This window comes from Gallinula chloropus (genome assembly GCF_964237585.1).
Source record: "Gallinula chloropus genome assembly, chromosome: 27".
NCBI lineage: Eukaryota > Metazoa > Chordata > Aves > Gruiformes > Rallidae > Gallinula > Gallinula chloropus.
In genome coordinates, this window is record NC_140112.1 from 1,691,295 (window position 1) to 1,971,052 (window position 279,758).

The 279,758-nt window shown below is 56.0% G+C and overlaps 7 protein-coding genes across 12 annotated transcripts in view; 2 read left to right on the top strand and 5 right to left on the bottom strand.

Moving 5' to 3' along the window:
* Window positions 1-147: 147 nt before the first annotated feature.
* Window positions 148-1,041, bottom strand: PHLDA3 (pleckstrin homology like domain family A member 3; the record flags this gene model as incomplete). The annotated part of the gene is made up of 2 exons (XM_084275969.1): window positions 148-269; window positions 690-1,041. The coding sequence occupies 2 exons, from the start codon at window positions 1,039-1,041 to the stop codon at window positions 148-150; spliced, it is 474 nt and encodes a 157-aa protein (XP_084132095.1).
* Window positions 1,042-6,036: 4,995 nt separating this feature from the next.
* On the bottom strand, window positions 6,037-21,302 carry CSRP1 (cysteine and glycine rich protein 1). The gene is made up of 6 exons (XM_084275866.1): window positions 21,199-21,302; window positions 14,830-14,942; window positions 9,613-9,781; window positions 8,593-8,719; window positions 6,749-6,842; window positions 6,037-6,453 (listed from the first exon to the last, which is right to left on the bottom strand). The coding sequence occupies exons 2-6, from the start codon at window positions 14,939-14,941 to the stop codon at window positions 6,377-6,379; spliced, it is 579 nt and encodes a 192-aa protein (XP_084131992.1). The 5' UTR covers window position 14,942; window positions 21,199-21,302; the 3' UTR covers window positions 6,037-6,376.
* Window positions 21,303-28,134: 6,832 nt separating this feature from the next.
* On the top strand, window positions 28,135-152,345 carry PPP1R12B (protein phosphatase 1 regulatory subunit 12B; the record flags this gene model as incomplete). Of its 5 annotated transcripts, XM_084275854.1 has the most annotated exons (24): window positions 28,135-28,422; window positions 61,159-61,289; window positions 63,989-64,107; window positions 67,132-67,291; window positions 70,432-70,576; window positions 71,673-71,747; window positions 75,126-75,205; window positions 75,769-75,914; window positions 80,674-80,783; window positions 83,996-84,190; window positions 84,990-85,072; window positions 86,320-86,442; window positions 103,111-103,201; window positions 104,072-104,245; window positions 104,921-105,104; window positions 105,651-105,763; window positions 107,618-107,662; window positions 136,958-136,974; window positions 137,413-137,557; window positions 138,188-138,292; window positions 138,900-138,953; window positions 139,498-139,548; window positions 144,611-144,791; window positions 148,930-152,345. In XM_084275854.1, the coding sequence occupies 23 exons, from the start codon at window positions 28,135-28,137 to the stop codon at window positions 144,743-144,745; spliced, it is 2,769 nt and encodes a 922-aa protein (XP_084131980.1). In that variant the 3' UTR covers window positions 144,746-144,791; window positions 148,930-152,345. The 5 variants fall into 5 exon arrangements, with proteins under 5 accessions (XP_084131980.1, XP_084131981.1, XP_084131982.1 ...); XM_084275855.1 differs by lacking the exon at window positions 144,611-144,791; XM_084275856.1 differs by lacking the exon at window positions 83,996-84,190.
* Window positions 152,346-157,137: 4,792 nt separating this feature from the next.
* On the bottom strand, window positions 157,138-162,570 carry SYT2 (synaptotagmin 2; the record flags this gene model as incomplete). Its single annotated transcript, XM_084275995.1, has 8 exons — window positions 157,138-157,344; window positions 158,046-158,179; window positions 158,893-159,010; window positions 159,858-160,025; window positions 160,184-160,351; window positions 160,587-160,703; window positions 162,103-162,272; window positions 162,405-162,570. 8 exons carry the CDS (start codon window positions 162,568-162,570, stop codon window positions 157,138-157,140), a joined length of 1,248 nt encoding a protein of 415 aa, XP_084132121.1.
* A 19,603-nt stretch (window positions 162,571-182,173) lies between these two features.
* NAV1 (neuron navigator 1) lies at window positions 182,174-255,041 on the bottom strand. The gene is made up of 34 exons (XM_084275808.1): window positions 255,018-255,041; window positions 241,387-241,986; window positions 240,932-241,029; window positions 238,719-238,739; window positions 237,780-238,535; window positions 210,370-210,472; window positions 205,470-205,835; window positions 194,593-194,731; window positions 194,108-194,405; window positions 193,021-193,714; window positions 192,471-192,923; window positions 192,236-192,277; window positions 191,897-192,048; window positions 191,092-191,262; window positions 190,475-190,527; window positions 190,267-190,290; window positions 190,094-190,171; window positions 189,831-189,914; window positions 189,540-189,651; window positions 188,780-188,901; window positions 188,366-188,374; window positions 186,728-186,966; window positions 186,499-186,661; window positions 186,184-186,358; window positions 185,862-185,959; window positions 185,642-185,737; window positions 185,353-185,512; window positions 185,018-185,253; window positions 184,766-184,920; window positions 184,503-184,574; window positions 184,053-184,249; window positions 183,396-183,514; window positions 182,952-183,149; window positions 182,174-182,363 (listed from the first exon to the last, which is right to left on the bottom strand). The coding sequence occupies exons 2-34, from the start codon at window positions 241,956-241,958 to the stop codon at window positions 182,268-182,270; spliced, it is 6,351 nt and encodes a 2,116-aa protein (XP_084131934.1). The 5' UTR covers window positions 241,959-241,986; window positions 255,018-255,041; the 3' UTR covers window positions 182,174-182,267.
* Window positions 255,042-255,994: 953 nt separating this feature from the next.
* Window positions 255,995-262,547, top strand: RNPEP (arginyl aminopeptidase). Of its 2 annotated transcripts, none has more exons than XM_084275786.1 (11): window positions 255,995-256,033; window positions 256,239-256,379; window positions 257,399-257,547; window positions 258,036-258,152; window positions 258,273-258,508; window positions 259,028-259,141; window positions 259,359-259,471; window positions 259,745-259,853; window positions 260,379-260,603; window positions 261,162-261,304; window positions 262,296-262,547. In XM_084275786.1, the coding sequence occupies exons 2-11, from the start codon at window positions 256,287-256,289 to the stop codon at window positions 262,452-262,454; spliced, it is 1,458 nt and encodes a 485-aa protein (XP_084131912.1). In that variant the 5' UTR covers window positions 255,995-256,033; window positions 256,239-256,286; the 3' UTR covers window positions 262,455-262,547. The 2 variants fall into 2 exon arrangements, with proteins under 2 accessions (XP_084131912.1, XP_084131913.1); XM_084275787.1 differs by having other exon boundaries at window positions 259,034-259,141.
* Window positions 262,548-263,288: 741 nt separating this feature from the next.
* The window catches only part of LZTR1 (leucine zipper like post translational regulator 1), a 26,503-nt gene continuing 10,033 nt past the window's right edge, over window positions 263,289-279,758 (bottom strand). Inside the window, exons 11-20 of the mRNA XM_084275947.1 lie at window positions 278,954-279,046; window positions 277,563-277,658; window positions 275,819-276,002; window positions 273,332-273,501; window positions 272,574-272,730; window positions 270,478-270,604; window positions 268,647-268,796; window positions 267,684-267,789; window positions 266,423-266,503; window positions 263,289-264,079 (exon numbers count right to left, since the gene is read on the bottom strand). Coding sequence (XP_084132073.1) covers window positions 263,963-264,079; window positions 266,423-266,503; window positions 267,684-267,789; window positions 268,647-268,796; window positions 270,478-270,604; window positions 272,574-272,730; window positions 273,332-273,501; window positions 275,819-276,002; window positions 277,563-277,658; window positions 278,954-279,046 — 1,281 coding nt within the window. The 3' untranslated portion in view covers window positions 263,289-263,962. The remainder of the gene's footprint in view (window positions 264,080-266,422; window positions 266,504-267,683; window positions 267,790-268,646; window positions 268,797-270,477; window positions 270,605-272,573; window positions 272,731-273,331; window positions 273,502-275,818; window positions 276,003-277,562; window positions 277,659-278,953; window positions 279,047-279,758) is intronic.

Consider the following 279,758-nt stretch of genomic DNA (forward strand, 5'->3'; position numbering starts at 1 on the left):
GGGAATGAGGCTTGACTGGTATCCACAGCTGTGCCATCCCAGCTCCTGGGGTACCTCTGTCCTTCCCCAGGATGGGGGGGAGCCAACGCCCGCACTGGCCTCCCCAGGGCCACCATCCCCATCCCAAGGCCACAGACAATGGTGTCATCACTTGCCTGCTGGGATCCCATTCTCTCCACCACCCACTGAGCCGAGGGCCATCTCCATCCTGCTCTTCGGATGCTGCACGTCCAGGGGCTGTGCCACTGGGGCTGTGTCGAACTGAACCACTGTGGAGAGAAGGTGTGTGTTACTCACCTGGTCAGTGCCAGAACGTGGCAGGATCCAGCCCTGAGGGCAGCTGGGGAGCAGAGCCAGCCACAGTCCTCAGCATCATCCCACGTGCAAGATGTCAAAGAGCCCTGTGTCCCTCAGGGCCACCACAGACAGAGGGAGGGTACTCCAAAGTCCCTCGCCAGGGATGCAGGGAGGTAAAATCAAGCGGGGGATGCAACGGGCAGAGCCCAGCCAGTGTGTAGGGGGGGGACACGGGATTGCAGCCATGCAGACCCATCCCCATCCGTGGGCCCCCCCTCTGTGATTCCCATGGGGGAAGCCGAATTACTCGGGAGGCAGAACCTAGCAGCCAGTGACCTCATCCTCCAGCGAGGCCCGCACCCCGACCCGTGGCACAACGGGGGGTCTGGTACCTGCTCGGCAGCTGTGCCGGGCGCGGACGACCTGGATGGCCTGCTGGTTCTTGAAGCGGACGAGGCCCATGGTGATCTCAGCATTCCAGCCCGGGTCCTCCTGGGCGCAGCGGAAGTCGATCTCGTGGCTGTCATCCATCACCACCGTGAAGTAGATGTGCCGCTCCTTCCACTCCACGCACTCCACCGCCTTCATGCGGGCGAAGCTCAGCTCCTTGCGCCGCGAGCCCTTGGGCTCAAAGAGCTGCAGCCCTTTCTCCGTCAGCAGGCACCGCTTCTTCTTCCAAAGCTGCAGCAGCCCCCCGCTCCGCTTCTCCAGCACCCCTTCTCTCAGCACCTTCTCAGGGGTCATAGCGGCTCCTCAGCACCCCCCAGACCCTCAGCACTTCGTGTCAGCACAGCCGGGCATCCCCCGCCGGGGGATTTCCAGCCCCTCCACGTTAGAGCCGAGCTCCCCAGGGCCAGGACCCCCACCACAGCCGTGCCCCCCGCCCCGGCAGGACTCACCGCTTTCCGCTCCCTGGCTCTCAGAGGGGGCGAGCGATGGGGTGCCCCATGCCGGCCTCCAGCCCTGTTGCTGGGGCTCTGCTCCCCGCCCCGTGCAGCGTGTGGGATCCCCGGCGCCGCGCGCCCCAGGAGCTGTTGCTACATGCCCGGCCGCTCTCCCACTCGCATTCCTCCCCGCCTCGCCTGGCCCCTCCTGCTGCACAGGCACCCTTCACGCCCAGGCGAAGCCTGTCCAGGCCTGGCACAGCCCCGCTTCACCCGGGAGGTGCTTTCGAGGTGCCCGCAGGCAGGCGCTGCCCCCAGGGTGCTCGTGTGAACAGGCAGGGTGTGGGCATGGGCCGGCATGGCAGCGGTGCTGGGGCAGAGGGGGAGGTTTCTGCAGGGCAGCCCGGGCATGGGGGGTAGTGCCAGATGTCTGGAGGTGCAGAGGCAGATCTTTGGGGGAAGCAATGCCAGCTGTCACAGGGCTTATAGGGTGCAGTGCTGGTGGGGACAGGGGGCTGCAGGGTGCAGCAAAAGCCAGGCATAGGCTTATGGGGCACAGTCTTACTTGCAGATAGGGTTGTGGGGTGCAGTGCCAGCTGGGGAGGGGGGGCTATGGGGGCGGGGGGCTGTGGGGGCAGCATCAGCCAAGGCAGAGGCAGTGAGGACCTGGGTGAGGGGTCAGGAGGGGGTGACACATGCAGCCAGATGTCTGGTGTCACCCCTCCAAGATGGCTATGCAGGGCTGCCCTGCAACTGGGACAGCCCTGGACACCCACCACCCCCCAGCCCCACACCCAAGGGTGCTGGCCCAGCCCTCAGAGTTCCCATCCCCTGAATCTCCTGGGACAGGGACTTGAAGTCCCCAGCCTGTCCACAATGAGGACCAGCAACCCCAGCCTTGTGTGACCTGTGCAGGGGACACACACACCCCCCAGAGCGGGGCCAGGGCAGCACTGCACAGCCTGGTCCCACCTGAGTCCACCCTCCCCTGTGTGAAACATCCATCTCCACTCCAGCCCCTTGTTCCCAGCCCCTCATTCCCAGCCCCTCGTTCCCAGCCACTGCAGCCTCCCGTGCACAGATGGGTTCACTGTGCTGTGCTGTTCCAGTGGGACACCTGGGGGCTTTGTGCTGGCTGTGGGCTGCTAAAGAGGAGATGGTCACAGCCTGCTGAGTGGCTGGATGTGGCCCCGGGGATGCTGAGGGTGCAAGTCCTTTCACCCAGGTGAGGTGTAGGAGCATGAAATGTCCCCCAGGATGTGATGGGGTTGCTGTCGTGGGCTGGAGCCCCAGGTTGGCCTGCACAGCACTCACCTCCCTAAACCACCCTGTTTATGCCTCTGCAGACCCCAGCCTCTCCCCCCAATGCACCCCCAGGTGCAGCCCTGCTGGCCCCAGCCCTTCCATCATCCCCAGTCCCTGCCATGGGCATCCCCTGCAGCGGGCATGGCCGGGGGGCAAGTCTGCAGTGCTGATGAGATGCACCTAATTATCCCTCATTAAGAGGGCAGGGCAGCGGCTGCGGGAGCCAGGAACTGGTTCGTGCTCCCCGGGGCCAACCTCGGCACTGGCAGCGATCCCGGGTGTCCCAGCAGACCCGGTTTGGTGACGTCAGGCGGCCCCGTCTCTCTCCCCTGTGGCCTTTGCCACCCCCGCAGCCAAAGGGCTGGGCACAGCCACGGGGAGCAGCGCGGTGCCGCGGGTCACCCCCAGCACCCCAGCGCTTTCGGGAGGAGCAGAGCAGCTGTGTGGGTTCTCCCCTCAAAGGAGCATCCGAGGCTGTTTTCCCACACACAGGTAAAGCTCAGCTCCCGGGGGTGCTCAGCCCTGGAGATTTTGGGGGAGTAGTTTCGGGACTGTCGCTCCCAGCTCGGCTCCAGCCAGCTCAGCTGTCTGTGGGTGCTGCTGGTTCACCAGCCAGGCCAACCTCCTTCCTTGCCACCCTGGGGAGAGTCAAGGGCTGGCAACCCCCACTCCTCCAAGGCCCCAGCTCTGATGCTCGCTGCCTTTCCAGGCTCCAGCTGCCACAGGACGGTCATTTTCCCCTCACTGTGGGTGGAAAGGAGCTCTGACAATGCCTTTCATCGCTCCCCTCTCCCCAGTGTCCGTTCCCAGACACGCAGGGCAGGAGGCTTGTCCTGCCAGGCTGCCCAGGGGTCCGATGCCACAGCTCCTGCCTTCCAGCAAACCCAGCAGGACTCACTGCATCAGGCTGCTGGCAAGCAAAGGGCTTTGCTCTGTGGGCTGCTGTGACCCCAACACATCATCCACACAGAGCCCTCACAGCCAGGAAGATGGGCTGCCGGGGCTCAGTGGGGAGGGGTCCTGCCCTGGGCTGGCTCAGCAGCCGCGGGGTGACATTCCCACAGAGCTTTCCCTGCTGCAAGACCCCCCAGCACCACTGGCTATGGGGCTGGCAGAGCTCTGGCTCCACACCGGAGCGGTACCATCACCAGCAGCCTCTGGGCTGCAGGCTGCTTGGCCAAGAGCCAAGCCTCTTGTTTGTCTCTTCGGAGGCAGGTCGGGGTCCCACATCCCTTTTCCAGGGCTGGGTGCTGCTGGGTGCAGCGCTGCTGCCTCTGAAGGGACCTGGACAACACTTGGGTGCAGCCTGTTCCGTGTCCCGGCCCGGCTGTGCCTGAGCAGCCGGAGCAGTAACCAGCAGAGGGAAGCAGATGGTCACTGCTGTCCTGCTCCACTTCGGGCAGGGGATGCCCTAAAAGCACCAAAATCCCACCCTGTCTTCCCTGGGCCCTGCCACCTGGCCCACCTCAGGACCCGCAGCCCCAGCGATGCTGTGATGGTCTGTGATGCTGTGGGTGGGGGGCTCTGTCCCTCCTCCCGTCGCTCAGGTGCACTCCAGAGAGTGTGGGACACCAACTGCAAACCCTCAGGGCAAAGTCCCTGTCCCAGGCGCTGCCCATCCTGTCCCCTGGGGCCCTCAGGACTGAAAGCTCAGCAGAGACCCACCAGCTTGGAGAAGGACAAGGCTCTGAGAGACAGAAGTTTAGTTTTCCACTCCCCTGAGAGGGTCAGGGGACACGTCAGCTCATGGCAAAAGGATGAGAGACAACGGGCACAGGAGCCACGAGGGAAACCCTGATGTGGGTAAGGAGAGGAGTGACCACAGCAGCAGGACCTCAAGCCTTGGAGGGCTTCCAGACCTGCCTGGGCACCAGAGGCTCTGGCCACCCTGACCTGGGACACTGGGACTGAAGACCTCAGTGGGGCCCTTCCATCCTCCATCTCCCTGCCACCCTGTGAAGCCCAAACCCAGCATTTCCTTCTGGCTCTGACCAGCTCTCCAGGAGCAAACGGCCTTTGTGGGGCCCATCACACTTACTGTGTGTTGGTACCTCCCCTCTCTCCAACACATCTGTGGGGTGGAAGAGCCTGACTCTGGCTCTGGCTCTGGCTCTGGCTCTGCAGACCAAACGGCGCTGCTGGGGTGCAGCCCCTGCCTGTTGCATCCACCCCATGCTCACAGAGAGCAGGCAGCTCCCCCCATGCCAAACCAGAGATCCAGGTGTCGGTCCCCCAACAAGGGTGGGATGTGAGCCTGCCATGCTTCAGCCCCTGCTCCACTGCTGCAGCCCAGAGCCTGAGCCACCTGCTCCTCACACCAAGGAGCATCTGCCACCTCACCAAACCCCCACCATGCACCCCAGGGCAGTGGGAGCAGCGATTATTTGGGTACCTGGCTGGGAAACCTGGAGGAGGGGGGTGATTTTTTGGAGATGTTTAAAGTCCTTACTCCCCATCTCAGCTTCAAAAACCTTGTGTAAAAGCTGAGGGTGTGATGAACTGAGGGAGAAAGTGCTTAAGCTGATAAAGAAACCCGAGTCCTGCCCCACTAAAGGATTTCTGCTGTGCTTCTCAAAACACTGCCTATCTCATGCGCTCACCCACAACGTTTATAACTCTTAAAAAGCCCCGTGGAGTTCCCAAACTCCAGGCTGCAGCAAGGCCAAGGTACGTCCCACCGGTCCAACAGGAGAATCGCAGAAAGCAAGCACAGTGCTGAGATGAAAAGGAATTAAAGCTGGGAAGCAGCCAAGCTGCCGGCTTAATGATCCCCAGAGCTGGTCCCAACCCAGGGAGTAGGTGAAAAGCTGCGAATTATCCAGCGCTGCTGGGCACGCCTGTTTGGAGAGGCTCCACAGGAGACCTGATGGAATCACAGAATCACAAAATCCCAGGGGTTGGAAGGGACCTGAAGAGCTCCTGGGGTCCAACCCCCCTGCCAAAGCAGCTCCCCAGCTCATATTGCACAGGGCGGCGTCCAGACGGGGCTGGAATCTCTCCAGAGAAGGAGACTCCACACCCCCTGGGCAGCCTGTCCCAGGGCTCCCTCACCCTCACTGGGGAAAAGTTCTTCCCCAGCTTGGTGTGGAACTCCCTGTGCTCCAACTTGCAGCCATTGCCCCTTGTCCTGTCCCCACAGACACTGAAAAGGGGCTGCCCATTCCCCCTGCATCCCATACTGAAGATATTGATAACCATTAATAAGGTCCCCCCTTAGTCTTCTTCTCTCCAGGCTGAGCAGCCCCAGCTCCCTCAGCCTTTCCTCACAGGGGAGATGCTCCAGGCAAATAGGGGTTTCTATAGGGTGTGTGGTGCTACCCAAGAAGGTCAGTGCTGGGCCTCCCACCCTTCAGACAGTGCACCACAGGCACAGGGAGAGAGCCAGGCCTGCCTGATGCACAGAGCACAGCTGGACACAGCTGGTCCAGGGCAAAGCACACCAAGTCACGCTGGCAAACATCTCCCCATCCTCCCACTTACCTCCCGACCCAGCGCACCTCCTCACCCCCAGAACGGGAATAAAACTCTCTGGGAAGGCCAGGCACCGTGGGTTGGCTTTGATGTTTATTGCTGGCTCGGTGGCAGGGCAGGGCAGGGCATGGCTGAGTCGGCATCCCGGCAAGGTCGGGCGACGCGGAGCAGACGGTTTCGAGTGCACTGGGCCTCGCTGCAGGGGGGGTGCGAGCTGCCTCCCCCACCAGCACTCACACCCCCTCCCCGATGGGGACGATGCTGGGACTGCCCCCTGCTCTCGGGATGTGCTGGGTCAGGGCAGGGAAACGGGGCTCGTGCTGCAAAGCAGCGGGTGGTTATCGGTGGCGGCGAGGATGGTCGCTGCGGGAAGGGTCTGGACAAGCCCTGAGCGAGCGGAGAGCCCGGCTCCTGGTGCCTCACTGCGAGTGGATGAGCGCCCCGGCACCCTGCCCGAAGCCAAAGCCTTTGGGACCGAAGTTCTTGGCGTAGCAACCTGCAGAGGATGGGAAGGGAGAGGCAGGTGAGGCTGGGAGCTGAACACGAGCAGGGGCTCCCCTCCAAGCCAGCGCTGCCTGGACAGGACAGGGTTTGCTGTATTTGTTGGGCAAACAGGGTGGCCCCAGGCAGGGATTCCCCAGCTCAGCCAGCCCCCCCCCCCCACAGCATGTGGCTGCCAGGGCCACCACCTCCCCAAACTGCAGTCCCACCCCGCTCCCTGCACGGGGGTTTTCACCCCCTGCCCGCACCCTCCAGAGTCCAGGGGAAGGCAGGGGGGAGGCAGCACTCACCCTTGCAGTAGATCTCCCCATCTTTGTCTGCCAGGGTAGTGGACTCCAGGCTTTTGCCACACTTGGCACAGCGGAAGCAGGACTTGTGCCAGGACTGTGGGACAAGGAGCAGAGCCTGGTCAGACAATGCCCAGGGCCAGGACAGCAACGCTCTGGCTACCAAACAGGGTCAATGCTCTGTTTCTGACCCAAAACAGTTGGCAAAGAGGTCTGAACGGGATGACAGCTTTGCTCTGGGAAGACCCAGCAATCCTCCCAGCCCCAGGAGCTGGGGGATAAAGAAGAAACATCAGGTGTGGTCACTGCTCCCATGCTGGTCTGCTTTGAGGGGGTTTCTCCCACATTCACACAATAAAACTGTGTGAGGAGCCATCACCCCCCTCTTTGGAGACTGTCCTGTCTGAAGCAGCATGATCAATCCACCAAGCTCTCCAGCTGAGATCCACCACTGCTGTAGGTTGGTTCAGGGGTGACAGCAGGCTTGGGACACCTGCCCCCACACGACTACAGCTCCAAGGAAGGCAGCAAGCAGATAGTAAGAATGCAGAAATCAGCCAGTGTTTAAAAATAACACCCCCCCCTGCGACGGACGGCTCTGGTCCCCTGGGGATAGATGAGCTCACAGCCTGTGAGCAGACCTAGGGTAGCCAGAGCTGCTCAGGGAGGAATTTAAATAAACACTTTTGAAAACATGAAACCTTTTTTGGAAGAAAATGTGAAATTAGGGGGCTGGAGGAGGAGGAGGAGGTAGCAGATGGAGTCATCAAGTAAACATTAGCACATGAAATACATGCTCTGGAATCCTCTCTGGGTTTGTTTGAGTGGAATTGTTTTGCCAGCTTTGATTCCCAGTAAACATCCACCCCAGAAGCCTACCAGGAAGCTCAGATCATGATTTTAAGGGTACGTTTGGCTTCTGACCCTGGTCTGACCTTCTCCATGTCCATCAGAAATCCCTGCACCTCCAACTAGGGTTTGGTAATGTTAGGAGGCTCTTTCTGTTGACCAGATGCCTCCTTGCCTTGTCTGGGGACAGAGAACAGACACAGAAACCCCAGGGAGGATGGAGCACCACAGGGGTGACCCAACGTCACCGGCGAGGCAGTGAGGCTCTCCCAGGACAGCCATCCCATCCCCTGCAGCACAGAGCCAAGCAGCCTGACCCAGGTCCCAGGGCTGGCAGAGCAGAAGATGTCCCCAGCCTTACTGTGGGTTTCCCAGAGCTGGGCTAGGATAAGGACACAGCTCAGGACACGAAGGACCCTGGTGAAGGGGTTGAACTTGACATCAGAAGTGCCACGACTGCCCCAGAGTGTCCTTGACATCCAACCCTGAGCAGCCCACCCACAGAACAGCCCAAGAGAGATGCACCAAGCCCACACCTCCAGCAACCCTGCCCTGCCTGTGGCCAGTGCTGAACACTGGGATTCATTCCCTGCCTGGAACGTGGGCTGCAGCATCCCCATCTGCCACAGAGGGTAGAGAGGGCTCCCAGGATGGTGCTCTTGTTCAGTAGGCAGTGGCCATGGTGCACATCACTGCTCATCCTTCCAGTGTGTCTAGGAGCAGGGAAACCCACTGGGACCTCTGCTGAGCAGTGTATTTCTCTCCCACCTACAAGGGATGCAGCCTGGAGAACCTGGTTTCCAGGCTTGCCCAGCTCTCCTGTCAGCGTCAGGCTTCCAGGGAAGCATGGCCACTGCACCCCAAGCCCATCCTGGTCTGGAAGTGCTGGCAGCCCAGCCTGTGGCAGCCCTGGGGGGGGGGGGTCAGGTCAAGACCTTCCTGAAGCCACAGCACCTCTTGGATGTGTGTGCTCCAATCCACTCCACCCCCCTGCTTACCTTTCCAGCTCCGATCACCTTCTCGGCTGCGTACACGGCTTGGCCACAGCGAGGGCACCCATCAGACCCTCCCACCTTCTGGGCCATTCTGGATGCGTTGGGGTTGGTGGGTCGGTGGGGCTGGCTCCTGAGGATGGGAAGGAGTTCATGGTCAGATCTGCACTAGCAAGGTAGGAGGAGGAAAAAGCTTTGTGCTCTGGGGGGTCCCCAAGATAAGAAGGACATGGAGCTGTTGGAGGGAGCCCAGAGGAGGCCATGGAGATGATCTGAGGGCTGGAGACCCCCTGCTCTGGAGCCAGGCTGGGAGAGCTGGGCTGGTTCAGGGGAGAAGGCTGCTTCTGGGGAGAGCTCAGAGCCCCTTCCCATCCCTTGAGGGCCTCCAGGAGAGCTGAAGAGGGGCTGGTGCCCAGGGCAGGGAGGGCCAGGCTCAGGGGAATGGCCTTCAGCTGCAGGAGGGGGATGGAGAGGGGCTGGGAGGCAGAAATCCTTCCCAGGGAGGGGAGAAACCCTGGCACAGGGTGCCCAGAGAAGCTGGGGCTGCCTTGGGATCCCTGGCAGGGTTCAATGCCAGATTGGATGGGGCTTGGGGCACCCTGGGCCGGTGGGGAAGGTGTCCCTGCCCATGGCAGGAGGACACTGGGGGGGAATCTGAGGTCCTTTCCAGTGCAAACCAGTTAGTGGTTCTATAATTGTCTGATAAATCCCAGCCTAGTTTTGAAGTGCCCGGAGCTTCAGGCACAACAGGTTGATGCCTATGGAAACTCCAGCCTCTCGTGGCTGCATGCTAGCAGGGGCTGGGCAGCATGCTCAGGCAATGGCGACTTGTCCCATCAAGTCCCATCCCACCCTGAAAACAGGGTTCAGTGGGTTTCCCTTGAAGACCAGAAGAGCAGGACGACCCACACAGCACTGCTGGAGGTTCAGTGTGGGCTACACAGCCAAAGCATCACAAGCAGGGGCAGGTGTGGGGGAGAAGGTGCCCACAACAGTCCCAGCTTTGACAACAAGACTTCAACTCACTCTTCATATCTGATTCCCAGGGATTCGCCCTTGTCAGTGCTCAGGGTTCCTGCTCCCTGCCCGAAGCCGTAGCCCTTGGGGCCGTACTTCTTGCCATAGCAGGACTTGCAGTAGATCTCCTCTCCATGCACAGCAATAGTGGTGCTGTCCAAGTTCTTCTTGCACACCACTGGAAAAGAGGGAGGGCCATGCCATGAGCCTGCACATCCAGAGCTTGCTAATTAGCTGGGGAAAACAAGTCCTCACAAGGGGTAGCACAGCTCAGCTTTCAAGGAGCAAGGAAACCTCAGGGAAGATCCTGGTTCATGCAAACCAGCAGGAGATAAGGATCACAACAAGAACTTTGTCTGGCTTTAAAAGGAAGCAACCACCAAACCTACAAGGTTGATAGCAAGAAGAAGCTCTGTTAACCCCCTGGATGCTGGTGTCCTGCAGATGCACTTAAATCAGGGAGGGCTGAATTCTCCCTAGGATTCATGGCAGGATGAATGTCCCTGCCCCACTGCAGCTGCAGCTCTGCCACTCTCCTCATCTGCTGCAAATACATGCTCAGGGGGAATAACATAAGGAAATCTGTTCTTCCTGGTGTTCAGACAGACTAAAAGCTGACCTGCAGCTGCTTCCTCAGCTGACACACTGGGAATTCTTTGGCACGTCACACTGTTGTGCACGGTTGGCTCTCTGTGTCCTGAGACCACCAGAGAAGGTGATCATAGTGTGTCCCCCTGATCCGTGCCATAGTGAGGGTGTGAAAAGGGTGATCTCAGGTGAGGAACTCAGCTGGGTGCTCAAGCCTTGGGGATCCTTATAGGACATACGATGGGACAAAAGGAGACAGCAACCAGGCTTGGGGTCCCAGCGGAGCCCATCCAGAGCTCGAGCTTGTTGCTGGGCTCAGGCCATAGAATCATAGACTGGTCTGGGTTGGGAGGGACCCCAAGGATCACAGAGCTCCAACCCCCTGCCACAGGCAGGGACACCAACCTCCAGGCCTGGAGCTACACAAGGTTGCCCAGGGCCCCATCCAACCTGGCCTTGAACACCCCCAGGGATGGGGCACCCACCCCCTCTCTGGGCAGCCTGTTCCAGCCCCTCACCACTCTCTCTGCAAAGAACTTCCCCCTAATATCTAATTTAAACCTTCCCTCCTTCAGCTTCCCTCCACCCCCCTTGTCCTGCCATTGTCTACCCTTTAACAAGCTGATTCCCCTCCTGTTAGTAGGGGACTGGTTTTCCTGACTCCTGTCCCAGCTCTGATCTCAGCCTCCATATCAGCTTCCAAACCCTTCCTGGAACATGCGCCCAGGAAGCTGGCACAGGAGGTGAGCAGCACCCAAAGGCACTTGCAGTAATCTCCAGTGTTTACCTGCCCTAGTGCAGGACCCAGACGCCTGGGGGAGAGTCCACGGGGCTGGCAGAGAGCCCTGAAACAGCTCCTGTTACAGCTGCACACAGCCTCCCTCATCCTGCTTACATGCCTTAAATGTCGCGGCTTCCAGCAGCCTCTCCACCAGCAGAGAAGTTCCTTGGCCTTTCCCAGCGTGGCAGGAATGCAAACAGAGCAGAGCTGCCCTGGCTGAGCACTGCAAACCACAGCCTGGGGGAGAGAGGCAGCTTCCCTCAGCCCAATTACTAAATATGGTGCAGAGAGCCCCGTGTGCTGCTGCTGGGAGGAGGAGGTGGACAGGGGAATGTCTCCTGCCATCTAAGGAGGCTCTGGCAGGGTCCCCTGGCCCACCACAGCAGGAGCTGGGATGGAGCACGCATCCCTGTTGAGGAAGAGAAGCTCTGGTCCCATAGCTGCCAGGCTGGTGTTTGGAGGGGTCTCTGCATTGCCCTGGAGCTCATGGGGAGCAACACTGGTTCAGACTCGCAGGAGGCAGATCAGGTCCCTCTTACTTAAAGAGTTTTTTTCTCAGGGGTTTGAGTGAACAATCCCAATGGGATCTGCCTGTCTCTCCCAAGGGAAGGCTCTGACCTGAGATGGGTCAAGCTCTGACCTGAGAGTCCCTCACTTGCACTACCCACGGTCCCTCCGAGAAGCAGCAGAAAAATCCCTTCCCAGTCCACTTCCTAGAACTCACCCTCCAGCACCCAGCTTTCTGCATCCCTGAAATCCCAGCCTGCCACACTCCTCCAGTTCAGGACCCTTTGTTTTCCTCAAAGAGCAGCAGAGCTGCTCCCCAAAACAGTTAGAGAAGAGCTGCTGCCACTTTCAGAGGGACAACAGCCTCTCCCAGCCCATTCCTGCTGCACACTATTGACTCAGCTGGAGCTGACCCACCCAGTCAATCACCCAGTCACTCCCTGTGCCGGCCCCTCGCCCAGGGCACTCTGGGAACTTTGGCTCCTTCCTGAGTATTTTTCTTTTACTGCAGATCAGGTCAAAGTGTTTGTTTTTCAGCCCTAAAGATAATGAGTTCCTCACTGAGGCCCAAAGGCAGCGCTGGGGAACAGCCTGGGGAAGGCAGGGGTTTGGTGCAGCTCAGCATCACCCGCAGCCAGTGGCACAGCACAGGCACTGGGAACCACAGGCAGCACAGTGGGGCTGGCAGGCAAATCCTGGCCTGAATGGGGAGGGGGATGGCAGAACTGTTGGGGTACACATGCAGCATGATCATGTATGTCTGCAAAGCCCAGGGACAGGAGCGCTGGCTGTACTTGGCGCTGGACCACTCCCTGGTGCCTTGTTTCCACCAGCAGCCATGGAAAACCAAGTGTAGAGCCTTGCTCCTGGGAAGGGATAACTGCTTGTATCAGTACAGGCTGGGGGTGACCTGCTGGAGAGGAGCTCTGCAGAGAAGGACCTGTGGATCCTGGTGGGTGACAGGGTGGCCATGAGCCAGCAGTGTGCCCTGGGGCTGAGAGAGACAATGGGATCCTGGGGGCATCAGGAGGAGTGTGGGCAGCAGGTCACAGGAGGGGATCCTCCCCCTCTGCTCTGCCCTGCTCAGGCCCCACCTGGAGTGTTGTGTCCAGTTCTGGGCTCCCTGGGATCAAACAGACAGGGATCTCCTGGAGAGAGTCCAGAGGAGGGATATGGAGGTGATGAAGGGCCTGGAGCATCTCCCCTGTGAGGAAAGGCTGAGGGAGCTGGGGCTGTTCAGCCTGGAGAGAAGCAACCTGAGAGGGGATCTGATCAATGGTTATCAATATCTGAAGGGTGGGACACAGGGGACATGGGCAGCCCCTTTTCAGTGTCTGTGGGGACAGGACAAGGGGCAATGGCTGCCAGTTGGAGCACAGGGAGTTCCACACCAAGATGGGGAAGAACTTTTCCCCAGTGAGGCTGAGGGAGCCCTGGGACAGGCTGCCCAGGGGGTGTGGAGTCTCCATCTCTGGAGAGATTCCAGCCCCATCTGGACGCCGCCCTGTGCAATATGAGCTGGGGAGCTGCTTTGGCAGGGGGGTTGGACCCCAGGAGCTCTCCAGGTCCCTTCCAACCCCTATGATTCTGTGAGTCTGTGAATGACCTTCATCCCCACTTTGGTTCCACAACCCCTTCCCAAAGCAATGCCTTGTGCCTGCTTCCATGGCTCCTGGAGTCTTGCTTCGGGCTCTGGGTGCCAGTGTGGCAGGGCAGCAGCTCTCCCTTGCAATGCCACCAGTGGATGCAGTACAATGGGACCACAGTCCCTGGACTCAGGTCCTCCACAGATGGCCAAAGCCAGTGGTGAGAAAGAAGGGAGGGAGCATTCTCCACCCTCCTTATCTGAGGCCACAGAAGAACCAGGACTTCCTGCTGCAGAGCGGGTGCAGTAAGGACACAGCCGGCCACCCGCCCTGGGCAGAGCCATTCTGCACCTCCCCAAATCCTCTAGAGCCAAAGCAAGGTTTCCAGCCTGGACACTCCCATCCATGAGAGCTACTCTTCACGCTGTGCAGGGAGCAGAGCTGTGGCAACAGACCCTCTCCCCCACATCTGCACCCCTCTGTGCATGCCACAACCCAACCCAAGTATCCAGTATCCATATGGGTGGATGCAGGAGCGCAGCAGGGATCAGCTCAGTGAGGACACTGGTATTTCCCCTTGCAATAGGTCTACTGAGCTCAGTTCTCACTGTGTGGCCTGCTCACAGCCCCCAGCTCTGCTTGCTGCCCCTACAGAACACAGCATGTCTGTGCTCCCTGCTGCAATGGGATGGTGAGACTGGGAACGGGTACAGGAACCAGCTGAGGAAACGTTAAACCTCAGTGGGGCCCTGTGGCAAGGACAGCCCTGATGATGCACTCCTGCATCAGCCCAGAGCTGCAGTAGTGAGCTGAGGAGCCCTCAGTGGGCACCAGCCACATGCAGACTCCTGTTAAGGCAAGAGGGGGTCACTGGCTCTGCCTCCAAGGGCAGGGGACAGAAACCTGGGACCACACAGGCTGAGGACTCTCATTTTTTTGCTCACAGGTCCTGCAGCCCCTGGATGTGGATGCCCCAGGTTGAAGAAGCCGCTCTCAGCACCCTAACTTCTCACCTGTCCCTGCCCTGGTGTCCCCAAGGGGATGGGAAGGGTGTCTGGGGACCCGCAGCGTGAAGCCAAGGGGATCTGCAGGTTCCTGCAGAGCAGAGGAAGGGACCTCCACACTGTGTTACTCCACAGCCAGATCCCGTCCTGCTGCCTTTCCTGGAGGTGACCTTGGGTCCAGATGTACAACAGGGACACCCTGTTGCACCCTGTGCAACAGTGGATATGCAGGCAGGCTGGAAGTGATGCTTTAGCAGGACCACACCTTCTTCCCACCACTGATGGGGCAGAAGGGCAGATCCTATGCCAGCTCCTGAGGCTCAACCACCTTTCTAGTGTGGCAAAGCCACTAAGAAGACTAAAGCATCACCTCAGAGCTTTGCAGGGGATGTGCCACCTCCTGCCACCACTGTTTGGAGAGTCCCCGTCTCGCTCTCCAATTGTGAACATCTGGAGACAGTCTAGAAAACTCAGCCCAGCCTTTCCCCAGGGTAGGGACAGACTCAGCCTTTGCGTGGGTGCTGGCTGAGGTCAGCCCTGACAGCCTGGATGGCCCCTGGTGTCCTGGGATGATCTCTATTCCCGTAGCAGAGCTAACTGCTCAGTCTGGAGGCCGGCAGAGAGCCTGCCACACAGCCTCCAGCACGGGGCTGTTTGCAGGGGAGTGTTTCCAAGCCCCCAAACAGGACATGACGGGGCACCCAGGCGGTGGAGAGGCAGGAAGCCAGGCAGGAAGGGTCCAGGAAGGGCTGGTACTCACTGCACAAGAAGCAGGACTTGTGGAAGCTGCTGCCTTCACATTGCACCTCCTCAGCGAAGTACACTGCCTTCTGGCACACACCACACTTCTTTCCTCCTCCCCAGTTTGGCATCCTGCAGGAAAAGCACAGGGAGAAGTTAGGGACAGAGGGCAGGCAGGGTGCTGGCCAGGGGGGAGGCAGCAGCCACTCCACAACCCCACATCCAGACACCACCCATGCTGGCTGCTGGCTGCAGGGATTCAGGGGCTGCTGGTGAGTGGAATCAGCAGCACACCAGGGGCCCCATCATTACAGCACCCAGCAGCCACTGCCTTCTCAGCACCACTGGTCCTGCCAGCCAGGAGCAGCAGGAATCCCACTCTCCTGGAAGCCGTGGGGCCTCTCAGCTCCTTTCTGCACCAGGGAAAGGAAGGAAGTGGGACAATGGTGGGAGACTGCACTCACAGAGCCACCCAGCCCTCCTTAAGCCACAGCCCTGCCCTTACCCCTCCACAGGGCAGCCACGGCCAGGGTGACTGGTCCTTGGTGCTGGAGAGCATGTAGGAAACAATTCCAGCTTCTCCTCCCTGAACAGCTCTTCCATTTCTGACACTACAGGGTCAGGGTTCTCCAAAGGCAGGACCTGACTCCTGATACCACCAAATGCAGCAGGCTCTGGCATCATGTCCCCCACAGCATCATTAGCTCGTGCCATGCCTGGCCAACCACTCACACCCTCCCTCTGTACTCAGGTATCTGAGTCTCCCCCAGGACTGGAGGTACCATCACCAAGGGTGGGAAACCAGCAGCCCCAAGGACACAGGTGCACGTGCAGGGCAAACACCCGAGCACCAGCCTCACCTACCATGCAGGACAGAAATGCTTCTACTTCTCTCTCCTCTTTCCTGAAAAGCATCTGATGGGGCACAATCAAGAGGCCCCTTGATCTGGAAATTTGCAGATAGCCCCAAAATACCATGAGGGGGTAACACAAACAGCAGAGCTCCAACACAGAGGGACCTTGATGCTTCTGAAGCCACAGGGATGACACTAACCTCAAGACATGCAAACCACAAAGTCCTACAAGGAGATTCTGAGGGAGGCAGGCTGGTCAAGTGTGGTTAAGAGAAGGCTAAGGAGGATCTGACAGCAACTGAGGGTTGCTACAAAGACAACAGAACGCTTTTTTGGTGGTGCCCAATGATACAAGACAGGTATCTGCAGTTTGGGAGGTCTCCAGAGACCTCTCAACATCAACACTTCTGTAATTCTCTATCCTCCACCCACTTGGGAACATCAACAGAAGCCACCCCCCCCCCCTCCCTGCTTCACAGGCACAGCCACAGCCACGTGCTTCCCAAATCCTGGACAGCTAAAGCAGCAGGACCAGGTCCCAAAACCCAAACATCCTTTTCACCCCACCCCACGTGCCACCCCACAGCACACACAGGATCTCATCCCCCACCTCAGCTGCGTGGCGATGGACAGGGGGGTCTGGATCTGCCAGGACACACCTGGGGTGCAGCCCCCAAGCCCACTCCTTGAGCTGCTCTGGGTCACTGTGAGCTGCTGAAAGAAGCCCCATCTCTGGGTCTCTGCCTGCCAGGCAGTGGGGGGATGGATGCTGAACACAACAGCACCGGGGCTGTGGGTGTGAAGGGATGAGGGATGCCGAAGCACCGCAGACCAGCTGCTCTCAGGCACTGTGAGACCTCCAGCCCCTCCGGTGATGGGAAAGCTGAGCTGGGCCCTGTATGAGAGTGTTTTGTCTGGCAACAGAAGAGGGAAAGTGATGCCAGCCGGGCACAGACCGGGCAGGGCGTGGGGCAGGGCGGGGGTGCAGCTCCCGGATGCCAGGAGGATCTCAGCACAGGACAGACAGACAGAGGGTGCTGGCGAGGAGGCTGTGCTGGCTGCAGGACCACGGAGCTGTGTTCGGGGTGCGACTGCAGCAGCCGGAAAGCCCTTTTCCCAATGCCCACGGGCTGGGCTTCCTACCGCTGCGCAGCTGGTGCCAAATCCCGCCCTTCCCGCTGGGTCGTTCCAGTCCCAGCCTTTGGATTGCCTTAAAAGGACACAAACCGTTTCTCTCCAGAGCCTGTTTTTCCCCCCCTGCACCAGGAGGAGGGACCGACCTGGGTCAGGAGTTTCCTTGGAGGGCAGAAACATCCCGCAGCATCCCCCGGCCAGCCCAGGCAGCATCCCCACCCCCACCCCGGCCAGCCCAGGCAGCATCCCCCACCCTGGCCAGCCCAGGCAGCATCCCCCCCCCGCAGCATCCCCCCCCACACACACACACACCCCGGCCAGCCCAGGCAGCAGAGGTGCCCAGAGGTGCCTGTGCCTGGATGATGTGGGATCCCTTTTGCCCCCCATGCCCATCTGTGCTGGACCCGTTGTCAGGAATAACATGGCACAGGCTATGTGTTCCCTGGGCCCCCCATCCCTTTCCACACCCTACAGCTGGCAGACCCCATCTCTGGGACTCACCAGCCCTAAGTTTTTGGGGTGGCCTCATGCAGGCAGCCCCCACATCAGCCTGGCTTGGAGCTGGCTGCTCCCCTGTGCCTCCACCACACAATTTATTCTGCTTTACAGCAGCAGAGAAGGAGGAGAAGACTCGGTCTGTCCCAGCAGCACAGTTGATCTGCCCAAACAAAGTGGTGACACCTTCCTCTGAGCTGTCTGTAACTCCACAGGAGGAGAAAAGCTGCTTCTGGGTGAAGTTCTTCTGATGTTTTTCCACAAGAGAAGATCAAAGGTTTTGCTGCTGGTTTTACTCCATCCCCCTTGGGAAGGCTGCAGGTGCCTCCACATAGTTTAAACAACTTGACTGGGATTTCAGCAGGTGACCTCTGCCACAAAGCACCCAGCAAAGCCCCAAACCAGCAAGACCTCCTGGCACAGCCCAGGATGGATGCTTTTGTGGGGAGGGACCATAAAAATGACACTGTCCTGGGGATACACGGGCTCATGATAGCGAGTGTCTGGGAGCAGACAAAGCCTGAGATAAGATTAAAGCTCATGGAATCCCCTCTTAGTCCATGGGCACACGCTGGGAGCCTGGCAGGCCACAGTGAACAGCAAGAAGCAGTTTATGCTACAGGTCAGTGTCAGCAGGAGAAAACCCCTCAGAGCTTCCTGCTGGCAGAGCTGGGGCCCTGCACCCGCTGTCTAAGCAGCAAAATCACTGCAGGAGCCATCCAGACAGACCCATCATCCCAGCTCCCTAATTAATGACTACTTTAGGGCACGTTGGAGAGTTTGCAATCCTTTCACCATCTGCAGCAATTAGTGACCACAGCCACACTTCTCCTGATCACTATCAGACCCACCCAGGAGGAGGAACAGGAGGTGACTGTCCTCCAGCCAGAGACCTCACTGAGCTTCAACAGGAGAGACACCCAGGGCTGCTTTCCTCCTTCCTGCAGCTCCACATCCCAAGTACCACAAGTCCTGGAGATGAATCTCAGTGTCTGGTGTTGGGCTTTTCAGCTGGTGAGCTGCACTGCAGCACTGTGAGCTACAGACTCACCCATGTTCCACACAGGCTTGTGTGGCACCAGCTCAGGAGGCACTCTGAGCTACACTAAACAACCAGACATAAACCAGTATGGAACCAGTCTGTCCTGGTGCTTTGGGATGCCATCTAAGCTGAGCTTTAAGGGAAAGCAGTGAGCAGATGAAGCCAAGCCAGCAGGAACACAGGGTCACCCTCTGAGAGGTCAGCATGCTCAGGTCACTCTCACCAAAGCAGACAGTCACCAGTTTACCTGCTGGAGAGTAACTGGTTTGTCACTGGAGCTAAAGCAGCACCCGCAGTGGTGGGAGCACCAATTCACCACCAATGCAGCACTGGGAGCAGTGCCAGTTCCCCCCTTCACCCTCTCATGGATGTTACCTGTCAGCTCAACCATTTGAGCCTCTGCAAGAGCTGGAAAACCTGTCCCAGGGGTTCTCCTGACACCCTGCACCAATTAACTGCAGAGTGATCACTTGGTGCTCGAGGAGCTCACTGAGGAGCTCACTGAGGAGCAGGAGGCTCACACTGGCCAACGTAAAACACCCCTTGTTTCCATCTTAATACTAAGTGGGTGGCAGGGAAACACCATCAATGCTCCACAAAGGTCACTCAATGATGTTCACACAGGATCATTACACTGGCAAGGGGATGAGTCAGAGGGGAGGAAACCACAGGAACCCCAAGCCCTGGGGTCTGGCTGCTGTCCCCCAGCTGCATGGCCAGGAAATGAGGCAGCTGTGGGATAGATGGGGTGTGCAGGCAGAGCCCAAAGGAGGAGCATGAGGATAACACAGTAACGCACCCGCAACAGCCACTGTGCCCATGGGGGATTCTCTGTCCCCAAGAAATGGCATCTGCCACAGAGCAGCTTTCGCATCACCTGGGCACAGCTGGAATGGCAGAGGCAAGGTCAGACTGTGTCCCCTGTCCCCCTGCCATGTAACCAGCTGGGTGGAGCAGCAACATGAGGACAGACTGGGCTGGCAAGGGCGTAAATGAGGATTAAAGGTATTTGTGATGGGGTCCTGATGCTGGTGAGCACTGAGATGTGATCAAACACTGAGCATCACCATGAAGAAGTCAAAGAACTGGCCATGGGATGTAGGTGCAATGAACCAAACATCTCAAGAGGCTTTGTCTGGCATGGGAGGAGAAAGTCAGGAGGGTCCTAGTGACCTTCACACATGGCTCAAATACTCCACAGTTCCCAAAGCAACCCAATCAGCATTTGTTTCTGCTGCTGCTGCTAAGGCAGCCTTCAGGTTTGCTGTGCCAGGGAAGGGGCCAGCGTGAGGCCAGCACCACACTGAGCTGCCCACCTGGCACAGCTATCAGGTAGCACCCCCAGCTGCGACGTGCCTGGGGTCACACTGCTCTCCAGCTGCGGCTACAAAGCTACTCAAAAGTTTTGGAACACAACCAGGTCTCTCAAAGAAAAGCCCAATTCTATCCAGAACCAAAGCCAAAAGCATTTCCAGGTATGCTGAGGAAAGCTGGACTGACTCTGACTACTGACTCTGCAGGAACCCAAATCCATAACCTGACCGAGGGCTTCTGCAATGCCCCTTTCACTGTTTGGTCACATCTGTGTCATTTTGTGGGGCCCCACAAGAGTGAAGAGACGGGTTCAGCCACTCCAGAGGTTCACATCCCAGTCCAGGAGGCAACAGAGGCTGGCTGCAAGCTGGACAGGCAGTGCCCACTGACCCACCAGAGGTACGGCACTGGGACAAGCACCCAGCCACTTGCCAAGCAGCATGTCCTCTCCAGGGCAAGGAGTGGTGACAGCGACCACAACACCTCTCCAGCCTTGCCACCAGAAGAGCCAGGAGGTGCAGCAAACCAAGCTGATCTCACACTTGGTGATATTCTTGCACCTGCACTGTCTCACCCAGGCCATCCCCCCCTGTATCTAATGCTGGGACTTGGCAGCATCCAGTACTTTTGCCAAGTGCTAATTAACACCCCTCCTACGCGCTGGCCCTGCTACCTGCTCTGAGGTTTGGAAGGCAGCACCTGAAGCTGTGCTGGAGTGAGCAGCCAGCCAGGTCCTTAGCAGCACAAATCTCCTCTGTAAAGCAACATCAGTGCACACCAGCTGAGAGGATCAAGCCAGCTGGGTCTCCCTGGGTCTGAGCTTTAGTCAGGCTGCAAACTGAAGCGACAGCAAAGCCCATGTTTAGGTGAGGGGATGGGGCACAGGGGCTCCACTCACAGCCCAGCCCAAGACCACAACCCCGAGATTTCCCTTTGCAAGAGGGAGCAGGAACGCTGAGCAGAGGGTTAACGTAACCGCCAGCAGAAAGTCTGGCATCCCAGCGGGAAGTGACCACACGTTGATGCCCACTCGCTGCCGGGTTAGGGAAGTTCACCCCATCTGATGCAACAGCTTTGGCTTCCGCATCTGGTGTCATGTGCGCAGATGCTCACGCTGTTTCATGCCTCAGCGGGTCCCCCTGCACCCCCAACCACCCCACGGGTGCACGGCCGGCTCCAGCCACCAGCCCCGAACCTCATCCCGGCTGAGGTGCCCGGGGGAGGGCTGGGCATCGGGGCCAGCGGGGATGCGGCGGGATGGGGAGAGCCTGACCCGGGATGGAGAGAGAGAGAACCGGCCCCGGGATGGAGAGAGAGAGAGAACCGGCCCCGGGATGGAGAGACAGAGAGAACCGGCCCCGGGATGGAGAGAGAGAGAAAACCGGCCCCGGGATGGAGAGAGAGAGAAAACCGGCCCCGGGATGGAGAGAGCCTGCCCGGGGATGGAGATGGAGATGGAGACAGCCTGCCCCGGGCCGGGAGCAGCAGCAGCCCCGGGGGCTCCGCTCCGCGGGGCCCGGCGACCTTCCCCTCCCCGCCCCGCACCTACCTGCAGCTGGACTGGGCCGGGCCGGGGGTCGGGGTCGGTGTCGGGAGCGGCGCTGGGGCCGGCGGTCGCTCGGGGGCTTTTGTTGGCGGCGGGAGAAGGCGTGTCCCGGAGAGGCGGCGGCGGCGGCGGCTTGTGCTCAGCCCGGCCTGATGTCACGGCGGAGGAGGAGGGCACCGGGCGGGCCGGCCCCGCCACCGGCTCGGGGAACCCCCCCGCCCGCAGCCCCGGCACTGCCGGGCAGCCAGAGCATCGCTGCTCTGGAGACAGAAGCACGGGGAAGCTGCGGGGGGACCGCTCCGAGCAGCGGAGGAGTCCAAGCCCGACGCGGGGCAGCCGCGGCGTCCCCCGGGGCAGGGGGGCTGTCCCTGCCGCCCTGGGGTCCCACTGACCGGCCGCTCCCCCTGTCAGTGTCACCAGACACGGCAGCGCCCAGACAGCCCGGGAGCAGCCCACAGAAAGCGCGGCTGGAGGGCTGGGGGCTGCGGCTGCCTTCTCTTTCTGCCTGTGTGGCTGTGCCAGGGGAACACGGGAGCCCAGAAGGACCCAGGACCTTGGGAGAGCCACACCAAGGCTCCCGGTAACGCTGCTTCCCCCAGAGCTGTCACACGTGGGTTGCCACTGCGTGCTCAGGACACCCAGCAGGACTCTGCAGTCCTGGCTTGTGTTTGGGTGTTCCCTCGTGTGCTCATCCCTGCCCGACCCTCAGCTCTATGGAGTACAACGTCCACTCCCCTGGGACACATCCATCTGGATCTGGACCCACCAGCACCCCCTCTACCCCCAGAAATTGGCAGGGCCCAGCAAACTCGAGACAGGGACAGGAACCACGTGTCACCAGTCAGAGAAAGGACATTCCCTTAGGCATTTCTGGTGTCCTGGAAGACTCCAAGAGGATTCAGTCTATCAACACTCCATCACCTGGACTTGGAGGCCAGCAAAAGGCAGCCCCTTCCAAGAGCAGCTCCACAGGGAGCTCTGGGTGGGAAAGCCAGGAGAAGGGAACAGTTGTGCCAGTATCTGTAGCTGCTTCTGACCCTGGAGGTCCTGAGGCATCTGTGCTCCATGAGGACCTTCCAGCTCCATGAGGACCTTCCAGCCCCTGTAGTAGGTGAGGATGGAGAGAAGCTGGGTGCTGTGGCCACGCACAGGATTGTCAAGCCAGGCCAAGATGCTGTTAGCATCTCTCACCTGGGCTGGCCTTTTTCTACTCCAAACACGCAAGCAGGCATTGAAGCAGAAAAGCAGCCAGCACAAAGAGGCTGAGTGCTGCTCTCTGGGTTCACAGCACCCTTCCCACTTGTTCTCCCCTGAGCATTTTGCCTAGGGCATGCAGCCTGTTTGCTGGACAGCTGAGGAGCCCAGACTGCTCTGGCTACTGGGAGTGCATTCCTGAAACTGGGAGGAAGGGAGAAGGGCTGGGAGGACAGCAGCAGGGACATGCTTCCTTTGGCACTAGGTTTGATAGCCATTTTGCCCTGAGGTCTGGGAAAACAAATCCTGGTCCTGAACCAAGGCCTGGAACACAGGAAGGGGACAAGGAGCACGAGGTGACCGTGCTATTCATGTCCTGTGTGTGGGGAAGGCTTCTGTCACAGAGGACCAGGTGCCTTTTGTCCGGGTGTGGACAATGTGCACGAAAGGCCATCGCTCCCTGGGGGATCCCAGCCCCTGAGCAGCACAGGCCCGCAGCGCAGAGGTGACCTGAAGGATCCAGCCTTACTGGGCACGGCCCATCCAGCAGCTTGGAGCACAGCAGGTCACCGCATCAGTCAGGGACATTGGGTGGCATCATGAACATATCAGCTGGGTGTTCAGGGCCCCACTGAAGGGAGCTTGTGGGTCTCAGTTAACAGCGTCCATCTGTATCACTTAGGGGGCACTACCAGTGCCAGGATGCACTCTGTGACACAAGCACCCTGACATCACCCACCACAGCTGCTCACGATGGTCACGGTCCTTCCACAGGGTTCCCTGAGGCCTTGTAAACAGTTAGACATACCGCAGGGCTGATGTCACTGGAGCATGTGGGGATGAGCATCCTTTTCCCTGGGAGCTGGGAAACCTCTGCCAGATGACATGACTCAGAGGACTTGTCCAACACACAGTGCTGGAGGTGGTGGGAGATGCCAGCCTCCAGCAGGCTGGGACAGACCTGCCCCCTCCAGCTGGTGCCAGTCAGGGGCTGCCAGGTTTTGGAGACTCACATCCCCCTGTTTCTGTTCTCCAGAGGAGCTGGAGTGGGTGTATTAAAAGCTGGCTGTCAGCTTCACAGAGGGTCCCCGCATCCCAAAATTCAGGATCCACTGCTGCAAATCCTGGCTCTGGCCATACCTCTGAGGCTGTTTGCTCTGGAGGGGGCAGCAGGAGATCAGGGGGTGAAGGACAAAACCTCAGCCGCAGGGAGTCAGCGTGGGCCAGGCCTGTCCCCTCCTCAGCACCCATGGCAGGATGATGTTGTCTGAGGGAGGGACGTGCCTCCCTTTCTGGGAGGGCAGAGGTCTCCCAGCCAGCAGACACGCCTCTCTCGGATCATGCATCACGGGGCTGGCCACCTTTCACTGTGGCTTGCTGCAGCCTCTCCATCTACCCCCCAGCACCCTCCAGCCCCAGAGAAAGCAGGGCACAATAGGTTTTCGCTCCAGGGATTCCTCTGGCGTGCAGGAACAGAGGTGCCGGGAGCTGGGCGGCTGCCGTGGGTCCCCACGCCATCTAGTGTTCCAGCGGCGCTGGGACGTGGGAGTGGGACAGGCTGCGAGGCACAGTCCCGGAATCCAGGGCTGCTCGGGGTTGGAAGAGGCCTCTGGAGATCATCTAGCCCAACCTCCCTGCCACAGCAGGATCACCTCGAGCAGGCTGCACAGGACAGTGTCCAGGTGGGTTTGGGATCTCTCTGGAGAAGGAGACTCCCCGACCTCACTGAGCAGCCTGTCCCAGAGCTCAGGCACCCACAGAGTGACGTTTTCCCTCCTGTTGGGATGAAACTACCTGTGTTCCAGTTTGTGCCCATCACTCCTTGTCCCATCACTGAGAAAAGTCTATTCCCTTCCTCTTGACACCCACCCTTTAGATATTTATACATGTTGATCAGAGCCCCTCTCAGCCTTTACTTCTCCAGGCTAAACAGCCCCAGCCCTCTCAGCCTTTCCTCATACAAGAGATGTTCCAGGCTCCTCATCATCCTCATACCCTCCACTGGACTCTCTCCAGTAGCTCCCTGTCTGTCCTGAACTGGGACCCCAGCACTGGACACAATATTCCAGCTGTAGCCTCAGCAGGGCCGAGCAGAAGGGGAAGAGAACAGAACCTCCCTCAACCTGTTTGCCACACTCTGCCCAATGCCCCCAGGTCCCATTGGCCTCCTGGCCAGAAGGACACAGAGCTTGTGTCTTCCAGGACTCCCAGGTCCTTCTCCACAGCACTGCTTCCCAGCAGGTCACCCCTAACCTGTACTGGTGCCTGGGGTTACTCCTCCCTGGGGGCCTGACCCTACACTTGCCCTTGTTGTACTTCATTTGGCTCCTTTCCACCCAATTCTCTCACTATAGGGCAGCGCAGCCTTCTGGTGTGTCAGCCACTCCTCCCAGGTTGGTATTGTCACCAAACCTGCTAAGGGTACAGCCTGGCCCCTCACCCAGGTCGTTGATGATGTTGAGTAAGTGACCCTGAGGCTCACCACCGACAACAGGCACCTGCACCCCTCCCAGCTTCCCAAGCCAGTCAGTGTGCAAGCTGGGAATTTTACCCACTCCAGATCTAGTTCCAAAACCACCAAAGCACCTACTTGGGCCTCAAACTCGCTGCTGGCAGCACAAATCCAGCCTGTTCCAGAAAGGTGCTTTGATGTTATAAATCAAGCAGTGATTTGTAACACAGCAGTTAAGGGAAACTCTGAGAGAAACTGAAGGGAAGGAAACTGCTATTTGAAAATAGTAAGCCAGGGGAAGCACAGAGACACAGATTCTGGTGAGGATCTGAGAGCTGAGACACTCTCATGGTTATCATCTTGGAAGCAGACCTGGGATAGGGAATTTCTGTTCCAAAACTCCCTGCTGAAACAGGATGAAGGCCAGAGCTGGGCTGGGTTTGAAGCAATAGATTGTAGGAAAGCAGTGGTGGGACTGTAGTCACACGTGTAAGGGACATAAGAAGGACATGGAGGTCCTGGAGCGAGTGCAGAGAAGGGCAACCAGGCTGGGGAAGGGGCGGGAGGGCAAATCCTCTGAGGAGCAGCTGAGGGAGCTGGGGGTGTTCAGCCTGGAGAAGAGGAGGCTGAGGGGAGACCTTCTCACCCCTCCACTGCCCTGCCAGGAGGGTGCAGAGAGGTGGGCGATGGTCTCTTCAGCCAGGGGACAGGAGATGGGACAAGGGGCAATGGGCTCAAGCTGCCCCAGGGCAGGGTCAGAGCAGATGGGAGGGAAAAGTTCTTCCCTGGCAGAGTTGTCAGGGCCTGGCACAGGCTGCCCAGGGAGGGGGCTGAGTCCCCACCCCTGGGGGTGTTTAACAGGCGGGTAGATGAGGTACTGAGGGATCTGGTTTAGCATGGGATGGGAATGGTTGGACTTGATGATCTTAAAGGTCTTTTTTCAACCTTGTGATTCTGTGATCCAGGCCCATATTCCATTTCCAAGACAAGTCTGACCTGGCATTGGGCTGCTGTCCCCTGGCTGTGACTGTTAGAGCATAAAGCACACGGCAGCCGATGTTCAGACCCACCAGTGTGCAGAGGGGATCCCATGGGATAGGAACACACACAAACCCCTGCACGTGCAGAGCAGCTCTGCATCCCAGAAACAACAGTGCATAATTCCAGAAGTTTTGGGATCGCTGTTGGTGTGATTTGCAGCCAGTTCTAATGAGATGTGGCTGTGTAGGACTTCTCAGTACCCAGCAGCTCAGTCAGACATCTGGGAATCCCAAAGAAAAGCAGAAAACTCTCCACATATGCCTGGGTAAAATTCCTGTCAGGAAAATAGAAGGTATATTTTAAAAACATAAGTGGCTGATAGTCAAAATCAGGCAATTTTCAGTGGGGCACAGGGGCTGGGGGGAGAGGGGGAAGAGGATGGCCTCCAGCACTGTCCCTGCCTTGCAGATGGGGAAGGTGCTCACAAAACCTTAGCTGAACCACTAGCATGGCTGTGCCATCGCTCAGTGCAAGAGTGATGCCTCCTGTCTGCCTGGCATGTAGCCAGAAGTAATTAAATTCTCAAAGCAATAGATGCAAAATTAAGGAGCTCCAGGTCTGGTCCAGCACGGACCCAACACACTCATCACCATGAATAAGCAATCCTGCTGGGAAGAATGCAATATAAAGTGCAGGAAGGTGGTAGCTGGTCATGCTGGATGTCAGCCCATCTCCTGCAGGTGCCAGGTGTGCTGAGGGATCCCAGCCTCCAGCAACCTGCAGCCAGTGGCCTTTCTGAACCAAGGACAGCAGCTTTGCATTTATGCCCCTGGATTGATTTACTGCCCTTAGTACGTCCTTGCTGCTTTTAAAGCCACCTCCACAGCCAGCACCCTTACTGCCCTGCTCTCAGGAGCTCCATACTAAAACGTGTGAAGCCTTTTTCCCCTGTTGCCCACCTCCAAACCATGTCCTAACTCCAGTTTTGCAACTTTAGATTGCTAATGAACCACAATCTGGCATTCGAACAGCCCTTGATGTGTCCCCTAACTCTGTTCCTTAGAGCTGTTCCCAGTGCCCTGCGTGCTGGGGGTATCAGACACGCTGCCCTGCAGTTCCTGAGGCTTCCCCTGAACTCCGTTGAACGCTCTCGTGGCTTTTTTTAAGGACTAAGGAGCAAACGCCATCTGGCCTGGGGGATTTGTCACCGGTCATTTAGCAGCGTGCTCGTTCTGCAGCTCCTCTCACAAACGATATGAGGCAAATCCTCTGTTTGGCAGCTTGGCACGGCAAAAGAAGCTGAAGAAGACGGACAGCCTCTCCACAGGGAAGGAAAAACGCGCCCTGATGGCTGCCAGGAGACCGGCCAGCAGCACCTTCCCCAGGCCGAGCCTGGCGGGCGCCACAGGCCGCCGAGAGCCGGGCGGTCCAGCCACGAGAGGGGGCTCGGAGAAGGCGCAACGGAGCCAAAGCAAAAACCCCTCCCGGCAACTCCAGCCTCGCACCGCCCGGTCTGGCTGCCGCAGCTCGGCAGCCTGCGGGCCGGGAGCCTGCGGGGCCGGAGACCCGCGGGAACTACGTGTCCCGGGGTCCCGGTGGGCCTCCGCTCCGCGCCTGGCGGCTCCCCGCCTCTGCCGCCTCAACGCCAGCTTGGGAACAGCCGGGCTGTGGGTTTAAGCAGGGGAAGGACTGGAAACGGGCCGGCTGGAAGCGCCGCATCCTCCCGGCCGCCTCAGGGGCACCTGCGCGGGTGGGGAGGGGAGAAGAGGCGGCTGGACCTGGCTGAGCCGGCCTGGCTTCCCTGACAGACGGGGCTCCTTCCTGCGCCAGGCACTGCCCCTCGCCACCCCGGCCCCTCCTTCCCCCATCCACCTCAGCCCCGTACGGGCACCCTGAGCTGCACCGGCCCGGCCCAGCCCAGCCCGGCCCGCCCCGGCCCCTCCCGCTGCACAGGGTAGCCCCGCCGGGCCGAGGCGCGGGGAAGCTGAGGCGGCGCAACGGGCAGAGCGCTGCAATGGCGGCCGGGCGGGAAGGCGGGCGGGGCCGCCCTGCGCGCAAGGGCCGCCGGGAATCGTAGTCCGGATCGCGCCCAGGTGCGGCGGAGCGCGGGGGCCGCCGGGAGCCGCGTTCCTCCCCGCGGGCAGGTGCGGCCCAGCCCGCGGAACTACATGTCCCGGGGTGCCGCGGGGCGCGGGAGGCACGGGTGTGGCGGCGGCGGCGGCGGGGGCGTAGCGAAGATGGCGGCGGGGGCGCTGCGCCCCGCTCCCGGCTGAGGCGCGGCGCGCTCCCTGCGCCTCAGTGCGGCGGCGGCGATGTCGGAGCCGGAGCACCTGGGCGGGAAGCGGGCCGAGTCGGCGCGGCTGCGGCGGGCCGAGCAGCTGAGGCGCTGGAAGGGCTCCCTGACCGAGCAGGAACCGGTGGCGGCGGGGGGCGGCCGGGGCCGGTACCGCGGCGCCGGGGGGTCCCGCGTCCGCTTCGAGGAGGGAGCCGTCTTCCTAGCCGCCTGCTCCAGCGGGGACACCGAGGAGGTGAAGCGACTGCTGGGCCGCGGCGCCCGCATCAACACCACCAACGTGGACGGGCTGACAGCCCTGCACCAGGTACCGGCAGCTCGGGCGGGGAGGGGGGAGCCGGGCCCGGGGCGGGGAGGGGAGGGGGGTGGGGAGCAGCCGGGCCCCGGGGTTGGGGTAGAGGGGGGGGGTAGCGGCCCGGCGGTCCCTTCCCTTCCCCTTCCCAGGCGCCGGGCGGGGAGCGGGGCAGGGGGCTGCTGCTCTGCCCGCGGCTCTCGGCCCCGGGGCGGGCGGAGCGGTACCTGCGGCGCCGGTAGCGGGTGTTTATAAACAAAGCGGTGACAGAAGCTTTGATCTGAGCCTCGTCTTACGGGCAGCTCGGCGGGGACCCGCTCTGTGGGGCTGGGAGGGGGGTGGGGGGTAGGGGGGGGCTGTAGCGGGGCAGCGTGTTCCAGCCGAGCAGCTCCGTGTACCGGCTTCTCTCAGGGATAACAAGGAGTTTAATTAGCCGAGTAAAGCGTTGGGCTGGCGGAGCTGTGAACCTGGCTGAAGTGGCCGGTCTGTTAATGTTTGTGGAACTGGCTTTCTGCTCGGGAGTCCGCTGGAAACAGCAGCCGGACTGGGGGAAACCTCCCGTGGGGGTGCAGCTTTTGCAAGGTCAGAAGCGTCTCCTCGGCTCCCGTGTTTGTGCTGTATCAGAGTTGCCTTGAAACTTCCCAAGCTGTTCTTTTGTTGGTAACCTTTGCGGAGACCAGAGAGTGCCCACACCTCTGATAAGCGGCGTAGATTCCCTTCCTATTCACCCAAACGTGCTGAAGACCATTCCACAGTGGTAGATTGTACCAGAGGGGTTGCAGGAGTTCCTCCGGAGGGGTAAAGCCTTGCTGGTCCAGAGACGTGCAGTGTTTCATCTGTAGCTTTTGCTGTCGTTACAGAAACGGAAGGGAGCATGTGAAATAGCTGCCCTTTAATATTGGGAAACCTGTTGCTGTCTAAAGACTGATTCAGAATTCAGCAGGGCATGTGAAATCGGCATCCCAGATTGTTGCATCTGGTCGGTGAAATGAATCCGCTCTGAATCCCAGCCAGCCCCAGGAAGAAAATTTTCTTAGCTTGAGATCTTGTAGATTGAGCATGTAGTGTAGAGATGGGACTGGGAAGAGAGGCACAGTCCAGGAATAACATCTGGAAATAATGTGTTTGTAAAGAATAATGCTTTAATAGCACAAATAGCAGGACAGTAATTGAGTTGATTAGACTGTCTTCTTTGCTGGGCTGGTATTATTGCACTGAAGCATCAGGGGCATTGGAAAGCTTGGTTCACAAGCTTGCTTACTCGTGGCTGTCAGTGACGTGGGGCAATGATAGTTGCTCATTTTGTTCTGCAGTTCCAAAAATAAGTTATGAAGCAAAGAGCACAGGACCTTGTGGACCGTCAGGTTGACTAAGACTTCAGCTGGCAAAGCAGCGACCTTTGCAATGGCTTGGGTTTGGGTTTGGTTTTTTCATATAGCAGTAACAAATAAATTGTGCTGCTTAAGAAATGTATACAAGCTGTACTGTACATTAATTAGCAGATAAACAGGTAAAGGTATTGACACCAGTAAGAGCTAGTTACAGAAGGGCTGGTTATTGAATCATAGAATCCCAGACTGGTCTGGGTTGGGAGGGACCCCAAGGGTCACAGAGCTCCAACCCCCTGACACAGGCAGGGCCACCAACCTCCAGCCCTGGAGCTACACAAGGTTGCCCAGGGCCCCATCCAACCTGGCCTTGAACACCCCCCGGGATGGGGCACCCACCCCCTCTCTGGGCAGCCTGTTCCAGCCCCTCACCACTCTCTCTGCAAAGAACTTCCCCCTAATATCTAATTTAACCCTTCCCTCCTTCAGCTGTAATCCATTCCCCCTTGTCCTGCCATTGTCTACCCTTTTAAAAAGTTGATTCCCCTAATAACAAATAAATTGTGCTGCTTAAGTAATCTCCAGTACAGCTTGAATACATTTATCAGCAGATAAACAGGTAAAGGTATTGACACCAGTAAGAGCAAGTTACAGAAGAGCTGGTTATTGAAAGCATTTTGTCAAGCAAGAAGGGTGAATCCAAGGTGGACGGGAGTACGGTGGAGTTGGGATGGCTTTGTGAGGGCTTTCCAGCCAGGATTGATTATCAGGCTCTTCAGAAGTATCTGGGTATCTTGCTGATGCAGGTAATGTGATGCTTGGCCAGAAGTGTATGGTGAAGTGCACTGGATTCATGAGACAATGGGCGAGTGTTTCTGGAAGGTCAAAGTTCTTGTATGTATGACAAACCCTATAGTGACAGGCAGGCTGCAGATACAGCTCTGTGTGCGTAAACAATCGTGTCTCAGGTCCAAGTATTGGGTAATGAACTGCAACACCTAGAGCTTGATGCTTGGAAGAGGTTTTTAGATGAGTGAGTAGCCAGGCAGATGTTAGCTGTATGAGCAAGCCTCTTGCATGAAGTGTTTCTTCAGAAACTTTACAGGAAGGGAGGTTGCCCTTGCTTTGAATTTAATAAAAGCTGTTCCAGTGTCCCCCTGATGTGGTACCATTTTCTTCTCTGCATATCTTGGACGGCTCTGGAGAGTGCTGAGATGTTCTTGCACACTCCTGTGGGGTAAATGCTGATGTGTTGGTGCTTTTTTGGTACACGTGTATATTAAGTCTATAACTCTGTAGCAGATTAAAATCTTTCTTATTGTGAAGAGGTGATTGTGAGTTCCTTGACACTAAAGATTAGTTTTCAAACAAAATATGTTTGTTTTCATATTGCTTGGGGGATGATACTGTCTAAGGTGAAGTGTCAGCTGAGGTCCAGCTAGCTCGGGGGTCTTGGGAGTGGTGATTCACACATGAAATGAATGTAGTACAGGTGAGAATTCTTAAAATAACTTCCCTTCATATCAGAACCACAAGGTGTAGATTGAGGTGCTGGAACAGGCTGCCCAGAGAGGGGGTGGGTGCCCCATCCCTGGGGGTGTTCAAGGCCAGGTTGGCTGGGGCCCTGGGCAACCTTGTGTAGCTCCAGGCCTGGAGGTTGGTGTCCCTGCCTGTGGCAGGGGGTTGGAGCTCTGTGACCCTTGGGGTCCCTTCCAACCCAGACCAGTCTGGGATTCTATGTAGGGCAGATGGTGGTGACCAGCTCCATTTGTTTAATACTTGTAGAACTAAACAGCTGTGCAGTGAGGAAGGAAATCCTACACTTTGAATTTGCTTTGTTGAAGGAAAGAGTGGGTGACATCTTTTCCTTTGGTTAAAGAACTTGGTGTAAGGTGAGACTTGCTCCCTACAAGCAAATGTCTTTAGGTAATGGAAGGGTTAACAGTCAATTGACTTAAATTCTCAGAGCTGGCATCTGCTTCTACAGAACCTAAGACCCATCTGACAAATGGAGTTGGTCTGTTTGCAGTGCACCCTGGCCCAGTGCTGTGGTGCTCAGCAGAGCTACAATCACCCTCTTGCTCCTACCCGGCCCGCGATGACTAAGAACCATTGAGTACTTTCTTGCTGGGTGAGGAGCTGTCTTTGCTATTTATAACTATGAAGCTGTATTTCAAAAATAACCTTTTAAATTACAGGTGGTGTTTCTGAGCCTCCAGCTTGTGTCGTCCTCTTCTTTGGAGGCATCAGGTGCAGCATAAGCCAACACCGCAGGCCAGTGACTGATATCTGTCTTGTGGCCTCAGTTGTACATGTATCTCTACCTCAGAGCCTGCTGAATGCTTCTGAATGAACACCAGTCCCATATTTTCAGTGACAGATTCACTGAGTGTGGTATATTTATTTGGCAATGGTTTTATATCTAATGCAGAACGGAAAGGGAGATGTTAGCTAAATGTGAGTGGGCGTTTAGAAATCATCAAGGAAAGAGCTCCCAGTAGGTGAAACCATGTCCTGGTTGCAGTTGGACGACTTTGGTGTTTACAGATGGTGGGAGTGGGTCTGAAAAGCTCTGTCTTCACCCTGAGTGACAGGTGGAATTGAAGAATAAAGGTTTATGAAAATCAAGTCTTGAGGGGAAAAAAAGTCTGGTGCTTCTAGTTGGGAAGGCATCTCCAAATGTAACAGGCAATGCTTGTTTGCCCTTAAGGACTGGGTCCCAAAGGATGGCAAGAGAAAAGATTGTGCTTGTCCTTTTTCTGCCCTTTGATTTACCTGCTGTCTCCCTTTTGCCTGTTCCATGGAGAAGCGAGTTGCTGGTGGAGTAACCCCTGAGTTTCAGTCATTTACAGGACTCAGCACTTGCTTTTGGTGTAGTTTCAGGTGCTGGGCTCCTGGGGTAATTCAGATGCTGCTTCATGAGAACTCAGGTCCCTTGCAGAGTGATTCCAGCTTAGATAGCAGAAGCTGTCACCTCTCTGGCAGTCCCAGTTTAAGTTTTTCCTGTTTCTGAGCCAGAACTGGGAAGCTGCAGACATGGATAGTTACTCTTCAGAGCTTTATATACTGGCATCCACGTCAAACTAAGCCTGGACAATTCTTGGTTGCTGCTCAGCAAATTTGGCCCTATACTCACCTTCAGATGTTGAATGTGGTCCTAGGTCCTTCACCTCCCCTACGGAGAGAGGCTGGGGGAGCTGGGCTGGTTCAGCCTGGAGAAGAGAAGGCTGTGGGGGGACCTCATTGCAGCCTCCCAGTCCCTGAAGGGAGCAGAGGAACAGGAGGGGAATGAGCTTGTTAAAGGGTAGAGACTGGCAGGACAAGGGGGATGGAGTGAAGCTGAAGGAGGGAAGGTTTAAGTTGGATATTAGGGGGAAGTTCTTTGCAGAGAGAGTGGTGAGGGGCTGGAAGGGGCTGCCCAGAGAGGGGGTGGGTGCCCCATCCCTGGAGTTGTTCAAGGCCAGGTTGGATGGGGCCCTGAGCAACCTTGTGTAGCTCCAGGCCTGGATGTTGGTGGCCCTGCCTGTGGCAGGGGGTTGGAAGGGACCCCAAAGATCACAGAGTTGCAACTCAGACCAGTCTATGATTCTATGAAAGCAGAAGGCAGCAGAGTTTTGGGATGGTCTGAAAACACATTTGGGGGTTAACGTGTGCAGACCACTTCCCCCAGTCCCAGCAGCCTGGAGGCTGTTGGAAAAATCATTGAGGTGCTAAACAAGATTCAGGAGAGTGAGGGGAAGGAAGAGAGGATTCCTTTGTGGGTTGTTGTTTTGAAGACATGACACAATGTACAGTGCCATAAAAACTGTTGAATGACATATTCAGGTACTACATACACACGTGTTTGAGGCATCACACCTTTACTTTGAGGTAGCTTAGCTTCTGATCTTTTAATCAGTGATGATAGTGGCATACATCAGGCTGCATTGCCTAAAAATACATTCATCCTAGGAAGAGAAGGTTATCTAGGGAGACTCATACCTTTTCCACCGTGCTCTGCAAAGTTTCTTTCCAAAGGTATGCCTCTGCCAGTGAAAATAGAACTTGCAGGCTGCCTGTACTGTGTGTAACACCGCTCATCACACTGAAATATGATGCTGTAGAAAGGAGGGTTTATCACTAGGGTAACTGGAATGCTTTTTTGGGGGCTTCACTTAAAAATTGAATGCAGTGGTGTGTACTCTTGAAAGCTGCCTACAGCACACTAGGATTTTATTAGACAAAGCTCATTAAGATCTAAAGTGCTGTTTTACCCACCTCATGCTTTTGGTTTAGTCCCTTTTCTGGCTTGATGTCTTGTCCCTGTGGGTTAGTTCAATTGTCTGTCCCTGGCATCTCTGTTTCTAAACGATCTCCTAAGTGGGCAGAATTAACTCTAGACTAAACAGACTAACCTTGAACCGAAATGAGTTAGAGCCTTGGAGAAATGCTGCTCCTCACAGCCCTTGGAGGAAGCCTTCCTTTGTTTTGGTTAGGGGCAGCTTCTCAACTGGTTAGTTAGTCCTCTGGAAAGTGAAGCCAACCACAGCATCCAGTCAAGCTACTGGGTGCTGGGAGGAAACGTGCTCTGGTTTAGTAAGGAGATGGATACTTGTGATGGGAAATGCACATCTTCATTGTTTCCTTCCTCAGCCTCTGTTTATCCTATCTAGTGATTAGATGAGTCAACCTCTGTTTGCTCCCCATAAACAGTGAGCAAGGGAACTGATAGGATTTTCAGCTACTGCTTCCTGCATGGCAGCAGCTGGAAGTGATGACCCTGGTCCCTTGGTGCCACCTCTACCATGGTGCTGCTGGGCAGTCCAGAGCTCTGGCCCCCATGGAAATCTCTGGAAAGTGAAGGTATTTTAGGGAAAACTTGTATTATTTGATACACACTGAAAGCTTTCTGACTTCTGCAGCCTGCACTGGAGTTGGAGAGAAGTCTTTACTGCTGCACACTTGTCTGAACCCACTGTGGCAGAGTGGGGCCTTGCAGCTCCTGTGGGCATGGCTGGAACCTGCTGAGACACTGAAGGGGACACGTTTATGTGCAGAACTCTCTCAGCTGTAACCCATATGAAACTTCTCTTGGCCTGGTATTATTTTTTGCAACTTCTAATGCTTCTTACTGCTTTTAACAGCGAGCTCTAAGGGCTGGGAGCTGTTGCTGTGGCAAACAGGTTCAGAGACTTAGAATTCAGATTAGGCACTGTGGGGCTTGTGAGACATCTTAAGCGACGTGTGTTGTAATATAGGGAGATAATAACTGACTAATATTAAAATACAGACTTTTGAGTTGGTATGCTAGCTCTCAATTGAGGATTATTATACACCATAACTCAGAGGCCTGTCAGACTGCATATTAGACCATTAAGAAGGTTGGAAGAAGGGAGTGTTATGTAAGTGGTTGTATACATTGAGAGGTTTTTCTTACAGTTCAGTGCAAATGAGGGCTGGGGGGGCATGAAATACTCTGAAAAGTCTGCTCTGCTTTTTAAAAAATTGTGGGATAAAAACAGAACCAAGGAGAACCCCAGACCCTGCCAGGGGAGAAGCAGCCCCCACCTTCCCTCCAGTTGCAAGCTCTCTGAAGGAGTGAACTGTTTGACCTAGTGATAATGGTATGGCCCCAGCACTGTGAAGGTGCCCAGTATAAATCCCAGGATCTGAGTCTGCAGTTTATTTTCAGCCGTCCTTCTGAAGGGAGGGAGGTACAACAGCTGTCCCTGCAATGCCCTTTATTGGGCTGCAGCAAGCTGATCTGTGTGGGGCTGGAAGGTGCAGGAGGAGGCACTCACTGTGCCTCAGAGGGAAAATTGCAGTTTCTAAGAATTTTGAGGGGTGATCCCGTGGGGCTTCAGGCACCTGTTTTTATTTGGGCTCACTTCAGTGGGAATGGATTTAGGAACGACTCGATGGAGAGTGTAGTCTGTGCAGACCTGTGCAGAGGGGTGTTTAAAGCTGCTGTTGGCTTAGTGAAAATGGGGAGCAATGTGATCTGCCTGTGCTGCTGGAGCTTTTCAGAGCATGACTGTGTGATGGGGCTCCAACCCACACAGCTTACAGTGCCAGCTTCTATTGCCTCCCTTCACTCCAGAGATGCATCTCTTGCTGTGGTGGAACAGGCCTCTTGGAGAGCTGTAGAACAGGACTGTTCTTAAATACTTCATTCAGAAAAGATGTTTTTCAGAGGAAATTTGCTTTTCTAGATTCCCTGGCTAATGAGAATGATCCCACACTGCTCACAGCCAGATCCTGAGGCTCAGGCCTCTCTTTCCTCATCAAGCTGTTGAAAAATGATGAGCATCAAAATTCCCAATTCAGGCACCTACAGGATTTCTCACAACAGCCTTCATTCACAACAGTTACAGCGTGCAGTACTTACAGGTGACTGGTGGTTTAGAAAATAGACCTGTGTGCACTCTCCTTAAATATTTTCCAGCTAAAATTTTTTTGAAAGATCAGTCTCCTTCCAACTTTAGGCTCTCGGCTTAAATATAGCCTTTCCTGATCTGAAAACAGCTGAGAATAACTGAAAATTCACTCTTAAAAGAGTAAATGTGTGAATTTTTAAATGTTTTTAATTTTTTTTTTGTCAGTACCTGAAAAAAAAAATAAATAGAAGAGTTTTAACTTGTCTGGTCTCACTAGAAATGTTTCCATAATACAACAAGCTGACCTTGCAGAGGGACACAAGCAGTTTCAGCATTGCTTTTCCAGCATTCAGCCTCGCTCATAAATCTTTGTGAAATGTACAGAATGCAGGATGACCACCTGCCATTAGCCTTTTATGTGTCACTGCCTTTTCAGGGTAAAACTAAACCTGGCCCCTCTCTGGTCCTCAGCCGGAGCATTGATTTGCCACAGTGATTGCTCACCATCCATTTCTGGAATCTGTCTGAAGCCACCTCCTATTTATAATTTGCCATTCCTCTCTGTCTTAGGCAGTTCGTGCTCTTTCACTGCAAAGCTCTGGGTGCCTTTTTTACACCTGAAATCGTGCGGCAGCAGCGGACGCGGCGTCTCGGGCCGTGTCTAGACGCAACCTCTGGCTTGGGGAGCGCTGGCTCTGGTGTGATTTAGGGAACCGATGTGACTCTGTGTGTGGGCTCAGCTGGCCTAACCTGGCTGATGTCTCTTTAGTCTGGATTTATAAATATAACACCGTAACCCAAACAGATGTCAGCCAGCTTGAAGCTGGTAAGGGCCCTGCAGACTGGGCTGCGCCCAATTAACCATACTGGTTTTGCGCTTGAATTGGTACGCCCTGCGGTACCGCTGCAATGGTTTCCTTCTGAAGTCAGAGTACAAAGCAGGGCTTCACTTCCCCTTCCAGGATTTGAATTGAGCCTTACCCAAAGCAAGTATTAATTATGGACTGATCTCGAGTGACAATTTGATGCTTAGTGGGAGCCGTGTTAATGGGGATTTCTCCCTTGGAAGATCGCCGGGGGGTGAACTCTGACCCTGGGCTTGCTTTAATTGGGTTGGTATAGCCAGGATGCTGCTCTGACATACATCATTAACAGAGACCCTGCCTCTGCCAACAGAAATCATTGGAATATTTACCTTTAAGTACTGTTGTGGTTTTGGAGGATGAGTTTTTTTCATTCACCAAGCCGTTTTTCTAGCCCTTTTGCAGGGGCTTGGCTGGCACAGCAGCAGCTTGCCCCCACTTGGGTCTCTGAATGCCCATGGCAGGCAGTGTTTGCACTGTTGGCATAACTACAGGCTGCTTTAACATAACAATTGCAGTTACCAGAGGTGACCACACTGGCAAAGGTGCTTTCAGAGCAACATGGTGGCACATGCAAAATGCTCCATTCTAGCCTATTACCATAACATCTTCCTCCTTTGATGCATGGGGTGGTTTTTAAGCAGTCTCCAGCAAGTGTTTCAAGCAGAATTATGAATACTGAGCTGAAATAGCTCTCTCTAGAGAAGGTTAGAAAGTGCTGCAGACTTGCTTCTGAAAAGGGTAGCATCTAGGTTTAACCTTCAAAGCTGGTTTCCTCACTTGTTGCTGGCTTTCAGTTCTTGTCCTGCTTTGTGCTGCTTGACTGTGTCCTCAGGAAGCTGAACTACTCCGTGCTCCAGCCAGCTCAGCTTGCTGCGAGCTGCTACTCCCATCAGCCATGTTGGCTTTTAGGGGGAATCTGTATAACACACAGAGGCTTTGAAAGGTAGAGGTTGAACTCAAAAGTACTGTTTCAAAGACTGTTGAGAAGCAGAAGGTCAGTGTTGCGTGTCGGAGCCCCTTCCAGACAGGTATATTGATAGTCCATAGGAACAGTTGTCCTCACTGCCTCTCCTCTGCCTGCTCTGCCTCCCCCAGAACTTGGCAGCTCTTTCTCTGCAGAGCTGCTTTATAGCCAGTTGCCCCAGTCTGTGTCGTTGCAAGTAGTTGTTCTGTCCTGGGGCAGGACTTTTCATTTGCCTTGGTTGAACTTCACAAGCTCTCTGTCAGGCTGCTTCTCCAGCCTGTGGAGGTGCCTGTGAGGAGGATTTCCTGCCCCAGCCACGCCAACCAGTTTGTTATCATCTGCAAACTGCAGAGTGCTCTCAGACCTATAGTTGATATTAATCAAGTTTGTTAATAAAGACATTGAATTGTACTGGCACCAGTATCAATCCTAAGGGATCCCACAGGTAGTCAGCTGCCAACTGGACTTAGTATGGCTGATCACCACCTGAGCCAGATATTCCAGACAGTTTTCCATCACTTTATCATTTGTTTCTCTAGTCCAGGTCTCACCAGTCTGCCTGTTAAGGATACTCTCAGAGGTGGTGTCCAAGGTATACCACACTCACTCTCCCATCATCCACCCAGCCAGCTGCTAGTTGTGGAGGGCAAGCAAGTTAGGCAAGATTTGCCACTGGTAAATCCATGCTGGCTGTCCCCAGTCACCACCACCTCCTGAATGTGGCTGGAAATACCTTCCAGGAGGATTTGCTGCACAGCCTTTCCAGGGACTGTGGTGGGACTGACAGGCCCATAGTTGCCTGGGTCCTTCTTACCTGACGGGTGGTGTTTGCCTGTCATCAGGAGCCTCCCTTTGTCACCACGACCTTTGAAAGATGATGATGACTGCAGTGACATCAGCTGGCTCCCTCCTCAGCCCTGTCTGCATCCCACTTGGTCCCAGAGAGATCCACGTCCATTCCTTCCCACGTAGTCCCTGGATTGGAGTGCTGGCACTGCACAATGTAACCAGCAGGTCCAGTCTGCTTTTCCTGGGAGCCATCCTAGCCTGTTTCCTCTGGCCAGTCTTGTACCAGACTCCTCAGCTTGTGTAGTGTGCACTGCATGGAACTTCACTCTTACTGGCTTGCAGCTCTTTGTAGCACAGCAAACTAAACATTTCTAGGGCATTTTCCTGGTCACTTACCTCCCTGATTTATTTTTGTTTAATCCTTCTAAAAAAGTAAATTAAGGCTTTAAGGTGAGGTCCCCATTGGGAGGGACAGAGGAGGAGGAGGATGTCCTTCTGGTTGACTTGTCTCTTCTTCAGAGTTCGGTCTTGCAGGGACATGGCTGGTGAGCAGTCTCTGTCTCCTCATACCTGCCATGCCTTCCCTACCTTTTGGTGCAAACTTGCACAGTGACTTAAACAATGATTCCAAACTGCTTATCTGTTGGTGCCAGGTCAGATTTAAGGCATGTCCTGACCTTTTCTTCAGGAGTAGACTTGCAGTTAAGAAACACTCCCAAGAGAGGTGATGGTTGTGGATTTCTCTTTGTTGCCACCACTTTGGTAAGTGCTTCTTAGTGAGCTTGCCTAATGGCTCTTACAGCTAGGGGTATTGTCTTATCTTTCTTGGCTGCCTTCATTTCATTAATGGGCCTAGTGATTGTTTTCTAGTTGCTGAGGAATGCTTCCTGCAGCTGACCCTGTAGGACATGCTATAAAGCAAGATGGACTGTCAGCTTTGGCTTTGTGAGTCCACTTTAGTGGACCCCTCTTCCCTTTCAGTCCAGCTACAAATTTACTTGCTGTAGCACTTCAAATATTAACTGTTGCTCAGTGCCAGCTGAGCAAGGAAATGGGTGAGGAGGTTCTGGGGTACAGATTTGGCTCGGGGAGTGGGGGGTGAGCAGCTGTAGCTGTAGCAGCCAGCCCATGTGTGGTGGCTGTTCCATCCCTGTGGATCACAGGGAGGGCTTGGCTTGTGTCCTTGCACAAGGTTTGTCTGGGGGTCCAGCTCTGCTTAACCTTGGCACCCACGTGGACTTGGGAAGCTAATCAGGGCTGTGTCCCCTGCACCCAGCCTGCACCCAGCAGATGGATATGCTGCCCTGGGCAGCTGGGTTTAAGAAGTAGCTGTGAGTGCCAAACCCTCTCACGGGCAAAGCACCGCTCCTGCCAGCGTGTGAGGGAGCTGCAGGGGTGCATGTAGGACCAAGCAGCTTCCACCACTTGTAAAGCAGCCTTTCTGTAAGGAGGGCAGTGAGGGGAGAGGGAGTTTTGGCAGCTGAGGTCCCTCCTTGGACCATGCTGAATAGTCTCTGGCTGGGAGGAACCGGTGAGGAAAATTGCACTGTTTGACAGCTTGTTGCTCTGGATTCCCCTCGGTAGCTCTGGGTGGGATCAGACTTCTGTTTGTTTGCTGTTTCTGGGCAGTTCCACCATGTGCTGGCTGCTCCTGCATCCCCAAAGGTGTGTGTGTGTGCTGCTCCGGGGCAGCCCAGGCACTTTCTGGACTGAAGTGCTGCTCCCAGGGCTCACACTGCCATGGAGCTACTGAGCTTGTCTCCAGTCCCCATGCCACTTGCCTACCCACTGCCATTTGATTCCCATCCCCTCTGTCACCTGGCTTCTCCCAGTCTGATGAACGTGGGGGCAAAGCTGGCAGCAGTGGGGACCCTGTCCCCTGCAGCTGCTCCCAGTCTGGGCTTCTCATCCAAGTACCATCCCCCGTGTGAGGGGACCTGTGTCTGAGATACTGGGTGTGTTACACCTCTGTGCAGAGGCTCAGACCATGCACCTTCCAGCTTCAGGTGAGACTATCCACCCCTTCCTCCTGGAGTTTGCATCCCTTCCCAGTTCACACACGAGTTCCCCAGTCTCTCGTTTTCCTCATGGACCTGGATGGTGAATCTGTTTGGAGAGGTGGGTGCACAAGGGTGAGTGGACTTAGGAAAGCTTCTGCATACTGTATCTATGGAACAGGGGCCTTTCACTAAAGAAAATTGAATAGTGATGATTTAGGAGAATTTAAATCCTAATTATTTCAAAAGTGAAAGAATGATACATTGTTCCTTGTGAACTGTCTCTTACATGGGGTGGCCTGTGTGATTCCTCCTCTGTACCATAAATCACCGTAACTGATATATGAACAGATTTGGGGGTTGGGTTTGATGTTTTTCTTCTCTTTTTTCCCCCTTTTTTTTGGGGGGTGGGGGGAGTGTTGGGAGAGTCTGTCTTGGATACAGCTCAACTAAATAGTTTCAAATGACAGATCTGTCCCAGTTTTGCCATTGTGTGCTGAACAGTTTTGTACTGCTGCTCAGTGATCCTGTGTCTGCATGCCTTCAGTCTTCCCTGTAGAAAGATCTCTTAAAACATAACAATTCAGGTCTCTGAACTTTACCAAGCTGCAGTATCGACAGGAGAGGCACCAGAGCTGCTCAGACAAATGAAAAGTGTCCAGTCTTCAGCAGCAGCTGGGATTTGTTCAGGAGGAATTGGTATGTGAGGTCCCTAAGCTGTTATCCCTTGTGTATAACATCTCACTTAAACCAACTACCAGAGGACCATCCCTGCAGCAGGACCATGTCACTGGAAGGTCTCTGCACAGTGCTGGTTTCTAAGAAAGCCTCCAAGAAGAACCAGGGAAATAATGAACCCAAAGGAGTTAACAAGCAAGTCTGGCTGAGATGCTACGTGTGGGTTTCCAAAATGCTTTTGACAGGGTTCATCTATGGAAGCCCTAACAAACAAAGCTGTTGTGAGATTAAAACACGGTCTTATCATTGAGGAAAGAGATAAAACAAAGGCTAGGAATAGAAGATCAGTTTACAGGAGGAAGGGGAGTTACCCTGTGCATGCCCCCTAGGGTCTGTGCTGCTGTGTGCACCCAGATGTCAGATGGAACAGGGAGGAAAGAGCCAGGTAACATTTCCTTGATGGTGCTGGGTATTCAGGACAAGATAATGAAAGCTGGCAATGAAGCTGTCACAGCACTGCCTGATTTGCTGATGAAACATCTTGGCAAAATTTGGTGAGTGGTCTTTATGGGGGAACAGTGGGTTCTAATCCAGCTGTTACAGACTGGCAAAGGTTTCCTGGGGATCTGATGTACTAGTGTGGACATACAGCAGTGGCTAAAAAGCAAATCAAGCTCTAGGAGCTAAGAATGGCAAAAATAATATAAAAGCCATAAAGCCAGTGTAAGTTCATGTTGTGCCCATCTGTAGGTTAATTTCTGGAGTCCTTTCTGCCCTGTAAAATAAAATGTAGTTAATGGAAAGATATGGGAAAAACGAGCGAGGTGATGGAAGTCATGGGGTGCTTTCAGCCCAGGACTGATCAGAAATATCATTCAAAGTTGTAGAAAGCCTCAAGCACAGGGTTACCCAGAACTGTGTGGCAGACATGATTAGGAATGTTTGCTTTTTCACACAAGGAAGAATTAAAAGGCATCAGAATTTTAAACAAGTCATTTTCATCCAGTGGAGCTAATTGCCTCAGGATGTAGCTCGTGCCAAAAGCTGAGGTATGTTCAGAAACTCCCTGATGGGCAAATTCTAACTCAGTAAGTTAAGCTACAGACTGCCAGGCTCTAGGATGGTGTGACAGGAAGATTCCCTCTATAATATAAAGAATAATTAAAAAGGCATTATTTATTACAGATTAGAGCCAAGAAGAGTAATAAGATAGGAGAGAATTAACAAGGCCAAATACCTTCTCAGCAATAGCATTAAAATTAAAACCCAGTGATTTTTAGAAGGCTGAGTAACACAATATTGAATATGTGATGACCAATTATCCAATTTTCTTTATATTTAATAGGACATTTTATTGAATTTTTGAGTAATTTGCTGCAGTGGCACAAAGATTGTATTTCATAGCATCCTCTAACCTCAAAGAAGGAATATATCTATGGAGGGGAGATCACCTTGCTAATCCATGAGGTTTTTTAGGCTGTTTTTCTATTCCTGGCTTGCAGTAGCCTAAACGAATCTGTCTGAACACAGTACCTAGGTATTCTTGCAAAGGATGGATTTCAGCTGTACTTTCTGATTTGCACTAGCTTTTCATTTCTTTCTTGGAAGGCTGACAACCACAATTTGACCTTTACAGCCTTAAATGGTTTGTCTTTTTAAATTGATATCACTCGAGTTATTCTGAACAAGCATTCCCTCATGCTGAGAAACCTAAGTGGGGAAATTTGTCTGTCTCTTGATGAGAGACTTCAGGGCTGTGCCAACCTGTGTGCCAGCAGAGCCAAGGTTTCAACTTCAGAGCATATTGCATGAGTTACAGAATCCCAGGGGTTGGAAGGGACCTGGAGAGCTCCTGGGGTCCAACCCCCCTGCCAAAGCAGCTCCCCAGCTCATCTTGCACAGGGCGGCGTCCAGACGGGGCTGGAATCTCTCCAGAGATGGAGACTCCACACCCCCTGGGCAGCCTGTCCCAGGGCTCCCTCACCCTCACTGGGGAAAAGTTCTTCCCCAGCTTGGTGTGGAACTCCCTGTGCTCCAACTTGCAGCCATTGCCCCTTGTCCTGTCCCCACAGACACTGAAAAGGGGCTGCCCATTTCCCCTGCATCCCATACTGAAGATATTGATAACCATTAATAAGGTCCCCCCTTAGTCTTTTTCTCTCTAGGCTGAACAGCCCCAGCTCCCTCAGCCTTTCCTCACAGGGGAGATGCTCCAGGCCCTTCAGCATCCCCGTAGCCTCCTCTGGACTCTCTCCAGGAGATCCCTGTCTGTTTTATCCCAGGGAGCCCAGAACTGGACACAACACTCCAGATGGGGCCTGACCAGGGCAGAGCAGAGGGGGAGGATCCCCTCCTGTGACCTGCTGCCCACACTCCTCTTGCTGCACCCCGGAGTTCTTGATCCTGTATTAATAACGGTGGCAGAAGATGTCCTGTGCTTATGGCCAAATATTGTCTTATCTTATTTGGAGTATTGGCTTGTCTTCAGCTTACAACTTGCTCCACAAAATCCATTCTTTGCCATTTAGCTGAGGTGCTGTTAATCTCTAAGAAAATTATTCAGCGCTGCAGAAAGCGAACAAGGAACAAAGAATTGATTGTGGTGGCTGGGAGGGGATCTGGGTGCTGACATTCTGCCCAGCTGCCTGCAAATTGTGCTAGTGAGTTACAAATTCAAGCCCTGTCCAAAACCAGAACTGCTGCACTAGGGGAAATAAGGCATTTTAATGTCATCTGAGTCCAGGGTTATCTCTTGAAATACAGTGTTAGGGTGCTGAAACTATCAGAGTCCTGGAGATTTGGGGATACCTCTTGTTGATGAAGCTGCCAGTTCTTTTTGTGTAATTAATTCTATGAGATGCTGTGGCCTGCTCTCACTTTAACCACTCATCCTGTCTGTCTAAGCTGCTTTCCCAACTGTTTGGCTGCTCTGAGCACTGGTTTGATGCTTCTCCTGTCATAGGATGCTGTAAGCTGCATCCTTTCCTCTTCTGTTGGTTTGGCTCTTTGTCCCTCGCTGGTTCTTACATGGGCTTGAGAGGGACCAGCCTGTGCTGTCTCTAGGTGAGAACATTCTTCTCCAGCCCTGGTGTTACAGCTGGAGGAGATCACAGAAGACCTTCTGCTCCAGGAGTCCTCTGCACTGAGGCACAACCAGGTTTATCAGAGCTTTTCCCAAGACAATTAATTAGTCTGTACCTAAACATCCTTGGGAAGGGCCGCTCTGTGTCTCCCTGGAAGCTGCTGGGGTGCCTGGCGAGCTGAGCAGTGGGGAAGCTGTGCTCACTGTTTGACCCAATTCTGCTTTCTTCCAAATTCAACTGAATTCTTTGTTCTCTGCTGGTTGCAAGTGCTTTCCCTTTCCTCTAATAGCCTTCCCACTACTGGAAGGCTCTGTTCACCTAATTTTTTTTTTCCTTTCACCTAGATAGAATAAAGCTGCTTTTATTTCACCTTTCCAACCAGTGGATATCTTCTGAACTTGCTGTGAGCTGTGCTGTTCTCCTCTGAGCTGCTCTAGGAGTATGTTGCTTTCAAACTGTATGTGATACTGAAGTGCAGATCTCTCCAGCCCAGGAAGAATTTTCTTCAGGGTCTGACTACCAGCAGTTGTCTGTGATGTATTGCAGAATGAGCTCTGCTTTCTTCTTCAGCAGCACCCCGCTGAGTCATTAGCCAAGCCTTAATTACCCAGTGGGGACGGGGATGAGGGGATGGTAAAGCAAAATTAGAAGTAATGGTATAAATCATTAATGCTATAACAATATCTTCAGTAAATGTTGCTCTGAAAGGCTCTGAGCTGCTCTCTGCAGCACGGAGCCTCCCGAGCCAGCGTGGTGCCTGGGCCATGGCAGCCCAGATCTGGCAGGAGCCCAGTTGCCCTCACAGGAATGAGACCTGTCGTACAGCAGCCCAGCCTGCCTGGAGCAGATATTTAGGCAGATGCTGTGTCCTTTTTGTCCTTGTTTTGCCTTTAGATGTCTCCCACCTGAGTGGAGGAAACTTCCTGCTTTGCTTTGTTTTGGAAACTTTGAGTCTGGGTTCTCTTCCCTGGAGCTCTCCACCTTTTCCCCTTTGGTTTCATCTCTCACCCTGGCAAAACGTGATCTCTGTGTCTATGGTTTTATCAAGCAGAAGGAGCTGAGCTGGGCTTTATTAGTCTGTGCTGATGAGACTTTCAGACTCCTGTTTATGTAGGCTCAAGGCTTCACAGCCTCTGCTGAATCCTGTACCTGCTGAGACAGCTACAGCGAGCTGAGGTCACAGCAGATGCCAAGCAGATTTGGAGCCAGTGTCCTGTTTTTCCCCAAACCTTTGAGAACTTGTTCTCTTCTTATATTTCTGAATTCTTCTTTAGCCAGGTTTGTTGGGGTTTCTTTTCTTTTCCCCCAAAGCATTGTTTGCTTCTGTCATGCCCTACAAATAGTCTAAACCATAGCTGTGATGCCACAGAAAGGCGTAAGAAATGCTTTGGGAAATTAGGGAGAGTTTTTGGGGGGTTGAGGTGGTTTGGTTTTTAAGTTAAGCTTTTTCTAATTCATCTCCCACTTGTGTCTGCCACATCTTTTTTGCTTGTGGAAACCAGACTTATTTATGATACTGAAAATCTAATGCACTGTTACGTAGGGGCCTAATGATATTTTCTGTTTTGTTCCATTCCAAATAATTTCTAGAATTTGCTTTGATTTCTGAGCTTGGAGCTGGTATTTTCCTACAGCTATTTGCTCTAATCCTAAGAGCTTTTTCTTGAATGGCAGTAATAAGCTCAGGGCCTTTCATTTTGTTGCATGACGTTAGGTGTATTTTTTGCCTGTGATTCACTTTACAGCTATCTGCATTGAATTTCACCTGCTATTTTATCACCAGTTGCTCAGTATTTTAAGATTCCTCAAGTTTCTTTCTCTTTATCCTCTTGAATAGCTTAATGGGGCAAACTTTATCACCTCACTAATGACCTCCTCTTCCAGATCTTCTATTTAATACATTTAGCAGCACAGACCTCAGGAAAGATTTCTGCAGAGATCTCCAGGGGAAAAAAATAAATCTATTGTGTATTCTGGTCTTCCCATCATGAAAACACATTTAATTGTGCCAGGATCTTCCCTCTTACCCATACAATTCAGCACCTTTGGTGAGGGTCCTGGTGGGAAGCCTTTAGGAAGTCTCTGGGGAGTTATCTCCTGGCTCACCTTTGCCTTCTTGCTTAGTTACCCCACGAAGGACTCCAGTGGCTTTCTGTTAACTGCCTTCCCCCTGTGAAAGACTCGATGCTTCTCTTCCAGAGCATTACATTTTCTCATGTGTCCTCAATTCTGTGTTGTATCATCTGCCTGTGTGAGCAGCAACAGCAGCTTGTTCTTTCTGGGTTTGGTAAGATCTCCCCCTTGTCTGTTCCAGGACTTTCCACCCTTCCCAGCAGCTCTTCCTTTCCAACCTCCCAGCCGTGTGTTGAAACACTTGCTGCTTGTCCATTTGTCCTACACAGAGCTGTGATGTGATTTGCAGGAGTGAGACCCAAGAAGTGCTGCTGTCCAGCTTTCCAACACGTGCTGTTTTGTTTGAAGAGCCTCTCCCAGCTGTGTGCCTGTCGTGCCTCTGGCAGGGCAGTCACCATGCAGTCCATGGGTATCAGCACCCTGTGTGTACCTGTCTGTACCCCTCATCACAAAATCACTTCAAGCTGGGATCCTGCAGCCAAGTGCACATCCATGTTCTAGGGAACATGTGAGCACATTCCCAGTGGGTCAGACCCATCTGCAGGATTGTTCTCCCAGCCACCAACTTGCTGTTTCCTCCTGTGAGCTCTTTTTGCAGCTGGCATGGGGATGGGACTGCACTGTGGTACCTCTGTAAGTTCTCTTTGCTTCTCTTCCCTCCTCAGCAGAAATGGGGCAATCCATTCAGAAGTGCTTCATGCCTCTGGCAGCTGGGCTTTGTCAACAAACTTTGCCCTCTCCAAAACTTCTTCCTTTCACCATCCAGGTTATGGTCCCTTGTTTTGGAGGGTTGCCTGGCCACTCAGCTGCAAGGTGACACAGTGCAGTGAACATGGAAATAACTGTCCTCTGACTGGACTTGCACTAGGGTTTGCTTTACTTGAAGGCTGAGGACTTGCTGTAGGTCAGCTGTGAGCCTGCTTGGTCTGCCTGGCTGCTGCCTCTGTCAGTGGTAGTTAGAGGTGGAGATCTTGCTCTCCCCCACTGCTCCTCCCTTTGCTGTGTGTGTTCATCGCTCTGTCCATTCCCAGCTATGTCCCCCTTTTGGCATCTGCCAGCCAGGGCTGCGTGACACTTCAGAAGTCCTGACAGAGCACTCCTCAGGAGTTCACACTGGGCTGCCAGTATCCAAACCATGCTGGGCATGTGTGTGGCACTGGAGCACATAACTGGCTTTACATTATTTTTATGAAGACATAAAAGCTTGTATCAGGCCTGTCTCTCTTTGATTGCAGACACCAAGGATCTTGATTAGGCTCAAAACATAATGTCATTGGGGAAAGTTGATAGCTTAGTCGTGTCCATCTTTCAAACTGCCAAGGTGTCTGGTGTCACGCTCTGAGAAGAGTTCAGCACGTGGCAGCATCCTCCACAGGCTCAGTGAGCTCAGTTACTCCATCAGGGTGTCCATGCAAGGGCCTAGCAAAGAGCTGTCAGTCAAGCAGCACTTGTCCCTCTTCAGTGACCTTACATTTTCTTTAATAGATCACTTGTTCCCAGTAATGATCTGCCACCACCTCTCTCTTTCCATGGGTGTCACCAGAACAGAGCCCCTGAGCTCTCCTGGGGCAGCTGATCACAGCAGGAGGGGGATGTGCTCAGAAGCCATCACTGAATGGTTTTGTTACTGGTGGCCATGCTGGGATTTCACTTTGTTTCCCTCAGATTTAAAACCAGAAGAGCAAAGACACCTTCCCGTGGATTGAGCAGCCCTAACAGTGTCAACTGATCTCTTCTTTTTTTTCTTTGCCTGGGAATAAAGGCACAGGCAGGTGAACTCTGCCTGGAAGTGTAGTTGACACTTGAAAACTGCCACTCAAGCGTGGGTCTTCTGCCAGTGTTGGGAGTTCTTGAAAAGCTCGTTACTAAAGACAGTGGCAGGCTCTGTTGTTGGGCTGGGACCTCCTGTATTCTCCTTTGTCTACCACTCTAAAAGTGCCAGCAACAGTCCAGACATTCACTTGCTAGGTTTTTTTGCTTTGTTTTAAGAAAAAAGCTTATCTAAACATATCTAAGCTTTTTAAAACAAAGAAAAAAAACCCTAGATAGGATTTTTTTGCTTTGTTTTAATAAAAAGTTTCACTTCTTCTGTAGCAGCAAACGATACCAGGGTTTCACAGCCCTGTAAAAGCAAATATCTCCCTCAAGCTGCACTGTGTGAAGTGATGCAAATCCAAGGGACTGGAAATGGAGGTGCTTGTGACATCTTCACCAGCATCCTGTAAGGATGGAGTCCCTCTTTAAAAACATCTCTTTATCCAGCACCTTCTTTTTTTTGTGTCTGCTGACTAACATGGTGCCTTTTCCTGCTGGGAGTAATGACCCTTGGTGGTGGTGGAGCCGTGCTGGAGCTCAGGTAGTGGGCAGGAAGAATGGGAACACTCAGAGAAGCCACTTGTTCACTTGAGTGTGAAGGGGCTGTGTTGTACAGGACTGGAAGGGGACTGAGCAAGCCTAGTGAGGAGTTTTACTGAGCCCCTGGGAGCACACAGGACTGATCCTTGGAGTGTATTTAGCCACCTGAGTCTTTAACTGTAAAGAAGAAAATTGAGCTTTTCCCAGACACTGCAGGGTTGGCAGTGAGAATGAATCAGTAGAGTTCCTGAGTGTATGGGTTGGGGTTTTTGGGGGGGTTGGTTGGTTGGGTTTTAATGGCCCCAAAGGTGAAATTCGGATCTTGAACCGAAGCCTGATGGGGCTGCAAGACAGTGATGTGCATGCCAAGGGAGGGCCTGATACCCTGCTCCTGCTTACGCTGCCTGTGGATCTGCCAAAGGAATTTCCTCTTTCTGTCACTTGCAGTCGTGGTGTTTCTGCATGGAGCTGCTCTTTGCATCGTCTTCACCCTTACTTAGTGCTAATTAAGCACTACTTGGTGTTTGCAAGAGCTCATGGGACTTCCCCTACACGAGCTGTGGCATCTCTGAGGAAGAGCTGGTTTCTGTGAAAGCCATAGTACTCCTGGAGTGACTTTGTTGATTTCTCTCTTGACTAAAACAGTTCTTCCCTGGGCTGTATGCAGTGTGAGCTGTCTGTCTGTCTGTCTGGACATCTGCACGACGTCCAAGTGGGTGGTTATGTTGCAGCTTAAGGCTTTCTCAGGCCCATCCTTCCTGAGGGAGCTGGGCTGGTTCAGCCTGGAGAAGAGAAGGCTGTGGGGGGACCTCATTGCAGCCTCCCAGTCCCTGAAGGGAGCAGAGGAACAGGAGGGGAATCAGCTTGTTAAAGGGCAGAGACTGGCAGGAGAAGGGGGATGGAGTGAAGCTGAAGGAGGGAAGGGGGAGAGGAGATATTAGGGGGAAGTTCTTTCCAGAGAGAGTAGTGAGGGGCTGGAAGAGGCTGCCCAGAGAGGGGGGTGGGTGCCCCATCCCTGGGGGTGTTCAAGGCCAGGTTGGCTGGGGCCCTGGGCAACCTTGTGTAGCTCCAGGCCTGGAGGTTGGTGTCCCTGCCTGTGGCAGGGGGTTGGAGCTCTGTGATCCTTGGGGTCCCTTCCAACCCAGACCAGTCTGGGATTCTGATTCCTGCTGCTCTTGTCTTGTGCTTTTCATACCAGTGTAGGTGCTGCTCTGGTGGCACTGTGAGCCGGTCTGTCTCCTGGATTTGTGTAGTAGGATATGGAATGGGTATCAGTGCCCCTTGCTGCAGGTGAGGGTCTGTTGGCCTGGCTGTAAGGTGGGGTAGAACAAAGGCAGCTGCAAAATTCTACCATGGGAGACCCTGAAGCTACCAGCAGAGATTTTAGGTAGCTCACATCTCATCTTTAGCTTGCTGAGTTGGAGATAAAATCACTTTCAACTGTTTTTTTCCTTGTCTGTTACTGATTAGGAGAAAACCTAGAGAGACTCTTCCTGTAGAGGAGTGTTTGCTGGAGCTCAGGGTGCCTCTGCCATCCCTTCCTACTCCAGCTCACCTTCTAGCAAGTACTGTGTGAGTGGAGTCACCTTGCTAAGCTGGCTGAGAAGTGTTGGGTTGTTGGGTTTTTTACCCCCATGATTGATAAGTTAGTCTTCATATGGCACTGGCCCCACCACACTGCTCTGCAACCTCCAGCAGCTGTTCAGGACAACAGGGCATCAGCCCTGGGCTGCAGGAGACCACGTTCCTTTGGCTGAAGCTGATCTAAGGCTGCATCCTGGAAATTGAGAAGATGTTTATGTAATATAGCTGGTGGCAGAAGCTTCATTGTAGAAGTGCCTTTAGGAACTGCTGTAAAGAGGTACTGGTGCAGCATCTGTAGAGCTGAAGAGCAAGGGGGGTGTTGGAATGTTTCTTTGCTAAGCAAACCTGCAGGAGCTGAATTTCCATTTCCCACACATTAATGAAATGCTTGCGAGCTTTCTAATTATGAAATGTAGAGTTATTTCAGGCAAGAACTAACATTTCAGTAATTTAAGGGCAGGATTTTATATATACTGTCTTGATCCAGTGCCAGAGAGCACTGGCTGAGGGGGAGAGAAGTGACATACTGGTCAGAATGACTAAACTGGTAAGACTCGAAAAGCTAATGCTGCTCTACACCATCAGAAAACTGGCAGTCCCTGCTTTTTAGTGACAGAAAGACTTTATTTTTAGCATTGGCAGTTGATCAAGTACTGGACTCCTTTCAGGCTCTTCTCAGATGGTACGAAGAATTAGTCTCTGACTGCTGTTGAAATATTGGGTCTTAAAAGTCATGTTGGAATTAGAGGGCTGAAGATGATGAAAAGGAGGGGACCAAAACGCTGATCTAGGTTGGATATTGAAGTCAGTCCCATGTGGCCTGTCTGATTTGGAGCTATGTGTTCTGTGAATGCAAATGGCAAACCTGTCTGAGCAAAAGCCCTGTGAAAGTGGAAAATCACTGGCTGGGGTCCTGTGTTCAGGAGAGCTGAGCTGAGCGTAGGTCGCCGGACACAAAGGAGCACAAATAGTCCGAGCCTGGAGGGGTGGCACAGTGAAATGCTTCTCTCTGTCCTCCTGGCTGGTCTTCCCAGATTTGCCAAAGTGCTATTTGATTAAAGAAGTTAAACAAGGGGGAAGAAGCTGGCAGTCCTGTGTGCCTGTGCCTATCCTCCTAGCAGCAGTGAAGCAGGACAATTTAAAGTGTTTATCCATTTTCTTCCCATGTTGGTGACACAGAGCATGTGAGTGTCCAGCTGACCTTATCATAGAATCATAGAATCACAGACTCACAGGGGTTGGAAGGGACCTGGAGAGCTCCTGGGGTCCAACCCCCCTGCCAAAGCAGCTCCCCAGCTCATATTGCACAGGGCGGCGTCCAGACAGGGCTGGAATCTCTCCAGGGATGGAGACTCCACACCCCCTGGGCAGCCTGTCCCAGGGCTCCCTCACCCTCACTGGGGAAAAGTTCTTCCCCAGCTTGGTGTGGAACTCCCTGTGCTCCAACTTGCAGCCATTGCCCCTTGTCCTGTCCCCACCGACACTGAAAAGGGGCTGCCCATTTCCCCCTGCATCCCATACTGAAGATATTTATAAACATTAATAAGGTCCCCCATTAGTCTTCTTCTCTCCAGGCTGAACAGCCCCAGCTCCCTCAGCCTTTCCTCACAGGGGAGATGCTCCAGGCCCTTCAGCATCTTTGTAGCCTCCTCTGGACTCTGTCCAGGAGATCCCTGTCTGTTTGATCCCAGGGAGCCCAGAACTGGACACAACACTCCAGGTGGGGCCTGACCAGGGCAGAGTAGAAGGGGAGGATCACGTCATGTGGCTTCTATTCAAAGCAATCCTCCACCTGACCTTTCCTGCTGCTATTCCATCTTGGAAATGCTACCTTTGTGAAATAATTATGCCTTTGCATGTATTCCTCTCTTCCCTTGTGCTCTACTGGGGTTTTTTTGTTGTGCTAATCATCCTAAGGGATTGTTGTTGGTTTCTTTTGATGACTGGCATGGGTACTCCTGAGTACTTCTAGTTGTTGTGGCAAAACCTGACATAATCCATATCTCTTTTCCTGCTTGCATGAGAAGTATGACTCAACTGCTGTTAAAAAAAAATGAAGCAGCCTAGCTAATTAATCAGAGAGAAAATGAATAATACCCTTTTTATCTCATTTCCCTTGCTCTCCCCTGCTCTCTTTAATGTAGAAGTTACCTCTTTCTGTTAAATCTCAGATTTGCACTAGGAATTTGAAGCATTAAGATTTTAAATGGAGTTCCTGGCATGTAGGTGCCTGTGCAGGATGTTGTAGCCATAAGGACACCCTAAAGCCAGGGCTGAGAAGAGAGAAGGGAAGGTCCAGAAGCTCCATGTTTTTGCAGGAGCAACAGTAAGAGCTGTTTGCTGTTCCCAGAATCACTGGTGAGTGCAATCTGTATGGCTGGAGATACAGCATCACTTGGAAGTGGAATTTTTGGTAGTGTGGGCTCTGAGAAATGCCCCCTTAGGAGTAGAGCTGTGTGCATGAGACACAATGGCAAGGTCATACCTTGCCGTGCTGACAGGCGCTGGTGGTGACAGTTGCAGGGCTATTTTGGGAGTGCTTTTCTCTTTGTTTTCTGAACTCCTCTCTCTGTGTTCCCAGATTTAACCCTGATGCTGTTCAGCTGTCCTCAGGCTTTGCCTTCGTTTGCGGAGCACTGCCTGCTTTGCATCATATCTGTTGACATCGTATATTTACTCTTACTTTGCATTCAGTGGAAGATAGACTCCATCTCCCAGCTAACCTTGTTCCATATACTTTAGACTTAGGACAGGAGAACAGTAGAGGAGTAAGTCTTATCACTTAATCCCTTTGGCTGTGACCCACGTGTTATGACAGCAGGACTTAACTGGCCTGCTGATGCTTCCAGCCCAGTGTGTTAACAGTTAATGTTGCTGCTGGGATCAGTGTCACCCACTTGTGTTTGCAGTAACTTTTTAACTACTTCTTTAACTCCTCAGAAAGCTCTGGTAGCACTAATCATATAGCATAAGGTTGTGGTAAAGAAAACCATCTCAAGCCACAGGTTAATCACAGAATCATAGGGGTTGGAAGGGACCTGCAGAGATCATCAGGTCCAACCCCCCTGCCAAAGCAGCTCCCTAGGACAGGTCACACAGCTCAGTGTCCATCTTCAACTAAAGAGTTACTGACATTATGATCTGTAATGGAACGGAGGGAGACAAAGCATGTTGGGAGAGGGCTGGATGAGGTTGGTATTAACACTTCATTTCTGGACTGGAGGAAAATGTGGTAAAAGAATTAATTATGGAGCTTTCATGAGCAGTCCAACTTAGCAGCAGCATTCTGCACAGGCTGAGATGTACTGTACCTCTCAAGGGTCAAGAGGTGAATACTGGAGTAATTAAAAAGAAATTAAACATGGCCTGACATCTCTAACAATTAAAAAGGCAGCATTGGTCATAACAGTTTACATGTTCTATTTGCATGTGACAGGAGTGATTTCTATGTGGGAGCCAGGAGGAATTGCTACCTAAGAATCCCAGGCAGTAGGGTTATTATGTTCTTCATTTTTCTGCACAGAGTAGTCACTGAGATTGGGTTCTATCCCAGGGCTGTTGTACTCACAGTAGAAACACTTAAGGCAGAAAGGGCTGCTGGCTTGGCACAGGTCTTCTCTCTCGATTCCTGACCAACCAAGGAGGGAGCACCAAGGAATTAAATATCACCAAAATCCAGCCCACAGCAGTTACTGCAGCTTTCCTGGCTGACTGATCCTGAGCTCTGGTGTGCACAGAGCTGCTATTTCATTCTGTGATCAGATGACACTGGGGGATGTGCCATACTGTTTGTAAACTAAATGTTGACTCAATAGGGCTGCATTTGGGAATGCTGCGTGTTCCCAGCCCAGTTCACCCTTGGGAGATGCATTCCTCTATGTTCTAGAGGTAGACATCAGCTGAAGTGCCCATGCCACCGTGGAGTGGTGATGCTGAAATGCTGATCAGAAGTGTTCTGTCCAAAACCAGTTGCACTGAGTGGTGTTTATGCCTTTATTTGTGTGGAACAACTGGAATACTGGGTGAGCTGGGGAGGAAGCAGCTGCCTTAAGGTGGGTGCATGGGACAGCACTGCTGGTGTGCAGTTATTGCCACGGCTCTGTGGTGTTCTGGGTTTGTAACCGTCCCCCTCTCTCTGTGTAGAGGCAAAAGGTGGGGTTTTCTTACTGGGCTGATGCCAAGGAATTTCTCAGGAATTTGTCCAGTGGTTTAGTTGCTCTCCTCCCTGCCATCCTGCATGTAGTGGGAATGTAACACCAGTCATAGGCTGGGGGTTTGCTAGATGTGATGCACCCCTAGCAAGTGCTGTTTACACCTTGCTGGAGCTTGGTGCTTGTTTGGTCTGGTTTCTATTACTCCCTGATCTCCCTATCTCTGTCCTGAGGGGGATGCCCAGCAGATATGCAAACCAAAAGCCTTGGCAGGCAGCAGGCTCTGCCATGTTGCTGATACTCATCACAAGTTTGATGATGCTTGCATGTTCTGCACTGAGGAAGGAGCAAACACTAACAATACTATTATAATACCCAGGCTTCATTCAAGATAAAGATCAGGTTCTGTCTGGTGGCTGAACAAGCCTTGCCAGATGAGCAGAGCTCTGCGGGGTTGTTCTGTGACATTTCCTGCTGTCCCTCGTCGTGTTATTGTAATGTAAACTTCATGCTTGAGAGGAGAATGCCTTGGCAATAGCTACTGGCAAAAGCAAAAATAAATGCAGTGAGCGTCCCTGGCTGGGCAGAGCTACACCTGTTCCAGAGGAGGGGGGAGCTCATAGCCCCCCAATCTGCAAATTTTAGAAACTGAGCGCTTCCTCCCCATGGAAAAACTGCGAAATGCTGGTCCCCTGCCAGGAGCCCAAGGAACACAGTGAGCTGGGGATGGAGACTTCCCCAGTGATGCCCAGGATTTCAGTTGTATGAGCCAGCTTTCAGCGAGCGGTTAGCGGGCGATTCTGGGCACTGGATGTGGTTTGTGGTGAAGGCTGTTAGAACTATAACACGAGCCCTGTTCCAGAACCACTTGGAGCTGACCAACTGCCAAGACAAATCCAAGGGCAGCAGGAGATTAGTCTGCTGAAGATCTCTGGTCAGAGGGAAGGATGGTCACTACCCAGTGCCGCCCCATAGTGTTGGTTTGGAAGTTGGCATGTCTTTGACACAGAAAGAAGATGAAAGAAGGGATTAAACATCCAGAGACAGAAACGATGTGCTCTGCAGTGCCCCTTGCCTTCAGCCTCTTCTGTGTGTGCAACCAGGCAGCCCAGGGTTAAGCAGTGCCTAAGACTGCAAGAGCTGAACCTGTGTGTTTTCCTTTATGCAAAGCAAATTTCAAGGGTGGTTTAGGGGAGGGAGTGTTTCCTCACCCTCAATAACTACCCACCAAGAAGACAATGTTACTTCTCAACCAACTTTTTCTCTTTTTGACTTTCCTGCCCTGCTGTGGGGCTTGGAGGGGGGTCAGGTCTCTGCTTTGTCCCGTTGCCCTCCGAGGTTGGTATTCCCACAATGTTCCCAAGGAACGCTGCATCAAATAAAAGAGGAGAACTTTGCATAGCGATAGTTCCTCTTGGGTTACTAAACTTATCCACTCTCCTAAATTTAAGGGTGGAGGATTAATAGTACTTAAAGGAGGACACATCTACCCCTTTTACTTCCTCTGTCCTCTTCTTCCTCCAGTAACCTCAGGTAACCTGTTTGGCTTAGTTGTGCTTTGCAGTGCTTCGTTTTGGCAGATGTACATGGCAGCTGAGGGCTTCTGGAGGGGGTGAGCAGGCAGGGCTCTGTCAGGGTTGGGTGGCAAATGGGTGCCCCATGAGCTATGGAACAGAGAATTTCTGTTCTGTAATTTAGAGCTTGATCAAAATGCTGTAGATGTGTATGATGCTGAATATGAAGCATTCATATATGAACCTCTGAATCCTATCAGTGTCTATGCAAATCTGAATTCTGTCCCAGCCTCCAATTGTTAATCACAGAATCCCCAGGTTGGAAAAAACCTTTAAAGACCATCGAGTCCAACCGTCCCTGTCCTGTGCTGACCCAGATCCCTCAGCACCTCATCTACCCGCCTGTTAAACACCCCCAGGGGTGGGGACTCAGCCCCTCCCTGGGCAGCCTGTGCCAGGCCCTGACAACTCTGCCAGGGAAGAACTTTTCCCTCCCATCTGCTCTGACCCTGCCCTGGGGCAGCTTGAGCCCATTGCCCCTTGTCCCATCTCCTGTCCCCTGGCTGAAGAGACCATCGCCCACCTCTCTGCACCCTCCTGGCAGGGCAGGGGAGGGGTGAGAAGGTCTCCCCTCAGCCTCCTCTTCTCCAGGCTGAACACCCCCAGCTCCCTCAGCTGCTCCTCAGAGGATTTGCCCTCCAGCCCCTTCCCCAGCCTGGTTGCCCTTCTCTGGACTCGCTCCAGGACCTCCATGTCCTTCTGATGGTGAGGAGCCCAGAACTGGACTGAACTGGCTGCCCAGGGAGGGGGCTGAGTCCCCAACCCTGGGTGTGTTTAACAGGTGTGTAGATGAGGTACTGAGGGATCTGGTTTACCATGGGATGGGAATGGTTGGACTTGATCTTGAAGGTCTTTTCCAACCTGGGGATTCTCTTCAGAAGCCAGGCGAGTCAAATTACTGCCAATTCCTCTGGAGGGACAGGTGGGATTTGATCCCATTATCCTTTTGGTTTCTAACACATGTTCCATAGGAACCACACAGGATGGGGATGAGCAGAATGAGCAGAAATTGAGCCAGGATGCAGGGGGCTCCTGTGCATCTAAACAGATCCTTCATTTTAGAGTGGGTATAGCCAGCGTCTTGAGCAAGAACTTGTCTGGTCTCTTGGCCAATGCCCAGTATGTGCAGATGTGGTGGGTGTATTTGGCTGGTTTAAATGATAAACAATGTAAACATAATTTTTTATCAAGTACACACAAAGCTCAGGCTATAGAGATATTCTTGAGTCTAAATATAGATTTACACTCAAAGCGCAGGCAGTTCTCAAACAAATACAGTAAGTGGGCACAGGCATGAAATCTCTGCCTCACTGCTTTGGCAGAGCCACGCTGATAACATTCTTCTTGGAGGCTACAGTTCTTTAGTCAGCCAGAAATCACAGAATCACAGAATCCCAGGGGTTGGAAGGGACCTGGAGAGCTCCTGGGGTCCAACCCCCCTGCCAAAGCAGCTCCCCAGCTCATATTGCACAGGGCGGCGTCCAGACGGGGCTGGAATCTCTCCAGAGATGGAGACTCCACACCCCCTGGGCAGCCTGTCCCAGGGCTCCCTCACCCTCACTGGGGAAAAGTTCTTCCCCATCTTGGTGTGGAACTCCCTGTGCTCCAACTTGCAGCCATTGCCCCTTGTCCTGTCCCCACAGACACTGAAAAGGGGCTGCCCATTTCCCCTGCATCCCATACTGAAGATATTGATAACCATTAATAAGGTCCCCCCTTAGTCTTCTTCTCTCCAGGCTGAACAGCCCCAGCTCCCTCAGCCTTTCCTCACAGGGGAGATGCTCCAGGCCCTTCAGCATCTCTGTCCCTCCTCTGGACTCTCTGCAGGAGATCCCTGTCTGTTTTATCCCAGGGAGCCCAGAACTGGACACAACACTCCAGGTGGGGCCTGAGCAGGGCAGAGCAGAGGGGGAGGGAGGATCCCCTCCTGTGACCTGCTGCCCACACTCCTCCTGATGCCCCCAGGATCCCATTGTCTCTCTCAGCCCCAGGGCACACTGCTGGCTCATGGCCACCCTGTCACCCACCAGGACCCCCAGTTCCTTCTCCACAGAGCTCCTCTCCAGCACCTCATCCCCCAGCCTGTACTGATTCAAGCAGTTATCCCTTCCCATGATGGTGCTCAGAAGCAACCCCTGTGTGGGCAAACTTGTCTCAGCTATTCTGGGATCAATACACTTTGGGATGAAGGCAGTTAGATTTAAGTAGTGATATATAATGATTGTGTTCCCAGGTCAAAAATGTAAATCACCCATCAATTAGATTATAATTTATTTGATGTATGTTGGGGGAAAACTTGAACTATCTCACCATAAATATGGGTGGCAGAAAAATACAGATTAGCACTGAATTTTGCAGGCTCAGACTCAGATTCCCAAGAAATTGCTCCTCGAACTGAAAAGGGATTATTCTGTTCTCCTGTGTATCCACATCCATCTCTGTGTTCCTGCTGCATTTGGATGTGGTGTTATGGATGGAAGTCACTCACAGGTTTATTTGTGTAGTTGCAGGATTATGGAACTGGGGGCTGGATCTGTTCTGGAATACATCTTCTAATTCCTACTGGGCACATGTTAATTCCCCTGTAGGAACATTTTGGCTTGTGTTCCCTGCTCTCATCTTCTGCTGAGACTCAGGCTATGTCTGGACTACTGCAGTGGGAGGCGTAAGTCATGAGGAAAATCCCTATTAGATGGTAAGGAAAATTCCTCAATAAAAGGATGACAAAGCACTGGGACAAAGAGCCAGACCGGCCATGGGGTCTCCATCCTTGCAGAGTAAAACTGGGCTGGAGCAGGCCTTGAGCAACCTAATCCAACATCAGATTTATCCCTGCTTTGAGCAGGGGGTTGCACCAGAGGACTGAGGAGCAAACCTTGCTCCTGAGGCTGGTGGTAGAACCTGGTTTGAACTGCTTTGCATCCACATTTCTCAGACCTAACCTTGTCTTGCCCCATCCTGCTTGGACCTGGGGCTCCTTCAACCTGTGGTGCTCTTCAGTCTCCAGTATTTTTGTTTTGGGTGGTTGGGTTTTTCCCCAAGTTCTGTTGCCTGTAATAATCTAAGGGAATTCCTCCAGAGTTGGGTTTACAGGATGAAGCTGTTTCCTGCCTGAGGGTGGGGAAGTGTGGATGGACTGAGCAGGGAGGACGGAGCCGACCCAAGGAGCAGTCTCATCCACTCTGGGTTTGGAGCAGTCCCTGAAGTAAAGTTTTTCTAGCCTTATGCTTGTGCTTTTCTGACAAAGGTTAGGGTAAAGCAGCCTAAAATGGGCCAGGAAACATTAATGAATGCTTCAGCACAGGCTCAGTCAGGACTTGAGTGCTTGTGTCTGCTCCTGGGGCATCCCTTCCTGGTCCAGTAGAGAGGTGCCCTGTGACTTCTCAGGCTTGCCAAGTACTAGGAGTTAGTTTTCTAGGGTGTTCTTCCTTAGAAACAAGAGATTTAACAGCCAGCCTTTCTCATGGCTGCTTGTGAGCTAACTGAATGTAGGAATAGCCCGTGTTTGTGGGATAAAAGGCTTTTTTTGGGATTTGCACTTGCAGTAGGAATAACAAGAGTTGGCTGTGCTGGTGTAGGGCATGGCTGTCCTGTGGGATAAGCAGTGCAGCGCAGATTGGCTGGTTGGGTGATGCAGGATGGGCTCTTCTGGGGGAGCACTGGTTAGAGACAGTTCCCTCAGCCACATTCCTTGCTGGGATGGGAATGGATAAGGTTGCTCTTTTTAGGAGAACGATCACCTGGAAGTCATCTGACAGCTGTAACTGCTGGATGTGCCTACACCAAACTATGCTGAGTGCTGGGATTTTGGAGGAATTTCATCCAAACTGATTCCCTCTCTAGGAATGAGGTTTCTGCTGTGGATGGACACACAGTAAAGGCCAGTCCTTTCACCTCCTGGTCACACTTCGTGCCTCTGAGCTGAGGCTCCTGCGGTTGGATGTGTGTATTAAGTTGCCAGCTCATCCTTATATAGCAGCCTCCAGCGAGCTGTAAATGCGATGCAGAACGTGCTGCAGCCAGGGATTTGAGGAAGGAGGGCTTGCACCCAACAGAACTGCTGAGGCTGGAAAACCTAGCTAGATTTTCTTCTGGCAACTTCAAAGCCAGCAGGTCCCTGTAAGTGCTGGCTCTGGAATTAATGCAGCAGCTAATGAGTAGTTGTCCTTCTCTTCAATAGCTCAGGGAGACTGTAGAGCTAACAGGGAAAGCTGTACTTTGTTATGCTGAGGAAAATGAATGGATGCTGCTGAATAAAGTGGTTACTTCTCTCAAGTTCTGCTTTTGATGTGGTTGCATCTGTTAAGGGCAACATCCAGTGTATGGATACCCTGCTTCAGCCAGGCTTGCCGAGCTCCTGCTTTCCCTGCTCATCCCTGCCCCGAGTGGGATCTCATTTCATTCATTGTCATGATGTGATTTCATTGACTTTCTGAGGCAACAGTATCATCTAAATAAATACATAGTGTGCTGTGCTTGGAGGAATTTGATGCCATACCTAAAACTAATACTCATAATACCTAAAACTAATACTAATAATCATTGTACAGCGCATCCTCGCTGCTGGGAGATGGCAGTGTGGGTGAGGGGAAGGGAATGGATCAATTGGTGAGAAGTAAAGCAGATTTAGAGGTTGTCCACCTGGGGACTCTTGAGTTACAGTTAAATTTTGGAAATTACTTTAGTTCACAAATCCATGCTACCTTACATTTGAGGGTGTGCTAGCTCACAGCATGGGATGGCCAGCTCAGCAATTACCTCTTGCCAATAAACTGCAAATGGATGTTGTGCTCTTGATTTAACACCAACACCTTTATTTCTTTTCTCTTCCTTGTCTCTTCAATCCCTCCCTCCCCTGGATGTGTCCCCCACCCCACCCCTCTTCTCCCTCAGGCCTGTATAGATGAGAACCTGGACATGGTGAAGTTCCTTGTAGAAAACGGAGCCAATGTGAACCAGCAAGATAACGAGGGCTGGACCCCTCTTCATGCCGTGGCATCGTGTGGCTATCTGAACATAGCAGAGTGAGTGAGTTTCAGTTTGTTCTGGGTATTTCTAACACTTCATGGACCTTCTTTGGAGCTGGCACACAGGTGACCCTGGCTCTGAGACTTACACAGTGTCTTGGGAAGCAGTATAGGTGCATTTCTTCTGTTAGGGAGTTCTTGGTTTGTGAGGGTTAAGGTGGAGCCTGCAACTGGTTGGCTTTTGTTGATCCCATTACAGTGATTTAATGATTCATTAGGTACTTCAGCTAAAAAGCCAAGCCGTAGGGAACTGTGAGGGCTGACAGGCTGGCAGAACAGGGACGTGTAGTGAAGCACAGCTCTGCTCCTGTCTCTGTCTGCTGTGTGCTTCCATCACTGGGGAGCCTGGGTACAACCCCAAGCCTTACCTAGGAATGAATTGGGATTTTTTTTTCCTCTAAGGGAAAAGAATTCTGTCTCTCCACAAAATGTGAGTGTAATTACCTGCCTGTAGCTATTCTGGTGTAAACCTCAAATAGTTCATGGCACACTGTGAAGCAGTTCAGAGGGGCACTGTGCCAGCACTCACCCCTGTTCTGAGGCTTTGGATGTGACTACATTTTGCCATAGACTGGCCTATGGGGAGCAATACTGCTGTTACATGGAGACATTTGAGAGAGAAATGTCATGTTCTGGGCTCTACAGTCACCAATAAGCCAACAGCATCATTTCTTTTTCTTCACATTCACATCCTCTGCTTCTGGTTCTTGCCTAATGTCTGCCAAAAGATGAAGAGCTAGGTGAAAGTAACTGCTTGTTCCTTAACCCACTCACAGCTGGAGTATTATCTTCTTCTACTTCTTGGGTTTGTTTATAACACAAGTTACTGGGCTCAGTTTGGACGTAACCAGGTGAACTTCCTGGGCCTGCCATGGAGAGATGAGATAATCTGGCAAGTGCAAACATAAAATGCATGTGAAAGCAGAGACAGGAAATAACAGCAGGTTTTACCCAGGAGATGTTTAAAGCAAAGCAGGGACCTGCTGTAAGTGACTCCCAAGAAAGATCTGACTCTTCTTGGCACAGCTTCTGATTCCAAGGTTTGAAATAACATTCTGAATCTGATCTGAGTGCTCATGATATTCACAGAGGACTAAGAGGCTGTCCCAGAGAACATCCTGACACCAGACTACTTGTTGTGCAAGTTGGAGTGTTGCTCACATACATGACCTGGAGTGCTAGAATAACTGGAATTTGAAGAATTTACAAACACAAATGGTAGTTTCCCAACTGAAATACATTTTCTGAGATAAAGGCTGCATTATAGGTTAGAAGAACAATGGGAAACAATAGTATTTCACAGAATCACAGAATCACCAGGTTGGAAAAGACCTTTAAGATCATCAAGTCCAACTGTTCCCATCCTAAGCTAAACCAGATCCCTCAGCACCTCATCTGCCCGCCTGTTAAACACCCCCAGGGGTGGGGACTCAGCCCCTCCCTGGGCAGCCTGTGCCAGGCCCTGACAACTCTGCCAGGGAAGAACTTTTCCCTCCCATCTGCTCTGACCCTGCCCTGGAGCAGCTTGAGCCCATTGCCCCTTGTCCCATCTCCTGTCCCCTGGCTGAAGAGACCATCGCCCACCTCTCTGCACCCTCCTGGCAGGGCAGGGGAGGGGTGAGAAGGTCTCCCCTCAGCCTCCTCTTCTCCAGGCTGAACACCCCCATCTCCCTCAGCTGCTCCTCAGAGGATTTGCCCTCCAGCCCCTTCCCCAGCCTGGTTGCCCTTCTCTGGACTCACTCCAGGACCTCCATGTCCTGCTGATGGTGAGGAGCCCAGAACTGGACCCAGCACTTGAGGTGCAGCCTCCCCAGTGCCCAGTCCAGGGGCACAATCCCCTCCCCAGACCTACTGGCCACACTGGTTTTGATACAAGCCAGGATGCCATTGGCCTCCCTGGCTGCCTGGGCACACTGCTGAGGTAGTCTCAAGGTGTGGTCCTCTACAATATATTCTTCCCCAAAATAAAATATCAGTGGGTCATTTATTTCTGTGTCTGGTGCTCCTCCAGGAACAATTCTCAGCTCTTTAGAGGATGATTCTTTTTGGTCTTACCACATACTAGTTGCTCAAGTTAAAGATACTGGTATTCTTTTCCAGTTGTACCATGGGTGTATCTTCCACCACAGCTACCAGAAAGTTACCAATACAAATACTGATAACTGTTTCTCAAAGGCATTGAAACTAAATTTTAAACCCAAGCAACCTCATTCTCCTAGATTGGTGTGTTCAAACACATACTGCTTTTACTTCCCCAAATTACACTGGTTACAAGATGTATAAACCAAAGCTGTCACTAATTAATTATTCTTGGATGAGGTTTTGGTGTCGTTATAAAAAGGCAAATTAAAAAAAAAATTGATGGTGGCTTGACATATGGTATTGTTAATCATTATTTTATTAAAAAAAAAACCATAATTGATCCAATTAGCATTAAGAACTCAGGGTATTTGAATAACTAGAGAAAAGCAAAACCTGTGAGCCCCTGGCCAGGGACCTTGCATTCAGCAGTGAACTTTTTTTAGTCTAGAAATGTGGCAAGAATAAGGCACTCATTTGGTATTTGAACTTGAATGAGGAAGCCAGATATTTTGTTCTGCTACTTGATTTGCTGTCTGAGTTGCACTGAAGCCTGCACACGGGGTCTAATAGGTTGGTTGGGGTCTAATAGGTTGGTTTGGGTCTCATTCATGTAGGTACTTAATTAGCCATGGAGCCAACGTGGCTGCTGTGAACAGTGAAGGTGAAGTCCCGTCTGACATCGCAGAAGAAGCAGCCATGAAGGACCTGCTTCTGGAACAAGTCAAGAAACAAGGTAACCCAGTAGCAGGACTGAGTATGCAAGAGGGAGATCTCTGAGAGTGTCCATAGGAAAGTTCTGCTCTTTACAGGGGAAGAGATCTGAAATCTGGCCCAAGAGGCAGCAAGCAAATTTTGCTTTGGTAGCAGAGCAGTGGAAGAGATGCAGAAGGGTTGTGTGGTCTGTGTCCGTAGGACTCTTCAAACCAGGACACCACAGCACTGAAATCCAATCATTAGATCTGTTTGCTTTTAAAGCAAGATTTCATTCCAACCTCTGGTGTCAGTGAAAGGCCTCATTTCCCCAAGACTTGAGAATACAGTGGTGAGATTTACAGCCCTGCCAGGAGGAGGGACCAGGAGATGAGTTTGCCTGGCTTGGAGTGACATGCTTTATCCCCATCCTTCCCTAGACTTCTCCTGCTACCTGCTCTGCTGTGTCCCCTTTCCTCATTGAGTATGGGGGCTGCTCTCTGTTCTGTCCCAGCAAAATCATCACTGGTAAAAGAACATCTTGGACAGAGGAACTGGTGTTAGAATTAAGAAATGCTTCATGGGTGTAAAGTTTTTTCCATACTCATGAAATTCCTCTGTGAGTGGTTAGGTGTCTGCACACAGGCACAGGACGTGTAGATCCAATCTATGAAGTTCATCAAGAGCGTTTTTGAAGGATACATTCATCCCAACTATATGGGAAGTGATGAACTGAGACAAATTGAGCTTATATGGGCCAAACTATCCACCCTGGAGCTACACAGACTGCTTACTTAGCCTTGACAAGAGAAGGCTGATGGGAAGGTCTAGGTGCCATTCTCCACTGCCTTGAGGGAGCCTGTTGAGGTGATGCAGCCAGGCTCTTCTCAGAGCTGCAAAGAGAAAAGTGTCACAGGTTTGAACAAGGGACATTCTGACTGCAGATATATAGATGGAAAAACTGTTTCCCAGGAAAGTGGTAGAGCAGCAACCCAAGAAATCTGTGGAATCTCCCCCATTGGAGGTAGTCAAGACTCAGCTGCGTTCAGCTCTGAGCAGTTTGAAGTTACCTGCCTTTGAGCAAGAGGCTGAGCTTCAGACCCCCCCCCCAAAGATTCTTTCCAGTCTAGATTATTTTATGACTGCAGGTTGGTGTTGGGGTTGTTTCCATGCTGGATTGAATCCAGTCCTCTCTAGCAGGTGTTTTCTGCTTGGCACAGGGTGGTTACTTTATTTTTGAAGCTATTTTCAGGTATCACTAGGAAGAGATCAGTCCCTTGCTACTTTGTCAGCCCTGTTACTGTTCCAGTGGTGTAGCTGTCCAGCTGAGAGCAACTTGTTATTTGTGTTCCTATTCCTCTTGTAAAATTGATGCAGGATCATGTTCCTTCTGGAAAACAGAAACTTTTCACTTTCTAGTCTAATATTTGCCACAAGGTTATTCCTATTCAGTTACTTTTTTTCCCTCCCCTTTGAATAAGTTAAATAGCCCTTCTCCTATTTAGTCTGCTCACATCTTTAAGAAGAAGAATTGTGTCTACAAGTCCATGTTTGTTTTACTGGGCTGTCAAGCCATCCCAGTCTGCTCTCTGCAGTCAGGCTTCCTTGGATGCCCTGGGAAGAGAGAGCTCCTTTCCTTACATCCATGTGAGGTGTCTCTCTGTACAGGGGGTACATGTGCACGGTCATAACCTGGCTGAAACCCAACAGGATGCTAAGGCAATCACTCTGCCTGGGCTGCAGAGATCTTGCCTGACACTTCTTGGGATTCTGTTTGGCTTTTTCATGCTTCACCACATTAGCAGCATCCTGCTAAGAAGCCCTCAAACAACCATCTGTCTCCACCCAGAAGCTTCCCATCGACACGGTTTAAAAGGATCATAACTGCTGTGGTGAATGTGGCATGAGCTTTAAATAACCATCCGTCCAGCTCAGTAGCTGCTCTTCAACAGTAGCTGTAAGCAGACGCCTTCTGCAGACTATTCCAGCAGGACAAGCATGTGGGATTCCCTTCCCAAACATTTTCCCAGCCTCCAGCACTGTGCCTCAAGGAATTCCTGAGCCAGATGGGCTCTCTGCACTCGTGAATCCCCCCTGGCTTTCTGTTTCATGAACTTGGGCGGTCCTTCTTGGGACCTCCTGGCATCTATAGCAGTAAGTTTAATAACAACAGGTTTGTGTAATCCTTGTTCTGTAGCCAGTTGTGTTTCTAACCTTTGCAGTGTCCCATGGTTGTGGGGTTCACAGTTCAGACACTGAGTTGATAAGTGTTTCCTTTTGTTCTATTTTAAACCTAATGCCCAGTAATTTAAGTGGGAATCATGCCATTCTTATCCTGAAAGAACTAATCCCTGGAGACAGTTGCTCTTCAACACCCTTCTTGATTTTTGAGATTTGTCATCTTCTCCTTCATACTTTTCCCAGTCAACAGCCTCTAGTCTGATGAATCTGAATGGAGCTGTGTTGTACTTCTGATTGATAGAGCATCCTCACATGACCTCATTAGCATGAAAGCTCCACTTATGAAAACAAGTCAAGGATAGTTTTGCCTCTTGGTTTAGTGACAGTTGACACAACCCCTCAGCCAGACCCCTCCTGGGCCTCTCCATGTCATAGCAGTGGTTTCCCAGGGTTGGAGCATACAGTTGGAATCATGCTGCTCTTTAGGATCATCCCTTCAGAGCTCCACTGTAGGTTTTACACTCACTGAAGCTCAGGTCAGTTTGTAAGCTGCTGTTCATGACTTTCTTTCAATCCAGGACCCTGCAGATTTAGAGTGCAATGAGCAGTTGGGCTGGTTACTTGGGCTGGTTTGCAACCAGAGGCTCAACTCTCTGGTTTCAGTGAGCCAGCCAGAAACATTCAGACTCTTTCAGTCTCCATCAGTGATACAGGAGCTTTCTCCAACTCCTGGAAGATACATGTGTATCTTTGTGTTTGGGGGGTGTGTGTATGGAAGATTACAGATAGCTTACTAATATTGTACAGCAAATTAAACATACAGTAACTTTAACAACTACATGAGAGCCTTCACTTGATAATCTCTTCTTCTGTGCTTCACCCTCAGGTGTAGACCTAGACCTGGCAAGAAAAGAAGAGGAACAACAGATGCTACAGGATGCCAGACAGTGGCTGAACAGTGGGAGAATTGAAGACATCAAGCAGCCTCGCACCGGTGCCACGGCTCTTCATGTTGCTGCAGCAAAGGGCTACTCTGAAGTCATGAGGTAGGAGCTCCTTTCCAGGGCTGGTCATTGAATTCAGGCTGTTTTTTGTGAGGGACATGGCTGGCTTTGTCATTCAGAGGAGTTTCTTTCATACTGACACTTTCAGGCTGCTGTTTCTCAAAAGGCTTGTAGAGTTACGTGCTCAACCATTCTGGTCCATCTTGAAAGACATAGGGACTGGAAGATTCCCTTTCATACCTCTAGGCCAACAGAGTGATGAAAATGTTTGAGTGAAACATAAATTAGAAGCTTTAATTTTCACTGTTGTCACAGTTTTAGGACTAGTGAGCAAAATAACTTCAGCTTATAAAGGGACAGTACTAGCTGCATGACAGTCCCAAAAAATGCAATGTCCACCCCTCTCTCACTGTCCCTGCCCCTTCCTGCTCCTGCAGCTGTCAGCAGTGACAGAGGAATTCCAACACGTCCTGCTTCTGCTGCTGTGGCACTAACAGGCTTATTATGAACAGAGACTTGGCTGATAGAGTGTTTCCTGGCAATAAAGCATTAATATTATTACAGGTAAGGTCAAATTGAGGTTCCCAACAATAAAACTTCTTTCTCTACTGTTTGTGCATTGATGGAGCTGCCTGTAAACATCAGCAAGGTTACTCTGTTGCTCAGGTTAAAATCCCTTCTGGAAGTCATTATCCATCTTGATCCTAGATCTCATAGTTGGAAGTGACAGGACTTGGTGTGGTAGAGCTGTTTCTTACCAAGCTCTGCTAATTTTGCCCTTCTCCACATTAATGATTTGTATTCATTCATTAGAGCTTATAATTGAATTAGAAGCTGTTTACACCTGTACTGCACCCAAGAACACTGATCTAACAGCTCACAGGGAATAGGAATGTACTATCTCCTGAGCTTGAGGTGTTGGTCCTGTGGACTTTCAGATGTTTGCATATCCAGCACTCATCAATGAAAGCTGCATTTGCTGTGGGTAGGGTGACTGGTTCTCAGCTGCTAAACCTTGGCATGATTGTTATAAACAGATCTCACAGAGAGCTGACATTGTTTCACTCTTGTATATTTTATGGCCACCCTGTAAGTTCAAATACAAAGCTTCAGTGACTTAACCCAAAGGGCTGAAAGCCAGGAGCTCCCAAACTCTCAAATGAGATGTGGAATTTGTCTGTGACCTGGAGTCTCTCAGCATTTATATTCCTCTCTTCTGCCAGCTGGAAAAATCAACATAAAGTCAGCACCTAATTTAAAATCTCTTTCCCAGAGAACCACGTGGCTGCTATAGGGTGACTGTGTTTCATGTAGCACAGTAACACATCGGTGTAAAGCTGCAGGAATTCCTAAAGTGGTGGTGCCAGTCTGGGGTCGTGCTGGGTTTCCCTTATCCTGCATGAAGGTGGAACGGATGGTGGAGTTTCCCAGGGTGAAAATTCTCAGTAGCAGTTTTACCAGTCGTGCAGAATTCCCCTGGGATGTTCTTCAATATTTAAGCAGCTTGGATAATAGTTTTGATACATGAGCCGCTCGGTACTTTGGTCTGATCACTGCCAGGCCGTTGTGCATATGGCTCTGGTGCCTCAGGCTGCAGCTGACCCTCTTCACTTTGTTTTGGTTTAAAATATTCAGGCTCCAGATGCTGTGAAACATTGCTGCCCTGTTCTGATAGGGAACAGGATGGGTGGAAGAGGGAACAGCAGTAAATGTGATGTGAGGCTGTTCCCAGGCAGGCTACGTGGGTAGGATTTGCTTTAACTCTGCAGGGGCCAGTGTGTGAAAACACAATTTGGGTTGTTTAATCCAAATGTGGGTTATTTAACTCAGGAAATTCCCATCTGTCAGAGAATCACAAGGTTGGAAAAGCCCTTTAAGATCATCAAGTCCAACTGTCCCTGTCCTGTGCTGACCCAGATCCCTCAGTACCTCATCTACCCGCCTGTTAAACACCCCCAGGGGTGGGGACTCAGCCCCCTCCCTGGGCAGCCTGTGCCAGGCCCTGACAACTCTGCCAGGGAAGAACTTTTCCCTCCCATCTGCTCTGACCCTGCCCTGGGGCAGCTTGAGCCCATTGCCCCTTGTCCCATCTCCTGTCCCCTGGCTGAAGAGACCATCACCCACCTCTCTGCACCCTCCTGGCAGGGCAGTGGAGGGGTGAGAAGGTCTCCCCTCAGCCTCCTCTTCTCCAGGCTGAACACCCGCAGCTCCCTCAGCTGCTCCTCAGAGGATTTGCCCTCCAGCCCCTTCCCCAGCCTGGTTGCCCTTCTCTGGACTCGCTCCAGGACCTCAGTGTCCTTCTGATGGTGAGGAGCCCAGAACTGGACCCAGCACTCGAGGTGCAGCCTCCTCAGGAGTTCAGGGGCATTGTGAAACACTGCCACTGGGGTCTGTTTGATAACAGGATGGGTGGAAAGTGGACAGTGGTGATCACTGTCAAGCACAGTGATGTCACTGCTTCTTACCTGGCAGTCCTGCTGGCATCATCTCCTTATGGACCATTCCTGTGGTGCAGCCTTGTTCTCCAGCAGGACTGATGCTGAGCTCCAGCCACCAAATGTCCTTTTCAGACCAGGTGCTGTGCTCAGCCCCTCGTGAAGGAGGTGGCAGTCCCCAGAGGTGTCTGAGCAAGTCTGGTGTCTTTTGGCCATTGGGGTAGGAGTTCAGACTGGGTCACCTATGCCAGATGAGAAGTCAAAGTGTGCTTCCAGCTTAGGACATGCTAGAAGGGACCTTATCAATTACACATGTTCCAGCAGGTTTTACAGTGAAGTTCACTTTTCCTGTACTGCCCTGTTCTCTGTCAGTTGCAGACCCATCAAGTGGGATGTTGCCTGTAGGTGAATAAACAAGTTAGGATTCTACTGGCTTGTTATGAACCATGTTATATATACATGTACCATATGCAGAGAGAGTGGTGAGGGGCTGGAACAGGCTGCCCAGAGAGGGGGTGGGTGCCCCATCCCTGGGGGTGTTCAAGGCCAGGTTGGCTGGGGCCCTGGGCAACCTTGTGTAGCTCCAGGCCTGGAGGTTGGTGTCCCTGCCTGTGGCAGGGGGTTGGAGCTCTGTGACCCTTGGGGTCCCTTCCAACTCATGCCATTCTATGATTCTGTGGTGGGAACTCCTGGGTGCCAAGCAGCCATTCTCTGTTGGGCAGAGATCAATACTGATTCTTTCCACAGGCTCTTGATCCAGGCTGGGTTTAATTTGAATGTCCAAGACAACGATGGCTGGACTCCGCTGCATGCTGCTGCGCACTGGGGAGTGAAGGAAGCTTGCTCCATCCTGGCTGAGGCTCTGTGTGATATGGACATCAGGAACAAGCTGGTTAGTATGCAGGGATGTTGGCACAACTTCTGCCCTGTGTTTCATAGCCGGGTGAATATTGACTTTATCACTTACCACTTGATCCAATGTCATGGTGAGCAGTTCTCCTAGCATGTGCACCAGAGCATTTAAAAGCATCAGAGAACAAATAAACTTGACTGGAGGAAGGTAGGAAAGATTTCAAGTGTTAGTGGAAGAGATCAGCAGTTAAACTTCAGGACCAAGATTGTGAGAAAGCACGAGGGCTAATCTGTGTCATCCTGTTTTAGTGTAATCCCGATGAATTAAACGGTTTTTGAGTGCAAAATAATATGCTAATATTAAGGTATAAGGACCTGAAAACTGGTGAACCCATGAGGAGCTGGCAGCTCTAAGTCTTTCCTGTTCTACTATATTGGTCATGAAAAGGGAAATTGAGAAACTGACTCAGGTTTGTGTGAAACGAGGGAAGAAAAATAAGATGGAAGAAAAAAAGGAGGGAAAAAAATTCCTCTTCCATCCTAACAGTTCGAAGTTTTTCCTTATAGAGCCCCTGGATTTTCAAGAGCTGATGTGAGTCTGCCCAGGGTTGTTCTTTGTGTTCCCTCCACCAACCCCAGGCACCTGAGGTGCAGCCTCCCCAGTGCCCAGTCCAGGGGCACAATCCCTTCCCCAGACCTACTGGCCACACTGTTTCTGGTACAAGCCAGGATGCCGTTGGCCTTCCTGGGCTCACTGCTGGCTCATGGTCAGTCGCAGTCACCCAGCACCCCCAGGTCCTTCTCTGCCTGACAGCTCTCCAGCCAGTCTCCCCCAGCCTGTAGTGCTGCAGGGGGTTGTTGTGTCCCATGTGCAGCACTCTGCCCTTGGCCTTGTTAAACCTCATCCCACTGGTCTCAGCCCATCAGCCCAGACATCACAGATTGAACCAAACTACCGTTCCTGTCACATGGCTTTCCCTGCTCCAGAGTGAAACAGAAGTGTGTTAGTCAGCATTTGGGGAGGAAGGATGTGGAGCATGTTCACTTTTGTTCTTCCCAGGTAAATAAATAATCCTTCTGTGAGTATTAGCAGGCTGCCATATCGGATATCCTCTTGTCTCCTCTCCTTGCACCAGGGCCAGACGCCGTTCGACGTGGCTGACGAGGGACTAGTGGAGCATTTAGAAACGCTGCAGAAGAAACAGACTGTGGTGAGTTTCTGGCTGATCCTTTTCCACCTCTCCAATTACTTCTTCACTCATGGGTGTTCTCTAGGACATATGGTGCCAACAGGCACACGAAACTGAGGCCCAGCTGGTTTTTTAGGTGAGTTATTTGAAATCATTGAATTACACCAGTATTTGGAACAGCAAGGAACCTAATGAGGTTCAACACTGCCAAGTGTCAGGTGTTGAACTGGAGCTGCAAGAATCCCAGACATAGATACAGCCTGGGAGAAGAGCTCTTGGAGAGCAGCCCTGCTGAGAAGGACCTGGGTGTCACAGGGGATGAGAAACTTCCCCTGAGCCAGCAGTGGCTCTGGCAGCTGGGAAGGGCGATGGGATCCTGGGCTCCATCAGCAGAGGGGTGGCAGCAGGGACAGGGAGGGGATTGTCCCTCTCTGCTCTGCCCTCGGGAGGCCCCAGCTGGAGTCCTGTGTCCAGAGCTGGGGCCCCAGGACAAGAAAGATGTGGGACTGGTGGAGAGGGGTCAGAGGAGCCACGGAGATGCTCAGAGAGCTGGAGCAGCTCCCCTACAGAGAGAAGCTGAGGGAGCTGGGCTGGTTCAGCCTGGAGAAGAGAAGGCTGTGGGGGGACCTCATTGCAGCCTCCCAGTCCCTGAAGGGAGCAGTGAAACAGGAGGTGAATCAGCTTGTTAAAGGGCAGAGACTGGCAGGACAAGGGGGATGGAGTGAAGCTGAAGGAGGGAAGGGTTAGATGAGAGGTTAGGGGGAAGTTCTTTGCAGAGAGAGTGGTGAGGGTCTGGAAGAGGCTGCCCAGAGAGGGGGTGGGTGCCCCATCCCTGGGGGTGTTCAAGGCCAGGTTGGCTGGGGCCCTGGGCAACCTTGTGCAGCTCCAGGCCTGGAGGTTGGTGTCCCTGCCTGTGGCAGGGGGTTGGAGCTCTGTGACCCTTGGGGTCCCTCCCAACCCAGACCAGTCTGGGATTCTATGAGCACTGGATGACTGCATCAAGAAGGTCAGTAGAATTATAGAATGTAGAATTATATAAACTGGGAAGGAATTCCTAGTTTATCTTTGGAATTGTTGTCATTCTCCTCTTGCAGATTCTGCAGCATCAAACTGCACTTTTCCTAATGAGTGATTACCCAAGTCAGCTTTGTGTTTGCAGCCAAGGAAATCCACTGTCAGTGCTGAGAAAGAAACGTGTTACTGTGTCGGCCTTTCTCACAAGAGGGAGACTCTTGATTGAGTGAGAAAAAGGTCTGAACTCAGGGAATTCTGGACTGAAACAATTGGTGCTGTTAACCATAATAAACCATACTGAATAGCAGTTCATAATTCCATGAGATATCAGAAGGGGTTATAAGCAGGAGGTTGGCATAAAAAAGGAAAGCAAAAATGTTATCTAGCTCAGAGGAAAGGCAGTCTTCAAGCCAGAAGGTTGGGTTTGAATTGCATTTTTCAATCAGAATTCAATTTTTTGAATTACCTTTTCAATCTGTTCTACCCAGTTCTCTCCTTTGGGTGCTTCCAAAACCCACCCTTTGTTTTTAAAAAAAATAATTCAGTTAAGTATCATTTAAAATGTTGGATTCAGAAACAGACATAATGAGAACACTGCTGATAAAACCCAGGGAAGTATTTTGAGGAACTGACAATGTGGGTGGCAGAAGTAAGGCTCTGATCATAACACAGCTGCTGTCATCCTTAAATAGCATCCTTAGTGTTCACAGAAAGGGTTTAAAAATTAATCAGCCTCTCCCTAAATGAGGTGTTGATAAATACTATCAGGGTTGTATTCTGTATTCTATCCTATCTGAGCACCCCAGGACTCTGCAGGTAACTGCACTCCCCAGAAAAGAAAAAGGCAAACAATTACAAGAATTCCTTGGGATGGGTGCTAGCCCATTTTTAGGCTGGCTTCACAGGGGCTTAGCAACCTCTCTGCTCTGTATAGTAGGCACTATATAAAGGCCTTCTCCATGTATTAAATCAGTGTAGCAAGCTATACTTAAACTAGGAAGAAGAGAAGAATTCAGATTTTATCACACCTTTATTTATTTTCAGTGCATGTGAGCTTTTTAAGAGCAATGCCATTTTTAGCACCCAGAGGAGAAAATGTACATTTGTTAAGGCTGAAACAGCTGCTTCCACAACACTGTCCCAAGTACATCAGCTCACTTCCCAAACAGCTCTTAAATCAGATTATTCTTAATCTAAAGCCTGTAGCAGAACAACAGGCCATCCTTGCTGAAAGGTTTGCTGCTGGTATTGGAGATAAGAAGGGATTTTAATTCCTTCCAGCAAATAATTTGATTTGGGGTTGGATTTCTTTCCCCCCCCCCAATCTCTGAAGTGCCTGGGAATGGAGTGGGCTGTTCCCTGCCCTGCCCTTTGCTGTGCTCCAGCAGTCTGGGCTATTTAAAGGCAAGCTGTACCCCATGGGTTGGCTCTTCACTGGGCTCCACGTGGCTTCTCCTACATTCACAATTCACAGAGCTTTTGCTGCTTGTGCCTGCTGTCAGCTCCAGTGGAAAGAGAAGGATTAACTAAGCTAGGCATGACCCAAAGAGGCAGCCTTAGTGAGCCTTCAATTGCCATCCCTTTTTCTGCCTCAGCTCTCTTTGTGCATCTAGAAGGTACCCAGACAATTCTTTTGCTTACTGATTTATACATCAGTGGTGACAAAATTAATAAAGACTGCTCTCTAGGCTAAATGTTTGGTTGTTGCAGTGATCACAGGTATCCTTGTGCCATGACTTACGGTGGAGTTTGAGGGATTTACAAGGTGACCCATCCTATTTGTGGGTGCCCCATCCCTGGGGGTGTTCCAGGCCAGGTTGGATGGGGCCCTGGGCAACCTTGTGTAGCTCCAGGCCTGGAGGTTGGTGGCCCTGCCTGTGGCAGGGGATTAGAGCTCTGTGATCCTTGGGGTCCCTTCCAACTCAACCCAGTCTATGATTCTCTGATCAGTTGCATATTTGAATGCTTTCCTCTGTCAACAAGTAAATAACAGGTACAGAGGAGCGATTTGGAGTCCAGCCTGATTTCCTTGGCGTACAAACGCACGTGGACAGACCTCCTGTGCTGTGCCTGTGTGGGCAGAGGCAGGGCAGCACGGTGCAAGTCAGGATTTGGCTCTGGCTCTCACCAGGACTGCTGTGGACTTCTCTGAAGGCTTCATTAAATTGCAGCTTGAGCCCAAGGACATGCTGAGTGCGTAGCTGTGCCCTCACGGAGCTCTAGTTCGCTGCTCTTGCAGATGGGTGTCCGTTGAATTGGCTCGTTAAGCAAATCCACAGCATTCCTCATCTGAGAGGTTTGGGTCACCTTACCAGGTTGTGTCCAGGAGGCTTGTTAAGATGTTTCTTTTCATTCTTTCTCCACCCTACTTGGACTTTCTGACAGTTGCGAAGTGAGAAGGAGACGAGGAACAAGCTGATAGAAGCAGACATGAACGGCAAGCCTCAGACTGGACTCTTCACCAAGTATGTTTCTTTCCTCTTTGTTGCAAGAAGCTGTGAGAGTGCAGAGGGAGGCCAGCTCTGCCTGTTAGCCATCAGTTGGCCTCAGCTGCTTTCATAGTTTGCTGCTGTGCTTCTTCATTTCATGGTTACTGTTAAATTTGAGCTCGCTTAGATATGATTTTAGCTGTTTTTTAACAGACCCCTGAGTGGTACAACAAGGGGTTGGGGCCAGGGCTTGGTCCCCCCAGCTCCTGCTCCTGCTGACTCTCAGTTTTGGGCTGATAACTGCATCTTTACAGATGCACAGAGCTGTAGAGCCCAGTGACAGGTTGTGGTGCACCAGGGAAAGAGACAGTTGGGGGTTTTTTTGGACTGAGAAATGCTTGCAAATTCCAGCAATGTGAGATGTGTTGGAATCCGTGGCTAATGGGCACTGCAGGAAGTGCTGGGACGCTGAGTCTCTAGATGGATTTTGTCCTTTTACTTGTTCTATATGTAGCAAATCACAGCTCTGTGTTCCTGAGAAGTGGAACTCAGAAATAACATTCTCGCCTGGTAGTCCTGGAAATGTCTCTGTCTTGCAGCAAGGAGAAGATTCTTTATGAGGAAGACACGCTGAAGTCCACGGAAATGGAGGAAGAGAACAAGGACTCTAGCAGTTCCAGTTCTGAAGAAGAGGAAGAAGCTGAAGAAGATGAAGTTTCAGAATCAGATGCTGAAAAGGAGTCAGGTAAAACTCAGTACAGTACTTAGCAGAGTCTCAATTTAATCATTAGCCTAACAATTTTTAGAGCTGCTTTTTTCTTTTTGCTTAGTTGTTAAAGACATCCTGAAAGTCTTACTTCTGGTGTGTACATATAGAATATGGAGAACTCTGTAGGCAGTGAACTGAAAAAGCTGATCAAAATACTGAATCCAAAGCCAGCATAATTTAAAAAGAAAAGAAACAGAATAAAAAGCTGCAGTTAATATTTTAATTTCTACTTCCAGCTCACTTGAATTGAAGATGACACGTTGTTTGCAGGTTGCTCAGGGCTTTTCTCATTGGCCACTTTCAGGCTGAACACTTCAGTTACTGCAAGATGGTAGAAATGCAGTTGAAGAGGGAGGAAGGTAATAGCCAGTTGTGTTTGGATCAGAGAAATGAAGTGAAAGGCTGAAGTTGTTCTCTGTAATTATTGGGATGAGGAACATTTTTCTGACTGTGATGTGCACTAAGTGCAGAACACAGTGGAGAGTAAGGATTCCATGTATGGAGTCACATGAGCCTTTACATTATAGCATAGAGCTGCCAGCCTACTTACCTTCTTTCCATCTCATTCTTTTTCCATAATTTCTAAAGGCTTCATTAATTAGCTTAAAGTTGAAATAAAGATACTTAATTTTACAGTAAGCCAAGAGTTATTTGTACTTCTTATTTCTGCAGAGATGGATCTTGGACTATCATCCATGAAGTGGTTAAACTACTTTAAACATCAGCTTCCTCTTACATGGCCTACATCCCAAAATACTAATAATGTCTTACAGAGAAGTGTATTTTAAAGTTTTGTCCTGCTTCTCATGCCAGTAAAATAGTCACCTGTATCTAATTCTAATTCTGTCTGTTACCTGTTGTAATTGTATCAGGGATGATATTTATGGTGTTAAGAATCCTGGCTGGTCTTTGGGAAGCTGGTACTTACAGAAGCTGTTTGGGTACGATGGTATTGTGGGGAAAGAAGCTTTTGGCCTTTAAATCGAGCAAATGTAATGGAGTGAAGCTGAAGGAGGGAAGGGTTAGGTGAGATATTAGGGGGAAGTTCTTTGCAGAGAGAGTGGTGAGGGGCTGGAACAGGCTGCCCAGAGAGGGGCGGATGCCCCATCCCTGGGGGTGTTCAAGGCCAGGTTGGCTGGGGCCCTGGGCAACCTTGTGTAGCTCCAGGCCTGGAGGTTGGTGTCCCTGCCTGTGGCAGGGGGTTGGAGCTCTGTGATCCTTGGGGTCCCTTCCAACCCAGACCAGTCTGGGATTCTATGATTCTATGAATGGTCTGTGCAGACAGGACAAGGGGCAATGGCTGCAAGTTGGAGCACAGGGAGTTCCACACCTACATGGGGAAGAACTTTTACCCAGTGAGGGTGAGGGAGCCCTGGGACAGGCTGCCCAGGGGGTGTGGAGTCTCCATCTCTGGAGAGATTCCAGCCCCGTCTGGACACCACCCTGTGCAATATGAGCTGGGGAGCTGCTTTGGCAGGGGGGTTGGACCCCAGGAGCTCCCCAGGTCCCTTCCAATCCCTCTGATTCTGTGATTCTGTAGTGGCAAATTCAGTGGCAGCAACAGGCCTACAGCAGAAGTCACTTTAATAGCTCCATGAGTTGAGGTTTTACTGGACAGCAGCCCTGGATAGCTACGTGCCAACACTTGTACATCCTACCACGTAGGATCTTGACCAAAGCTCCTCTCACATATGTGTAGCTGTCAGAGGTGGAGCTCCACAGTGGTTAACGATTGGGGAACAGCAAGGAGAGCTCTGCACCACTCAGCATTCCATTTCCTGTAGAGTCAGAGCAGGTCCTGTTATTGAGTTAACTCACTGAACAAAGCACACCATACAAAGCTGTGTCAAACTGCTGAAGCTAAAACAGATCAAAGACAAAAAGCATTCCGGTAATAATTAAGCATCAAGCTTCAGGCTGATTCCTCTGCTCTCCATTCCTAGAGAGGTTACTAGCTCCTTTGAGGAATTTCAGTAGGGATTTAAACCATACTTTGTGAACTCCTCAAATCTCTAATGACATGAACATGAATTTGTCCAGCTGGCTGTAGAAATAGTTGTCAGTTGCTGTGAAGGGAGTGCAGGTTTTCAGTACTCTTCTTAAAACAAGAGTCATGAGATAACAACATCAGCCCACGTGATATAGGAGGACTCCAAAGAGGAGGGATGAAAATGGCTTTTCATGGAAAATAAGAAGTGTCACAGCATTACAGCATGGCCAGCAGGTCACAGGAGGGGATTCTCCCTTCTGCTCTGCCCTGGTCAGGCCCTGCCTGGAGTGTTGTGTCCAGTTCTGGGCTCCCTGGGATCAAACAGACAGGGATCTCCTGGAGAGAGTCCAGAGGAGGCTACGGAGATGCTGAAGGGCCTGGAGCATCTCCCCTGTGAGGAAAGGCTGAGTGAGCTGGGGCTGTTCAGCCTGGAGAGAAGAGTCTGAGAGGGGATCTGATCGATGAATTCCCTAGACCTACTGGCCACACTATTTTTGAAACAAGCAAGTGTGACCAGTAGGATAATACAGATGTTTATCTGGAGGTATGTTTTGAAGGCTTTGAGTTTGAGATAAATTTGTGGGATTTGTAGAGACTGTGAGAAGAGAGGAAGTTTGCAGAGGTGAGCAGGGAAGTTCTTTGGAGTGTCAGAGTACCATGCTTGGTAGAATCTGTAAGAAGTTTGTGTTCTTTGCCCAAAAGCAGTGCATTGCAACAATGCCTTTTATCCAGCCTGAGGACAATTCAGCATCAGGTTGTGTATAAGCAAGAAAGATCAGTATGAAATTTCCTGGGCATTGTCTGTGCTGGTAACTGTTACAGGAGTGAATTACTGTGAACTAAAGCAGGCCAGGGAAGTGTGCAGTGTTCAAAAAAACCCACAACAGAACAACCCACACACACCCAAAAAAAAAAAAAACCCTCTAAGAAAAAAGACATTTATGCCAATTTAGTGAAGTAACTTTTCAGTCTCACTGAATTTGTTTTGGGGAGATTGAGCCAATCCTGACCTGTTTTCCCTGGCTGGAATTTATAATGTAAAATAAAATGTGTGATCCTCCCCTGAGGCCAGTGATACCTGTGGTCCTGCAGTCCCTCACACTGCCAGTACAAGGTCCCATTGCCTGTCCTCCTTCCATGGCTCCTTTTGGTCACACTGCTCATGGTTAGAGCTCTTTCCAGCCTGTCATTACCACTTAAACTTGTGCCCTTCTAATTAGGCTTGACCTTAAAAGTTGACCTCTCTAGTATAAACTTCCTGAATGGGCTCCCAATCACCACCTAGCTCAGCTTGTAAATCCTGGTGGCTTTTTCCAGTTGGGTCTCTGCAATGTTGAGGCTTCTCCTGTGCTTTGCAGGCTTCACCTTCAGGAAATCAGCACGGACAAGCGTGTTGGGTTTTGTCTGTGGGCATTTCCATGGGCTGCTGGGTGCTGAGTCAGGCCAGCCAGGAGCAGTGGGGAATCTGCTGCCCCTTCCCAGAAGGGCTCTTTGGAAGTGGACGTGTCCATGGGTTTGGCTCAGGATGTGAAACGCTCTGTTGAGGTGACTTTAGAGGTTCTGAGACAGCACAAAGAGAGGGAAAGGTGGCTGAGCCTTCAGTGTCACACAGACCTTCCGAGGGGAGATGCATCTTTGTCTCTCTAACCCTGGGTCTGTCGGTCCTGCTAACTGCTGTTGGTTTTAAATGTTTCTCTTGGCTTGCTCTCTTCTATTTTCCATGTCCTTCAAATCCTGTATTCTAGTAGAACATTAGTTTCTGAAGGACTCATCTTCATGCTCCAAGGTGCCGTCCTCGCGTGTGCTCCGTACTGTTTGTGTTTAACAGAAGGTCTTTGTTCCCTGCACCACCTCATTTCCTAGTGCTGTTTGGGTGGTTACTCTTTAAATGCCTTTTTTTCAACCCTCTGTCTGGGTGAGGCACACAGAGCTGCAAGAGGAAGATGTTTAGTTGGTGTTTCTCTGACATCTTGCATGCGGCTGTGGTTGGTAAAGGGGCTGTTGCAGAGCCCTGTGCCTCCCTGCCAACTGAACCTATTGCCTCAAGACAGTTTCCACTTGCTCTCCCCCTGGTAATTTCTGGGGGATGTTCTTATGTCAAGCATGAGGCATAGATATAGTAGAAATAAAGTGAAATAGTGGATGATTGCACAGGTCTCACAAGCAGGGAGCCAGCTGTAGCTGTGATGATGTTTCCTTAGCTTGCTTTGAGACCTGTCCAAGATGTTTTTGTTGGGAATCTATCCTAGCTTTGTGTAGAAAAGTGAATTTTGTGATAGAAGACCAGAAATTTTGCCCACTGACATAAGGAACTGCAGCAGAACCGTGCAATGAAATCCACCACCAGGCCTGCCCAGGTCTTGTGCTCTCACACATCCTCCTGTCCCATGCAAGAATGGCCTGTCCTGCCTTCCTTGAGTGGCACGAGGGGAGAACAATCCCTGGGAGGAAACTAAATTATCTGTCTGTCCTCCTTAAGGTGCTTTCTGCAAAGGTTTTGCTTGTTTGTGTGGGTGAAGCTCTGAAGCTTTGCCTGGCAATTGTCTCCATCATTTTTTTACTACCTGTGAAGCCTCCTTGCAGAAAGCCCTGTCCAGCCTTGGCACTGATGTCATCGGTACAATCTAAGGCATACTGAGGTCACAGCAGCTCTGAACTTGAGTTTTAGTGCACACTGCTTGTAAGGAGGGGCCTTGGAAGTGCAATACTGAAACACTTGGTTTCTCTTCTTGTTTAAAATTGTAGAGAGGAAGGAAGAGTCCTTTGCCAACCACTCCAGCCATGAAACCAGGCCTAGCATCACTGAGCAAATCCCACCACCCGAGCCCAACTCCTTCACTGCATCTGCCAGAAGAGTAAGTGAATTTGGAATCAATGGGGACTCCAGCAGAGTTGAAAGCAGCAGGTTTTTCTGGGAATGGGTGCTCAGAACTCCATTTTCAGAGGAGTCACAAGGCGTGAACGAAGGGAAGCGTGATAGCATATGGAGGTGCTGTGCTGACAACAGCACTGGACTGGCACATGGGGGATGTTTGGACAGTCAAGTTCCTCTTGGATCTCCTTCCCTCTGAAGCAAATTGTGCTGCTCACAGGAGAAGCCCTGCAGCACGCAGGGCACTGTCAGTACTGAGGGGGACAATGCCAATCTCTCATCAGCAGGGCATCTCCCCCCAAAGCTGGTTCCTGCTTTAGTTCCTGCACTGGTCCCAGTGGGTTTGGCTGATTGTCTGAAGTGCCTCAGACTTGCTAAACTCAGTTGATGGGGTGGCACAATGTTACAGCCCAGTAAGCAGGGAGAATAAAGTTTGCATCTGACTAGATAGCTTGGCTCTGAAAGCTTTTTAAAGGTGAAGCCCAGTTACTGAAATCTTCTCTGACTTCTCCAGCTCTCACATCACTCAGCTAGATGGCACCAGGAGACTCTGTGTTCTGGTGAGGACCAGCACCTTACACTTCTGGTTTCTTTTTGCACCAGAATATAGAGGACAGCTCTACAGTGCAGGCTCCTTGCCAGGGTCTGATGCACTAGGTAGATGTTAGAGGGAAAATGGTTCTTCTTAACACAGTTTTTTTTTGGTTTTGACATGCTGCTAAGTTGAACTTCTCAGCCAGATCATGTGAAATAGAGCCCTTGTGGGTGTTCAACTCAGGCTGACTTAGCAGGAGAAGCATTAAAAGTAGAAGGATACTGGGAAATGTGAGCACTCAGCTCCCCTTTTCCCAGCTGCAGAGTGGTGTTCTCACTCATTTGAGCTGTTGAACCCAGAACAAGGCTGGTAGGGTATGGAAAAGGGTCTCTCTGCAAAGCAGTTATTTATTTGAACTCAATTCCTTCACATCTGCTACTTTACCTCTTCTTACATGTTGGATCCTTCTGTAACTGCTCATCAGATTGGGTTTTCTGGGGGAAAATCAGAGTCCTCATGTTGCCCTCCGTGTGTTCAGCAGTGACAGGAGGGAGCTTTTCCTGTGGGTCTGAGCTTTCTCTGAGGAAAAAAGCATCAAAACTGCATTTGAGTGTTAAAACTCAGTGGACTGGAAGTGCTAGAATTAGTGGAGTGCAGCAGATTAACTCTCTGCATCTGCATTAAATGAACATTTGCTAAAATACTGCAGTGATAATTTGATCTTTGCAGTCTTGAGTCAATGGGTTTGAGGACAGACCTCCCCAGGAGCTTACTTTGTTCTGGGTAATGTCAGATGCTTTGTGTTTTGTAGAGTATGGTGTAATAATGCTTGTATTCAACTGTGACCCAAAGCCACGTCTACCCAGTGTCCTGCCCTTGACAGTGACCATCAGAAGGTACTAGAGAAGCCAGAATTGAGCTGGACTGCTCTCCTGCTTCCTAGCAATCTGCATTTCAGGGACTTGCTGAACAGTGGTATTTTTGGTATTCAGTACCTCCCACTAGATTTTTCCTCCTCTTGGAATTTATGAGTACCCATAATGTTTGGGATCCTCTAATGTTCTTCAGCTTCATCACGTATTGTACAGAGCTTCCCATGCCTGGCCTGCCAGACTCCAGCTTTGTTTGCTGTTCCTGTAGGGAAAGGAGCAAGGAACCACTCATCCTTATTCACCCTTCTGTGTGCCACTGAGGGTTTTGCATATCTTGGTCATATCTCAGCCTTGGAGACTCCTGATACACTGAGTAACTCCTCACACAAAAGCTCTCTTGCTTTACCCCTCCCGTTTGCCTTTCTCCGAGTCTCCTCTTCCCCTTCCTCCATACAGCTTTGGAGCTCTGGAGCTGAGCTGTGCCTGACAGCAAAGGCATGATCATACCCTGCAGTAACACAGAGGTGTAATGCTGTTGTGTTTCATGTTCTGATCTTTCCAGTTGTTCCTAATGTGTTGTTTGCTTTATTCCCAGTGAGACTCAGCGTTGAGCCCTTGTAGTGTTCCCTCTGGCAGTGCCCAGGCTCTGTCCTGGAATAGCAGTGGCATCTTCTTTGTAAGGTTTGGTAACTCGAGCTGATGATGCCCATTTCAGCAGTTACATCTTTGAGGGATAATATGTGTTTGTCAGAAGTGCCCCACGTAGTAAAAAGCACAAAGGTCCATTGTGTAGTAGGCACAGAGCGTGCAGTTGCCTGACCACGGAAAGGTTTAAGCCAGAACAGACCTCTGGGAACCTGTAGTCCAACCTCTTGCTTGAAGCAGGACCAACTTCCAGTCTATGTCATGTTGCTTTGAACTACCTGAGCTCAGGTGAGTGTTGAGAAGTCTGAGGATGGAGGTGCCCTACTCTCTTGCTCCCTGTCCCAGCGCAGCATCACTCCTACCAGGAGGTATGTCTTCCTTCGTGTCACGATTCCCCATGTTGGAACTTGTGTCTGTTCCTCCTCCTCCTTTTGCTGTAGACTCTTGAGAAGAAGTCTAGTTCCACATCCTCCCAAGTAGTAGAGCAATTACATCTTTTCTTTCCCTTCCCTTTCCCATGCTGAAGAAGCCAGGTTTCCTGTCTCTTCCTTTGTGTTGTGTGCTCCAGCTCCCAGATGATCTCAATGGCTTCACCTTTCCCTCTCTCCAGTGTGACCTGTGTAAGGGTTTTACTCGTAGCTTGTCTCAAAAAAGTCAATTAATTTTTCTTTTTTTCTGCCTTTATTGAATAATTCCCTCTTCCTAAAGAGGTGCAAGTAAAAGCTTCATTGCTCCTTCTATCCTTTCTGGAAGGAGAGCCTTGTGTAGGCAACGATTTCTTCTGTCCTGTGTCTGTGGGGATGAGGGCACACAACAGTTGGCATCCCTCTGAGTTCACCTTGAACTATGTCCTGGAATTAAAACTAAGGCCAGGTTGGATGGGGCCCTGGGCAACCTTGTGTAGCTCCAGGCCTGGAGGTTGGTGTCCCTGCCTGTGGCAGGGGGTTGGAGCTCTGTGACCCTTGGGGTCCCTTCCAACCCAGCCCAGTCTGGGATTCTATGATACTAAGCAGGAGCTCAGAGTCACTCCATGGTACAAGTGTAGCCCAGCAAAACCCAGGCCTTGCTGAAACACCTTCAGGACTTAAATCATGTCTTGCAGTGCTCTTACTTCTTCCAAATGTCCCTTCTTCTCTTCTCCAGTTCAGTTGGCTCAGCAAGTCGGATGAGCAGAAGGACGAGTCACCTTCATCGTGGCGACTGGGGCTCCGGAAGACGGGCAGCCACAACATGCTGAGTGAAGTTGCTGCGACTCGCGAGGGGCAGAGAGATAAAGCTTCTATCTATCGCTCCTCCTCAAGCCCTCGGATATCTGCCTTATTAGACAACAAAGACAAGGTTTGCCTTCCAGCAAAGGTGTTTAAGTGCAACCCAGCTGAGCAGACTTTGCCTCAGGGGGTTAAGACCTGTTCTCCTTTTCACTTTGAGCTGTTGCTGGGGTTTGGATCCGTAATTTAGGTGTGTCTCTCTTGAAAATTATTCCAATCCTATCATTTGTCTTTGCAAAACTGAAGTTTGGTGCCCCTTTGGCCTAAATCCTGCTCAGTTTGGAGCAAGCTGCCTGTGAACAAGGGCTGCCAGTCTGGCATGGCCTGTTCTTTACTATAAAATGTCTAATTCAGACAGTAGCAAGTACTTGCAACAGCAGTTCTCCTTCACTGGCATCTCTATGGATTCCTTCTGTATCCATCAGCTGTTGTGAATCCCATCCCACATATTCACTAGCTGTGATATTGCTGCCCAGGGTTAGATGCCCCATCCCTGGAAACAATCATGGTTAGGTTGGATGGGGCTCTGAGCAGCCTGATCTAGTTGAAGATGTCTCTGCTTCTTGTGGGGGGTTGGACAAGATGACCTTTAAAGGTCCCTTCCAGTCCCAAATATTCTGAGACTCTGTGATTTATCAGTACTTCTAGCTAGGAGCTGCTTGTATTCACTAGCATGCTTGTCAGGAAATCCTTCTCAGAACTGATGCTTTTATGTTGTGGTATGTGTTAGCCAAGAAAATGCCTTAAACCAGTTGTCCTTAGACAGGAGAATGCTTTCTTGAAGGCATTTGAACATGAATTTAGTTGTCACTGAACGTGCTGGGAGTGTAACAAGATACACAGCTGAAGTGCTTGTTTTGCTTCACCAGGACAAAGACAACAAGAGTTATCTTGCCACAATAGCCCCCAGAAGACTAAGCAGCACGAGTGATATAGAAGAAAAAGAAAACAGGTGAGACTGACCTTAATGCTCAGCTTCTGGTTGGGACAGTTGGACTCAATGGTCTTAAAGGGATTTTCCAACCTGGGGACTCTGTGAAAGATTCTGTGAAAGATGCTCTGTGAGAGTAACCTCTGAGCTCAGCCACATTTCCAGCCACTTCCACGGCTGTGGTGGAAAGGTGCACACAGAGAAGTCACTGGGAGCTGTACATTGTAAGGAAGTCACAGCCAGTGACCACCCTGACTGAATTTTAGCCCAGTTGGAGATTCCACACTGATCTCTCACTGGATCCTCCCCCCTGTGTTCCTGCTTAATCTCAGCCAGTCGCTGGGACTGGGAGCTGAGCAGAGGGTTTGTGTCTGATAAGCTGGAGCGCTTTGACAGGGGCTCAGATCGAGTGGCACATCCAGCTGCCTGCTGCTGTGTGTCCTTTGCTGGCTAAAGCAGGTGATGAGAACTGCCCTGTGTGAACAGATGGGGCCCAGATGTGCTGCCTGGTACCAATTTCCCCAATATTCCCTTCTCTGATAACAGCTGAGTTTCACTTTGCAGAGCCCATGGGTGTCTGGAGGGGTGTCAGCATGGACATGGACATGGACAAATAATTGCAGACCAGTGAGGGAATGGATTTGTGTTGCATGACAAGCTCAAGCTCTTGCCCAGGAGAATAGGATGTCCTGCCAGGCATGTCATAGGAAAAGCAGCCCTGACTTCAGATAACTATTGCAAATACAACTACTAGTAACTTACTCACAACTTGTCAAAGAGCTTAGATATGGCCAAATCTTCTGTTGCTTGTTCTCTGCTGTTCAGCACAGCAAAGGATTTGCCATGCTGAATTGCTTTACCCTCCTTGCCTGCACCCCTCAGAGAACAAACCCTGCCCTGCAGCTAAATTTTCTGCCCATTTATGCAACGTTGTTTGATGCAAGATGGCAGAGAGCACATCAAATGATGTTATTTATTTACTATGTTAAGTTACTTTTATGGACAACCTACACTTCAATTGCGAGTTTTCAGACTAAAAAAGGATCTTGTTTCTCTTTATGCAAAGTATTATGTCATCTAGTGAGCTTTAAGTAAGGCAGCAGGCGATAGCACAACCTGATGCTGAGGCCAGAAGGATGTTCAGTGAGTTGTGTTACCCCTGAGCAATGTAGGTCTCAGGGAATGATTGGGGCTGTGGAACCCCAAAGGAGCAAGAGCAGAGCCCAGCTGTTTCTTCCCAGCAAACCTTGTGCTCTCTCCTGCTTTAGAGAATCAGCTGTTAACCTGGTGCGGAGCGGCTCCTACACCCGGCCGTGGAGGGATGAGCCGAAGGGAAACGAAGCTCCCCATTCGGGTGCACCAACTACCTACGTATCTACCTACTTGAAAAGGTATGTCCTGTTTGTCTGGCCACATTCCTGGGCAGTCAGACCGACTCCTAATGCTTCACACACCTCCCACACTCCAACCTTCTGCTTGCTGCTTACTGCATCCTTGTATGCCTGGAGCATCTCCCCTATGAGGAGAGGCTGAATAAGCTGGGGCTGTTCAGTCTTGAGAAGAGAAGACTAAGGGGGGATCTAATTAATGTCTATAAGTATCTTAAGCATGGGATGCAGGGGGAATTAGCCAGCCCCTTTTCAGTGTCTGTGGGGACAGGACAAGGGGCAATGGCTGCAAGTTGGAGCACAGGGAGTTCCACACCAACATGGGGAAGGACTTTTCCCCAGTGAGGGTGAGGGAGCCCTGGGACAGGCTGCCCAGGGGGTGTGGAGTCTCCATCTCTGGAGAGATTCCAGCCCCGTCTGGACGCCACCCTGTGCAAGATGAGCTGGGGAGCTGCTTTGGCAGGGGGGTTGGACCCCATGAGCTCCCCAGGTCCCTTCCAACCCCTCTGATTCTGTGATCTGGCCTGGGGACCCCCTTCTGCTGAGAGCAGGACATAAAACCAGAAGATTTGCTGGCTTTTGTCATGCTAAAGAGTATTTTTAAAGGCTGTAATTTTTGTTGATTTGTAAATTGCTGAACTGAATTTCAACACTCTTGTTCACATCATTCAAATGCCAAGTGTTTTCTCAGTTTTATGCTGGTGTTGTGGTTAGATAATAAACCAACAACTGCTCATAAAAAGAGAAGAAAGTAATCACAGTCTGAAGGCAAGTTTCAAATAGCTATTGACAGGTAAGTTGTAGGTCACCCCTAATTTTGGTGGCAGAGTTTCTGTGTGTGACAGCGCTCGTTACAGAGCGAGACTGAGGTCTCCAACCATCTTCTTGCAGCAGGAAGGAAGCAGTTCCTGCACAGTGTGTGTGACGTTTTCAAGGCTGATTTGCAGGTAAACCAGGAAAGCAGGATCAAGCAAGCAATCTAATGCTTAACATCCATAATTGGCAGGATCTTGTACCCCTTGGGAAGGCAGAGGCTCAGTTTCCTTGAAGCACCAGCTAACTGTCTCTGAGGTGAAGGAATGCCCAGCTCTGTGAAGGCCAATAACACGTGGCTGAGTTTTCAGCTCAGCAGTGAGGAGATGAGCTGTTTGTGCAGAGTACAATTCCATCACCTCACCTTTATTTTAGCTGGAAACCATCAAAGCAGCACATCCCTATATCAAGCTGCAAAGCCATTTATCTGTGTGTAAGATAAATGTAAGGAGAAGGGCAGAAACACTCCAAGCTTTTAGACTGTGTTTCACCAAACTCTACACCCCCAAACCAAAGCCATGCTCTGAAGATGGAACTGTTGCTTGAGATACATGGGGAGAGGTGGGGTTTTTGTGGTCTGGCCCTTGCATTGGTAGCAGCACTTTATGCTCCAGGATGTGTCTGTCCAATTGCTGAGCACACACAGTCCCGTTCCCACAAAAGGTGAAACGGCCACTTCCAGCAGCAGAGTTCTGGTCTGCTGATCCCTTCCAGTGACTTCACATCTATCCTGGGACATGATGACAGGTCGCCCTCCATAGCTTGTCCCTCTGAAGGCAGCCCAGCAAGCTGCAGCTGATTGCATTGGAAACATTTTACCTCTTGCAGCTGGTGTTCCCGACTGTTCCCGAGGCGGAGAGACAGTCGGTCATCTGTGTGGCTGGCTGTTCAACTGCTACAAACATTGGCTGTTTATCTCAGCTGATACAGAACAACTCAGTGTTCCGTTCACATGTACTGTATTTCCCTGGCTGAACTGCACAGAGAATAGCAGAGGCTTGGGCTGGCAGTGGGATGGCACTAATACCCATCTCTTGTCACAGAGGCCGGTTTCTGGCTGTTGGTAGGAGAGTGTTGGTGTACTGGCACTTACAGGAAATAGCATTGCCAGGTGGGAACAAGGTGTATACATAAAATGTAAAGAAAACAGTAAATCCTGATCAATTTGCCCTCTGTCCTGTATGGGTTTCTGTAGGAGAGAACAGAGACATTTAAATATAGGTTCATTATCGGATGGTTTGGGTGGGAAGTGCCCTCAGACCCTCCCAGTGTCCCCCTGCCACAGCCAGGGACACCCCCTCCCAGCCCAGGGTGCCACATCAACTATGCTCCCCCCAGGGTTGCTACCACCTATTTCTCTGCTGCTCCCCTTGTTCCTTTCCCTGTGCCCACTCCACTGCCCTCATCTCAGTGCACTCATGTTTGCAACTTCACGGCTGCCACCCCATGGCTGCTCGCTCTGCATGCCCGCACCAGCCAGGCTGAGCTCCCTGCTCTCACCCTCCTCCCAGCCCATCTCCAGGGCTTGGCCTTTTTGTCTGGCCCAGAGAGACAGGAGGGGAGGCACCTGCTTCCAACAGCACTTCCTGCTCCCCAGGGCTCTGAGCAGGGGCTGCCTTTCCAGGGGAAGCTTGGCTTGGGGTCTAGTGAAAGTTGCTGCCTCCTGACAAATTGCTACCTTGTTCCTTTGTGACCTGGATATGGCAAGCAGCCATGGACCAAAGAGCCCAGTGTAAGGTTCCTCCCTATGGAGCCCTCCAGGATGCCCCCTTCTCTCCTTTGGCTGTCTGGGGACCAGCTGCTTGTCCCAGGCTGGCTGGGAGCCTTGGCATCTCAAACTGGTTTAGTAGGACTGGATCCTTCCTCCTGTCCTTGGCTGTTGTCCTGCCCCTTTCAAGTTTCATTTCGGCCTTGGGCTGCTCTCTCTGACTCTTGCTCCAGTATGACTTCCAGTTCCAGTCTGTTGGCCTTGGCTTTCCCATAAACCCACAGCTCTTTGTCCCAGTCTGTTTTTCCTCTGAGTCAGCTTTTCTTCCCAGTGCAACCACTTTCCTCCATGTGCGCTGGCATGGGAGTCACTGGGATGCAGGAGGTGAGAAGAAGCCTTCCAGCCTCACTAGCCTTTGATCATGCAGACAGCCCAGTCTGACCAGTAGCAACCAGGAGTACCGGTTGCTGGGAAAGGTGTGTCAGGATCCTCCTTCCTGTGTGAGTGCTGATTTGGTCTGTGCAGACAGCGAGCAGCCGGGACGCAGGGCTCTGGCACATGCCATATGGGATCAGCTCTGGGTTTAGGGGTGTGCAGCATCCCCCACTTAGGGGAGATTTTCTCTACCCCAAAAGCACAAGCTGCATCCTTGTATGTGAGCCCTTCTCCTCTTCACCCATCTCTTCTCCAGAGTATGAGTGCTCCAACACTTGGCTTTCCTGTAACAATGGTTTTAAGGGGGTTGATTTAAACTGGCAAAATAAGTGTTTCCTCTGCTCATTCTTGAACACTTTCTGGACAGTTTTGCTTGCTGTTCTCCAGAAATACAGTGTTTGTGCCAAACATGCCTTAAAGAAAATTAAAGTCTGAATTGATCATCTTTGGCAAAGCTTTAAGCCCCTGAAAACAAGTTGAGAAAACTGGAAAATCCCAGGCATCCTTAGGAGGTGATGCAGCCAGATCTGCTTATGGCACTCTCTCCTTCCCTGCTTTAAGCAGCCTGATCTTTGCTCATCGTTTCTCCCTCTCCCCAGCACACAGGGGTGCTCTGTGGGTGCCACTTTCACTGCCACCAGGTTTTTCCCTTCCCTGGTCTTCACTGGCTCACCTCCACGCTGTTCCTCTCTCGCCAGCACTCAGCAGGGCTTAGCTAGGAGGGATGTGCTGCACCAGCCTGCCTGAGCCACCCACAGCACCCGGGGCCAGCTCTGATCTCCTTGCACGTGTCTTGCTGAGGCATCATCCTTGCTCCCTTCCCACTGGGAGCCTGGCTGGGGGATGTTCTGTGGAATGTGACTGTACTCTGAAGGACGTGATTTTGTGCTGTTTTACAGTGCTTCATTTGGTAGAAGTAGTGACCTCAGCAGCCCCCCCATTTCAGCCACTCGCAGTACATCACTAGCTACCTCACCCACTACCACTGGGTCATCTACCTCACTGGGCACCCCATGGCAACCTGTCTCTTCCTGCCCCACATCTCTGGGTGCGAACACCGCTACGTCAGCCCGCCAGTATACCAGGTAACAGCTCCCACTGAGATAACACTGCAGAAAAGCTGCTTTGGGGTTGAATTCTGATTTCCAGAGTGGATTATTGCCTGGCAGGCAATATCCAGGCCTGGAGGTCGGTGGCCCTGCCTGTGGCAGGGTGGGTTGGAGCTCTGTGATCCTTGGGGTGCCTTCCAACCCAGACCAGTCTGGGATTCTATGATTCTATGACGTGTGCTTCCACACAGGAAGCACTGAGATCCTGGAGTGGTTCTGAGTGGTTATGTTGGACAGTGTCAGTAGTGTGTGTAACCCATACGCGGCTGTAGCATCTTTGTGTGCTGGAGAGGTCGGTTGTGCCTTCTTGCTGCCCCCTTAGAGACACGAGGTGTTGCTCAGGCTGCTCTTGGTGTACCTGCGCTGGGAGTTCCTTCCTTCTGCTTATTCACCAGGTACATTTTCTAATCCTTTTTTGCTACGAACAGGGATGTGAAGACAGAGTTCCTCCTGCCTATCCTTCTACAAGTTTTTAAAAGCTCATTTGAATGTGCTGTTCTCCACAAGAACACGAGTTGAGACCGAGGAGAGCCAACCGTGGCTGCTCCCTCGAGGTGGCTGCTCTCGGTCGGCCGTTGAGTTCACTTGCTTTGCTTTCCATTATGTCTTCTCTATTTCAGAGCCCCTTTCAGGCAACAAACTGATTCTGCTGTAGAGAAAAATACAGAGGGCATCTCTACTAGCACCCCCCTAGGTGTAATCACAAATCGTGCTGTACTCGGCTCTGCTAAGGGTCCTGCGAATGCCGGGGCCGCCTCAACCACAGGAAAGGACCTCTCAGCTGAGAAAGCCAGGGAGCGCAGAAGGTTAGTGAGCAGAGTGCCGGTGCCTGTCGGTCCTCCTCCGTGCTCAGCTCGCACCTGGTGGTGATGGTGGGGGTGTGAGAACTGTTTCTTAGGTGCTGTGTGGAGTTACAGGGCTGCTGCCCCTGCTCCATCTTTAGGTTGTGAACTGGGTCGTCACTGGCTTGTAGGTTAAGTTTAGTTTCGTCGTTTTCTACTTGTCTTTTCAGTGTCTCAGCCTCTTCTGTCAGTTGCCATCAGCTACCGAGCTCCATCCCCACAGCCTCATGTGCTCAGGCAGCCCCGGAGCTGCTTGCAGTAGGTTCAGTAACATGAGTCCCATCCTAAAAACAGCATCAGACTGAGACACATGCAGATAAAACCCATCCCTCTGACCCTGCTCAGCTGAGCTTACCTATGCCCAGGTGTGCTGCCAAGTCCCTGAGACTCCCTCTGCAGTTAGTGGGGGCAAAGAGCCATCCCTGAGGCTGTAGGTGTGCGGTACAGGAGCAGATGGCTGCGCTCCAGCAGCACACAGTCTTTTTGATGGACTAGAAAGGAAGGCTTAGCTCAGAGATGGAAGTGCAGGCAAGGCTATTCCAGCAGTAGCAGCACTGTGAGTCACTCAGAATCTCACTGGTGGGGACTCTTCTTCTCATATGGTGTTATTTTAAGACAGGAAATACAAACCTGGGGTAGCCAGTGCTCTTTTCAAAGGGAATTTACAGGGTGCATTTAAGAATATCAAATGAGCCATATTTATTCCTACAAACAAGTTAACCTCTGCAAAATCTGGCTCTCCTCATGGCATCAATGAAAGTAAAGGGCGATAAGTAAAACACAGCCATGAACTGCTATCTTTCTGACTAGTAACCAGCTCATGGAGTGTTTTCAGTGATTAGATTCTTCCAAACTGAAGTAATAACTTGTTAAAATACAGACTGTCCTGGGTGGGGATCCTACTCTGTCATGTTTTAAGTGGCCTGAAGCCAGAGGATGTGAAAAGCAAGAATGGGAATTATCAGTTTGCGAAGGTGGAGCTGGGCAGTGCAGTGACTGCACAGCCTCTCACTGGGCTGTGGGCTTCTCCTTGCTTCTGTGGCAGCAGATCCAAGAAAGAAGGTGCTCTGTGCTCCTTGGAAATTACTCAGACTTTTAGTGTTGTTTGGGCTTTTTGTCCTTTTTTTCCCAGACCTGGCACAGGGGGATTTTGCTCAGACAGGGCTGTGCCGTTCAGATGAGCCCCGTTTGTAAAGTCTCTATGCAGGGACGTGATTTGAAATAGCTGCTGCAGAGCCCATTTGTTGGTAGGAGCCCTCCTGTGTGATGCTGGGACTGCTTCTGTGAGCCCCTTGTCATTTTGCTAGGGGTCAGTTGGTTTGGTGTCATTTGCAAATGAATTGAGAGGAGCTGCCATAAGATCCCCCCCGGGTGCAAAGGGAGATGGTGCACAAGAGGACAGAGGGAGCATTGTACTGTCAGTTCACACTTCAGACCCTTTCACAACAGCAGCTCCAGTTTGGCAAGCCCAGAGTCAAGTTGCAGAAGCTTGAGATTCTTCCCTGGAGAAGTGGGCTGCACAAAACCCACCAGCTTTTGGCACTGGCTGCAGACAGGAGACTTGACTGGGACAGTACTTGGAGATGTCCAAAAGAGCATCTATTAATATTACAGCATTGGCATTTATTGCCCAATCAATTGCTATAAATAATACAGAAGATCTGTGTAAGTCTCCTGCATTTTTATTAAAGAACCATCTCCTGTGGGTTACAATTAAAGAGAAACACCAGAAAATTCCTCTCACCTTTAATTGATGCTTTGAAACTACTGAGAAGGGGGGGAAAAGCACAGTAATGATGCGTCGTGCTTGTGGGTGGAGGAAACCTTCTTTATGAATGTATGTTCTAACAGCAGGATATGTTGTCTGGGGAGCTGCCTGCAGGGATTGAACAGGGAAACATGGACCTGGAGAAAACAGGAGCGGTCACTTACATGGGAAAAGCTTATTTTGGAAGGAGACCAATTCCAGTAAAACAAAATAAAGAAGGAAAATGGCAAACAGTTGTCAGGGAAGCGCTGTATGGATTTCAGTTCCCACTGGCAGCTGTTGCAGTAGCATTTGCTCTGCTTCAGTGTTTCCAAAGCTCCAGCTCTCTTAGCAACAAAAACATAAACAAGCTTATCATCTAATATTAGATCACAGGGATGTCTCCTAACTTGTGGCCTTAGATTATCTGCTATAGCCAAAAGGTTAAAGTAGAAGAGGCTGCTGGGGCTGGGGAGGAACAACGAGCCTGGTGCTCTGGTTTCCATCCCTTGGTGATCAACAAGCCTTACCCTGGCCCCTGAGCGTTTCATCCCTGCTGCTTGTTTGCTGGCTAAACTGGTCAGCGAACGCTCCAGTAGCTGGAAAATAGTGTGAATTGGGTCTCATGTCATTACACAGAGCAGGAAGGAAAAACCAGGAAAGGTGGAGGCACAGAAGAACTCTGTCTGGAGGATTGCAGTGCCAGCTGTGTGCCTGCACGGGCAGAGGGCTCCCAGCAGTGTGTCCTGGGTGCTCCTGGCCATGTGTCCTGGGTGCTCTGTGTCCTGGGCGCTCCCAGCAGTGTGTCCTGGATGCTCCAGGCTGTGTGTCCTGGACACTTGGCCAAGCTGCTGCTGTGGGTATTTACATGTACCCAGCTGCAGGTTGGCCTCCCTCAGCTCCGCTGCAGCACTGCGGTGTGCTGATGCTCAGCGCCTGGACATGTGCCATCTTCCAGAGTCAATATTTTGGCCAGGCAGGTTCTTTTTCTTTCTATTTGATGGGAATTTTGGAGCTGCTGCTGAACGTTGCTGTTTGGCCGTCCTGATGATCTCCTGCCAGCATCTAAATTGTCTCGCATTGCAGAGGTATTTATCCAGCTGAACTCAGAGCAGCACTGGCTCTGCCACAGGGAATGAGGAGCGTGTGGATGCTGTGCCTGCTTCCCTCGTGGAGACCCTCTTTGTCCTGGTGCAAAACTTAAATGTCCTTTTGGTTTCCACTTGGTGCAAGCAGGTGATGGGGACTGGGGGGGTCCTTGTTGGCTGCAGCCCACTGCTGGATTATCCACCTTCATCCGGGGTGACAGCGGCCTCTAGTGCCACCAAGAGCTCCTTCACCGAGTTCATCGGCCACCTTGTCCGTGTCGTTTCAGTGCAGGGCTCTGTGCCAGGTGATCACAGGTATCCTTGTGCCGTGACTTATGCTGGTGTTTGAGGGATTTACAAAGTGACCCATCCTCGTGGGATATTTGTGGGTGCCCCATCCCTGGGGGTGTTCAAGGCCAGGTTGGATGGGGCCCTGGGCAACCTTGTGTAGCTGCAGGCCTGGAGGTTGGTGACCCTGCCTGTGGCAGGGGTTGGAGCTCTGTGATCCTTGGGGTCCCTTCCAACCCAGACCAGTCTGGGATTCTGTGATTCTCTCAGGAATCCTTTCTTCTCCCGGGTATCCTGTCTTCTCCCAGTAATCCTGTGCTGCAGCTCCTCTACATAAGGCTCCCCTCATTGCAGCTCGGCTCCCTGAGCATGGAGAGGGCTCTGCAGGAGATCTTCCCAAGCTGGACCATGATTTGTGCCATGAGACATCTGAAAGGAAGGTGGGGAGGTCCAGGGTCCGGGTCTTGCTGAAGACTTTTGTGTTCTTTGGACACCTTGGTTCCCAGGACAGACCGAAGGGCTCGTGGGCAGCTGTCGGGGTAGGACACACTTTACACCTGCAAAGCTGATCCCAGCCTGTGTTGTCACTTGTGTGACCTGTTTAAATGGACATTCCTGAACCTGATAGCTGGTTGGTTTTGTTAAAATCAGGATTTTAATGTGTCCTTCCTCTTTCTCCTGGCCCCAGGTGCTGTCTTTACAGAGGTGCCTCTGCGGTTGTTTCAGTTCTTCCTGGTTCTGGGAAGGTTCCAGCAAGGTGTTGGCACTTTGTCAGGAGAGCTCTTAGTTAGAGACAGGAAACAAGTGTCTCCTCCTTAGATTTTTATGTGCTCTGACCAGAATTTCAGACAAGTCATGACTGGAAGTAAAGGTGGGCTGCTTGTCCTTGGAGCTCTAGGCTGGAGCAGAGCTCAGCCCAGCTTCTTGCCCCTTAAGTATCCCCTGGAGATTGTTTTCAGATGAAGAACAGCCACTGGCATGCGAAGTAAATGTGTCCAGCAAACATTTCTCTGCTTCATTCCCAAGGGGAATTTATTTTTCATCCTTCAGCCCTTCATTCTGAGGGATCCAGCTGCTAATTATAGTAGTAGATATTAATAACATATTAATAACTGAATCCTCCTCCACTAGTACTGTTAGATGAACAATTTTTGGCAAGTCCTTTTACCTCGTGATTCCTGTCCTGTCCAAATTCAGAACATGACTCCTCTGGGGTGAGTGTGGGTGCCCGATGTGCCTGTTCACCTTTATTATCTGGCACCAAAAATAAAGAAACCCTGATCTCTGTATGAGTTAAACTTGGGGAATTTGCAGTCAAGGGATATTGATATGGCACAGGAGTGAGGGGGACCAGTCAGAGATGCTGTGAGCATTGACTCACTATGACCTTGGGGTTTGTCAGTGCTGTTTGACTCTCTATCCCTATCACTCTCACAAAGCTGAGTGGCCTCAATCCTCCTGGGAAAGATCCCTGGGCAGTGGTGGGGGGAAAACTTGTGCAAGGTGCTGCTGCATGGCGAGGGACACATTCCCACCCACGCTGCGCAGCGGGCGAGAAGTTAAGAGATCCCTCTCCTGTGAAGAACCAAGCAATCATCTGGCACCTGCTGCTGAAGGCATTTATCTGCTGTGCTCCTGCAGCTAATCTCTTTCAGATAAAGTTGTCCCTTTTTTAAAGGCTGCTGGCACAGATGACGTGGGAGGGCAGGAATTCCACCGGCCATCGGATTGTCCATGTTGGGAAGAAGTGAGGTTGCTCCTGCTGTATCAGAAATCAGGCTGCATTTTTATTTGGAAAAAAGGTCGAGGTGTGGGATGGGGTCACTGCTGCTGAGCCCCAGTTCCTGTCAGGAAGGCTGCTGCATGCTCAGCTGCCCAGGGCTTTATCCAGTGTTTGGGAGGAGGGGGGGGGGCATATTTTGGCATTTGCTTTGGGCGGAGGAGCCCAGGCTGTAGGTTGGCCTGCTAACTCAAAGCAGGAATATATGTGGGATCCTCCAGGAATGGCCAAGGAAGCAAAGCAGGGACCAGTTGAGCTAAGCACTGTAAAAGAACCGCAGCTTGACAGCGTGGAGCGAGCCCAAGGTAAAACTGCCTCTCCCCATCCCTGTCTACATGCGGATCTCGGGTGCGATTCCTCTTCCCCTACTAATCCTGACCGCTGACGTGCTTCACAGTGTCATCCTTGTGTCTAACAGCCCGTTTACTGGTGAGATGTGTGGCCAGGGCTCCTCTTCCATCTGTGCACGTCGCCTGCTGGGATGGGGTCTGGGCACGTACTGACACCGACATGTTCCCTGTGCCCGAAAGCAGCAGTTAAACCAAAGAACATACCCAAAAGCTTGGTGGGGATACCGTGTGACAGTATAGCTGGGAGCCTAATTTAGCACAAAATCAGCTATTCTGCTAAATCCTTTGCTCCACAGCACCGACCCGTGGATGCTGCAGGTGAAGAAGCCAGGTAGGCAGCCGGGGATTTCCCTAGGCAAAGTTTTTTTGAGCAGAGTTAATCGTGTCCCGGAGAACAGCGGACACTTGGAATCGAACCAAAGCCACTGCCCCATGCCAAGAAATGGCACTCTTGGCTCGGTAGGAAATGGGACTTTTCATAGACATTATTAATGGTCGGCGACGTTTTCGGGAACTCGGCGGGGCTGGTCCATGCTCAGCATCTTCTGTGGCCGCTTCCACGAGGTGGCGGCCCCGGGCTGCCAGGAGACACTGGCAAGAGAGCATTTCACCCACGGTTTGTCTAGTGCAACCCCTGAATCTTCTGTGTCACCATCAAGTTTTGATGATTAATATTCTTTTTTCTAGCTGTAAAAGGTGATTTCCCACTTTACTGAGTGAATGCAGCAGGTTTTCCCCCTGGGATTTCCTGCCTTGTTTCAGCTCTTGGGAAAGCTGGGATGGGTCTGCCAGAGGGGGTTTAAAACAGCAAATCCTGTGGTCTGACTTGCTGCTCGCTCAGAAATAAGAGAGGGAAATACCCTGGTGTCTCTGCATTCATCTCATCCATCAGCTGGCAGGAGATGGAGTTTCCTCCCGCTCCCTTTCATGCAGCAGGGGTTTGTAATGGGAAGATGCAGCCTCTGAGCACTGCAGTGCGCGTCGGCCCGTGGCGCAGCGACAGGCTGCTCAGCAGTTTATATTGACACTGATGGCCAACGCTGAACACAAGCTGATTTCAGAATATTCCAGCCTGGAAAGCGCTGCACTCGTGGCAGTTGCACTGCTAGGGAGGTTTGGGAGGGAGAGGGACTTGCCAGCTCGTTTTGGGGTGTGTTTGCAGCAGGCTGTGCTTTTTTCCTGCAGAAACGTTTCCTTTTTTTGCTGGTTTATTTTTAAACAAAAATAATCTTCCCTTTTTGAGGAAGAACTTGAAAGGTCTAGTGCCCAGCAAGCCACCTCCAGGTGAGGTGGCCAGTTTGAGGTGTGTGATCACTATGATGTTTCTTGCCCTTTCCCCCTTGCCCGTGATACTGAGTGACATTAATTACTGCAGAGGGGTAACACCGAGCATTTGAAAGCTTCCAACCCCCACACTGTCTTTCCCAGCCCCAGACTGAATTCTCAGCAGGTACCAGTCCTGTTTTTCTCCTCTGGCAGAGGAAATATGAGTCTGAATATGCTGACTGACCATGAGCCAGCAGGGTGCCCGGGGCCAAGGAGTCCAATGGCATCCTGGCTTGTGTCAGACCCAGTGTGGCCATAGGTCTGGGGAGGGGATTATGCCCCTGGACTGGACACTGGGGAGGCTGCACCTCGAGTGCTGGGTCCAGTTCTGGGCTTCTCACCATCAGAAGGACTTTGAGGTCCTGGAGTGAGTCCAGAGAAGGGCAACCAGGCTGGGGAAGGGGCTGGAGGGCAAATCCTCTGAGGAGCAGCTGAGGGAGCTGGGGGTGTTGATAACCTTATTCATGTTTATCAATATCTTCAGTATGGGATGCAGGGGGAATGGGCAGCCCCTTTTCAGTGTCTGTGGGGACAGGACAAGGGGCAGTGGCTGCAAGTTGGAGCACAGGGAGTTCCACACCAAGCTGGGGAAGAACTTTTCCCCAGTGAGGGTGAGGGAGCCCTGGGACAGGCTGCCCAGGGGGTGTGGAGTCTCCATCTCTGGAGAGATTCCAGCCCCGTCTGGACGCCGCCCTGTGCAATATGAGCTGGGGAGCTGCTTTGGCAGGGGGGTTGGACCCCAGGAGCTCTCCAGGTCCCTTCCAACCCCTGGGATTCTATGATCCTTCTCTCGTGCCTGTTGAATCCTCATCTCCAGTTGGAGTCAGCCGAGTTCCTGGGGCAGTTTCACTGATGAATGTTTTCAGTCCCAGGGGGCTGATGCATCGAACGTGTCAGCACAGAGACAGACATAGTGAAGAACTGAGACCTGTTGCTTGGATGAGAGAGCAGGAAAGTTTCTTTTCCTAACTGATTCCCTGTAATTGTCGACAACTGACGTGCTGCTGGGTACATGCTTTGCTGTCTGACTTAAGGAATTATATTTTGGGAAGTGCTGTCAGCATTGTTGCCTGTAAAACTTGTGCTGGCTTCTCTTTCCTCCCCCAGCTTATAGATAGTTTCTTAGCCCATGGCAGATTTCCAGCTTGTGGGAATGCATTGCTAGGATGCTGTACTTTTCCAGTTGTTTCCAGGGGAACATCATCGATTCCAGGCTTTTCCTGGGTTGTTTGGGGTGTTTTATGTCTTTTTTTGGGGGGGAAAGGGGAAGCATGGGGAGGTGTTTGTGTATATATATATATTTTTAAAAACCCCATTTACATACAGATGTATGAGAGACATACAGAGATACATAGGTGCATGATAAAGGTTTTCTAAATTACCACAGGATTTTGGAATAATGATGATGTACTCTTAAAAACAGGTAGTTTGGTCAGCATTTGGTCAAGAATTGGGAGAGGTGGTGGAGTCACCATCCTGGAGGTGTTCAAAAGACATGTAGACATGGCACTCCAGGACATGGGTTAGTTGGCATGGTGATGTTGGACAGACAGTTGGACTTGATAATCTCAGAGGTGTTTTCCAAACTTAAAGAAGCTCTGATTCTATTTCACATATTTTAGAGCCTGAATATCTGTACAGGTTACCTTATGGTGAACCAGGCTGGGGAAGGGGCTGGAGGGCAAATCCTCTGAGGAGCAGCTGAGGGAGCTGGGGGTGTTGAGCCTGGAGAAGAGGAGGCTGAGGGGAGACCTTCTCACCCCTCCCCTGCCCTGCCAGGAGGGTGCAGAGAGGTGGGCGATGGTCTCTTCAGCCAGGGGACAGGAGATGGGACAAGGGGCAATGGGCTCAAGCTGCCCCAGGGCAGGGTCAGAGCAGATGGGAGGGAAAAGTTCTTCCCTGGCAGAGTTGTCAGGGCCTGGCACAGGCTGCCCAGGGAGGGGGCTGAGTCCCCACCCCTGGGGGTGTTTAACAGGCAGGTAGATGAGGTACTGAGGGATCTGGGTCAGCACAGGACAGGGACAGTTGGACTTGATGGTCTTAAAGGGCTTTTCCAACCTGGGGCCCCGTGTTCTTTCCTCCTTTCTCCCATCCCATTTAGCACACTCAAGTCTCTTAAAATCCAGCCTGTAAGCAAAGTGCAGCATCACCTAAAACTGTCAGATCACCCTTTATCCTCCCTTCCCCCCAAAGGAAAAAAAATAAAATTCAAAAAAACCCTCTGAAGTAGCAGAAAAATATGACTGAATTGCCAGCAGGTACAGCCAGTGCTGCTGCTGTTTGTATCTGAAATATTTACAGTGCAACTCGTGCCTTTCATCACCAGGAAAAGGCTGTAGCTGCTTCCTGGGAGAAACCGGCTGTGTCACTGTGCGGCGGCTCTGCTGCCTTGCTTGAGGAAATTCAGTTCTCTCAGGCTTCTGAAACGGCTTTGGGTGAGCTCCAGGAGGTGGGGGAGTGGTGGAAATGGAAAGAAACCAAAAGTTAGCGATCGATAAGTCTGCAGCTCACACTGAGCCGCTCTGACTGGCACAATGTGCTTCTCCCAGCACTGAGTCACCGGCACGGGTCAGACACCCCAAATTGCTGATGCTGTTTTAACATATTCCTATTTTGAGATCAATTCTGGGACACCAGAGGAAAAATGTGGGGGGATGGTGGGGTGAGACACACAAAGAGGTCATTCTCCTGCTGGATCTGCAATGCTGTGGAGGGAAAACCCCTCAGCAGCTCTGTGCTCTTGCAGCCCTGCCACAAACCCTCCTCACGCACAGCAGCAGCACGCTCAGCCTCCGGCTCAGTAGCTGATGCTGACCTGTTCTCCAAGGAGTTGTCCAAGCTTTTTAGAGGCTGCTTTGAAAATCTCTTTTGTCCTCTCTGGCATCCCGAGGCAGGCAGGCAGCTCAGGATCCTGTTCTGGTGCGTGCGGATGAACCTCAGCTGCCGTAAGCGCAACCTCGTGTTGCTCACACGTACCAGGAGCGTTGCTGAAACAGGCACAGCGTGACCCTCTGCCCTTCCAGCTGGATTCCTCCTCGGGCAGAATCAGGTCTCATCTTTCCTCCTATCCCCATCACGTGGATGTAGCTCCTACACACCTCTGTCCTCCTTGCAGAATAGGAGATGTAAATTCCACTGCTACAGAGCTGTTGCCATCAACTGCCTGCTTTACCCAGCTACAGATTTACTTGGTTTATGCGTTTCAGGAACTTATGCTTTGGGTTTTTACTACTGCTCTGAACTTAATTTGCAGTGTATTTTGCAAATGCCTACTTCAGTAGGTGGCTTATTGCTTCTGGATGCTGTGCAAATAGCAGCTATTCTGCTAGTGTCAAAAGCAGCCCAGAATGCTTATTGTTCCCTTAATGTGCCATTACCTGGGTAGCACATACATGCTGAGTAAAGGAACTACTCCTCTGCAAAATGAGGAGTTACCCAGCTTTCACTCACCCAACAGCAGCTGGTTTTGTTGGTGAAACAGCACGTTTTTGGAGGCAATCATCCCTCTGAGTTTTAGGAGCTTCCTGTGTTGGCGTATCCATCACCGCGAGCGTGTCTGGCTGGCTAATCAAGGGGAAGAAATGAGCTGCTCTGCGCTGCATTCACATGAGCTGTGCTGGAGGCTCTTTCTGAAGGTGACAGATTGCACCCTGGCAGTGTGGTTCAGCGGGCCCGGCCCGTGCCCAACGTCACCATCTCCCTCATAGCCACCTCCAGAGCATCATTCATCTCCTCCAAAGGCTGCAGTGCAGGCATCCCCGGCACAGCCATCGGTCCTCATACTTGTTGGACATCAGGGAAGTTCAGGGCATGGTTTATCAGGTTGAATACTTGAGAGGACTTGCATATGTGTCCCCCACCAATCTGAACAAGTGCAGGGTGCCAAGCTCCCATAATTTGGGAACACCCAAGGAACCCCCCGTTGAGTGACCCCTCTCCACTGGGTGCTGGAGCTTGGTCTGCGTCTGGCTGCATGGCCAAATCGGCGCTGAGCCCATGAGGGTGATAAAAGTTGCTGTGCTGGATGGTTTTGGAATGATCCAGATTTTCTGGCTCTTTGAGGATTTGTCATAATGCAGGAAAGTAAATAATCTAATCAAAGTCCTAATTAACGGGCTTGCTGGATCTGTTCAGGCTGTTAACTGTTGTGTGTTGGACTAGATGATGTTTCGAGGTCCCTTCCAACCCCTAACGTTCTGTGATTCTGGGAAAGGGGTCTGTTGTGGAGAACCAGGAGAAGAATCCAAGGACAGAGGAGTCTGTTCCTTGGTGGCCCTTCATCCCTCACCAGGCACATATTCTGTGAACATACCTCGATCTCAGATACTCTGATAACAGTGACAGACCTTCAAAGGAACATTTCAGGCACCTCTGTACAGTGAGACAGTGTTAGCAGTAATTCCCCATTAACCAGGCTGATGAGTCCAATTAATCTTCCCTAAGTTGGAAGCCACTCCACCAATGTGGAAATCAGGCATTCTGCCATGCATCCCTGGCTTGGTGAGAGCACTGCCCAGTTCATCCCCAGTGAATACCAGGACAGAGAGTTCACTTTATATATGTTGATGTGAGTAACTCTTGAAAACCTCCCAGGTTTAATGAAACCTGGTGGTGACCAGCTCAGTCCTTCAAGTGTGCGTTTTCCAGGGTCACTCCGGTGTGTGAAGGTCGTTTCTTTAATTCCAGAGCTTTCTTCATGGCTTTGTCTCCATAAGATGCCTGCAGTTCCACCAGTTCCTAGCAGGATGGGTTTGGGATTGATGAAGACAGCAGATTGCAGGAATATAAAGCCAGGAAGGAGGGTCTGAGGGATGTGCCAACGCAGGATTTCTGTTCTTGAGATCTTTATCTAAGCAAGAGGTGACTTGTGGGGCTTTTTTGTCTAATGATGCAATGACATGGAAAGGAGGAAATGATACACTGAGTGGCTGCACCTTGTTTAACAGCACACATGCAACACTGAAGAGTTTTCTTAAGAGTCTCCCAGGAGAACCTAAGGTGTGTATTTGTCCATCATACAGAAGTTGTCCCAAGGCAGAAGATGGTGGTCTTGGTAGATGGAGCTTCAATTATTTGTTGTGTATATGAAAGAGAATAACAACTCAGCTCTGGAGCTTGCAGGGACAGGAAGGCAGAGCTTCTGGTTTTATTTTAACCTCTTCTGCCCTCTTTTTTTTTTCCTCAGGTCGTATTTGACTCCGGTGCGGGATGAGGAGGCGGAATCCCTGAGGAAGGCACGATCCAGGCAGGCCCGGCAGACTCGCAGGTCTACACAGGTAAAGAGCAGAAACACTCACCTTTGTGTGTAGGAGGGATGTATAGAGACAGGATTTTCACAGATTCACAGAATCACAGAGGTTGGAAGGGACCTGGAGAGCTCCTGGGGTCCAACCCCCCTGCCAAAGCAGCTCCCCAGCTCATATTGCACAGGGCGGCGTCCAGACGGGGCTGGAATCTCTCCAGAGATGAGACTCCACACCCCCTGGGCAGCCTGTCCCAGGGCTCCCTCACCCTCACTGGGGAAAAGTTCTTCCCCATCTTGGTGTGGAACTCCCTGTGCTCCAACTTGCAGCTATCGGCCCTTGTCCTGTCCCCACAGACACTGAGAAGAGGCTGGTCATTTCCCCCTGTGTCCCACCCTTCAGATATTGATAACCATTGATCAGATCCCCTCTCAGTCTCTTCTCTCAAGGCTGAACAGCCCCAGCTCACTCAGCCTTTCCTCATAGGGGAGATGCTCCAGGCCTTTAATCACCTTCATAGCTCTCTGGTTTTGTTTTGTTCTGTTTTACTCGTCAGGACAAGGGGCTTGCTTACTCTCACACCACGTTGGAGAGGTTCTGGCAAAGGTTCCTCCCAACAGGGAGTACAGAGTACTCACAGCCCCCAGTGATGCACCTGTGAGGTTTCAAAGGTCTCCTTTCTGCAGTTATTCCTGCCTTTGAGTTTGTAGGTTCCACACATGTTTTTGGGTTGCTGTGAGCCTGTGATTAGGCTGATACACTGAGAAATGTGTTAAAGGCAACCGAATTCTCTTTGTTCTGTGAGCACAAAGATTGGAGCATCAGCCTGGCCAGGTATAACCTTGCTGACCTGGAAGAATTGAAATCCAATTGGATAAATGTAAAATTGTGCTTTCCTCCCAGGGTGTGACACTGACAGACCTTCAGGAGGCAGAGCGAACCTTCAGCCGGTCCCGGGCAGAGCGACAAGCTCAGGAGCAGCAAGGGGAGAAAGCCGAGAGCACCGAGCCTGCCGAGGACAACAGCAGCGAGAGGCAGGAGCCCCGGTCCCGGTGGAGCAGGAGCACAGATGAGGAGGTGATCCTCCCAGCCCCAGTTCTCCTTGTGGCAGAGTTAATGAAACCCTTTAGGATGGCTGAGATCAGGAGATCAAGATCTTTTGGGGATGTCTGGATTTCAAGGGGGGAGACTTGCTGGAGGGAAGCACCTCACCTATGTGTTCGAGGTTAGCTCTTCCTTCGTTCTCTGCTGGGAACTCCACTTCTCATCTCTTGCCAGAGAATAAAGCTGTAAATCACAGGAAGTGGAGTGAGAAGCTAATGACACAGATGTGGCCTGGATCCATCCTCGCTGTGCAGACTGGGCTGAGGGTTTGTGTTCACATTTTCCCACAGATGTTCTCTGTGTAATGGAAAGCTAGAGACCAGCTTTCTCCCCCTGCCATTGCTTCTGGGTTTTTTAATCTAAATCATTTGTTTCTATTTGATAATTAGTTTGTCCCACTACTGGCAGCAGGGACAGAGAGGTGGATCCCAGACTTCCCAGCGATGGGAAGGGGCTCTCACACCAGAGCTGTGCGGTACTTTTATTCCAGTCTGATGGAATGAAGCTGACCTGGCAGGGGAGGGGACCACTTCCAGCAACAGGGAAGAAAACACTGCACTCTAAAAGATCCCCCCCACTCCCTGAAATCCCATATCCACTAGTTCCTCTTCCTTTTCCTAACTTTTTGTCATGGTTCTGTGTTTATAGAGTGTCTATCGGCGATTAAGGTGCCCAGTGCAACCAGACAAGCCTACGACACCTGTATCTCCTTCCACATCAGCACCTCTCCTTTACACAAGTTCATACCTGACTCGAACAAACAAGTACCTAGGTCTTGACTCTGTGAATCCAGCAGACTTCAGAGGCGCAGCCACAGAGATGGACAAAAACGGTATGTACCCAGGAGACTGAAGAACAGTCAAAGCTCAAGGATTTCCATGAGTTGGAGAGCTTCCAGGGTGTACAGATAGAGAGAAGTTGACTTGTTATCTGAGAGGAGCCGTCATCTCATCAAACAAGTGTTATTTCTTTAAATGGAAATCCTCATGTAGGATCCAGCTTTTTGCTTGTAACAGAGAGGGGGAAAGGGATGTTTCCTGTTTTGCAAGTAAATGAGATCATAATCCATGGAGTGCTTAGATCTTCGAGCTGAGGGGAGTGATTCTACTGTACAGTTTGTCCTCAGAACAGGAGTAAATGGGGATGATCTGGGGGGGAGCTGATGGTTGTGGCAACCTTGCTGGGCTCTGATAAAGGGAGTGCAAGTAACCAGCTATAGGTAGGGCACTTGAGATTCCATTTCATTTGGCTTAATAACCCCTCTGTAATATAACACAAGCCAAGGTGACCTTGATCAGCTCGGAAAGTACCCCAGTACCTTAGGAAAAGCAGAGATGTGAATCACTGAAACCAAAGCAGTCTGTCTTTGCTTGGCCAGAATGTGAAGATCAGGATGCAGACGACAGATCTCTAAACAAACAATCGATCCGAGAGAGGCGGCGGCCAAAAGAGAGGCGAAGAGGCACTGGCATCATTTTCTCAACAAAAGATGTAAGTTTGAATTCCTTAGAGAAGAAAAACTCATTCAGGGAGAATTTCCTCCTGATTCTTCTTTTTTCTTGTGGAGTCTCCAACTCTGGAGATATTCCAGCCCCGTCTGGATGCTGCCCTGTGCAATATGAGCAGGGGAGCTGCTTTGGCAGGGGGTTGGACCCCAGGAGCTCTCCAGGTCCCTTCCAAACCCTCTGACTCTGTGATTCTTAATTTTAATCAGTTGATTTTCCCATTAGTCTCCAGCTATTTTAGACTGCCACTTTCAAAGGACTCACATCACTGTTCAGCTCATGTAAAACCCAAGCAGCAAGCTCTGGGAAGACTTTTCTGGAGCCATAAATGGGTGAGATCCTTGCAGATCTCTGAAACAGCCCACATGGGAGGAGATAGATTAGAAGTCTGGTTGCTTTGGAGGGAGGATGACTCGAGCCGCTGGAAGTATTTTCACATTCCTCTGAGCCCAAATTTGGCTGCACTTTAGGCCCCCTAAAAGGAAGGCAGTGAGGAATAAAACCTGTGCCTGGATCCCTGACAAGCACCAGAGCACACACAGCGCCGGCGCAGAGGAGCTGTCTGTGTTGTGGTCGTTTCTCTTAGTCCTGGGTTCAAAAGGATTTCTTCAGTCTGAGGGACTGGATAGGAACTTCTCATGGTGAGAAGCCCAGAACTGGACCCAGCACTCGAGGTGCAGCCTCCCCAGTGCCCAGTCCAGGGACACAATCCCCTCCCCAGACCTATGGCCACGCTGGGTCTGACACAAGCCAGGGTGCCATTGGCCTCCCTGGCCCCCCAGGCACCCTGCTGGCTCATGGTCAGTCACAGTCACCCAGCACCCCCAGGTCCTTCTCCGGGCACCTTTCCAGCTGCTCTGCCCCAGCCTGGAGCAGCACTGCTCAGGGTTGTTGTATCCCATGTGCAGCGCTCTGCACCTCATATTATTAAACCTCATCCTATTGGTCTCAGCCCATCAGTCCAGTGTAGAAAATTTCCCCATTTTCTAGTTCATTTCCCTACGCAGAACAGCAGCTACAACTCCAGGAAGAGCTTGAGTTCAGTACGTTGTCAGAGGTGATGCCGTCATATGTCACCGTTGCTCCACAAAATTCTGGAGATGCTACAAGGCAGCAGTGGGTTACAGAGAGGCTGTGGAAGTGCAGCCTGTCTGGGATGACTCGTCTGTCCTCCTGGAGTCTGACTGGAGTGGAGGATGCTCTCTGCAAATCAATAGCATGTTATATTACGCCATCACTTCAGATATAGCAGGACAAGGGGGAATGGATTAAAGCTAAAGGAGGGAAGGTTTAAACTGGATATTAGGGGGAAGTTTTTTACAGAGAGAGTGGTGAGGGGCTGGAACAGGCTGCCCAGAGAGGGGGTGGGTGCCCCATCCCTGGGGGTGTTCAAGGCCAGGTTGGCTGGGGCCCTGGGCAACCTTGTGTAGCTCCAGGCCTGGAGGTTGGTGTCCCTGCCTGTGGCAGGGGGTTGGAGCTCTGTGATCCTTCGGGTCCCTTCCAACCCAGACCAGCCTATGATTCTATGATTCTATGATAGGCAGTCCTCCCAAGGGCCATGTTCCCATAGTACGTTAAGGAGCGTTACTCCCGCTGACTTCAGTACCAATCAGACTGCAGGAGCCATCTCAAGAGTAACTCTGTCCCCAGTACTGTGGTCTTCTAACTGGTCACTGGGGTCCCAAACCTTATCTGATATCCAGCCTAAAGCACCTGGCCAGGCATTTCTTTCAACAGAAATGTTCTTGGCTTTAACATCAACAGCCATAGGTGATCTTCCTGTGATAAAAATTGTCATTTCCATGGCCACCTAATTGCATTGTTTGTTTTTGCATCCTAGGATGATGATGAAGTGGATGGAAACGAGGAGGTGAAGGAAACTCGGGTAAGTGAGAACATCCATCTGAACAGCTGGTGTTTCAGTCCTGAGTGTTGGTGGGAAGGAGTTGTCTGTGGCTTTCCTTGACATGAGTGGTTCGGGCTCTGTTCAGGAGCTGAGGATGAACTTGGGAGGTAGCTCTGCATAGCGAATTGCTTAGTGATTTCACATCTGAAAGATCAAGACTGGCCACACAGGTCTTGAGTTGAAAGGTTGCCTCTCAGTGAGCTGCACTGGCAGCTCTCAAACCTGGAGGGACTGCAGTAGAAGTCAGGGTGAGTGCCTTGCTGTCAGAAGCCACCACAGCTAGGGAGTGTGGCTGTCCAGTGTCCCAAGGAAGGCGTGTGACCTTGTATCTCAGAATCGCCCTGACGCTGTTATTTCAGATGGTGTGGTTTGTATTCCCAAAATCTGTGCTCTTGTCTCCTCCTGGATTTGTTTTCTTGCTGGAAATTGCCTTGGCAAGCAGCACATCAGAGATTGTTTGTTGTTCCCTGTTCTTGCAATAGCCTCATTATCCTTTGAGGCCCTTTCATTCCTTTTATAATAATTACTGAGTCCTTCCAAATTGCCTTGCTTTCTTCTGGGTCTGCCTGTCTTTGTCTGGAAAGCTCAATACATTTCCAAATTATTAAAGCCTGACATGCAAGACCTGGGGAAAACAGCAAGCTGAAGGCTGCTGAGGGGGCAGCCTGCTTGGGTGACGTTCCCTCTTTGCCAGAAAATGCTGAGTTCATGGTAGGCTTTCCACAGGCTTTGCAATTTCAGAGCGTAACTGAAGCATCATTTTACTGAGAAGTTAACTGGTTCTTTGCTGAGAACCTTCAGTCACTGTGAAACACCGCTGAGGATTCAGCCATGGTGGGGCTGGTGGTATGAAAAGAGTCCCATCAGTGCAGGTCCACCTCAGGAGCTTTGGTTTGGAGTGCAGTGTTTGATGGCTAATGGTGAAGATTAAAGGGGTGTTACATTTTGGAGAGGGTTTTCCATACTCCCAGCTCTTCTGGCTTTGACTTACACTCAACTTCCACCTTGGCTATCACATAGCAGGAGAAATTGGGAACGAATTGGGAAGAAAAGCATATTTTAAGTGACACACAATGCATAAAAGTAATGGGGAAATGTTTGGGATCACCTGAAGAGTTTTATCTCTGTGTATTTCCATTCAGTGGCCTAAGAAATGAGCCCACATGATAGGAACTTCACTGAGGGAGAGCTTTAAAGAGGATGCCCTGAGTGTCACATTGGCAGAGTAGCATTTCCCAGGCAGTAACCGTGTCACAGCAAACATCTGGTGTCACAAACACCCCCTGGCACAGTCTGTACAGCGCCGTGTAAAGCTCAGAGGTGTTAATGGAATTAACTTTTCTGCAGGAAACCTGGGGTTATGGAGGGTGACCTCAGTGAGGGTGCTTGATGGGCTCTGCTCCTCTCTCCCTGGGCTTTGATTTACAAACCATGAGTATCTTAAATTCTGCAGCTGGCTGGTGAGCCCCGTTCTGCTCTGTAAACACTGCGTGTGCTGCCTCGTTGTGCTGTTAACGGGAAATCACCAGCTCCAACGGGATACTAATAAAAACCAAAGCTCTGTCTGAGGAGGACTGACTTTCTGAGCTTCATTCCCTGAATTCTAAGGGAAGACCAATGAACTGGAAAATTCCTTATGCAAACTGAATGTCTTCATGCTGTAGCCACGTGAGAGTTACGACCCTGATTTGGGTGCGTTCCTATTTCTCACCTACATTTTGGCTTTTAGTGGCATTTTACCTTCCCCTGAGACTTCCAATCCAGCTGTTGTGATTGTGCTGTTTGCCCTTTTCTTTATTAAAACGATGGAGTTGCTAAACAAATAGTTCAGTCAGTGTTTTGTGACTTGCCAGTCGTAGGCAGGCGGTGAGTTGGGAGCCCCACGGGCCCTACCAACAGCTCCCAGATCCCACTGCCGGCTTTCCCCACGGCAGCGCAGGGAAGCAGCACAGGGAAGTGTGGGGCTGTGCAGGATGAGGACATGCCTGGGGACTGTCTTTTTAAGCTAAGGAAGGCTCAGAGTCCTCTGCTTTCTGGCCTGAGATTGCCTAATATGGTAAGGTATGTCTGCCCGGGCTGCGCTGTTTCGCTGGGATACGAGGGAAAGTTGACTGGAAAAAGGGAACAAAATAGGTGAACTTCTTGCTGGCTGATAAGAAAGTACAATCATTTAACCCAGATGTGGTGCTGCTCATCCTGTGCCACACTGCTCCAGGCCCAGGGACCCTCCTGGGCACGAAGGACACAAGTGTTTCCCCCAGGTTTTTCCCCAGAATAGTTACAGATGGGGTGGGAGGTGGGAGCCGTCTGGCCCATGCCTGAGGTACCCTGGTGGTACCCCACATCACTTGGTGACTGTAGTTCAATGGTAGAGTGTTTCATTATGTGCAAAGTGAGGTGGTGGGAGATGAGCCCTGTTTGTAAGCAAAGGGCTGTGTGTGCTGTAAGGAAAGGAGATGCCAGTCAGGCTGCAACCGGCTGGATGAAGCAGAGTCTGGAAATTGCTGCGAGAGCACGAGCCAGTTAGTGTTTGGCCTTAGAGCTTTAAATATGATGAAGACTGGTATTATCATGCCCAGAATGCCCTGGGGAAGGGGCTATAGAAACTTAAATTCATGATTTTCATGTCTGCTGAGATGATCATAGAATTATAGAGTGTGTAAGGTTGGAAGGGACCTTTAGAGGCCATCTAGTCCCAGCCCCCTGCAATGAGCAGGGACATCTTCATTAGATCAGATTGCTCAGAGCCCCATCAAGCCTGACCTTGAATATCTCCAGGGATGGGGACTCCACCACAGAATCACCAGGTTGGACAAGCCCTTCAAGATCGTGGAGTCCAACCATCCCTGTCCTTTGCTGACCCATATCCCTCAATACCTCATCTACCCTTTTTTTAAACACATCCAAGGATGGTGACACAACCCCCTCCCTGGGCAAATGGATGACTGGCCTCATGAGTTCTCCAGCCCAACACACTTGTGCCACTGCTTCTTAACCTTAGTGTTTTGAGAAGGGTGTCAGACTTGCTGTCTACTCTCCCTGTTGACAGATCATTTAACCATCATCTGGGCTGCCCAATCCCTATTTACAGCTCTGGGAAAACATACTATTGATGCCCAATGCCAGGCAATCCACGTTGGTGGTGCAGACTGCAAGCTTCAGGTTCATTCCTGTAATGCACCAAGCTGCTGAATTGAGAAGGTGTCATGTGAAGCCCATGATGGAGGTGGAGATGAGTAACACAAAACCAGCTCAAATCCCATCTGCAGGGCCCGGGAAGGTGAAGCGAAGTAGCGAGTCCTCCAGGAATGATGCACAGGGTTGTAACTATTAAGGTAACTTTACGGTTCAACTTGGTGGTTAGTAAATGACTCTGGGACTCGTTGCCCCAGGTGACTGATCTCTCTCAGTTGTCAGCAAGTACTTTCTGGTGAAGCAATGGAGCTGAGAGCAGCAGTGCATCGGATACCCACCAGATACCTCGGCTGGCTGGCGTTGCTGGGAAGCCTGTGCAGCCAGTTGGGAGTGATCCCGTTCCACACTGGGGTCCTGTCCCTTTGCCTACATGGCAGCTCTCCCACAGATGTCCCAGGATCCTTTTGCTTTCTTCCCAGAAGGAACTGAGAACAGTGAGATGGAGAGCAGGATCAGAGTGTACGCATCTCCCCATAGAATCATAGAATCCCAGGGGTTGGAAGGGACCTGGAGAGCTCCTGGGGTCCAACCCCCCTGCCAAAGCAGCTCCCCAGCTCATATTGCACAGGGCGGCGTCCAGACGGGGCTGGAATCTCTCCAGAGATGGAGACTCCACACCCCCTGGGCAGCCTGTCCCAGGGCTCCCTCACTGGGGAAAAGTTCTTCCCCATCTTGGTGTGGAACTCCCTGTGCTCCAACTTGCAGCCCCTTGTCCTGTCCCCACAGACACTGAAAAGGGGCTGCCCATTTCCCCTGCATCCCATACTGAAGATATTGATAAACTTTAACAAGGTCCCCCCTTAGTCTTCTTTTCTCCAGGCTGAACAGCCCCAGCTCCCTCAGCCTTTCCTCACAGGGGAGATGCTCCAGACCCTTCATCATCTCTGTAGCCTCCTCTGGACTCTCTCCAGGAGGTCCCTGTCTTTTTTATACCCATCTCCAGTGTGGTGTGGATACAACTCAGCCACTCTGGGACCAGTCGGGTTGGTGTGGCTGTTGGCACAGTCTCCCAAAGACAGACTAGATGTAACCCTTGCTTTATGCCTTCATCGTGTTTATAACTTTGATTTTTAAAGGTCAGCAGTCTATGTTTGTGCTTATAATGGAGCATTGTGTCAATTCTGGTTGGAAACTGTCAAACTCTATCTTTTCATGACATGCTCTAAATTAGGGAAAGGAAAAATCCTTCTTGGTGCCTAGCTGCTTATAGCAGGTTCTCTGCTCCCCTGGGAGCTGCCGCTCACATTCCACTGTCAGTCATCCAGCTGCTGTACAGAGGATGCCTCTCCTCATGTGGATGAAGTCATCCTCCAAACAGAATCTGATCCACTGGCTTACAGTCCCAGGGTACAGCCATGGGCATCTGGGTAGCCCTCAGTGGCTGTGCCTGCCTTAAGAGCACATGAATTGTGAAGGAGGAAGCAAGAGGAGATGGCTTCAGCAGGTGAACTCAAGTGTGCTGTACCCAGAGCTTGCTTGCTGGCCCTTCCCAGCAGTGTGCTGGTGCTGCTGCCCTGTGAAGCTGACAGTCCTGCTTGCCTGGCTGAGCTGTGCAGGATGGTGCAGTCCCGTGTTTAGGTAGAAAATGATTTATCTCCCAGATATTTCCAGAAGGAGCAAAAAGCAGAAGCTGCATCACCAGATGGCTATCAAGGAATTGAAAGGTAATCAGAACTTGTTTGGAAAACTGAAGTTAAATACCCTGGCAATAAAAAAATCCTTTGGAAATTACCACTGTAGGAAAAATTGATGTTCCAGTGATTCAAGGGTGGTGATGCTGTTTGTCCCCCTTGTCTTTAAAAGGTCACTTTTTGTTCTGAGTTTATATCCTCCCACATTCTTCTCTTCAGCAAAAAACCCTCAGATTTGGAAAGTTTCTGTTTTTTTTTTTACTTTGGGACGTGGAGTTTCCCTGCTCTAGAAGAAACATCATTTGGCAGAAGCTACTGCATTGTTTGGTAGGTCAAGATGGAGAATCCTTAAGCTGCAAAACTCCTTCCTGGCAGAAATTTCCCACCAGCTTTGGTTCAGTTCATACCTTGTCTTGTTTGTGTTACTCATTATAGTAGGTACTATAGCGTGTAGCTAATGCTGGGCGCTGTTCTGGGTTGGTTTTTATATCCGTGTGTGTGTGTTTGTGTATAGAATCCCAGACTGGGCTGGGTTGGAAGGAACCCCAAGGATCACAGAGCTCCAACCCCCTGCCACAGGCAGGGACACCAACCTCCACGCCTGGAGCTACACAAGGTTGCCCAGGGCCCCATCCAACCTGGCCTGGAACACCCCCAGGGATGGGGCACCCACCCCCTCTCTGGGCAGCCTGTTCCAGCCCCTCATCACTCTCTCTGCAAAGAACTTCCCCCTCATATCTCATCTAACCCTTCCCTCCTCCAGCTTCACTCCATCCCCCTTGTCCTGCCAGTCTCTGCCCTTTAACAAGCCCATTCCCCTCCTGTTCCTCTGCTCTCTTCAGGGACTGGAAGGCTGCAATGAGGTCCCCCCACAGCCTTCTCTTCTCCAGGCTGACCCAGCCCAGCTCCCTCAGCCTCTCTCCACAGGGGAGCTGCTCCAGCCCTCTGAGCATCTCCGTGGCTCCTCTGACCCCTCTCCAACAGTCCCACATCTTTCTTGTCCTGGGGCCCCAGCTCTGGACACAGGACTCCAGCTGGGGCCTCCCGAGGGCAGAGCAGAGAGGGACAATCCCCTCCCTGTCCCTGCTGCCACCCCTCTGCTGATGGAGCCCAGGATCCCATCGCCCTTCCCAGCTGCCAGAGCCACTGCTGGCTCAGGGGAAGTTTCTCATCCCCCGTGACACCCAGGTCCTTCTCAGCAGGGCTGCTTTCCAGGAGCTCTTCTCCCAGGCTGTGTATGTATCTGAGACGTGTTTGTGTGTGTGTGTGTGTGTGTGTGTTTGTGTGTGTCTGGGATGTGTGTGTGTTTGTGTGTGTGTGCTTTTCTCACTGCTCCTACATTCCATCCTCAGGAGGGAACACAACCTGCTACCCTACAGTCTGCTGCTGTGGGAGGGGAGCCAGCAGCAGCCCCCAGGCACAGACAGCAATGCACTGAAGTTACAGCTCTGGCTGGCCACTGAATGTTGGTTTGTGTCAGCTCATTGCTTCCACACAGGAGCTAAGAGAAAAGTTTTAGAGCCATGGAGTGGCTGGGGCTGTGGGAATGCAGAATGGGAGGGTTTAGATAAGGAGCAGAAGGTACAACAACTCTATTGTGAATGTCCTGAGATTTCTGTTCCTCTGTGTCATAGTCTGGAAAGTCCCTTAGCTTGAAATAGCTGGGTTTTACCCCTGGCTCTTGTACTCCCATTTGCTTTCTCAGTTTCCCTGCCATAGCCTGGTAACAGCTTTGCAAATTTAGGCTCCATTCCTCCTTGGTAACCCCATATTTGTGCTGCTCCATCCCTTGCCAGAACCTGGGTGGGGAGAGGGAACCCCTCAGCCAACCACTTTGGCAGATGCTGTGTTCTGAATGGCTGTATCCTGACTGGGAGGGACTGGAAGAAGCCACTTGATTTTTGGCACAAGTGGGCAGTGGGAAGCGTCTCTCTGGATTTTATTGTGCTGCTGGTTTTGGGATGTACCACGGTGTTGAGCTTGGGAGAAAAGACAGAGCTGGGTTTTGGGTGGGCAAGAAGCACATTATCCTCAGAGATCCATCTTCCTGCTGCTGTGTAGGCAGGAGGATTATGGCACGAAACTGAGGGGTGCTGAAGTTGCTCCAGGCCTTTTGGGTTGTAACCGTGGTGGAGTCAGATCCGTGGTCTGGTGTTGGCACAGCAGAGACTGGCACATCTGTCTCCTCTAACCAGAGTCTGTCCCTGCAGCGCTGCTGTATCCCTGCAGTTACTGCTGCCACTGCCCTTCCCTTCTGTAACCTCTCACTGTCACCCCTTCTGGAGATGATGCACTTCAGATAATTGAATCCCTCTCCCTCTTCTGCAAACTTGTCAGCATCTGAAGGTAGGGAGATCCCCTGAGATGCTGATGAAACACCACCAACCAACCCCATCTTCCAGGGGACAGGAGATGGGACAAGGGGCAATGGGCTCAAGCTGCCCCAGGGCAGGGTCAGAGCAGATGGGAGGGGAAAGTTCTTCCCTGGCAGAGTTGTCAGGGCCTGGCACAGGCTGCCCAGGGAGGGGGCTGAGTCCCCACCCCTGGGGGTGTTTAACAGGTGGGTAGATGAGGTGCTGAGGGATCTGGGTCAGCACAGGACAGGGATGGTTGGACTGGAGGATCTCAAAGGGCTTTTCCAACCTGCTGATTCTGTGAAAGATTCTCTGTGAAAGAGTAATGTGTGATTCTGTGATCTTGTCCCATAACAAATGCTGGATTTGAGTATCCAAGGTGCCTTGTCCATCTTCCAGGACCCCCATCCTCCTCCACAGAACTGCTGGAGTAGTTTTCTCTTGGATCCGTAGTAAACTTGACACAGGTACCGAAATGATGTCTCTGTGCAGAGCATGGTGCTTTTTAAGCTCTCCTCACTGCTGCTTGCTATTTTCTCTAGAAGAAAGCAAAGAGAAATGAATTCTGAAGGTTGGTATTTACAGTGTGCTGTTCTCAGCCCCCACTAAATGATCTCCTTCTGCTTAGTGCAGTCCAGGTGTGCCTGACGGGTGGAGCCTCCAGCCTTTTGTGAGAAATCCAGTGATGGGAGTAAGAAGCAGGGGGAAGGATGATGTTCTACATACAGTTACAGACTGTTGTCTGCTCTCGGGGTGTGTTTGAGGGGAGAGGAAGATCCTTTCCTTCTGCTTCCTAACCGTGAGACATGCTGCCAGGTCTGCTCTTGGGAATCCTGCTCGGAGCGCTGCCTGTTCACTTCGACGGGTTGGATTCCATTTATGGCAAAGTGCTGCAGTGCCTTCACGTCACGTTTACACACAGCTTACTGCCTGCCCAATAATTCCTTTCCTACAGCCCTTCAGCCTTCTGTTACCAAACAGAACCATTACTGCCTTTTTCAGCTCTAAATAAACCCGGGGAAGCTATAATTGAACCTGTTCAAGCTTGCAGATCATTTTAAAGAGATTTATTTACAGGGTTTTTAAGTGGGTTTTATATAGCACGTATTTTCAATCAACTTTTTATTATCCAAAATAACGGTGGGTTGGGCATTGAGGAAAGCTGTTCAGCCTTGAGAGGAAAACAAAACAGACAGGGATCTCCTAGAGAGAGCACAGCAGAGGGATACAGGGGTGATTAAAGGCCTGGAGCATCTCCCCTAGGAGGAAAGGCTGAGTGAGCTGGGGCTGTTCAGCCTGAAGAAAAGAAGCCTGAGAGGGGATCTGATCAATGGTTATCAATAGCTGAAGTGTGAGACAGAGGGGGAAATGGCCAGCCTCTTCTCAGTGTCTGTGGGGACAGGACAAGGGGCGATGGCCTCAAGCTGGAGCACAGGACTTTCTGCACCAATCTGGGGAAGAACTTCTTCCCAGTGACAGAGCCCTGGGACAGGCTGCCCAGGGGGTGTGGAGTCTCCATCTCTGGAGAGATTCCAGCCCTGTCTGGATGCTGACCTGTGTGACCTGTCCTAGGGAGCTGCTTTGGCAGGGGGGTTGGACCTGATGAGCTCTGGGGGTCCCATCCTGGGATGTATTAAACCTTTCCCAGGGTATGAATGTTTTTACAAAGGGAGGTACAGTGCTCCTACACTGAGGATTTCCAGTTCGTGTGCCCATCCAGTAGCACACCAGCAATAGGGAATCCAGCCCTGCCTCTGCTCTCCATACCCCATGTCAGTCGTTCAGTAGTTATCGGGGTTTTCATGTTTAAACTGAATTACTCTGGATGTTTTGCAGAGCTACTTCAGACCCAGCAGAATCATTTTATGGATGTGTAGTGGCTTTACAGCCTGGCTCTTGGAAACAACTGCCAGGACACTTTATTCTTCCCTGTTTCTCCAGAGAAGCATCATGACTATAATCAGAGCTTCACAACTGCTTTAAGGGTTCCATACAATCTGAATTGCAGATCCTGGTGTTTCCCCAGGTGGGAACGTGACTCCACAGGCGCTGAACGTGCTGTGCTCTCCTCCAGCAGGTGGGAGATGTGCAAGTGAGGGGTGGCAGGTGATGTTCCTGGGTAGGAGACAGCCAGGTGCTGGCTGGGGAAGGGGGTGCCAGCAGGGCTGGGGTATGTCAGCAGCTCAGAACAGGGAGCAAAACGGTCTCAGCAAAAGGAGACCACAAGGTGTGGTGCCTCTGCATCCTGCTGCTCATCCAGCTGGGTTATACTTCTCATCCTGTGTCCCTGTGGTACAGCCCACCTTGTTCTTCCACTGCTTGGCCCAGTAAAGGCTTTGCCACTGGTGAGAAAACACAGCTGGTTAGTCCCAGTGTTCCTAACTCCAGCTGTTCCCTAGTGCAGAGGCCAGCTGCCAAGGAAGGCTCACCCATGCCATCAGACCCTCCTGCTCTCCAGATCTCAAAGGTTTGTGCCAAGGTGCCTGTCCTCAGGTTGTATGTGGAAGACTGTTGGTCATCCAAGGACAAGGCAGCTCCGTGCTCCGCAGGATTGGGGGCTGGTGAGCAGGGATAGTCGCTGGCTGTGTTTAATTTTGGGGCTGTACACGATGTGGAGAGCATGGTGGGTTCAGGTCTTCGGCTCAAGCCCTCCATCAGCTGAGCTCTGTGTAGCTAGAGATGCCAGCGTGCCTGTCCAGCACCTGCCTGCGCTGGGGAGATAGGGAGGGAGCTTTGGCTGCCAGCAAAAGAAGTCAGCTGGATGGGAAGTGATGTGCAAGAGAGTGTGGTAAACCTGGTGTGGGAAATGACAGCTCTGACTTTGAGGACATAGTTTTGGGATCATTTGTTCCAAAAATACCAAGTGCTCTCCCTCATCCTTCAAGTTTTATTATAATTCTGCTCTCCCAGGAGGGCTTCTCCTCTCCTTCGCTGCGCTGCTGGAGAACATGCCGTGGGCTCCTATCACCGGTGAGCATCTCTCTGCAGCTCTGGCTTTAATTCCCAGCCTTCTTTCCCAGTTTTGCCTGCTGCAGGCTGGGAAGTGGCAGTGCTGCTTAAATGTATTTTATCAGTGTCACAGTCTGCAGGGAAAGATTTTCAACACAGGGAAAAAAGAAGAGTGACATTTTCCCCTCAAATATTTAGCTCAGGGCTTCATCCCTCTGCTCTGCCCTGGTCAGGCCCCACCTGGAGTGTTGTGTCCAGTGCTGGGCTCCCTGGGATCAAACAGACAGGGATCTCCTGGAGAGAGTCCAGAGGAGGGATATGGAGGTGATGAAGGGCCTGGAGCATCTCCCCTGTGAGGAAAGGCTGAGTGAGCTGGGACTGCTCAGACTGGAGAGACTGAGAGGCGATCTGATCAATGTTTAGCAATATCTCAAGTGTGGGACACAGCAGGACATGGGCAGCCTCTTCTCAGTGTCTGTGGGGACAGGACAAGGGGTTATGGCCTCAAGCTGGAGAACAGGAAGTTCCACACCAACATGGGGAAGAACTTCTTCCCAGTGAGGGTGAGGGAGCCCTGGGACAGGCTGCCCAGGGGGTGTGGAGTCTCCTTCTCTGGAGAGATTCCAGCTGCGTCTGGATGCCGACCTGTGGCACCTATCCTAGGGACACTGCTTTGGCAGGGGGGTTGGACCCCAGGAGCTCTCCAGGTCCCTTCCAACCCCTGTGGTTCTGTGATCCCCTTTCTGGTACATCATTTGCTTGGATAGGGATCTTCCTGCATAATTAATTTAAAAACCTGCATGAAGTTACAGCCTGGGCAGCTTGGGGGGCAGTTTGTGCTCAGTGCTGGTAGAAGATGGGTTTCTGCAAGTCCTCCTGCTGCCTGAGTAGATACTCCTGAGCAGACAAGTGGCTCCCCAGCCATGGTCACAGCAGGCTGCCACTTGTACAGAGCCATGTCCTTAACAGACAGACACAGCTCCCAGCCAGGACCTTGGCTGTTACAAACATCAGTACAACAGTGCTGCTAAGGAAGAGTCGGGTTTCGGACTCACATGGGGGCAGAGCTGGGAAGGGACCGGTAGGTTGGGTGCCTGGGTTGGAGGAGTGACAGACCCGGTACGTTTTGCTTTATTGCATCTCATCTGATAAGGGCAGTAATTAAACCTGGTGCCACCCCTTCTCCTTCAAATGAGCTCTTATCCAGCAAGATTTGGTCAATCTGGGAAGCATCTGCACTGGATGAGTAACTAACTTTGAATCGGTGGGGAATAGAAGGCTCAGGTTTTGGTTTGGTTTGAGGCTGGGGCTGTGAGTTTTTTACCAAAATGATGGTTTTGGAGCTTTCCTGCCCCTCCCCAGCAGAAACGTGACCGTGGCAATGGTTCCCTTGGGACTGGATGGGAGGGGAAGCTAACCCTGCAATTTAGGGCTGTTTAACTCCACCTTGGTGACTCAGCTGGGCTGTGTCAGCCCTGTAACTGTGGTTGAGACACTGGTCCGTTGGTGGCCATGCGGGTTAGCCCAGTTCCAGTTCCTCCTCCTGTTTTGAAACCCCAGAGACTCGTGTGAAAGGACAAATCCTGTAGCATTTAAAGTGTCTGAATTACCTCCTTAGCCCTGTACAGCAGAGGGGCTCCAGCCTGCCTGGAGAGCTGGATGTCAGGGTCAAGGGCAGTAGATGGAGGATGGAAAGCTCCAGGTTCTGCTGCGGTCTCTCTGGAGCAGCAGGGTGCCTGTCACCACCACCTTCTATGTCTGGACCTGACCTCCATGCCTTTAAAAGGGAGTACAGAAGCATTGCCAAGCAGAATTAGACCCTTCCACACTCTTTTTCTTTCCCCTTCCTGCAGTCAGGGAATAGTGAACCCCCCTCCTTCCTCATCAGGAGGGATCAAGTAGAAACCTGATCTCAGCGTGACTTTCCTAGAGAAGGAGGATCCAGCAGCCCCTCTGTGCTCACCCAGCGATGCTGCCTTGCCCCTAAGCAGTGAAGATGCTGGGTGGCAGAGAGCTGGGTGCTGCTGCTCTGCCCAGCACCTTCCATCTCCGCGTGTCAGTAACGTTACGTGGTCGTCCCGCAGCGAACAGGAAAGGGGCAGATACCCAAGTGTGGCTACGCTCTTAAACTGTGTAGTACAGCTACTCCTGGGTGCTTGCTGGGAGGTGTTTGTGATGGGCAGGCTGTGGGGCGGGAGCAGAGCCCGTGCTGCACCCAGGGTAACTCCAGCCACCGCTCCCATGGGTCAGCACCTGCTTTGGGTGGGTACAAATGAATCTGGGTGAGGACACATTCCTTAGTGGTGCTGGTCCAGTAACACCACCTTACTGGAGCTGGCCCAGCGCGGACACCTGGGCTGGTGCCTTTCCAGCAAGGGAAAATGTGGATTTGCAGCCTTAGGCTTGCAGGACTGCACTGAGTGAGAGCTGTGGCATCGGCGCACCCACCCTGTGTTCGAGTGTGTTTCTCAGATGGGTGTCTGGGATGGGACACTGGGGACATGGGGGACACCCCCCTGCCTTCACAGCGAGCCACCCAGACTGTCCTGAGTTCAGCTTGGACATGGCAGAGCAGCGGGGGGCTGGTTTGTGCAGCAGCAGCAGCACAGCTCAGCAAGGAGCCAGCTGGAAACTTCTTGAGAGGTACAAGCTCTCCCCAGCCTTCCTCCTTTCCTCCAAGCTCCTCTCCCCTCCTCCTCCTCAATCCCAAACGAGTCAGAAGGAGGGTACACAACAACTTCTCACAGTTCTGAGCAGCCTGTCCTCCTGTTAGGGGTACAGACCGTGTCCTTCAGAACATCCCAGCCACACAACTTGTGCTGGCATTTAAGCTTTGCAAAGCACCATGGGTTCCCCTCCCACCCCCACTCGCAGCCCCCCAGGCCTCAGGAGCTGGGAAGTTCTTTCCTTTTCTTTTCTTTCCCCCCTCCTCTTTCTCTTTCTTTCCCCCCTTTTTTCCCCTACAAGTGGCAGCCCAAATCCCAAGCTGAAAGCGAATCGCTGCTCCTGGCCGCCCTCCAGCATTCCTGGCGGAGCGAGTCAGGATCTGGAATGTCAGGAGGCAGCGGGAGGGGAACGAAGGAGAAGCCCAAGCGTGGGCAACGTAGCGGCGCCGGGAGGAGGAGGAGGAGGAGAAGGAGGAGGAGGACGGAACAAAACACAACTTCATCTGGACTGCCCCTTTCCAAACCAGTGTTTGTTCCTGATTTATGCTCTTGCTTCTCACTTGGAGCATGCAGCTCTGCACAGCCACGGCGCAGAGCTCGCGGCGGCGCTCCGGACTGAGACAGGGCTCAGTGGTTTCTTTACTTCTTCCCTTTTTTTGTGGCAAAACCTTCGTGTCTGGCTAAACCCAGGGGGCTTTCTAGCTCGCTCTCTTGAGCCAGGAGTTTTTGCCTCTTGAAGTTTCGGGAGAAATCGGTTCAGCCCCTGTGCACACGCTCCAGGAGAGGGGAAATGTCCTTTTGTGGAGAAGTCGGGACGGGGCTCGGCCGGTGAGGCTGGCACAGAGCAGCGCCCGGCGCTGGAGCGCAGCGAATCCTTGACACTTTTCTACTTGGACAAGAAACATTGTGGAGCCTCAGCTCTCCCTGCAGCAGATTAATGCCTAAAATTACACACCCTAAACAGCAGGGTTTAATTACCAGAGCTGTGAAAAGTTTAATTAGTTTGTTCTGACCTTGGAAGAAGGACCTGCCCGGCGCCGTAGAGCAACAGGAGAGCAAGACTCGCTCCAAGACGCGCGGTTCAAGAGGCCATGTCGTCCTTGTACACCAGGAGCAAGGATTACACTCGCAGCAGGAAGGCTCAGTCAGACTCTCCCCCGTCCTCTCCTTCCCCGATCGCAAAGACACTCAGAGTAAGCTGCTTTTTCCTTTCTGTGTTTCATGGAGACCTACTGGGCACGTGCCCCGGGCAGAGCCCATGGTGGTGGTTCATTGTCTTGCCCTCAGAGCCCCGTGGTGGTGGTTTGTTTTGGCAAGAGGATGGTTTAAATACAACTTGGGAAGGTGCCTGTGCAGCAACGGGCTTTGAGCAAGGTGCTGGAGCGCCGGCACGCTGTGCACTGGTGGCTGTAGGGAGTTACTGATGGCACTTATCCCCTGCCCTGCTTGTCCCAGAAACGCTGCTCTGCAGGCAGACAATGGCAGGAAGAAAACCTCACCAATGAAATGAGACAAAACCTGGCCAGCTTGTTAAACTGTGCTGTGTGTGCTGCTGGTGGGACGAGGTTTGCTTGTTGGCTTCCACCCTCAGGGCTGTGCTTGACCCGTGGTGTAATTTAATAATCCCAACAACAAAAGCGCAGAAAACCACCTGTAGCAGGAGGCAAGTCAAGCTGGTCCTCCCCAAACCCTGGTGTCCCCGTGCCCCAGGTACTGGGAAGTTGGGAACATTTCATAATGTCCTTACTGATACCTCCTGAGCCATGGGCAGGGCTGTCACCAAACCTGCCTGCTCCATGTCATGGTATGGGCATTCTCCATCCAGAATTGTTATCATGCCAGAGTCAAAGCCTGGAGGAATTAGTTTTTGCAAGGCAGGCTAATTTTAGATGGAAGCATTAAATTGATCTGAGCGCTGGTGTTTGCTCAAACCAGCTATGCATTGTCTGCTCCTCCTGAAGTGACAGAGCCTGGGCTGGGAAAAGCACTGCCCCAGATATGTAAAAGGGGTTTGAACCCGCTGCTGTGGTGTGGGTGGGAGCAGTCCCTGCCCTCCATCTGGGACTTCAGCCTCTATGGCTTCCAGGGCTGCTGATTGTCCCCTGGCTGGGGCTGTTTAAGCCAGGAGCCCGGCCAGGTCTGTGCTTCCTTCTGTCTGCAGCCAGAGCACCTCTGGGGAGTCTTTAGACAACGTGAAGCTCTCCCCGTGTGCTCAGGAGGCTTCGCTGTGTCGGTTTGTACAGCTGGGCTCACCTTGCCCCGTGAGAGGCCGTGGTATTGATCACCAAACATGCTCTTAGTCGGATATTTATGCTGAAACCTTTTCCAGAACCTGAGTTTTTACAGATCAGTCGTGTTCTGCATCCACAGACTGCCTCCATCCCCCCTCATGCATATCAACAAGCGACAAACATCTCGCAGGAGCTGCTTACTTTTGGGCAGGGAGAAACCAAATGAGGGTCAGTAAAAGCAAGTGTAGAGTCTGGCATCTGGGAAGAAATAACCACTTGAATCAGTACAGGCTGGGGGATGAGCTGCTGGAGAAGGACTTGGGGGTCCTGGTGGGTGACAGGTTGGCCATGAGCCAGCAGTGTGCCCTGGGGCTGAGAGAGACAATGGGATCCTGGGGGGATCAAGAGGAGTGTGGCCAGCAGGTCACTGGAGGGGATCCTCCCCCTCTGCTCTGCCCTGGTCGGGCCCCACCTGTGTGGGATGCAGGGGGAAATGGCCAGCCCCTTTTCAGCTTTGCACCGAGCTGTTTTACTTTGAGGTTTTTCTTCCTAAAAAGACAGTACTCTGGAGCTGCATGGGTGCAGTAGGGCAATAACCCACGGTGTCAAAACTATTGCACGGGATCAAGCAAATAAACAGCAGGACAGACAGGATGAGGCTGGAAACAAGGGCTGGATTTTCTTATTTTTATCTTTCTTTAATCCTGTTTATGCTGGGCAGGTGTTTTCTTTGTAGGAAATACCCTGCAGTTTGTGTTTGGGCTCAGCCAGCTGTTCACTGCAGCACTACGCAGCCCTTGTGTTTCTCCATGGGGTATTGGTTGGGCAGGAAGATGAAGACTAAGGAGAATGTCCCTTTTTGCTGTAAAAAAGACCATCAAAGCATAAACCCCCAGTCAGCATCCGCATGTGCTGTTGGTTCAGCAGCACCTGCATCCCCCTGGCTGGTACTCGCTCCTTGAGACACTTCTTGTTCTGGCCAAGAGGGAAAAGCCTCTGAGGTTTTGTCTGTGGGGACAGGACAGGGGGTGATGACCTCAAGCTGGAGCACAGGAAGTTCTGCACCAATATGGGGAAGAACTTCTTCCTGGTGAGGGTGAGGGAGCCCTGGGACAGGCTGCCCAGGGGGTTTGGAGTCTCCTTCTTTGGAGATATTCCAGCCCCATCTGGACCTGTGTGGTCTGTCCTAGGGAGCTGCTTTGGCAGGGGGGCTGGACCCGATGGGCTTGGGGTCCCTTCCAACCCCTGTGATTCTGTGAATCTGTGATTTTAGACCACTCCTGCATTAAGCCACCCTCACTGCTTGCTGCTTGAGTTTTCCAGCTGCATCTTTGTCAGTAAGGACTTGGCAATAAAGATTTAAGTCCTCTCCATGGTCTGAACTGCGGGGTTTTATCATAGAATCACAGACTGGTCTGGAAGGGACCCCCAGAGCTCATTGGGTCCAACCCCCTGCCCCAGGCAGGGCCACCAACCTCCAGGCCTGGAGCTACACAAGGTTGCCCAGGGCCCCATCCAACCTGGCCCTGAACACCCCCAGGGATGGGGCACCCACCCCCTCTCTGGGCAGCCTGTTTTATCCTGTCTTTCAGGCTCTGAAGGAGCCACTCAGTGGAACATGGGATGCAAGAGCATCCCCTCATTACAAGCCATACACTTTCCTCCCCTCACTCCATAGTGACACTGGAGTAACAAAGCAACTGCAGCGATTGCCACAGCAGCAAACCCAGTGGTTCCTGGTGTGGACGTGTAAATGTCACGTAAATGTCAGCTGCTGGAGCTGCTGAGGCTCAGCCTGCAAATAAACCATCGTGGTTTGGATATTCATACTTAAATTTGGGGGATAAAACCAAACCTGACTTCTCTGAACCAGCGAGAGGTGTCCAGGGGTGCTGAGAATTTGGTGGGAATGCCCTTGGATTCACAGAGTTTTGTCTAGGAATGAGCCTGAGGATCAGTTTTCACTCCCTGAGTGCTTTTACACTTTAATCCTGTTTCAGGCATTGATGGTAACTGGTTTATTCTCAGGTTAGTTGAGACCTTCCTGAGTCATTTGGCTTGCTGGGGTGCTGCTGTGAGCGTGTTGGAGAATAGTGTTAGACCAGTGGGATGAGGTTTAACAAGGCCAAGGGCAGAGTGCTGCACATGGGACAGAACAACCCCCTGCAGCACTACAGGCTGGGGGAGACTGGCTGGAAAGGTGCCTGGAGAAGGACCTGGGGGTGCTGGGTGACTGCGACTGACCATGAGCCAGCAGGGTGCCCTGGGGACCAGGGAGGCCAGTGGCACCCTGGCTTGTGTCAGACCCAGCGTGGCCATAGGTCTGGGGAGGGGATTGTACCCCTGGACTGGGCACTGGGGAGGCTGCACCTCGAGTGCTGGGTCCAGTTCTGGGCTCCTCACCATCAGAAGGACATGGAGGAGCGAGTCCAAAGAAGGGCAACCAGGCTGGGGAAGGGGCTGGAGGGCAAATCCTCTGAGGAGCGGCTGAGGGAGCTGGGGGTGTTGAGCCTGGAGAAGAGGAGGCTGAGGGGAGACCTTCTCACCCCTCCCCTGCCCTGCCAGGAGGGTGCAGAGAGGTGGGCGATGGTCTCTTCAGCCAGGGGGCAGGAGATGGGACAAGGGGCAATGGGCTCAAGCTGCCCCAGGGCAGGGTCAGAGCAGATGGGAGGGAAAAGTTCTTCCCTGGCAGAGTTGTCAGGGCCTGGCACAGGCTGCCCAGGGAGGGGGCTGAGTCCCCACCCCTGGGGGTGTTTAACAGGCGGGTAGATGAGGTGCTGAGGGATCTGGTTTAGCATGGGATGCGATCAGTTGGACTTGATGATCTTAAAGGTCTTTTCCAACCTGGGGATTCTGTGATTCTGTGAAAATGTTTCTCCAGGAAACCTTCTCTTCCTGGGTTTCCATTTAGTAGCTCGAACTTGTTCCAGTTGTGATAGAAACGATGCTGCGTCAATTGAAAGGGAGTCAAACAACTTGTCTCATGACATTTGCTATCTGCTTTCTGGATTGCTGGCTGGGTGCAAAGTATTTGCAGAACCCATTGTCTCCCTTCCCATTAGCCCACAAAAAATGTGGGCTACCAAAACCTGAACTTTAAAGCAATTAACCTTAGGCTGTTCCTCAGCACCCGGGTTTGTTTATTGCTGGTGATTTCTCAAGCTTCACGTCCCTTCAGTGGGAATGAGTACAAAATCCTCCTGGTTTCTGTTTGTTTGCTGGGTTTTGAGTTTTCTCTGGTAAACATCCATTCCTGGAAGTGCATCAGGAGCTGCTTGTCGTTCTGAGGACACCAGCCGTTGGATGCTCCTGCTGTGACTCAGTTGCTGGACGATGCTCCTGCCGCTGGGTGCATCTGGGTGTCCAAATGAAATGGGTCAGTGCACATGCTGTGACCCATGGGCTTAGTGGCTTGTGTCCCAGCAGCACAGTGGAACACTGGCACAGGGTGCCCAGAGAAGCTGTGGCTGCTCCTGGATCCCTGGCAGGGTTCAAGACCAGGTTGGATGGGGCTTTAGGCACCCTGGGCTAGGGGAGGGTGTCCCTGCCCATGGCAGGGGCTTGGAACAAGATGATCTCTAAGGTCCCTTCCAACCCAAACCATTCTGTGACTCTGTGAACTTTCTTCAGCTCTCCTCCCTCCCAAGGAGCTGAGTGAATTGGCACAGCCAAAGCCACAGCATGGAGCCTGTTAACTCTGGAAAGGTCCAAGTGCTCATGGACCATCAGAAGGAAGTACACGATGTAATGCTGCCACCTCATTTAAAAACTCCCAGTCTGACCTTGTACAGCCTGGTCAGTCATTTGTGCCTTTGAAGAAGCCAGTCAAGCACCACTGGTGATGGCTCAGCTTTTGAACCCATTGCCTGTCGCCAGGAGAGGAGGCCAGAAGGTCAGAGGGCAACTTGAGGCTGCACCAGACCAGAGAATCAGTCTGGACAGGAGAGAAGGAGAAAGAGGGTATCTTTAATTTGGGTCAGCTTGTGGTGCAGCCACAAAACCCAAGCATGTTGGCACAGCTGAGACAGGGAGGTGCTGTGAGATGGGAACCAGGATGCGATGGGGGGAGCGGGTGGGAACTCTGTAGGCAGCAAACCACTTCAAGCTGCCCGACAGGAAACCAGTGTTGGCTTCTGTGGCAGGAGCCTGGTTTAGCTTTGTTTTTCATAAAATGAATATAACCCCATAGGAAGTAGGGCTGGAAGAGACACTGAGCTCTGTCCATCCAATACCCCAGGGCACCAGGGGTTGCACCTACGCTGTTGCCAGCAGCTGTGTCTCATGCTTGTGGGCTGGACAGGGAGATGGTGCCTCCTGCCCTGGAGCTGCCACTGCTGGTCCAACGTGGACCTTGGGGAATTGGTTGGGTCTGGTTTGGGTCCTGTTTTGTTTTTCTTGTTACAAGGAACCGTGAATTCTTTTCATTGAGCCCATATTGCTGGGTGGGTGCTGCAGTTCAGCAGGAGGAACAGGAGCAGAGGTCCTCCAGCAGATGAGAGCAGCTCTGGGTTCAGGTCACTGACCGCCAGCTGCTCTGGAGCTGGGTCAGATGACACAATATAAACTGTCTCCATGCTAACAGCACGAGATGCTTCGTGTGATCCAGATGGGTCAGCAAACCTACCCCAGCCCCAACCGCTGCCCTGCGCAGGCGCCGGCTGCGGTGGCCCTTCTGGGGATGCCCTGGGGCTGCTGGCTGGAGGAGATGTTCACCAGAGCTGGGCACATGCTTTGTGCCAAAAAAATGGGTGGGTTGGCTCTGGGCAGCTTGAATCCCAACTGGTGGCCAAAGAGGTGTTTAAACACCCGAGGGTCACGCTTGAAAAGGTCCCACCAGAGCGTTTGTGCAGGTGATGGAGAGGCCATGGCCTGCAGACCTGTGGCATTCTACCAGAGAGATTTAGGAGCGAGTATCTTCTCTTCACTGAATCATAGACTGGTCTGGATTGGGAGGGACCCCAAGGATCACAGAGCTCCAACCCCCTGCCACAGGCAGGGACACCAACCTCCAGGCCTGGAGCTACACAAGGTTGCCCAGGGCCCCATCCAACCTGGCCTTGAACACCCCCAGGGATGAGGCACCCACCCCCTCTCTGGGCAGCCTCTTCCAGACCCTCACCACTCTCTCTGGAAAGAACTTCCCCCTAATATCTCATCTAACCCTTCCCTCCTCCAGCTTCCCTCCATCCCCCTTGTCCTGCCAGTCTCTGCCCTTTAACAAGCCCATTCCCCTCCTGTTCCTCTGCTCCCTTCAGGGACTGGAAGGCTGCAATGAGGTCCCCCCACAGCCTTCTCTTCTCCAGGCTGACCCAGCCCAGCTCCCTCAGCCTCTCTCCGTAGGGGAGCTGCTCCAGCCCTCTAATCATCTCTGTGGCTCCTCTGAACCCTCTCCAACAGTTCTCTTCTTAGCCATCCAGCTTTTGTGTCCTCGTGTCTGGAGAGTTTGGGCTCAGGCCATGGGCCTTTGCAAAACAAAGTTGATCCCCGATAAAATTTGATCCCTTAGAAAAGAAGGAAGAAAATAACAGCCCCAAACCTGGGTTTCTGAACCGTGGCCTTTGATAAATTAAACTACTCGATGTTGTAACGTGGGGAATTTAATCCCCAGGAGACAGTGGGAATTAAGTGCAGGCTCTGCCCAGCCAGCAGGCCTTGCGAGAGACAGGGGAAACTGAGGCACAGGCTGGCTGTCACACAGACCAATGTACAGAACAGGCAGATGTGTCAGGGATGGTGGGAGATGCAGTTGTCAGACCCTCACAGCTGTAGGTGTTTCTGATGCTGGCTGCACCGAAAGCGCTGTGACCTGCTGAGGAGCTGCCTTTCCATCACCCAGAGCCTCTTAATGTTATGCATCAGTAATGGCAGTTTTTATTAAGTAAAGTTTATTGATTTATAGCTTGTGAAAACATATTTTGCCTGAGCCTTTTGGGAGCTGGAGGTTAGATGGAGGTGGTTTGGCTGTGCTGGGTTATTAATCATATCGGTGGGATTTTGGAGCCTTTGCATTGCACAAAGGCAAACCTGAGCTGGGAGCAGCACTGTGCATCACAACAGCAGCAGCTCACACACCACAGCACCACAGCTTGCAGGGCAGCAGAGCTGCTTTCTGAGGGAGGCAGCAGCCCCTAAGAACTGCACCAAAAGTGGAGTTCAACCAGACCTTCTGAGTATTGACCCCAACCGTTACCTGCCTGGCAAGAGGAATGTGCTGGAGGAGAACATCAGCCTGAGGTTTAATAATGCCAAGGGCAGAGTCCTGCCCATGGGATGTAACAACCCCGAGCAGTGCTGCTCCAGGTTGGGGCAGAGCAGCTGGAAAGGTGCCTGGAGAAGGACCTGGGGGTGTTGGGTGACTGTGACTGACCATGAGCCAGCAGGGTGCCCGGGGGGGCAGGGAGGCCAACGGCATCCTGGCTTGTGTCAGACCCAGTGTGGCCATAGGGCTGGGGAGGGGATTGTGCCCCTGGACTGGGCACTGGGGAGGCTGCACCTTGAGTGCTGGGTCCAGTTCTGGGCTCCTCACCATGAGAAGGACGTGGAGGTCCTGGAGCGAGTCCAGAGAAGGGCAACCAGGCTGGGGAAGGGGCTGGAGGGCAAATCCTCTGAGGAGCAGCTGAGGGAGCTGGGGGTGTTGAGCCTGGAGAAGAGGAGGCTGAGGGGAGACCTTCTCACCCCTCCCCTGCCCTGCCAGGAGGTTGCAGAGAGGTGGGCGATGGTCTCTTCAGCCAGGGGACAGGAGATGGGACAAGGGGCAATGGGCTCAAGCTGCTCCAGGGCAGGGTCAGAGCAGATGGGAGGGAAAAGTTCTTCCCTGGCAGAGTTGTCAGGGCCTGGCACAGGCTGCCCAGGGAGGGGGCTGAGACCCCACCCCTGGGGGTGTTTAGCAGGTGGGTAGATGAGGTACTGAGGGATCTGGGTCAGCACAGGACAGGGACAGTTGGACTTGATGGTCTTAAAGGGCTTTTCCAACCTGCTGATTCTGTGATTCTGTGAGCTGGCCCCGATGGGGATGTCTCTGATGTTATCCCAGGCAGCCTTCCTCATTGCTTTTCCTCCTTCCTCATCCTCCTCTGGCTCCAGGAAATCTTCTGCATGTCCAGCAGTGAGGCCACCCTCACACAGGGAAGGGTAGGAGCAGCAGAGCGATGTCACTGCAGGGACAGGGTGGCTTTGGTGTGGAAGGTGAAGAACTGACCCTGAAAGCAGCTGCCTTTTAATTTCCAAAACAAACAGGACCCGCAGGGAGGATATTTACTAACACAAGAATAAAATTCAAGAGGCTCCTAAAACTTCCCCTCTTGATTAGGAAACAGGAGGGTGGCAGGGCTGGAGCTGTGCTCCAGGCCCTCTTTAAACAGTGGTTATTTAGTCAGGAGCATCGGTCAGATCTCTGGGACAACACACACAAGAATAGACTCCTTGAGAACTCTCCTTACATAGTCCACATTTGCCTGAGGTTTCCAGGCAGGGATAAAGCAGCAGAAAATGTTCCCAAAACATCTATTTTTTCTTTCTTTTCTTTTTTTTATGAAACCAATGTAAATAGACATTATGTAAATAGACCTTTTCTGCCTCTGCTGGGTCAGATCCCAGCCGCAGCAGAAGGCGAGTGGAAGCAATTAGACCAGTTTCTGACTTGGCCAGAGCAGAGACCGATCCCCCTTCTTGGCACCGTGTTTCAGGGCTGAGTTTGAGCGAAACCTTCCACCAGGAATTTGGTTTTAATGGTTCTTTCCTGAGCTCCCAACAGCTGCAGAAGTTTCTGAGATTTTCAGGGAAGGCTCCAGCCCTTCCACGGTCCCAGAATGTTTCTTGGATGGAAAGCATGTGGTGTTCCTGGCACAGCACTGATGTGTCCAGTTCTGGGCTCCCTGGGATACAAAAGATAGGGATCTCCTGGAGAGAGTCCAGAGGAGGCTACAAAGATGATGAAGGGCCTGGAGCATCTCCCCTGTGAGGAAAGGCTGAGTGAGCTGGGGCTGTTCAGCCTGGAGAGAAGAAGACTAAGGGGGGGACCTTATTAATGGTTATCAATATCTTCAGTATGGGATGCAGGGGGAATGGGCAGCCCCTTTTCAGTGCCTGTGGAGACAGGACAAGGGGCAATGGCTGCAAGTTGGAGCACAGGGGGTTCCACACCAACATGGGGAAGGACTTTTCCCCAGTGAGGGTGAGGGAGCCCTGGGACAGGCTGCCCAGGGGGTGTGGAGTCTCCATCTCTGGAGAGATTCCAGCCCCATCTGGATGCTGCCCTGTGCAATATGAGCTGGGGAGCTGCTTTGGCAGGGGGGTTGGACCCCAGGAGCTCTCCAGGTCCCTTCCAACCCCTGTGAGTCTGTGATTTTGTGATCCCGTGGCTGGTACCTACCTCTGGCCTTTCCTTGGGACCCACCCCCATCAGTCCAGTAAGAATTGGGCAGCTCAGAAGGATGATCAGCCCAGTCTGATGCCCTTGGCAGTTCCTCAGGTCCCATCTCAGATGTGCTGTGTTTTCCCAGCCTGGCTGGGTTGGATCATCACCAACTCTGGGAGGGCTGGCAAAAGTAGCTGGAGGCCACTGGCACCCCCAGCAAGTCAGACAGGAGGAAGGATGGTGAGAGCTCAAAGAGCTGAGCTCTACCAACAGCCTGCAAGTGCTCTGTGCTTTTAGGTTCTCCATTAAACACCATCTCCTTGGGTGGCTGCATGCTCATGGCAGGGGTGCCGGGGTCTCGGCTCCGCTCTGGCTGCCGTGCCGGTTTCCAAATGAGGACAGCCGCCTCCCGCGCCTCGCTTGTCCCTGGGGTCCTCCCCTGCCCCAGACCCTGCAGCGATGTGACCCTGTTCAGGCTGCAGGAAGGATAATTTCACAGCCCTCAGTGCTTCCCTGTTAATGTTTCAAGTCAAACTCTTCCTCCCAAGGGAAATGAAGGAGCTGGTGCAGAGCTGGCACTGCTGTTCCAGATCTGCCAGGGCAAGAGAGAAATCCCAACGCGTTCGTATAGTCGGTGGAGCAGGTTCTTGGCATCCCCTTTGGAACCAGAGCACATCGTGCAGGGTTTAATTCAGAAGAAATCCTGAAGGAAAGCCTCTCCTTGCACCAGTGTAGCCAGTGAGTGCACAGCTGGTGCCTCAGCTTTTGTGTCCCTCTGTTTACTTCCCTTTCCAGAAGTTGGGGGGTTGGACTTTATGATCTCTGGAGGTCCCTGTGAATCCATGAAGAGAATCACAGGATCCCCAGGTTGAAAAAGCCCTTTAAGACCATCAAGTCCAACTGTCCCTTGTCCTGTGCTGACCCAGATCCCTCAGCACCTCATCTACCCACCTGTTAAACACCCCCAGGGGTGGGGACTCAGCCCCCTCCCTGGGCAGCCTGTGCCAGGCCCTGACAACTCTGCCAGGGAAGAACTTTTCCCTCCCATCAGCTCTGACCCTGCCCTGGGGCAGCTTGAGCCCATTGCCCCTTGTCCCATCTGCTGTCCCCTGGCTGAAGAGACCATCGCCCACCTCTCTGCACCCTCCTGGCAGGGCAGTGGAGGGGTGAGAAGGTCTCCCCTCAGCCTCCTCTTCTCCAGGCTCAACACCCCCAGCTCCCTCAGCTGCTCCTCAGAGGATTTGCATATCAGGAGGGGGAGCTTTGTCCTTCTGGCTCTGACCTCAGAGTTTGCAGCTCCAGGACAGTGTCTCTGAGCGCAACTGACTTCCCTCACTCCTGGCATATGCAGTGCCATGAGCCAGCTGATGCTGCTGAGGTTTCAGTGAGTATCTCCCCTGCTCTCTCTGCCCTTTAACAAGCCCATTCCCCTCCTGTTCCTCTGCTCCCTTCAGGGATGGGAAGGCTGCAATGAGGTCCCCCCACAGCCTTCTCTTCTCCAGGCTGAACCAGCCCAGCTCCCTCAGCCTCTCTCCATAGGGGAACTGCTCCAGCCCTCTGAGCATCCTCGTGGCTCCTCTGACCCCTCTCCACCAGTCCCACATCTTTCTTGTACTGGGGCCCCAGCTCTGGCCACAGGACTCCAGCTGGGGCCTCATGAGGGCAGAGTAGAGAGAGCTGCTGAGAGCTGCTCCTTTTCATCCACCTCTTCTAGTTGAAGCCTTTTTCAGAAGGTACAAAAGGGAAATATATTTTTTTTCACTAATTTTTCCCCTCCTCCATTGTTACTGAAGAACAAACCAAAATCGACTGACTAAGCTGCTCCTGCAGCTGCCAGCAGGAACACTGGCCTGTGGTGCAAAACCCAGGAAAATATTGAGCCAGAAATTGATTTCAGACAAATTAAATGAACCTTCCCTGCTTCTCTGAAGGCAGCAGCAAGTAGAAGACTGGATCCACCGATGAAACCTGCTCTTCAGCTTTCATTATGGCAGGGACACCTCCCGTAGCTGCTGAACATCTCGTTGAGGCTCCACTCTCCAGACCTCAGCCTTGATCCAGTTCCTCTCAACATTAATCATCTTTGTCTTGAAAATGCCACTTGTATCTGAAAGAACGTGAATAGGACACCCAAAAAATTGAAGGGTGAGGGAAAGAGGCCAGCTCTCCCAAAACCTGCAAACATGGGGACTTCCTGTAGCTCTGTCCTGTTCCTGCAAGACACTGGAGTCCTTCTATTGAATCTCAGAATCTTTAAGGTTGGAAAAGACCTCTAAGATCATCAAGGTCAAACATCTGTCCAACACCTCCAAGTCAAATAACCCATGTCCTGGAGTGCCAGATCTAGCCATGTTTTGAACCCCTCCAGGGACCCCAGCACCTCTCTGGGCAGCCTGGTCCAATGCCTGGCCACTCTTTTGGTGAAGAAATGTTTCCTGTTATCCCATGTAAACCTCCCCTGATGCAACTTGAGACCATCTCCTCTCCTATTCCTTGTTACTGGGAGAAGAGACCAGTCTCACCACTACACCCTCCTTCCAGGTAGCTGTAGAGAGCCATCAGGTCTCCCCTCAGCCTGCTCCAGGCTGAACAACTCCAGGTCCCTCAGCTGCTGCCCATCAATCAGACTTGTGCTCCAGCCCCTTCCCCACTCCACTGCCCTCTGGACCCGCTCCATCCCCTCAACACCCTTCTGGTAGAGAGGGGCCCAAACCCAGCACTCGAGGGGCAGCCCCACCAGTGCCCAGGCCAGGGGACAGTCCCTGCCCTGGTCCTGCTGGCCACACCACTGCTGACACCAGCCAGGATGCCTTTGGCCACCCAGGCATGCTGCTGGCTCGTGTTCAGCTGGCTGCTGACCAACACCCCCAGGTCTCTGCCAGGCAGCTCTCCAGCCCCTCTGCACCAGCCTGTAGTGCTACTGGGGCTGTTTTGGGCCAAGTGCAGGACCTGGCCTGTGGCTTTGTTAAACCTCATCCAGTTGGCCTCAGCCCATCAATCCAGCCTGTCCAGATCCCTCTGCAGGGATCTGCTTTCCTACCCTCGAGCAGATCCATACTCCTGCCTGACCATGTTGCCTGCAGACTCGCTGAGGGCACGCTCGATCCCCTAATCCAGGGCATCCATAAGGCATTAAACAAGACTTGTGACCAGCCACACCCCAGTTTTAACTCCTTTCACCACAACTCTCAGGGTTCAGCCATCCAGCCAGTTTCTCACCCAGCAAAGAACCCACCGGTCCCTGCCACGAGCTTCTCCAGGAAAGTGATGCAGAGTTGCCAGCACAGGCTTTTCTCATCCCTCCCTTCCTTTGCAGCAGCACCCCCAGTTCTCTACCTATGGAAGTTGAGTTTCTTTGGAGGAAAAAGAAAAAAAACATTTAGAAATGAAAGGATTTTCCCCTCCTGGGCGAGTGCCCAGGCTGGTCAGGAACCTGCCCAGCTCCTGTTGCTTGGTTCCCACGTTGCCTTGCCCAGCCACGGGTGGACTTTCTCAGCACTGTTTAAACACATCAGCAGGTGTGTTTGTTGAAAGAAACCCAAGCTTGATATTAAGTGGATTAGTGGCCTGGCCGTTTGTCCTGGGAAGAAAAGCCCTTGCTGAAGGGGATTAGCATGAAGTGCACGAATCACTTTCACTGAGAGGCTCGTTAATCACTTGGTAATTCCCCTCTCCCACTCAGCACGGGAGGTTGGGTCATTGGCCAAAATTAAAAGGGAGCTGTAAGGCAGCTGAGCGTTTTAAGAGGTAAATGTTGGGTCTGGCTAACACCAGACCATGAAGACATCAGCCAGCATGTTTGTGGGTGAAGATGGGAAATTGTCCTAATGATAGCCTGTGCCAGGGACCAGGCGTATGGAAACTGCTTCCCAACCACTGGCTTTGAGCTCCCTACAGAGAGTGGTCCAAGCCACAGGTGTGTGGACAAGCTGGGTGTTTGGCCCCATCAGAAGCTTTCCAGCAGCACCTGACATGACTTGTGGAAGCACAGCAGGGCTTAGCTTGGTGGAAAGCTGTCTGCTGTCTCCCTGGGGTGATTTATTACTCATAGGGTGCAAAGCAAGCGGCTGGTGTGTGGAGAGGGGGGTTCCGGAGCTTTGGTGACCATCCCTGCAGCAGGGCTGGCACCTGGACCTGCTGTGGGAGCCCAGCTGCAGGTGGTCCTGCCAGCAGGAGCATGTTCTAGGGAACATGTGTGACACTCATCCATCTGAGCTTTGTGGTCTGCAGCTCTGGCTGAATGTGCTGCCCATCCGTGAGGCTGCAGATGTCCTGGGATTCTTCAGGCTGTGTCTTGGTTACTGGTGGAATCCCAGCGTCTCGCATCGCAGAGCAGAGCTGGGTTGCAGCACTAGCACAGGTCACAGGTTCCTCAGGGAGGCTCCTGCCCTTAATCTGGGCTCAAGGCACAGGTTACACCAGGGTGGGCTGAGTTTAAGCCTTAAGGAGGAGGTAACATCCTACGTGTTCAGGTCCTGTGTCCTGCCGAGCTGAGGGCAGCGTTGCAGCCAGGCTGGGCACAGTCTGTGCTGCTCTGGGCCCCATCCCTCTGCGCCTCTGGCTTTGAGTGGTGAGATTGTGGGGTCACTCAGCTACCCCCATTCTCCACACCGTGGGCTGACCTAGTTCAGCTGCTGACAGGTACCTGCCCAGTAACCAGAGGCATCCCCTGGGTGCCAGGCAGGAGAAGGAGCTTGAGGCCTTCCATCATGGGGTGCCAGATGGTCAGCCAGGGGCCCCCAGCAAGGTGTGTGGTACTGCATGTACTGGTGTGTCCAGCCAGCACGAGCTCCAGCAGGAGTGAGTCTGAGCACCAAAAGCCAACCCCTCATCTTCTCTGTTGCATCCCTGCTGCATTGGCTCTCACACTCGCTCAGAAGGATTTAGGGGAATAACTGGAAGCGCCTGTGGGTGCTGTGTGTCCCCTTAGAGAAGTGACACTGCCAGTAAAAGTGGCAGGGGAATATCTGGCTCAGTTTCCAGTTCCAGGGACTGAAGAAGTGTTTGGCTGCACCTCGAATCTGAGTCAGCATTTGCCAGACAAAGAGAAGCCTCACAGGAGAGGTGGTGGGGCAGGAAGGAGCATCCCATGGGCACTGCGCTGTTACCACTTCACTCCAGCAGCTGTAGGAAAGCACTTTCCAGTCCAGAGAACTGCGTTCCAGCCATGGTTTGCCACAGCCACAGCCCCTCAGGGTGTTACAAGGCCAAGCAAAACTTCTCTGCTGCCTCCTCTATGTGTTGGTTGTCCCACATCATCTTTGGTCTATAGGCACCGATGGCTGCGGCGTTGAGGATGGCAGCACAGAGGTTGGGTGTTGATGGGGAAAGAGGAACCTAATGTGTGGTTCAGCTAAGCCAGCTTTTGGGCCGGTGTGAAGGGTGTCCCTCCCTTCCTCAGGCACCTTCCTGAGCTTTCCCTACTTGGCCATGGAGAAGAAGTGCCAGTTGAAGTTCCATGGGGCTCAGCGCAGGCAGTGAGCTCTGCATGCCATCCTCCCTTAATCCCTCCCCCCCCACACCATGCACAGCATGGTGATCAAAGTCAGGAAGAACAATTTGCTTTAAAGCAGGAAGCAATACATCAGTCTGGACTCAAAGGAGTGGATTTCAGCTCTTGAGACTGGGGTTTGAGAAACAAGGTGCAGCAGGGCTTGGGTCAGCAAAAGAAAAGAAATCTAAAATGCTCTGGAGAATCTGAAGGGATTCAGGCAGGGAGCTGGGATTCCCAGTTTGAGCATGGGGGGTAATAAAGCTGCTCACATCTTGAGAGCCGAGCACTGCTGTGGAAGGTGGGAGATTGCTGCTGCCCAGTAGCTCTGCAGTGCTTGAATGGAACCTTGACATCTCCTCCTTATTAATTCCCTTTTTCTTTTTTTTTTCCCCCTTCAGCATGAAAGACTTTCCAGGTAAGAATTTCATATTTTTTGTTGTTGTTTTTCTATTTAATTTTTAGTGACAGCCTGGTTTTGTATGGCTTTGGGGTTCCTTGGTCCTTCCCTTCAACACCATGAGCTGACTTGACTCAGCTCCTGGGCCAGTTTGCATTCACCTTTCCCTCCCCTAATTATTTAACAGCACCTCCTGTGCCCTATTGGAAGCAGAGCCCGTTCCCACCATGAAGCCAAGGACTTCTTGGGAAATTACATCCCATTTGGGCTGATGCCTGCTGGATTTTATCCCAGTTTAAAAGCTGGGGGGTGGCCGCTTGTGTGGTGACACCGTCCTGCGGGGTGGATGGAGGGTGCTCTCGGCCGTGCCAGCGCCTGTGCTCGGGTGGACAGGCTCCTGCTCCCTGTCCCCAAGAAACAGCAGCTCCACAGTGCTACATCTTCATCACGTTTCAGGTTGGAAGCAGCTACAAACCCCACTGGCAGCGAGTCCTACAGCGATCGAGCTTCCAGCCGCTCCAGTGCCTACACGCGGAGGGAGAACCGGCTAGCTGCCCTCAGCAGCAGAGCAGAAGAGGAGAGCAACAGGGACTATAAGAAGGTAGGGGGGGGGGTTAATGTAGTATTGTCACCTCACACACCAAGGAGGCTGCAGAAACCTGCACAGGGAGTCTTGGGGGAGAAAGAGTAAGAGTTTTATTTTCCACATGATGTTCTACAAAAGCAAGTGGAGAGTCTGGCACCTGGGAAGAAATAACCACTTGAATCAGTACAGGCTGGGGGATGAGCTGCTGGAGAGGAGCTCTGCAGAGAAGGACCTGGGGGTCCTGGTGAGTGACAAGGTGGCCATGAGCCAGCAGTGTGTCCTGGGGGCTGAGAGAGACAACGGGATCCTGCGGTGTATCAGGAGGACAGTGGCCAGCAGGTCACAGGAGGGGATCCTCCCCCTCTGCTCTGCCCTGCTCAGGCCCCACCTGGAGTGTTGTGTCCAGTTCTGGGCTCCCTGGGATAAAACAGGCAGGGATCTCCTGGAGAGAGTCCAGAGGAGGCTACGGAGATGATGAAGGCTGAGTGAGCTGGGGCTGTTCAGCCTGGAGAGGGGAAGACTAAGGGAGAACTTATTCATGTTTATAAATATCTTAAGTATGGGATGCATGGGGAAATGGGCAGCCCCTTTTCAGTGTCTGTGGGGCCTCGTGGTTTAACCCAGACCTTCTGCTCTGTATTTCAGTTGTATGAGAGTGCCCTGTCTGAGAACCAAAAGCTAAAGTCGAAACTGCAGGAAGCCCAGCTCGAGTTGGCCGACATCAAATCCAAGTTGGAGAAAGCAGCCCAGGTAAGGGACAGACCCTCCCCTAGGCTGGGGGCAGCTGAGCACCAGCCCACAACAAGCCAGGGAATGTCCCAACAAGGGAAAGGATTTAGCTCATTGGAGGGAAGGGGCTCCAGAGGAGGTGGTTATTTTGTGCCAAAATAAGCATGTGTGATTTGTTGTGGAGTCTCCTTCTTTGGAGAGATTCCAGCCCCGTCTGGATGCTGATCTGTGTGACCTGTCCTAGGGACCCTGCTTTGGCAGGGGAGGAGAGAGTGGTGAGGGGCTGGAACAGGCTGCCCAGACAGGGGGTGGGTGCCCCATCCCTGGGGGTGTTCAAGGCCAGATTGGATGGGGCCCTGGGCAACCTTGTGTAGCTCCAGGCCTGGAGGTTGGTGGCCCTGCCTGTGGCAGGGGGTTGGAGCTCTGTGATCCTTGGGGTCTCTTCCAACCCAGACCAGTCTGGGATTCTGTTCTTCTCTGACCTCTGGAGGTCCCTCCAACCCTTACGATTCTGTGATTCTTTAAAGCCCACTGCTTCTCCAGGCACCTGTAGGCTATCTAAGGCCTTTTTGCAGCACCCTGTGAATGCCCCTCAGTTTTAATTGCTTTCTATTTTTAATTTACATAGCAGAAACAGGAGAAAACTTCTGACCGGTCCAGCATGCTGGAGATGGAGAAAAGGGTACGTGTCTCTGCTTTCTTCTGAGTTGCAATCTTTGCCTTGTGTCACTCTGCAAGGCATAGTCATTTCTTAATTAAGAGATAAGTTACACTCTAGCCTTGTGGAGCAGACCTCAGTGATAATTGTGTTCTGACCTTTGCAGTGCCTGAGACTCTTCTCATCCCATTGCAGCTCAGCTCAGTTCCAGTTCCTTTTGCTATAGAAGCTGCAGACCAGTGGGTTGGGTTGTGTCATGCTTAGAGACTGTGGGTCTGTTCACACATTAAAATATCCTTGATCCTTATAAACTAAAGCTGCTTTGGGTGGTTTGATGGAAAGGGGCATGAAGAGAGCTCAGGATCTGCTGAAACAGGCAAAGTGCATATCACCTGTGGGTTTACCTCTCCCATTGTGAGCAGCTCCTGGTTGTAACCCTTGTGTTGCTTTGAGATGCTTTTCAGTGAATGCTCCTACAAGCCTGGTTTTTCTTTAAAAGCAAATGTTCTCTTGAAGTTTTTCCTCTCAACCCTTGTGACCGTGTTTGTTATGACTACCTTGCAAACAGGAGAAGCGAGCCCTGGAGAGGAAACTCTCAGAGATGGAAGAGGAGATGAAGGTAGGGAATAATCTCTTCACTCTATTCTGCTTGTTATGCTTTGTTTTAACACCGTGGGGGTCTGTCACCCAGCAGCAGGATGTTCAAGGTGTACGTGGGAAGGGACCTGTGCTACCTCTGTTCCTTTACACAGTCAGAACGGCGACGTCCACGTCCCTCTGGAGAGGAAATACTAATAAATCTGTCCTGTTAGCACTCATCTGGTTGCACCCATGTCTAATTCGTTGTGCTGTTTGGTCAGAGAAGTGTGAAAGCCGTTCTCCTTAACCCCTTTCCCAAACTAACCTTTTGTGGCATCGATGAGTTTCAGTGTGCTGACCCTCTGTGCTCTGAATAGCCTGCAGCCCGAGCCAAGCCCCGCCGGTTCCCTCCAGATGGGTAAGAAGACAAAGCTGGCTTTGGGACCTCTCACACGCTCTGAGGCAGGACAAACCACAGCGGGATTGTATTTCTGTGCTGCTCCCTTCCTAAAGCATGTTCTGGAAGGTTCTGTCACTAAAAGCCAGCCTGGAATAGATGGCAGCAAAGAGGAATCTGCTTCCCAGGGAAATGGTGCGGCATGGCTTGCTGTCACGAGGTGTCTGTCATGAGACAGCTGCCACCAGCTGCTCCTTCACAGCCCTGTGCTGGTGGCTGTGCTTCGATGGACAGCTCGCCCACCACGGCTTGGATGCCCTGCGAGCATGGGGCGAGCGGGGAGCACTGTGGAGTGGGGAGCACTGTGGAGTGGGGAGCACTGTGGAGTGGGGAGCACTGCGCAGCGGGGAGCAGCGTGTTTGGCCCCCTAAGTACACCTAAAACTTGGTGGGTTTGGCAGCATTACATCATCTCACACTACTGCAACACACATATTCACAGAATGCCCAATGCCCCCTTTGCCCTGTGCCCTGCACTTTCATTCCCTTTGAGCCTGGCCTGGGTGGGACCAAGCCCCTTGAAGAAGGAAGGATCACCCTGTCTGAGAGCTGTCCCAGCAGGGTGCATGGACCCCAACGATTTCCTGACACCCTGGAAGAGGTTCCAGCTTTTATGTGTCTATTTGAAGCTTCACATATGTGCCGAGCATCCATCTTTGAAAGGACCACAGGCTTGGGCTGCATCTTCTGCTGCAGTCTGTAGCTGGTGGAGTTTTACTGTAAGGGCTTGCTTGTTCTTCCACAGGGGAGAAAATAAGTGTGGATGTGCTAGGCAGAAAGGGGAGGAAAAAGGGCTGGATGTGGCTAAATTCCAAGCTCCTTGTTCACTGAACAGATCACGACCTTTACATCCAGAGCATCACAGGCCTATGTCCTTCAGGAGAAAGAGCAGACAGCAGCAGTTTGTGCTGGTTCTTCAGCTGGGCAGATCACTCCACACACCATCCGTGGAGTAAAAAGACAAATTGGTGTCCTCTAGTGTCGGTCCTGAAACGTTACATTGCAGCTGATGGGAGAAGGTGTCTGGAGGAGCTGTTGCACACAGCCTCTGGTTGGGGTGGTCCGGAGCTGCAGGCTGATGGAAGCCAAGGTGTGCAAAAGGAGAAGCACTGCTGGAGGTTTGACATGCTCTTACATCGTCCCAGGTGACATCCTGGAGACACATGCTAAAGGAGCCTGTGCACCAGCTGGAAATGAGCTTTTAGATCCTCGAGGCCTCTTCACTCCCTGCTGTGTTCCTGCTGCACTGAACCAAAGTGGCCTTCAGTGAATAGAATAAATAAGTGGTGCAATGAGAAAGTATCTCTACTACCGTGTTTCCAGTGGCTTTTGCAAAAACCCAAGGATGTGGTAAGTACCTGAGCCCACTGTGATGTGCCCTTCCAACAGCCACGCAATAAAAAGGATTATAACATCTCTGAAGAACTGGACAAGCACTTTTCATGTCCACTGTCATTGTGCCTTGAAGCTGGAGAGTCATCCCAGTTGTGTTTGCCTCCAACAAGAGAACTTCTGCAGAGCATCCGAGTTAATTCCCTGACCCAGGAAAACAGGTCTATTCATTCTGGTTAGACTTTCATCCCTGCTTCTTGTGCCAGTGGAAGAGCTGTCAAGCAGAGGCAGGAGGAATAAGCAACTTCAGCACATCCACCAGTTTCCTTCAGCATGGAGAGCAGCAAGGGGACACAACCAGACATGCCAGGTTATGAGGTCTTGGGCGATGCTGCTGGCTTGGGATTCTTCCCACTGGTCTTTGAAGTGACCCTGTCCAGCATGGCTCCCATCCAGCTTTTTGATCCTGGGATGTCTGTGTCCAGTTCTGAGCTTTGGGGGGTTCCTGGCCAGGGCAGCTGAGGGAGCACAGCAGAGGGCACAGGATGGTCCTGGATGGCCCAGGGTTTCTGTGACAGAAGCGCTTTGTACTTTAGGTAACGAGCTTGGCTCCTTTCTTGAGTTTAACCCTGCTAACAAGGCATTGGAGTGATGGAGAGGAGTGGGACAAACCCAGGAATCTCAAGAACTCGGTGCCAGAGCCGCTGCCACGGATCAGCAAAGGAGAAGGAGTGGGGCAGCGTTCTCCCCAGCGACTGCAGCCTTGGACTGGAGACACAGCGACTTGGCTGAGGAAGGAGAGAGAAAATGAGCATTTGGGCTGAGTGGAATTCAGTGCCAAGTGCCTGAGGTCCCAACTTAACACAGCAATTTCTCTTGAAGGTCACAGAAGCCTCTTTTGCTGCACCTCCTGGTTTGTCCAGGCACAGAATCCTTTCATGGAAGGTAGGTACAGCTGAACAGAGAGGCCAGCTCTCAGCAAGCCAGGCATCAAGCCGAGCGATAAGCAATCGCAGCAGTCAGCAATCAGCCAGATTCTGGTCTTCACCATTGGCTTCAGTCCCAGCTTCCCGGCCTTTGCTAGGTTTCTTGGCTCAGTAGAAGGCTGTCCTACCTGCAGCACACACAGGTTTTTACATAAACCCTCCTTTTGGTCATCTGTGGCAGCGTGCTGAGGCTGAGCCGTGTCCGAGCGTGCCGCGCCGAGGCTCCATGCTGCATCGCTGTGGCAGAGTAAAGGTGGGCTCTAAGTGGCAGTGCTCTCCATCCCGTGTAGCGTGGCACCTCATGTTCCCTATGTTGGATGTTTTTCTGCCAGCCAGCTGCTCAGCTGTGTACCCAGGGATAAAACAGGACATTGACTATCCATGGGACCACCAACAGAAGCAACTCTTCAATATGAACCCTCTCCCAGGGGCTCCTGGGTGGGATTTGGCTCAGGACAGACTCCTGATGTCCAGCTGTATCATCACTGGGCACAGGAGGGACCGGCACAGCTCAGGGGGGTTCAGTGATGGGTTTGTCAAGAGGGGATCTTGGTGCCAAGCATCCCTGAGGCTCCTGTGAGGTTTGTTGGCTGTAGCTCTGTCTCGGGGCCTGTTGCTCTGTCCAGTGTCAAAATGGCCTTGATGTGGTCTAAGGAGCAGGAGCTGCTTTGTCAGTCTGATGCCCTCAGAGGCTCAAACCCATCATTCGCTGGCTCCCTGCACTACCTGCCTTGGGTCTGTTGGTTCTGCAAGGCTTTTGGGTGAGATAGCTGGATTCCAGAGCAGAGGCAGTGCTTTCAGGTAGCTGAGGATCGAGCCGATGGATGGGGCTACATGAAGTTACTTCTCCTTTGTGCAGGAACGAGCCCTTGGGCAAAGCATCCTGCCATGCAGCCACTTCCAACTGCAGCCAGCTCCACATCAGGGAAGTTGGGTGCAAGTTCCTGCAGGTCCCGTGTACCGCGGTAGATCTGCCCATGTGAAGGGCAGAGAGTGACCTCCCTTTGAGAGCATCCTGCTAATCAAATGGCAGAGAGGAATCTCCTTCCCTCTGTCTCCTCCCTGCTGGTGCAAGCTCACAAGTAAGAGGATGCAGAGAGAAGCACCTTGGTTTGGGAAGCTGCTTGGGTTCTGGGCTGGGAGTTTTTCACTGGAACTTCAACCCGCTCTTCTCCCAGGGCAGTTGGTTCCCTTCCTGCCCAATGCCTGTGGTCCCTCCACCACAGAGGAAGGTTTTGTGGCTGTGGGGCCTCACTGCCCAAGGAAGGAGGGACAGGATGCTGCTCACAAGCAGCTCCTCAGTCCTCAGCGTGTCCTGGCAGCCGCACTTGGTACAAACGTCCCGCCTGTGGTCTGGCTGTAGCATCACTGGGAAGAGCGTCGTCCCTGTCACAGTGGTGATGTCCACACAGCTTCCACCCTTCCTCCTTTGCCTCGTTGCTTTTCTGATCAGTGTCCCCCTGTTGCTGCTACACCCCTGCTAGCATTGGGGCTCGATTCCTACACCCTTCTTTGTTCTCTCCCCCTGCCCCCCTGTCTCTTTTGTAGCCATGAATGCTGTGTTCCCACCTGCCTTGTCAGCCACTGTTGTTCAAACTCCTCTGATTAAAAGGAGCTGCTCAAGGTTCTGAGTTCCCACCTCCAGAGATCAGAGAGAAATTAAGCCCCGTGGCAGAGCCCCCCTTGAATCTGGGCAGGGATGAAAAACCCCCTCATGCCCCAGACCTTTAGGCAGGGCTGAAGCCTGAGCAGACCCAAGAGCTGTCACTCAGGGGATGAGGGATGTGAGCAAGCACAGCACATGTCTCAGTGGTGTGCTGTCCACCAGAGCTTGGATCTGAGCTTGGATCGCTCTTTGCCACGCAGGGCTGCTTTAGCTTTTAGAGGCAGGGAAGAAAAAGAGCTTTAAAGACATTCTCTGTCGCCAACCATGTGTTTAAAGCCTGTGTAGGTGGTAAGTCAGAGGTGGTAGAGTTCTCCCAGTAACTCCTGAGCCCAAGGGCTGTGTGCTGCTGGAGCTCGCTGGGTACACCAGAGTGTAACCTGCAAGAGATGGTCCTGCTTCGCGGTGGGAAATCGCTTTATCTGACCTTCCTAAAGGCTTTGGGAGCACTGCAGAAAGGGATGGTGCCCAGAGCACCCTGTGAGCTGTAAGGCTTCCCCCATGCACAGCCGGGCTGCCGCCCATCCAGCAGTCACTGCCAGTGGTGTTTCTTGTATTCTCTCTCCTTCTTTTACTGCTCGTGGACTCAACTCACCTTTCTGTGCCCTTGTGTCTCCCTGGTGTTTTCTCTGTATTTCTCTGTCCACTCCTCTCGCTCTCCGCAGAATCTCCACCAGCTCAAACAGATTCACACTCTGAGGCAGATGAATGAGCAACTGCTGGCTGAAAACAGGGCTCTGACCCGGGTGGTAGCCAGACTTTCTCTGCCTGCCAAGCCCTCCGAATCAGAGGAGCTGTAGCTGCTTTCCCTCCGGCTCATCTCGCCTCCCTCTTCCACTCTTCCAGGCAGGTCTCCGCTCCCTCAGCCGGGCTGTTCCCCCTTGCCTCGTTGCTTTTTGAGGGTGTCAGTGGCTCAGCTTGTGGCTCAGAAGCAGCATGTGGCAGAGGGTCCCCCCCCCAAAAGCCAGAAGCATGGTGGCACTGCCCGGCCACAGGCAGGGTCTCGCTGCGACTCTGGTCGGTGCCGCTGAGCTCCGCTCTGCTTGGCAGATGATGCTGACCTCGCCGTTGCACTAACCGGCCGCATTGGGGGGTGTGGGGGGGTGTCCCTTGGCTGCCTGTGACCCACCATCTGGGAGAGCTGGGAGGATGTGCTCCCTGCCCTGATGCCAGCGTAGGGCTGGGTGGGTGGCTGCTGAGGGCTGATGGATTAGCTGCTTACCTATGGCTGAATGCAGATGGCTTTGCGGGGGGCTTCTCCCTCAGCCAGCAGCCCCTTCCCCAGCGCCTTACCCTGAAATAGGTGGTTTATGCCACGTGTCTGCTCACAACTTCATCCCTTTTTAGTGGCCTTAGTTCAGTGGGAAGCTGGATCCCAGGAAATAAGGTTATCCCGAGGCAGACGAGGGCCTGAGACATTCCCAGGGGTGGTACAGAAAGAAGGGGCAGGGAAGGGATTTTTGAGAACACCCACAGCCAGGCACCCTCAGCAGGTTTTCTTGGTCACTTGAGCGACCAGAACAAGCTTCACCCCTCGCTTTAAAGAGTCCAAATTCAGTTTTTGGGCCCAAGCTCCCAGGCTGCAGCATCCCCTCTGCCTCCAGCAGGTGAAGCCATCAGAGGCTGACCAGCTGCTTCTTCCATTTTCATCTTCTGAGCAAGCTGTGTGTTGGCAGTCCAAGGCTGAGCCTTCCCTAAGCTTTGCCTTCGCACGTCATGCAGTTAAATTACATCTTTTCTTGCTACTTCATTGGTTTGGGGCTAAAATAAAGCTGTAATCTCTCCTTTCCTTGGGCCCTACCTGTCTTTTGCAGGTTAGTAGGGATGCTCAGGTCCCTGCAGACATGGCTGTTTGGTTTTTAGAAAGGAGCAAGCCCGCTCTCACAGGCTGGAGGTGGCACTGAGGTACAAAAGAAAGCTATTCTTAGCACACAAATTATATCAAAGATGATTAACTGTAGGAACAAACTCACCAGGGGAACTGTGGCTTCCCCTTTCTGGGAGTCTGAGCTCCAAACCACATGTGTAGCAGAGGGGCTGCTTTGCATTACGCTGCCTGAACGGTGCTGGTGGGCAGACTGGGTGATGTCCCCACTTTCTGGTGATGTCACTATCTCTGATGGTGTTCTCCAGCCCAGCACTGACTCGATTCTTCTCACTGTGCTTTGAGATCCAAGCAAAGCTAGTTACAGGCTCAGAGAAATAACGTTTCACAGGCTGTAAGTCACCAGTCCCACTTCTCCTAGGAAATGGTGGCATTATGGCTTCCCCCTGCTGACACCCGTCTGCTCCGGTGGTGCCTGCTCTGTGGTGCAGGCTGGCTGAGACATGGGGGGGCTGGTCCTTCCCAGCTTGCTTGGAGGTTTGCAGTTCCCTGCTGCTGTCTGTCTGCGAGCTCTGCTGATGATTTCCTCAGCTCTTTCAGTAAGTCTGACACAGGGTGTTGCTGGTACCCGTAAATATTGTCTCACAGTTGACTGTTACCAGTCACATCGCTGTACCCTCAGACAGATTTACCATGTTTCACAGCAGGGGTGCTTTCCAAATACTCATTTCCCCAAATCCATGTCATTTCTGAAGTGCCATCTGCCCAGGTGACACACAGCACTGCTGCTTAAACTGACTGCTGCCCCAGAAGTCACTACACAGACTCACAGGGGTTGGAAGGGACCTGGAGAGCTCCTGGGGTCCAACCCCCCTGCCAAAGCAGCTCCCCAGCTCATCTTGCACAGGGCGGCGTCCAGACAGGGCTGGAATCTCTCCAGAGATGGAGACTCCACACCCCCTGGGCAGCCTGTCCCAGGGCTCCCTCACCCTCACTGGGGAAAAGTTCTTCCCCAGGCTGGTGTGGAACTCCCTGTGCTCCAACTTGCAGCCATTGCCCCTTGTCCTGTCCCCACAGACACTGAAAAGGGGCTGCCCATTCCCCCTGCATCCCATACTGAAGATATTGATAACCATTAATCAGGTCCCCCCTTAGTCTTCTTCTCTCCAGGCTGAACAGCCCCAGCTCCCTCAGCCTTTCCTCACAGGGGAGATGCTCCAGGCCCTTCAGCATCTCCGTAGCCTCCTCTGGACTCTCTCCAGGAGATCCCTGTCTGTTTTATCAGATCCCTGCTGATTGATGCTCTCTGATGTTGCCTCTGGGACCGTCTGACAGTTTGTCTCTACCAGAGCAGGTGTCAGAGCTCCATATCCCCCCTCACTGCAGCGATGGACGCGGTCAAGGCTGTGAGGCCGCCCCGGGCAGTGCCGGAGATGACAGGGGTGGTCTGGCCACAGACCACACAGGCAGCTGAAGTGTCTCAGAGTGCTGGACTGGGAGGCACCCAGCTCTGCTCTGGGTGTCAGGTGAAGCTCAGGAGGAGGCGCAGGGGTGCAGGGTGAGGCAGCAAGTGCTCCCAGTTCTGCTGGGCTCCGAGCACATCAGTGATGGGTGATGCCTCTCCTTTGGCTGGGAGGAATTGCATAAGGGGTTGTGACTTCTCTTGTGGTAACAGCACTGTGATGGGGATGTCCCAGCAACCACCACGGGGTCCATGAGACGCTTTGAGCATCACTAGTGAAGCTCCAGCCAGCCCAGCAGTTCTACCCTTTCCCCCATGTCCCACCACACCACACTTTCCCCTCCTCTCTCTCACAAAACCTCTTGCCTGGAGCATCCAGCACCAGCAAGGATGGGACTGGGGGCCCTGGGTCTGGGCATGCTGGGGCCAAGCTGTGGAAGGAGGGGAATGGTCCAGCTGGAGCGGTGGGAGCTGCTGCCAGCCCAGCAGCTGCCGGCACACAGTGGTGGTGGCCCTGGGGGGCCACAGGCGAGAGGACCGGGCAGCAGTGTGGGGTCAGAGCTGAAACTCTGGTGTAGGAGGCAGGAGAAGGTTTAGCAGGGATTATGAATTCAGAGGAATTCCTCAAAGATGCCCCTCAGCAGGTCCCTGAGCTCATCCTGGTGCCGGTCATGCCTGCGTGTGCCGCACCCTGGCTTGCTGCAGCAGGCTCTGGGGCCAGTGGCTCTCGGGGTGGCTGGCAGCCCTGCTGTGAGCGTTGGTCCTGTGGGACACCCAGAGACAGGCAGCACAGGGTCTCCTTCCAGTCTCCTGGGGACAGTCCACTGAGGTCACCCGCCTGTGGCCAAGGGGAGTCGGGGGGGCTTTTGCCAGTGAGAGGTGCTGGGAAGGTCTCGCCGAAGCTGTTTCTTCCTCGGTTTCCATCTGTGATGTGACTCTTGGTTGAGCTCCAGCATTCAAAGCTGAGACTGAGGAGGTGTCTCCAGTGTCAGTGGCACTCTGGCCATGGCACAGATGTTTGCCTGAAGTACCTGAGATCCCAGAGAGATTTGGGTTTATTCTGAAGAGTTTTTGCAAGCCAGGCACGGCGCAGTCTGGAGTTAGAACCTCACACCTTTGGTTCCCCCTCAAAACTGGAGGAAACCAATCAGAAAAACCCCAAACAGCTTTATCAAATCTGGGTTGGATGGGGCCCTGGGCAACCTTGTGTAGCTCCAGGCCTGGAGGTTGGTGTCCCTGCCTGTGGCAGGGGGGTTGGAACTCTGTGGTCCTTGGGGTCCCTTCCAACCCAGACCAGTCTGGGATTCTATGACTTCTGCAGAGCCCTGTTGTAGCCTCCAGGAACAGGTTTGGGATGAACCAGCTCAGAAACAGTCCCTGCCCTCCTGGCTTGGCCCTGACCTTGTGCTGGGGCCATGGTATCGCTTCTCACCACGGCTTTCCCAGCTCCAGGGGTTCCCTGGCTCCCTCAAACCCTCCACACCTGACGCCCAGAGATGTTACAGAGAAACTGCCGGCGGTGGCAGCACGCTGGGTGGAGGGTGCAGTGAGGGAAGCTCTGCTCTGCACGCTGCTGGGGCACCCAAACCGTGAGGACACGAGCCCAGCATCCCGCTGCCGCCCTGGCCGGGGGGTTGCCGCATCCCTGCGGGTCCCTCCGGGCTGAACTCTAATCCCACCTTTGTCTCTCCCCGCAGATTTTGACGGAGCTGAAGTCGGACAACCAAAGGCTGAAGGACGAGAACGGAGCCCTCATTCGTGTCATCAGCAAGCTCTCCAAGTAGGAAGGCTGAGCAAAGGCAGGACGACGAGGGGTGCCCTCCACCAGCTGCCAACCCCACCACTGAGCCCTACCCCCTCCGCTCCTCCTGTCACCAGTACAGCAAGCGTTCCAGCCGTGGGATCAACGTCACGCCCGCCTTGCCCTGCCCTTTGCTGTACATTCCCTCTCTGCCCCTGCATCCCCCCACAACACCACCACCCCCCCCTCCTCCTCTCCCATTTTAGTCTTTTTAATTTAAGCATGTCGTGGTGTCTCAGACATTTTATTCAAGGGAGAAGAGAAACACGAGGACTGGGTTTGAGCTGCCAAAACTTCTTCTGGAAGCCCAGTATTTGGTGTTGGACTCTGAGCTGGATGGAGTAGGTGGCTCCTACTTTAAAACAGGACGCCTAAAGAACTCAATCTGGCACATCCAGGCCCTTTGCAGGTGGGAAACCTGAGCACGGGCTGGGACTCTGCACATCAGCCCACCCGAGCTGCGGGGCTCTGGTTACAACGTGATGCTGTGAACGCCACCAGCGCTGCTTTCTGCAACAGGCTGCCCACGGCCGCTTTGCACAGACCCCTTCTCCTTCCACCACAGGAGATCAAGTCTCTTATTTAATAGATTTCCAACCCGCTCAGCAACATCAGCACCGACTCTGGGTGACAGCCCCTTGCCCTCACCCTGCCTCTCCTCGCAGGCTGGGTGACTTGGTACCACGTTGTGTCCTGCCGGGGCTCCTGTCTTGGTAGTCAGTAGCATCTGCTAATTGCACCTGGACTTTTGCTCCTCTGTGTAGGATGTATCCCAGGTACTTGCCAAGCTTTCTCAAGGATGAGCTTGAACCCCTGGAGATCCTCCACTGCGTTCCCAGGCGTACGAGTGTGAATCACCTTGCAGGGAGCCGTTCCCACACCACAAACCAACCTCCCCATCCTGACAGCCCTGTGAGCCGTTTCCCTGCTCTCTCTGTGAAGGCAGAGCTCTGTAGAGGAGCCTGTTCTGGTGTTTCTGGTGCCCTGCTGTGATTCACAGTGGGAGGCTGGCAAACCCCAGGCAGCGCTGGTTTGTGGTGGAGGGGGTGCCCAAATCCAGCCCCACCTGCCCATCTGTTGGAGAAGAAGCATGGCATAGATGGGTTTCAAGGTGGAGGAGCCTGAAGCCATGATGGCTTGTCCTCCTTGGAAAGGGGTGGATGTGTTGGTGTCAGAGGGACAAGGCGCTACCCTTGGGTGTGCTGGTGACTAATGGGAGGAGGAAAGTCTTTGAGTCTGTCAGAAGCTTGCAGTAAACCTTGACCTTGAAGGAAACCTCAAAAAAACCCAAAACCCAACAAAAAAAAAAAAAAACCAACCCTCTTTAATGTTCTGTGTACTGGGAACAGTTTGAAATTGTTCTCTCTATGGGCATTTAGACAGTGGCTTCTGTATGTGCTGTGTGGGTTTGATGATAGCAGCAGTAACCTGTCATCAGATCTGTTCCCCTGAACAGACTCCTCTCCAATACCTTCCCTCTCACAGACTTCTGCCCATGTCCTCCCCACTTCCCCACCCCCGTCCTTCCATACTCATCCTTTCATTCCCTGTGTCCCTTGATCTCCCTCCGCCGCTGGCTCAGCATCGCGGGCTCGGTCACTGAGCTTGGAGGTTGCCATGAAGGAGTCAGACCTGCCTTCCTGGGCTCCTCTGCTGACTGTGGGCTTGTGGCTGCTGCTGGGCTGTGGGACACAGCGATACGAGAGTGATAGAGGAGATACTTGAACCTGAGCTAATTCTTGAACTTGCTCAAGAGGGTGAAGTTTCTGTCCGTCAGCCCTGGGCTTTTTGGAACCTTTGGCTGGTTGTGGCTCCAGGAGGTGTGTTTATTTTCCTCTCCCTTGGGCTTTTTTTCTTTGCTTTGAGGTTTGTTTTTTCCCCTGGTTCCCCATTGTTCCCTTCCCCTCCCCATCCTGCCTGTTTCCACCTCTCTGGCTCTTAGAGCTGCCGGTTTTCCCCCCGGGCAGCTCTGGGCAGAGGCTCCTCTTCCACCACCACCAGGCAGCAGCAGAGTAACTTGGTGCAGCACAAGATGCTGCTTCTTCTGGTACACTGAGGCTCTTCCTCTGCTGCTGTGCTTCGGGGAGGAAGAGACCAAAGCCAGGACGGCATCAGGGTTTCTGCAGAGCACTGCCTAAGATGGGCATCTTTTTATATTCCTTCATTTTAACCCTTCTGTATTTAACAGCTTTAAGCCCTGAGATCCAGTCCATGGCTTTTCCACACGCTGTTCCCACTTGGTGCACTCTTTATGTGAGTACTTCTGCAGTTCTTGGTGGGTTTTTTCCCCCCTTGGTGACCCCCTCCTCACTTTGGGCTGGAGTTCCCTCAGCTCTGAGCTGAGCCCAGTCCCTGCTGCTCCCCGCCAAGGGGCTGCTGCTGGTTGGCATGGTGCTGGTGTGCCAACAGGCACCTCAGCTCGTGCAGCACAGCAGGACAAGGGATGAGATTTCGGATCCTGGTGGCCTCGTGAGGCGGGTTCCTGACGGTGTGAAGCAGCCTGGGGTCTGTCCTGGGGAGAGGGTCCCACCCAGACGGACACATCCCGCCCGCACGGACGTTTCGCCCCATCCTACCAGCACCCTCGTTGTGTTTTACCCTGCGGGACCGTTTGTGAAGGGTGCAGAAGGTTTTAACCCCTCTGGGGGGCACCTCACGAAGCCAAACCACTTCCCATGACGTCTGCTGAGCACTGGATTATCCACCTGAGCCCTGGCTGGGGTGAGGACCCACCGGCGCTCCAGCCGAAGCTGCGAGTGTTCCGCGTGACGCTGCCATCGCCACCCGAATCCCTGAGGATGAAGTGATGGAATATTTGATTTGTTTGGTCTCACTCACTGCCTGCCCTGAGCAGTGCACTGAGGAGGGGACGAGCAGGACACCTGCACTTGGGACAGAGTGCAGAGCAGCTTTTAAAACCCATCCCTGTTGGAAGCGGAGCGTTTGCCAGCCGTGGTCTCCTTTGGGGACCACAAAGAGCTTCTTTTTTTCTAAGCAATTGCTTGGGGTGAATTGATTTTTATTGCTTGGGGTGAAGCCAACGATTGTGGCTGCGAGTTTGACGATGGCTCTTTGTAAATAAACTCCTTGAGAAGCAGGACTAGCTTAGGAGATGGGGAGAGAATGTATTTTTATGCAACTTTTGAGTGGCCTTTCAAAACCCCCCTGAGATGAATGATTTGTTTTACTGGTGGTTGTTAAATAGTATTATAAGTATTATGTGTTTGAAAGTTTGGGAAAACTCTTCACATCTATTGATGCTTGTAAACACAACAGTATTTATAAATGAATAAAATAAGAGTTGATAAAGTAGATGCTCTGACTGGAGCCTGCGAAGCTGCTCAAGTTCTTCAACACCCCCCACGCTCCCTAAATGTCCCATTTCTCCCCAAACTTTGGTATCACAAGGGTATAGATCACCTGTAGAGCCAGGAGAGCTTGAGAGCTGCATTACAGCATGAGGAATCATAGAATCCCAGCCTGGTCTGGGTTGGAAGGGACCCCAAGGATCACAAAGCTCCAACCCCCTGCCACAGGCAGGGACACCAACCTCCAGGCCTGGAGCTACACAAGGTTGCCCAGGGCCCCAGCCAACCTGGCCTTGAACACCCCCAGGGATGGGGCACCCACCCCCTCTCTGGGCAGCCTGTTCCAGCCCCTCACCACTCTCTCTCTGAAAACCAGAGGGTGGTAAGGTGCTGGACCTGTGCTGGTGCCAGCTCAGGGGAAGCTCTGATGGAGGAACTGTGGATGCACATCCCAGAAAGCCTCCAGCCGCCGGCAAGGCAGACGGGTCAGGGGGTTATGGGAACACCTCCCACGTGGGGCCAATCCCTGTGTTTGCTCTGCTCAGGAGCTTGGTGTGGGTGAGCCCCCCGCAAAGACTGGGGCACTAGTGCCTTTATCCCACGTGAGGTGGCTGGACCCCTCCTGTATGTTTCGGGCTTCAGAGGCAGTTCCTGCAGCTTGAGCTCTTCCCCCCCCGGGTCAGGGGTGTACAGCACCTCTGCAAAGCAGGGCTGGACCTAAACAGCCAGTGGGTGCTGGGGGTGGAGAGTATGGTGGGGACCTGTGCTGGCTTCCCGCCCGCACCTGCCCCTGGGCCAGCCACGCTCAGCTGGGGAAACCAGGGCTTGAGGCTGCCCAGAGATGACCCCACCACATGTGTGAGCACACTTGTGTTTTGGGGTGGGGGGAGAAGGTCCAGGGCCCTCACTGGCACCCCTTGCACCCCCATCCCTCCATCATCCCTGGACTCACAGCCCCGGGCTCTGCCTCCCACCACAGATGCCCCATTCATCCCCCTATAGCAAGACCAGAACTGGGGGTCCTTTCAGCTCGTTTCTTTAATAAGGAGACGGATATCGTTACAAAATAACCATTTAACGATCAGAGACAGGAACAACAACAGTCCACACGAGAGGAAGGGGCGTTAAAAGCAGCTTCCCGCCAGAGCCGAGCGCTGCGGGGGCCGGGACAGGGCAGAGCGGGGCTGGCGCAGGGGGTCCCTCGCTCCAGGATCCCCCCCCTCCCCTCCAAGCCTGGGACTCCCAAAGGAGCTGCTCCTCCATCCCAGGGTTGGGGGGGATTGTGGGGGAATGCAGGCCAAGCTCTTTGCCAAACCTCTTGGATTTGCTTCCTTTTAATTCCAGGAGGCTGAAGCCAAGTGTCTACATGGCCTGGCCGGGTTCCACCGCAGCGCCATCGGGAGGGGGACGAGCCAGACCCCAGCCCCAAAACATGAACCATATGGCCAGACACAGCAGGAAAAACCCCAAATTGCTCAGAAAACCCTTTTCCCCACCACCGGATCTTCGCTGCATCCCAGCCTTTCCATCAGCAGGTCCCCCTCACCAAGCCATGGCAGCAGCATCCACGGCCACTGCAGCTCCCCCTGGCAGCCCAGCCCCACCGCTGAGCCCCAAGAAACCAGGGCGGACGGTGGACACATGGAAAAAGGGGAAGGGGAGGCAGCGGGGGAGGGGGGGGGGTCACGACTTGCCTGCGGGCCCATCCCCAGGGCTCCCCAGCACGCCGTAGTCTAATATGGCTTCTAAAGTTGCTCTGAGGGTGAAATGCACCAACGCCACACGGGGACACGGAAGCCACGACGTTGCCGCTACCCGGCCGTGGTATTAAACGCGACAAGATACAGGGACAAGACACACAGGGGAGAGTCACCCTCCGCTGGCGGGACTGGCTGGGCATGCTTTGCTTCTCGGCGCTAGTGTCTTCTCTTACACGATGTCATTGGGGGGGTTGAATTGGGGGGGGGGGGAATCATCAGGGTGGTGGGGAGCACTTGGGCGATGAGTTCTGTCCGTCGCCGGCGCTGGAGAAGCGTGGTCGGGGCGGAGGGTGCCGGTGGCGGCAGCGGTGGCGGGTGGGGGGGCCGAGCGTGCAGCTTCAACCATGCTGCTGCGGCGACACGCGGCTGCGTCTCATGCACTGCTCACAGGACATACACCTAGGTGTCCGTACGTTTTAACTACACACAGCTAAGCTGAGGGGTGGGGGGAAAAGGGGAGGGGGGGGAGGGGGGGGTCAGAGGCAGCACAGATGGCTTTAATGTTTGTTAGTTTTCCCGTTTCTTTAATTAGAAAACAAAAAACTTACTGATGTGTTAAAGTCACAGTTTCCCCTCCCAAGGCTTGAGGAGTCCAAATGGAACCAGCTGCGGTGGGATCTCTGCTCCCGGTGAGAGCCTGGGTGATGGGGGGGGGTTATGGGGGGTGGGCATGGGGGCTGTGCATGTGTATGTGGGTGCAGGGTGGGGGCACAGCTCAGCCTGCTTCCCAAGGGAAGCTGGGGGGCTGTGTGCACCCACAGCCCGGCAACAGGAGGGTTCCTCTGCTCCTTCTGTGTCCTTTTTTAACCTGTTTCCATGTAAGGTGAATCCCCCCACCCTGAGGGCCTGGATGGGATCTGGAATGGGACTGATCCCAGACCAAATCCTTCCAGTGCCCCCGGCTGAGGGACAGCAGCTGCCCTGGCTCCCCGTTAATTAAAAGCACCCCAAGATTTCTTCTCCCTTCAGCTCAGCTATGGGAGCAGGACCTCGTTTGCCATCATGGATACACCCACTGGGAAGGGACTAATCAAAGCCAGAGGTGGCCCTGTGGGACCACTCGCTCACTGGCCTCCAAAGCCCCCGTAGCCCTGTGTGACCCCAGTGCCACCACCACGCTGCAGCTCCAGCAGACAGGTTGGTCCCTGGAGCATGGGCCAAGGTGCTGGTGGCAGCAGTTTCTGGAGGTCCCCAGTCCAACCTCCCACCACCACTGCAGGTTGGGACTTACCAAGCCCTAACCCCCCCCTTCCTCCCAAAGACAGAGACGTCCCTCGCTGGGTACCTATCCCAGGGCTGCAAGGAGGGATGAGGAGCTCATCCCTGTGTCCAACCTGAACCCCCTGAGCTACAGCTGCCACCAAGTTTCCCATTGTTTCCCCACCTTCAGCCAGCATTGAGGTGCCCTCCAGGAAACAGGAGCCATGGGGTGCTGCCGAAGACCTCGTGGCACTGGAGCGAGCCCAGCTTTGGCCCTTTACCCCACACAGCTTTGCCCTGCGCCTCCACAGCAGCATCCCTGATGCCTAGGGCATCCCTGGCTGAAGCCCAGAGCTCAGCACCACTGCAGGATGCACTCCCTGAAGACACAACGCCCTTCACTGCTTAACCCTGCCGAAACCTCGTGCAGCCAAGTCCAGGGAAGCAAAGGGAGCTGGGAGCACGAGGCTACTGGGGAGCTGGAGCCAGGACAGCTCAGACTGGTGCTCCAGTAAAGACTGGGCTGAACTGGGCAGGGCTGCTGGCCCCTCTCCCCATAGCAGAGAATGACGTTGGCTTTCAAGCTCTGAGGCTTGGTCTTGGCTCATCCCAGAGCAGGAGAGGTGGCCTGGAGAAGCTCTTACCCACTGTCAGCAACATGGATATGGCTTATAGCCCCGCAGGGAGCGGGACAGGCTGGATTCAGCAGGCAAAGGCCCAGTGAGGAGCAGCAGATTGGGCGCTTTGGTCCCTTGTTGGCTGTGGGTGGCTCACACTGTGTCACAGCAGCAGGATGCAGTGGTGGGGCTGGAGCTCTCCATAGTCCCCCAGCTGCCCTGGGGCCGCTCTGGAGTGCCAACCACAGGATTGAGCTCTGGGGACATGCAATGGCCTTTGGGGAGGCATATGGCACTGCACAGGGGGTGTGCCCCCCTCACATTTGGAGACCTCTCAGCATAAACCTGCCTTGTGGAAGCATCTAGATCTACAGGCTTCAACCAAGCATGGTGGGACACACAGGCAAATCATCCAGCGCTGTCCTCTCCCAGCCTCCTTGGACGTTACACCCACCCAGCAGAGGGGGTGGTGGTCCGCGCTGCACCGCCGTCGCATATGGATCCCACCATGTGTCTCCTCAGAGCAGACCCCCTGGGGTCTCGGACCCCCCTGCAGCTCCAGCAGCAACACCAAGGGCTCATCACCCCACTGCCAGGCTGGCTGCACCGGGGCCCCTCCATCTCTGCACACCTCTCCCCAGGAGGAGCCAAACCCAGCTCTGGCTGGGGCCACTTGGCTGCCCTCAGCCCAAAACCGTGGCTCTTGCCCTTCCTGGGTGGAGGGAGGCAGAGAGGGAGCAGGAAGCACCTGGGGCTCCTGCAGAAGGTCTTCTCCATCATTCTGCCCTCCATGCTGCTGCTCACCCCCCAAGCAAGCACCACCAGGCTCCGGCAGCGCCTCCACACACCGTGCAGCAGTTCCCCACGTGAAGCCAAGGGCAGGACGGCGGCAGCAGCGCTGGGGGCTGGTGACGGGGCCGCCGGGGAGGGGTCCAGGCGTGGTGGTGGCTCTGCGCCTGGGAGGGGTTGCGGGCGGAGGCGACGGGCCATGCAGCAGGAGGGAGCGATGCTGGAGAACGGAAAAAAGAACCATCCGTGTCGTTAACCTCTTCCCCTTGGAAGCGCTTGGGACCGTCCGGAAACCCTCCCGCAGCCACCAGAGGGTCTCCCAGCTGCAGACAGAACGAAAGGAACGAAACCAAAGGTGGCCTAACTGAGGTATCCGTAGCTCCGGGTGGCTCCGAGTGTCCGCGGGGGGCCTCTGGCTGGCCAGGGCCTCCTATTTGTTCTTCCCAAGAGCTGCATCGACTTCTTCCTCTGGCTTCAGCGAGTGCCACTGGGCGATGGGCCGCCGGGGGTTGGCCAGCATGTCGGACCAGTGCCGCAGCTCCGTGCCGGTGGAGTTGCAGCCCGTGAAGATCTTGCCGATGGCCTCGTTCTTCCCCAGCTTGTCATAGTCCAGCACCGTGATGACCACCTGCACTTTCTAAAGGAGGAAACCTTCCTCAGAGAGGGTGGAAAGGTGCAGAGGCTGTGACTCCATCTGTGGTGCCCCCAGCCCCAGGGACCCCCCACCCTCAAGGCTGAGATCTGCCCATTTCGCCGCAGGGTCCCCTCCGTGCCCAAAGCTTCTCCCACTTCCTTCCCCAAGGAGACAAAGGGTGCAGAGCCATGGTGGGGACACAGGTCATCCTGCCATGGCCACCTGGGAAAGGGTGCTGAAGGGTGATGCGAGACTGGGCAAGAGCCACAGGGCTTGATGGGGCTGGGCTGGGGCAGGAGACCCATGCAGAGGCTCGGGCAGGGCATGGAGGGGCAGAAGGCCCCTAACAGTGATCCAAAACACCCCCAGGCCACTGAGGGGGATGAGGGGTCCCTCCTATGCCTGAGGTGAGCACTGTAGGGCCAGGAGCAGAGAAAAGCCCCTTTCTAGCCATGATCTGGATGGGGGTTGCATCTCCCATGGGCACTGCAAAGCCTCCCACCACATCTGTCCCTGCCCCAGCTGCCCTCAGCATCAGCCCAGACCCAGGTTGGGACTGGATGTATTTTATGGATGACCAGACCAGAAGCTCAGTGGGAGTTTCTCAGGCTGGTGGGAAGACTGGGACATGGGCTTGAGCAGCTGCAGGACTTCTCCCATCGCCCCCACCCTGCCTGGCCTCCCAGGGAAATCATCATACAAACCTGTATCTGCTCAAAGGGGATCTCAAAGCTGAAGGACTCATTGAAATAGGGGTTCAGGGTCTTCTTCTTGACTGTGGTTTTCTTCTTCTTCAACCTCTTGCCGTTCTGCAGCAGGTGGATCTTCACGTAGGGATCTGAGGAAGGGGACAGGAGGGTGCATCATCTGGGGCTGAGATGCCCAGGAGAAGTCTCAGCCCAGGATGAGGTGCAGAGGCCTCCACAGGTAAATGTGCTCTGAGGGTGCTACTGGGGCCAGGGGGGATTTGTGGGAGCAACTGGCCAGGGGATGGAGCTCTTCTGCATCCTGTGGGCCTCCTTGTAGGAGGGCTGGGGACAGTGTAGTGACACTTGCAGTCCTGTCACTCCCATTTCTGGAGCTGAACCCTTCCAGCCATGCAGATACTGCTCTTCTGTTTAAAGCAGGTCTGGAAAGAGCTGAGGGGCCCTGAGCAGAGAGCTCAGCCCTGGGGTAGAGATGAGAAGACTCTTCTACCATAAAACATGCCATTGGCTGAGGTCCTCAGCTCCAAGTCGAGGAGGAGCAGAACCAGGAGCAAATGGCAGAGGAGCATTTTCATCACCCAGGTCCTACAGCATCTTGGCCCTGGACACATTGGTGAACCAAATCCAGTATGTCTTTCCTCTGGGTCAGGAGGCTCACCCCATCCCCATCTCCCCTCCCCCCCCAGCCAGACCGTTGGCTGCCTCTGATGCAGGAGGTCCCAGGCACTGGAGGGGGCATCCACAAGCCCTGCCAGCCTGATGACCCCAGGGTCCTCCCTCAACCAAAGATGTCAAGAGCCCCAAAAGGGTCAGGAGAAGGACACCCACGAGGTTGACAACCCACCTGAGAGACCCCCAACGTCCATCTTCTTCAGGTTCTTGGCCTCCAGGATACAGACAGTGAGCTTCCCAGCCGTGGGCACGTACCGGAGGGAGATGCAGATATCTCCCAGCTTCTCTGGCTGCCAAGTGGAGTAGGGAGCAGATATCAAGGTCTTGCCAATGCATCACACCACAGTGTTGGGACATCATCCTGCGTGCAGGTCCCCTTAAACCCTGCCCAACCTTCAGTACAGGCCTGAGCTGGTACCCTGGCCTTGAACACCCCCAGGGATGGGGCACCCACCCCCTCTCTGGGCAGCCTGTTCCAGCCCCTCACCACTCTCTCTGTAAAAAACTTCCCCCAATATCTAATCCAACCCTTCCCTCCTTTAGTTTTAATCCATCCCCCTTGTCCTGCCATTGTCTATCCTTTTAAAAAGTTGAATCCCCTCCTGCTTATAAGCTCCCTTCAGGGACTGGGAGGCTGCAATGAGGTTCCCCCCACAGCCTTCTCTTCTCCAGGCTGACCCAGCCCAGCTCCCTCAGCCTCTCTCCATAGGGGAGCTGCTCCAGCCCTCTGATCATCTCCGTGGCTCCTCTGACCCCTCTCCACCAGTCCCACATCTTTCTTGTCCTGGGGCCCCAGCTCTGGCCACAGGACTCCAGCTGGGGCCTCCTGAGGGCAGAGCAGAGAGGGACAATCCCCTCCCTGTCCCTGCTGCCACCCCTCTGCTGATGGAGCCCAGGATCCCATCGCCCTTCCCAGCTGCCAGAGCCACTGCTGGCTCAGGGGAAGTTTCTCATCCCCCATGACACCCAGGTCCTTCTCAGCAGGGCTGCTCTCCAGGAGCTCTTCTCCCAGCCTGTATCTATATCTGGGAATACAGCACTCATGCTCAGGACATTCAGGTGGGATCCTACTGCCATCAGCAGCCCAGAGAGCAGAGCACATCTCCCCCCAGCTGAGGGCTCTGTGCCCTCCCTCACCTCCTCCTTCTCGCCGCTCTGCAGGTCCCGCCACTCCTCGATGGGCTGGCCCAGGTCCACCGTGTTCATGGGCACCTTCACCTCCCCGATGATGTCGTGCTTGGAGAAGCGGTCGAAGTCGTAGATGGCCATCACCAGCGTCTTCCCACCCAGCTCCTGGTAAGGGACCTGCACAAAGAGGCCCATTGGGCTGGCAGGGTGCTCAGAGGAGCCCAGGCCAGCACCACCTGCTTCCAGCAGCGAGGGACAAATATGGGTCTGGGACACAGGGGGAAAGGCAGGAGTGGGAGATTAGGTCCCTGCTGTGTGGACAGGAAGGGGCTCACCTTGAAGGTGAAGGTCTCGTTGAAGGCAGGGTTGAGTGTCTTCTTCTGCACTTTGGTCTCGTACTTTTTCTTCTTGTCAGGCAGCAGGAACACCTTGACATATGGGTCTGAAGTGCCACCCATGTCCAAAGCTGGCAGTTCAGCTGCTTGGAGGATCCCCACTGTCAGCTGAGGAGGAGAGAGGGGTGTCTTCTGTGAGATGGCCCAGCTATGCTCAGCAGATGGCTCATCTCCAACCCAGCGTGGGGCAGGACTCCTCATGGCACAGCACCCAGCTCCCCCCCCCCACCTCCCCTGCCACTCAGATCCAATGGGGAGCTGCCTCCTCAAAAATACCCTCCCTGGGAAAACCTAACCCCCCCCTCCCCCCACCTCCTCAGCCCAGCCCTGGCCCCTCCATCACCTGGTTTGCCTGGAAATCGTAGTCCAGTGAGAACTGCAGCTTGCCCAGGTTCTCTGGCTCCTTCTCCTCCTCCTCACCTTCCCCCTCTGTCAAACCCATCTCTGCATCATCATCATCCTGTCGATCCTGCAAACGCAGCCAAGGTGCCCAGCTCAGCAGCAGGGTCCCAGCCCAGCTTCCCCATCCCCACAGCCCTGGAGACCTCCAGAACCCCAGCCCCTACCAGCATCTCAAGCCTTGGGCTCTCCCCATGGGCAGCAAGGAGAACCCTTGCAAATCTGGGGACATAAAGCACCCGTAGAGCAGCCCTCAGGTGGCACCAGCTCTGCCTGCAAGCACCCAGCTTCCAGGGAGCCCTCAGTGCTGGTCCAACCCTGATGATGTTGGAGGCTGCCTCAAGGTGCAGGGACACAGGGTCAGCTCCAGTTGAGGTAGGAGTGGTTCTTGCAGTGTTTGGGGGAGCTCTATGGCCTCTGCCAGGCTCTGTTAGCCGAGTAATAGAGATGTAATCTCATTCTCCTGAGGCAAAAGCACTCCTCACCAAGCCTCTCCAAGCCATTGTCTGTGGGGTGGGCACCTCAGCTCCTCATCACCTCTCTGAGGTGCCCCTAGGCTCCTGTCCCATCCTGTAAGCAGGTGATAGAAAAGAGAGGCTCATGGTGGCACCTACCGTGGAGGGTGTCCCAGGGTGGAGAGAGACCACGTGGACAGGGCAGCACAGAGGGAGGATGGTGAGAGCAGCAGGAGGGAAGAGAGGGATGTTACACAGAGCATCCACAAAGGACTGGTGGGGAGTTGGGTTTTGTACAGCCCCAGGGGACAGCAGCCCCCACCCTCCATCAGGGAGTCCCACCCCACACATCCCACCACCGTGGGGGCATGCAGACAGGGGGGGCACGTTGGAGCATCTCCACTCAGCACTCAACTCTCCAGCCCTACCTGCACCCCTGTGGTACCCATGTGGTTCTGAAGAGGAGGAATGGACACCCCAAACTCTCCCACACCCTCCAGATGTCCCTGGGTTGGGCCAATGAACTGAAAGAGCCAGGATCACCCCAAAATCCCTGGTACCAAAGCTCCTCCCCACTGGCCCCTCCTGGCCCCCCACAATAGGGAGATGGAGCCAGCTCCACTCCATGAACCAGCACCTGCCTCTTGAGGCTTTCTGGGGACCCCCAAATCTGTGGGGGGGTCTCCCCAATGGCCCCTCCCTCTCAGCTAAAGGCACAGAGAAATGAGAGGGGGACCCAGAGGAGTCCAGGAGACACAAGGGGTTCAATGGACACGTGCTGGTTCGGTTGAAGCAGCAGTCAGCCCAGGGCAGCTGTGCCTGGTCTCATCCAGGCCACCAGCCACTGGAAGAGGACACTGCTGTTTCCCCAGCCCAGGCTCCTGGTGGCTCCATCCCCCTCTGCTCCCTGAGAGATGATTGTCCCAACAGTCTGTAACTCAACTGGAGGGACCATCCTACAAAACCAAGCCCCAGACACAGCCAAGCACTCCAGAAGGATGGCACCTGGTTGCCTGACTTCATGTCCTTCATGTTCATGGCATTCTTCATGCCTTTGCCCTTCTCCTTTTTGTTCTTCTTCTTCTTGCAGCAGCATTTCTTGCAGATGCAGAAGCAGCAGGTGAGGATAAGGAGTCCAGCCACCACCGCAATGGCGATGAGGGCCCAGGGTGGCACTGTGGGCAAAAGCCAGTGTCATGGTCACCCCATCCTCACCCCACAGCCTCATCCCTTGCTCTGCACTGCGACTGGGGCTGTGGTGGGGGTCATAGGGAAGGGGCTACCTGCCAAAGGAGACAGCTACTCACGGGGGATCTTGTTGAGCTCGTTCATGAACTTGTCCCTCAGCTTGGTGAACATGTCCTCCTTGCTCTCCCCTGGCCCTGTGGCCTCAGTGGAGTTCTCCATGGAGGCCATGGGCATGGTGGTGGCTGTGGCTTCTGGGGCCATCATGGATGCTTGCTTGAACGTCATGGTGGGCCAGGGGCTCCCTGAAACACAAAGTTGCCTTGGTGGTCACCCAGATCCCTGCTGTCCCCCACCCTTCCCCATGCCCAGGTTGCGTCCCTGAGCAGATGTCTGCACCAAGGACAGCACCTGCATTGACAGCACGGCTGTCACAGGGAGCGTGGCCTGTTAGAGGAATGGAGAGCCCGATGGTTATGAAGGCCATGAGAGGCTAGATTCCCTCACAAGCCATGGAAACCCCAGCTTATCCCCACACTTCCTGGACCTTGACATCTCCAAGACAGTTGGATGAGACCAGCCAAGACACCATCCTCTCGGCATCTCCCTCCCAGGCTTCTCTTGCTGTCACCTCCATGCCTCAACCCCAAAGGCTGATGTGGAGCCCCCTTTGTAGGGGGGGGGGTGACAGGGGTGTGGCCAGGCTGCTTTCCCCTGCTTGCCCCAGGGCCGGCAGCTCCCAACAGCTTCTTGCCCCACAAACCCACCCCTCCTATGGGGTTGTTCCCCTCATGGGGCAGCCAGAGCGTTTCCAAGCAGGACCTTCCCCCATCTCAGCCTGGAGCTGGCTCAGCTGAGAGCAGAGCTGCCAGCGGAGCCGCGGGCGCCGAGCAGCCGCTGCCAGGGCAGGCTGGATGCTCCCAGCGTGCTGCAGCGCTCACTCCCTGACCTGACCTGTATTTCTCTGTGCTGAAGCTGGGTTTGGGAAGAAGAAGAAGAAACCCCAGGCAGGGCTGAGCAACCACGGTGTGGGGATGCTGCCCAAGCCGCAGTACATGGCCCCCAGAGCTGCCAGGCAGCAGCTTGGCAGGACCCCTGCACAGGGCAATGCCCCTCTCCTGTCCCCTTCTCCCTGATCCTGCACTGAGTCCTGGCTCTGCCCTGCACCCACAGACATAGGGCAGGGGTGGGGTGTCCAAGCCCCTAACACCATGCAAGCACCTAGAGGTGCACAGCAAGGACAGAGGGTGCAAAGGAAGGGTGCCAGCAGGGTCAGGGGGGGACCACACACACACACCCCCTCAAGGGAGCACCCTGTCCTGACACAGCCCGTGGTATCCTCTCCACACGCAAACGCGCAGCACAAGGGTGGGCAGCACCCAGTGTGGGGCACCCCAACAAGGCAACTTCCCCCCACCTCCAGCACCCACATCCTGGGCGCCCAGCACAGCCCTGACACCAGCACGCTGGGCTCCCCGTGCTGCAGGCCCGGGGCTGCGGCAGCCCCTCCGCAGCGCTCCGCAGCGTGGGCTGCGATTGCCATGCCGCTCACATCCCGCTGCTCACACGGCCCCAGCCCCCAGAGCTGCGGGTCCCAGGGCTGGGGCAGGGGCACAGCGTGTGGCACGGGGGGTGCTGAGCACCTACAGAGTGGGTCTGCGGCCTATGGGCACGTGTGCAAGTGTGTGTGTGCGTGGGGAGGGGTGGGGATGTGTGGGCATGTGTCTGTGAACACATGCAAGTTTGGGTGGGGGGGTGTGTGTGTGCAAATGCTTGTGCATGAGGGGTGTGTGCAGGTCTGTGTGTGCACACAAGAGCTTGTGCACAGGATGGACTTAGGTGTGGGTCAAAGTGCTTGTGCACAGGCTGTGCACACACGTGTGCACACGTGCCAGTGCTGCCAGAGTGCACATGGCTGTGCCTGGCGTGCAAGGAAGTGTGCACACCTGCAGCTCTTGTGCTCTCTGAGCACCCCAGCACACACAGGGTGGGGGTGGCTGTGCCCACATGGGTGTGTGTGTGTGTGCCAGTGCCTGCTTGCACGCTGCTCACGCTTGCACACGTGTGTGTGGCTGCTTGTGTGTGTGTCTGTGTCTGTGTCTGTGTCTGTGTGTGTCTGTGTGTGTGTCTGTGTGTCTGTGTGTGTGCACACGCTGCTGGAAGGTGACAGAGCACCCCCAACACCACATCTGTGCACCAGCACACGCGTGTTCCCCGTGCAAACCCCTGCGTGCCGGGGAGGCCCCGGGGCTGCCCGTCCCCTCCCCGTGCTGCCCTGAGCAGCTGCTGAGTGATTTCTGGAAATCATTTCAGTATGGAAAACCCCTCCCAGGGGGCGGGGTGGGGGGGGTAGGCAAGCTGCTGTGCAGACACTGCTTGGGGGGGGCTTTAGGGGGCTTTGGAGGGCTGCCTGGAGCTGGAGGGGGGAGGGGGGGTTGCAAGTAGCATCAGACCTCTCACTGCTGTGGCTGGTTTTGAACAGAGCAAGATAATTAGCAGCATTAATTGCTCCAGCATCTGCCCCAGCAGGCCACATCTCACCCGATGCTGGGGGAGCTGAGGGCTGGGTGGAAACTGAGGCACAGGAGGGACCTGGACCAGGGTGGGGAGGGGGCAGAGGCTCACAGGGACTCTGCTGCTGCCCCCTGCCCAGGGCCCCTGCGGGACGCTGCAGCCCCTGCCATGGGGACAGGGGTCTGATCCTGAACCTGCCGTGAGGGGCCAGGACTGGGCAGTGTGGGGCAGGGCCCTAGGGGCAGCCTGGCAGCATCCAGGGTGCAGAGCATGGGGTGTGGGGGGCCAGGCAGTGGGGCAGGGGACCCTTGCGCATGTCCCCTCACCCGCCTGCCCCACTCTGCCACCGCCTCACCGGGTGTCCTTGGTCACATCCCCTGCCCCACACACTGCAGATACAGGCATGGCGGGGAGGGCAGCAGGGGGGAGAAGGGAAGAACCCCTCACCTGGGGGTGCAAAGCTGCTCCCAGCCCCACCAAGCAGATTCCCAGGCACAAGGTCCCAGCCCAGCACCCTGCCCCAGCCCAGCCCCAGGCCCCAGGCTGGGCCCGGCTCCCCGGTGCTGCCAGGAGGGGCCCGGTGCGGCGCAGCGGCGCAGGCCCTGGCCCAGCAGCACTGCATTGCAGTCCTGCTCCGGCTCCACTTGCCTGGTTTTTATTTTTTTCTTTCTTCTTTTGCCATTTCCCTTTTTTTTTCCCCTCCTTTGCACAAGCTCTGGGAGCCACAGGCACCCACCGGTCACCAGCGGTGCTGGGGGTGACCAACGCGGCCGTCCCAGCTAAAGGTGGGAAGGGAGCTCGGCCCCTTGCTGACCCCCCCACCCCTCCAAAACACCACTCAGCCACCCCCACTGAGGACAGTCACTACTTCAGTGCTTCAAGTTTCCTCTTTAACCCCCTGCAAAAATCCTCCTGTGCCAGTAGGAGCTGCCCCAGCCGCCCCCCCCCCCCCACCATCCCTCCCCCAAGACCCCAGTGTCCTGAGGGCATCAATAAATAAAGAGGGTTATAAATAAACCTTTCCATGGGTCCTTGGCCCAAGAACAAGTGTGGGTTATGGCATCATTAATAAATACTGCCTGGGGAGGGGGCTCTGCTGGCTGGGAAAGGTGGGACTCGTGCCCTGGGGACACCCCAGCTCCTCCCTGCAGAGCAGCACCCAGTATCACGATGGGTACAGCAGGACCCACCTGCACCCTCCTCCAGAACAGCTGGGAGGTCTCCAGAGAATGCAACAGGGTGGGTTTTGCTGCTGAGACCCTCCCCCAGTGCCAGCCAGCAGTGAGGACCCCCCCCCACGGCGCATCACCTGTGCACCCACATTACAGTGGCACTATAGGACGTTGGCCCTGCAGCCTCCCAGGTGCTGCCCCAGACCTCCCGTGCATTATCCTTGCTCTGGACCCCCAGTGCATTCCCCTGACCCCCCCAATGCACCACCCTGACCCCCCAGTTCATCATCCCCACAGTGCATTCCCCCCCCCCAGAGCCCCTAACTCATCCTCCCTGCACCACCTTACCTGCACCCTGCAGCGTGGTACCCCACACCCACCACAGCAGCACCCCCACATCCCACAGGACATCATCCCATGTCCCACCTGGAGCTTCCCAGACCCCCAACACATCACCCCAGACCCCCCAATACATACCCCTGCATGTTGCACCACCCCTAGACCCCCTAATACATCCCCCCAGTGCCTTACCCCAACCCATTGCCCCCCAGCTGGTGGCCCCCCAGCTGCAAACATCTGGCCACCAGGTTCCATCTCCAGCGCAGCCCCAGGCTGGACCCCACCAAATCCCCAACAAGCTGCCCTGAACCCAAAACAAGCTCCATCTGGGCTTTGGCCCCTTGCTGGTGTAAAGCCCTCTGACCCCATCACCTTTGCAGGGGCTCTCCTGATTTACACCAGGGTGGAGGAGCTGGCTCCACCTCCACTGCGTACCAGAGGCACAAGCCCCCCCATTCCATTTACAGGCTGGGTTTCATTTGCAGCAGCACCCCAGGGATGGAAATCCCAGGCTGGAGCCAGCAATCCCATCACTATCTGTCCCCAGGACACTTCCCACACGGTGAGAAGCAGGTTTGACCCTGGAAAATCCCTTTCCTGAGCCCTTCATCCTCCTCCTCCCCCTGCAAAAGGCTCCAGCTCAGGGAGCCCCCCCACTGCTGCAAGGCTGTGGGGCTTCCCCACCATGGTCCCCTCAGCATCGTGGGTACCCACTGCCCCAGTACCCCACCTCTGTATCCATAGCCACCAATGGCACAGGAGAGGAGGAGATGGAGAGGGGAGTTTATAAGGGACAAATCACCAGTTTGGGGGTTCTGGGGTGGGTTTTTCTTGGGGGGGGGGGGGGGAGGGACCATGCAGGGTGTGCATTCAAGTGATGGGGAGTCTTCGCCCATCAGCAAATCACATGAACAGGCTGGTTAAAATGGGAGAAACAGCCCAGTCTGCACTGCTGGGGGGAAAAAAAGGCACTTGACCACCATGGCTGTACCCTGCCCCCCCCCCCCCCCCCAAATTCCCCACACTCCTGCCCTCATCAGCTAAGATGGGACTGGACCCAGGGTGGGAATGTGGAAGGCCTGGGATATCTGTGGCCACAGCAGCACCCAGGGAAGGTCCCTGGCACCCTCAGCACTCCCCAGCAGACTGGGGAGCGGAGGGAACCCGTCTGGAAACCCCCAGCCCCGAACCCTGCACCCCTCCACTGGGGGAGGGGGGTTGGGCAGCTGAAAGCTCTCCCTCTGGGAGAGGGGCTGCCCAAGGGCAGAAGGCAGCAGCAAATCAAGATTAATGAGGCTGAGGCAGCAATTAGCACTGGCAGGCGCTGGTGGAGTGCAGGGCTGGGCTGTGGGCAGGCTGGGGGGAGCCCGACTCCCGGCTCTCCCCCTGACCCCCAGATTCTCCCTCTGACCCCTGTCTCTCCCCACCCAGCTTGTCCTGGGAGACCCCCAGTGTCAGAGGCAGCTCGTTAGCTAATGAGGGGCTGCCAGCACCGTGGGTCTGGAGCAATGAGCTCATCCTGGGATGGCAGAGCTGGCACCCATTACGCCAACGTCCTGCTGGGATGGAGACCTGGACACCCCCCTCAAACCCCCCCAAAAGGCTGGGGAGCTGCACTGCCCTGTGCCAGCACCTGGCCTTGGGGGGCTCAGGAAGAAATTCCCCCCAGAGGGGATCCCTCCTCCCAGGCTGAGCCAACGTGTTCCCGTGATGCATCCAGGGGTCAGCAGGGATTTGGGGGTAGAGCCCAGACATTTGGCACTGCCCCAGCTGCCAGCAGCTGTTTGACTCCCCAGGATGGCAGCACAAGGGCTGGGACATCCCATCCCTGCTGGAACATTGCCCACACATCCCTCCCTCCTTCCCACACACAGACATACACCCCCCTCCCCCCCCAACACCCCCATGGGTTTGGGGCCTCAGACACAGAGGGGACACAGCGCACTGGAGCATCAGCTCACAGAGATAGTGATCATTTAGTCTAATTAAGGCAAAACCATCACTTGGCTTCTAATGGTCATTTAATTAACTGAATTTCTGGCAGGGGGTATGAGGGGGGGCACAGGGAGACTGAGGGAATGGGGTGGGGGGAGGCTGGAAGGGCTGTGGGACCCTGCTCAGTGCGAAGGGGCTCGGTGACAACCCAGCCCAGTGAAGGGGCCCCATGCCTGTCCCCAGCCTCGGGACAAGCCTGAAATCCCTGCAAGGGGCACCAAGAGCTGCCAAGATATCACCCACAAAGAGACACATTCCCCTGTCCCCTGACCTGGAGACAAGCAGACACCCCTGCCCCACACCCCCAAGCTCTCCAGCCCATGGTTGCCTGCCCAGTGAGGGAAACTGAGGTACAGGAGTGAACCTCATCATCCCTCCCAGCTCTGAGTCGTGCCAGGACCCCACTGCTCTGTCCCTGCCTGGGCAGCACCCACCAGGCCCCAGGGTGCTGCTCACCCTCATCCCAGCAGTGCTCCATCAGCGTCTCCAGCCGGGAAGGGGAGCCAGCCTGCACCCTCCCCCCACTCGCTGCCCCCAGCACCAGCCAGCACCCAGCTCATCTAATTAAAACTAATGATGAGCTGAGGCTCAGCAGTCACTGCTGGTGGGCAACCCCAACCTCAGGGGATGGGTAGTTTGGGGAGGGATGGGGGAGCAGTGCCAGAGATTCCCAGCGAGGGGGAGCGAGCGCATCCCCTGCACAGCCCCATCCTCACCAGAGGCACCAGGGATGGACACAGAGGATACAGGCAGGTGATGAGCCCCAGCCTCACCACCCCCAAAAGCTGGGGTACAGACTCCTCCCCAGTCCCCAGCCTCGAGGAAGGAGCCCCCCCCAGCCTGAGCTCACTGGGGAGATTTGGTAAAACTCAAAACTAAGCAGAAGGGCTGGTGGTTTGAGCAGCTGGTGCTGGCCTGACAGAGCACCCGCTCTCCTGCCACAGCTCCTGCAGTATTTACAGCAAAGCCCGGAGACAGCTAAATGCAGCCTTAAAGGTACCCTTCATCCATCACTCGGGGACCAGATTAATGGCTTCTGATGCTCCTGCTGAGAACCACCAGCTCCTACTGCAGGGAGGCCGTGCTGAGCGTGGCCGTGGCTCCCACCAGCCCCAGCTGCATGGGCTGGATGGCTGAAGGCCAATGCACCCCCAGGGCTGGGTGTGGGGACCATCCCATCCTGCCCCCTGCTAAGCTCCCCAGCATCTCCTCGTGCCCAGCGCTGCCCCTGGCAGCCGTGCACCCCGCTGGGTACCATCATCCCCCCCAAAGCATCATGCCTGGCTGGGGCTGCTCATGAAACCCCTGGGTTTGTCCCTACCTGGGGACACATCCCTGTGCCGGGACAGCTGGTGGCACTGGGTGACAGTGACGTCAGGGTGCAGAGCCAGACAGCTCTGGGGCTCTCTGTGCCTTCGCCTCTGCAAAACCAGGACAGCACCGGGGCGAAGCGGGAAGAGGCGAGTGACAGTGTGTGATGTCTGCGCCTGCTTTGCTGCTCAGAGCCTTGCCTGGCACCCATGGGTGCTGCTCCCCGAGCCAGCCTTTCCCAAGGAGGCCAGGCCCCAGTTATCACTCACCACCCCAGGACACAAGGAAGCTGGAACTGGGGCTCTGAGGGAGCCAGCCCTGCAAGCCAGCCCATGTTCCAGTGCCAGCAACCAAGGTGATGGCAAGGGTCTGCTGCCTCCTCCCCACCTCGACTCTCCACCTCTGTCTGGTGCTGCTGCAGTGCTCCAGAGACCCTACGGAAGGCATTTGCCTTGCTAATTAGCTGGGAAGCAGATGAGAGACCGTGCTGAGGTCCCTGCTTACCCAGCCACAGAGCTGGGTTCCATGAGAGAACGAGGTCTCCCTTAACCCCGGGCACAACAGGAGCAGCCTGTGGCCTCTCCAGCCCCCAGCATGGTGTCACGAGTGTGGTGCTGTGCCAAGGAGGGGACAGGCCACCCATATCATTCCTACCCCATGGGATGCTGCAGTTCTGCCAGGGAAGGGGCTGCAAGCACTGCTCACCATCAGTGTGTGGTCAGGGTTTCGGCACGTGCCCCCCCGACACCCATGGAACTGGCACCTGGAGATGCTGCAGAGCAGAGTTCCTGGCACAGCGGGGACAGGACAGGACCGACCACTTGCCAGGGTTGGGCACGAGGCTCACCCCAGCCACAGGCAGCCCACCCCTGGCACCAGACACTGCCAGTGGTCAAAAACACTTCCCAAAAAGAGGGGACGGGCACTGCGAGCGCCCAGCCTGCTCCCCCAGAGCTGGGGGTGCTGTGGCAGCTGTGCCTTGCTCCTCCAGCCAGATCAGTGCAGTGAAACAGGGCGACAGAAGGCGATGGGCTGAGATGTCCTGGCTCCTGGCAGGCACTGCAGGGCTGAGGGCAGAGTCCTGCTGTCCAGGTGGGCACAGCGATGCCGGCAGCGCTGCCGGCACTCCCCAGCCACAGCCCTGTGCAACAGCCATGGCTCCTGATCAATAGGGAGGGATGAGGGAAGAAAGAAGCCAGAAGGGCCAGAAGCTGCTGCAGGAGGGAGTGGAGATGAGGGGGATCAGTTGGAGAGGGCAGCAGGGGAGAGCACGCCCTGTGCTGCTCATGAGCTAAACGAGCGTGGGCTAAATGAGGGGCACGAGCCAGGGGGTGTCATTTCCAGGGATGAGGCTTCACGTGCCCATCGAGCTGCAACCCCAGGTGAGGCCTTCAGAGCACCCAGCCAAGCACTGATGGGCTGGGGGTAGAAAATGCAGAAAGCTCCAGCGATACCCAACTTCCCACACCTCTGTCCTCCCTGCTGGCTGAGGCTCAGCTGCCCTTGGGAGCGATCTGATCCAGGGGGCTGCTTGCCCAGCTCCAAGGGGCACAGAGCCCCAGAGACAAAGCACAGCCCCAAATCACCAGGGCCACCCACTCTGGTGGCATTTGTTGTGAGAAAGGTGACAGCAGAGGCACAACGATGACAGCATCCATGGGGATGCAGCACTGCACCAGCCCAGGCAGATTTCATCCTGGCAGGAAGCACGGCCAAGGCCCAGACACAGGGAACCAACTCCCATGAATAAACCTTGTGCAGATGTAGAAGAGCCACTGTGAGAGCTGGGAGCCCAGCCCGGGTGAGGGGCACTGATCCTGTATATCATCAGGATCCCCTGCTCCTCCCCAGCCCCTCTGAGCTGCCTCCTACACCCCTCCAGACGCTTTGGGGCAGAAGCATGATGCCAGCTCAGCCTTTCAGGGCTGCACAGAGGAGCTGCTCTGCCGTGGCACCCCAGTGATGGTTCCACATACACACACCCCCATCCTAGAACAACCCAGAGAGCCCAGCTACCCAGGGACCTGCACAGCACCCTGGCTCCTGCTGTCCAGCACTGGACCAGTGCCAGCAGCCGCTGTCCTCATTGAGGGTGCCCCATGGCCAGGACCCCCAGAGCAGGACGGTCTCCATCAGGCTCTGAGCCTGGCACGGCCGCGCCGCAGCTCACTGCGGCACAAGGCGGGGGCTGAGCCAGGCTGCTGGCAGCAGCACAGGGCTCGTGCGTGGGCAGCAGCAGGCACATGCCAGCACCAGCACCCCAGGTACTGACCCGGCTGTCCCAGGGCTTCGGTCCCAGGAGAAAAGCCCGTGACTCCCCTGGGAGCAGAGCCCTGCAGCACAGCCATGTGCTTGCAAATCCACGCACGGCACTGAAATTTGGGTTGTTTCCCCCTTGGATCCTCCGCTCAAGGCTGATGGGAGCAGCAGTGCTGCCTCGGGGATGCTCACTCCAAGCAGCCCACGAACACAGTCACGTTCCCAGGGCCATCTCGTGTCCCACAGGAGGAGATGGGAAGCATCTCCCATAGGACACCACAACACTGCCAAGGCTGGTCCCAGCTCTGGGATTTTTAACAGGATCACGGCGGTGTGAGACCCCATGGCAAGTTCATGGGTGGCAAGGGACCCACACTGTCAGCTCTGCCAGCCCTAATCCAGCCCTTGCGCATCCCCAATGCCCACAGACACTCGCCCATCCCCATGGCCTCAGCCCAGCCCCAGAGCACCTCCTCAGGCCCCTTCCAGCTCGGCACAGGCTCAGATGGCCACAAGGTTTGGGCGTCTTCCCCCAGTGCCACTCGCACCCACGTTGCTCCAGGCTTCCCCACTCCACACCAGCACAGAGCCCGCATCCGCTGTGCCCTTGCAGGGCTGGGAACATCTGGGGAGCTAAACCCACACCCAAATAAATCAAACACCCCGGCTTTCCATAAGAGGTGTGATGTGAAGGATGCCCCAACAGCACTGGGAGCCCTGTCCAGGCAAGGGGGGGGGGGGGCTGCACACCCCCAACCACCAGTGATGAGCAGCGATGGAGCCACTGCAGTCAGCTAACCACCTGCACCGGGAGAGCGGGTGCAAGTTCTGACAGCAACTATTTGGCACAGCCCAGCATTGCCACAGGCACATTTCTCCCCCCACACCTCAAAAAACCCTGGCAAAGGGGCTGCAGCACCAGCAGAGCCCCCCTGACTGTCCGACTGGGAGCTCTGCCAACCCCACTGTCCGACTGGCAAAGAAATCCCAGGGCGCCGTGATTCCTCCTCCAGGCCCTGGAGCAGATTAAACATCACTTGGCTTCCAGCATGTGGGGAGCAATGGGGCAGGTGGCACCACCAGGACAGGGCAGCCCCTGAGCTGTGGGGTGGGTGTGATGGGACACCGTCACCCCCAGGGCTGGCAGGGACAGGCACAGGGCCAGCACCATCCCCAGCAGCAGGATCACACTGGTTCTGGGCATCTCAGATTCCAGCCCCACGATGCCTAATTTACGGTTTAATTAATAAATGGGGAATTATGCCGAGTTTATCCAATACTTCTGGACGTGTGATGTTATCAAAATCCCATTACCGATGAAGGGAGGCATGAAGAGCGAAATTAGCTGTGGCATCTGAAACACTTCAGTCGATGGGATAACACAATTATTAGGGCTAATAATCAAAGAGCACTTTGGGGAACACGGGCTCCGGTGGGAGCTGAGCTGAGGGCAGCCACAGCCCGGCACAGGGATGAGCCAGGGAACAGCCAGGTTTCCACTCAGGAGGCAAAGGCCGACTGCAGCCAAGGGCACAAGAATTTTGCCAGGCTGCACTTACCGGCGGCTCCGGATATGGGCACAGGCGGCTGCCGGGCTGGGAAGGAGCAGGGGCAGGCACAGGGAAGGGAAAACCAGGAGGTTTGGGAACCAGCAGGCACTGGGTCCCATCTATTTGCTTCGGGCATCGATCCCGCCGGAGGACATCAGGGCTGCTGGCTCGCAGCGCTCTCCTGCGCAGCCCAGGGAAGGAGAAACTCAAGTCGTAATTAGGAGCTGCAGTCATCCGGCTCCTGGAGCTGGGGCTTTGCCAAAATCACCGCAAGCCAGAGGAAGGGCCTGCTCCCACCCCTCAGGGGGCCACACAGGAGTCCTGGCTCGCTTCGGTGGCCTTTAGCTCAAGCCCAGTAACAGTCCCTGGGGCTCAGGGAACAGGAGGCATCTCCCCAGGGAGCAAAGGCTCCCACTGCACCATCCCAGCGCGGCCGGCGGGCAACTCGCTGGCAGAACGGCAGCTGATTGGCAACTCACTCCCCAGGCATATAGAGAAGGGTATATACATGTGTATAAATATATATATATATATATGAGAGGCTGTATAGGTATAAATTCCTGTCCTCTCCCCGTGACTCCGCATGGTGCTGCGCGGCAGAGGGGTGCAGAGCCAGAGCTGCGGGCGGTGATGCAGTGCAGCCGACGCCGGCTTGTTGCTGCTGTCACCGGGCTAACGGGGAGCGAGGGATGTGTCCTTGCCCTGCAGAATTGGGGGCACTGGGGCTTCGGGGCAGCCCCTGGGAAATGGGGCACTAGCGCTCGCCATGGGGGGGTTGGGAGAGCCCGACTCCGAGCTGGGAGATCGGGCAAGGTCACAGTCCCGTTTCTGTGCTTCACCCAGGTGCAGGAAGGGGACAGGGCACCGCACCAAGATGGGTTTGGGGTTTGGAGGGGGGCACAGCAGGGCGTTTCACTGGGTGTGCTCTTCCCAAGCAGCACGGGTGACATCCCGCTGCCACTGCTGGCCTCAATGACCTTGGGTGCATCACCACCCTGGTCACCCACTCTCCGCTGGCATGCAGACCACCACGAGCCACGCTTCTTGCCACCAACAACCCGAGGCCAAAAGCACCCAAGTGCAGCAAAGGCGCAGAGAAGCCGCTGCCCCACGGGTTGCCGGGGGGTTCCAGCAGCCCTGGCAGCCCGCAGCCCGGGCACTGCGCTAGCGAGAGGGATAATGCAGCAGGCAGCAGACGACTCCTGCCGGTGGCTGCGCTTCCGTACGGAGCGTGGACAGGAGTGTCATCGCTGCAGCAGCACCTCGGCACACAATAAATGCGAGCGCTCGCTCCAGGACTGAAGTTTGTGCTGCTGCAGAGGAGCATGCGGGGAGTCCTTCAGCTCCCACGGCACGGGGAGGGGGGGACGGGGGACACTGCGCTGACAGACACCCCTGCAGCGGGTGACATCCCCAGGAGGTGACACCCCACGGTACCCGCTGTCCCGGCCACTCTCACCTGGAGGACAGGAGAGTGATGCGCTGAGGGGCACTGGGCACAGAGGGACACACAGAGGCAGCGGCACAGTTGGGGACAAGGAAGCGATGCGCGACACCACACGCGTGTGTGTGTGTGTGTGTGTGTGTGTGTGTGTGCGTGTGTCCCTCCCCGTGCCACAGTCACCTTGCAATATTGCCTGTCCCCTGCGCAATTGGCAGGGCTCTTTGGGGATCACTCCCGCCCCTCGATGAAAGTAGGCTGCGGGAAGGTGCGGGGCACAGCTCCGGGGTGCAACACGCTGCGGCACCTCCATGCTGACACCCCCCGGGTGTGGGGTAAGCCCCTCCTGGCCGCTGCACCCCGACGGCGTGCAGGGAGGGTGGGAAGTGCAGGAGGATCCCGGAGTTTGGTGCAGCCGCGGAGGGGAAATTCAGCCCGGAGGAGAAGGGACCGGCTGGAGCTGGCTCCCGGCCAGGCCGCTACGGAGAAGCCACGGGTGCAGCAGGGCCGGCAGCCGCCCACGGCTGGTGCCGCGCCGCTTCCACCGGCTCTTTGCACCGGGGCACGTTCCCCGCACTGCACCGGGGACACCCCCGTGCCCCCAGCACAACCCCGGGGCCGGAACCCCAAGGGCACCCACGGTCGGGCGTACGCAGGGATGCGGAGCCGGAGCATCCCTCGGAGCTCAGAGGGACCCTCTGACCCGGCGGCACGGCTCCGCACCCCCCGAGCGGCCCCGCACCACCGCCCCGGGGGGGGGGGTTCCACGCCCTCGGAAGGGTCCCGCGCCCCTGAGTGTCCCCCTCCGCTCCCCACGCCGGCTTCGCAGCCCTCCGCACCCCTCTCCAGCCCGCAGGCTCCGTCCCCAGCCGCCCTCGGGGCGCAGCACCCCACGGGCAGCCCCGGGGAGCCGGGCACCGCGGGGAGCCGGGAACCGTGGCCCCGTTCCCGGCACCGGCAGCCGGCGTGGAGGAGGGGGGGGGGGGGGGGGCACCAGCACCACCGCGCCCACCCCAACCGTAGGAAGCGGCTCCGGGACCGGCTCCGGGACGGCCTCGGCGGGGGCGCGGGCGGAGCCGGTCCCGCACAGACCGCACCGCTGCGGCACCGGGGGAGAAACTTCGGCGGGACTGCGGGCGGGCACTTACCGGGCGGAGCGGCGGCGGCGGAGAGCGGGGCGGGCGGTGCGGCGGGACCGGTACCGGCGCGGGCGCTGCGGCAGCCCCGGCCCCTCCGGGCTCGCGTGCGGCGGCTCCGCGAGACTCCGCCCCCGGCCCCGCCCCCAGCCCCGGGACCCGCCCCCCCCCCCCCCCCCAGCGGGGGGGCTGCCTGCGGCGCGTGCGGTGCGGCCCCACCCACAGCGGTGACCTCACCGGGCCCCCTCACCGGGCATCCTCACCGGGCATCCTCACCGGGCATCCTCACCGGGTACCCCCACCGGGCCCCCTCACCGAGTATCCTCACCGGGCATCCTCACCGGGCATCCTCATCCGGGCCCCCTCACCGGGTACCTTCACCAGGCATCCTCATCCAGGGCCCCTCACCGGGTACCCTCACCGGGCATCCTCACCAGGTATCCTCACCGGGTATCCTCACTGGGCACCTTCACCCCTGTGACCTCCCACCACTCACCCGGTACCCGGTGCCCACCCCGGGGTGTCCCCCCCGATGCTTCTCCGTGACTTCTCCGTGATGCCGGGATGAACTTCACACCAGGAGCCCTGGTCGCAGTGACATCAAGCCCCTACCTCCCAGCAGGCACCCAGGCCGCAGTGATGTCACACCCTCAGCCCTCAGTGGGCACCCTGACGTGGTGACCTCACACCAGTCACCTCGCACTGCGAACTGTCCCTTGGAAAGGAAAGCCCTGAGCCCCAGGGCCAGAGGGGCTGCTTGTGGGCTGCCTGGGGAGGTTTCAGGCCAGGTATGTCTGTCAGTCCTGGCTCCTTTGGGTTGGGAGCTATTGCTGGTGAGCTAACACCAGGGCACCTTCACCGCAGTGACGTCACCGCAGTGACCTCACATCAGGCACAACCACCGTGGTGACCTCATGCCCTCACCTCACACCATGGTGACCTTGCACTGGGCATCCGAACCGCGGTGACCTCAGAGCATTCACCTCTCACCAGGCACCCTCCCTGCCTTTACATCACACCAAGTGCCCTCACCAGGGTGACGTCACACCCTTGCCTCATGTGGGGACTTTCACTACAGCCACCTCACACCCTCATCGTACACCAAGCAGCTCCACTACTGCCCTCAAACCATGCATCCTCATCATGGTGACATCACACCCTGTACATGGCTGGGGGGCTGCACCCCACATGTTGTCTTGGGTCCCGCAGGGATGGAGTCAGTTCTCTTCCTGGTAACTGGTGGAGTGCTGGGACACAGCCAGGGCAGGGGACCCAAACTGACCCAAGGGGGCTATTCCATACTGGTGACCTCATGCTCAGCATAAAGGGGGGGCTGGGGGTGGGGGGAGCTCACGGCTCCAAGACACACAGGTTGGGGGCAGTCTGGCTATGGGACAGCTCTGCACTGTGTGCCACCCCCTTTGTGGGGCTTGCTGGAAGCCCCGTGGTTCCTCTCACTCTGTGCTGTCCTGGTGAACCAGCCTCATCCCAACCTCATCCCACCCCCCCCCAGCTTTGCCTTTGTCTTCCCTTATTTGTTTTTCTTCCCCCCCTTTTTTCCCAGGGGACTGAGGGAGCAGCTGCGTGGTGCTCAGCTGGAGCTAAATCCCAACAATACTGGGGTGCTACCAGGGTCCCTGTGCCCTGTCTGAGGACAGGGTGCCTTGCAGCTCCCTTTCCTTGCCGGGGAGGGGGGGGGGGGGGGTGTGTCCTGTACCCCCAGGTCACTTGGGGTCAGTGGGCAGGGTCAGCGTGTGCGGGGGCAGCAGCTGGGACAGGCAGGTGTCCGGTGAATGTGGGGGCTGCTCAGGTCCAGCCCCTGCAGACCACACACATCTCTGTGGGTGAGGGGCCCTTTCTCCCCAAAACTAGTCCTGCTCTCCGGGTTCGGGATTCCACCCATTAGACTTCCCTGATCCCACCGGCTGGATGGAAGCAGCCGATGGGAAGGGCCCTCTCCTGGCCTTGCCTTTGCCACTGCAGCCTGTCACCACCCCGGATTAATAACCAGTTCCTGGAACATCTGCTCCAGCATCACCCTCCACCAAGAGAAGGCAGAGGAAGATGCAGATCTCCTCCTCTGCTGGGATCCACAGATTCACCCTCAGGGCAGAGCACCCACTGCTGATCCAAAGACAGTCCCACCACTGTCCCCCTGTACTGGAGATGTGGGGTGGCATCTGTCACCCCTGAGTCCCTTTCAAAGGGGAGGTGAGGACCAGCCCTGGTGAGGTGAGAGGGTCCCAGTGGGCATGTCACCCACCCTGAGGCTACCACCACCCCCCAAACAGTCCAGGCAGGACCTGCCCCTGTTGTCCCAGGAGAGGGATGCTGAACATCCTGCCAGGATTTCAAACCAGGAGCATTCCCACACACTGGGCTTAACAGCATGAGTGAGCTCAGAAAAGGTGCCCCTGACTGATAAACCCACCCAAAGCATCATGCGAAACAGCCACAATTGGAACCCAGAGCATGCCCACACAGCCTCCTCCCCTGGATTCTGCAGGAGGGCAGCCAGAGGATGGGGTCAGAGGGGCTCTCTGGCACCCTCCTTGTCCCATGTCAGGACAGTCTCCCAGACACAGGACCAGGAGCCAGGCAGTACAGGAGATAACTTTATTGAATCCAATGGTGTTAGACAGACGACCGAGAAGAGACATGCCGGTTGGTGCGGGCAGTGTGGGCAGCAGGAGCTGACGTGGTGCAGGGCTGGATTTGTTTCTGTCTTCCATAATATCCTCAAGCCTTTCCCTGGCTTCCTTTGAGACTTCTTTTTAAAATTTCTTGGAAGTAAAAACAACTAATCACGGAAAAAGAGTCCAGATGGTGTTTGTTCCCTCTGATTGTTCCCGCAGCTATGTACAACGTGGGGTCGGGTTCTCAACATCAGGTAGAAAATGGAGCGAGTTTACAAACTTGGGAGGATGGAGGGAGAAAAGCAAAGACAAGACAGGCAAGAGGAGTAGAAATCGGGACCCAAATCTTCAAGACAAATTTAAAAAGTGCTATAAAACCCCTCAGCAGGAATACCATGCAGTTAAGAAACACAAAACCCAGTCAGTTCCACAGATCATCTAAAACAGGAATTTGTCCGTTTCATCTTTTATTTAATTAAAAAAAGGTCGTTTGTTTGGAATAGAAAAAAGCTAAAACTGTAAGGTTCAGGCCACTGGGCAGCAGCAGCTCGAGGGGGCAGGAGGTGAGGTGGTGGCAGCTCCCAGCTCCAGCCCCTCAGGAAGGCTCCTGGCGCTCCCCAGGGCACCTCTGGGGGATACCAGCACCCTTGGGGGGTAACAGGCACCTTTGGGGGTGACTGGGGGATGAGTTAGTGCAATCTGTGGGCCTGTCCTCCTGGGGAGAGAGGCTCAGCCCACAGACACTGGGGGGACACTTCATCCCCAGGCCCCCCAGCCCACTGCCACCCTTGGAGACACAGGGTGCTCAGTGTAAGCCAGCAGGAATCCACGAGGGTCCATTCCCTCCCTCCAGCCAGGTAAGCCCAGCAAAAGACCCCAGCCCACAGGCCCCCTGGGCAGTGCTGCCAGCATGGCCCTCGCCCTCCTCACTCCTTTTGGGGACCCCTCCTGCCTCACACTGCAGCGTGCTGCTCGCCTCCAGCCTGTCCCCAGTGAGGGTACGGGGACATGGCCAGCCCCTGGGACACAGGCTGGGGGCTGCCCAGCAGCAGGGCCTGGGCTGAGGTGACTGGGACAGTTCTGGGGTGTCAGAACCCAAAGCTGAGGCTGGCTGCAAGCCCTGCAAAGCAAGAGGGGGGGGTGTGAGCCCCCTCCACCCACAGGACTCCTCAGGGCATAGGGCAGCCCCCAAATCTGGGTGCATCGTGCCCCTTCCTGCCCTGGGCACTGGAGGCCCAAGGAGGAGAGGGGCTGGAAAGGAGAGCCAAGCCCCCTGCACCTGTGCCAGCCTCGAGCAGCTGCTTGAGCCAGTGTCTCATACAATCAGAAAAGAAGTCAGCACAGCACAGTTATCACAGAGAACAGAGAAAAGAGAGGAGGAAAGAAGAAAAAAAAGAAAAAAAAAACAAAAACCAAGAAAATAAAACCCAAAAGGAAAGAGGTGCAGGGCTGGGCCCCACCAACTCCCACAGGGCGTTCGACTACAGACCTATTTACAGCGAGTCCTCAGCCGATGGCAGCAAGACAAGAGAAGGCCAACAGAAAGCCCTAGCGCCCAAGCCAGCGTGGGGAAGGACATCCCTGTGCGAAGAGGCCAGGCTGGCGGCCCGGTGGCAGCGGGGAGGTGGCAGGGAGGCTGTCCGGAGGGAGAAGTGAGCACCACGGGGTGCACGTGCCACGGCCAGGAGGCACCGGGCAGCAAGGCAAGATGCACCGGCCAAGAGAGCACCAAGGGCAGAGGTGGTGGCTGCCTCCGAGCGCACCGGCAGCAAGGCAGGGACACGGAGGGGATGCCTATTGGAGGGGGTGTGAGGCAGCCCTGAAGGCCACACGTGCTGTGGCTCAGGGCAGGGCAGAGGGTGCCCGGCCCCCAGCTTCACAGGGCTTGGGCAGGATGGGCTCAGCCCCCCCCACCCCCAAGCCCTGGGTCACCTCCCCACAGGCTCTGCAGGGCCCCAGCCAGCTGCGGCAGCAGAGGTGGGGGGTAGCTGAGCGTGGAAGGGGAGGCCCAGAGCCCAGCTGGGCCCAGGGAGGGAGGTGCTGGCCTGGCTGAGCACCCCACATTCATGCTCGGGCACCGGCAAGTGAGGGGTGCTGAAGGCCAGTGCCAGCAGCCCTGTCCCAGCCCAGCTAAGGTGGCTTTGGGGACAGTCACAGGCCACTGTGGCGAGAGCAGGCTGTCGCCGGCACCTTCCTGCAGGGCCAGGGCCTAAGGCACCACAGCAGCACCAGGGCTGATCCCCTCAATGCCAGGGGCCTCCCCCGGCAGCACCGTAGGGCTGAGGGGCAGGGGCAGCCTGAGGTGGGCCCAGAGCACCGACACGGGGCACAGCGACAGCCTGCCACGGTGCAGGAAGGCACAGGGCCTGGGGAAGCCAGCGGCACAGGGACTAGCCCCAGGCACAGCTCCCCACCTGGCAGCACCCAGGGGACATGGAGCAGGTTGTGCTGCCCAGCACCGAGGGAAGGGGACAAGGAGGACATCCAGCTACCCAGGGAGGAGGCAGCAGCCATGTCCCTGGGCCCAGGGTTCAGCCAGTGCCAGGGATCTTGGGGAGGGGATGCTCCAGGGCACGCTGGCCTGGTGGGAGACCCCAGGGCCAGACCCTGCCTTGTGCTTTTGTGTAGGGGGAGCTACCAGGCATGAGGCTGGTCTGGGAGAATCCCACTGCCACCAGCTGCCAGATCCCATCTCAGCCAAGCTGTGAGGCCCCAGGAGGTTGAGTTCAGGGACTGGAGATCGTCCAGTGAGCACCAGTTTAGTGACAGAGGTGAATTGAGTGGTGGAACCAACAGCTGCAAAAGAAACCAAAGGGAAAAGGGAGCTGCTCATGGGGAAGCGGTGGGCACCGGGCCACGGGCTCCAGGCCAGGAAAGCAAAAAAGACCAGAACAAAAAAGGGACCAAAGTGAAGTCTGGACTCAGCCAAAGGAAAACAGGAAGGGAGGAAACAAAATCTAACAACCAGAGCAGGATTTAGGGGGCTTGTCCTGGTCATAGCTGCTGCCATGCAGGTGAAACAGGGAAACGTTGAGACAGCAGCGAGAGCCACGCTCGTCCTCAGCCAGCGCAAGGCGAGCGCTTCCCACAGCAGCGGCTCCCTCGTCGCCTGCCCTTGGCTACGCCTGGCTGGGTGCAGAGAGAGCAGGAGACCCTCATGCCCACACTCTTGTCCTGTGGCCACACACTCCCTTCTTGTGCCTCCCCAGGTTTGGCCCAGGTGGCTCCTGTGGGGTCCCTGCCCCACACAGGGGCCTTCCTGCAGCTCCTGGGAGGTGGGGGACAGACATGGGGTGCCCTGGCCCCAGAGCCCGAGAGAGAAGGGGGGAAGGGGGGGACCAGGGAGGGAGGAAAAGAAGGGAAAAAGAAAAAAAAAAAAAAAGGAAGAAGAGAAACCAGGATTCTCCTACCCCCAAGGTCGGGAGGGGAGACAGCACCTCACGCTCCCTCCCACGGATGAGCTGAGTTTCCCCACGCTCCACCGGGACGTGCCGGAGCCCTGCTGGAGCCCTGATCCTCTCCAGTCGCTCGCCAGCCCCCTGCTCCAGAATACCAAAGGAAAAAGGAGAGCAGCCCGGCGGGAGCGGTGGCTGGCAGCAGCTCCCCTCTGCCTGGGCCGGCATGTCCAGGCCTCACAGAGTTGACTGCAGGTCGGGATCCATCATGGTCTCACGGTCTGGAGACTCGATGTAGTTGGCGGCTTCCTGGAGCTTCAGCAGCATGGCCATCTGTGGGGAGAGGAGCGTGGCACCAAGCCCGAGGGGGACAAGAGGCCTGCAGATGCCTTGGGGATGCCATCAGGCCCTCCTTGCCCTCCTGTACAAACCAACCAGCATCAAGCTCCTTAAAGGATAAAGCAAAGTCCACAGATGCTGCAAAATCCCTCCCTGTCGCCAGGATCCAGGCCTGGGTCCAGCCAGGATGATCCAGGCTGAGCGTGCCGAAGCATCTGGAGAGGGGACAGCCACTGGCATCACCCAACAAGCTGCTAGCAGCCTCTCCAGGTGACACACAGGGACCAGCATAGGTGCAATCCCAGTCCGTGCGTGCCTGCAAGCAGCTGTGATGCTGGTGAAGCACCACACTGTGCCTGTTAGACAGCACATCACAACACACCCTGGGGTGCAGCCTGCGCCCCAGTGCCACCATCCCACACCCACTACTCCTCCCAGGAGTACAGGATGTTCCTGCAGCCCCACATTGGGGGTTTTTACACTGCAAAGTGACTGGGAAAGCAAAGCTTTCCACCATGCTCTCCCCCTCTCCACCAGCACTGCCCAGCCCACCACCCGCTGCCCAGCGCAGGAGGGCTGTACCAGAGGGTCCGAGTCCAGGGAGCTGGGTGTCGTGTCTTTGACGGTGCGCTCCTCGGGAGGGGAGACGGTGCTGTGGGGCCCAATGGTGGGTGGGGGCAGGTGGTACAGCTTGGACTGGTCCTGCTGCGCTGATGGCCAGGGCAGGGTGTCCCGCACCCACTCCACGGGGTCCTCCCAGGCTGCCTTCTGCCCATGGACCTGCAGGCAGGGAGTTAAGGAGGAGCTCCTCAGCACGTGGCAGAGCCAGCACCATGACACCCCATGCACCCCAGGACAGTGCCACATCCTGCTGCAGCCACAGGACAGCACAGGGACTGACAGAGATGCCACCTTGCCCAAAAAGACTAGTGCCTCCCCTCTCCCCACCACATCAAACTGCTGCACCAATGCACTCTTCCCAGGACTGGTGGTTTGTATCCCCATTTGCCAGGCAGCTCTGGGTACCTTGAGCCCATCTTTTGCCCCCTCCTGCAGGTAAGGGATGATGGAATTGTTCCACAGGTCGATGAACCAGGTCCGGAAGTCCTCAATTCCAATGGGGCAGGACAGGAAGAAGCAGGGACCTGGGGAGGAAGGAAAGTTCAAGAGCAAAAGTGGCAGGTGGGCCCTCCCACCCCCCTCCAGTTCCTGGCCCTGTGGGAGGCAAGTCTGGCTGTGCAGGCTGCCTGGAGCTCAGCTGCCTCCTGGGAGCAGGAGCTCCTGGGCAAGGAATGGGGCTGCTGTGCTCCATCTACCCTGACAAAACATGGGGAAGCAAAGGGTTCCAGCACCCTGGGCATCGGGCGGTGGGGTGGGGAGCACTAGCAGAGAGGGGAGAGCAAGGTGGAGCTTCTGGATGGGAACACAGAGCTCCTCTGCGCCCAAGGAAGGGTGCCAATGAGGCAGCAGCAGTGACACCTCTGTGGCAGCTCCCAGGGGGCACAGGAACAAATGCCACCCAGGGAAAAGCAATGCTTGTATGCATCATCCAGTGAGTTTTGATCGTGGGGGACAGAGACACGGGGCAGCACGTCAGCTCCCCAGGCTCTTTGGGGAGGGTTCTGCCCCAGTCCCTAGGGGCTCCCAGCAGCACATGGAAGGAGATGTGTGGCAAGGCCATACCAATGAGGAAGTCAGAGGTGCTGTGTTTCTCCAGGAAGGTGTGCAAGTGGTACCAGAGCTTGGGCACCCAGTCCAGCACACGCAGCAGCTCCTCCTTGTTGGCATTAACGTCTGTGTCCGACTCCAGCAGCTTCCGTCGCAAGTAGCGCACCAGGAAACCATTGGCTGGCTCCACATTGTTTGAGAAGGTCAGCATCCTGGGGGGAAAGGCTCAGGTGATCAGGGCTGGGTCTCCACACAAGCTGCCCTGCTCCCCAGTACCCTCAGGGGACCCCCATACTGCCAGCACCCAAGGTTGAGACATCAGATCCTTCAGGACAGGCCTGGGATTTGGTTCTCATCAGGGTCCCCAGTCACAGGATGTTGTCCCCAGGACTGTCCAGTGTCAGGAACAACAGGCTCTACCCTCCAACCCCACACGGATAGTCCCCGGGTACACACGATCCATACCTGAAGCTGAGATGGAGGCCATGGTTTGGAGTCATCTTCACAGGCTGGTTGGTGGTCCCAATGATGTAGGGGCTGGACAAGTGACAGAGAGACAATCCCTGAGAAAAGGCAACCTGCATCCCTCCCACCCATGGCAGAGCTGATCCGAGCGCCGTGGCTGTGCAGCCTCATGCCCACGAACCCAGGGGTGTTGCTAAGAGCAGCTGGGAGCATCCACATGCCCAGGACACTGCACAAGAGGAGGACACAAGTGGGGCTCTCACCATTTGTGGTACTTGCAGGTGAGGGCGCCGTTGACGAGCTCGCTGATGGATCCTGCCTCGCTGAGGTCATCCAGGAGGATCACCAGCGGCACATCCGCCATGCCCGTCTCCCGGTCGATCTGGTTGGCCAGGTTGGAGAGGTAAAGCTGCAGATCCTGCAACAAACAGGCCAGGTGTGTCACACAGCTGCCAAGGGGAACCCCAGCACCAGCGCCAACGGGGATGACGCTCCCCACTGCCGCGTGCCCTCACCTTGCAGGACTGCTGGTGCATGTTGAAGGTGCTGACGATGCCCTCGGTGACATCCCGACCCGAGCGCTCCACCAGGTACTCGGCCAGGCGGTTGGTCAGGTAGGTCTTGCCGGTGCCGCTGGGTCCCGAGAGGATGAGCCGTCGGTGCTTCAGCAGGAGGCTGATGTAATGCTGCATCATGGGCTTGGGGATGAGCGTCTCGAACACCAGGCTGTCCACGCACTTCTCCTTCAAGCCTACGGGCAGGGAAGGGCTGAGGGTCCCGCTCACGCCCCACGACACCGTGAGACAAGAGGGAAGATGGGACAGCGATGGAGCCTCCTGCCCACACTGACCTTTGAGCGTCACCACGATGCTGGTCAGGCCCCGGCGGCACAGCGGCAGCTCCGGCGGCTCCGTGTCCAGGACCCGTTTGATGTGGCTGATGCTGTAGCCATAGACAGACTCAGTGCTGAGCCCCAGTGTGGAAGCAGGATCCATCTTGGTGATGTAATCCTGCGAGGACAAGGACAGGCTGTGAGTGGCCCTGCGGGCTGGCAGGGAGCGAGCCGTGCTCAGCAGCTCCAGGCATGGTGGAGCAGTGTAGAAGGATGGCTCTCCAAAGCGGGATCCTTGTGCTCCTACCTTGAAGACCTGGCAGACTGCCTCATCCAGCATCTTCCAGTCCACCTTCCCGCTCACCTTGGTCCAGCCCAGGAAGAACTCCTGCTGTTTGAGGTCCTAGGAACCAAGGCAGAGGTGTGAAGGTTGAAGCACTGTACCCAGGCCCAGACAGGCATCCTCTGCCCCTTGTCCCACGGCCACGGCACCGGGGCAGGTCAGGCTCCCCACAGTCTGTACTCACTCCCTTGATGATGTGCTGAGGCGGCATGCGCACCACAATCCGCAGCATCAGCTCATCCTTCTGGGTGCCAGCACTGACAGCATCCATGGGAGACACATCTGGGGATGAAGCAGTGAGGGCTCTGCTGGCAGCGAGACCCGAGCCACCAGGCCTGACTGTGCCCAGCCAAAGCCAAATCCTGCTGCAACCGACTGTGGCACAACAGATCCCAGCGCACAGCTGCCTTCCAGCGAGCTACAGCACGCTTATCCCATGCTCCACAGGGATAGACACACATCTATCCCAGCCCTTTCCTGCCTGCCAGCAGCTCCATCACCCCTACCTGCATCCCCCAGACTAGGGCTGAAGGCATGGCCAAGGGTGAGCCCCAGGGAGCGCCGTGGTGACGAGGAGGCCGACGTGCTCGTAACGTGGCCAGGAACGGAACCCGGCACTGCCGAAGGCCCCGGAGCCACTTTGAGCCGGTCGTTCTCAGCCTTCAGGAGATCCACCTCCAGCTGTGGGAGAACCAGTTACGGCCCAGGATGAGGAGCTGGGCACCAGCAGCACCCTGGGGCTGTGGCACAGCTGTGAGAGCACAAGGACTGTGGCCACCCAGGTGCTCAGAGCTGACCAGGCTCCTGGCACTGGTCCTCACCTGCATGTTGTGCATGGTTTCCCGCAGCTGTTCCAGCTGGTGGGCCGAGTTGAGGGCTTCTAGGCGAATATCTGTAAGCTTCATCTCCTTCTCCCACAGTTCTGACCGCAGCTCTGACACCTCCTTCTTCTCTGGCTCACCCTCATTGTGGGCCTGGAAGAGCCTGAGCCAAGGGAAACACACAAAGTCTTACACACATCCAAGGCAAGAGTCTCCCAAGTCCCAGCACCCAGCCCTCCCACCCCACACTGCCTGCCCTGGCCCCACGCACTCGGCCGTGTCGATGCCCACGGAAGAGGACGTGGAGGATTTGATGGAGGGTGAGGCAGTTTCTGTGGAGCCATGCTGCAGCTTGGGGGAGGAGGGGGCTGACGAATCTGGTGTGGCAATCTCCTCAATGTCTGAGTAGGACGAGGCTGATTTAGGTCCCTTCTTGATGCTGAAAGCCTTGTTGAAGGAGCTGCGTAGCTACAGGAGACAGAAATGCTCATTAGGGGACAGCCTGACAGCGCAGCACTGCAAGCAGAGACCTGGCCCAGTCCTGCCTTGGGGGCCCTGTCCGCCCATGACCCACAGCTGGGACCAGTAACACTACATCCATCACCGAGGCAGGACCCTGCCCTATCACTGTCCCACCACTGCCCCAGGGAAGGCACTGGCCTGGCCCTGCTCTGCTGGCCCCGGAGCATGCAGCACCCCAACCTCAGCCTGGACAGCACCAAACAGCCCCACAGAGCAGGACCCGTGTCCCAGCCATGCTGGCCCAGTCCCGCTCCCACCCAGCACCCACCCTGGTTGTTCAGGCCCCACACCAGCACCCTGCTCCCCCGGGAAGGGCTGGCTCCATCCTCACATCTGCCCCACCACTGTCATCCCCACAAGTGGCATTTTGGGGGACATCCCCTCCCCCAGCCACCGCAGGGTCAGGGTCCCAGTGCAAGAGGACCACCTCAGCCCTGCACCCACCCCTGCCCTGAAGGGTCCTCCTGGAAGCACAGAGGGGCTGAGCCAGCCCCTGCGAGGCATCACCGGGGTCCCGGCCAGGCATGCAGCATGCACACAGCACACACAGAGCAGCGGGGGGGTGAGCAGCGTGCCAAGGCTGGGGAGGGCAGGAGGACACCACACAGGGGCCAGTTCAGGCCTGTGTCCCACTCAGGTGCCACCACCCCGCAGGAGAGCAGGGGGACAGGCACCCCTAGCTGGCACTGTGTCCCTTCTGGGGGCCAGAGCCTGTTCTGGGGGGAGGCAGGAGCCAGAGGGGATGGAGAACAGGCACGATCTGGCCCAGTTCCTACAGGCCCCAAGCAGCCTAGGCTGTGGTGTCCCCAAAAGCAGGAGGATTTTGGTGTAAAAAACCCCAAACAGGCATATGACAGGCTCTGCTGGTGACAGGAGAGCAGGGGGGCAACTGGGACTCACACGGGTCCCCACCGGGACAAAGCCACATCAGGCCAGGCCTGGCACTGCAGAGACGGGCAGCACCACACCCCAGAGGGGTCCCTGTCCCAAAATCCAGGGCTGCAGAGAGTCAGGAGGGTGCCTGCCTTCCACAGGGAGGAAGGGGACTATCACCAACTATGGGACAGGCCTGCAGCCATAGCACAGGTCCCCAGCTGAGCCCCTCCTGCTGCCTCAGGGCCCCTGAGGCAGCTCAGCCGCTCGGTGGGGTGTGTGGTTTGGCCTTGTTGTCTAAGGAAGCAGCCAAGGCACACAGAGCCTGGCTGGGGCCCCAGGCCGGCCCGTGCCAGGGGTTAGTGCCAGTGGGATGGATGGGATGGGTCGTGTAACGAGCACTGTCCCACACAATGGAGCGAGGGCCCTGGCTGGGCATGGCATGGGGTGGAGAGGATGGTGTAGGACTTACCTCGTACACCTGGAAAAAAAGGGTTGAGGTCAGCATAGGGGGAGAGAAACAGAACAAAGCAAGACTTAATTACGCATCCAGCTTGGAGCAGCTTGGTGCAGGGAAGGGGCTGCCTGGCCAAGGTGTCCAGCTCCCCACAGAGACACAAAAGAGACACGTGGGGAAACCACAGGGGAACAGGCGTGCAGGACCAAGGTCTGGAAAGCTCCCAGAAGGGTGGGAGAAGTCTCAGATGGCACATCAAGACACAAATCCATACTGGCTACATGCTCCTCGACAGTGCTGTCCCCAAGAGACCAACACCACAGTGCCAAGGTAGACTGAGAACAGCTGGCTCACAGGGCTGACCTCAGCCAGACCCTGTCATCAACTCCCCACGCCCCACTTCTGCTCCCAGCGCCCCATCCAACCCACCCAGCTCTTCTTCTTCTTCTTCTTGGCATCAGCGTCCTTGCTGCTGCCGATGCTGGAGTGGCTGGTGATGCTGTTGAGGCTGGAGATGCTGTCAGAGGAGTTCTGCCGCTTGATGCGCAGCTCTGGGGCCAGCAAGAGAAGCAGGAGAAACCAGGAAGGGAGGTATCAGCCAACTGCATCTGCCCCAATGCCAGAGCTACCTGCACTTTCCACCCTGCACCTCTTCCACCCAAATACTCTGAGCTCTCAGAGCCACCTTTGTAAGTTGACACGGGGCTCAGGCATCACACAGGTGCTTCCATGTGGGACAGTGACCCAAATCCCCAGGGAGATGCCCAGGGCACACATGATTCTGCTCCTGTCCCAGCCCACCTCCCCTGCCAGTGCTTTGCACTCACACTGGGGTTTTGGGGCTAGAAACAGTCCTCCTGGGAACAAAGCCACAACCAGCAGCCAAAATTGGGCTGTCAGCAAAGGGCATGGTGAAGAGATGACACAGGAGAACGACTGTCTCATCATCCCCAGGCTCCCTAACATCCTGCAGCAATAACTCTGGCTGCCTGACCCAGGCTTGGGATGCTCAGGGGTCCCAGGTGAGGAAAAGCTGCTGCCCAGGGAACCCTGAACATCTCCCTGGCACAAAGGGTACCCTCAGGCCCTGTGTCAGCCCCACACAGGAGCAACCCAGCTGGGCTTCAGCAAAGGGCTCGGGCAGGGCTGCAAGTGTCCACAGCGGGGGGCTGCCAAGCCCTGTCCCTACCTTTGGGGGTGACATCAGTGCCGTTCAGGGCACCCTGGATCACAGCTTGAGCCTCCGAGTTCTTCTTCTTCAGGAAGTCGATGGTCTCTCGTAGGTCCAGCAGCTCTGTGTCCTGGAGGAGCAGAGCCAGGAGCTGTACGGTGTGTTCCAGAAGCACAGGGCCCACCCCAAGAGCACCCCTGAGCCAGGCACTGCCGCAACGGGCTCACCAGACACAGAATCACAGAATCACAGCACCCTCCTGTACCCCCAGTGCCCCCAGTGCCCATTCGACAGCCTGGCAGCACCCACCTTCTCCTCAGCGGTCTCAGCCAGGTGCCGCAGGCGGGATGTCATGCTCACCAGGCTCTGCTCAAAAGCTGCCACCAGGTTGGCCTGGGAGAGGTGGGGAAATGGGTGAGCACCCACAGCCGGGCGAGCACCCGCGGCCGGGTGTAGGATTCAAGAGGCTGCAGAGGGGAAACTGAGGCAGGTGGGTGCAGGCTACCACGAGCTCCACACACACCGAGGGACACGGCGTCCCGCAGCGAGCGGTGGCTCCCGCTGGCACTCACGTTAGCAGACAGCTGGGACGTCAGGGTGGCCACCTTCTCCTGCGAGGACTCCAGCTCCCGGCGCAGCTTGCGGATTTGCTGTGGAGGGGAGAGAGCAGAGGGAGTGAGCAGGGCCGGGCGCTCCCCTCGCTGCGGCAGCAGGGGCAGGAGAGGAGCAGAGGGTGCACGCTCACCTCAGACTGCATCTTCTCCTCAGCCTGGCGGCGTGAGAGCAGAGAGAGAGACAGACAGACAGACAGAGGCAGGCAGTCAGGAGGGCAGCGAGGCACGGACAGGCTCGGTGCGAGGCAGAGGCATGCACAGAGCTCCCCTGCTCCCACCCAGGCCCTCCCCCAGCCCCCAGCCATGCACAAAGCGGTGCGGCACAGAGGCGGCTCTTACGGAGGAGTAGGTGGAGGACGCGCTGGAGGCCAGGGACAGCACCGATCCATGAACTGCAACAGAATGAAACCCAGCGCGTCAGAGTGCCCCTGGCCAGCGGCATCCTGGGGGCTGCAGGCACGGAGGGGTGCAGGGGATGAAGTCCCAGCAGAGGGGGGGGCCAAGGAGGCAGAGGGGGGGAATGGCAGCTGCTCAGCCCTGCCTGTTTCTCAGCACATGGCTGTGAGCTCCCCTGGTGTGTGGTGTGCGGCAGGCTGTGGGGAGCACCCTCCACCTGCACCCTCCTCTCTGGCTGAGCCCAGGGGCTCTGCTTCCCTCCCCTGGCTGCTTTGATCAACCCCTTTCCTGGTGCCACAACGCCCTGGGGCCAATCCAGGAACACCAGGTGCCCACGGGGGTCAGGGTGGGCTGCAGCCCAGAGCAGTTGCCAGCACAGAGGGGTCTCCACCCAAGCCCCTCTGGGCTGCCATCCCTTGCTCCGAGGCTGAGGATGGGATGCACTAGTCCATCCAACAGCGCTGCAGCAGTGCCAGGAGGAAGGGTCAAGTACACGGGGAGGCCTGCTGCCCCCACCTGAGAGCCCCCTTTGCCCGGGCAGGGGTGCAGCATACTCTCACCGTCATCCACAGGGTCCCGGAAGGAGCCCGAGCGGATCATGCCCTTGGGCTTGTCGGCCAAGGAGAGGGTGCTGCCCATCTGGGATGTGCTGTACAGCTCAAAGGTGGAGTCGTGGGTGGGGATGCTGTTGGATCGGGTGATCCGCGGGGTTGCGGCAGCAGTGGGGCTCACTGCAAGGAGGCAGGGGAAAGACAGGGTCAGAGTCACGCCGGGAACCTGGGATCAGGATGGGGAAGCAGGGCTGGGAGCAATCCACAAGAGCCAAGATGCAGAGAGGAACCAGGGATTGCTGTCCCAAAGCCAGGGGGTGGTGCTGGGGGACAGCTAAACCACAGATTTACACTTGGAAGACCTGGCGACCAGCACCAAGGTAACAATGGGGCTGAGAAAAACCCATTGCCCTGGGACAAAGTGGGACCCACCATGCCACAGATGGACTGTGTGCAGGAGGGGAGCACCTCATCACCCACTTATCCCCACCAGCAGCCCCAGCCCATCTGCCTGCACCCCTCCAAACACTCCAGGGACACGTAGGTAGGTCCTGGCACTCCCAAGGGAGCAAGGAGCCACAGGCAGAGCCCCAAGGGTGCAATGAGACACTCTGAAGCAGAGATGAGGAACATCCCTGGGCACAACCCAGCACCTTGGTGGGCTGGAAGCAGCAGGCACTGGGTGTCAGGGTTGCTGGGGGTGTCCAGGAGAAAAGCAGCACCAGCAATTCCCGCAGGGAGCACAGGGTAATGGGGAGCAGGGGACACAGGGCTTGCTGCAAGCAGAAGGGGGCTGGCAGCAGAGGGCACTGACCGATGCTGGTGAGCGGCCCCTTCCCAACCAGCGCCATGGGGAGGGCAGGGGGCGAGGGCAGCTCCTGCTGGTCATCCGACTCGGGGAGCCCCGTGCTGACAGCCTGCGAATGGCGCCTCTCCTTGGCCTCCTCCTGGGAGTGGAGCTGGTACCTGGGGAGCGGAGCAGAAACCGGCACGGTGAGGTGGACCAGCACCACCCTGGCTCCAGCCTGCTGTACCACAGCCCAGCTTTCCCAGCATGGAGGGTACCACCAGGCACCCCCCGCCCCCCCCAGAAAGCTCCACATGCCCACCTTCTCCTCCCAGTGCTATCCAAAAGTGATTCAAGCTCTTTTACCTCAACCCTTTCTTGGGCAGTGTGTTCCTGTCCCGGTTGGCACTGGAAGGGAAGGAAAAAGTCAGTCACATCCCTGCAGAGACAAGGGATGGTGCCGGGGGGGTTGAACTGGGGGGGACAGAGGGCTTTTCCCCAGAAATACAGCAGGAGGAACCTTCGAAGCAGGCAAAGGTCAGGGAGGGATCAAAGCCCACAGAGGCACGCCAGCAGCCCTATGCCCTCCCTCCAGCCTTACCTGTCCAGGTGTGAGAGCCGGGGGCTCCCGCTCCAGCCCAGCTCCCCTGCCTCTTCCTCCTCCTCCTCCGTACTAGCAGGAGGTGCAGCAGCAGGGGTAGGGGTGGTGGTGCTGCCCCCCGAAAAGGCACTGGGCAGGCTCATGGGCATCTGCAGGGACTCCATGCTGCGGTGCAGGCCGGAGAGTTTGGGGTACATCCTGCCCTCCTTAGGGACACTGAAGCCACCCATGAGCTCCAGGCCCTGTGAGAAGCTGGCTGAGTTGATGTTGAGGATGGGGGCAGGACTGGGGCTGAAGCAGGGCGCAAGGTGCCCGCCGGTCGGGTGCAGGTCCTGGAGCTTGGCAGTGTGTGGGGTGTGGAGCTCGCTGGAAGAGGGCAGGTCCAGGCTGTTGGAGTTGACCTTGTCCAAGTTGGCTAGTGAGGGAGGCTTCACATAGGTCTTGGCAGCAGCTCTGGAGAGGGGAAAACACAGAAGGGAACAAGTGAGCCTGGGGTGCTAGGCACAGTTGTGCTGGGCACTCGCTGCACTGGGAGTTGGAAGGATCATACCTGAGAGGTGTAGGGGGCAGCTCAGCCACTTTGGCCGCTGGTTGGAGGTTGGCCTGGGCTTTTGGGGTGCTCTCAGGTGAGCTGACACTCTTCAGTGTCCCACACTCTGAGTCAAGTGCCACCGCCTTGGCTTTGGCTTTCTCCTTCTCCCGGTCTGTCTGGTTCACAGGGGCTGGTGTGCCACGGCCAGTGCCAATCTTGGACGGCTCCTTGAGCCGCGACACGGTGATGCTGCCCTGTTTGGTGCTCAGCAGGCTGGGATCGATGCTGCTGCTGACCGGCCGGTTGGCGCCGCGACCACCAGTGACGCTCATGGAGCTGGACTTGGCTGGCCGGGGCAGGCTGCGGTACTGGATGTTGGAACGAGCCCCTGGAGCCAGGAAGCCGGGCTCAGCTGCATTGGAGACGTCCAGGCTTGTTTTCCTCCCACTGACTGGCTTGACTGGGATGCCAGAGCTCTTCTGGATCTTGCCAAGCGTGGCTGAGCCCCCGGCCTGCATGACAGTGGCCGTGCCAGTGGTGGGAGCTGGTTTCTTGTAGCCAAAGGAGCCGGAGGCCGAGGGGCGCGTGAGACCCGAGGGTGGCTTCTTGGCATCGGCGACACGGTCCCGGCCAGCGTCAGAGGAGGAGCGCTGCAGGCCCGTGCTCTTCACAGACAGCTTGCTCTTGTCAGTGGCTTTGGTCTCAGGCTTGCCTGGTGTACAGGGAAGGATGGGTTAGTGTCCTGGGAGGCTTTGGGGACATTTGAACACAAGCTACTGGAGACACAGGCGTGTGATGGAAGCCAAGGGCCATGCTACTGCTCTAGGTGTTGGGGCAGAGCCACAGCCAGGTCCCCAGCGCACCCAGCCAGCCCCCAGCCCAGGGCACAGCCCTCGAGTGGGCAGAGCCCTGGCCAGCCCCACAACCTGCCTGCAGGGATGCACAGCCATACCCCTGCCATGCCCCTCCAGCCCACATCCAGCTGCCAGGTCTGAGCGCAGTCACAAGGTGTCCCGTAGCCAGCGTGCTCTGTGAAGACGCACAGAGACACCAGCCAACCCTTTCCCCATCAGAGAAGCTGGACCCTGCCAGAATTGGGGCTCACCTGCCACTTTGAGGGTGCTCTGGGCTGTGTGGGTAATGGGGGAGGTCACAGCTACCGGTGGGGTCTTGCCCTTCTTGAGGGAGCCCGGGGTGCCCAGGCTGACAGGTTTCTTCAGCTCCCCACCTTTGGGTCCCTCCTCGCCACCCTCGGAGGGCTCCCGCCGCCACTTGGAAGAGCCGTGCTCCATCTTGAGGCTGCTGCTGTCGTAGTCCAGCTTCTTGGGCGCTTTGTCCTCGCCCTCACCGTACCAGCTCAGCCCGCTCTCCGCCAGCGAGCGCTTCTCCGAGTCCGTGCGCAGCTGCAGGCAGAGCAGAGTCAGGGGGGCATCAACCCCAGGGAACACCAGCCCACCGGGAGAGGAATGCACCAGGCACCTTGTGCTGTGCCTCAGTTTCCCCATGCCAGCACCAGCCATCCCCTCCCAACCACAGAGACTGTGGCACTGAGCCAGGACTGGGAAGGGTCCAGGCACCACGGGCACCTACCGCTATAGCTGAGTTCCTGCGCGAGGCGGTGGGGGTGGAGGGCAGGGAGTTGAGCGAGGAGCTGGCGTTGAACTCCTCCGAGCTGAGGTTGTCAGAGGCATCGCTGAGGCCGCTGCTGATGGAGCTGCTCTCATCCCAGCTGCAACGGCAGAACCAGTGTCAGACCCCCCTGCCCAGCCCCAGCTCTGCCCAGCAGGTCCTGATATGGGTGGGGATTTCCCTGCTCTGGGACACAAACTTCAGCGGGGCCACGGGAGGGATCTGGCACCCTGGCTGCAGCCCAGCCTGGCACAGGTTCAGCACCCCGCTGGCACAGGAGCCCATGACCCCACACCTCCCTGTTTGGGCTATTTGGGGATGGAGGGTGCAGCGCAGGGAGCCCAGCACCCAGGGTGACAGTCCCCCTGTTGGCAACCCACCTTGCTGAGAGGGTCTGGAGGATTGCTGTGAAGGGCAGGGACTGACTGGAACAAACCACTCACCCCACAGCATCCACCCTCCCTTGGGTGGCACCCACCCAACCACCGCCTTGCTGCACCCTGCGATGGGCACGGACAGCAGGTACAGGCACCACCACTGTGCTGGGGCAGCTGCTCCATGCCAGGGGCTCAGCGGACCGTGCACAAGCCCATCTCCAGGGCTGTCAGTCAGCACCGTGCTGGGGTGGCAGCTGCCTGTGCACCCCACAGGCCCGGACGGCTCCTGCGCCTGCGGTGATCCGGCACAGACGGGTACAGAGCATCTTCCGGCAGGATGAGCACAACCCCTTTCAGGTCAGCAGCTGAGTAGGTCATTGATGCCCTGCAGCCTCCAAGGGGGCTGCAAGGAGCTGGGCTTGGGGGGGTGGGAGGGGGTTGTGGGGTAGAACAAGCAGCAGTATAGGACAAGGGGCCATGGCCAGCCCTGGTCCCTGCCAGAGACAACTGCTCCCCAACACTGGGGCCAGAGAGGTGCAAGAGGAGCCCAGTGAGCTTCTGGTGAAAGCACCCCGCATCACTCAAGTGGCACTGCAACCCTAGCTGAGCTGGGGACAGGACAGGGCTGGCGTTGGAAAAGGGACCTGCTGGGCACCTCTTGTCAGCCAGGGTGTCAGGGCACAAGCAACAGCCACCACCATCCCCTCAGCGATGCTCAAATTCTAGGACAGAGTGACACAGGCAGTTCCAACACCTTCCAACCAGCCCCATGTACCCTGCTCTTCCCAGACACCCCATCTGACCAGAGCCAGGACAAGCACAGTCTCCTTCATCCCTGCATCAACATTTGGAACAGAGTCCCACAAGCACTGCTGCCCAGGGAGGGATTTCATCATGATCACATGCCCAGGACGACATGCTGCTGGACTACCCAGCTCCAAGCATCTCCCACCACCAGCCCCTGCTCCAGGTACGACTTCTCAGGATCTCATCCCCATCCCAGAGCAATAAGGAAAGCTCCTCTCCCAAACCAGCATCGCCCTCGCAGCAGGCAGCCCTGGGAGCAAGGCAGGGCTCTGGGGAGTGCTGTCCTGGAGGCACACATGGCTGTCACCAAACCTGACGCTGACTCTCCAGCTTGGCTTTTCTGGCCTGGCAGCACCAACCCTAACGCTCCCCCAGCCCCACATGGGAAGCCCCCAGTGCCCCGGCCCCAGGAATACAGAGACCCCCCAAGAGACTGGCACTGAGACAGTGGCTGAACCAGGGCAGGAGGTGACCCCAGCTCCTCTTGGCAGCCTCACAGCAAGGAAGAGCAGCACAGCAGTCACAGTGAAGCCACGGGGTGAGGCCTGGGAGCCAGATGCCTGCTAGAGGACACCTCTGGCTCTCTTACAGAGCGTGTGGCTGGCACTCGGAGAGGTCCCCCAAACTAGCACATGTATGCTGCACCCAGCGCAGCAAGGCAAGCTTCAACTCAGGCTGCACAGTGGGACCAACGACTCTTGGAGTGTCACTAAGCCCAGGCACCCCCATCCTTGTCGGCTTGAAGCCACCTGAGTGCCCCCTGCAGACCCCAACCGAGGGGCAGCCATACTGCAGCACGGCAAGGGCAAAACCCAACTCCGGCTTTGTGCTCCAGCCCCTCCATCTTACACGAAGCGATCTCCCACCTCCCCTCCGCCAGCACCGCATCAAACCTCCCTCTCAAGGCAGCGCCGCGCCGGGACACCGCAACCCCCCCCCCCCCCCACCCCCCGCAGCCCGTCCCCAAGGGCTGCCAGGGAAGGGATGCTCAAGGACAGCGGTGGCAGCGAGGCGGCGGCTGCCACGGCCTGACCGGTCTGTGCGTCCCCCGGCAGCGGCCGGTGGGAACCCCCCGCCCACACAGCGCCCCGGCGATGAGAACCCCGGGGGAGCAGGGGATGGACCCGACCCGCGGTGCAGGGGACGCTGCGCTCCGCTCCTGGCCCGGCCGCACCCCGGCTGTCGGAGCCTCCCGCTCGGGTACGCAGCCCGGCAGCCCCAGTGCCCGCCCCGCTCCGCCGGGGTCAGCTCAGCTCGGGATGGGGGGGGGGGGTGTGGATGGGGGATACCGGAGGCCCCGGGAACCCCGCGGGGGCTCGGCCCGGTGGCGCTGCAGGTGCGGGGCGGGGGCGGCGGGGGGCTCGTCCCGCTGCCGGGCCCGGCGCAGCCGCCCCGATGCTGCGGTGCCGGGCGGGGCCGCCCTGCCTGGGTCCCCCCTTTTACCCCCCCCATCACCCCCCCCCCTCACCGCGGTGCGGCCGAGACAAAGCACCGCCCGCGGTGCGGCCCCGGGGCGCGGGGCTTTGTCTGCCGCGGCCGGGCTCCGGCCGCCCGCCCGCCCGCCCCGCTCCGCCCGGTGCCGGTGCCGCCGCCGCGCCCGTGCCCGCCCCCGGACGGTACCTGCTGGCCAGGCGCGGGGCGCGGCGCGGCCTCCCCGCCCGCAGCATGGTGCTGCCCGCGGCAGCGCGGCCCCGCCGGGCGCGGGCGGGAGGGGCGGTGGCGGCGGGACCGGGACCGCCCCGCGCTGCCCGCGCCTTAAAGCGGCAGCGGCCCCGCAAAGCCCACCCTGCCGCCCCCCCCCCATCTCCCTCTCCCCCGGGCAGGATGGGGCCGGGGTCCTGGCTAATGACAACGCCAGTTCCAGTCCTCCCACCCCACACCCCCTCCGGCCGGAGCCCCCCGCCATGTCCCCACACTCAGCTCCAGTGCTCCCAGCGCGGCCCATGCCACCCCATCCCCGGCCCTGATGTGCCTCAGTCCAGCATCCCTCCAGGCTCAGCCTGGCCTCCCCCAATTCAACTGCCCCCAGCATCCCCAAGCCCCCACCCATATCCCCAAAGGCAGCGCCACTGCCCTTCACTCCTGCCCACGACGTGGCACGGGTGCCTCCCAGCCCAAAAGCATCCATCCTGCTCTGCCTCTGCCCACGGGCTCCCAGCACCCCCAGCTCCTGCGAGGGCACCTGCCCCGCTGCTCTTCAGCCACCAAAATTTCTGTCCTTTTCTCTCGCATGGGAGCCAGGGCTGTGCCCCGTGCAGGGCCCTCGCTGGGAAGGTGACACTGGGGGACACCTTGGCCAGCCCAACCGCAGCAGGCAGAGAGGGTTAAATGCAGCCTTGGCAAAAAAGAACCGGTCCCAGCGGGCTGGGAAATAAGTAATTCCTTCCTTACGCCTTCCTCGGAAGGCAGCAGCGGCAACGCCTCTTGGCTCATTCCTCCCCACACAGCCCCATCACTCGGCCCTGCAATGCTTGCCCCCGCGAGGCGAGGCACTGCACCACGGCACCAGGGAGACATGGGGACTCGGGACTTCTCCGGTGCTCAACCATCCCCACCGCCACCCCTGCCCGGCACCCACCATCTCCACAGCAGCTCTCAGCCCTGGGCCAGAGCGGGAGGCTGGTGGGATCACCAGCCCGGCACGCTGCGGTACCTCCCGCCTGCAGCCGGCCCTGCTGTGGGGCGATGGCCTCGTGTCTGCGTGCGCCGACGGGTGCGGCAGCACAGCCTGTCCAGCATCACATCCCTGAGGTCCCTTTGGCCTGGCATGATGGTGGACACCGTCCCCTCCCACCCCTCCTCCTGGCTGGCTGCCCCAGCCCTGACACAGCCAGCTTCGGCAGCACTCAGAGGAGGAGCAGCTCTGGCTTTCTCTGGACCCAAATCTGGGCTGTGGGTATCCAGGGTGGCAGAGGGACACAGCCCGGCACAACAGCTAGCAGGAAAGGGAGCTGCCACACCATCAGAGCCGGAGTCTGATGCGAGATGATGGCAGGGAATCACTGTGGGATACTGCAGCCCCATCAGCACAGCCCCCATTGCAGAGGAGCACCCTCAGCCCGCAGCATGAGCTGCTGCTGGAGCTGGGGGGTTCCATGTTCTCCTGCTTCCCCTGTCTCACACCGGCAGAGACACTCACACACGTGCCAGCCAGACCTGCTGGTACCAGCAGAGCTCCCAGCACTCCTGTCCCTGCCAGGCTGGCGCTGCCGAATCCCTGCTGCCCAGCTGAAGTCCACCCTGGATGGAAGCAGGCCCCTCATGGTCCACCCTGGCCCTTTTCTCCTGCTCTGCCATGCAGGAGAGGAAATATAGGGATTGCATTGGGAGGGTCTCTACACCCCACATCCATGGGTCACTGGCACAGAGGGGGCTCTGTGGACATGCCACCAGCATCCCCTATCCTAGCCTCATCCTGCCTGGCAGGGACAGCGAGGAACACGCAGGCGCAGCCAAGGTTCTTCCCTCCCTCCCTCCCTCCCTCCTTCCCTTCTCCATTTAATGGGGCAGAAAAAACAATTAGCTTCATAAATCACGATCGGGGGGGTTGGGGACTCCCCACAGGCATGGGCAGGGATGGCTCTGCTTCCCCCTCACATCTGCCTCAGAAACAGCCCCAGGATGTCACAACACCCATTACTCCCTCCCAGGGATCCCCACAGCCCCCTGCACAGCCCCCATGCCCCTTTAACAGCCCCAAGCCCCACAGACTTAGGACACCCCAGATTCCTCTAGCTTCTCCCCAGACTCCTCTAAATTCCTTAGTACCCTCCAGGACACCCCCAAACCTCCAGGTATTTCCCCAGGCAGTGCCAGCCCCTGCCACAGGCCAGGCTACCTTGACCCTAGGTGCCTTCCACTTGCATTTCGGGTACCAGGATCTGAAACCCTTCCCTGAAGCCATGCTCTGAGGAACAGGGGGCAGCAGGGACCTTGCAGATGGGGAAACTGAGGCACAGAAGGGGATCTGACACACCCAAGCTCATCCAGCAGGAAAAGAGCATCAGCATCACATCCCAGCAGTTGGTCTAGTCCCCCTTGTCCTCCAGGCAGCACTGCCTCTGGTCCCTGGCCCTCCAAGTCCCCAAGGGGTGCACAGGACTCTCCCCATAGGTCTGCATGGCCAGTCTTTGCCTTTGCTCCAGCTCTGCACCGCTGACCGCAGTAATAGCAGGGTCTGATTTCCCTGAGGCAGCGAGGCCGACACTGGGGGGGTGTCAACCAGCCCTTGCCTGCCGGCAGCAATGGGATCAGCCCCAGGCCCCAACCACAGGCCCGGCCGCCATGCCAGCAGCACTGCTGAGCTCAGCCAGGCCCGCTGTGGCAGGGACAACACAAGGGCACCCCTCTGACCCCTCCCAAGCAGTGGAAACCCCAGAGGAAGCGTGTCCCTGCGAGGGGATCTCCAGTTGTTTAGGGAAGGGTGACACACGAAGCTCCACTCAGGGCCACCACGTCAGCTCGGCAGGCTGCAGCAGCCGCGTGCGGCGGTCAGAGAGTCCCAGGGCAGCTCCGGGGTGGGGGTGGGGGGGAGTGATGTGACTCAGCCCGCTTGCGAAATTCCCATTTTCCCTCCTGTCTGGAGAAGCCAGTGGCCCTGGACCCTCCGCTCACAGCAACCAGTCCCCTTGGCAGGCAGCAGGGTGGCAAAACCAGGCCTTGAGTTCTGGCAAGTGGCAAAACCAGGCCTTGAGTTCTGAGTGACAAGCCAGGTTTGGGGGGCAGAACCCCCCTTATCCCCCCCCCCACAGGTCCCCCTGTGGAGCGTGGGTGTGCAAGGCCCAGCCCTGGGCTCAGCTCTGCTCCGTGTCCTCACCCAGCCCCACCAACAAGCCGCAGACGCCAAGAGCTTCCCAAATCCTGGGCGTGTGCTGACCTCCGGGTGCCCCACAACCCCAGGATCCCCTTCCCAAAACACATCCCGTGTGGCTGCTGCCGGAGCAGCCCAGCCCGGGCAGCCCCTGGGTGCCTCAAGACGAGCCCTAAATTAAGGAGCTGTCAGGAGCCGCATGCAGAGGAAGGGTGCTACTATGGTGGCAGTGCCCAGCGGGGTTCTGGAGTCCCTTTCTGGGACCGTCCCTCGTTCCCAGCTGGAGGAAGGAACCCCACGAGTCCCGGCACGAGGCACAGTGCAGCAAATATTTATCCAACACCACTTCCCTGGCTGCTCCCCCCCGCTGTCCCCCTCCCAAAGCCATCTGGGCTGGGGCCTCACACACGCCAGGCCACGTGTGGGGCCACGGTCATGGCCCACGGGACGTCCCCCCCGAGAAATGATTTCACGGGCTCTCTGGGATGGCGGCGAGGGGTCAGGCTGGACCGGCCAACACCAAGCAAGGGGCGTTTGAGGGAAGGGAGCAGAGAGCCAGCACCAATCCTGCTCGGAGCTGGAGAGGAGGGCGGCTGCTCCCCCGCTGCTCTAGGGGAGCTGAGCCAAACATCTGCTCCCGCCTCTGGGCTCTGCAGAGCTCAAGTAGCTGTGAGGAAGCCGGAGCCAGGCCAGTTGGAGCGTGGTGGGTGCCAGCTCAAGAGCATCTCTCCCAGGGGAACGCTGCGGTGCTCTGCCAGGAGCACCAGCACAGTGACATGGGACAGTGCCCTTGTAAGCTGGACACATGTGTTGAGCCCCGAGCCCTGGCACACCTTGTGGTCCTGGTGCCAAGGGCCACGGCCTCGGCTCCAGGAATGGAGCCAGGGCAGAACACAGCTCACGGGGGTGCGGATGCTGCCACCGCCGCAGTGGGAGGCAGTGCTACCTCTCTTTCCACCCCCAACAAAAAAATGAGGCCCAAAAGGACACCCCCAAATCGTAGGGGTCCCAAGGTCGCACGAGGACTTCTCCAGGCACTGAAAGTCCCTTGCACAGCCCCAGGATCAACTACAGAACAATGCCTGCACACCAGGGCCCCACAGCACACACGGACCATCAGCGCTCCTGCAGCCACCGCAGAGAAAAGGTGCTGACTCAGCAGCCTCACACCCTCCTCACTCTCCAGGCCTGGTGCTTGGGGGGTGGCAGGGTTTGGCCCAGCAGCACCCAAGAGGGGCAGGAAGAGTCCAGCCTGGGTGTCCTTACAGGATTCTGCCACTGCAATGTATTTGAGCAGCTCCAAGGATGGAGCCAGCTTGTCCCAGTTTGTCCCTAGGGACCTCACTGGGGGAACTCTCCATCCCATGAGCACCACTCGCTGTGCATGACTGTGCTGAGGTTTCATGTCCCCATAGGTCACCTCCTGGACAGAGCCAGGGAGAGGTGTTCCTGCCCCTCTGTACCCTGCAGACCCCACCAAGAGTGGCTCTGCCTCACCGCAACCCTGGTATGCCCTGCCCCAACCCACTTGCAGCTACCCAGCGCCCAAAAAGAGGCCTTACAGCACCCCACTCACTTCTCATGGCCCCAGGGAACACCCAAGGGTGATGCACACTCACCCACTCCCACACCAGCACCCGCAGCCGCAGGGGAGATGAATCAACGTGTGGCTGCAGCAACACTGCCAGGGAGCAGCAGCAACACGTGGAGGAGGTGGCACTGCCTGGACACGCAGGACACGGCCAGGATGAGACCAGGCAGAACCCAGCTTGAACATCCATCCCAGCTTGGATGTTCCCCACTTCCTCTGTCATTGCCTGATTCATGGGCAGGTCGGCACCTGAAGGCACCCAAAGGCACCCACACCGCAGCATCACAGCCCCAGTGCTGTGCTGTGGGCAGCTGCAGAGGTCCCTCAGTAGTGGATGGCTTTGTTTTGGAGGCCCTTCCAGTGGGGTGACCATGGTGGGGTGACCTCCAGAGCTTGGGAAACATCCCCAGACTAGCAGGGGGGGAAGGTGGCAGCTGCACCCCTCCCAGGGACTGACATCAGGGGCAGGAAACACCAAGTGGCACACATGGAGTGGTGGCAAGTAGAAACCTGTGTTGGCAGCAGCCAAGAAAGTCAGTGAAGATATTCCAGTGCCAGGGAAACAGCCCCAAATTTGGTGCTGTCCCCTGCCCAGGCCCCAGGGATAGACAGGAGAAGGCAGGAGAGCAGCACCACCCCAGCGAACGCCGCTGTGTTAACCAGGGGATAAAGGGACACTGGGAACAAAAGAAGGTCATCACTGCCAAGCAGGGAGGGCAAAGCCAGTGCCTTCCTCTCCCAAAACCAGCAGCATGTTGCTGGTGGAGGGCAGTCCCAGTGCCAGCCTGGCAGCCACAGGCAGGCATGGCCAGGCAAGGAGCCAGGATGCCGGCACATTCCTCTGATAGAGAAATGCTTCTGGGTGCTGGGGTGTCCCCAGCTGATCCCTGCTCTCACCACCAGACCTGACCATCCCACCTCCTTTCTGAGGTGGGTCACAGCACCCCCAGCGCCTCCTCAGCTGGGTTCAGCCCAACCACCCCCCTTCCAGACTCACCCTGACATATCCACGGGCAGTCCCCATGCCCCAGCCACGCCTCACACCTACCTCAGCCCTCTCTCCTTCCAGGCTGCTTCCCCAGTGAGCCGGTTCCCCAGGGAGGCTGGTTCCCATCCCACGGCCCCGCGTGTCTCCGAGGGGATGTGCTACTGTGTCCTCCGCGCTGGCTCTGCCCTACTGCCCTACAAGCCTGGGCGGTGCAGGGAGGCGCTGGCCCCACGGCTCATGCTGGGGGCTGATGGCCCCATCTGCAGCGCTGGGCTCCTGCCGGGTGCATTAGCGGCACGGGGAGACGGGGCCTGGGGCGGTGTTCGCTTTCTAGGTCAGAGCCAGCCGAGGATGCTGGGTGAGGGGCTGCAATGGGTGAGGGGCTGTGCTGGGTGAGGGGCTGCGCTGGGTGAGGGACTGGCTGTGCTGGGTGAGGGGCTGCACTGGGTGAGGGGCTGCGCTGGGTGAGGGGCTGCAATGGGTGAGGGGCTGCAATGGGTGAGGGGCTGCAATGGGTGAGGGGCTGGGCGAGGGGCTGCAATGGGTGAGGGGCTGCAATGGGTGAGGGGCTGGGCGAGGGGCTGCAATGGGTGAGGGGCTGCACTGGGTGAGGGGCTGCAATGGGTGAGGGGCTGCAATGGGTGAGGGGCTGCGCTGGGTGAGGGGCTGCGCTGAGTGAGGGGCTGTGCTGGGTGAGGGGCTGTGCTGCATGAGGGGCCCCACGGTCTGACCAGGGTCCCACCAGGGCTGACCCTGCCCCACTCTGCTCAGCGGCCGATGGAGACGAAGAACCACTCAGGCACGCCCCCCCACACTGCCTTCCCAGCCAAGGGCACCCCAAGGTTACCCACCCGCACGAGCAGCTCGCAGATGAGATGAGGAGGAGAGGGAGCAGGGGAGCCCTTCACTCCCCAGAGCCAGAGTGGCTGTGGCCCCAGCCTTCCAGGACACCCCAAAGTCACCCCACTGCCCGTCAAGCCCTGCGGTCTGGCCAGCAGCAGAAGGTGATGTCCCACCTGACAGCCAAGGGATGGATTATGGCTCCCAGCAGGGGTGCACACTGAGCCAGCACAAGGTACCCCCATTCATAAGCTCAGGGCAGCCCCCCAAGTCCACCCCCCATGCCCATGGCGAGGATGGTTCTGATGCCACAGACACTCTTGCCCCTGAGCCAGAAGACTGCGGGGTCTGAGGCCAGCACAGGTCCCCTGCACAGGCCCCCTGCACATCCCAGCACAGGCACCCTGCACGTCCCAGCACAGGCACCCTCCATGTCCCAGCACAGGCCCCCTGCACATCCCAGCACAGGCACCCTGCAGTGCGTCCTCAACAACTGTAACCTGCACTCTGGGCCATGTCTGGGGAGCCCCAGCATGGGTGCAAAGCCATGGGCTGTGCTCGCAATGAGCTGATGTGACTACGTCCACCCCAGGAGGGCTGGAGCAGCACTGTCAGGAGGCCAAATACCTCCTCCTGCTCTGGGACAACTCAAATCCTGGAGATGGTTATTTTCTCCTGCGCTGAAACAGGAAACCTCAGACATGCTGGACCCCTGCCAGAGCCAGGGGCAACTCCACAGGGCAGCAGGAGCTGGACAGGGCTGGAGAGAAAATGTCAGCCCTGGGTGTGCTGGGCTGTGCCCGTCCAACAGGAGATGGCCCTGGCCCTGTGGGTGGGGGGACAGAAGCCAAAGGGGATCCCAAAAGGAGAGGACCCTGCTCAGCAGCGCACCCTGCCCCACCAGAAATGACACCTCAGTGCCCAGTTCTCACTGGGGTGCTGATACCTGACCCAGCCTGTCCCACCATGGACCAGCACTCCTGGCTGGACACAGGACAGACCCACTGGTGTAAGCTGGCTGAGTGCTTCTGAAACCAGCAGTATTTACCCTGGCAGGGCTCTGGTGCAGGGCTCCTGCAGCCACACACCATGTGCCTCTCAGTTTCCAGTTCCTCTGGGAACACCCCAACCAAGCTGAACACCTCCCACACACCGGGAGAGCAGCATATCCCAGCATGGGGGCTCGTCCCAGCATGGGGGCTCACTGGCCCTGAGCAACTCTGGCTGGCCCAGTGTCACCAGCACTGCAAGGGCTACACTGCCTGGCCAGTGGGAAAGCATCTCCTGGGATGTGGGGACACGACACACCCAGCCAGATCAGCCGTGACCTACATGCTCTCCATCCACCCCTGCCGTGCCCTTAGCCAGAGGCAAATCCTTCAGGAAAGCCCCAGGTGGAGCCCCAGCCCCAGCGCAAGCACCTACCCCGTGGTGATGTCATCATCCTCTGTCAGGGTCTTCCCCATCAGGTCGCTGTCACTCATGTAGCCTGACTTCAGCTCCACATCGTCGCTGTCCAGCGCCTCGACCAGCTCCAGGCGGGAGATGTGGCTCAGCTTGCTGGGGCTGCGCATGGGCATGGTGTGGGAGTAGTGCGCCCGCTCGCCGTGCATGTACCAGCTGGGGGTCCCCTCAGAGCGGCAGGTCCCCCCAACCGACGGCGCATCCCCTGCCTGCAGGCGGGGGCTTGACTGCCCGTAGCGCCAGGACAGCGGGGAGGAGCGGTTGGACAGGCTGGAGACGCTCCGGGGGTTGGCTTCATCGCTGTCGTAGCAGGTCATCTCCAGGGAGCTGCAAGGACAGGGTGCAGGGGGGTTGGGGGTGGTGGTCTGTGCTCTGCCTCCCCCCACCCCAAACCAGGCCGGCATGCTTTGAGGCAGTGAAGTAAGGCCAGAGGCTCCCCAGGAGCATGGCTGCAGGGATGCTGCCTGTCCTGGACCCCTCCATCCTGCCCGGTGCCAGTTCAGTGTCCCTCATGCTCCAGGACCCACTGGGACATCCACACCACTGGCACCCACAGGGGTCTTGTGGCACCTGTTTCTCCCCAGGGGTGTGGGTGCGATGGGGAGGTCTGGGCCTCCCAGCAGCCCCATGTTGGAGAGGGGTCTGTACCCCTCTGCAGACTGGCCATGCCCCAACACAAGCCGTGCTGAACCCCAGGAATAAGGAGCCTTCAGTGGAAAGCCCAGACATGCTCCCCCAGCCTGCTCCCAGCATTTCAACACCTGACCCCAGTATCACCCCAAACCAGAATGGGATGAATTGGGGTGGTGGCACACTGACCCCGGGGGACATGGCAGCAGGCCATGCTGGGCAGCAGGGCTGGGAGCAAAAGGATGCCAAGGGGCAAACCAAGAACCAGGTCCCTGCATCCCATGCCAAAACCCCCTGTCTGGGCGGGGGGGACACGCTGAGATGGGGCTGCCCAGCCCTACGGAGCTGTCCACAATCCTGCTGCTCTCCAGCCAGCCCAGAGCCCACAAGCACATCAGGAACGGGGAGTTCAGTTAATCCCCACACCCCTCGGGGTGTATTTTGGGCAAACGACATGTCAGGGAGTGATGCTGAGACTAAATTTAGACACCAAAAAATGATTACTTCTTGGAGCAGCTACTTGGGAACCCACAGCCCTCCACTTGGCTCCAAACACTACTATCAGCAAGCTATTCCCTAGCTTGGATTAAACGTTCCTGCAGGAGCACCCAAAGCCACCCCCGGGCTGCAGCGCTGAATTTAAAGCAGGGAACAGCAGAAAAAAGACGAGGAAGTTTGTTAAAGAGGAACTAAAAGGGGCAGTTAACGGGGTTTTGTTTTTGTCAGCGGCACAAAGGCTATTTAAGGATGTTCTGCCGGAGGCTGGGAGCAGATGCAAACCACATCTCCAAGCAGGACTGAAGAGAGCCCCCCGAGGAAGCTCCTGCAGCCCTGCAGCCGGGTGCAAAGGCTGCCAGGAGTGTGATGACGTCTTTTAGGGAACTTAAGTTGTGTCCTAGAGAGGAAACAGCGAAGGCTGAGCCCTCGGCTGCTGGCTGGGAGATACAGCCAAGAGCACAGGGGAGAGGCAAGGAAGAGTTTGTGGGAGGAATAAACAGAGAGCCCGGAGCAGGGACAGGGACACCGGTGACACATCAAGAGGAGTGCCAGTGACATCCCGATCGGACAGGCTGGTAGGAAGCGTTCTGGAGAGGAGAATTAGTGGGTATGTGGGTAATTACAACGTGCTGGGGAAGAGCTGACACAGCTCTGGGAAAGGAAAATCCGGCTCACAGCTGCGGTGGAGCTCCTGGAGGGATGCGGGGAGCGCGCTGCCGAGGCTGGGGGGGGTGAGCTCCCTCACCGAAGGCTGATCCAGCACTTGGCTGCCACGGGAACAGATCCTTCTGGATTTAAGGAACACTTTTGGGACAGAAAGCAGGGGCAGGCACCCCCTGGGCTATCGATACTCATTTCACTTTGTGGCAAGGATCTGGCTGAGGCCTCCACTCAGCAGGAAAATGAAGGGAGAGCGGCTGAGGGAGCTGGGGGTGTTCAGCCTGGAGAAGAGGAGGCTGTGGGGAGACCTTCTCACCAGCAGCACGGCTCTAATTACCCTAAATACCCTCACCCTCTTTCCTAAGACTGGGGCAGACGGAGGATGCACGAAGAGCCAGGGCAAGAAGGCAGCAGGTGACACAGGGGGTGGCAAAGCCAACACAGAGCAGAAGTGGACACGAAGCAGCCCTGACTCGGCATGAGCTGTGAGGCAGCTGAGCAAAGAGCTGGCAGAGCTGGAATGGGTAATTCCAGGAATTACCAGCTCAGGGAGTATCGCTGCAGCCCCATGCACAACCAGCCCCAGCGCTGCGCTGCCTCCGGCTCGGGAAAGATCCAGAAAGTGCAGCAAGGATGAGCAAGGTCTAGATGAGCTTCACAGAATCACAGATTCACCAGGTTGGAAAAGCCCTTTAAGACCATCGAGTCCAACTGTCCCTGTCCTGTGCTGACCCAGATCCCTCAGCACCTCATCTCCCCGCCTGTTAAACACCCCCAGGGGTGGGGACTCAGCCCCCTCCCTGGGCAGCCTGTGCCAGGCCCTGACAACTCTGCCAGGGAAGAACTTTTCCCTCCCATCTGCTCTGACCCTGCCCTGGGGCAGCTTGAGCCCATTGCCCCTTGTCCCATCTCCTGTCCCCTGGCTGAAGAGACCATCACCCACCTCTCTGCACCCTCCTGGCAGGGCAGGGGAGGGGTGAGAAGGTCTCCCCTCAGCCTCCTCTTCCCCAGGCTCAACACCCCCAGCTCCCTCAGCTGCTCCTCAGAGGATTTGCCCTCCAGCCCCTTCCCCAGCCTGGTTGCCCTTCTCTGGACTCGCTCCAGGACCTCCATGTCCTTCTGATGGTGAGGAGCCCAGAACTGGACCCAGCACTCGAGGTGCAGCCTCACCAGTGTCCAGTCCAGGGGCACAATCCCCTCCCCAGACCTATGGCCACACTGGGTCTGACAGAAGCCAGGGTGCCATTGGCCTCCCTGTCCCCCCGGGCACCCTGCTGGCTCATGGCCAGTCTCAGTCACCCAACACCCCCAGGTCCTTCTCTGGGCACCTTTCCAGCTGCTCTGCCCCAGCCTGCAGTGCTGCTGAGGGTTGTTGTGTCCCATGTGCAGGGCTCTGCCCTTGGCCTTGCTGAGCCTCACCCGTTCTCCTGGGTGAGGAAGGGATACTTCACGCCAGCTGCTTCACTGGAAGGACACGGGGCAGGTCTGTAATGGTGAGTGATGGGTGAAGGAAGGGGGAGGAAGCTGCTGCTTTTTTGCCCCTTCCAATCCAAAAACAAGGATCGAGGGAGACCACGAGGTGGCAACAAACACCAGGAGAAAGATGCTCGCTGCATCCTCGGCTTCCCTCACTCGCTGAGCCCAGACGCAGCCTCTCCAGGCTTCTCCAGCCGGACAGGGACAGGGTGCCCTGGGGAGATGAGCCCCTCAGCCCCCCCGCCCCGCAGCCGGGGTCCTCCAGCCCCGACAGGAGCCAGGCTGGGGCTGGAGCTGCCGCGCAGACCTGGAGCACACCCGGAGCAGAACCAGAACCCTGCACTGGGCTCAAGTGTGAGGCCACAGGGACACCCTCAGCGCTCACAGATGTACCACAGACCTCTGAACACAGGGTCTGCTGGGGTTCACCCCCAGCAGTCACCCACTCCCCGGCCCCAACTGCGACCCCAGGGTGCTGCCAGCCCCGGCCTGGGCAGGGTACCCCCCACCCCTGCCCCGGCCTTACGGGTGTGTGGTCAGCTCTGCCAGGGGGTTTCTCCTACATCATCTCTACATCATCTCTCACTGGGAGGTGACTGTCCCTCTCTGCTCTGCCCTGGGGAGGCCCCAGCTGGAGTCCTGTGTCCAGAGCTGGGGCCCCAGTACAAGAAAGATGTGGGACTGTTGGAGAGGGGTCAGAGGAGCCACGGAGATGCTCAGAGGGCTGGAGCAGCTCCCCTATGGAGAGAGGCTGAGGGAGCTGGGCTGGGTCAGCCTGGAGAAGAGAAGGCTGTGGGGGGACCTCATTGCAGCCTTCCAGTCCCTGAAGGGAGCAGAGGAACAGGAGGGGAATGGGCTTGTTAAAGGGCAGAGACTGGGAGGACAAGGGGGATGGGGTGAAGCTGGAGGAGGGAAGAGTTGGATGAGATATTAGGGGGAAGTTCTTTGCAGAGAGAGTGGTGAGGGGCTGGAACAGGCTGCCCAGAGAGGGGGTGGGTGCCCCATCCCTGGGGGTGTTCAAGGCCAGGTTGGCTGGGGCCCTGGGCAACCTTGTGTAGCTCCAGGCCTGGAGGTTGGTGGCCCTGCCTGTGGCAGGGGGTTGGAACTCTGTGATCCTTGGGGTCTCTTCCAACTCAGCCCAGTCTGGGATTCTATGACACTACAGAGTAGAGAAACTGAGTCATGAATGGAGACAGAGACTGGTCGAAACCTGGGCAGGCACAGGGAATACCTTCACCTCTGGTTCTCCACACAGGGACACCCAATCAGCAGGAACACACCTCACCCCCTGCCTGGTTCCCCTCAGTGCCACCACCACCAGTTCTCACTGCTCCTGAGCACACCAGGCAGTGCCAGGCCCAGAGCACTGCCAGGGACAGGGCTCTGCCACAGCCCCACACACAACACCCCACAGATTTGGGGGCGTCTCTCCAAACCTCCATGCACATGGTCCCTGGGGCACAGCCAGCTCCCTCCCACGCACAGGGCCCCCACTTGGAGCAGAGCTGCTTCCTGGCCACCCCAGCCTCCCTCACTGCCCCAGAAATGACACTGGTTGTGGGGAAGGGGTGGTGGGGTTCTGGTGTCAGGGCCTCACCTGTGAGATACCTGAGAGCCCCTCAGGCTGGACATGGTCTCCTCCAGGTTCTGACGAAGGTCCAGCACATTCTGCACTGTCCTCTTCCTCTGGGACTCGGGGTCTGTGGAGAGAAAAGGTGATGGCTTTAAAGGGATGAATGGCTCCTGTGCCCTCTGCCTGCACCATTGCCCCCAGCCCCTCTGCCATAGCTGTGCCCCCAGCTCTCCTTCTGCCTGCTGGGAGGGAACAGGGTAGACTGACACTGAGCTGGAGCTGCACCCCCACAAAATGCCACCCCCAAGGGTGACAGGTGGGTTGGGGATGTCTGGTCCAGAAAGGAAGAGCTGGAGGGAGGACCAAGTATGGCCACAGGACCCACACAGGTGACAGGAGGCCAGCTGCAGCCAGGCAGCCCCAAAGCACTGTGACCCTGCTCCATGGGGCCATGCAGGAGCAGCAGTCCTGGGAGAACATCCTCAAATCTGCCCCTGCATCCCCCCAGCCCGGGGGTGGGTGCTCTGGCTGAGGGGCACAGGCCCTGCAGCCAAGGTGCCAGGGAGCAGTGCAGGCTGTGCAACCCCTGCAGTGTGCCCAGGGAGAGGAGCTGCTTCTGCTGCTGGCTGGAGGCTGGTAGGGCTGAGCCTCCCATGGGCATGGCCTGGGGCTGGACACCCCCCAGCTCCAGCTGTGCACACCCCAGCAAGGGCACAGGGGGCAACACACCCCCCAACCTGCACTTGGGCACACGCAGCCAACTTCACAACTACACACACTGTCCCTGTCCTGTGCTGACCCAGATCCCTCAGCACCTCATCTCCCCTCTGTTAAACACCCCCAGGGGTGGGGACTCAGCCCCCTCCCTGGGCAGCCTGTGCCAGGCCCTGACAACTCTGCCAGGGAAGAACTTTTCCCTCCCATCTGCTCTGACCCTGCCCTGGGGCAGCTTGAGCCCATTGCCCCTTGTCCCATCTCCTGTCCCCTGGCTGAAGAGACCATCGCCCACCTCTCTGCACCCTCCTGGCAGGGCAGGGGAGGGGTGAGAAGGTCTCCCCTCAGCCTCCTCTTCTCCAGGCTCAACACCCCCAGCTCCCTCAGCTGCTCCTCAGAGGATTTGCCCTCCAGCCCCTTCCCCAGCCTGGTTGCCCTTCTCTGGACTCGCTCCAGGACCTCCATGTCCTTCTGGTGCTGAGGAGCCCAGAACTGGACCCAGCACTCGAGGTGCAGCCTCCCCAGTGCCCAGTCCAGGGACACAATCCCCTCCCCAGACCTATGGCCACGCTGGGTCTGACACAAGCACACACACACACACACACACACACACACACACAGAGCAGCGGGCTCACTCCTGGCACAGCCCTGGCAGTGCTGCCAAGCTGGGCTCCAGCCCCCAGCCCCCCCATGTGTCTCCCCAGCACTAACAGCCGTGCCAGCGCCGCTTTGATCCCTGATTTCAAGCCTCTCAGCCGCAGCTTGTCACCCAACCGCAGTGACAAGCAGGCACCAGGGACAGGGGCTGTGGCTCCTCCTAATGTAACGTGGCAACCAGCACTCTGGGGTTTGCAGTGGCACCATGGAAGCTGCAGCAGCGCAGGGACCAGGGTGGGGACACAGACCTGGGCAGGCTCCCCACACCACCAGCACCCAGGGGTGATGCTGACACTGCCCTGTCCCCCTCCTCTGCTCACCCACCAGCCCTCAAAGCGGGGTGAGGCGGCTCCTCTTCACCCGTGACCCTGGAAGGTGCTGACAAGCAGTGGCAGCCCCGATGAGACAGGTTAAATCAAGCAGGTCAGAGCTGGTTGTAGAGGAGGGTGAGCAGGGCTGGTGAACCCCCAGGGCACCCAGTGTGACCACACACTGGTGCATAAGGAGGATGCCCAGCCCCACATGTGTCAGGCTGCCCTGGTCCAGCTCCAGGACACACCTTTGCAAGGCATAGGACTTGTTAATTAAATCTTCATCGTGGCCCTTGCACACTGAAGGAGTTAATGAAAGGCAGCATCAAGGACACTGCCCCAGAGCCTACAACTGGGGCTCCAGAGCTGCCCTGGGATTGCAGGTGGGCAGGGAGCGGGGATGAGGATGGGGACATGCAGGTGGCAAGGGCAGAGGGATGGAGCAGGAAGGGGGGACTGCATGCTTGGAAGCAAAGGCTCAGATCACTCTGCTCTGTGGCTGGGGACAAGGGGACCCTGTGCCCCTTCGGTGGGGTAGGCAGAAAGGGCACCTTGGCAGATCAAGGGCACCACAAAGCTGCCAGGTCCTGCCCTCAGGCTGCCTGAAAAGGTGGGCTTTCAGGCTTGAAATGGCCATGTCCAGGGCTGGACATGTGTCCTTGGCTGTGCAATGAAAGACTCTGGAGGGGAGGCACATCCAAACCTTAGGGAAGGGCAATAAAACTCCCACCAATGTCCCCAGGTGGGTCCATGCAGGGAAGGATCATCACCCTCAGCTCCTCCACCCTGAGCCCAGCTCCCACGGCTGTGGAAGGTGGCACACACATACCCTGTGGACTGGGGCACGATGGAAGAGCCATGGCTACCACAACACTGCCAGCTCAGCAGCGTGCTCCTCACAGGCACAGCTCCCCCTCAAAACCAGCCTGGTTACCCCCCCCATGGCCCCCCCAGCCACCACCCCAGGCCAGCAGAGCATCCCCAGGAGCGAGCAGTGGGGCAGGGGATAAACACTCACAGTGCCCCCCACCACCCTGACAGAGGGACTGGCACATGGGTACCCCCTGCAGCAAGGACCCCCCCAGGGCACCCAAGGTAAGAAGCATCATCCAAGGGCTTGGGTGGGGGGCTGGAGCGTGGTTCAGCCCTGGTATTTCAGGGTGGTGGCTCTGACCCCCCATCCCCAGCTCCAGCCACTCCTGCCCAGCACAGTTTGCTGCCCTGAACCCCTGTTTCTGTGTGACAGTCCAGCTCACCCCAACTGCTGGAGATGCCCCAGGAAAAGCAGCAACTCTCACTGGGAAAGAGCCAAACTGTGACTGGAGTAGCCGCACACCCACCTCTGGCACACACCCACTCTACTGCCAGTGCTCAAGTGCCACTGCCTGGCCCTGCTGTGCCAGGGGGGTGACACCAGGGCCCCCCCAAGTCTGTTTTCCAGGTGCAGCGAGGGGCTGGGGACAGTCTTGGAGCTGGCTGAGTCACAGCATGCCAGAGCTGAGCTGAAACCAGAACCGCTGGGAGAGGATGGAGTGTGGGAACGGCAGGAGCGCGTTGGATTCCTCTCCACGTTGATTTAGCTTCCCCCAGCCAGCTGTTTGCAGCTGCCAGAGCAGCAGGGACGGCTCAGCCTGCACTGTGGTGGGGTCAGGCACATACCCTGCCTTGGCCAGGCCCACTCCCCCGTCAGTGACGGCTGGGACGTGTCCCCCCCTCCTCTGTGTTCCCCATGTGAATGGGGCTGAGGGCTCAGGGACCTGCTCTCCTGTCTGCTCCAGCTCCACGCTGGCTTGCAGCCCCATCCACAGCTCCTTGCTGTTACTGCAGGATCCATCCTGGCTGTCCTGGGGGGGGAAGGGGGTGCTGGCTCCAGCCCTGTGCTCCCCCAGCCTGTGCTCCCCCAGCCCTGTGCTCCCCCAGCCCTGTGCTCCCCCAGTCCTGTGCTCCCCCAGCCCTGTGCTCCCCCAGCCCTGTGCTCTCCCAGCCCGGTGCTCCCCCAGCCCTGTGCTCCCCCAGCCTGTGCTCCCCCAGCCCTGTGCTCCCCCAGCCCTGTGCTCCCCCAGCCTGTGCTCCCCCAGCCCAGCCACACTGAGGACGGCATCTCCAAGACACAGCCACATTCCCCAGGCCCTGTGCAGGGAGGCCAGAAGGTCCCACTGGCTGGGTTGCCCCCCCAGTCGTCCCCCCCCAGCTCCCACTGCTACTCCCCTGTTAACAGAGCACTCTCAGTGCTTTCTTTAACATCAGCCAACACAATGCAGCTCTGCTTTGCACATGGGGAAACTGAGGCAGGAAGTCCTAGCCCACCATCCACAAGCACCGGGCAGTGCTGCCAGCTGTATGATGGTGGGTGCTGGCACAGCAACCTGGCACCGTGGGTGCCCAGCCCTGACCCTGGCACTGCCCATCACCCCTGTCTCCTGCCCCACACAACCAGGGGAGCAGCAGGTACTCTCATCAAGAGAAGGAGCATCGGGGAGGCAGGATGTGTGACTGGAGGCAGCCAAGGAGGAGGAGGAGAGAGCCATGCCTTGAGGGGCTAGCTTAGGGCAAGGCGCTGTGTGCCATGGGTCTGACCACACAGGGCACCACAGAGCCTGGGCAGGAGGAGACCCAGGAGCTGTGCCCTTGCCCAGCCCTTCCTGTCACCTCCAAGAGTGAGTGGTGGCAGCTCCTCTGCCGGCACAAAGGGCTGTGGAGCCACATCCCCACAGCCAGGCGCTGCCGACGTAGCCAAGTACGTCAAGGAATGAGGAAACCATCAGCTCCAAATGGCTCGTGACAGCTCATTTCAAAGGAGCATGTGGCCAACAGCTCCTGCTGGGGCCAAGCAGAGCCGCGTCCACGGGACACGTGTGCCCCATGTGCCTTGGCACAGAGACCTGCGCACGAGCGTGCGCTGCCCCAGAGCTTGTTTGCATCATGTACACATTCATGTGTGGGCCACATGGGCAGCACAACCCCCTCTGCCTGTACAAAGGGGGGTGGGTGTGTGCACCATGCACACTCCTGCCCGTGTGCTATGTGTGCAGCCACGGGGCTGGCAGCATCCGATGCCAACGCAGCCAGGCTGGGCTTGCACAGTCTGCCCCCCGTGTCCGTATGCTCGGCACGGCGCTCACACACACACACACACATTCCCTTGTCCCCCCGTGACCCAAACCCCCTCATTCCAAAGGGTGGGCTCAAACCTTCTCCCAGTGACTCAGAGAAGATGGATGCCAGTGGCGAGTGGGAATTTTCCATAGAAGGCCCCACACTGCCCCTGAGTCACGAGGGTCAGACCCCAGCACACAGTAGCTGCGATGAATTTCCTCAGGCTGTGAAACATTTTTAACTGGTTGCTCAATTCCTTCCAGTGCATTGAAAAATACACTAATAAACCCTGCAATAAAAGCTGCTCTCCTGGGGCTGGGAGACTCCTCCAGCCCAGCCCGAGCTCCCCAGCTCCACGAACTCTTGCACAGACACACGCTTCTCCCACCGCGGCGCCTCAGCCTCTGCTCCCAGCTGCATCTCTGAATGAATCAGCCCAGGCATCATTGAGCTGGTATTTTCCTTGTGAACGCTCTGCTCCGGCACCCCTGGGGCTGGCAACCAGCCCGAGGGGAAGACCCAAGAGCCCCCCCAAGCCCGGTGGGTTCCCAGCTCACACCCCGCAGCGTGCGATTGGGTTACCGGCCTCTTGGCGCGCCGACAGCAGAGTCTTTCCATATGGAGTGTAATGGCTTTATCCTGCGCTCCTCACGTCCAGCTCCTGGGCAGGGGGATGGTCCCAACCTGCAATCCTTCTCCCTGTGGCTTAATTAATTCTTCTCCCCCCACCCCAACAGCGACCAAGCAGGGTAAGTGAGCAGCAGAGCTCGCTAACAGGACTCTGCAGGGTGACTGCCAGGCCTGTGGTGTTGGCTTCCAGCGTTGGCCACCTTGTCCAGCCTGGCCCCCTCCCCATGGTCCCTGCATGCGTGGCCCCTGGAACAGGGATGGCTGACTGGTGCCTCCACCACAGCCCGAGCAGACAGAGGGGAGAAGCACAGACACCGTTCCCCGGCTGAAGGCTGCAGCCCCCGGGCTCGGTAGAGCTGGAGGTGCTGTTCCTGGGGGGTGCCAAGGGGAGGGAGATCCCCATTCCTGACTCCTGCTGGGGGAGGCAGTGGGAAGAGGTGTCAGGACCCCACTGCAGCACGGCCACCCCATCTCTCACACCTTGCTGGAGCTTCCCACAAAACAACTCATCTCTGCCAGGGCAGCTGCAGCGGGGAAGGAAGCCCCTTCCCCTGCCTGCACTCACCATCCCCACTGCCACAGCCCTCCATCCCCACCACCACTGCCCTCCATCCCCACCACCACAGCCAGCCCTCCATCCCCACCACCACCACAGCCCTCCATCCCCACCACCACAGCCCTCCATCCCCACCACCACAGCCAGCCCTCCATCCCCACCACCACAGCCCTCCATCCCCACCACCACAGCCAGCCCTCCATCCCCACCACTACAGCCCTCCATCCCCACCACCACAGCCAGCCCTCCATCCCCCCCACCACAGCCAGCCCTCCATCCCCACCACCACAGCCAGCCCTCCATCCCCACCACCACAGCCAGCCCTCCATCCCAACCACCACAGCCAGCCCTCCACCCCCCCCACCACAGCCAGCCCTCCATCCCCACCACCACAGCCCTCCATCCCCACCACAAAGGCCTCCATCCCACCACCACAGCCCTCCATCCCCACCACCACAGCCCTCCATCCCCACCACCACAGCCCTCCATCCCCACCACCACAGCCAGCCCTCCATCCCCACCACCACAGCCCTCCATCCCCACCACCACAGCCCTCCATCCCCACCGCCACAGCCAGCCCTCCATCCCCACCACCACAGCCCTCCATCCCCACCACCACAGCCAGCGCAGGCTGGGGCAGCCCCGCACCCTGCGTGGGGCCATCGGTTCCTGCTGGCAAGCGAGACCTGGAGCTTGGCAGCGGTGCAGTGGTGACAGGCTGGGACTTCAGCCGAATCAGCACTTCTGGGGTGATGGCTGCTGCTAAGCCTTGCGAATCGCTGCTCCTAACAAGGGCAGGGCTGAGAGACCTGGAGCCTGGACCCCGTCTGGCTCCAGCAAGCCAAGCTTTTAAAAGGGATTCAGACTTTCTCAGGCTAGAGCAGCCATAAATCTAGTTAATTGGGTCTCTCCCATACACAAGTTTCCAAGTGAAGCCGCTGGAGAGATCCAGAGCGGGCCTCCAGCCCATTTGCGGGTTGTTCTTTCAATGGATGCTGTGCTTGGCCCCAAACCACCCCACCTGCCTGTTCAAATTACAGCTTCTTTCTCAGCAGTGAGAGCTTCGAGCTGCTCAACACCCTGTGCATCCCACCCCGGTGCCACCCCATTGCTGCTGCACTGATGAGCCAGGAGTGGCCAAAATCCTCTGGAGGGGGGTGAGGGGGGGGCCTGCACATGGCATCGCACCCCCCTGCAACCCTGCTGCCTCCAAAGCTGCTCCTGCAAAGCGCTGGAGGAACTGGGAGTATCCCAATGTCCCCTGAGCTCCCAGCACTCGGGTCTCCAAAATAACCCAGAGGAAACACCGGCACAATTTGGGGAGGAGGAGAGGGGGTGCAGATGGCAGGTGGATAGGTCAGATTCACACACCAAGGGTTGCCCAAGGCTCTGGAGACCAGCACACGATGACACTAACCCCCTGATGACAGCCTAGTGGCCTTGGGCACATGGAGGTGGCATCACTACTGGTCACTGGGCTGTCACCAGCGGAGGGGTTAGTGACATCTCCTGAGACATGTGCTGGGGGCTGCCCTAAACTGGGGCCCTTGCACAGTGGGGTCAGGCTGGTGATGCAGAGCACCGTGCTGCAGTGCCACCCCTTCAAAGTTTGCTGTCTCCCCAGGGGCTGGTGTTACCAGGGCATGCTGGTGCCAATGCTGGCCAGGAAGATGGCACAGCTGTACCCAGCCTGGGATGTCACCCCCCCAGCCTGGGACATCACCTTGAACGCAGCCACCAGCAGACGCTCCGGGCGATGCCACAGACCCCGCAGACAGGCACACAGAAGGAAAGGGAAAAAAAAGAGAAAGGAAAAGGGGGAGGGGGAGGAAAGCTGAACAAAAACCCCACGGCGAGGCAGAAGGTGCAAACAGGCCCTGGCTCAGAGGCCCTGGAGCAGCCGGAGGCAGCGGGTTCACGTTCCCCACGCGTCGCCAGGCGCAGGTCGGACATTGTGGATATTCAGAATTCCAGATGGCTCCTTTTGGGTGGTGGTTGGGGTTGGGGTTGGGTGGGTTTTTTTTCCTTGCCTCATTTCCAAGGCAACAAGACTCACTGTCATCTGCTAGTTGCCATAGAGATTTCACCTGATTCTGCTTCAGCGGAAGAGAAAGCCGTGGAGCTCGCTGCTGCCGAGCAGCCACGAGCCGCGACCGCCCTCAAACTTACTGGGAAGAGCAGAGATAAATAGGGCTTTATATGATGGAGGCAATGGGCCGATTCAGAAGATCAAGGGAAGGAACACTCTGGGTTTCTATAGCACAAATCAGCCCTTCAACTTAACTGCTTCGGTGCCCTCCAGATGTGCCCTACATCTGGAGACGTCTGGAGACATCACCACACCCCACTCCTGGTGCAGGAGGGGGATGTGGGAGCAGGGAAATCCTGCCCCCCCCCCCACTTCTGGCTGCATCTTGAGGATCCCTTGGGGATCCCACAGCGCGACAGGGGCACAGGCCGTGACCTTCCTCCCATAACCACCCTCCCTCACTGCGCACAACCCCGGCCCAGAGGGTGAGCAAGCTGGGAGGAGCGTGGGGCAAGTGCAGAAGCAGCCAGGGAGGAGGGAGACCCTTGGGCAAGGTGGGGAGATGCCCATGGGCTGCGCTCAGCCCAACTCAGCTGCCACCAATGTGAGGGTTAAATGCCACGAGCCCCAGGGGAGCATCCCACAGCCCACCACAGGCAGTGCTTGTTCCACACCGGGCGCTGGCACTGCCTCAATGGCCCTGTTATTGCCCAGGATCCTCCACATAGACGGTGTGGAGGTGTCCATGCCCTGAGACCAGCTGCAGCCCATGGTTCACAGTCATTCCCCCACACTCGTGTTTGCCCCCAGGTCCTGCAGCAGCTCCACAAACTGTCCTGCACTCCTCCCCAGCACAACCAGTCCTTGGGCTGGGCACCAGTACAACACCCTGCACCACTGCAGCCCCAGATACATGCACCCATCCACCCCCTTCCTTCTGCAGTTAGACTGGGAGTAAAAATCCAGGTGAAAACCTGGCGCCGTGAGAATTCACAAGGCTGCCCACACGCAGGGCAGCCACCCAAAGCCAGGTCAGGAGTAGCTCAAGAGCCCTTGGACTTGTCATCAGATGCCCCAAGTCAGCAGAGCTGACAGCTCAAGGGAGCCAGCCTGGGGCTCTGTTTGGTGAGGACATCCAGTCCCATGGGCACAGCAGATCCTGGATGCTGGCAGGACGGCCACAGGAGCACAGCAGGTAGAGGTCCCCACACCCATCACTCCCCCTTGGGCACCCAGGCCTGGCTGAAAGGGCTTTTATCAGCCCCAGGAGCCAGCCCCTTCTTCAGCCCACATCCCAGGGATGGCAGGGAAAGGCCCAGCCGGGCAGCTCTTGGCTCAAGTTGGCTCTGTTTTGCAGGAGAACAGAGTCATTAGCAGAGCCAAACTCCCCATTCCCAGCCAGAACACGGCCATGCTTGGGGAAGCTTTATATTCCCAGAGACAAACAGCTCACATTTGCTTTAGAACTGTTGGAATTGCACCCACTGGGACGGAGCAAACAGGGAGCCTTTTGTCCCCCTCGCCTTGTGACTGGGAGCTTTGTGCAGAGCAATGCGTTGCAAACACAATTCTCCCCGGCCTCAGCTGGGCTCTGCTAGACACTTGGTCTGTCTGTGTGTCTGTCCATCACCAGATCAGCCAAGGAGCCCTTGTGCATCTCCAGTAAACATGTAAAATGTCGTCCCCAGCTCCACACACACCCCCCTCACCAGCCCCTGCCCAAGGAGCTGCTCATTAGAGTTGCCAAGATGGACCTGAGCCGGACCCGACACGCAGCCGGGGCTGGAGGGTGGCTGGAGCTCCTCACCTTGCTGAGTCACGGCGGTGGGAAGCCCAAGCTGCAGGAGGCTACAGGCAGCAGAGCTGCTCCCTGTGCCTGCAGCTCACCTCAAAGCAAGGGAGAGCAGCTCCCAGCATGGAAAATCCCAGCACAGCAAGGGCACGAAGATCAGACTGTTGTCAATCTCCAGGAAAAGTGCCCAAGGCCCATCCTGAATAGGGGGGGGGGCTCTGGAGTGCTCCAGGCAATTGCTCCTGAACCCTGGAGCTGGCAAGACCCTCTCCAAACCACTATGGGCACCAGTGCTGCTCAGAGCTGCCACCCTGGTGATGGGCAAGGGACAGCAAGGGACAACATACCTGGAGGAGGCAGCATCCTGGAGGGACCAGCTGAATCTCTGGCCTGGCCTGGCTGCAGTGCCTGGAGCTCCAGAAGAACAAGATGCCCTCAGTGCTGTTCTCCTCCAAACCCTCAGTGCTTGTGAGCCCACCCTGGGCTCTCTGCAAACTCACCAGCATCAGACCCCAGGGAAAGTCACCAGCCATTGTATGAGGTGGTCACCCCAAAAACACCTTGAGAGATGAGGCAGGGCAGGAGGAAAAGCACCTTGGGCTCCCCAAGCCCTTGGGGGCTCCCCAGCTTAAACGAGTTCCAGGCTCGTTAGTGGATCTATTGTTGCCACCTCCCACGGGAGGAGGGAGATAACAGAGACTATTTTTGCTTCCATCTGGGGAATCGTTTCCCCTCCAACATGTACTGCCACAATGCTAATTTTTTTAAGGCTGATGATTAATTGATGTCAGGCTCATTATGGGGCCAACAGATCCCTCTTCCCCAGGAGCCCCAAGGACAGGAGGGACACGTTTTGACAGATGTCGCTCGAGCCGGGGTGTGAGTGACGTTCTAACAAGGGAGCAAAAGAGGAGCCATCACCATGGAAAAGCCTGGAAATGGGAAGGGAAGTGGCTGCACGTGACCCCAGCGCCCTTCCCCGCACACCCTCTAATCAGCCCTTCACGCTCTGCCCTGACGTTACCAGGGCTTCGCTCCCAGAGATAAACGCCCATTGTGTGAGCAGGGGGGTAATTGAATCTCCTGCCTGTGGCGCGGGCAGCGGGGAGGGCTCAGCCTTTCTTCTCCCCCTGCCCCAGCCTGGCAGGAGGGCCAGGTGCCAAATTCCCTCTGGCACGGGGTGCAGCAGCCTGCGGAGAGCCGGGAACAAGCCCGCTGCACATACGATCCCCGGGATCCTCCAAGGCTTCAGTGTCTCCCTCCACCTGCGGTACCCCAGCAGTGGGATGGGTGGGTGCTGCCAGCTGGAGCGGTGCCCAGGGAGGGGGTGAGGGGGTGTTTGGCCCTACCAAGCAATGGTGTGAGATTCACTCTCCAAAAATCAAAGCTGCATCCCCAATAGCAGCTTGGGCAGGGCTGAGCACCAATATGCACATCTTTAGGTCCCTTTGGTCTACCCCACAGTAACTGCCCAGGTGCCATTCACCCCAAAGCAACCCCGCTCTGTGCTCCCCAAGGTAAAGCTGTGAGCTGCAGGAGATGCGCTTGGAGAGGGCACAGCAGCCCTGAGGGCCACACAGCAGCACCCAGTAACTCAGCAGAGAGCTTGGGGTGACCCAAACTAGGACAGGTGAACTCCCCCACCCACTCAGCCAGCTCCACGAGGGCCACCCCCGCTGCAGCAAGGATGGGCAGAGCATCATGTCCCTGCCTCACCCAGCACCCCATGAACACTGACGTTACCTCTGCCAGCCTTGCTCCCCACTCCTCCAAATGTGCCCCGGGAAGGTACCTTCCCCCATGGGAGGCAGGAGCAGTGCCAACCCCACGTGCATCTCCCTCCATGTGGAAGGACCCACACTGTCCTCTGGCTGCTTCCAGACCAGCTCCACATCTTGCCATGCCCTCAGTGGGTCCCCAACCACCAGGAAAAGGGTTTCTTGAACAGCAGTTGTTGTCCCCCCCACCCCCACTAAAGGTGATTTGCAAGATCCTGTCTTCCTTGGGAAATCTGGATGTGCTGTGGGAGGGAAGGGGATGCTTGGGACCAGAAAGCTCTATGCCACCACCGTAGGAGCTGCCACGTGGTCCCTGCTCTCCTCCCTGGGACCCCACAGCAGAGGGTGGGGGGTGGCATGGAAGAAGACCGCTCTTCACCTCAAATCCATTGTCTGTACGGTGGGGAGGGGAGGGACTCTGATTTAGGATTCAATGTGAGTAGCTGCTTCTCCACCCCACCAGCCCAAGTTTTACTGCAGGCTTGGGATGGGCAGAGCAGGAAACAGCCTGGCAAAAGCATCGACACCGAGTGGGGGGATGTCATAGAATCCCAGACTGGTCTGGGTTGGAAGGGACCCCAAGGGTCACAGAGCTCCAACCCCCTGCCACAGGCAGGGACACCAACCTCCAGGCCTGGAGCTACACAAGGTTGCCCAGGGCCCCAGCCAACCTGGCCTTGAACAACCCCAGGGATGGGGCACCCACCACCTTTGGGCAGCCTCCTAACTCTCCACCATGTACCAGCTCCAGTGACCACCCTCCCCAGCACCAGGGCTGAGTGACATGGAGTGACAGTGGCCCTGAGCCCCCAGGTGCAGCGACTCGCTCAGACGCTACACAGGAGAGTAGCCACCTGCTCCCAGATCCCTGTGCATCCCAGATCCCCCTGTCCCCTGCATGCTGCAGGAACTATCTAAGCATGCCAAGAGCACACCCAATTACACACTCTGGCTCAGACAGTTTGGGATCTCCCCCATTCCCCCACCAAGCTGGAGCCAACGCCGAGCGCACGGCTCCCTCCTGGAACCGTGACCGACAGCAGGGTGGGCTCTGCAGCACCACAGCAGCCAGGGTTTCTCTCCCTTAAGACATCCCACCTCTACACAGTGGTTTCCTGCCCTGGACAAGCCTGCTCCATGGTGAGAAGCAGCTCCACAATGTGCTTTGAGATCTTCTCCCCGAATTTGCTTGCAGGGGCCCGTCCGAGCACCGACAACGCCACAGCCGGCGCGGGAAAAGCTGAGCCAACGCTACAGCTTGTGGGGAAAAGCATCAGCCAAAAGTCACTCCAACAAGGAAGTGATTTGTCTTCTTCTGGCTGTGCTTCCCCCGGACAAAGGAGCGTGGTGGGGCTGGGAAGTCCAGCTGTGATCACGTGCAGCCAGCCCAGCAGAGCAACCACCGGATCGGCAACTGGGAGCGCTCACACCAGAGTCCTGACAGGTAAAACAGAACAGGGGAGGGGAAAGGATGGAAAAGAGGAGAAACATCGTGTGACCCCCCCCCCCGTCCCTGCCCCCCCTGGCTTGTTCCAAGCCAAGCATTGCATCCAACAGCTCTGAATATGAAACACACACAATGAGCTCCAGCGAGTTAATTAATCCCTTCAGGAACGCTCTAAGTGATTGCAGACAGTTTACCAAGGAGGGAAATAAAAAAAGAAGAAGAAATTGGAAAGTCACTGAAAAAATTACCATAAAACGTTGCTTTTTCTGCTCCAGAATGAAATACAGTGAGATCTGCTGGAGGGTCTCTCCACTCTGCAACACTCAGAGGTGATGGGTTTAAGCTGTGTCCCTAACAGCACTCCAAGCTGGGAGCAGCAGCAGCCCGTCCCCATCACAGGCTGCAGTGGGACATGGTGGGGGGAGAGTTTCTGCAGGGGATGAGGCACAGCATGGAAAAGTGTCCATGGTACCTCACCCATTCCAACCCTCCAGGTGAATTCTGCAGGTTGGAAGTGCAGAAGCACCAAGAGCAGCACCAGGCACGAACCCGGCTTGTGGAGCAGGATGAGGCCTCCAGGTGATGAGATGTTGTGCTCCCTGGTGATGCTCAGCCATGCAAGCCAGTCCCCTCGCCAGCCTCCAGATCCCCTCTCCATCTCCACACTCCCTCTTGCCTCCTCCACCTTCTCCAGCATTTCACACCTCCAGCTGATGGGCAGAGAGCTCAGCATGGGCTGACTTCTGGCCTCTGCTCCAGCAGGCACAGAACCACATCCATCCACATCCTCAGGCAAAGCCACTGTGGGCAGGTGACCAACCCTGCCACCCCCCTCAAACAAGCACCCAGAGCTGTTTGGCAGGGGTTCTCTTCCTCCACCCAGTCCCCCCCCCTCCACCTCCAGGGAGCACCGACCCCTGTCACAGCGAGGGAGGAATTAAAGGGCACAGCAGATGCTTTTAACTTCCATCTTTTCAACCATTTTCCTACTTGTAAAACTGGGATTTATTAAAAAGGGCACTAGGAAACATATTTTTCTCCTGTCAATGAAGCAACTTCAAATTAGATGGGATTTTAAAATTAAAAACACACCCTGAACTTTCATTTCCACTTGAAATCACTCCGGGTTTGAAAACCAGACTCTTTTCCCCTATGCCCTCTCCTGGGTTTTCCCCTTCTCTCCTGTTCTCACCATGGTTTTGTTTAAAAAATCATCAAGCCAGGGAAAAATTCCAGGGCAGGAAAAGAGGGAAGAAAAGAAGAAGGAAACTGTGGCTTTTGCAAACCCATCTCCACACAGGGGAGAAGCTGTGCTCCAGCCTTCCCTTCCTCCTCTTGGAAAGCAAGAGGCACTCAGAAGGATGAGGGGATATCACCTATTAACCAACAGCCTGCACACCCCCAGCAGTGGATGCTGCCTCACTGACCCTCTGCCTCGCTCCCCTGGTCAATGTGGATCCCCCAGCACAACATCCAGCCTCAAGTGGGGAAAAAAGGGATGGATGAGCCAGGAAAACCACCCTGCGTGTCGTGAGACGCAGCTCACTCCAGCACTGACCATACTGCAGAGACCTGAACAGCTCATAACAGGGATCCTGCTCTGATGAACACAACAACCCTGAGCAGTGCTGCTCCAGGCTGGGGCAGAGCAGCTGGAAAGGTGCCTGGAGAAGGACCTGGGGGTGTTGGGTGACTGTGACTGACCATGAGCCAGCAGGGTGCCCGGGGGGACAGGGAGGCCAAGGGCTTGTGTCAGACCCAGTGTGGCCATAGGTCTGGGGAGGGGATTGTGCCCCTGGACTGGGCACTGGGGAGGCTGCACCTCGAGTGCTCGGTCCAGTTCTGGGCTCCTCACCATCAGAAGGACATGGAGGTCCTGGAACGAGTCCAGAGAAGGGCAACCAGGCTGGGGAAGGGGCTGGAGGGCAGATCCTCTGAGGAGCAGCTGAGGGAGCTGGGGGTGTTGAGCCTGGAGAAGAGGAGGCTGAGGGGAGACCTTCTCACCCCTCCCCTGCCCTGCCAGGAGGGTGCAGAGAGGTGGGTGATGGTCTCTTCAGCCAGGGGACAGGAGATGGGACAAGGGGCAATGGGCTCAAGCTGCCCCAGGGCAGGGTCAGAGCAGATGGGAGGGAAAAGTTCTTCCCTGGCAGAGTTGTCAGGGCCTGGCACAGGCTGCCCAGGGAGGGGGCTGAGTCCCCACCCCTGGGGGTGTTTAACAGAGGGGAGATGAGGTGCTGAGGGATCTGGGTCAGCACAGGACAGGGACAGTTGGACTCAATGGTCTTAAAGGTGATTCTGTGATACCCAGGCGCTCTCACTCAGTGGCAAGGTCTCTCCCCACACCAGCGTGCTGTGCTGCTCAGCAGCTGCAGAACGCTGGGTGCTGCCGAAGGGGTCAGGATATCCAGCACCCCTGAGCATCCCCACAGTTTCAGGGGAGTCACTTCCACCCCAGGCTGATCACAGTGCCAGAGCTTCCCCACTGCAAGGTGTGTTTTAGGGACAGCTGCCACGCTCTCCACACAGGACCCGGGTAACGTCTGCTGACGAGCGAGAACACTCCCGCAAGGGGATGAAAAGCTATATGGAAATGGAAGATCATTACCATGATCTCCTTGGAAACATCCCATCAGAGCAAGTTTTTCTTCCTCCTCCTCCTCCTTCCCTCTCCCCATGTGCATGAATTCTGGCACAACTGTGCGTCGCTTGGCGTTGCCTCAGCACTGTGGGTCCAAAACGCAGGCGTCTGATTTCTAAAGCCATTGTCTCGGATGTGCTATTGAGCTGCAAAACATGGATGGGTTTGGGATGGAAAACAGGCATCCCTTGCAATGCAGGAAAAAAAAAAGAGATGAAGCTGGCACCCCAGATTTGATTCGTCTTTGAAGCTATAGAGAATCTCCAGCAAATTAAATTCCCTTTATTCCCACAAAGGGGATGAAAAGAAATCCGAGCAATGAAAACAAATCAGCACCTCTGCACCCACCCACCCCCCCAAAATGGGAAACCAAGAGTGGAGCAAAGGGAGAGCAGAGCAAAGGGAGAGCAGAGCAAAGCAAAGGGAACGTGGCTTCATCCCACCGGGCACCACAGAGCGGATGGTTCCAGAAAGCAGCACGGTGGGGCTGTGCCCTGTAACACACTCTGCTTGGGAATGGCCAGAGCTGGAAAAGCCTCTTTGCAAATTCACTTCTGAATAAGAGCTCTGGGTTTGTCTCCTCCCTACGTGCTGGTCCATCTCCTGAGCGCTCACGCAGCCTCTCTCCAAGGCGGGGAGATTTTCCAAGAACCCCAAGAGTTGCACCAGTCTCAGCACGCTGACTCTTCCCTGAGGAAATCACCCCAGAAAACGTGTGACTTGAGATTGGGTTTCAAAAGCCAGCAGGGCTGGGGAGCACACAGCAGGGCAACCAGCAGCTGAGCCCAGGTTTAATCCTGCCCCCAGGTTCCTGTACTTTCCCTGCTGATTAATAAGCTATCTGATGGGAAGCGACCTCCCACCGCCACGCAAATTCTGCTTGTAGAGGGTTTTCAGAGCACCTTTAAAATCCCAGCCTCCAGGCCCTGCTCTGCATAGCCCCACAAGCATCTCACAGGCTCCAGGAAGAGATTCCCTTGCTCATCCCCCATGCTGTTTTATGAGCAAGGGGGCCGCTCCCCTCCCCTTGCAGGAACACCAGCCACATGTTCTCCATCTGGGAGCAGATGCCCACGAGCCAATAAGCTCAAGTTGGAAAACTAACTGAAAATAGCACAAAAATTTCTGAGTGCTCTACAGACCACGGCCAGATGATGGATATTTAGTGCTCCAGGAGCACTGCACAGCTAAATCAGGGAAATGAAACTGAGATGGCAGAAGGTGCTGCTGCCCAAGTGCCTGTCCCCTTCCAGATGTTCCTGCCTGTGAGGATAGAGGGCCTTGGTCCCCAAACTGCTGCTGTGCTCGGCCTGGAATACTGAAGGCCACCAGCTCTGTCCCTCCTACAACCCTGAAACCACTGGGGGTCATTCTGGTCTCCAAAGTAAAACCAAACAGCTGCAGAGCTGCTGTAGCTCTGTCAGGCTGCAGCGTCTCCTTCCCAGCCCTGCTGGCTGAGGATGCTGGTGGGATGGGCCATGCTCCAGCTGAGCCCCAGGGGAAAAGGCTGAGACCCCCACATAGGGCAGGAACCCTCACTGCCCCATCCCAGCTATGCCTGTGGCACCACCAGCACAGGATGGAGGAGCAGAAGGTCTGGGGCTTGTTCTGGGTGCTGCTGTTCCCGTGGGGTCAGGACGCAGCCGACTTTTGGGTGTATTTAACCACTCAACAGTGAGAGACAGGAGGTCCAGACAGTGAGACATCCAGCCTCAAATCAACCCAGGGTGAATCACCAAGATGGAATTTGCCAAAGGACAGGGCTGAGTTATCTGTGAGCCCCCAGCCATGCACAGCCTGAGGCACAAAACACTCAGGTCTTCGTCTGGGAGCCAGGCAAATGCTGGTGCCTTGGTGTTTCCCCTTGGCCAGTGATCACACAACACGTTCTCCAGGCCCAGCAGGATTTTAACCCCACGCCAAGCCTACTGCAATGTCATTCAGGAGAGAAACCACTGCTGGGAGCCAGCTGGTCCCTTGCACAGGAGCACCTTTGCTCCCAAGACCCATCATCATTGCCAGCCCCAAGATGAAAGATGTGGCCTGTCCAAGGTACCTCCACTGCCCTGGAAGGGGTTTTGTTACATTTTTAATGGACCTGGGAGGTACAGGAGTGCCAGGCAGCCACCTTCCACACTGCCTGGTGGCTGCTGGAACAGCACCGGAGAAAAGCCCGTGGGCTGTGCCCATGGGCTGCCCACCACTGCTGGCCTTCATCACCCTCATCTTCCCCAGCCAAGCAGGACCAGAAAAGCGACGTGGCAAGGCCTTGATCCACTCCCACCTTTCAGCCTGAAGCCCCATCCAGCCCAGTGAAGCCCAGCTGGGGCAGGAGGCTGACTGCTTGGGAATCAGCACACCCCTCTCCATGCCCACAGCAGGAGACTGCCCGTCTTCCCTGCTGGGATGGGGAGGAAGCAGAACTTCCTCGTTTCCCTTGGTTTTGCTCTGCTCATTGGGAGTTTGGAGCTGTCTCTTCGTCACTCCCTTGGCACAGTGAAAGTCTCGAGGCTGAAGGCAAGGTGGCTGCACAAGTCCACACCTGGGTGGCCACAGGTCCTGAGCACAAGGTAGCAACGGTGCCCATGTCCCCACATCAGCCCTGCCCTAGAGCTGGATCATCCCAGCTCCCAGCCTCCATATGTCAAATGTTTTCCCTCCTGGTTTCAACACGAGGGAGGAACTCAGCTACCCCCCCATCCCACAGAGCAGCCCTCCCACCCCGAGGCACATCACAACTCCCCTGCCTTGCCCAGCTCCACCACTGCCACGACACTACACTCGCCCCAGCAAAGCCTTCTCCAGCTTCTGAGACACCAAAGCTGGGAGAAGCCTCAGGATGGGGAGCAGGTCCCTGTGAGGCTGACAGCGTGTCCCCTGCGGCACCACAGTGGGAACCAGCTGGGGAAGGATGCTCTTGCCCCATCAAACGTGTGTGCTGCCAGCCCCAGCTCACCTCGGGGAGTTCCCGCGCCACAGCGATCGATGTGAATTAGCCACTCTCTATTCTTCCACTTGTTTGCATCAGCTTGGAAATATAATGACAAGGCAGAGATAAAGTGAAATGGAAACACCCCGAGAGCATCTAACGCTTCCAGCCTGGGGCCTTCATTACAGGGATGAGTTGCAACATCGCAGGTCCCAGCCCCAACAGCAGGTTCCTTTGCCTCACTTCCCAAGCACGACCATCTCGGCCAGCACCCACATCTCCACACACACACTGGGCTATGGAAAAGCAAAGGTTGCTCCCCATGGGCTGGGTTTTAGGGAGACCAAGCTGTGCCACCACGCTCACTACAAAAGGTCCTGCCAAAGATGGGGCCACGCAGCTGCGCCACGACAAACGGGCTGATAAAACCACTGGGTTAAACTCCTTTCCATGTCAATCTGGGCTGGCAGGGGACCACAGGTACCCTAAACCCCTCTCCGTGTCAATCCGGGCTGGCAGGGGACCACAGGTACCCTAAACCCCTCTCCATGTCAATCCAGGCTGGTAGGGGACCACACATACCCTGAACCCCTCTCCATGTCAATCCAGGGTGGCACAGGACCACAGGTACCCTAAACCCCTCTCCATGTCAATCCAGGGTGGCAGAGGACCAACCACACGTACCCTGAACCCCTCTCTGTGTCAATCCAGGCTGGCAGGGGACCACAGGTACCCTGAACCCCTCTCCATGTCAATCCAGGGTGGCAGGGGACCACACACACACCCTGAACCTCCTCTGTGTCAGTCCAGGCTGGCAGGGGACTGACCACACATACCCTGAACCCCTCTCCGTGTCAATCCAGGCTGGCAGGGGACCACATGTATCCTGAACCCCTCTCCATGTCAATCCAGGGTGGCAGGGGACCACATGTATCCTGAACCCCTCTCCATGTCAGTCCAGGCTGGCACAGGACCACACACACCCTGAACCCCCTCTGTGTCAGTCCAGGCTGGCAGGGGACCACACGTACCCACCCCGAGAGCAGGATGCTGCGCATGGGCGGCGGACGCGTGATCGTGAGCCGCGTCTCCGCAGCGAGTTATTCTCAGCCCGCAGCCACGCGCAGAGCTCCCGGGGATATAAATAGCCAGAGCTGGAGCCCTACCTGAGTCGCAGCTTTTAATGTGCTTCACGCCTGCCTGCTGAATCAGGCTGCTCAGCGCAGGGTGGCACTGGGACACGTGCAGTGGTGGCATCAAGGACATCTCTGTCCCTCTGGAAAAGGGACAAAGCTCCACAAAAGCTCAGCTTAAGCCAGTCTGGGCTCCCAGTAAAGACCAGTTTGGGTTTGCCCAAGACTTCCTAAGAAGCTTGTCTGGTTGCAGGGCCTCCCAGCCAGCTTTGCCACACCTGGGGACACAACCTTGCACAAGCTGGGCAAAGGTGGGACATGCACCAACCCCAGATGCCAACCACACAGGCTGGTACCCAGCAGGGCCAGTGCTACACATAGAATCACAGACTGGTCTGGGTTGGGAGGGACCCCAAGGATCACAGAGCTCCAACCCCCTGCCACAGGCAGGGCCACCAACCTCCAGGCCTGGAGCTACACAAGGTTGCCCAGGGCCCCAGCCAACGGGGCCAACACGGACATCTCCCCTCCAGCTCACATCCCACAGGCTTCAGTGCCCAAGGCACAGCCCTTCCCAATTCTCCCGGGTCGCAGGAGAACAACCACAACCTCCAGCAGCTTCAACAAGCTGCAGAGGACCTCAGCCACGAGCTGTCCTTCCAGCTCACCGAGCAGGGGAGGTTCCCATCCCGGAGCTGAACCCTGCCAACCAGCTGGTGAGCCAACGGAGCTGGCATGGAGCCCAGCCTCCCTGTCCTGTCACCTGCGGCTGCGAGTCAGGCTCACAACCTGAGGAGCAAACCACAGCTTCAGGAGCGTGGCCCAAAACCCTCAGTTCCAGTTCCCAACTAGAGTCACCTACTGGGTCCCCTTTAGAAGGTCCCTCCTAGCCAGCTCACTATCCTCTCCTTCACCACTGAGCAAGACCCAGCCTGTGTGAAACAGGAGGCCAGAGCAGCTCTGCCTGTACATCTTCCAAATCTAATTCCACAAATTCCTTCTGGAAATTCAGGAGGAGGCTTCAGGCCAGGACATGGGGCAGGGGAAGGCTGCAAAGTGCTCACCTCCTGATGAGCAGGAGGACTCTAGGGCTGAGACACCGACGCTGACACAAGACCTAAGAGGGATGTGGAGTGAATAAATATCACCAGGTAGTTGTGGGAAACCCTGTGGTCCCTAGCACTGGCACATTCCCATGCTCACAGAGGTGGGGACACATGCCTGGCCATGGTGGGCCACCTCCCTGCTGCAGGGCTGCTCCCTGGGGTGAGGAGAGCATCCTGCCCAGCGGTGCTGTGCTTGTGCTGAGCCTCCCCTACACGGAGTCAAGCAGCTCCTTCCAGCAGGAGATGGATCTCAGCCCTTCTCCTGAATTAATAAAAAATACATTACTGCCTCAATTGGACAAGACAAATAACAGTGGAAGGGATGAAAGGGATGCTCGAGCCAAACAAAACCGTGGAAGGAAGGGATTAAAGGGAAGACAAGCAGACCAGCGGGTGTGCTGGGCACCGCTCTCCAGTGTCACACCCGCCTTGACACAGGCACATCTCCATTTTGCACAGCTTCTAATCTCAGCCCTGCAATGCAGCATCCCCTGCCTTCCCAGCTCCCCTCCGCGCTCAGCTCCCCGGCTCCGAGCTGCAATGCAGCAGCGGGGGAAAGCCCTGCTCCCCCTTAACCCACCCCCACCCCAGCCCCTCCATCCCACCTCAAGGCAGCACCAAGCCCCCCTGGCTGGGCTCCTTGCCTCACATGTACTCTGCTTTCCTGAGCTTACTGCTTCCACAGCCAGAGAAGCAGCAAACCCTCCCCTGGATGCCCCAGGAGAGCTGCTTCACGTGCCTGGAGGAGGACGTGACTTTGCACTGTGGGCAGGAGATACGGCAAAAATCACACCACATCTGATCTCCCACCCCCCCCTCCTGCATATGAGACACCCTCAAGGTGCAAAGCCAGGGGAGGACAAGGACTGAGCCACCCCCAAAGGATGGAGCCATATCCCTGCTCCACCCCACAAGTGGATCCAGGCTGGGCAGTTTCACCCCTGGGTCTGACCACAGCTGGTACCAGAAGCACTGACACACACACACACACACGGCCCCAGGGCATCGCCACACACACGGGGCACCACATGCCACACACGTGGTGGCACAAAGGGGGCTCTGAACCATGCAGGTGCCCAGCAGGTCACTTGGAGGACACATCAGTGGGTCTGCCTGGCACTGCAGGACCCAGGCAGTGGGATGGGGCTGACCCTGAGACCACAGCCCTGAAGAAAACCACCTGGGCATCCCTAGGCAGTGCCAGGCAAGGTGAGGGCACAGGCTGGCTACAGCAGAGGGGCTGCCATCACTCACAGGGACATCACACACACCTCAGCTCTCTGCTGAGCTGGAAGGAATCCTACCCTGTACCACGGGCAGGAGCATCAGCCAAGTGCTGCCCTTGGATCAGAGTGGGCAGGGAGTAACAGCAGAACCACTGCCTGGCACCACGAGAAGCAGCACAAGAGGCAATGCTGGTAACCTAAATGGACCTAACAGGGTGATGGCAGAGGGGACTGGTACCCCACAGCCCTCCTCTCTGAGTACAGAAACGTGTCCCAGCATGGGAAGCCAAAGATGTGAAGCTGGGGATGGGGCACCAGGAGAGGACACAGAACTACCACCAGTTCCCCAAGTGCCACCCAAGCTGGAGGCACATTGTTCATGAGGCACCTGGACCTGACAAGACCCATGGGGGGCTCAGCAGTTGATCTCAGGGACCACAAGGCCTTGGAGGGACATCACCCAGGCCCCACTGTGGTCACATCATTCCCCCCCCCCAGCAGATCCCAAACAGCATTTCCAGAACCACATACAATTTTGCATTCATCCAGATTCTCTCCGATTCTCTGGGAAAGCCCCTTTTGAGCAGCAATTTTCAGGCTCTTTGGGGGATGTATTTGCTTCAGCAGTGCACCCCCAAATATTTTTGCCATCCAGTGTTTTTTCTCTGCTACTTTTCCATAGGAAAATTTGAAATACAAATCTGGATATGTTTTTTTTCAGCACATTTTCTCCACTGCCATTATCAGGGGGGTCATGGCACATCCCAAACAGCTTCAGCAGAAGCTCTGGGAGCCTCAGGTCACATTTCCAGACCTCCTTCCCAGCCCCCTGAGCCATCTCAGCTGGAGAGAGGAGGCACCACTACTTGCTGTCAGCTCCCAGGAACAGGTTGGAAGCAGAAACACCATCACATACCTCTCCCCTTTCTCCTCACTGCCAGAGAGAAATAAAACTCTACCCCATCAACCTCATCACATGGAGGCCTTAAGAGAGGAATAACATTGGAGTGACAGTGATATCAGGCCTGCTTTATGAGGCAATAACCCTCTCCTGTCACTGGGAAGGGCTACTTGGTCTCTGACCTCCTTATGGTCTCCGACCTCCTTATGGTCTCCTGCCAGGGAGTTTGGCCATCGCTGCACCGAGCTGCCACCGGCTCGTTAGGGCTTCATTAAGCTGCCAGCCATGCTGTGGGGCAGGGGCAGGAATGCCATGGGGCAGGAGCACTCCTTCTAGCCCCATCCCATCTGCCTGGCCAGCAAGGATGGTCGTCAGGAGGGGATCTCCTTGGGAAGGGATACCTTGGTGAGCTCACCTTGGCGGGAGTGGGGAATGTGCTGAGGCAGGACGCAGCAGCCACCGGCCAAGCATCTCTCCTGCGCTGTGATTTCTCTCATAAACTGCCCACAGTCGGATACAACATGAAGCTCCTGCCCTTCCAGGAGCCCATCTGCCCACACCAGGCCTTTGGCTGCTCTCCTCTCCACCACCAACGGGGCTGCTGGCACCCGCTGCCCAACCAGTCGCCAGCCCCAGTGTAGAAGGGGTCTGCCCTGCCAGGACCACAGAGGTACAGGGGTCTCTGTGGGCACACGCTGCCCACTGAGGGCATCACATCCCTGCTGGGGTGTGGGTGGCAATCCCTACCTGCTGCCAGGAGGGTCGAGCTGCACCTGCCGAGTTTGACAGGGCTGCCAAGGCTCCTGCAGGGAGCATTTCAGGGAACACCATCTCCCCTGGGATCACACGTGTGTCCGCCTGGCTCCAGCCCACGCAACACCCACCGCTTACCCGCTGAGGAGAATTAGCAGCCACTTAAGAGGCAGCACACACAGCAAGAGATGGGCAAGGAAAGGGCTGCACAAAGTAGCTGCAGGATCTCAGAGGTGCTCCGGGGACCTCTAGGTAAAGTGCCCAGCAATCAGGCTGGGCACCGCGCCCCAGCGCGAACAAACTCGCTCACAGCCCATAATATGCCTCTGCACCTGCATGCAGAGCTGGGCACGGGGAGCTTTGTAACCACCAGCTCTTCCACCACGCTGGCCACACTCCTTCCATACCCTTCATCCCATGGCCAGGCGTAATGAGCACCCCCAGCTGCCAGGAGGCTCTGATGAGAAGCCTCGGTCCTTGGCTGATGGGAGCTGTGTAATTTGGGGGATGGAAATAGCCTCCACAAAGCACATGTGGTCACCATGCCCTGCTGACCTCTCCCTCCTCGCACAGGCTGCTCCACTTTCAACGTGGTTACTCTCCTCAGCAGCTCTACAAAGGCTTTGGTGCCATCCAACAGATGACACAGCAGCAGCAGCCACTGAATGAGAGGTAACATTTGGCCACCACTAAATAAACTATGTTTTTGGCCAGCAAAGGCTTGGGAGTGCTTCTGGCAAGAGGAGGCACTCAGCAGGGATGAGAACTCAGGTGTGGAGAGCAATGACACACGAGGTCTCTGCAGAGCAGCCATGGCTGGTGGAGCAGGGAGCTCGGGTTAGGCAGAGGCATCCCAGGCTTCTCAGCACAGGTCAGCAGTTCAAGGACAACAAGGTCTGCAGGAGCTGCAAGTCCCAGCAACGCCCACCACCTCTTTCATCCCAGCACAACCCACGCTCGTGGGTCTTCTCCTGTCACTCTGGCTAGCCTGGCCTCCAGCAGATGTGGCCAAACCGCTCTGGCTGATGTTTCTCTTGCCAAAGGGATCCAGGAAAAAAAGCAGAGCAGCCTCCTCTCCCTCCCCAGCACTCCCAGTAGCAACCACAAGAAAGCCCCTCTCCTGGGGGCTTCTCCAGCCCCAGCTGGTGAAGCCCAACCTCCTGGGCAAGTGGGACCCTGTCCCTTCCAGGTCCATCCCCACTGCAGGAACAACCCCTCTCTGGGGCAGCCAGGCTGTGGAAGGTACCATCACACCTGGAGAAGGTTTCACCCGCCTGGCTCACACCAGACACCAAGCAGAGGGGTTAGACCAGGGGTTCAGCATGTGGCCATGCTCCCACACACCCCAGCTCTGGTCCTGCCACAGCCACACAAGAAGTGACCGAGCAGCCATCACCACTGCCACACTGCTCCCTCCACTGCACATCCCCAGCTCCTCTGGGCATCCCTGCCACGCTGTCAGGGACGCACCAGGTCATGGTTGGTGTGGTAAAGTAGGCATGACTCAACAGCACAGCTCCCATGAAGGTGAGAAGTAGAGCCACATGGAAGGAAAGCAACGTTTCAGCAGGGAGAAGCTCCTGGCCTGCCCACCCCAGCTGTTGTCCCCACCTGACACTGGACAACCAGCCCTCAGTCCCTACTGAAAGAAGCTCAGCAGTCTGTATGCCTTGGAAAACGATGTATTTCAGCAAATGCACAGAGCAAGGGGACAGATTCAGCAGCACTTGGCCCTCACAGGCCAGCTGGCCAAGCCTTCAGATGGTTAACACAGTCCAGGAGGATGCTCAGCACCTCCCAAGGTCAAGGTCAGGCCATGAAGCAGGCCCCACCACAGGCAAAGGCTAGGCCACAACCCCAGAGACCAAAGCAGGGGCTGGGGGCACTTTCACAACCCATGCTCTTCCTCAGCATACACTTGTGTCTCTGTCCTGCAGGCAGGGCCTCCAGTACTCCAGCAACTGCAACAAACTGGGAACCACTCCCCCACAGGCTGGCCAGGCCAGCAAGGCCTTTTCTTGTGGCTACAGAGGAGACCTCCCCATCTAAGAGCAGAGCACCACAGGGGGACGCCAAGCTGCCCCCAGCTACACCAACACCAGTGGGTTGAGATCTGTTAATCCCATAAGCGACAAAGCCCCCCACACCCCTGCCCTGCTCCCATGGTGTCTGGTGTCACCCCAACACCAGGGCTGAGGACACCCGTCCACGAGCCCAGCTGCAGGGCAGCCTGATGCCCCACAGCCTGTCACGAGGCTGATCTCACATGTCCATCCCTGCAATCCGCCCATCCCCACCTCGGGCTCATGCTCTGCCTGTCCACCAGCTGCTTGTGGAGCCCCAAGGAGCCCCAGGATGCTCCAGCAAGCAGAGAGGACCCCTGCCAGGGAGGGGGTCTGGTATGGCACACACCACCTCTGCTGCTCTCACAGCTGTGCATGGCCAGGGGGGCTGAGGGCGATGGTTTCGGAGGGTCTGTGTGCATCATGACACCCCAACGGCTCCTGGAGCAGCACAGCTTTATGGGTGGCTGACTTCAGCACATGCTCCACCTCTCCAAAACTCCCCAGCCCCAAGTCGGGGCGAATCTCTCCCCTTCCTCCCCACAGCAGAGATCTGCTCACAGCGCAGCTAGCAGAGAGCATCACCTTGTGATTCTGTGATCTCAAGCCAGCTCTCCAAATGCCACAGAAGCTGCAGGTCCCCTAAAAGGGGGTCCCAGGCAGGGAATTTGAGAGGGATGGATACACCAGGGCTCCCAGCCCTGCCTGTACTGCTGCTTTCCCCACCACCACCAAACACCAGAGCTTTAAACCCAGCCAACTCGGGCACTAGGAGCATCATGGCAGCTACACAGCCCTCATTTGCCATCTTCTCCCACCGGTTTGCCAGCCCAAGCAGCGCTCTTCGGAGCCACAAGCACCCACCATCCTCATCCAGCCAAGCCCCCTGAGCCCACAGGCGCTGCCGGTCTGGGTCTAGGGGAGAGCAGAGGGCTCCCGAGGGTGCCACAGTTTCCTGGAGATCAGTGTGTGGCCACGAGGGAAACGCAAGGGCTGGGCATGACCCAGCGCCACAGCCCACGGGGGAGGCAGCAGGTCCCACCATCAGAGGCACCGCAGGTCCCACCATCAGAGGCACCGCAGGTCCCCAGCGCCCCATGGCTCTGACGAAACCCCTCCGTGCACATAACGAGCTCTCGACCGCGCAGGCTCAGCCATCAAAGCCACGGGCTGGAACCGGCTCATGCAAATCTTGTGGCAGCATCCTCAGAGGATCCTCCTCAGCCTGAGACCAGGGTCTGGGAAGAGCTCTCTGGGACGGGAAACCCCCTGCCCAGCGGCACAGACCCCTCCGCCCGGCACCTCCGGCCGCAGCCCCCCAGCGAGGGGGGCCAAGGTCAACCCCGGGGACAAGCCACCCCGATGGGGACAAGCCACCCCGATGGCGGGGAGCAGCTGGGACACCTGGCCAGGCAATTCCACATCCTCTTTGGTGGGCTATAGAGACGTCCCAGAAAAGACACGTGTGGCTGGGGGGGGGTGGGTGAGGACGAATTCGACCACCACCCACCATTCCTCCTCACCAGGAGGCTGCACAGCCCAGGCGAGAGCTGCTGGCCACGGATGGCCCCTTCCCCACCGGAGGGGCGCATCCATCCCCCCCGCACCCCTTCTCCTTGGCCCCGGCCGGCCAGACTCCCGCCATCGCCCGTCCCCCTCGGCCAGGCGCACTCACCCAGCATCTGGCTGAAGAGGAGCTGCTCCAGGTCGCCCAGCACCGTCACCACCAGCTCGGGGTCCACCTTCAGGTAGGGCTTCTCCTCCGTGCCCGCCGCCACCGCCGGCCCCTTCCCGCCCAGCAGCTCGTCGTCGCACTTGCCGCCTCCGCCGCCTCCCCCGCCCGCCTCCGGGGCCTTGCTGAGGGGCTTCACCTCCGCGTAGGGCCCGCGGGGGATGCGGCTGGGTTTGCCGGCGGGCGGCGGCTTGGCGGGGCCGGCGGGGCGCGGCGGCAGCAGCGAGTGCTCGGAGCGGGACAAGCTCCGCGACATGGCGGGCGCCTCCCGGCCGCGGGGGCCGCCGCCGCCTCCCCGGCCGCCCCCTCCCGCCGCCGCCCCCGTGGCCGACGCCTTGGCCATGTCGTCGCTCCAGCGGGGCTCGTAGAGCTGCCGCTTCTTCTCGGCGTCGGTGAGGAAGGCCAGGTTGGTGAGCGACTTCTGCTTGCGCAGGTTGGAGCCGGCCGGCAGCCGGCCCTCCGCGCTGCTCGCCTTGAAGACCCGCAGCTCCGCGCCCCGCGGCCCCGCCGCCGCCACCGGCGCCGCCGCCGACTTCGCCCGCCTCGGCATCACCGCGCCGCCGTCGGGGCCCCGGCGGTAGCCGCGCTCCTCCTCGCCCAGCTCCACGTCGGGAAGGCTCTTGATGTTGCTCCCCAGCATCCCCGCGCTGGAATCATTTAACCCGCCGGGCGCTGCTGCTGTTGCTGCTGTTGCTGCTGCTGCGGCACCGAGGACACACCGGGCGAGAGACAGAGAGAGAAGCGCCGTCAGCGCCCGCCCTACCGGCGCGGCGCGGGGAGGAGCGGAGCGGGACGGGGAGGAGCCGCGGAGGATGGGGTGGGGGGTGTGGGGATGAGAAAGGGGGGCGGGGGGGTGGGCTAAAAGGGGCGGCCCCACCTCACCGCTCCGCCGCCGGCGGGACACTGCGAACCAGCGGAATGTCAGGGGCAAACAAAAAGGGCCCGCCCTCCTCCGCTCCCGGCTGGCGCGGGCAGGGGGCGGGGCGGGGCGCGCGCCCGCGGCGGGGAGGGAGGGAGGGAGGGGGAGAGAGAGGGGCGGGGCGGGGGCGCGCGCACCGCCCCCGGGGGATGGGCAAGGGCCGGGGGTGGGGGGGGCGGCGGGGCCGGGCGGGACCCTGGGGCCGGGCGGGAGGGACCCGAGGGGCTGCGGGGCCGGGCGGGACCCCGGGAGCCGGCGGGATCCCGGGGCCGGGCGGGACCCCGGGAGCGGGTGGGACCGGGGTCCGAGCGGGACCCCCGTGCGGGGGATGAAGCCGGAGGCGCGGCGCTGGCTGCACCCCCCGAGGGGTGCCCCGGGAGAGCTGCCCCCTCACCGAGCTCGGTCCCGCCGCCGCCCCCCCGCCCCCCCGCCAAGAAGAGATGTGCCGGGTGCTGGCTGGGCGGTGGGTGATGCCAGCGGGGGACCCCCCGCCCCGCCTGCCGCGGTCCCCACACCCAGCCCCGGCACCGCACCCCCGGCCCCGAGGGTGGGGTGGGGGCAAAACTTCCCCATCTCACCCCAAACAGCGTAGGAAGGGCCTCGGGAACCCCCGGGGGACCCCACAGCCCCCAAACCCAGCGGGGCCTCTCCAGTGATCCGGGGGAATTAAAGGGGGGGGGGGGGGGGGAGGTGAGGTGGGGGGGAGCAGGATCTGGTTATCATCATTTTTCATTAATTACCCGTCCCTCGGGAGGGGTGAATTAAGTCTATTTGGTAACCTCACGCGAGCTGCCATGGCAACCGCCGGGAAATATTGCATTAGAGCCCGGCACTCACTGCCGAGATAAGGAGCGGGGAAGTGGGGGGCGGCATGAGCCCCCCCACCCACCCACAGCCCAGCCCACCCCCCTGTACAGCAGCACAGCCACCCTGGGTGATACAGAGCTCAGCCCCCAGTGAGGCTGAGGCACCCCCAAAACTTCACAGCCAGTGAAGGGTGCCCTGAAAAGGGTGTTTTGCAGCAAACTGCTGCTGGGGCACCCCAAAGCTGCTCTGAGCCTGGGGGGGCTGTCACACCCCTTGCTGAGCTATGGGGCTGTTGCCTGTGTGTAGGGCCTGCTGGAGGGAGTAAATTTAGGGGGGGTGATGTCATTTGGGGGCTGGTGGTGTGATCTGGCGCTTCCCAATGTCCCCTGTTCCCTTCAGCCCCAGAAGCTGCCATGGCCGGGGATGGCCAGGGGTGGATGGAGTAAGGGGAAGGATCTGGCCCTTTCCCCAGCACTGAATCCCCAAATCCTCATCCCAAAACCTCCCCCAAGGCGAGCAGGGCAGCTGTGCTGGAGGCACGCCAGCCTGGCTCCCTCCTGGAAAACCCTCCCGCTCCCCACCAGCTTTGGTGCTTCCCAAAGTGGGGCTCAGCATTCACCCCCGTTCCCCTCCAGGACCCCACGGCAAAGCCGGGCTGTGCCAGGAGCCACCGTGGCTCTGACCGACTTCTGTCCCTTCGAATCACCCGGAGAAGCTCCCGGCTCTTTCTTTTCCCCTTCCCTGCACATCCCTGGAGCATCCCACCATCCTCCACTGCCGCTACCCTGGCAACGGCCGCCCCAGCATCCCTCCAGCAGCCGCCCCTCCAAAACCTCCCAGCAGAGCAAGCACTGGAGGGATGGGGGACAGGGGATGGGGTCGGGGGGGGTCCCCCCAATGTTGTAATTGGGGAGTTTGAACTTGGGCTCGTTTGCCTGCTGAGAAAAGGGGGTGCCCCTGCGTTGGGTGCGGGGAGCCAGCGGTGCCGCGGCACCCGCCTCCGCACCGTCTCTCTGCCAGCTCCTTGGAAATGGGTCATTCCTGGAGCTCGTCGGGAAACTGGGAAGAGTAGGGAAAGGAGCCAAGCCAAGCAATGTCCTGCCAGCACCACGGGAGGGGACGGTCCCCCCATGCCACAGCCAGGGGGGGAGGTTGCCCATGTGGGTGATGCCACGCTGCTGAGTGCGGTGTTGTGGCTGTTGGGGGTCACCAGCCTTGGCCCCTCCTGGGTGGGGGTTTCTACCACCCCACCCCACCAACCTCTGCTCTGTCATAGGGCTGGGGGGGGTCTGAGCTCCGGCATCACCCCCTGCCCCTGGCACCCCCCAGCACGACACCCCCACAGCCGGCAAAGCCCCTCTGGACTCACCCAGGTCTCCAGGTTTGGGGACGGGGTCAGGCTCCTCCACAGCGCTGGGGCTCTGGTCACCCGGGGATGGGACCCTCTCTGCCTGGTCCTCCTGCAGCCTGGGGGCAGAGGGAGGGTAAGGGGGTGGGGAGCAGGGGGTTCATCACAGATGGGGACCACCAGGAGTTGAGGATATGGTGCCTTGTCTAAAGCACTCTACCAGGGTTTGGGGACACAAGTCTCAGGACAGGAGGGGTCCCAGGGCACCCCATCACCCCATTCCCCACTGAGCCCACCCCACCTCCCTCCCATGGGTGCCCCCAGAAGCCTCAGTGCCCCAAACCTGGTGGGAACCCCCCTTTGGGGGAACAACCCCCAGACCCAACACCACTGTTCCCCACAGCCACCCCCACCATGCCCGGCCGCCTCTCCCCATCCCTTGTCCCCCACCCCCACGTGCTCCCTCAAGGACTTACCGGTACTGGAAGGGTGCCACGGTGGCAGTGACAGGGTGGCTGTGAGGGGGGCCTGAGGAGAAGGTGATGACCCCTGACCCAAACACAGGGCCCCTGCTCTGCGAGCCACCATCCCCTGTCTCTACTATGGCCACCCCACTGCCTTTCCCAGGGCACCCCCCTGGCCGCCCCCCACCCCTGCCCTGCACCGGGAGGGCTTTTGGCAGCTCTGCAGCCTCCCCAGCCCTGCCTGTCCCTCTCCTCCCACTGCCCACTGCCTCTGGCAACTTCCCAGGGGACACCAAGGGTCTCACTGGGGCTTTCTGCCCCACACGAAGGGGGGGGCCAGAGCTGCCCTCCCTCTTCTCAGCCAGCTCACGGCTGGCGGCTCTGCCAGCAGCTTTGGGCTTGAGGGTCCTGGGACCAGGAGCTGGTGCCTTCCCTGGGCGGGATGACAGAGCCCCATGGGGGACGGGGAGCCCCGAGGTGCCTGGGGGGGCTGCAGCGTGTGGCTTGCTGTGGGCACAGGGCACTGGGATGGCAGAGACGTAGTGGCTGCGGCCAGCGGGGTTGATGTTGGCTGTCCCGTTCATCCTGGCGAGGCGATGATGGCTGGTGAGGCTGTGGGAGGAGAGGAGGGTTCAGCAGGACCTGGCACAGCGAGGGCAGTGGGCATGGGGGACACCCACATCCCCTTGGCCACACCAGGTCTTGGCTCCCACTATGAGCGCTTGATGTCCCTATCCTGGGAGGAGCCCACTGCATCCCACATCCCAGGGTGAGAACACGGGTGATGTGCTCCCTGCAGGGATCCCCAGGCCAGGGCACAAGTGACATCCTCCCCAGGGAGCCTGTGCAGCCCCATCCTCCTGTCCCCAGGTCCCTGCAGCAGGTCCCGTGCAGCAGGACACAGCCCCTCAACAGGCAGGGCTGCACCTCAGGCAGGATTGGATTGGCCACTCTTGGCCACCTAAACCCTTCTCCTGGTCCCCAAAACCACCCTGTGCTCACCTGAAGCCACCTCCTGGTCACCAAAGACCATCTCCTGGTGACCTGAGACCACATGCCAGCCAGCATGAGGACCAGCTATGTCACCCCATTCCTCAGGCTCTGAGCCCCATCCTTGCCTTCCCCATCCCAATGTCCCCCACCAAACACCAACCACGCCAACTCTTGCTCCCATCTTGCCCCACAGTGACTGTCCTTGGCCCCACCACCTGGGATACCACCCTGTCCCCCCTGGACTTGGTGTGCAGATGAGGATGGGAGCTCAGCACACCACCCCACCCAAAGGAAGCACCCATGGGCTGGCAGGGCCATCTTTGCCACCACCAGTGACAGGGACATCAGCACAGTCACGGCGAGCGGAGCAGCTCGTCCATCCCACAGGCTCTGCCCAGGCAGGCAGAGCAGAGCTCACCAAGGAGCTCCACCTCCAGCCACCTCTCACCTGCAGCTCTCAGGAGAAACCACCAAAAACTCCCCAATAAAAGGGATTCTCCAGGGGATGGAGGTGTCTCTACAGAGATGGGGAGGTGTGCCAACCTCTGCTCCCTTGCCTGGCCACACCCACAGTGAATCAAAAGGCAACCTGGGTGCCACAGATGCCCCAGGACAGAGTTTGTGCATCGCTCCAGCCTAGTTTTGCTCAGCCTCCTTGAAGGAAAACCCCCAGGGAAGGGAGCTGGAGGTTTTTGGCGTTCCCCCAAACACCCTAGGGAGGAACATCAGCTCCAGGTCGCCCACCCTCAGTCCCCATCACTCCCATGGTGCCGGTTCAGGGCCGGGTGGGTGCAGAGAGCACAAGGGGGTCTTTGTGTGGCTGCTCCAGTGAGGACATTGGGGGCTGCACTGGAGCCAACCGAAGCCATTCCCAGTGGGATTGGGGGGGTGGGACACACGGCTGCCCAGGTACAGACCCACACACAGGCTGCTCTGTCTGCAGCCAGGGCTGGCAGCCTGGCTGCCTGTCAAACCACCCGCCTGAGATGGAGCTTCCCCAGAGCTGGGGAAGGTTCCTTGGCAAGTGATGGGGACAGGGGGGCAGGTCCCATCACCCCAGTAGGAACAGCACCCAGCCCCAGCCCTGCACCCTCTGCATCTCCCAGCACAGGAGGTACAAAAACACCCCGAACTGCCCCATTTTTCCTCTTCCCCAACCTATGGCCCAGCTCTTTGCAGGCTTTTAAGGGGCAGCAAAGTCCAAGCCTTGCCCCACACCCCCATCCCCACCCCCTGAGCCCCCCTGAGCACAGCACAATGTCCTTCCATCAGCCCCACATGAGCTGGATCGCTCATCAGCCCCCCATCCCTCCTGGCTGGGGGGTTTTGGGTGACAGGGAGAAGGGCTGACACAGGGGACAAGATCTGGGCATCACAGCACCAGCTGTGGGCGAGGGTCTTCTCAAGGTGGTTTGGGTGAGGGGAGAAGAGGGAACTGACACACACACACGTCCTGGCTGACACGTCTCTGCCTCTGCCCTGGTCATGCCCAGAGCCACAGCACCACTGGAAGGGGGACACCCCTGGGACAAGGTGCTTTGGGGGGGTCTCTGGGACAGACATGTCCCCAAGCTGCTGGGGAGGGTGAGGTGGAGACAGGCATCAGGGCTCTGTCACACACCCCGTGTTGGCAAAGGGGTCTGGATCTGGCCACAGCCCCAGTGAGGGGCCCTGTGCTGGCACCAGGCAGCACCCAAGGGTGCTGCAGGCAGGGGCCATGGGGGGCTTTTCCTGCCCCCATGGGATTTCCTTGCACCCACAAAGGTCACTCCTAGGAGTAAAGCAGCCAGGGCTCAGCGCCCAGCACTACCCTGGAGCTGGAGACCAGCACATCCCTTGGGGAACGTTCCAGACCTCTTTTCCAGCTCGCCCAGCAGCACCTCACAGCAGCCACTGGCTGTCCCCAGGTTGTGCCCTGCAACCCACACTCACAAACCCCAGTTCTGTGATTTCTCCACTCTCTCTAGCCCTGCCCCTTGCCCCAGGAGCACCCTGCCTGGGGGACAGGAGCAGTTTGCAGCCCTGAGCTGCGAAATTCCTCCTGCAAACACCCTGGGATGGGGCCCAGAGCCAGCAAGACCCCAGCCCCATGGACACAAGGAGTTAAACCCCTTGCACCAAAGCACCTACTTCATCCTCCAGGTCCTTGCACAAGCACCTCCAGCCCCAGGGGCTGCTGCCTGTGGCTCTGCCCCTGATGTGGAGGGAGATCATCTGCCACCACCTCCATAAAGCCAGTCCCAACTTCCCCTTCACCAGCACCCTCTGAGCATCAGCAGCAATGCAGCACCCCCAGCCCTACAACCCACTCACCAGGCATGTGGCATCGGGGCTGTAACCAGGGGTTTTTTGGGTCTTTTTCCAATCTATTCACTTCATAATTCTCTCTCCTGGCCACAACTCCCATTTCTCCCCTCTGAGCCCAGCAGTGTCCACCCTGCTGCGGTGCAGCAGCTGCAGCAGAAGCCAAAGCTGGCACGTTGGCCACAGAAAGCATCAATCCTCCTCTTGTGCTTGCAGGATTGAGGTTTTCCAGGAGATGCCAATGCCTGCTGAGTGCTGGGCTCCAGAGCCATCCCCTCCCTGCAGCACGCACCTCAGGGAGGGCTCTGAGGGCACCCATGGCTTTTTCTGCACCCTGCTAAGCATGGGTGACCCCTCCTCAGGCTTCACCCTGCTTTAGAGATGCTGGGGGGCTTCCCTGGGAATGGGCAGGAGGAGGTGTGGATGCTGCCCTGCTCCCCCAGGCTGTAGCACCAGCCAGACCCTCAGGCTGGGGTCTTGCACCCAGGGATGTCAACCAAAGGGACACATCAAAGCCACTCCCACCAAGTCCCCATTTCCCCCCCCCCATCAGCCCCAGGAGGAGCCACTCCCACACCAAGCAGCCCTCCCACTCACCCCATCGTTTTATTAACGAGCACAGACCAAAACCACCCCCAGGAGAGATTCAGCCCATTCTTCTTCCAAACAAATCCTTCATTTCCTTCCAGATTGATTTCTACCCCATCCAAACTCTGCCCATGGGGACTGGGCACCACACCCCCCCCCCCCCACCCTTGCACCTCATGTGCCACGGTGCCAGGGAAGTGCATCCCACCAGCGCCCTGCGGCTGCTTTACCCAGCTAAAGCAGGTTACAGCTTGACCTAGATAGACACAGGCAGCTCCTTTGCAATTAGCTCGAGAGGGAAACCACTTTCTCCTTTAATACAACCCAGCCCTGGGGCCTCCATGGCCCTGGAGCAGCTCTTGGGAACTGCCTGTCACTCCCTCTCCAGGCACCGGGACCACCAGAACTTTGCACTCGACCTTGAACTTTGGGACTTCCAGCTGCTTGGGTGGGTTTTATCCCTCTTCCCATGGGATTGCTGGGTCCCATGGTGGTGGGAAGCAGCAGACACACCTGAGATATCTTAGCACTGGGGGATATTTTGGAGAAGATGCAGCAATGGTGCAGGCAGCGGAGCCTGGCCTGGGTGTGGGGGGATGAGCATCCCTGGGCAGCTAGAGATGCTCATGTCCCTGCTGGAGGAAGGATGCTCATCCCAGCCACCTCCAGAGCTTCGATCTGGAGCACTGGACTGATACTTACTGTTTCCAGCACTGAACTTGAGATTTCCCTGAATTCCCAACCTTTAGGCCCAGAGGTGAGGTTGTTTCTGATCCCTTCAGACGTGTCTCACAGGGACACGGGTGTTCACGCTGAAGGAAAATGAAACAGGCTGCGTCCTTCAGCCCAGGACAAACACAAGCCTCAAGGCATCTCCTTCAAAGAGGCATCTGTTGTGCTCTGAGCTAATTCCTCAGCCTGGTGTCCAATTCCATCTCACACGTGTGATTTTAGTAGCCAGAAATTAATACAGGGACCTGGAGCCTGAGTCTCATTTCATGTCCCCATTTCGCACGTGAGGGGTCACTGGAGCATCCCCAGCGTAGAAGCAGATCTACTTTGGAACTGTCCATCACCTGAGCAGAGCTGGAACAACCACTCCCCAGCTCTTTGCCCTCCTGGCCCTACTCAGACCCAGCTCTGGGGCTATGTTGAGCAGCCAAAGTCCCTGTCCCTCCCTGATGTCTTGGGGAGAACCACCCTCCAGCTCTCCTGTGGCCTCAGGAGAGCAGCCAACTGCTCTGCAAGCATTGCACTCTGGTCCCAAAGTGGTTTGAGGTGACTTTTATAAACCAGATTGAATTTGCTTCTCTCTTATCTCTTGCAGCTGAGAGATCCCTGCCAGGCACGAAAGCCTCTCCCACATCCCTGGGATAATTGTGGCAGGAGCCTGAGCATGAACATTGAATGATGCAAAAGGCTATTAAACCCTTCAGCTGGCATCTTGCTGCTCTGTGCCTCAGTTTCCCTGCCCTGACACAGCTGATGTTAGGGATGAGGGAGCTGAAACCAGGCTGATAAATAGGAAAAAGGTCAGACAGATCCTTCCCTGGGGGAGCTGGGCTGCAGAGCAGATCTGTAAATTGGGACCCATCCTTAAGATACCCACAGGAGCCCAGGGGCTGCGGTAGATCCAGCTGTTTCTGATGCCCCTGGGGAGATGCTTGGGGGCTGCAAAGCATCCCCATCTTTAAGGGTGAGGATGTAGGGGGGGCAGCCCAGGGTGAACCCCGGGGTGTGAGTGGCCCAAGGCTCCGAGCCCATGGCAAGGGGCAGGTCCTGGCTCGTGTCACAGCCGCCCCTGGAAGCTGCCACAGGCACCTCACAGCACTGCACAGGATCCGGCCCCGAGCTGCCCTCAGGGCTGGCCGTGCTCCAGCGCTGCCTGCTCCCTGGCACGCTTGGGAGGGTGACAAAGAAAAGGCTCCTTGTGACACAGGGGACACAAAACTTTCCTAAGAGAAACAGAGGCAGCAGGGGCAGGAACGAGCCTTCAGAGGAGAACAAGCCGCTGATTCAGCCACCCACCCCGTTCCTCCGGCCCCCGGGCCCTGCCCTGGCCACCAGCCGGTGTCACCACCGGGGACACTGCCAGGGACCCCGGGCTGGGTCCTTCCCCAGGGAAGTCTCACTGCTCCCCTCTCCCTGCCCGTCCAGAGGGGCGATGCCGGGGGTGGCTGGTTTGGGGGGCCCACACTGGGCGCAGGAGGGGGTTCTCCTGGGTACAGGCAGCAGATGGGAGGGGAAGCCCGGGCAGACCCAGCCCTGCCTGTCCCGGCTGGCTGCTTCCCCACGGCACGATGCAGGGATCCTGGGAGCCGCTGAGGGATGAGGCTGGGGCAGGAGGAGAAGGGCCGGCCCCGTGGCCACAGCGCTAATCTCTGCTTTAGCCACCCCACGGCGATCCCGTTTGGTGTTTAACCCCCTCTGATAAAGCCTCGCTGGGAGCCAGGGCTGGCTCTCAGCTGGACCGAGAGTGCCCCGGCTGGGCTCTGCCCAGCACAAGCCCTGCTGCGGGGTGAGGGGCGCTGCGCGGGGCTGTGACCCCCTGCAAGGAGCCCCCAAGACCCCTCCCCAGCCACGGCATCCCCACAGCCCCTCCGTGTCCCACCCCCCACCCCCCCCCGCCCTCACCTCACTGCCTGACCCCTCAACCCAGGGACCCCGCCGATGGCTCGGGGGGTGTATGTGTGTCCCCTCCCCATGGGGACACGGAGCTGCCTGGTACCGGACGGGGCGGACGAGCCAGCCCCGGCCCCCGGTCCCATCGCACCGTAGCAGCCGGCAGGATCAGGCCCCGGCGTGTGGGGGGCAGCGGGGACATCCCAGCCCCGCGGCGCTGGGACGTTCAGGAGGCGCCGGTGCTGGACAGCTCCGCCCGCGGCACCGCCCCCCCGCCCGGTGCCGCCCCCCGTCCCGTATCACCCCCCCCCTCCCACCCACCCACCCCGGGCTGCTGCCAACCCCGCCCCACCCGGTACCGCCTCCCCGGCCGGTGTCACCCCACCCCCTGTCCCAGGATGCTGCCCCCACCTCGTCCCGCCCGGTGCCGCCCCCCCACCTCGCCCGGTGCCGCCCCCCCCGGCCCCTGTCACCCACCCTCACCCTAGGCTGTTGTCACCCCCTGTCCCCACCGGTACCGCCCCCCCTGCCCTTGTCACCCCTCCACCGCCCCTCCGACCCGCCCGGTGCCCCATCCCGGGCCCGGTGCTTCCCCCTCCCCGCAGCCGGTGCCCGCGCCGGTATCACCGTCCCCGCACGGTGCCGCCTCCCCCAGCCAGTGACCCCTCCCCGGGCCGCTGCTTCTCCTCGGAGCCCGTGTCCATCACCTCCCCGGGCTGGTGCCCCCCCGCACCCCCCGCGTCCGTGGCCAGCGGTGCCAGCCCCGGGGCCACCCCCCGCCCACCCGGGGCCGGCAGGGACCAACCCCCAGGGACCGGCCCAGCTTGCCCGGGGTCACGGGCCCCTCGGTCCTGCGGCTGCCTGTCTGGGGCTGGTACCATCTGTCCAGAGCCTGGTGCCATCTGTCCCCCCGACAGCCCTGCCTGTCATATCCCAGTGTCTCCAGCGCCCTTGGGGACCAAGGTAGGGCTGCGCTGCTGTGGGGTGACACCCCACTGAACCTCCTCCAGCTGCCCCTGTGGCAAGGATCCACCCGGGAGGAGGCTTTGGGTTGTGCTTGGGGGTCTCCACCTCCCCTCAGCTTCCCTGCCCCCCCCATCCAGAGAAGAGCTGGGAAGCTGTGGCAGCCAGCTCCTCCCAGCACACAAGCTGCTGGGCACTCCAGACACCAGGGTCATTTTGGCATCCAGCACTGTGGCCAAAACCCAACATCTCCTGTTTCACCCCCTACAAGGGCTTCGAAACCTTCCCAAAAACCTCCCCAAAGCCTCAGTGCTGCTGTGGGGCTGAGGATCCCTCAGCACCGTGTCCTGGCTGGATCAAGCCCTTGGCCAGGAGCCATCATCCCACATCCCAGGTGCAGCAGTGGGACCGGTGACGTTTGGATAAACTTCTATCCAGGCCAAAACTCTCTGAAGCCAACGGCATCATTTATTCAGCCCTGCTGTAGCATGGACCTTTCCCCAGGGGGATTGCTGAGCCGGAGCAGATGTCACAGCGTCTGCACTCATCTCCACCACCACCCCCCCTCTCTGGTCCTCAAGCCTTGAAACCTGGAAGCCCCCTGGAAGCATTTGGGCTTTGCTGAGCGCAGCGATGGGAGAGGCAGCTGCGCAGCGGGGCTGCGAGAGGCATTAACTCAGCAGATGCTGCCGCCTTTGCACACGCAGGGAGGGAGCTGGGATTGTCTTCCCCAGTGCCACCACCCTCACTGCCTGTCCCAGCAGAGCAGGGACTTCAGGTGACCCAAAAAAGTCATTTCTTTCCCCTCAGCGGGGACTAAGGGGTTTGGAAATGCTGTGGGGAGTGTGGGGTGGGTGCTGCTGGGGACACAGCAAGGGGTTCAGTGTAATATGGACCAAAGCTTGAACCCTGAGAGCAGGGAGCTTGGGGGGATGTGCCATGCCATGTCCCTCCCTGCAGAGCAGCCAAGTTCCACACTGGAAGATTTTTTAGATGCCAAATCCACTTCAGGTGATAAACCAGGTGAAGGAAAGACAACTCACGGCTCCAATTCCCAACCGAACCCCCTCCACTTTCCCCCAGTACAGACCATTCCCACCATGTGCAAAGCTTCCCGGTCTGGTCTTACCTGGGCAAGCAGGATGGTATCTCCCCTCTTCAATCCCTCACACAATAAACAAATCCACCTCCTTTGCAGCAGGACTTCCCAGCAGCGTTTGGCACCGGAGCCCCACACAGCCAGTGGCACCCCGAGGGGCTTTCCCTGTTTCCCTCAGGACAGCCCCGTGTTTGCAATGGAAAGCAGAAGCTGCAGGGAGGCCCTAATGAGATGAGTGGATTTTCCAGTGAGCTGTAAATCCGCAGTGGCTGCTGGCAGATACCTCCCTGCCCAGGTCTTAGGGGGCTGCAGCGGTCCCCACTTCCTACGTGAGCGGGCAGGCTGCCCGCCCATCACCGCTGCCACACTCAAGTGCCACATGGCCCTGAGGACACCACGTCCCTGGGTTTTATCAACCCAAAGTGTGTCCCCAGACAGCCGAGCACTGCCACATATCCATGTGGATGGAAGAGGTGGCCAAGGGCTGGCAGCGTCCCCCACGCCCAGCGCTCCCCTTGGCAGGTGCCAGGGCAGGTCCCACCATCCTCTTACATCCCAAACTAAACGTCTTGCCTCAAAGGGATGTGGCTAATGAAGGCATCACCCCCAGAGGACACCTGGCTTTCCCTGAAAAGAGCCCGAGCTCCCTCGAGCACCCCTTGGGCATCCCTGCAGCACCCCTCAGCACCCACCCTGCCTGCAGCCAGCAGCCCTGCCCGACCCCTCGCCCACCCGGCGGTGCGTGTCCCCTGGGATGGACACCCCGACGTGGGGCTGAGTCCGCAGGGTCCTTGCAGGGCAGGAGGGCATGGAGCCCATCCCGGCGAGGGGAGGGGGAAGGGGTGGAGGAGAAGCCGTGACTTATCGCCTGGCCCTGAGCAGGGGGAGTTTCCGCTGCCGGAGGTGACGCCGCCCGGCTGCATCCGCATGGGCCCCGCGGACGTGTCTGGTAGGAGCTGAGGATGAGGATGGGGGATGAGCATGAAGCCGGGTCCTCCAGCTCCCACCTCTGCTCCTCCATGGGAGTGGGGGGACGCAGGCGGTCCCTGGGAGGGGTTGAGCCCTGGCTCCCACAAAACCCGCTCTCTGCAGCATGGCCAAGACCTTCAGAGCCCACATCCTGGCCATGACGTGGGCACCCACCAGCCCCACTGCCCCAGCTGCCCCTGAGGATGGGTGTCTGGTGCCCTCCCCAAGCAGAGGCATGGCTGAGTCTGGCTCCAACTGCCAGAGCTGCAGCATAAATCCAGGTAAAGCATGGCTGGGTGCCTGAGGCTGGTGTCACCAGGCTTACCTGGGACACAGGGCAACCACAGGTTGCAGCAGGGCAGGAGCCAGGGTGGCAGCAGGACGTGCTGCCTTTTGGGGAAGGGGAATTGCAGGATGTGACCCAGCGATGAAGCAACGTGCAGCCATTGGGGGTGTCAATGGGAACCCGACGCTTGAGATGCAGTGACCCGGAGCCCTCCAGAAAGGTCCCAGGGGACAGTCATGATGCTGCAGGTGGTTTGGTGGCCATGCCAGGATGGGGCATTGACTGGGCAAGCTCAGAGTGGTGACCAAGCCCCACAGCCAGAGGTGGCTTCACTCCAGCTCCTGCCCCCCCCCCGCCACCCCCACTGACACCAGGGATGGAGCAAAGCTCCAACCCCCCCTGTGCCACCCAGCCAGGACCCCTGCCCCAGTTAACGATCTGCCTGAGTTAAATACCATGCTTTCTGCCATTATTGCCACTTCCCATGATGGTAGCAGTGGGTGCTGGGTGCCAGGGGCTCCTTCAGCCCCTCCGAGCTTCCCTAATCCAGTCAGTAATCCAGCAGCAGTGCCTGATGCCCACGGTGCCTTCCAGAGCCTGGGCAAACCTGGGCCACGCTGACAAATGCACTGGGGAAGGTGTCAGAGTGATCTGGGACGGGCTGGTGGCTGCCCTGTCACCTGGGAGAGTTCAAGAAGGACCCACCTGCCTGCAGTCCGTGCCTCAGTTTCCCCATGTGCTGCCATTTGCTTTGTCACCGACTGTGACCACTGACTGTCCCGTTGTGTCCCAGCTCCCTGAGGTGTGTTTTTGGGGGCTGGCACTCTTCTGGGCTTGGCTAGGGCGTGGGGACTGACCCTGCCCATGGGGGACAGGCTGGTGACATGAGCTGGGGTTTCCCTGGGGACATGCAGGGCAGCAGGCAGAGTCAGTGTGGTCACAGCTGCCCCATCCCTGGGCACCCATCCTTGTCACTGTCTGCTTCTCCCCCTGCACACAGTGTGGCAGGAGGACAGCACGGGGCATCTCCAGCTGCCCCCTCAACAGGGGATGGGGGGAGTGTCACCCCCCCCCCCCAGGCACAGAGGGTGGTGGGAACGGGTGCTAAGGACCCCCCCAGCCTGTGCTGGTGTCCCCATCCCAGGCCAATGTCCCCATCCTGAGCTGGCATCCCCCTGTCACTTTGCTTGTCAGAGCAAGCACAGGCGAGGGGATGTGGCCCCGGATGGGCGATGGGGACCGGAACTGTGTCACGGGCTGGGGCACCCTCCTCCCCACAGCCCCAGCTCCGGCTCTCCCGGCTCCACACGGATCCTGGGCCGGTCACAGGCAATGGGAACAGGGCCCTGGGGTACTCCCCTGTCCGCTGCCCGACCCCACTGGCACCACATCCCACCCCCACGGCAGCTCCAGCACTGGGTGGGTGGCTCAGCCCGGGGTTGGGGGCTGCAGCGACCCCCCCCAGGGTCAGAGGTCTGTCCAGCTCCAGGCTCAGTGGCTGCACCCTGAGGAGTCACCTGCCCCCCACCCCTGGCTGCCCATGGCTCAGGCCCCATGTCCCCCCCCCCCAGCTCGGGGCCCGGCTCTGTCTGGAGCCGGAAACACCTTTTTCCTGTCCATGGGGCTGCAGCGTGGGGGGAGCAGGAAAAAACCTCGTGTCTCAGCATGATATTTATAACCAGCTGCCAGCGAGGCTGGACCCCCCGACAGTGTCCACACCTGCACCCCCAGCCCTGCTCCAGTCCCTGCCAGCCCCATCCCCGACATCATCCCTGTCCCTGTCCCCATCCCCAGCCCTTTCCTGACCCCATCCCCCTCTCCATGCACCAAGACTCAGCCTGGAGACCTCCATAAGCAGAAGGAAGAGGCTCAAATTCTGCCTTGGGGACATCATTCCCCTCCCAACCAGCACCACAACTCACCCAGCCCCTGTGCTGGGAATGTGCTGCAGGGCTGGATCCAGACCCTGCCCACACCCAGGAGGCTTTTGCCCTGTCCAGTCCAAGGAAAATGTTTGGGGAAACTGAGGCACGGGACGGGCAGGGCAATGAGGGCAGCGAGGTGGGTGCAGGCTGCGAGCTGGATGAGGCCACAGGGAGCTGATGGGACATGTGCAGGCAGCACAAGCAGCTTGTGCCCACCCAGGCAGGCTGTGTGCAGCCCTGGCACCCCCAGCATGGCACGGGCAGTTACTCAGCGCCTGCGAAATGACTCAGCCAGGATCCGTCCAGGCCAGCCGGGATTTCCTGACTCAGCTTCCCCTGCTCCAACACTGGTGGGAACCAACCCCACCTCGCAACAGCACAGACACCGATACCCCGATGGGGGGGTACAGGGGGCTTCCCACCCCCCCATCCCTGTGTTCCCCCTTGGGAACACCCAAAGAGTCTCTGGCACCGGCACAAGCAGCTACAGCAAAGCCCTGGGGAGCACAGGCTGCACCCCAGAAACCCTGGGCAACCCCTGGGGGTGCAGGGACACACTGTGCCTGCTCCAGATGGCCAGGGGCTCTGGCAGGGCTGGCTGTGGGACCGCCAGCCCGGCACACCCAGGCTCCCTGGATCCCTGGCTTTCCTCCCAGTTGTTTTTTTCCTAGGTGAAATCCAGGAAGCCAGGAGCCCTGGCACACACGCACTGCGGGTCCCTGCTCCCCTCCCATGGGGTGATGTCACGTTAATGTCCCATTTGGGGGGGGGGGGCATAGCCCATCATGAAGTCACCTCTAAGTTCTCCCCCTGTGCCCTGCTGGTTTGTCTGCCGTGCCAAGCAAAGTGGGCTCACAACGCTGCCAGCCCCATGGGAGCTGCATGGGGCCTGGGGATGCTCCAGCACCCCATGGATGCTTGCCCAGGGCCAGTGGACCATACCTGGGGTGCCCGAGCACCCGAGGGGGAGAAGCCACCAGGCCCCCAGCCCCTTGCTGCCAGTGAAAACATCATCTCCAAAAAAGTCCAAGTCCCCACTGCCATCCCTGCCATCCCCATGCCAGCACAGGGGACACGGAGCAGCTGGTGCCCATCCAGGGAGCACCCGTGGGTGCCTGCAGCCCCACAGCCCCTTATCGTGCCCGAAATGAGGGCAGACACCCTCATCTACTGGCACCGACCCCCTCTGCCTGCAGAAAGGGGATGTGGGGCAGCACAACACACGCTTCCCCACCCCAGGTCAGCTCTCCAGAGTAGCAGCACCGATTTCAGCAGCACCCGTCCGTGCCTCAGTTTCCCCTCCCCGCCCTTCCTTCGCCCTGTGCTGGCACTGCTGCCCTCCCCCGGGGCTGGTTTAGGGGGTCAAGGCAGGAGCAGGCAGCACCGGCAGCTGCCTCCAGCACGGCGGAGGCTTCCCAAAGGGAAGTGACTGGGGGACACTGGGCTAACTGGGACGCGGGAACTCGCCGGCCCGGGCTGCCCACGCCATGGCCCTGCTGCGGGTCCTGCTGCTGAAACGGGGTCCCTGAGGAGAGGTGAGGACCTGGGGGGGGGGATATCGGGGGGGGGGGGGTTCCCCCGAGTGTCAGGTGGCGACAGTCCCCGCGACCACTGCGTGTCACCCCCGGCCCCGCGGGATGTCCCCCACGTCACAGCACGACCCCATCGCCTCGGCTCCCACCGCGGTGTCCCCCATCCCCGCCGGTCCCCACCGCGCTGGCCCCGCAGGATCCCCTCCATCACCCCGCTTCCCGGCGGGGCGTCCCCCGCGTCTCCCCGCTGCCTATACCGGGATGTCCCCCCATCCCCGCCGGTCCCACCGGGATGTCCCCCCGCGTCCCGGTCCCCCCGGTCCCCCCGGGGGGTAGAGCCGGGCGGCCGGTGCCGCACTCACCGCTCGCTGCACCCCGTCCCCCGCGGGCAGCGCCCGGTGCCGCCGCCGGTGCCAGAGTGGCCGAGGGACCCCACTCTGCGCCGGGCCGGGCCGGGCCGGGCCGGGCCGGGGGAGGAGTCGCGCAGGCCCGTGCCCGGCCCCGCCGCTCCGGCCGCGGCCCCGAGGGGCGGGTGCGGGGCTGTTCCTGCCCCGCTCGGTCCCTCCGGGACGGCCCCGCCCGCCCGGCCGGGCTCCGCCGCCGGCGAGGCCCGAGCCAGGGATCCCCCAGGGATCCCCCAGGGATTCCCCACCGCATCCCCCCACGCGTCCCTCCCTGCGTCGCTCCCCGCCTTCCCCCATGGATATCCCCCCCGTCCCCCTTCACCCCGTTGATCCCCCCACGGCCCCTCCCACGGCCCCCCCGCCCTATGGATGCCCCCCAGGGACTTGACCCAGCATCTCCCCCATCCCCGACGCGCTCTCCCCGCATCCCTTCCCCGTTGGATCCCCCTGATCCCCCTCTCCCTCCTTCCCCTTCCCGGCCGCCCCCCCCCCCCGCCCCGCCACCGCCTCCAGGTCCTCCCCGCCCCCTTCCCTCCCCCTTCCCACCCCATCCCCGCCCCTTCCCTGCCCCCGGCCCCGCAGCAGCCATGGCGGCTCGGCGGGACACGGCCTCGGCCTGTAGCGCTGGCTCCTGGTCGCTGAGGCATCTGCACCTCTCGCTGCGGGTGGAGTTCGGGGCGGGGGGCGCGGGCGCGGGGCGGCTGCTGGGGACGGCGCGGCTGGAGCTGCGCTGCGAGCGCCAGGATGCGGGGCCGGAGCTGCGGCTGGACGCGCACCCCGCGCTCCGCGTGCGCCGCGCCGCGCTGCTGCCGCCCCCCGGCACCCCCGGGGACCCCGCGGGGCAGGAGGTGCCGGTGGAGAACCGGCCCTTCACCAGCTACGGCAGCGTCCTGCTCATCTCCCTGCCCCGCCCGCTGCGGGCCGGGCAGCTCCTCACGCTGGAAGTCGACTACGAAGTGGGCGAGGGGCCCGGGGTGAGCGGAGGGGGTGGCGGGTGGGTGGGTGGGATGGATGGATGGAGGGATGGATGGAGGGATGGAGGGAGGGATGGAGGGATGGATGGATGGATGGATGGAGGGATGGATGGATGGATGGATGGATGGATGGGGGGATGGAGGGATGGATGGAGGGAGTCCGGACCCCGCATCACCTCAGCGCGGGTCTCCCCTCTCGCCCCAGGTGTGCTGGCTCGCTCCCGAGCAGACGGCGGGGAAGCAGAAGCCCTACATGTACACGCAGGGCCAGGCCGTGCTCAACCGCTCCTTCTTCCCCGGCTTCGACACCCCCTCGGTCAAATGCACCTATTCGGCCACGGTGAAGGTGAGCGGTGCCGGGAGCACGTGGGCGTCACTCCCAGGGAGGTGCCGGAACCCCACTGGGCAGCATGTCAGCCCCGCAGCGCCCGGTCTGCGGCCCCGGCAGGCTGGAGGTGATGCTCATGGAGCTCCCTTCACATCCAGCGCTGGCAGAGAAGGCGCTGGGGAATAACCTGTTTACAGTCCTGCTTCTCTCCTGCATCCATCCAAAGATGAGTGTGGGGGGGACCCTGGCAGCTCTCTCCCCTCTCCCCAGCCCTGTGTGCTGGGTGCTGCTTTGTGGGGTGGCTTGGGAGCGGGGTGCGTGCCAGCCAGCCTGCTGAAAGCTCTCCTGTCCCCACGGGGGGGTGGCTGGAATGCTGGGGACTTGGTGTTCCCACCTCTCTGCTCTGGTGCTGCTGGGTTTCTCCTAAGAAATTCCTCAGACTCTCATGGAGAACTCTGGGTTTGCCCAGGACACCTGCACTGCCTGTGTAGGGCTGGGAGGGCACTGGGGTGAGCTGAGTTAGGGGGGCTCAGCCAGAGGAGGGGGATGATGCCAAGCAGCACTGGGTCCTGGTGGGTAGTGCTGGAGCAGGTGGGCTTCCAGGATGGAAGGAGCAGCTGCTGGTGCCCAGGTTTAATACAAAAGCCAGATCCCCTCCCTGCATGCAGGTGGGCATGCAGCAGCACCCTATTTTGGCTTGAGAATGGGAGAAACAAGCTGGGGGGAGAGCCAGGGGCTGGAGGATCAGCGCCTCACTCTTGCAGCACCTCTCCCCTCAGAGCACCTCCTGTGTCCCCATCTTGCACCAAGCTGGTGCTGGAGCCCAAGTGCCAAGGGATGCTGCTGCAGCGATGCAGCTGTGATCCCAGGTTGGACCTTGGGGTGGTCCCGCTTTGCTGTGCGCCCCAAAACCTGCAGTGCCCACCAGACCTTCGGTGTGATGGGGCATAGTTGCTGCCAGATGTCTGCAGTGGGGTTGGTTGCCGTCCTGCCTGGAGCACTGCAGGCCTGATAGATGTTTAAACCTCCATGCCCAGGTCCCTGAGGGTTTCACGGCTGTGATGAGCGCCACGAGCTGGGAGAAGCAGAAGGATAACACCTTTGCCTTCAAGATGTCCCAGCCGATCCCCTCCTACCTGATCGCTCTGGCTGTGGGGGACATCGTGTCTGCTGATGTTGGCCCGAGGTAGGTGGCTCTCAAGCTGCACATGGGGAAGTCCCATGTCTGGCTGCCTCTCCCTGCACCACTGGGCTCTGGAGAGCCTCAGGCCTGGAGACACCGACCATCAGCGTGACCTGGTGTGATGCTGTGGCATCAGGCCAGAGGGCTGCTCTGGAGGGTGAGGAGGAGCCTCAGTGCCAGGTCCCCTCACCGATGGGCACATCCCTGCGCCAGGGAACGGGAGCAGCCGGTCGCTGCTCATGGAGGGTCCCACATCTCTTCCCAAGGCCGGTGCTTGGTCAGGTTCCTGGCTCTGGCAGGAGCCATATAAAGGCCCTTTGACTTCCAGACAAGGAAGAAGTTCCAGCAGCTTGTGCTATCGGGCTCCTGGGTGCCCTTTAGCAGCAGGTTTTGATTTCACTGAGGAACAGACCCGGGCAGTTCCTCTCTGGTGAAGCAACGGGGTAAAAGTCTGCTCATGGGTGGAACTTCCTCTTTCCACGCTTGGCCAGGAGCCGTGTCTGGGCTGAGCCCTGCCTGATCGAGGCTGCCAAGAAGGAGTACGATGGGGTGATCGAGGAGTTCCTGACGGTTGGAGAGAAGCTCTTTGGACCGTATGTTTGGGGCAGGTACGGCCCTTGCTTTTCCCCAAGGGCTCTGTGGGCTGGGGAAGGGACACCTCTCCCCACCCCAGCCGTGTTCACAGGAGGGGGCAGGTCTGACCCACGCTGTCTGCTCTCCGCCGGCAGGTACGACATCCTGTTCATGCCGCCCTCCTTCCCCTTCGGGGGGATGGAGAACCCCTGCCTCACCTTTGTGACGCCGTGCCTGCTTGCCGGGGACCGCTCCTTGGTGGACGTCATCATCCATGAGATCTCCCACAGCTGGTTTGGCAACCTGGTCACCAACGCCACCTGGGGCGAGTTCTGGCTGAACGAGGGCTTCACCATGTACGCCCAGAGGCGCATCTCCACCGAGGTCTACGGTGCGTGGCCCTGCTTGGCCACGGGACGCCCGGTCCCTGCGCGTGGGGGATGATGCTGCTGCATCCCATAAGAGCCGAAGAGCAGCAGGTTGCAAGGCCCTGGGGCTTTGGTGTTGGTAACAGAGCCAGCTTTGCTTTGTGAGATGGATAGAGTCCCCCATGGCCCCATGATGGGGATCTGGGCACCGTGGGCTTGCCTTGCTTCACCTTCCTTTTGCTCCTGTGGAAAACTGATCCAGCTGGCCGGAGCTCCTGCTTGGACACAACTTCACACCCAGCAGCTCTGGGCATCGTTCGCTGCATCCAGCTGAATTGTGATGGTTCTAAAATCCTCTTGCTGTGTTGCCTCTTTGCAGCCCTGCCATCCCCACACCTTGCAGACCCTCCCCCAGCGTAGAAGCTGATGCTGTTTCCCTCCTGTAGCAGCACCCGTTGCGCTCTCCGGGCAGCTCAGGAGGGGAAGATGCCAAGGAAATAGGAACTATTGGGGTCTCCAAACTCCTCCTTGTCTCTGCCCAGGTTCAGCATACACCTGCCTAGAGGCTGCAACGGGAAGGGCCCTCCTGCGCCAGCACATGGACAACACCGGGGAGGACCATCCGCTCAACAAGCTGCGGGTCGTCATTGAGCCAGGTGTGGGGAGCTGCAGCGAGTGGGGTGCAGCACGGGGGGGTGGAGGAAGCCCTGCTGCTGGGGTGCTTCATGGCTTGGAAGAACCCCCTGCGCTGGTGGTGGGACCGGAGCGAGGTGGTGGCTCCAGGAGGGATGTGCCAGGCTTGCCTCCAGCAGAGATCCCGGCAGGCTGTTGTGTCGTGTGGGTGGTCAGTGAGGGTTTTCCCCTGTCCTGCAGGTGTCAATCCGGATGACACGTACAACGAGACGCCCTATGAGAAGGGGTACTGCTTCGTCAGCTACCTGGCCCATCTCGTGGGGGACCAGAGCAAGTTCGATGCCTTCCTCCAGGTCAGTACGAGGAGGTGCTGGGTCAAAAGCCTTGGGAAGGATGGGCTGAGCAGGGCAGCTGGGGAGAGCAAGAGATGGGGGAAACACAGAGACATTCACAGGGGAAACGGGATGAGGGGGGGGAGCTTGGCCCCAAGGAGGCAGTAGGTGGAGGCTGGGCAGCCCCTGGGGGGCTGGTGTGGGCTCAGTGATGCTTCATCTGGAGCACAGGCAGGGCCAGGCAGCCCTGCCAGGGCTGAGCACGTGCAGCATCTCACCCAGCTGTCCCCACAGGCCTACGTGAACCAGTTCAAGTTCCAGAGCATCACGGCAGACGATGCCCTTGGTTTCTTCCTGGAGCATTTCCCTGAACTGAAGGAGAAAGGCGTGGATTCCATCCCAGGTCAGCACGGTGCCTTCCAGGCCAGGGCACCAGGGCTGTCCCGTGGAGAGCCTGCACACACCAGTTTGTGTGTGTTTCTGGAGCTGTTGCTGCTGGCTCCAGTGGAGGTGGCACCGACCTGGGCACAGTAACTCGCCTGCTCAGCCCAGTTTTTCCACCCAATCCCTGCTCCAGGCTCAGGCACTGTTCTGTGGGGCTCAGCTGAGCCCAGCAGGTCTCCAGCACCAGGACAGGGTGTTACCCAGTGGAGCCGCTGGCGTGTGCTGGGATCAGGCTCAGGGGTGCCCCAGGCTCAGCCCTGGCTCATGAGCAGCCTGAACAAGCACACACTGAGCCCAGGGCTGGCTTCACCTCCTCCCCTCTTTAGCTTGTTGCCACCCCTGGGCAGGTTTGGTGCTGGGGATGCCCTTGGGGAAGGCAGCGGGGTGTCTGGGGATGCCCAGCGGGGGATGTCTGGGTGGCAGCACCCAGCGCAGGGTTCAGAACCCCCATCCCAGCTCTTCCTCCATCCCTCCCTTGCCACAGGCTTTGAGTTTGACCGCTGGCTGAACACACCAGGCTGGCCCCCCTACCTGCCCGACCTCTCGCCAGGGGAGCAGCTGATGAAGCCGGCAGAGGAGCTGGCAGAGCTCTGGGCAGCCGACAGCTTGAACGTGGAGGCGATTGAGGCTGTGGACATCGGGGCCTGGAGGACCTACCAGCTGGTTTACTTCCTGGATCGGGTCCTGCAGAAATCCCCCCTGCCAGAAGGTGAGGCCCAGGTCACCCCTTGGGGGAGACAGGGGCTGATGTGACCCCGTTGGCTGGGGACGTGAGGACGTGGCAGGAGGCTGTGTGGGTGCATGTGGCCATCAGTCCATCCCTGTGACAGCCCATTCCTGGTGTCTGGGAAGCCTCAATCAGCACAGTGGGGAGCAGGGAGCTGGGGGAAGCGTGTCCCTTGGTGTGTGGGGACACAGAGGAGCCCTGCTGCCCCCAGGCTGGTTCAGCTGGGGTGTCACCTCCCTTTGCACTCTGCTGAGGGACCCCCCCCCTGCCCCTCGTGGTGGCATCCTGAGCCCCCAGACACGTGGCTTCACAGGGCTGCTTATCCCCAGGGAGGCCCAACACAGGCACCCTCCTGCCTGCAGCTGGCAAGGGCCTGGGATGCTCCCAGAGCTGGGTGCACCAGGATGCTGGAGGGGGGTCCAGGGCTGGCCCGTGGCTGGGAGGATCTTGGGAGGATTTGGGGCACGGCCAGGGTGGACTCACAGGGTGTCCTTGAAGGTGGAGCCCCTGTGGGGGATGGTGACAATCCTCCTCTTGCAGGCAATGTGGAGAGGCTGAGCAAGATGTACCCCAAGATCTCCAAGGCCCAGAACGCGGAACTCCGGCTCCGCTGGTGCCAGATTGTCCTCAGAAACAACCTGGAGCCCGAGTACAGCAAGGTCAAGGACTTCCTCCACAGCCAGGTCTGTCCCGGGCTCAGACAGGCACAGGACATGGGCCCTTTGTGCCACAGGGCCAGGGCTTGGTTCTTGCTCTTGGTGGACCCACAGAAGGGTTTGAGATGAAAGGGACCTTCACAAATCACCCCATCCACTCCCCCCCCTGCAGTGAGCAGGAACATCTTCACCTCAGTGAGGATGCTCCAAGCCCCATTCAGCCTGGCCTTGCGTGTTTCCAGGGATGGAGCATCTGCCACCTCTCTGGGCAACTTGTTCACCATCTCACTGCCCTCATCATTCAACATTTCTCCCCCAATATCCTCTCTCACCCTTCAGTTTAAAGCTGCTGCCCCCTGTCCTGTCACTACAGACCAAGGTACACAAGGGTCTCCCTGCAGCCTTCTCCAGGCTGAGCCAGCCCAGCTCTCCCAGCCTGGCTCCAGAGACAAGGAGCTCCAGCCCTTGGATCATCTCTGTGGCCTCCTTGGGACTTGCTCCACCAGCTCCATGTCCTCCTTGTCCTGGGGACCCCTGAGCTGGACACAGCACTGCAGGGGGGTCTCCCCAAAGTGGAGCAGAGGGGCAAAATTCTCCCCTCAAAACCTGCTGGTCCCACTGCTGGGGCTGCAGCCCAGGACACTGTTGCTGCCAGTGCTCATTGCTGTGCCCTGTCCTGTTTGTCACCCACCAGCATCCCCAAGTCTGGATCATTATCCCCCCACCCCCTTCCTCCCTCTGTACCAACAGCGGGGATTGTCCTGACCCATGGGCAGGACCTTGCTTTTGGCTGTGTCAAACCTGAGCTGCTCAGGGCCCTGCTCCTTCTCCAAGGCCAAGGTGGGGCTGAGGGCTGCCCCCAGCAGCAGTTTCCATCCTGTCCCATCCCTCTGCATTCACTCCCTGGCCCAAAGAGGGGCCATGCTGGAGGTGGTGTGTCCTGGGGGACTCCTGGGGCTTTAGTCCCCCTGCAGCTGGGGAGGAGAGTTGGGCTCTAACTCCTGCTCTGTCTCTGCAGGGGAAGCAGAAGTACACCCTGCCCCTCTACCGTGCCATGTGGGGGGGGTCAGAGGCAGCCAGGGCCCTGGCCATGGAGACCTTCTCAGCTACAGCCCCCCAGCTCCATGTCAACGTCCAGAACTACGTCAAGAAGATCCTGGGCTTGGCAGGGGACTAGGGCAGCCCGAGCTCCACTCCGTCCTTGAGCAGGAGCTCAGTGTTCTCTCTGCCCTGCACACCTTTCCTTATTAAAATTTGTAATTTTTCTCTCTTTGTGCTGTGCCTGGGGGTAACTCCCTGCTCCCCCTGCCCAGGAATGGGGCTGGGGGCCCAGGAGTGACCGTGCCAGCCCTGGGCTGGGATGGGCAGGTTGCTCCAGCCCAGCATCAGCATCTTCAGGGCTGGCCCTCATCTGCACCAGTCCTTGGGGGGCTCCTGCAAAGCTGTCACGGGTCCCAAAAGGCTGCAGGGAAGGGAGGGAACAGGTCTAGGGGAAAGTTGAGGGTGACCCTGGGTTGAGGGGGTGCTGTGTGGGGTGGGGAGTGGCAGATGGCAGAGGCTGAGTTGGGAGTTGCTTCTACTTTCCCCAGGGGTTTTGTCCCTGCACCCAGTGTTGAGGTTGGGGAGAGTGGTGTGTTCCAGCTCCCCTCCTCCCTGTGATCCCTCTCCCAGGGGCAGCCCAGACTGGCTTTGGGCTGGGGCCCAGGCCCAGCTGCAGGTGTTTCACCTTCCCAGCCATGCTGGGGAGGGGTACAGCTCCTCTCCCCTCCACACCATGGGGGCACATCCAGCGTGGCAGGGAGCTGTAACCAGCAGCCTGTGGAGCTGGCTGGGATGGGTGCTCTGCCTTCCCCCACCTTCCTGCAGAGGCAACAGCTCCACAAAGACACTGCAGCATAAAATCAGTGATGGGAGGTAGCACACTTATTTTTACCAGTGACCTTCATCGAGCTCAGAGCTCTTTGTGCTTCATTTTTGTTCCCCCAAATGAAAGCCAAAGTCCATCACGAAACGCTGGGAGATGCTGTTAACTCTTTATTAATAAATTGATTTAGCAAGGCTTAGCAAGACAGGATTAATGGCTGTGATGGCCAGAAAGGACTGCTGTAATCTTCTCATCTGAGCCACTGTAGGGCACAGGGCTGGACTCTGCAGCCCACCAGTGGAGGCAGTTGTGCAAGGGCTTATCTTTAATCCACGCCACGGAGAGGCTCTGAGGAGTCACCACATCCCAGTCCAGCCCTCAGCCTCGCTGCAAACACCACGCTGCCTGTTCCCAGTTCTGCTGTAGCCCATTTCCCCTCACAGCCCCTTGGCTGTGTCAGCTGAAGTTCTTTAAATAGCATGATTTAAATCCCGTGCTTCAGAGCATCAATGACTCCCTTACTCACGAGTCTCTTATTTTACAGTACTGAAGTTAATAATGGGCTTGATTCTGAACTGAGTTACTCCCAAACCCAAGGGGAATAAATTCATTCCTGTAACGCTCTGACATCTGCATAACAGAGACCAAACTCTCCTCCACACAGGTCCAAACCCAGCGAGTCCACGGGAGAGCGAGCGAGCCGGCCGTGCTCCTCTCCCTGCTTGGGAGGGGATGGCAAAGAAGAGTCAGCTGGAAAGTGCTAGGGGGGCTGGGGTTTTCCTTTTTGAGGAACCCACAAAGAGTTGGATTACTGAAGCACATCATATGTCTGAGCCCAGCTCTGCACACTGCTTGTCTGATATGTGGTTAGCTAAGGACTCTATGATGTCAAGGAGCAGCAGCTGACTCAGGGAGCGGAGGTTTGGCAGCTTGGAGACCTTCAAGGAAAACAGAACAGGGGAAAAAAAAACAACCAAACAGAAAGAAATTAAACCCCTCCCCAAATTAAACCCCTCCCCAAATCGCTGCTTCACCCCTGCCACCCCATGAGAAGCAAGCAGGTCAGGCTGGGCATGTCTGGAGTGAAATCCCAGCCAGGGAGCTGGGCTGCAGAGGATGGCCAAGGGGTCCCATCATGACTTCCTGCACTTACAGCCCCATTTCAGAGCTCTGTGTGGAGGGGATGTGAGCAGAGGACAGCAGAAATGCTGACCCCAGTGCTACCTCTCTGAGAAAGGAGCCTAATTACTGTTTACACTGCCAAGCCCACTGCAAACTGGTGCCAGCTCAGCACTCTCCTGAAAGCAAAGCCGGGCACTGGAGCAGCCCTGACCTTTGAAGTCTGGGTGTTTCTACCCAGCATGTGGCTTCAGACCTGATCTCTTGGATTCTGCGTGCTCAGGGCCTGTGCTGGTTTTGCTGGCAGCCTCCCAGTGTCAAAGCAGGTCACTGGAGCAGGAGCCAACACAAACCTTCACCGCGCCAGTTACAGGAGAATCTGCTGCAAACCTGATGCTCTCGGGCTGTTCAGAAACTCAACTGTTATCAAAAGCAGCTCTGTGCATTCCTCCCTTCTCCACAGCCTCAGAGGAACAAGCAGTAAGCCCTTCTTCTGGAGTTATTAACATCCATGCCCAGCTGGCAGCCAGACACTGCCTAAAACCCTGTCTGCTTACCCAGCCCTTATCACCCCATCCATTTAAGGATCATCACCTCACTCTAAGAAGCCTGGCTGTGATAAAGAATCGAGACTTCCCAGAGCATCTTTGGAAACCCAGGAAGAAAATGGCCAAGCACACTGTCAAAGAGCTCAGGACACGTGTTTCAAGTAATATTATAGAATCCCAGACTGGTCTGGGTTGGAAGGGACCCCAAGGATCACAGAGCTCCAACCCCCCTGCCACAGGCAGGGACACCAACCTCCGGGCCTGGAGCTACACAAGGTTGCCCAGGGCCCCATCCAACCTGGCCTGGAACACCCCCAGGGATGGGGCACCCACCCCCTCTCTGGGCAGCCTCTTCCAGCCCCTCACCACTCTCTCTGCAAAGAACTTCCCCCTAATCTCTCCTCTCACCCTTCCCTCCTCCAGCTTCACTCCATCCCCCTTGTCCTGCCAGTCTCTGCCCTTTAACAAGCCCATTCCCCTCCTGTTCCTCTGCTCCCTTCAGGGACTGGGAGGCTGCAGTGAGGTCCCCCCACAGCCTTCTCTTCTCCAGGCTGAACCAGCCCAGCTCCCTCAGCCTCTCTCCAGAGGGGAGCTGCTCCAGCCCTCTGAGCATCTCCATGGCCTCCTCTGACCCCTCTCCAACAGTCCCACATCTAAAATATAGAACCCCAAAAGAAAGGTTGGTGGGGACTGGGAGGGAGAGCCCTGAGTACTGGAGGGAACCCTGCCCTGCGCTGAGACCCGCGCTGCGAGGAACAGATCAGGGTGTCAGTACAAACACTTTGGAGCAGGAGTTTTATTAGGGCTTTTGCACAATACTGACACAAAGGAGCCTGAAAACCACAGTGCCCAAACCAGTGACCTTCTGGGAACAGCTCTTTGCTTAATGTGCTTACGGGAATGGTCCGAGTCATTAATGGAGCTGGAAGAAGAGGAGGTCCCACCGGCCACGCACCCAGCCTGCCTAAAGCCTTGATGTCCCACTGAGCTGGTGTGGGCAAGAGCAAACCCCTCTTCAGAGCCTGTGGCTCACTGAGGAGCAGGATGGCAAGCACTGCTGCCCAGCACCCAGCATCAGGCCAAAACCCACAGGCTGCAGCCTCTCAGGCCAAAGAAAACCATTGCATAATTCAGATCTCTCTGTGTGAGTCTTTCAGCCACGTTTCAATGAGAACTTTAACAGGCAACAGCTGGAACATGAAACATTCACAGACTCCCAGGGGTTGGAAGGGACCTGGAGAGCTCCTGGGGTCCAACCCCCCTGCCAAAGCAGCTCCCCAGCTCATCTTGCACAGGGCGGCGTCCAGACGGGGCTGGAATCTCTCCAGAGATGGAGACTCCACACCCCCTGGGCAGCCTGTCCCAGGGCTCCCTCACCCTCACTGGGGAAAAGTTCTTCCCCAGCTTGGTGTGGAACTCCCTGTGCTCCAACTTGCAGCCATTGCCCCTTGTCCTGTTCCAGTCTCTCCTTTATTGTTGGTGTGAAAGGCATGCCAAGCAGACTCATCAGTAAGACACAGGCAGCTCTCAGCTGGATTCCTAGGTTAAGGTGTCTAAGCAGCGCAGCGACAGAGGACAGCAGCTCTCAAAAGCCCCAGAAAAGATGCAACCAACCTTGGTGAACTGGTGAACAATGATGTGCAGGCAGTGCCTCTTCATGTCCAGGGCTTGGGTCTTGTCAGCTGCCTCCAAAATCTACATGGAAAGCAATGATGTGATTTTTCCTCCTGTGTGGCTCAGATGTACAGTGCAGACACACTGTTCTGACTCAGGGGAGGGATTCCTCAGAGCTAGGGAAACATCTCCACCTTTCATTACAAACCCAAATCTTTTCTCAACTATTCAGAAATAAAACTGGGATTTAAAACATCTGGAGTGCTCAGGAGATGCTTGGTAGGAAACTGCAGGTCTCTTTCAGAGCCAGGATCCCTGAGTGCCCCAGTGAGACTGGTGAGAGCCAAGTGCAGTTAAATGCTGGAATTGATTCTGCTCGTGCTGCAGAGGCTTTGGGCTGCCTACCTAGTCAATGCATCAAAGGCTTTCTTATCATAGAATCCCAGACTGGTCTGGGTTGGAAGGGACCCCAAGGGTCACAGAGCTCCAACCCCCTGCCACAGGCAGGGACACCAACCTCCAGGCCTGGAGCTACACAAGGTTGCTCAGGGCCCCAGCCAACCTGGCCTTGAACACCCCCAGGGATGGGGCACCCACCCCCTCTCTGGGCAGCCTCTTCCAGCCCCTCATCACTCTCTCTGCAAAGAACTTCCCCCTAATCTCTCATCTCACCCTTCCCTCCTCCAGCTTCACTCCATCCCCCTTGTCCTGCCAGTCTCTGCCCTTTAACAAGCCCATTCCCCTCCTGTTCCTCTGCTCCCTTCAGGGACTGGGAGGCTGCAATGAGGTCCCCTCACAGCCTTCTCTTCTCCAGGCTGACCCAGCTCAGCTCCCTCAGCCTCTCCTTGTAGGGGAGCTGCTCCAGCCCTCTGAGCATCCTCATGGCTCCTCTGACCCCTCTCCACCAGTCCCACATCTTTCTTGTTCTGGGGGCCCCAGCTCTGGACACAGGACTCCAGCTGGAGTACTTCTTATCACAGAGCACTGTTTGCTACCTTAAACTTTACTGACAGCATTACTGATAAAACAAGACTAATGTCACCTGAACATCACTGCTGAAAAAGGGTCTGGAGTTGGGTGCTGAGCACAGGGCACAGCTTAAGATGTCATTTAAAAACACTGGTCTGCAAGTGGGAGATGAGGAGCTCACAAGTAACATCCTGATGTCCAGCTGAGCAGTATCTGCTGAGCCTTTCAGCCCAGGAGCACCAGGACCCACTTCCCCTTCCCTGTGTCTAAGTCAATCAAGTCATTAGATTACCTGGAGCACGTTCTCCACTGTGACATTCATTTCTAGATTCTGCTTACAATAGGCTTGCAGCCTGTTGTTGGAGAAGCCGTAGTAGTAAGGTGCAGCAAAGAGGTAGCTATCCAGCTCGTTAAGGAAAGGGAATATACAGTGAAGTAACAGTACTGGCTGTAAACACAAACCCATGGCAGGAGGTACAATGCTGTGCCTGTTAATGCCACCCTGGAATCTAGAGCAAAGGAAGGAGAGGTGCTGATGCCTCAGAAAGCTGGGATCAAAACTCAGTACTCTTGATGACTATTAAGCAGGGATCCTTTATTGCAGCGCTGGGCACACATTTGGAGGTGCAATCCTCTGTGTGCCCAGCACTGCAATAAAGGATCCCTGCTTAACAGTCACCAAGGCTATTGAGTTCTGATTCTGGCTTTCTGAGGCATCAGATTGTCACCCCAGATGGGACCCTCTCTGCTGGGCTGCAGGATCCAGTAAGAAACAGGACTCCCCAGGCATGCCCTGGGAGCTCCCAGAGGGACTCCTCGTCCTGCTTGGCTCACTGCAGGAGCAGACCAGGACCATCCTCTGATTGTTGTCCCAGGGCTCCCTCACCCTCACTGGGGAAAAGTTCTTCCCCATCTTGGTGTGGAACTCCCTGTGCTCCAACTTGCAGCCATTGCCCCTTGTCCTGTCCCCACAGACACTGAAAAGGAGCTGCCCATTTCCCCAAGGGACTGGCCACTTCTGTGAGAGAGAGAAAACCACCTGCTAGGAATGTACCCTATGGCTCTCGTTAGTCCTGCTGGACAGATGGACAGGGGTTGAGTTATAAATAAGAACAGGAATCAAGAGGTAAATCTGACTAACAATGAGGGTAATAGAAGTAGTGAAATCCCTAAGAAAAGCCCTCTGGATTGTGAGTTTTGATTCCAGCTTTCTGAGGCATCAGTGCTGTCTGAGTACCTTCAGGTGTAAGGATACAGGGAGTCCTCTGGAGGCATGTTTACTTCTCCATAGTAAATGTACCTCAGCATGGATTCAAAGGCTTGCTTGCTGGGAACCATTTCACCTATGGAAATATTCACCTGCCCATCTTCTGGCATGAAGGATCGGAACATGGCTTCAAAGTAACTGGAGAGGGAACAGAAGGGATGCAACACACACTGCAGACAGATGCTTCAACCCAGTACTGTTAGCTGCAGCCTCCCCAGAAGGAAATTCCAGTGCCAACCTGGGCAAAACCACTAATAAATGACTGTTTCATATATTCCTGCCTGTGAGAAAACTTCAAATATAATCCCCCCTCATTTCCATCAGCACTACCTGAAATTGGTCTCTGTTTCTTGAAAATTAGGACACATGGTGCTTTGATTTTCATCTCATTTGCATAAGACCCAGCAGAGAGCTTAAAGCATTATGAATTTCCTTGGTATCTCTACAGGCTGTCAATCAGGGAAGGTCTGAAGAGCTGTGAAATGCTTCTGGTAAAATACCACAATAATACTGAATATTATTACTGGGGCTGGAAAAAAAAATTGTGACAAGTGTTTGAAATAGAGATTTGATGGGACCATTTAAATGTTCAGCAGAACATAAAGGTGCAGGGACACAGAACACACAGGAGAAGGACAAACCCACTTCACCCACATCCTGAGAAGGAAGAATAGTGCCCACCTACACATGGGTGAGCTGCTTGCCTCTGCAAGACAGTACATGAACAATCCAGTTGCTGTTACACACAGGTTTCTATAATGCTTATTCACAGCCAGCAAGAGAGATTCAAGTTTCACATGACTCAAACTGGATGTTCAGAGTCAGAAGACTCTTTCTGACCTCAGTGACATCTGTTGCTGAAACCACCTCATGCCTTACACCCTTTTTTTCCCTTCCTGTGATGTTATAGGTTCTTTGTCTTCCAGTGTGGCTTCTTACACATCCTCTAGAGAATCTCTACGGTTTTAATTTCCTCCTTTCTCTGCTGGGGGTCAAATTGGAAAAAAATAATCACAGAATCCCCAGGTTGGAAAAGATCTTTGAAGATCATGGAGTCCAACTGTCCCTGTCCTGTGCTGACCCAGATCCCTCAGTACCTCATCTACCCTTTTTTAAACACCCCCAGGGGTGGGGACTCAGCCCCCTCCCTGGGCAGCCTGTGCCAGGCCCTGACAACTCTGCCAGGGAAGAACTTTTCCCTCCCATCTGCTCTGACCCTGCCCTGGGGCAGCTTGAGCCCATTGCCCCTTGTCCCATCTCCTGTCCCCTGGCTGAAGAGACCATCGCCCACCTCTCTGCACCCTCCTGGCAGGGCAGGGGAGGGGTGAGAAGGTCTCCCCTCAGCCTCCTCTTCTCCAGGCTCAACACCCCCAGCTCCCTCAGCTGCTCCTCAGAGGATTTGCCCTCCAGCCCCTTCCCCAGCCTGTTTGCCCTTCTCTGGACTCACTCCAGGACCTCCATGTCCTTCTGATGCTGAGGAGCCCAGAACTGGACCCAGCACTCAAGGTGCAGCCTCCCCATTGCCCAGTCCAGGGGCACAATCCCCTCCCCAGACCTATGGCCTCCCTGTCCCCCCAGACACACTGCTGGCTCGTGGTCAGCTGACAGTCAACCAAGACTGTTGCTTACAGGCTCATGATACTCATGGAGCAGAGCTGCACCTCACACTCCGTGGCTACAAAATTCCTCCCCAACTTCTAGATTAGGCCAGCTGGACAGCACAGCCTGGGCAGCACAGCCTGGGCAGCACAGCCCAGCCCAGCCCAGCCCAGCCCTCCTCACACAGAGCACTGGGTAGCTTTAGAAGATGGTGACTCACCTGGAGCGCGCTGCCAGGATCGCTTTATGGGCTGGCCGTGGGTGGCCATCTAAGAGCAGGATGATATCACAGAACTCAGTCCCAGCTCCCTCCAGGTAAGCCTTCATGTCCTGAATTAAAGATGTTCCTGGAAGTTAACAGAATGGAACAGTGAAGGACACAGCCACTCCCAGGGACCAGGTGCTACCGAACTGATCTAAGGCCAAGCCAGAGCTCCAGCCCCTCTTGCTCTGGGACCCCTGGGGTGAGTTTGAGGCTGGGTGTTCTTCATGACCTTAGACCAAAACAAGTTCTATCCTTTCCCATCCCAATCCATTACCTACTGCCCATCCCAGAAACCAACTCAGCAGCTCAGCTGGCAAACCACTGGCAGTGGCCACACCGAGAGGTCGTCTCAACAGATGAAGAAATCTGACTTTTCCCCACCTTTTCCATCATTTCCAGCCACCAGGAATATCAAATCTTGTCTCTTCATGAAAAGCCTTTCCAAATTCTCAGTTAAGTCTTTTACCCAACATTTTAATTAACCTTTGAAAACAAGAGTAACTGAGAAGTATGGCACATTCACCTCTGATCCAGACTCACTCATATTTTCAAAGCTCATCTTGGTTCTCCTGCACTGTTCCAGCTCTGAATATGGAAGCTGACTATGCCATCTTCAGGACAGTGCTCCTCCCTTCTCCCTGGGACAAATGCCAGCCAACAGCTTTCTGCCTGACCTTCCAGGACTGGCTTCTCCATCATTCTTTCCAGTCCCCAATTTTTTTTTGCTCAGCATTCCAAATCAACACTGGCAATGCCTTTGAACTTTGTGGCCTCAGCAAAATTCGTTATTACATCCCTCCTTTGTGCATCAGGATGATAAAATCTTGAATAAGACTAGTCTTAAATCAGCCCCTGATGAATTCCATAATAGAATTGTAAATCAAATCTTCTCCTTCCAGCACAATCACAGAATGAAAATGAGAGGCAGGACCATTAGAGCAGGTTATTTATCTTTTCAAAGCCTTCTCCTCCCTACCTTCTGTTTCCTTCTTCATTAACTTTTCTTTTCCATGGTTAATTTTTCCATGCTTCTCTCTTTCTTACCCAAAGGTCAACCCTGTCAGCGGGGGCTTTCAAGATCTTCTTATTCCTGCTCCTCCTTGGTTTAAACCTATGAGCAGAGCTAATGGGATCCTGGGGGCATCAGGAGGAGTGTGACCAGAAGGTAGAAGGAGGGGATCCTCCCCCTCTGCTCTGCCCTGCTCAGGCCCCACCTGGAGTGTTGTGTCCAGTTCTGGGCTCCCTGGGATAAACAGACAGGGATCTCCTGGAGAGTCCAGAGGAGGCTACAGAGATGATGAAAGGCCTGGAGCATCTCCCCTGTGAGGAAAGGCTGAGTGAGCTGGGGCTGTTCAGCCTGGAGAGAAGACTAAGGGGGGACCTTATTAATGGTTATAAATATCTTCAGTATGGGCTGCAGGGGGAATGGGCAGCCCCTTTTCAGTGTCTGTGGGGACAGGACAAGGGGCAATGGCTGCAAGTTGGAGCACAGGGAGTTCCACATCAACATGGGGAAGAACTTTTCCCCAGGGAGGGTGAGGGAGCCCTGGGACAGGCTGCCCAGGGGGTGTGGAGTCTCCATCTCTGGAGAGATTCCAGCCCCGTCTGGACGCCGCCCTGTGCAATATGAGCTGGGGAGCTGCTTTGGCAGGGGGGTTGGACCCCAGGAGCTCTCCAGGTCCCTTCCAACCCCTGGGATTCAGCTCTGTTACCTTCTAATCCACTCAAAGGAATGCCTGCTGCCTTTCCTTTGAATCAGGACACCCTTCTGTTCCTTCTGCCTCACCTCTCTCTCTCTGGGAAGAGTCAGGACATTTCACTGCAGGAAGAACATGACCACCTTCAACAGGTGTTTTGATGGGGACACTTTTCTGACTGAAACTCCCTGGAGGAAGAAGCGACGCGCCCCATCGCAGTCTGGGAAACAGCCCAAGTGCAGCTCTACCAACTACAGAAGGGGGTCTGCAGTGGTCTGCTTCCTAGGTTGGCTCCTAGGAACCAAATGATGCAAAACCAGCACAACCAATTACTTCATAAAGCTCAAGAATTACCTATGTCAAGAGGCTGATCAGAGTGTGTTCGGACAGGAGGCTGCTGCTTTCTCCGTACGATCTCCACAATGAGGGATGAAGAAAGATGCTCAAACTCCTTCATCATTATGACTTGATTAAAATGGGATTCCTTCACCACAAAGTTCAGGCAATGTTCCTTTAAAAAAAAAAACCCATATTATTAATTAAAAAATGTATGTTTTTACTGTATGAAGTCATGCAACAGCATCACATAACTGTTCCCAGGTCACACATGGAAACAGTCATCCTTTTCTTAAGACTCTCCCCATGGAGGCTGAAATACCACACAACCATAGAATGGCATGGGTTGGAAGGGACCCCAAGGATCACAGAGCTCCAACTCCCTGCCACAGGCAGGGACACCAACCTCCACGCCTGGAGCTACACAAGGGTGCCCAGGACCCCAGCCAACCTGGCACTGAACACCCCCAGGGATGGGGCATCCACCCCCTCTCTGGGCAGCCTGTTCCAGCCCCTCACCACTCTCTCTGTAAAAAGCTGAGTGACCTGTCTGGACGGTGTCCTAGGGACCCTGCTTTGGCAGGGGGGTTGGCCCTGATGAGCTCTGGGGGTCCCTTCCAACCCCTCCAGTTCTGTGATTGTGATCTCCTCGAGCAACTCTATTTTTAGGAACAAACTGCATTTGAGAAAGCCAATACCTTGTGCAAAACCTTAATTACCTGGATTTTACTTTTTCAGACATCTCAGCAGTTGCTGTGCATGCAGAAGATGCTTACCTTCAGCTGATCCAGCTGAAGCTTGTTAGCATTCTCACACACGATGAGCACGTTCTGCAGATCTACAGACGCTTCAATGTACTGAAGGCAGAGCTGTTCCAGTCGAGAGAGCTTGAAGTTCAAGGCCAGTTTGTACACATCCATGATAAGTAACACATCCTGCACGTGGCCTGAAAATCATGCCAAGAGAGAAAACTGCTGAACAGCTCACACAACAAAAGGAGGGATTTTTATCTAAGGATTTCTTTTGACATCAACCACGTCAGAATGGCAGAATGGGTAGTGGCTGGTTCTGTGGTGGTTTGATGGAGAAAGAGCCACGCTGCTGCTGGTTAGAAACACCTGAATTGATACTAAAAAAAGAGGTTGCAAAACTGAGGCATGGAACAGCCACCCCAAAAGGTCTTTTGGACAAAGATTTTGAGACAACCTGGATCAGGAATTTTTAAAACCCTCAAAGTGACGTGGCTAAACCCAGACAAGCTCTGAAGGCAGCAGCCCGATTCTCTGAGGTGCTCAGCTGCTGACAGCTCCAAAGTCCTTGGTTTTCACACAGTATTAGGACCCCAGTTGTGACAGATCCTTGTGAAGGCACCCTGTGCTCATGTGGGTACAGATCTGAGGCTGGTCTAGAAGAGAGGGCTCAAGTAAGAGGGGCAGCAGGGACCCTCGTAAGGCCACTGCTGTGAGGTGACTGGGGCACCAACTCCAGGAGTAATCTGCACAGCCTCTGCTTTCCTCACAGGAGATCTCTGGCCATCTGCTGCAAACACTTCTTGCTAGAGAAAAGCTTGCTTGCTTGTCTCGTGCTGTCCCTGTGTCTAATTGGAAAATCCCAGCTGATGAGCATGCCCAATTCTATTAGCTTGGCCTCTGGATGGATCCCCAAGGTGCTGCTCTCTGAACTGAGGGGAGCAGCTAGGAATACAAATAGTCAGGGTGAGGGCTGCTGGAGCATCCCAGCAGGAAGGCACAGTGCAGGAGAACGTTTGATGGGCTGGGGGAAGGGTAGCAGGCTGCCTGGGAAGCCTGGAACAAAGCAAAGAGCTCAGCATGATAGCCCTTCCCTTGGGCTGATCCTGTGAGCATGCTGAGGATCAGTGAACTGCCTGACAGCAGGATCTAGCACCATCAGCAGGCACTCATGAGAAGGTTCCCTCATCCCCATAAGGAGGTTTGCTGTCAGACAGGCTCCCTTACAGGGAAAGCCCTGGGACAACTGTGTGAAAAGCATTAGTTTCCTGAGAATTACCTTCCAAAGGAAGGAAAGAGCCTGGACTGAAACCCAAGCAAAGCTTTTGGCATCAGGACAGATGAACCTCCCTGCTGCCCCTGGAGCTGGAGTTGCCCACATGCTGAGTCTGACTCCAGCAGCCCGAGAGACCTCATCACTCCAACAGCCACTGGTTAGGTCACAGAATCCCTAGGTTGGAAAAAACCTTTAAGATCATCAAGTCCAACTGTCCCTGTCCTGTGCTGACCCAGATCCCTCAGTACCTCATCTACCCGCCTGTTAAACACCCCCAGGGGTGGGGACTCAGCCCCCTCCCTGGGCAGCCTGGGCCAGGCCCTGACAACTCTGCCAGGGAAGAACTTTGCCCTCCCATCTGCTCTGACCCTGCCCTGGGGCAGCTTGAGCCCATTGCCCCTTGTCCCATCTCCTGTCCCCTGGCTGAAGAGACCATCGCCCACCTCTCTGCACCCTCCTGGCAGGGCAGGGGAGGGGTGAGAAGGTCTCCCCTCAGCCTCCTCTTCTCCAGGCTCAACACCCCCAGCTCCCTCAGCTGCTCCTCTGAGGATTTGCCCTCCAGCCCCTTCCCCAGCCTGGTTGCCCTTCTCTGGACTCGCTCCAGGACCTCCATGTCCTTCTGATGCTGAGGAGCCCAGAACTGGACCCAGCACTCGAGGTGCAGCCTCCCCAGTGCCCAGTCCAGGGGCACAATTGATGTACCGTCCCAGAGCTGAGAGATCTCTGGCTGTCACCTCCCAGCCAGCAAATGGTTTTAACTCAGGGACTTTCAATAGATGCATTTAATGGATCTTTCCTTTCTCCAGGCATTCCTTTGGCTCAGCAATTTAAAGAGATGACAAATACCAGCTCACTCTGCCTTTCTGTGTGGGCTGGAGTTTGTAACAGATAAAAACAGTATCAGAAAAGGGAAACAAGGCAACCCAGGATTCAGGATCCTCCCAGGCAGACTGCTGTAATGTTTAAAATACCACTACATTTTTGTTTGGGCTTTTTGTTTTTTTTTTTCCTTTTTTACACTTTTTGGAATGATCAAGAACCTGCTTGTTTGAAAAGAATTGGAAACAACCCCCCCAAAGCACTGTTAGGATGCTGTGATAGAGATCTGCTTTTATTAATCACAGGTAATTAAGTGCTTAGCCCAAGACTGATCACCTGGATATACTGGGCCCTGCTCAAAAGCCCTGTTTCCTGCCCATTTGCTGCCCACTGGTTTTTAACCCACCCTGCTGCCCTACCTTTGCGAGGGTATTTGATTTTGTCTGTGTAGAGGAACTGCATGAGCACCTCGAAGGGCTGGGCCTCTGCCTCTCGGATGGGCACTTCCAGCAGCGGCTGCAGGCGGCACAGCTTGACATTCCCACCTATCCCGTCCTTCTGACAGGCTGAATGTCCCTCCTCTTCAATATCCTGCTTGGATTTCTGCAGCAGAGAAACACACTCAAACAGGGCGCCAGGGCTGTGTCAGCTCAGACACGTTACTGTCATAGAATGATAGAATCCCAGGCTGGGATGGGTTGGGAGGGACCCCAAGGGTCACAGAGCTCCAACCCCCTGCCACAGGCAGGGACACCAACCTCCAGGCCTGGAGCTACACAAGGTTGCCCAGGGCCCCAGCCAACCTGGACTTGAACACCCCCAGGGATGGGGCACCCACCCCCTCTCTGGGCAGCCCCTTCCAGCCCCTCACTACTCTCTCTGCAAAGAACTTCCCCCTGATATATCATCTATCCCTTCCCTCCTCCAGCTTCACACCATCTCCAGTCTCTGCCCTTTAACAAGCCGATTCCCCTCCTGTTCCTCTGCTCCCTTCAGGGACTGGAAGGCTGCAATGAGGTCCCCCCACAGCCTTCTCTTCTCCAGGCTGACCCAGCCCAGCTCCCTCAGCCTCTCTCCACAGGGAAGCTGCTCCAGCCCTCTAATCACCTTTGTTGCTCCTCTGACCCCTCTCCAACAGTCCCACATCTTTCTTGTACTGGGACCCCAGCTCTGGACACAGGACTCCAGCTGAGGCCAGATGTCAAACCAGAGGAAAGATCTTTCTTCTTACTGCACCCTCTGCAAGACCCAAGAGCTCTTCATCTTCATGACTGTCTTCAAGATAACAAGGAATTCATGTGTCTTCAACTTACTGTTCCATATCCTTTGACAAACATGGACTGGAGCAAATAGAAGCTCCTGGGTAAAGCTCAAAAGCAGGGCCTCAGAGAAAGGAGAAATGAAACCCACTGAGCCCACGTTTCTGCCCTCAGCAGGAACAGCATCTCTCCTTGGAGAAGGAAAATGTAGGAGCAGGTTCCACAGCCCCCCTGCCTTACAAAGAATTTTAAGCCACTTTGTTCTTTTTGACTATCCCTTTGACTTCCCTGCCCTTCTTGAGCAAAGATGGAGGGCTCGGGGTGTGGCAAAGAAATTAAGGAGCATTGAGGTACCCATATATCTTACTACAGGTTGTGTGCTAACAATTCCTCAGAAGCAATAAAATGCTTGTTGCTGAAAAGCTGTAAAGCAGTTAAAATAACAGACAAAGGAGCAGAGGCACCAGACCTTCAACTCTGGAAAGAGCCAGGAAACACTAAGGCAAAGGGAACAGAGGCAGCCTGAAATCCTTAACACCACCTTCCCTCTAATCTGTCTGATCTTGCTGGCCACCCTGATGCCACGCAGCTTTTAGCCTCCCCAGAGGGAGGGATACACATCCCTCCCCAGGGCTAGCCAGCAAGATTAGAATTCAGACAGCTTTGAGAGCTCCCAAGAACCATCCCACCAAATCCAGATAACTGGATTACCTCTGGCTCCTCCATGCTCCACCGCTCGCTACGTTAAGGCCAATTACCCTCTTTATTTTCTTCACTCAACAGCACCTCAGCACCAGCTGCTGCTCCAGTCCTACACCTGCCTCAGCAGGTATTTTCTGACAATCCCATGTCCAAAGTTGGGCAGAAGAACCTTGCCCCAGGTTTACCTCTCCACACCACTCACCTGTTTCAACCTCTCCCTCGCCTGTGTGATTTTCTTCTTCAGCCACTTGCAGCGCGCGGTGACAATGGCAGCGTGTCCCCGGACTCGCTCTTCCTTCTGTCAGAGCCAAAGGAATCACACCCATGAAGCTTTTCTTCCCAAACCAAGGGGTGCTGGCAAATGGCAGGGGTCATGGAGACCTGGGCTGTGCTCCTGGTGAATGTACATTAAGTCTGGGTGAAAGGCAACCTTGCACCCAACCTGCACACCCAGGTGGAACCAAACACCTACAGACTATGGCAAACACCTTTTGGATGAGTCTTTGTTCAGTTCACTCAGCTCAGTGTCTCAGTTGCTGTGTCTTATTCTTGCATCTGATTTTCTATTTAATTTTCTCTTTTCAAAACAACAACAACATGGGGTTTTTTTGGCCATTGTTCTTTGTACCTCACCTGTTGTTGAGGATCTCAGACCTCTGCAGAGGAGCTTTAGAACTTTAATTTTGCAAAAGGAATTCAGGTAAGTTGAAATTTCTCCTGTTTTTCTTCAGAAAAGACATTCTTTTAAAATTCTTTTAATTGTTTCATGACTAGAGAATCATTCCCCTGGGCTGCTTTTTCTCACTGGCTCCTGAAATGATGCATGGATCTGCAAACTGGGACCTCAGGGCACAGAGATCATGAGTATCGTTTACATACTGCAACTACATATAATAAGTGCTCTGATAAATTACTTTTAGGTCTCAGTGATCCACAGATCTTCTCAGGTTAAATGTTTCTTCTCCTTTGCAGCTCCATACGTTTATCTGGATCAGTGGAACCCAGTAAACCAGGCAGACAACATTCACTGAATGACAGAATCCCAGACTGGTCTGGGTTGGGAGGGACCCCAAGGATCACAGAGCTCCAACCCCCTGCCACAGGCAGGGACACCAACCTCCAGGCCTGGAGCTACACAGGGGTGCCCAGGGCCCCAGCCAACCTGGCCTTGAACACCCCCAGGGATGGGGCACCCACCCCCTCTCTGGGCAGCCTGTTCCAGCCCCTCACCACTCTCTCTGCAAAGAACTTCCCCCTAATCTCTCATCTCACCCTTCCCTCCTTCAGCTTCACTCCATCCCCCTTGTCCTGCCAGTCTCTGCCCTTTAACAAGCCCATTCCCCTCCTGTTCCTCTGCTCCCTTCAGGGACTGGGAGGCTGCAATGAGGTCCCCCCACAGCCTTCTCTTCTCCAGGCTGACCCAGCCCAGCTCCCTCAGCTCTCTCCGTAGGGGAGCTGCTCCATTCCCAGACAAACTCCCATTCCCAAGGTTCCTGGCACAATCACTGCACAAGGTGCTTTCTCCCAGCAAACATCCCCCCCACCCCTGCCAATAACACCCTCACTGGTACCTTCTCAATAAATCCTACTCACCTCTCCCAGAACAAACTCCAAGTCGCTGAACTGCCTGTTTTCCCACAGCCTTCCGTAATCTTCGTGCAGGGTGCACTTAGGGTAACATGAAAACTAAAAAGCCCCCCCAAAAAGGAAGAGAGAATGAATTTCAAATGGCTGTATCCAAAAGCACTGGAGTCACATGTGCATCACTGGATTTTCTTATTAACGTGACCTCAACGTAGCGTAAAGCCCAGGAAATAATAAGCAAACCAAGGATGTGGGTGAGGGTAATGAAAGAGAACAAGGGTAACATGGGAGAACTGTGTCTCATCACAACTTGAGAGGTTTCTGGATTCAGTGGCTCAGAGTCTCTCCTGCTCCCAGGCCTCACAGAATCACCAGGTTGGAAAAGACCTTTAAGATTATGCAGTCCAACCATCCCTGTCCTGTGCTGACCCAGATCCCTCAGCACCTCATCTCCCCTCTGTTAAACACCCCCAGGGGTGGGGACTCAGCCCCCTCCCTGGGCAGCCTGTGCCAGGCCCTGACAACTCTGCCAGGGAAGAACTTTTCCCTCCCATCTGCTCTGACCCTGCCCTGGGGCAGCTTGAGCCCATTGCCCCTTGTCCCATCTCCTGTCCCCTGGCTGAAGAGACCATCGCCCACCTCTCTGCACCCTCCTGGCAGAGCAGGGGAAGTGGGGATACCTTCAGCCTCCTCTTCTCCAGGCTCAAAGACTCCTCTGAGGGTCCCACACAAAGATAAACTTGAGTGTAGGGGGAATTTGATTTAACCTGGCAGCACAGGCAGCAGAACAGCCAATTCCCAGTTAAACATCCCA

Coding starts and splice junctions, on each gene's coding strand:
- CSRP1 (XM_084275866.1), bottom strand. CDS start 14,941: ATGCCAAACTGGGGAGGAGGAAAGAAGTGTGGTGTGTGCCAGAAGGCA. Junction 8,720..9,612: donor CTGGGAATCAGATATGAAGA/GTGAGTTGAAGT, acceptor TCCCATCCTCAG/GAGCCAGCCCCACCGACCCA. Junction 6,454..6,748: donor TGGGGAGATCTACTGCAAGG/GTGAGTGCTGCC, acceptor CATCCTCTGCAG/GTTGCTACGCCAAGAACTTC.
- NAV1 (XM_084275808.1), bottom strand. CDS start 241,958: ATGAACGGGACAGCCAACATCAACCCCGCTGGCCGCAGCCACTACGTC. Junction 241,030..241,386: donor GTGGCACCCTTCCAGTACCG/GTAAGTCCTTGA, acceptor CTCTGCCCCCAG/GCTGCAGGAGGACCAGGCAG. Junction 190,528..191,091: donor CCGGGACCCTGTGGATGACG/GTGAGAGTATGC, acceptor ATTCTGTTGCAG/TTCATGGATCGGTGCTGTCC.
- RNPEP (XM_084275786.1), top strand. CDS start 256,287: ATGTACACGCAGGGCCAGGCCGTGCTCAACCGCTCCTTCTTCCCCGGC. Junction 259,142..259,358: donor GCGGGTCGTCATTGAGCCAG/GTGTGGGGAGCT, acceptor CCTGTCCTGCAG/GTGTCAATCCGGATGACACG. Junction 260,604..261,161: donor GAAATCCCCCCTGCCAGAAG/GTGAGGCCCAGG, acceptor CTCCTCTTGCAG/GCAATGTGGAGAGGCTGAGC.